The sequence below is a fragment of the Patiria miniata genome, unplaced genomic scaffold, assembly GCF_015706575.1.
Source record: "Patiria miniata isolate m_02_andy unplaced genomic scaffold, ASM1570657v1 HiC_scaffold_16, whole genome shotgun sequence".
Classification (NCBI taxonomy): domain Eukaryota; kingdom Metazoa; phylum Echinodermata; class Asteroidea; order Valvatida; family Asterinidae; genus Patiria; species Patiria miniata.
In genome coordinates, this window is record NW_024037054.1 from 2,096,404 (window position 1) to 2,370,708 (window position 274,305).

A 274,305-nucleotide genomic window follows, 5' to 3' on the forward strand; every position below is an offset into this window, starting at 1 on the left:
CACGGTTTGCAGACGTTGATTTTATTTTTAGATTCTATTAGATTCCAACACCAAAACCTGTAATTGAGCCAGAACAAACATGTTAGAATTAATGCACCGCGTGAATTATCTGAAAATTATCTTGACAAAGAACTCGTTGCAGTATATTACTATCAATATGGATTCACTCGTGTCCAGCTATAATTCAGCGATAGTCAGCGTTTTGAGTAGTCAAGCTTCTCTTTATAGACTCCTTATATATGTCAATCCTCTCCAAATTCTGACGACACTTGGAGATGATGCATGAGGGCTATCGCATCGCCACCAAACTGCAGGTGTGTACGGTCCAACAATCAACGGACAAAATCACCATTAAAAGTTGGTGGCGTATTCAGCGGACAGGGAAAGGGTGACCCTCCCCGGCGACATTTTGCCATTTTTGGCGAGCTGCGAAGCAGATGCGAGCCTATGTAATACCAATTTCCGTCCGTCTGTCCGGGCGCCCGTCTGTCCGTTCTGACCAGACCACCCTTGTGGGGTGATGTTCCTTTCAGGACACATCACCCCACTTTTTACACAATGGAAAAACATCACCCCAGAAGGGAATCTTTAGAAAAAGGGATAATGGGAACACAATGCTATCACCCCACAAGTCCGTCTGGCTAGAACGTCCGTCCGTCCGTCCGTCTGTCCGGCCGTCCGCGTTCAGATAAAAATGTTGATGTTTTTGGTTCTAGTTAACTTGGGAAAAAAAATTAAATGCAGTTGTCATGTATCATCTTTATAACTTCAGTTAGGTTCATATCATTGCAGTAAATTTTATGATTTTATTGAGGAATTTTAATTCAAGGAAATGTTAAAGTTTTTAATTGTTACATGTACAAGTATACTGGTATAACATGTACGTGTGTGTATACCGGTATAACATGTACATGTACACTATGCATTTTGGGGATGTGCATGAGCTTCTGGTTTGATCTTTTAGTTTATGGGGTTGGAGTAGGGATGGGGTAGGGGAGGGTGGGGTGGGGTGGGGTGGGGTGGGGTGGGGTGGGGTGGGGTGGGGGATAGGGTTGGAAATAGGGTTTGTGTGAGTAGGATGAGTAGGGGAGCTAGGATGGGTGGGGCGGGGTGGGTTGGGGTGGGGAGAGGGGTTGGAATACTGGGTTTGGGTGGGGTGGGGATTTGTAGGGGTGGGGTGGGAACAGGTAGGGAGAGACAGGTAGGGGGAGGATGGGCATGGATGTAGGGGTTGGGTTAGGAGGGGGTTGGGGAGGGGGCGGGATATAGGATCGGAGTAGGGGTTGGGTTGGGGATGTGTAGGGATGGGTAGGGATGGGTTGTAGGGGTTGGATAAGGGGAGGGGGCAGAATATAGGGATCAGAGTAGGGGTTGCATGGGGTCAGGTGGGGATGTATGGGTGGGGGAATGGGGTGGGCGGGATATTGGAATTCGAGTAAGGGTTAGGATGGGGATGTGTAGGGTGGGTAAGGACAGATAAGGGAAGATAGGGTAGGTGGGTGTAGGGGGTGGGGTAGGGGAGGGTACGGGTCAGGGGAGGGGGGAAGGAGATAGGGATTGGAGTTTGAGTGGGGTTGGGATGTGTAGGTGATAGGGTGGGGATGGTTAGGGGAGGATGGAATGGGTGTGGGTAGGGGGTTGGGTGGGGGAGGGGGCGGGTTGGAGATGGGGTAAGGTTTTGGGATGGGGTAAGGTTCGGGGGAGGTGGTGATGGTGCTGTGTCTACATGTACAGTATGTATACCCATTCTTGTTCTGCATTTGTGGCGACTTCACAAGAGTTTTCCCATGGTACTACAAGTATGGGGACCAGAAGACACTGTTGGGGCTGCAAAAATCCACAAGTGGGTCCTAATTACCCTAACAATGGAAAACTCCCCCATAATACAGTGACGGCTAACCTATATGCATATGTATTTATTAGGTAATCTGTTAACTTTTTTATGTTGACATTTAAAACCTGACCCCTACACCTAGGCACATCAACAAGAATCCTGATCCCCTTCCATCATGCCCATCCTCAACCCTACCTTCAGCCTCCCTTCCTGCCTTGGACAGCGAGCCATGGCGGCTTCGCCGTTCTAGTTTAAAAAGGAAATGAAACACCAGCATCTCACAATTGCTACTACTACTAGTATTATTAATAATCCCCGCGTTTACTAATTATTACCAACGAAACCAAATTGAATATTGTGTGCTTTGAACATCAATCAGGTGATGTCCAAAAGAGGGGGGGGGGCCCTCTTTTTTTTTTTAGTTCGCGTCGACCAGGTGACCGAAAAAAACATCCTGGCTACCTTCCGGCACGAAGTGGTCTGTAGGCAAATTTGCTGTCCCATCCCCAATCAAATGAGTATGGCAACGCCCATGCCTCCCCTGGACACAAAACCTGGACACACTGCTTGATTCTATTCCTTGCTCAATGGCTTGACAGGAGGCATCTCGAGTCTCTTTCAGTTGTCAGTCATTCTACACTATTACGTCCCAGATATGTCAGCCAATGTCGAGAATCTCATAATAAATTACAGCCCATAGTCTACGAACAATAATCTCGGCCTAGCAATCCACACATGGACTCTGATCTATATCACCAAATCCAACACGTACCTCGGCCAGAAATCAAACTAATTACGGACGACAATAACAGCCCGACCTTATCATGGACCTATGTTACAACTCGGCTGCCATGGCACAAAATGTTTTGATTTTTTTCTGACTTCTGTTTTAGAGATACACAAGTCACATAAAACAAACCGATCAGTTCAAATATTACGATCGAGAAACGTACCCAAACGATTCAATTTATCCGTCCGAGTGGAAAGGCATCTGTGTGTGTGGGTGTGTGTGTGTTTGGTTTTTTAACAAAATCTTTCCCGTGCTTTTTTTTTTCGTTCTGGGATTTTCTATAAAGGCAGTCGGATCTGATTTCTGGCAAGTCAATGAGAATCAGTACACAATGTCATTAAGGGCAGCGCTGATCCTGCTGATCAAGTAACAGAGAATAACAGCAAGCCTGCAGTCCGTACTGACTTGCGGCAACAAAATATATCACAGGCGTCGTATTGGATAACACAGACGTCATTTTCCAGCAATGAGGAGTTGATGAGGAGTGGAATCTAATGAGGAGTTGAATCTAATAATAGCGGTTTGATAATGTGCACGATATGACTGCAGCAGGGATAAATCTCTAATTGGAATTTCAGCAGAACCCCAACAATTCAGTGAGTGAAGATGACAAGTGACCTCACCTCTCTTCAACCAAGCCGCTAGCAGATGCTGATCCTGTCGAAATTACGAGGAAACCATCCGACCCCAAGGAGCAAAATCAAGCTCATCAGGGATGCTGCAGCACCTCTATTTCTTTACGGAGAAAGCACTGGCAGCCACCATAAAGCCGACAGGCAAGGTAAGTAGGAATTACATTGCCAGGTTCATATGGTGTGCTCAACGATGACAATTTTTCATGCACTAGGACTTCGTTTTGTCAGAACGGTGATAATGTTCCTGCCCATTTCCTCATGAGTCGCCGATAGATATATATACCGAGTGGAAAATAGGAAATGAAAGGTAGGGGTGATTACTTGAAACTGGGATGGACCGTTTGTGTACGAGATTAATTGAGATTTTTTCGCGAAAGGCATATTGCGATCGGATTCAAAGAATTAAACAATATCCCGGTAAAACAAAAACGAGAAATTAGCCCTTATAGAGTGCCCCAAATGGGAAACTAAAGGGTCCCTGCACCTTCAAATTCAATTAAAACATTCCTCCCTCGCCATGCTCGCTGCAATATGAGACACGCCCTTCCTACATACAGCCATATAGCCACAAGGGCTGATATGAAGGGGTGGTTGCGGGTGACTAGCTACCCCCTCCTCCTAGACATATCGAATTTAATTATGTACGTAATGGGACAAAAATTCCACTTGAATTATAAGTTCCCTGAATAACATCATTACTCAAGATTAGTCTTGTTCTTTGGTCTTTTGATCCGCCAATGAGTCGACTGGAAAAACCTAAAGCCATAACCTAAAGCCAATTATCCTTTTACGGCAGTTAGAATTCTGAGTAGGTATAAAATACAACAGTGTTTACCCACTCAGAATATCGTTCTCGTATTGTGTCCATTATAATTATCTTAAAAACGTCTAATTTGAATTGTACTGTGAATTCATATTCTTAAGGTGGGATGGCGACAAGTATATTTCAGAGATATTTCAATAAGTAAAAGTTCAGAGATATTTCCATAGGGGTAAATCAATAGCAAGAAATTTGTCCTCGTCACTGTCATTTCGAAAAGTGGCAGTTGGTGGCTGGGGGGGGGGGGGGGGAGGGGGCTACATTGCCCATCCACCCCAAAATGCCACGGGATGATGTCTTCCTTGCTGGCCTTGATGAGTTAAAAAGCCATTGCTCCCATAAATTTATGCTTAGTGGTAAACACCAACATGTGAACTGTCCCATTTAATGTCTGACTCGATTGAACAATTACTGGGTCGGGAAGCAATCTCCATCCCAAGCTCTCTCGGAAGCTTTCAACAAATTTAGTAACAGTCGACCGATGAATTAAAAGCAGAATCACCCAGAAATTAAGAGGAGATAAACGTACTTTGCATATGGACATCAAGAGGTTCGGTTAATCAGCTTAATCCACGTTCGGAAAGGGTATCTTGATGGTGGACATCTTGATGGGACCGTACAACCAGGAAATGTCTAAAGTCGTTACAGTCAATTATACAGCCGCCATTTTGATTTCACCATCATCCACTCTCAATGTTTTAAAACACAGTGTGACTTTGTTACAAGAATTTGATTCACAGCGAGACACGAGAGCTCCCGTCCACATGTCACATCTGCTCACTTATTAGGTTATTTCCAATTATTCGACAGTAAGTGTAAAATAAACACGGACCGGGAGCTGTCGCGGCATGTAATAATACAGTCAGTAATGCAAGAAAATTGTAATTAACTAGCATTTCATAATAAAGCAGAGACAATAAAAGAGAGAAGGAATTTTATGGGGTTGCTTTTCTTCCCAAATTTTGGGAGGGGGTAGCACATGGAAATCGATATTTCTTGAAGATTCGATTGAGGGACATTTTGTAGAATTTGTGGACATTTTACCAATATAACATGCCTTATAAGGCGGAGTTAGAGGACAATGGTTCTGTATCGCTATAGGATACGCATGAATGATATTTTGTTCTTTTATTTTCTAACTATATTGCAAACACAAAGAACACCTTTCATGGTACATGCAGTGCATGACGTCTTCATGTATTGTCACGAATTCTCAGGAAATGTCGACAAAGAGTGGTTAATATTAGTGGCTGAGACTATTCCCCACCTCATCCCAACGCAAACCGTAGAAACAGCACAAGGAAATGGTGGTTCGGTTTTTACGATAATGCAAGGACAACAAAGACGTTGATTTCTGAAATTGGCCGGAAGTTGATTCAATTCAATCGCCCAGACAACCGGAATGTTGAGAACTGAATCGTGAGTTCAGAATTATCGTCTTATTTTGAACAATGGATGGGCCATGCGTGAAGTTCCATCATTTACAAAGAATGGATACGGGTCGGATAAAGAACTTAATTCTTGTTACCATGGTAATTTCAGATTTGTGTGGTGACGGCAGAACGAGGTACTTTAGATATTCCATATTAAAATAAATCGGGATATTTAAGTATGTACCGTCCGTGAAGCTTGGGGGGGGGGATGGATTGGTATTTTAACTTTCCGTTTTTCTAACAATGCACATGCTTTTCGCGGTTCAGTTTTAGTTGTTGAATAATTACTTTACACATTTTGAATTAGTTTCGGCCCCACAATTAATTAGTTTTAATACAGCAGACTGGTTTCTGCCCCTTTAGGAATCGACAATGGGGTAACGGGAACCAGTCTACAGGGTGGATCTGTTTATGGCAAAAAGCTCTGAAGAAGTCATTTTTGAATGGTTGTATATAGGCCCAAATTAGATTAGAAAAAGTTAAGTTTCTTTTATTTCACTGAGAATACAACTCAAACTCATCGAAAATCTGAAATAATATGAGGAGGGGACCTTTATTGTCAGCCATTGCTTGTTTTAGAAATCTGATTTTTATTTGCTTTCAGGCACAAAACCAAGCGTGCTTCTCTCTCAAAATTACAGAAAGGAATCCGCCTGCAAGTGTTTTTTTTTTGGGGGGGGGGGGGGCTGTATGAGAGATTTGGAGGAATAAAATCATGAGCTTGCTCGGCTTGGACGTAAAACCAAGTCGTAGATGCAGAATTCGGCTGGTCGGTTCTAATCCAACTAAGTGGTAGGTCTATGTCTTGCAATGTAGCATTCAATCACGAAGCATAAATACCTCAATATTTTTACTGGAAATATCTCTTTTTCTAAAAGATATTTGCAGGAGGAAACTCCCACAGCAGTCTTTGTGGGCTTTATTTACGTGTAGGACATATTATTAAATTGAAAGCGAAGAAACATTTCATTTTTGGAAACTTGCGAGTATCAATGAAGGCAATGACATAAAAGTGAATTACGAATTAATACCAGTCTGCTCTGATGAATAATTTAAAATTTGTGATTAAACGTACCCTAATGTTTTAAGCCACATTAAAAAAAAAAATGAAAGTGAAGCTAGAATGCATAAATAGTCTGACACCATCCCACTCAACAATTCACAATTTATAAAATGCATTCAGGGAACACGACCAAAATGGCTTCCTCGCGAATAAGGTCCATAGCTGCTCTAGAATCAGTGGGCGCGAGATCGGCCAACATTTCAACGTTTTGTCTCTGTAGTCAAAATTTATTTTTATTTATAGTGCCAGTGGAATTTTGATGTTAGTGTACCGGTCGGCAGAAGGCAACAACCTTTAGTAAAGGTGGTTTTTTTTGTTTCATTCCAATACACAAAAACGGTCCGATGAGGGTGAATAAATAAATAAATTGAAATACATGTACATGTATACACTAAATAATATGGCGACTAGACGCGCTGCAATAGTCATAACATTATTAGTACTCGAGTAATTTAGATCCATAGCTTCTAAGGTGCACGGCTGTATAACGGCTGATTTCCCCTGACTTTTGCTGCCTCTCTCACGTTTTGGAGTAGGCCTATAATGATTGAATTGTGCACGAATGACTCGAGGCAACGGTCGTAATGAACTCGCGCTTTTTACACGCTGGCGTGAGATTCCTTATTCGGACTTATTAGCTTGAATCCATCGGTGAGCGTGTAGGATCAGGAGCCAATGCTTATTATCATAGCATCGTCTGCACCATTGCGGAGTAGGGTTTGTATTGAATGATTGTCGTGTTAAAGGGATCATGATGAGGATCATGTAATAAATATACATTTTTAATGCATGCATTTTGCCGTTTTCGAGGTACTGCTATTTCAGCACCAAAAGTTGCCAGAATTTTTGATATTTTGGGGCCGTAAATTTTCTGGTTTTTGTGTGTGTGATTCGTTGTCTCAGTAAATTACCAAATCTGTCTCAAAAATGTTTTTAATGAGCAATTGTTTGGGTTCACAATTTGAACAGAAAACCCAAATATTGAAAAGTTGTGCCTAAAATTACATCACAGCAACAGCGCCCTCAGTTGTCAGGAAAATTACGGAACATTTTGCCAATACAAGTAAAATTCATGTACAATGCATAGTGAAAAATATTCAAGAAAAGTTGGCGCCTGTGGCCTATAGTTTAGCAAGCGTTATTTGATTCGTGTTAATTGCTGATATAGGCCTAATTCTTTCGCCCAAAGTCCATACAAAACTCTTGTGGCAAATGATTGGCCAGGACTCGACTTACCGTGACCGATTTTTTTGTCCCCCGTACAAACTGTCCTGGGGGGACACCAGGTTATCCTAGGAATGAGTGTCCGGCCGGACCGGATATGCCCCCTGTAGAATGTATTCCCCCCCCCCCCCCCCCGCCCCCAGTTTTAGGTCAAACGTCCGCCGATTAATTGTTCCAGGTTTTACAACTGATACTCATAAATGAATTATTGCGACTGGTTTGCATAGTATTTTTGTAAGTGTGTGATTAATTTTCTTGGTTGCGAGAAATTCAGTTAGGCGCCAATTTTGTGCACGTGAGAAACATATATTTACGCCTGCTGAATGCGTAGTAACTTTCGCATTGTGCTTGCGGATACTGTGTGAGTTAATCCATCATGGCGGACACAGTCTTTGTGTCGGACGTATAGGCCTATACCAGATTTCGTATTATTTGGGGAAGAAAAATACCCAGATGGCACAATAAAAAAAATCCACAGAAAGGGGTATTCATTTATTTTGAAGGAAGGAAAAAATTATACAGACGAACGAAATAGAAATCTAGGTTTCTAGGTTGAACTTTAACGTGTCCTGCATGGGGGGCAGTGGACACAATTCTCCGTTGAAGCAGGGGACAGAATCATCCTAGCTAGAGGGACACTATTTCCGAGGAAAACCTGGGGTTTTTTTTGGGGGGGGGACCAAAATATCCTGACAAAACCAGGAAAATCTGTCTGGGGAGAGAGAATAATCCCGGGGAGACAGAAACTCCTTCCACACCGACTATGAATCAATGAGCTTGCGATGTTGGGGACGATTGTATTCAGGTCTGACACTCATGCCGATATTGTCGATACATGTGACTGGCATCGCACAACACATAATGAGCGATTTATAAAGGTAGCCTATTAAGTCTTCGTTTTCAAGATGCTTTTACATCAACGACGTTGAGCACATAGGGATTTCCCATACACGAAGCGTGGACCTAAAAAAAAGGGGGGGGTATCGATATGCCTACGTGTCGAAACGAAAATTGGTACAATCTCTCAGGCTGGAGATACTTTTTCTGACGTACTCCATGTTTTGATCCAAGTGAAGCGATTTCCATGTAAGAATTATTCAAAGGTGTATGTTAAGAGCGAACATTAGATAATGCCATCACTTGTGTGCCTTCCACAGAGCAACTGGGTTTTTGCCCAAGGGCGCCCTCTTGAGTTTAATGTATCAAGGTGAAAGGATACAGGAAATTAAATATGTAAAAAAAAAAACATTCTACAAGATCTGCACATAGACATATTATTATTATAATACTTATGGCATTTTACTGCAGGCATAGACCTGACTCTATTAAATCGGCCTGGTGCATTCTCTTTGATCACATCACTTAGGCTTGGTTTTACTTTGACAGACCGTAATACACAAAAGAAAAAAATCATTCCGAAAAAAAATCGAACTTCCTCATATCAGCGGCGATGAAAGGGAGGTATGTTTGAAGATGTTGAGAAGAAAAGAAATACCTCATATTGACTAGCAGGAGAATAAAATCTCCTTTCTCCTTTGAAGCAATCATGCACTTATGAGGGAATCACTTGGAAATTACTGAACAAAGGTGCAGTATGCGTTTACCTTTTTGATATTTTGTTTTAGTTTTAAACAAAAATATGCTGAGCCGATTTCTACCGTGTGCCTTGGCATCCATTATCCGTATTATCCTCGCTGAACATAGCGAAGCACTTAACTAAATTGGAGGAGAACTGTTTAAATTGTATGACCAAATACAACCGAAGTTTCGAAAATCGTTTTTGGTTTTATTCAATGTCTGTATTTTCGAATTAAGAATTACCTAGGACTCGACCCTGGCGAGAACTGCACGCTCTATAATCTAATCAACATTAAAGAAACATTCTTCGATCTTCTGCTAAATATCCAGACACAACATTTAAGAAATTCGGAACGTTACATTAGTTAATCGGAATAGCAAATTTATTAATCTAAACTTCCAGTTTTTACATGGGTAAATTTGAGGCTAATCGACACAGGTTCCAGAGCGACACTATGTGTGAATAAAAAAAAGGGGGGGGAAGAGTATTATGCGTTGCGTCGGGCCTCCGTATTCCTTGTGCCCAAGGCCTCCCACAAAAAATACTTAATCCACGCCCATGAGGATTGCTACACTTGCAGGCAGCTTGTATATGTTCAATTCATAAGGAAGCCAAGCTTCTATTACGACATAATCATACATTTCAAAATATAAAAATTGTATATTAAATAATTTATAACATTGCGCAGTGTTTTTCACTGGATACCCTTTCAAGTACAACATGTGTCAATAAAAATGTAGTAGTCAACCATGAATATTAAAAATACAAACACTCCCTTTTTGCAAAACTTATCTATAGAATCTGAAGGTATAGTAAATACTCTACACAATGGTCTTATCCTATCTCATTTGGACACCCCAGTCCAGAGATATGCTAATGAATTGAAGGACTTGAATTCCGAATTGGGCCACTTTTCAGATTATCTGGTATCTAATGAAAGGCATTTACACACCGAGAAGGTGTGTAATTGTTGCACTTCAAACCAATGTCGTTTTATCAACTTTACATTCACGTCAAAAACTTGACTGTTGTTATGCTTTTGGGAAAAAATTGACATGATATTTAATAAAGTAAACTTAATGGTACTTATGTCACAAAATTGTTACTTACACAGCCATAATTCTAAACTCATTGTCTATGAGGAATAATCCTCAACCCATGATGTTACCAAATGATGAACGTGTAAGATTTGTGAACAATAAGAAAGTGGTCCATACCAAACAGATTTTGAAACAGTCCAAACAGTCTTTACAAGCTTTGCCGTTACTGTTAAACAAAAGGTCCAAATCACACAGAACACAACTTCTGTCAAGGGTAAAGAAGCACTCTATCATCTCGTGGTAATTTCTTTTACAATAAAAACGATTTAGTTTCCTCAAAAAAGAAAGATGTTTGACTGCTACATTTGTTTGGAATCACGTTGTACTCTCCATTGCTGTTCCTTCATTGATCAATGTTACTTTTATTGCGTACATTTGTTTGGCACTCGTCTGTGTTGAGGAGGAATGACCAGGAGTGTCTCAAATGTCGTCCCGTGTGCACACTGCTTCGTAGACGACGTGTGTCCCGTTGCTATGGCAACCGAATTTTCCCTCGACACGAGACATCTCGTTTTTGTAGCTTGAAATGTTTCGTTGAAGTTACAGGCGCTGCCTTGTTTGCGGAGGAGGATGCAACAACAAAAGAGAGTTTTTTGCAAGTCATTAGAGATTGTAAACGCTAATTGGGTTAGATTGTAGGCCTACAGAGCCGCACACATTTCATTCAGCATTATTTTATGTGTCGAAATTATCTTTACTATTCAGACACTGTCATGTTTTGCCAAGTTTTCGACAAAATAATCATCTTGCAAGATAAAAATTATTCCCGAACTGTACGCTGCATTGCAATTTCGAAGAGACAGGAATGATTAATTTCTGAAGAAAAGTCGTCAGTTGTCACACAACTTACGACTCATGGTTTGTTTGTTTTTTGGTGGGGGGGGTATTTTGTTCTACCGAAGTTTCTCCATCGAGAACGAAGTTGACTTTTTACAAAATCCTTGTGCCTATCAAATGGCCCAACATTTTGTTTAGTTATGGAGAGAGGGCATCATTATGTACCTTGTCAATTCATGCAGCACGTAATGGCTTCAGGTTCTGGACACAAACGCAGTTTTATCAGCAGGCATACTGATTGCAAAGTTCTTTTCTGTAACGTTGTCGTGAGGTAGTCAAACAAACCACAAACAAACACGCAAACACCCCCCCCCCCAAAAAAAAAACCCAACACACAACCAAACAAAATAGCTTTTAAAATGCCATATATGAATTTAGAGTCGGTAGTAGTACTTATTGTAGTTTAATTTTTTGATTGAAAATTCATCACCGTTTTCGTGCTTTAACCGAGAACAGGCCTTTCACTAAATCGTCGTTCAAGTGTGCTAGCTTACTTGATTTCTTTATTTATTTCATCCTCATTTCGTTACATCTTTGGACACTATAAATTAAAAGCAAAAGAATCGTAAAAGTAGTAGGAGATATTATCCATTACCGTCACTGAAATTTCAAGCGATACTTTTGCCAGATGATGTTTAGAATGTTTAGACATTTTTACAAACTGTTCTTGTTTTTATAGGCCTATTCTGATTGTATTATCCAGAAGATTTTTTCCCCCTGAAATTTAGCAACACGCAGCATATTAAAAATCCTGTTTGAAATCAAATGGGATAATGTACAGCCAGACATTAATTAGTTTCGCAAAATATGAATATATTTGTTGACATTTTGATAGAGTGCACGGCTCGGTTAGAGGTTGCATCTTTAGGGTGAAATAAGAGAAGTGGATTTTATTGGAACTGCTAGAAAGGCTTGGATAGGATGCTTGATGTCACAACAGCAATATCAGTAACGGATCTGCAAGCACGAACCATTATCCCCAAAGGACGTACAGTTGACGCGTAATGAATATGGCGACCCATATAGGGAGATTCACTTGACTGGAATATTCGAACACATTCGTAACTGCAGCATAATGAGGTTAGTAGCAAATAATGACGTACATTAATTGTATGAAGTAGATTTTGACAAGGTGACTCTTATTATCAATATGGTTCTATGAGATGTAGGACATGTGCTTGTGAATGTTTATTGTTTAACACAATTAGCACGGATCTTTTTCACTGTTATAACCTAACCCATCCAACATGCATGTGTTACACTAAATGATGGTAATAAGCAAAATGAAAAGGGGGTGGGTGGTTTTTTTTTAGGAGGATGTGACGTAGGCCTAATAATTCACAATGGAAATATCCATTATCTGCTATTGCGGGAATCGAGTCAGAATATAGCAAGCACGTTTCCCTCCCGGGGCCTAGTACTGTCTCGAGGTTGTAAAAGACACTGCGAACGAGGTTGGCTTTGCATCGTTATACATATTACATGCTTAAATGTTTCCTGCTTTCATTTTATTTTATATTTTTATTTTAATATAAAAGGCAAGAAATTACCTCATGTAATATGTTTGTTTTGACATTCCAAACGGATCCTGGCCTGGTGTGACTCTCGAAAGCCACAGATTGCGTGTGATATAAAAACGCTGTTCGTTTGAACGATGCGCCTTTAACATGCCCCGTCATTTTGTCAAAGATAAAAGCTTTTGCGTCTGAAAGCCCTATTGGGTTAAAACCTCGAGCTACATTCAAAGCACGCGCATGTTTCAAAGGAAGGCTCATAATATTTCTTGCGACCAATTACCCATGGATGAGTTTAACTCCGCATTGCCCGTTATGGATAGTTTTGCTTGCACGGAGTCAAATTGAACAGAACGGATAACGAATCACCCGGTAGAACGCGGAGCACTATACAGGCGACCTACGTGCAGGTCCAAAACCCTTTTAATTCTCAGAAACTAACGGATGAGTTGGAATTTGGAATCTTTCAGCTTGAATAATTAAAGGGTTAGACGTGCTCAGACTGCTAACTAAACAATGATTGCAGAGATAGGTTTACATAGTGAGTCTATATGAATCGCAAAGAGAGGCATCATAAGCCAAGCATATGGGTGTGGAGTCATAGAGGATGATGACATGCTCCCCGTTTTATTCTCCTGTGATTTCAATCCAACTCGAATTGAAAACCGATTCTAATTTGTTGTTTTTTATGCTCGCAAGTTTCACGGGGGAGTTAGCATTATTTTGGTTGAAGGCGCCAACAATAAATTATAGTTTACTTTAATACTTGTTTATTCTCTCATTCAAACCTTTCACTCTTCATGACCGCCAACATTGGAATTTTTATTTTTTTTACTGTAAAGTTTTATTTAATCACCGTCAAAATGCAATTTCGCGTTTTGTTTAAAAAAAAGAGGCGGAAATCACTACTATGTCCCTTTTGATATCAAGCGGAAAATGTGTGTGTGTTGAATTAAAGCTACGACAAGGCCCCCCCCCCCCCTCCGCCTCGCGAAGCGGGCGACGCGAAGCCTCATCACTGATAATCAAGAAAACACAGAATGAGAAAAGAATACCGGCAACACTTTCTGTGTATGCTCTGCCTCTTCGCTCGAACAAGCCGGCCAAAAGTAACTTGCATTTCTGATGGCAAACCTTGAGATAATTAGGCCTGATGCACATGATTTAGCAAATATTTGGGTTTTTTTTTTGCACCGCTACATTTTCAAATTAAGACACACCTGCGTCTGAGATGCTATTAAGGGGTAGGCCACTGTTTTCGGCATTTTCAAAAGAAGGCCTATAAAAAAAATGGGAAAATACGCATGTTTCATCTTTGTTGCAAATATGGTCACTATAGCAAATATCGCAGGTCTTTATTTTATGCGGCAAGGTTTTTTTTACACAACGATCTGGGGATACACCTCGCACTTTCGTGTACATTCCTATGGGAGCAAGGTTTTATCGCTGTGCTTGTGAGTGGAGACTAGTAGGCCTATTGTTAAATTGAGTACCCCACACTGTTGTGTAATTTTTTTTTAAATGGCACGTGTATCATCCAATACTGAAAAAAATATATAGAGTAGCGATCAAAGGACCTGAAATGAAATGTCATTCTGAAGGAAATCTGAGCGTTTCCATGGAAACAAACATTTTGGGAAAGATCTAAACCCAGTCATTCTGAGGGAAAGGTCGGTCGTAAGGTTCAATGTCTGACGATTCCCTCGTCCAAGGCAGCGTCGCGCAGCGATGGAGGTTTCATTGATGACCAGAGATATGAACCGGCAACAACAAGCATGCATAAGTAGTAGGCAGTGTAAGTAAGAAGGCATTCCTTCTTATCTTGTGAAGATGATCAATTTAAAAACATTAAACTACACCTCGGAACCCTCTCAATCGATTATGCCAAAATCTGCGAGGATTCACATTTCCTGTACAAATAAAGTCAAATTGAACGATCATTAGCGGGGAAATCCATCTTGGTAAAATGCAAATTAATGATATCTGAGTGCGTTAGAACCTTCAAATCACATGGATTTATAAGTACATTACCCTTTTACTAACTTACGTACGGCGCGCTTATTCTAATCTAATGCACAATTTCCATAGTAACAAAATGATCATTCTCTCTTGAATAGCACTCAGCATGGTCGATTGAATAATGTGTAGGCCTTACACCAGTCCCGTCTCTCCAGCACGTTCGTACTCCATCAATCCTGTAAGCGTTATGACGACATGGATGACATGTACGCAAGCCATTTCCAAATACGATGTTAGTTTTGTACATCTCTCGTTGGCATTCCTTGAAAGACGCATCGATGTTCGTTCATATCAATTAATTCCGCAACCTCATCGAATTCATCCAAAAAGTCCGTTTCTTGGGCTTAGTGTGGAAACCAACCAATGATCTAACATTACCTCGAAGGAAAGAAATAGCCGTTTCAAATTAATTGCACAGCCTAAACTGGTAAAATTGCTCTGATCGGGGAACACCGGAACAGGGATATAGAACGTTATCAGTTAGGAACTGTAATAGAAAGCGTAATTTTGTTCATCACGTGCGAAGAAGACCAATAATTAGTTCGTCCTGCTTGTTCTTTCTTGCGCACCGATGAATATATATATGTCACCGTTTGTACATCGTCTGGTACCATTATGACTAAATTTGAGACGATTGTAGCACACTCGAACACAATCTTGCCGACTAAATTATTGCATGTAACCAGTAAGGACTGAACTGATGACGTAATCGATCAGAATAGCGAACTAAGTTACTAAGACCGTTTGCAGTACCAAAACAACTGTGTATGCATAAGAAATAATATGCAAATTTTGTCTTGAAAACGGTGAAATTACACTGACATCAATCAAGCCATGCACATTGATTTAGGACATTAGATTACACAGCAAGGGAGACATATGCCTTGAATTTAAATGAAATTACACTAATAAGAAAGGTTCATTATGCAAATTAAGCACAGCTTAATTCATTATATTGATAATTGTACGCTTTATAAGATGCTGCGAATGCGATAATGACTATTTTGACTACGACAGTGCTGCGATCACCAATTCTTTGACGGAACTACCACAAATTATTTCGAATACAACTTGCGCGGAAGCTTCAGTCCAGCCAGGGGGGATAAATCGCGGGGCCGGCTCTGTGTGTGTTTTCCGATCCCCAGACGTAAGGGTGGGGTGGGGACGGGGTTTATAATGGCAATTAAAGTTACTGCACAACCGTTCGACGTAGGGTTAATATGGTTAGCCCACTGAAACAAGACAAGCAGACAGGCCTGTCGCCATGGCCAAGTGATAATTCAATTTCGTCACCGTCGATATGCGTTTGAGGCGTAGGCCTATACTGTACATACTCACACTCAGCTGATGCTTGAGATCCTCAAGTTCTGACGTATAGCCTATGCATGATTTTCGTAGCTCGCTGAACTGTTCAGCTACGAAATTCATGCACTGGAAAATACAGGAACCTTCCCACACTGTTGCATTACAACAGTCCTCACAGATTTTCATCTTGCCTGTCAGATTATCTTTTTTTTTATTTGTCCATGACTAATCAATAAACAAGGGGGAAAGATTACCTCGGTCCTGTCCCTGTCCTTCTCACACCTGTCCCCAGAGATGATACAAGTAACGCACATCTTGGTATGACAGCAGATGCAGCAGCACATTTCGCAGCGATCACATCAATTATGTTCTGCAACTTTATTGACGGCAGCTAACATAGCTACCAAAGCATCTGTACAAATCGATCGTGTAACAGAAGAAGCAGTCACCCAGCCACTCATTCATCTTTATTCCATGAGTCTAAAATATTAACAGGGAAATATCTTTCTGCAGATTTTTCTTTATCAACAGTAATAATTCAGCAATATACTGCTTACGCCACTTCTTCAAGAAATTCTGCTTTCTTTTTTTGTGTATATATTTTGAAAATTGTAAGTGATTTGAATCACAGGGGCAATGGTGTATTTACATTAAGATCAAAATGAAAACGTAATCAATGCAATAACTATGGTACCATTGTCATTGCTATTAAAAACATTCTCCATATCTAATTACAACATGCAGTGGTCAGTAAAAAAAACCGCTACCCTGGTAACGTCATTACTTCTCTACGGTAACCGGAGATACGACCTCACATATTTTATAATTGGGAGAAATACATTGTAATAACTGGCATTTAAATAAAAGCTCAGCAGGGGCGGATCCAAGTTCCGCTCAAGATGGGGTATCTTTAGGGGAAGGGGTGTAGCGGGCATGTGGGGTGTTTTTTTTTGCATGATTTTCGAAGGGGGTAGGGGAGGCGCCCTTTACACCCCCCGCACCCCCGGACCGTCACTGGTCAGTTTGAAAACGACGCAACTAAACTTCTACCATATACGCATTTAACTCAAAAAAACCAAACTTTGCTTAAGGTTGAAGTCTCTCAAAAAACACCTCGGCACTCAGCAGTGACATCATGTTGTCGGGCGTTGGAGAAGTCAGCAAGCCGCAAGGGATTGGTGCATTATATTCACTGTATCAAGCGATGGCGCGGTTGAGTAGGAGGGATCGGGCATTGCACGCGAGTGATGTCTCGCCTCACGTCACGCCAACATATCTGGCCAGTCAAATTCGATACGATTACTAGGGAGCATATGCAGTCGAGCTCGCAGTTTGCTGAGTACCGGCGGTGTTCTTATAGATCTACGGCTGACATTTCAAAGCATTGTGCGTGGCACTAACATCGGTGAGTACTATTGTGCTGTTAAAGTACCAGGAAAATGAGGACTGTCAATGAGCAATGTGACTGTCTTTTACTGTCTCGGCGATAAAGTACAAACATACGGAAATCTTTAAGAAAAAAATCTGCCGTTGCGATTATAATTATTTTCTAAGATGATTCGTGGCCTACAACACTTCTTATTACAGTAACAGCGGTAAATGTGGCTGGAAATGAACGTGTAGGCCTACTGTGGAATAAATGTCGTTTTTGTATCAGTTTATATTGGAGCCTTTAAAAAAAAAAATTATTTTCTTGACATGCATACATTATCATTGTAAACATGAAATGGCAGACTTCTGTAACGTCGTCACGTTTTGAATTAAAGCAATTTAAGATTAAAACATGAAAACGTTTATAACTTATGAACTACATGTTCATATTATCACCCGGAAGCCCTTACATTGCCGAACTTTGTTCTTGTGATAACTACTCGACTTTTACTTCTAGGGTAACCTGAAGCTGAATGTCAAGTGAATTTTAAAACAGTAATCTGTACATCCAAACATAAATTATATGCCTGTCGTCCGATGGCCTATAGGGCAGAAGAACTGAACATGAATTAAGCTCACACGAACATAAAACTTAACTCCGAATTAACGTATCTTTACGTCATTATGGTGTAATCAGAAATAAGCAATTTCTCAGGAAACTGTCGTCAATATTCCGATCGTATTTTGTGGTCTTGTATTGAGTAGCACGAGACTATTAAACGTAATCATTTTGTAAGTTATTGCAACCAAATAGGTAAGAAAATGTTAAGAAAGTAAATTATGATTCCTTGGGAAGAATAAAAACAAGATATGCATCTAACAGCCGGTGGAATAGTTATCTAGAAAGCAGTTAACAAATTTCAACCTCCTTAAAAAAACATGTGGGGCCGAGCTGTACGCGATATGTACGGGACAACAAAGACAGCCTGAAAGATTGTGTGTCTATACGGTACCTTTTGGTGCCGTGTGTCACGCAAAATGAGATCTGCTGATGGCGAAGATGCAGATTGTTTTCAAGCTGTCGAGCCAAATACTTCAACCCGATTCTTTTTTTTTTACGCTGACTTTTTCATGATTCACAAAATGAAAATGGTCAATTTGTTTAAAAAGATCGTATAATTACGAAGGCAGGGTGGAAGGGGAGGGCAGTGGCTTATTACCTTATTAAAATAGCGATGGCGTAGATGAGGTCCGCGCTCTAGGAAGCGAGAACCTAATCAACTAATAAACTAGGGTTAATTAACTTAAAGTAAATAAATATGATTACTTGAGGTTGCAAAGGACGTAGAAATAACCCCCATTTTAAACCACACCACGGCGACATTTAAGCGGGAAAGAGAACAATTTAGTCTTCAAATCTCTTTTTTTTCTTCCTCTTTTTCCCCCTTATGTTTGTCCGAAAGGTATCCAATCGATTGCAATTTACCACTCAGTCACCGAACGATTCTGCATCACCACGTTCTATCACCTTACGACTCACGTTCTATCACCATTGGTAGCACTACATCTGTGGATTGTATTTATTCAATCAAGCCTCGTCAACAAATCTGAGCGTTACGCCGGCACCTGCTCAGGCTATGTAACATGCCGTAACTAATGAACTAATGAAATCTTTCAGTTCAGGTTAGTTTTTATAGTGCTTGGAAAATTCCTTCTTGCGTAAACTTCGGCACATTGTGTGTAAGACTAATACGGTGACATGAATCGAAGGTCTCCACACCCTCTTCCCCGATTCTCCATAATGTCTTGTAGCAGTGGAAACTGCCACGCTCCGCGGCCGGAGGATAGGGGGAAACGGAAGAGGAAACTTGATGTACCCTTTTGTTTTTGATTTTTAGTGTGCGCGTGTTTTGTTTTGTTATTTTTGTTTTGGGCTTCGTTTCGTTTAAAAGCACAACAGTCATGACAGTGTTGTTAGTGTATCGCTAATAAGAAAAAGAAAAAGGACAAATGTTCGCACCACCCCTCACTCCTTACGGGGGATGGTACGTATTGGTATAAATAAGTCGCCAATACACCGTACACGAAAAAATTTAACACTTCTTTGGGGAAAAAAAGTGTTTGGAGGCGGGCGTACGTATCAACATGACACGATAGAACTGACCGTCACAGGTATATAACAGATCAAGCACAGAGTTGGTATTCATTGTGCGTGATATTATATAGAAATACCCATTTAATGTTAGTAGGCCCTATATATACGTGCTTTTTTTTCTTCAAAATTTCGAATTTCTTTTCCAAACGAAATTTAAAGGAATATAATGCCCTGTAACAAAAAAGGGCTTGTTTGTTTTTGCAAGCCTTTGTACAGTTTTAAAAATTGGTTTTAAATGGCGCGCTCTAGTTCAGAAATTGCGCACACTATTCAGAACGAATTAGGAGCGTCCCGCTCTAAAATTCAAAAGTTGAAATTATTAAATGATTACTTGTCATGGGCCGATTTTTTCGTGCGATGTCTCATTGAAAAGTTCATAACTAGTGTAATGCTAGAAAATTATCAGTATAATTTGAAAATCTATTTGTTCAAGGTGCCGCAACCAAAAAACACGTATAGGCCTACACCAACTTTAAAAGAACGGAGAAAACTTGTAAGGTATTTATATACTGTAGCCATTTCTTTGGCAAGGATGCAAATATCGAATATTTCACATTCGAACTCATCTGCAATTCATGAGCAGAGAGCAATAAATGTGTCTACTGTGCCGCGGCTTATCAAAAGAAATTCACCAAAAGCCGTAAAATACGCCAATTGTGGCAAAGAACATTGTCTGCATCAATCCTAGCTATTCTTGGCTTCCTTCGGCTCCTGTATTGTACAGTATGCCCCTGACTAAAATCAGCGCCCATGCCAGCGGATAGCGACGTACCTAGGTAACGAGTTACTGCTCAGTGTGCTCAGCACTATCATGTAAAAATAATGGTAATAGATGTGGCGAACTCGCTGCCGAGAAGCAGATAATCAAAACCAACGCGTGTGCATTTTTGTATCAATGGATTTGTACAAAAGATAGCAGAGCGGAGGTCGGGCTGATCAGAATATTTAACATTTGGTAATTTTGAACATTTGATCATTACCTGAAACTGCTTTACATCCTTAATTCGATGTTCTTGTCTTGTTTTTTTCTGTATGTTATTTTTATTATTATTGTTATTATTATCTTTTATTTTACCAGGAATACCCATTCACATTAACTTGTGGTCTTCCATGGGGTCCTAGGAAATATATAATTAAAATTATATAAAACATAAATAGAAGTTCTGAGATACTATAAAATAAAATATACATCAAACAAAATAATGAAACAATAAAACACAAGCATAGAAATGATAAAGCAATAGTATACATAGTTAATAAATAAAACCAAATCAAAAGTTCAGAAAATCTAGAAAAATAAAATAAAGGTTACGAAGTTGAATAGTTAAAATGACACTTATATGAATAAATTATACAGATCAAAGTGGGTGGGTGTATACAAGTAAAAATTAAAACAGCGAAAAATTAAATAACTAAGAACCAGAAGCTAAAAGATTCGTTATAAGAAGTGATTTAAAATGAGATAAGGATGTCGCCAGGCGAATTTCAGTACTCAAGGTGTTCCATATACTGGTACAATTGATAACTGGACTATGTTTGTAGCACTCCGTTTTGTATGTGAGTCGGGCATACTATCATATCATAAATCGACTCGACAATACTTACCTTTGGCTAATATTTGTGTACCAACTTTAATTTAACAATAAAATAAAAAGTTGTATATCATTATTATAACAGCTGGTCATTTTAGGTTTTTTTTCTTTGTTATGTTTTGTCCGTGCATGCTCTGCGTTCTACATCAGGGCAAGCCTTGATACAGTATCGAGTTGAGGAACAGCTGCAGACAATATGGCTCCCATCAAATTAATAATGAACACGCACACGCAATCTGAAACATAAATTAGTAAACGACGTAGCATTTCTCTTATATAGGATCAGGAAAGCCTTTGATAAGCATTTGAGGAATGTGAAATGTGTTTTATTACCGCGCCCGTCGGTAATCAGAAGGTAAGAAAAACAGGTTGAAACCCCCCTTGCAAATAATTTTTTTCCAAATAACATCGTATGGATGGTTGTTGAGCGCCCTCTTCGAGACTGTTATTTTATGCAGGTAAATAATGCCATGAATTATGATTTGCTGTCAAGCTCTCCGATTTATCAGTTTTTCCAATTCTTTTTCCTTTTCAAATTTGCGGCTTTGGGGGATTTTTTTAAAGGGAAATAAAGTCCGAATATCATTTGGTTGGTTGAATTCATTTTTTGTTTTTTTGTTTAGTATATATTTTTTTCTCAAATTTTTAGGTAAGTAAAAGCCAAAACCTCATATCGTACACCCCAGTTGCTTATGTCATTTGGGGGAAAATCGCCCCATTGACCAAATCTCATTTTTCCTGCATTGCGCGATGATCAGGCCATCCATTATGCAGGCTCGCTGCATGCAGAGGCTGTTATTGAAGCTGTATTTACAACGAAATCCAAAATCTACACATTATACCATTCCTTAAAAAAAAAAGAACAACAAAACACTGGCCGCGCGCAGTTAGGGAATTAGTAAAATGTCTTTTAATTTTTATTCTATGGGTATTAAGGTAGACTAACATGTACAGAACCACCGAGAATTACAAATGGTTACTCTAAAAACGAAAGTTCAAAATTTAATATCCTCGCCAGGGCAGTGTGATTTTACTTTTTAGTATTTGTCAGCCAAATGCCTCCTGCGGGTCTGCGGGAGTCAAAATAACGCTGGACTATCATACACACATAGGTATAGAGTACATCATTTGCAGCTATCCAAAAAGTAACTGACCAGATTATTGCTAAAGATTATGGCACTAAACTCCCTGTGAAATTATTCCTTCCGGCACGCTTTCATTTTGAAGAAAACAATTTTAAAAAGGCCATTTCCAACGATGAGTCAATTGAGGATTTTTTTTTGACATTTCCGTTGGTAGTATCAACTGTTTCCACCTCTGATGGTTGTGAGCAAGGGCCTGGGTTGCGGCAAAGCTTTCCCTGGTCCATTCAGCAATGTTGTCTGTCCACTTTTTCCTCTGTCTGCCCCGTCTCCTCTTTCCCTGCACTGTTCCTTGGAGGATGGCCTACTTCTTTTATTTTTGACGTCTGCAACCCTCTGAAAACGGGCTTTAACATGTTGTTGCTTTGCGCACAAAAAGTTCTGCTCTGCGAGTAGACTGGTGCCTACATTATCAATGCTGATAGTAGGACGCTAACAGTCTAGCCTACGAGACTGATTAATATTGGTGTCAATCCGCTAATAATTCGAATTTTGTAAAGTAATTATTTCATAAGCAAACGTGGGTCCTTTTTTTCGTTCGATTTCTCGTTCAAAAGTGATAATCCTTGTATTGCTAGAAAATATCACTTCGGGTTTAAACGTGAACTACAGCGGACAAACTCGGAACATTTAAACACCTACCGTTGCAGTGTCTAATCGAACGGGAGTTGCAATATCTATACCAAGAGCTGATGTACATTCAACACCTGTTGTTTGGTGTTACACCGTGGCCGGCCCAGCTGAAGTCACTCATGCTTCCTGGTCACATCATTACACAATTACAAAGTTACATGCTAAACGAGTGCGAATGTTTATTTTGAATGGAAATGGAAATGGTTATTTGACAGAATAAGAGCTTGTCAATTGTAGGCTAAGTGTATATATGGCACCTGCCACCACTGGCCAAATTTTGCAGGAAGACATTACTACGTGATCACATTGATGTAGGCCTGTCCCGTGTCGCGGAAGGTCGAGCAGAGAGAAAGACAAGGACAAATTAAATTTCGGATTTATACAAAGACTTGAGAAAAAAACCACCAAAAAAAAAACAGACAGAGGTAATACCTTAACTAAATACAACTATTTCAGACAACGTCAGCTAAGTGACACTGTCTCAATCTGCAAATATTTGTTTTGATGTCATTTCAGGATTGCTCATTCCACGCTTGCCTGTAACAAAGCATGCATATGAAGGGTCGACATCCAGCTGCTAGTAAAACGCCGCCAGACATTAAGCCTAAGTGGTTCGAAGACGCCAAAAACACACACAAGCATCAGTCTAAGTACCTTGGAAAAATCATAAATATGAAGGAATCACTTGCCCGAGAGGAGCAACAGCGGCAGCAGCAGACGGGAGGGTTCATCAGCAAATTAAAACATGGTGGCAGCGGTGGGATGAGCGAGTCAGGCACAGCCACTGGTGCCTCGTTTTCGTACAACCAATTATCATCGACTAATCCGGGATTTCCAAACAGAGGAGCTAAGACAAAAACCCGCGAGATGGCTAAAGGTCGTTCTCCACAAGAGATGTACCCACTCGACGTCGTGCATGGAAAAGCGATGTTCGACAAGGGAAGCAATCCGACGCAGCGCGACAAGCAAGCCAGATGGTGGAGGTCAGGAAGCCTCGAGGAAAGGCACCTGATCAAGAGAAGCTCCAAGGATATGCCCAAGATTCTGCCACCGATGGCCACCATACCGTCAGTAGACAGACGGTCTGGATACTGCGAGAAGCTGAAGAATTACTCCGCGTCCTGCACAGGATCCAAAGTCACGAGAGAAGAGCCAGAGAGGGATAAGATGATTGACTTGAAGATGCCAGTCAAGAAATCAGCCAAGGCATTGAGTCACGTAAAAGCGGCTAACAAAACCACGGGGAAACTTTGCAAGTCGCGACCTTCGGATAGGCCACTGAGGAGATCACAATCTCTGGACTTTCGTTGTGAGCTGGCGCCTGTTCATCCACCAGCTACTATGGATACCGACGTGTCAAGTGAGATACGCCAACACGGTCGACAAAGAAGCAACACTGCTGACTACGCTTGTCATGCCAGCACTCATATGCCGACCAAACAAAACTCACTAAGCGAGTTGATGGATAAGATGGATGTGTTAGAGGGTGCAGTCGGAGGTACAACTGACGCAATGGAGTTCTCAGATGAGAGCTGCATGGCCGCAGGAACAAATGATGAGCCGATGTCGGATGACATGTCCAATTGTGTGCCCCTCCCTGACACCGATGGAGACGAGCAGCACATCACCAAGCAGTCTCGTGAAGAGAACATGAGGTCTTTGTTGGAAGTTTCAAACCACAGCCTCGGCCTCCTAGAACTACCGTCTTTGGATCATCAGGGTCTCCAGCGTAGGCACACCTTACCCGTAATCAACTTACGACCTCCGACACCCAGACTTGCAGACCGCGATGAGAAGACAGTAGACAACCAGATCGGGCGGGTTCTCCGGAAGGTCGTGTGCCAGTCAGTGCTGCGCAAGCGGGAACTCAGCAGGCTGTGTGAGGATATCGAGGAGTTCAATGAGATCAATACAGTATTAGCTGACCATCTAGAAAGGTAAATAAGGCACCAAGGGACTTGCGAATAGAAGGTACAGATGTTAAAACAGTTATGTGATACTTTGCAACAACGTTAAGTACAGGATGCAAAAAGTGAGAAATATCAAGAGTTAAATAGGCCTACTGTTAGGTAAAAAAAACGCTATAGGCGTAAGTTCTCGTTCACAAAATTTGAATATTTAATTGCTATCACAAAGTGAGTGCAACTTTACTGCCGTTCGAGTGGTACCTAGTTGAAATTCCTATAAATGTATTTATTACCTCTCATCGTAAACACGGTCGTTGTGTGTTGTCAACTGTCATCCGTAAGAAATGTGTTTCTATATAATAATCATTGATGACATTACCCTCGTCAACGCTTGTCAAACCGTCATTCCAGTAGGTCTGAATGATGCTATATAACCAACCCTCTGGCTTGAAAGCGTGCTTGGTGCGCATCAAGACTCATCATAGTCAGGACAGTGAATTCAATTTGAAAAAAAAAAACACCCGAAGACAGCTTAAGGACATTACTACTTCAATGCATATGTATCCAGTGAAGTCAATGACCGTTTACCAAGTGAGAATAAGCTTACTACGTACATGAATGTACCTTTTCACCATATTGATGAATGTTAGCTATCATTTTGAATACATGCATTTTCAGTGCATCCAAACAGAGGGATTGTGGATATCCAAGTGTTTTAATGTCAAAACTGTATAATAGGATGTCTTTATTTATAGGTTAAATTCACTAAGGCCAAAAAAAAAGTCTCCGGTTTTTGGTATATATGCGCGCGCGTCGCCGTAGCCATGCGCGTCAGCAAAATGAAAAAGTTTTTTTTTCAATGAAAGATGATGTCTCAAAACCGCCAAACTCACTGGTTGGACTGGAATCCTGCTGCTGCACAATTTTACCGTGTTTTTAGATTGGGTTATGGTCGAGAATAAGCTTTATGTGGCCTCTATGGACTCCCATATATTTGCACTAAGTTTAGTCGGGCACATTTGCAGTCATCAGCCGACATTTGAAGCAAAAAAATCAGGTAAAAAAAAAAAAGCCGCGTCGCCGCACCACTTTTTGGGCAAGCTCCATACCAGAAACAGGAGACATTTTTTTTGGCCTAAGGTAGCAAAAACTGTATTGCTTTTCCCTTAGCGTGGTGTTACATGAGTTCTTTAGTTCGAGCACCTACATATTACAGTCTGTTGTGAGCACATCTTTAGCGCAAAACAGCTCTGGGTCTGCTGCTATTCAGCATGCGTTCGTTTAGCTCATCCGGGTCGTCACGGGTCAGCCCCGTGCCGTTCGATTACGTCTGACGTCATTCTCGTGGCTCACCCGGGTCGGCCACCACAGACCCTGCTCGCTCGTGAGTAGAGCAGTCACTGGTGCAAATACGTCACACACTCAGCGTTGATCATCCCCAGAAGTGACGGACAAATATGGCGGCCAGACAGCGGAAATGTCACGTGGACCCAAAGTCAACTTTATTTGAAGTGTAAAGGTAATTAATTATATTGAAGTTCATTGCGTCTGTAGGCCTAAAGGCTATATTCCAGCCCAACTATTTTGAGTTATGCAATTGACTGAAAAGCAGAAAATCTCAAGCGAAGACCCAGCACTAAACGGGCGTTTTGTTAGTGGCTACGGCCACGGCTACGGACATCACGTGATGATCGTGATGGCCCGCGGTTTAGCATTCGATTAGCCCGACTGTCGTGGCTAACCCATCTGCCTTTACCCGAGTCGATCTGTGTGAGCTACTCGAACGCACCCTTTGTGATACAAACCATCATGCCTCAGTCGAAAATCCCTTGTCACCGTCTCCGTCCACATTGCTCGTATTGAAGAATTTATCTATGTGCTTCAAATATAGTTTGTTTATTGGATAACTAGTCGACCTGTAAAGATTGTCACAAAGAGCAACATAAGACTTAATGTAAAATAACAAATTAAAAACAAAACAAAATCAAATTTACTTATTTTTTGGAAATATTTATTGTACATGTAATATTAAATTTGACATGTCCACTGCTCTTGTATTATACACTTGTAATCTACTGACTAATATGAGTGCTATAGTGGTGAACTTTGTTATTTAAGGATGTCTATGTATTGTGGTTATGTATATGTTAGGACGTGAAGGCACGTACAATTTTATTATAGCCACTTACATAAATTGTATTTCCTATCAAGCACAGACGTTAAAGTGCATGTAGTAATTCATCTAATATAGTGTGACTTGATGGACTGGTGTACATCAGATCAATCAGGATACTCGTAATATAACTTTATTTTATGAGGGAAAAGTACACATAGTGGTAAATGTATTTTGTTACTTTAAATAGGTGCATTATAGTGCAGCCTTTCCATTCAAAAACGTTCACCATGTGTATGCCTTAATATATCATAATATTGTGGCTTGATAATATCTTTGTTGTTTGCAGCCAATGGGTGACTTTGGAACGTTTGGTGACAGCAATCATACCGGTCCTTTTCAATTTTACGTCATGTTTAAAGTTGGTATATACGTGCTTTTCCAAATTTCGGTTTTCTTTTCCGAACAAAATTTAAAGGAATGTAATGTCATGTAAACAAATACATTTGCTTGTTTGTTTTTGCAGGCCTTTATACAGTTTTGAAAAGTGGTTTTAAATGGCCTCTCCAGTTCAGAAATTTGCGCACACTATATTCAGAACGAATTAGGCGCGTGCCGCTCTTAATTCGAAAGTTGAAATCGAGTAATTGATTACTTGTCGCAGGCCGATTTTTTTTCGTGCAATGTCTCATTGGAAAACTCATAACTAAAGTAATAGAAAATTATCAATTCAAATTAAAATCTATTTTTCAAGGTGCACCCAAAAGCACGTACACACCAACTTTAAATGTGCGCAAGTTCAAAATAAATAGAAAGGAAAGCTGGTGTGTTTGCTGCCACCAAGCGTCTCAAAAGTCTCCCATTCAAACTTCGAATATTGTTTGCACGTGAGTATGAATATACAAACTACTCTAACATATGGAGGAGTCCAACCTTTGTGGAGTGTAACCTCAATTACTTTGCGCACACCTCCCCCCACCACCCCAACCGAATTTATTTTCCTATCTTGAATTTTGATGAGTGCACGTGTAGTAGTAGGAATACGTATTTCTACCCCATATTTTAATCCTCAATAAATTTATGTTGTAAATGCTTAAATTCATTGGCTACAGAACATTTCACGTCTGAAATCAGTTTCCCATTTATAAAACAAATCAAATACCAAGACCAGATGCTCGGCTTGCTCGAAGAACAAAAGCGTCGCGCTTAAGATAATCAATTTGTGAGGTCATCACAAATCAACACAATTTTTGGCAAAACTTTTCAACACAAATTCTGGGATTCTATATGCATGTGAATCGTAACTGGTGCAGAACCTCCCCTGCATTTGCGCCTGATCACTCCGATCCTGCATATAGTCCGAGTATCACCCGTTGTCCAACGGACTTATACCCTGCATCATGTCTGTATATAGTGTTTATTTCTCTTTTTCGTTAATTATCTACACGCACGAGAACAAAATCGACTTGACTTTCTAGTACACAACATAATTAAAGAAACGTAAGAAACAAATGATGAGACCTTGGCCATTTTTTTTTGGGGGGGGGGGTGTGATATACATCGTTTATCACTTTCATAGTAGAAAATGAAATTTGTATCTTTTCCACTCTTTCTACAAGAATTGCGCAGTACGACTTGTAAAATATCTGACTCCCATGACATTTCTTCATGTGAGAGCATAATGGTTGCAGGGGAAATTTTAATGGGAATTTTCCCCATCCGAGTCTCGCTGTTAGACCAGTGGGGCAGAAAAGCGAAGATTCACGGGATCAGAGAGTTTCCGACCTTGTCAATTTTATTCTGGAGGGAAATACGCATGCATTATAATTGGTGCATAAAAGCTCCTGACAGGATTTCTAATTGTTCCGCCTAAATGCAGATGACTCTGGCAAAGCACTGACCAATTACACACTGCCTGTACGAAGTCGGATGTCCCGTATTGAGAGTTACAACCTTGACGCTGTCTTCATGACTCGGTTTTGACTAGGTGAATGCGGATTGGTGTGCTGTCAGGCCGTGATTTATTGATGTTGTAGCAATTTGGGACGGAATCCAAACAACTGGCCTTGACATTTACGGCTCAAACCATCCATTAACGGCATGACAAATGGGGCAAAAGCAGGCAGCATTTTCAATTAAGGGAAGAGAGAACACAATAGAATAGCATCCAAAGAACTGGGCAGTTCCAGATTAAGTATTCAGGATTTTCATGCTGTATTCTCCCCATCCCCTCTGAACATGCCCGACTGCCTCGCTCACTGCGCTAAATAACATTCCTCGTGACCACAATTTGCCGGTGCCGCTACTACTCGATGTTTTAAGAGAAAGCATTTAACGAAAACAAATTAAAATACACTTACATGTTTTGTTCTGTATATTCCAGTGTGCTTTATTGCAATTAAACTCATTCCATTTGACCACAGCATTTAATTTCTATACATTTCTGTCTTTTCCGTTTACGTTTACCACCTTTCATAAGGATGAAAAAGCTGATTTATATTTTTTAAAATATGGTTGAATGCGATATTATTTAAAGCATATTTTGGAACAAACAGATTCCTAATGTTAGTTTGAACTTAAATTCATAAATACCTAAGACAGTTTACCCATTCCCATTGGTCGAGAGCCCGTCACGTGGCCAGTCTTAAACGGATGATAAAGACATGGGCCGTTTTCCAAACCCCGGCTTCGGCTCCATCTCTGGCTCCATTCACGCTGGTTGGCACTAGGATGAACCGGATACAAAGCCGAAACCGGGGTTTGGAAAACGGCTCTGGCTGGCTGGTCTACTTTCCCCGTGTCACATTAAATTTGGACTCCTATGAAATCCATTGCCTTTTACCTTTTTCTTGGTGAACGTTCACAATCCTCACGTATGCATGTGAGTCGGTATTCATAGTCCTAAATTCACAATGCACTCACCACAGCTGCATCTGCGCGTCATCGCGCAGAAGACGCGACGCGTGCGCCAATCTCCATAAAAGGAGTTATTTACGTCTTACTCGTGAGCTGGACAGTACATTATAGCTAGAGGGGTGTTTAAAAAAACATGAAGTAAAAGTGTTGAACAAAATCGTTGTAAATTTTTATTTTTGGACTTGTTTGGACTTTTGGACCGAAAAGTTTTTTTTTTTTTTTACCGAAAAGGAATGGGTAATTATCAGCATCCAGACTCCAACCAGTCTTAAACATAATGTTTAACACCTCCCAAGCACACATTTATTCCCTTAAAAAAACACTACAACTGTTGACTTCATGAAATTTACTTTGTCAGTTACATGTACACCATGAGGTATGCTATGTCTCCAAATGCATGAAGGTAAAGACTCAAGTATCATTAAGATTTGAAACTTTGCATGGTGGTGGTATTAGTGCAGGTTTTCCTTAACACCATGTAGAAATCCCTTTTTGGGAAGTTGTGTGGTTCTGAACAGCACCACACATCCTCAAAACATCATCATCTTAAGATCTTTAACCTGTAATGCATTTATGAATGAACTCAGTGCATGAGTACCCCCTCAATAGTTACAAAGCGGGAGATATGCAGATTCTTTGCTGAAGTGTCCCAGAAACCTACATGTCTACAATGACACTGTTGGTTTTCCCCTCATTCAAATGAAAATTGGTCATGTGTACATACACCTCACAAGTGCTATCTATGTAACAATGCACAAAATCTATGGTTTGCATGTGTTTCAATTGACGTTTCCTTGTGTTTTAAAGGGCCCATGAAATTATGTTTTTTAATGGAGCATATTTGTAGTAAATATCCATTCCTCTGAAATGTGTGAAAACTATGAGACATCCCCTTTTGGTAAAAAGTTTTGTAAAGTGCACTTTTTTAAACATTTAAGATGGTTCATGCTTTTCCTGGCAACTGAGGGCGCTGTTGCTGTGATGTCACTTTAGGAACACGCTCTTCAGATTCGGGTTTTTCTCTTGAAATTGTAAACCCAAACTTCTACTTATTGAAAATATCTGTGCATATTTGTAATAGGGAAATTTTCATTAGCATAAAAACAAAAATGCACCAAAATGCCCTTAAAATTGCAATATGGAGATTACCAATGAAACTAAATGGAACACAAAGGTACATTTAAGGATTGCATTGAAAAGATAATTCCATTTCATGGGCCCTTTAAAACTGTTGATGTTCAGACACCTTACAGCAAGCTTGCAAGCTTGCAACTTGTTCATGTCATCTCTGAGCATCTTGTTCCTCTTGGAGCTTGTTCTTAAGATGCTCATTGATGGTGGAGAAAGGGTTAGACTTGAAGGCAGAATGCTTCAGGACTTGCTTGAATCTTGTCGATTCCTCTAAGCTGTAAAACAAGGAACAGAAAAAAAGTCCAACAGATGCTGGTCTGATGACAAACCACAGTGATCATCTAGAGGAACATACCAAGAATGATGAAGTGGAGTAAACTGAGATGACTTGTATTGAAGTGTTCCAGCACTATTAAGACAGTACAGCAGAAGTATAGAAGAGTTCAAATTAATACAATCACTTATATAGTATGTCAGAGACCAGCTTATTCAGTATACCTACATATATAGCAATTGCACTTTGATGCTAAAAAGATTTGGGAATAGAATAATGTAATGTTCAACGTTAATTAACCGATTGTCACATGTAGAGAGGTGAAAAGTATTAACAACACAAGCATCAATAACTTATAAAATGTGAACAAACGAGACCCACAAATTATTACCTGGGATCTCTTAAAGAAGACAACAGTGAGGTTTCTGTGCACTGGTAAATGTATTGTATGGAGAAAGTACAGTGTTTGATGACCTGTGCAGTTAGTGGTTAATTTCATTTTCATCCGAGGTATATTTGTCTGTTCATTGTAAGGACAAAGTTCCTCAGTTTAGAAACATGATGTAAAATGCCCTAAAGTATCCTCCTTTTGGGCCATAAATACACATAGCAAATTAGTAGGTGTTGTCTACCGAATATTTTACTCTTTTGGTCTAATAAAATCTCAAACAGTGAACCAAACAACCAGCTGCTGTTTGCGGACATAAATACCAACCTTTCTTGCCATTATACCTCATGCAATATCCAACCGAGCAGCCCACATACAAATCAAGATTGGAATTTATGAAAAGAGAAGAACTTGTAAGCCTTTATATTTATCATATCAGCCACTAAAAAAAATTACAAGGATTAAATTTGTCTTTTAATAACCCTTGTCGTTATGTTAGTGACTGTTAGGTTGTTTTCTTTACGCACCGGTAGTGCAAATAAAGGAAAGCAGTGCGGGGCACTTACAGAAGCTGTTGTCTGTCTTTGACTTTCATGGTGCCTTTGTGTTCTTTCTTCTCCTGCGCCTTTCTGTGTGGACAGACATTACCAAACAAGACCTTGACAAAACAAAAAACTACAGCCCAACATTTAATTTCCTCTTTGATCAAAAATTCTTATTTTGACTGGTAGGCAGGCAGTGCACAAATAAAAGATCTTCTGTATCAAAGGAAATATATGAATGTAAACCTAGCAAAATCATTTTGGTTTAAGGCAGAAAAGCTGATGCTGTCAAAAACGTTTTGGTGAATAAAATTACAAAATTGAAAACGTATTGATGTAAACAGCTCTGTCTTGTTCAATTAATTCTTTGAGTATATGGCATTTTCACAGCAGCCTTGAATTTGTTTTTCAAAATATTTTCTTGTTTTCAAAAAGTAAATTAACTTCCTGTATGCGCGTCAGCAAAATGAAAAAGGTTTTTTTTCAATAAAAGATGATGTCTCAAAACCGCCAAACTCACTGGTTTGACTGGAATCCTGCTGCTGCACAATTCTAACGTGTTTTTAGATTGGGTTATGATCGAGAATAAGCTTTACGTGGCCTCTCTGGACTCCCATATATTTGCACTAAGTTTTGTCAGGCACCATTTGCAGTCATCAGCCGACATTTGAAGCAAAAAAAAACAGGTAAAAAAAAAAAAAAAGCCGCGTCGCCACACCACTTTTTGGGCAAGCTCCATACCAGAAACCGGAGACTTTTTTTTTTTGGCCTCATGAGTTCATAAACACTTTCTTTCTATAACTTAAAAGAATCCCTGTAAATTCAAAACTTCAAAATGTATGCCCTATAAGAAACTACACTTTGAAAATTGTGGTTGCACACACAATCATTCATCTCTATATAAAGTCCATTCACATTGTTACATATATATCTCCTAAGCAGCACTCAAAATCCTATGTCAAATGGAAAGGCAACTTGACTTGCAATATGGGTTGCATGGCCTGAGGTTGCAAGAATCACTCCTGCAATTTCTTTCTTTTACCCACTGTTATGTTTCCTTTTGAGCTTCCTTTAATTAAATTGTTGATATTTCAGGTTATTTGATACAATACTTTTGGGGAAAACAAAGAACCCACACACCTTCCATATTCCAAACTATTTCATTGATTGCTAGTCACAGTAAAACAACTAGTAGTTCATGCGTAGCATACCAGGATACATTCAAGGTGTGCTATGTGACATGGTGACATGAGAATGTGCTGCTGTTTGAGACAAACGCAAACCTGGAGAAAACTGATGTAGATTTCAAGTTCTGTCTAATTGACAGTGGGCTGCACAGAATAGTTCACAGATTGATTTGTACATAATACCAATAATTTAATATGAAGAACACAATGGCAAACCCCACTGGTAATAATAATTATGGGTATTTATAAAGCGCACATATCCACCAGTATTGGTGCTCAAGGCGCTTCATCATTATGACCCTGCTCATTGGGTCAATGAAACATTGCAAATACCACCTCAGCTCCCTGGGGAGTAAACAGCTGGATGCTGCCACTTTGGCGCAAAGCAGTTTAAATCAACCACAATAACCACAAAATAAATCTTGTGACTACTACCTTTTTGGACCCATCCCTTTATTTTCCTCTTACTTTGATTCTTGAGTCTTCCTGTGACTGAGTGCAATGATCTCAGAGAGCTCTGGCAAGGCCTGGTTCAGGGGATTCAAGTCACCAATGATCGGCCTCTCCGATCGCTTCTTGGCATTCTTCTTATTCCTCTTAGCCACTTGAATTGTTTCCATTTCTTGAGGATAAAAATGGGGAAAAACAATACTTCATTAAGACTCTTGAGAAGACAAACATGAGAAATTAATGGATAATTTATCAGTTTTATAAAACCCAAACCTGTCAAATACACACTATGGACTATGGTCAAGATAATCTAAAATTATGTGATATATGTGTAAAACTCAATGTTCTCTCAAGTTGGCCTAGTGAGGGCAGTATTCAAGTAAGTGGGCCTTCCTTAGTCACAGATGAAAGTGCATGATCCACTATGTTCAATGCACATCACAGGCTCTCAAGAATTTCTTTAAATTTACAATTAAAAAGTGATTCCACGTACACTGTAACTCCTTTTAGTGTAACACTTTTGTAACCTTTTGATGCACAGGAGAAAAGTCGCTAGATGTAGCTAATCATTTCCTTTCCCCAGTATATGAATAAAAAGGGGATAAGTCAAATGATGCTCCCTCCCCCCATCTTTTTGCATTAGCAGCGGCCAACTTGCCAGTTGACCCTAAAAATTTGGTTCTCAAAATGTCATTGGTGCTCCCCATTAAATTCTGATGCACCTCTGACCTCAAATGTCTCAAGTCATTTGAAGTCCCCCTACCCAAAGATTATTGTCATCAAGTTTGGTTGAGAGTGAAGTCTGACTTTTTATACAACACAGACACACAGAAGGAATACACTATCGCAAGATCCCCTTTCTTGTATGAAAAGCCAGGGGGATAAATATGCGCATGATCGATTTTCCTTGAAATCAGTTGAGTTTGTTTTTGACATGCCTTTATCTAAACATGAATAATTTCAAAACCCTTTGAAAATCAAACCAATACTTACTAGGGATAAACTAAGATTCCAAGCTTTAAAATAATCTAAAACTAATGGCGGTACGTGTTTCCACAGCGACGTCTCCAGCCTCGCAAAACAATGTTGTGGGTATTTTGGGACGCGCTGTAGTTGAGGTGTTAAACATCCTGAAACTAATTCCTTACTTTCCAACCACTTGTCATGTCTTAACTTCATCTTCTCTTTCTTGGTGATGTGCCCCCGTCCACCTTTGATGCTCTTCTTGGAGATGAAGCTTCTCCTATCATCCTCCTCATTATATGCTGAGGAATGCTGGGATTGACTCGGGTGTGTCGGTGGCGTGTCTTGACTGAAGAGCCCCTGGGTGGGGAACTCAGCACCAGGGGGTATCAGGGATGCCTAATTCATGACAAACATGTACCAAATTGTAATGCGCCTATCAATTGTTCCCCCCCCCCCAATTTTGCCCAATCTTAACAAACATTGCACGACATAATTATGTTAAATGAAATGTATAGCGGTTAAACGGGAAACAATTTATATAAAGAGGAAAGAAAATGTTCTATGCTTCTGTACTCGTATAACTACGATAATTTGAATCAAATTAAACCTGTTATTATTGCTTTTTTCTGCCCACTATGGGAAGTTTCGTAATAACGGAGGACTGGGAACTAGTCTGGGAATTCCTTTGTTTAGGCTAGACAAGTTACAAGTCCCTGTATGTATCATATGCATGCCACGAAAAAAACCCGATGTCCAGAAGCTGCCAAAATTGCTCTTTTGACTAGATAGAATCCAGCTCTGCGATGTAATGGTGGGGTGTGAACAATAAATTGGTGGCAATTTCAATGGGAAATAGCATTAGCACTATGGGATGTCGCAGTATTCATTCTCATTCTTCACATTCTTCATTCTTACGTCCCCCCCCCCCCCCCCCCCCCCCCCCCCCCCCCCCGCTTTTATTATCCCAAAAATCAGAATTCTTTCCACTAGTATTATTATGTCTCTTATTTTTTTCTGGTCCCCCCCCCCCCATATCAATATGCCTATACTTATCATATCCACTCTACTTTTCAGCGCCTTGCGTTGCAACAGTATAATTATTGAGAATCAGTGAACGAGGATGCAGCTAGACTTGCCAAGCGCAGCCGGTGCTCGGCATCGACAAGACCGTTATCTTGTCGCGCATTCTTAAGAATGTGCGCTCAATCTGGAAGAGTTATTTTTTGCGAAGATTGCGCAAGGATCCAGTTGCACATTCTTAAGAATGTGCATGCACATTTTTAAGAATGCGTGATTTTCAAGAATGGGCACAACATAACTATATGCTGGCTTAGGAACGAAAAAAAATACGAGACTGGTTAACACTACAGTTAGCAATACCGAGGCCACACTGGCTACTCCTAGAACTATGAGGCTCCGCGTGAGCAGAGCTGGCATGACTGGAGCTAGTTAACTGTAGTGTTAACCAGTTAACAATACAGAGGCCGCACTAGTGGAGTTATTACCGTAAGCCTAGTTCCACTAGTGCGGCCTCTGTATTGCTGCGGTAGAACTAGAATAGAAAACATTAGAAGGCACGGAACTAATTCTGGAAGTAGCTAGCTGCGCTAGCGCAGCAATACCAGGGCTGTTGTGCCCATTCTTGAAAATCACGCAATCTTTAGAATGTGCGCGCATTCTTAAGAATGAGCGCCCATTCTTAAGAACGAGCACGCATTCTTAAGAATGAGCGCTCATTCTTAAGATTGGGTGGGAATATCACGTGCACAATTTATGAATTTTGCCCAATCTTAACAAACATTGCACGACATAATTATGTTAAATGAAATGTATAGCGGTTAAAAGGGAAACAATTTATATAAAGAGGAAAGAAAATGTTCTATGCTTCTGTACTCGTATAACTACGATAATTTGAATCAAATTAAACCTGTTATTATTGCTTTATTCTGCCCACTATGGGAAGTTTTGTAATAACGGAGGACTGGGAACTAGTCTGGGAAGTGCTTTGTTTAGGCTAGACAAGTTACAAGTCCCTGTATGCATGGAGGAATGCATGCCACGAAAAAAAACGATGTCCAGAAGCTGCCAAAATTGCTCTTTTGACTAGATAGAATCCAGCTCTGCGACGTAATGGTGGGGTGTGAACAATAAATTGGTGGCAATTTAAATGGGAAATAGCATTAGCAGTGCACTATGGGATGTCGCAGAATTCATTCTCATTCTTCACATTCTTCATTCTTACGTCCCCCCCCCCCCCCCCCCCCGCTTTTATTATCCCAAAAATCAGAATTCTTTCCACTATTATTATGTCTCTTATTTTTTTCCCCGGTCCCCCCCCCCCCATATCAATACGCCTATACTTATCATATCCACTCTACTTTCAGCGCCTTGCGTTGCAACAGTATAATTATTGAGAATCAGTGAACGAGGATGCAGCTGGACTTGCCAAGCGCAGCCGGTGCTCGGCATCGACAAGACCGTTATCTTGTCGCGCATTCTTAAGAATGTGCGCTCAATCTGGAAGAGTTATTTTTTGCGAAGATTGGGCAAGGATCCAGTTGCACATTCTTAAGAATGTGCATGCACATTCTTAAGAATGCGTGATTTTCAAGAATGGGCACAACATAACTATATGCCGGCTTAGGAACGAAAAAAAATATGAGACTGGTTAACACTACAGTCAGACAGTTAGTAATACCGAGGCCACACTGGAGCTAGTTAACTGTAGTGTTAACCAGTTAACAATACAGAGGCCGCACTAGTGGAGTTATTACCGTAAGCCTAGTTCCACTAGTGCGGCCTCTGTATTGCTGCGCTAGAATTAGAATAGAAAACATTAGAAGGCACGGAACTAATTCTGGAAGTAGCTACGCGCGCAGCAATACCGGGGCCACACTAGCATGACTAGTGTCGGGGCTACCGTAAGCCTAGCCATTTACCTTTAAGTGTGACAAATCTGGACACGAGTCATCCTCTTTCTTCTCCCTTTTAAAATGTGCCGGGGTGTGTAGCTTTTGCCTCTTGGTTTTAATTTTGCCCATCTTTTTGGACAACGAAATTTTACCCAGAACGGACTTGAGTCGCTGAACACATGGCCAAATGGCTGAAATCATACAGGCCAATGACTGTTCTATGTTTAGAAGGCGGATTTACAAATTTCATTCCCAGAGTTTACTTCGTTTCAGACTCTGATAGCATGGAGCTATGCATACAACAGCCGTGGGATGATCCGTTAATGTCAAAGGTCAAGTCGTGCATCAGTCGGAAACAAAAATAATTAATGGTTGCCTTTATTGTAAATGTGATGTTGTGTGCTGAAAAATTGTTCTAAAATGAAGAGGAAACCAGCAAATAGATCACAAAAAGCATCAAGAAGTGCAGATAAAAGAAAAGGAACGCACTCCAATGATGAAAACGATCAACAACATGACCAGTTTATTGCAAAACCAAATTTTAGGAAAGGAGGTGCGTATTCCACCATGCCGGAGCAACCCGGAAGTACGCCGACTGATTGGAGGGTCGGCGTCGTCATGGCAATCTGTTTGCCAATTTCCATCCTCATTTTCTGGAAGATCACCTTGCCATTGATGTGGTGGATATTCACGTTGATTGTTGGCTCAGATTTCGCCAAGAAGTTGAGCTTCTTTAAAGAAGGTAATTATTAGACTAGTGCTTGATTCTATTTCTAGCCCCAGATCATCCCACTTGGCATTTTCATCATGAGGAAATTAGAATAGAGAGCTTGCAAGTAATAGTTGGAGAAGATGTTTAGAAACTTTGTACTGTCATTGTCAATGGCACTGCAATATTACAATATAATTATATCCATACTAGTGTGCATGTTGGGCGGTTTCGGTCAATGTGAGCCATCGGTCGATCATGAGTCATGACGCTATCGGTCGATCCTTCTGCCACCAGTCAAACTATATTTCTTTGTAATTCACAACTCTAATTTAAAAAGGTGAGTAAAGACCGGGATATCCTGCAGAATTGACCCATCGCGCAACGCAATTGACCGATCGTGCAGATCAACCGATCGCACCCAACATCATACATGGACGCTCTGTTGTCTGAGCAACTGCAAGCTATAGATGTAGTTTGCATTGGCTATCAAAATAAAAGAAATTGTGCTCCAATTGGCTGAAATTCGCACTGCACATCTTTCTCGGTCAGTCCTATTTTGTTGTATTGGTTGTTGAATTTCTCCTTTCATGTTAAGATCTCGTCAACATAGTGACATCAGAGTGTCCCATTTGGATATCAGCCCAAGAACGAGCATTTCTGAATGACCGGTCACATGACAACATCCTGAGAGTCAGTGATATATCCAGGGAGGACTTTGAAAAGATTGTCAGACGAGGGGAACCAGTGATTGTCACCGATGCTCTGAGAGGTCAGAATAACGAGATGGCCTGGTTATTACAAGTCAAGCTATTTTTAGAAACGCTACCACGACTACCAGTCAATGAATAAGACTATTCCACTTAAATAATAATCTCCAATTAAAAAAAACAAGCATCTGACTGCGGGATGACACATATCAACTGTGGAAGACTGTTAGGCCAAGTAGAAAATAAAACCAGTTTCTTGTCCTCGTTCGCTTCCTTTTTTTTCTATTTTGCAAATAAAAATTGTCAATATGTTTTTGAAACTATTTAACTATTTTTATTCGGTGTTACACACCAGTAGATCCAAGCAGTATAAAGTAATGATTAAACCAGATAGCATGAATAATATTTTAATGAATAACATCTTTTTCATTATAGGTTGAATTTTGTGTGGAATATCATATCGGAAAGCTAATAATTAATCTTATTGTAGAAAGAAAAATATAATGCTAAAAACGTAGCAGTTCAATTTAAAAATTTATTTTTTGGGGTGCCAAACCCCACACGCATGGATAGCTAACTTATTGTGCCACTTTTGTTTCCAAGACTGGGAAGCGTTTGGATTGTATGACTGTGGATACTTCATGAGGAAATTTCCAGAAGCTGAGTACTTTGATTGGCAGGTATGTGAAATTGTATTGATTGTTTATAAAAATATGCTGGGGAAAAGGAATATTTTCAATTAAATTTCTGTAGTAATTGGAATTTGGAAGCATGCAGTTGGACTCAAAATATTCTGCCCATTTATTATAGACTTTTGTTGGCTTGTGATCTTGGGGGCAGCTCTAGATTTTGGCTTCAACTTCAAGTCCAGCCAGTGGGAGTTCAGTGCATGTGTCCTTGGGCAAGACACTTTATCAGTATTGGGTACCTGTGAGGAAACAAATGCATAGTGAGCAATGCATAGTGGGGCTGATAATTATGAGCACCATGGAAGCAGACTGCATATTTTTTGGGTCTGCCGTACTTTGAGAATCATTCTTCTAGGATTTAAATGTCAGGACCTTGAACTTTTGAACTTTTTGCACCCCTTAAAACAATGGCTTCTTTGTATGTCAAGGGTCAAGAGAGGATCAGTCTCGGCAACATCACCAAGAGACAAGGCTTCACAGGATTGCAGTGTGCTAGCGGCTACATGGAGACCAAGTGGAAGTCCAACCAAAAATATATCAAGGTAGTAACAGTCCATAAAAGATTGATCCTTTAAACCCCACTCTGTAATATTTGAACCAATCACAACTGTTACTGTGGAGCCACATGTCTGTTTGAACCAATCACAACTGTTACTGTGGAGCCACATGTCTGACATTAAGTCTGACATGGATGATGTTCTGCATGATGATAGTGTTAGGAGGACAAATCCTGTATGGTCAATTGTCTCAAGGACGATTGATTTTCTCTTCTTTTTTTTTAAATGCTGCTTCTGGTCTTGTTTTTCTTCAGTCCCTTATCTGATTTTGTTGTTCCCTTTATATCCAGGAGTGGTTAAGGAAAATGCCCCCACCGTATTTCCTGATGGAAGATATGTACACCAGCCATCCCTTTGGCAAAGATGAGGAACCCTCTGTCACTGGTTTCCTTGGTGTACCGGGGACCGGTGTATCGCCACATCTTGATGAGATTTGTGACACCATAATGACAGTCCAGGTACAATAGAGAGCCAAGAGGTCAAGGTATCAGACTAGTATACTTGTTGAAATATCCGTGTTCCTCCATGCACTTCAAGCACTGTACCATGATTGCTACCCATTGTGGTAGGGCCAGGTTTATCTTGTAAATTTTCATGAACTTAATGTATGGTGTATTGATAGGAGAAGCTCCCCTTAGTAAAAAGTAAATCATTTTAGGTTGAAGTCTTTGTTTTGTAGTGGGTCTTCGTCTTTAGGTTTTTAGTTTTGGTTTCTGGTTTTTAGGCTTCAGTCTTTTTATCTTGGTCTTTGATTTTAGTTTTAAGAATTGGTTTTTGGTTTTGAGTGTTTTGATCTTTAGTATTTTTGGTTTAGTCTTGTTTCAGCTCTTGTAAATAAATTTATTTTTGTCCTTTTTTTTTCGAAATCCAGAATTTGTGTCTGTGTCTCTATTAATTCAATCTCTTCCCACTTTTTCTTTCAAGATCCTGAGTTTAGTTTAGTTGTATTAGTTTTAATGCGAGTTCCCCAAGTGTGTCGTTTTTCCAGGTTGCATTTGCAGACAGTGCATAGTATAATTCACATCTTTTAAGTTTGCATGAAAGAATGTATTGTGCGTATGAAATCCATTTAGAACTGATTTTGCCTTTGAAGGGTTTTGCCTCTCCGTATAACATCAGACAAATGCATTAAGGACATTTCTCAATACACTATTATATATTTGTTTACAGCTTTCAGGAGTCAAAAACTGGAGTGTCTCTTGGCCAGTAAAAGATGGTAGCGGAGTCAGGTGGAGTAAGCCCATAGTGTTCACTTTGTATCCAGGTAAACTCCTCCACATTTTCTCTTCCATAAAATCTCAATAGAGTTTCAACATTATTGAACAGTTGTTACTCGGCAGCATGCCCAACTGATTAAAAAGAAATTGAATGGTGAAACTTTGATGTGTTTATCCTGTGTATTTGAAGGAGAAGCAATGTTCTGGTATGTTGCCATGCGTCACCACACCGAAGTCATTGAGGACTGCTCACTGAGTTTCAGCTTTCTGCTCAAGTCACCCGCCCCCACTGACTACTTGCAGAGACTGGTGCAAGACCTGTCCTCAGTACCAAGAGCTGAACGCGATGCATTGTTCCAGGAAACAGAAGCAGCCAAAGTGGATTATATTGATTCCTGTGGAATCATCACAGACACAGGGAGGACATTTATAACATGAGGACTGGAGATATAAGATGGCACTTTTGTCCGGAGTTTGCAAACATTTCATTTTTAGATTGTTAAATAGCCTTATTCAGAGCTCTGAGTCACTGGAAATCTACACAATGTCTTAAATGTATGCTGAACATTGGCAGTTATTTTTTGCCTTGCCTTGCAGTGAATAATGCCAACATCGGACTGGCACAACATAATGTATACCAAGCAAGTAACAATTCACTGAGGGCTGACAACATTTTAATCTGAGGTCTGACTGCACATTGTATTTGAAGCAAAATTTACACTTAAAGACACGTTTGTGACTGGAATCAAGACCAGCACTCCAACAACTTTGTTAGGTTGATTTAAGAGGACCAAGATTTTATACCCGGAAATTCCTTCGTGCCATAATTACATGAAAACTGCCCATTTTATAAAGGTACAGTCCTGTGTAATTATAGGCCTACATTCTACTGTCTCTCCAACTGTTTTTTTTATGTCGGAAATGCATTTTACAGACAAAAATGGCACATTTCAGTGTTCAGACGAAAGTGCTTCTGTAAGGATCTATTTATGGTGGTGTTTCTTTAAACCCCTAACCCTGCTGAATCCAACAGGATCCAACTATATCATAAACCCGTCGGAGCCTGTTGGATTGAGCAGTAAACCCCTTGTTCTAATGTACATGCACATATTCAGAGTCGGTTTCTGTTGGGTACTGACAAATAATGCAAAGTTGGACTCTGTTGGATCCAGCAGACAACTTAAAAAAATTAGGCACAGTTGGATTCTGTTGGATTGAGCAGGAAGTAACCAGTGGACTTTGTTGGATTTAGCAGGGTAGTCCTGAGGAACCCAAAGGAAATTGGTTTTTTTTTTCACTTTATTTTTTTTTTAATCTTTCAAAGTTTCTGAACTGATTTTATTAATGGCAGGTGGATAGATAATGAGATTATCAATCATTTCGTCAAAGTTTCTTGCATTTTGATATATATTTTTACATTTTATAACTTTAAATAAGAAGAAAGAGAAAATGTTATTGAATATGATAAACGGGGAGACGAGAGATGGGGAGGAATATCCCCACACAGTTTTTGTAATGAACACATTAAAAAAAAGGAGCATGAAAGTGCTCGGTTAAAACGTATTAAAGGAAAACCTTACACCCAGGCTACTCATGCTACACTTGAATTGGAATTTCATTCAAAGTTATCTGCCGCTCTCCAGTTTCCTCTTCTTTTCAACTAAATTTCCAACGTCCGGAGACCCCCCCCCACCTCTCCCGGCCGACAGTTTTCAGATTTCTGTCATTTTGGAAGTTAATCCTTGGACATTGTTTACATTTCAAATTAGGTTTGTCCCTTCATTGTTTACATTTGAAAAGGCGATGTAGGCCGGCCTGTGAGAAATAGGACCATTTGCTTTTTATGCATTTTGTTGTTTCCAATAATTGCGCCACTCAAAAAATACAAAGAAGACTATTCAAACCCAACCTGTTGAAGGTTCAGCGCAGTGGATATTACACTTCGAGAAAACAGTGAAAAAGCATGCACAACCTTTCGATCACAAAAAAAAAACCGATTACGTCAACACTCTTCATCACCTACATTTCTTGATTCCTTCTAAATTGCAGCAAGCTATACTGACTTATTTTACAGGGAAGGTTACTTTTGGGATCATATTTTAATGATCCTAATGACTTTAAGGATATTGTCGTAGGCCCGTGTGCAACGGTGGATCATGGGGGGGGGGGCAACGGGGATCATGCCCCCCCCCCCAAAAAAAACCGATCCCACTTGTTTTGTTTTAAGAGACGCATGGGCGTCGCAAGGGGGGGGGGGCTTGCCAGAAAAGCCAAAAAAAAAAAAAAAGGAGGAAGAAAAAAAAAGAATAAACGAAAAGAAAAAGAGGCGCGAAGTCATAGCGGTGTAAAATTAATGGGTTGGGGGGGGGGGAATGTCGCTGCCCCCCTCTAAAACTGATAAATCTAGAAAATGTTGAGAAATACAGGATTTTGGGGGGCAAAAATATGTTTTGCCCCCTCTAGAAAAAAATCCTGGCGACGCCCATGAAGAGACGTCGCAAAAAGGGCAGCCACTGCGTACACCACCCACAAAACTCAACAACTGAAGAAATATAATAGTGCCTCCCCTCTTGCTCTGTATATTAAATTCGTTTTGGACGAATTCGTTTTCGTTTTATTAAAATGTTTTGGACCCACGTTTTGGGGAACAAAACATTTTTGCCCCATTGTTCTGGATCCGGCCTTGCCTGTGCGCTCACTGAACCTGCACGAGTATCCATAACTCGAAACTAGGCCCTATACCTTTTAAAGTTGTGCCTTCCGAACTTTCTTCGAAATAATCAACTTCTTATCTTTATTAGTGGCGATCCCAAGGGGGATTGGGAAGAGAGATGGGGGACATTGCCCCCCCCCCCCCAATAATTTTTGGGCGGGGAGCCAACTAACGACGATGCACCCCTCCCCCCAATATTTTTTACATGTGTACGGATTTTTACCAAATATACATCTTACATTGTATCTTTGCAAAATAACAACTCAAAGACATTTGTGGTCTACCACCCTCTTTTCGGGTAATTACCTCCGCCGAGGAGGTAGTCTTTTCATCGTTTGCTTGGTTTGTCTGTTAAAAATATAACTCAAAAAGTTATGGCGGGATTTGCATGAACATTTTTTGTAGGGGTGGTCCGTGGTACAAGTAGAAATCCATTAGATTTTGGAAGTGATCCGGATCTGGGTCTGGATCTAGGATTTTTCAAAGGATTCTGCACCATTTCTTTTGGGTGTACTGGCAAGCATGCTAGTCAACAGGTGGCGCCATCCAACACTCGCGGTCATCGCGCCTTGGTTGTTTCCTATCCGGGTATTTTCACGCGCCACCTATGGTTGCAGACCAGTAAATAAACTGTCATAGACCCCAATGATAAATGCCCCCACTTCAAAAATTCAGGAAAAAGACACAACTCTCCAAGTTATTCCAGACACACATCAAATTAAAGCTAATTTCATCATCTTTCTTTTTCTTTTTTCAATTTTCGGGGGGTTAACTGATGACTTTTAGGAGAAATTTCCATCCGAATCTGATCACCCCTTAAAATGGTCCTGAAGCCCATCGCCATTTTGAAAAACGACGCCTACACTCCATTGCAAAATATAGCGCTTTTAGGGCTCCAATTTCATCCAAATTGCACAGAACTACAAGCTCACAGTTGTGCGCACGGCTTCCACCCATATTTTTTTTTACAAACCCTAGCTCAAGCACAGCCCTAAATATGCTCAAATTGCGAAGAATTTGAGGGCATGCATATCGTGATTTGGCCGGCGTAGGCACAATGTGGTGGGAAATTGTTTAGCCATGGCACAGGTTTGCGATCTCGGAGTGCTTTCTAGTAACTAATTTTCTTACTTGCCTAGAAGGTCCCATGGTGCCGTTAGAAAAGCATTCGTAAAAAAGTATAACCACCCACCCCCCTTCCTCCCACCCCCCCCCCAAAAAAAAAGAAATATGAAACTAAGAGAGTATAGAATTTGCTTATGTTCGGGGTTTTTTTTCTTAAAACGTGTTATCCGATATGTTATCATTTTTGAAACTGTTGATCACATTTGGAAAGTTCTTTTGGAATTCTTGCAAATTCATTGTGCAAGTATTTCAAAATAACTTTCCACATTTCAAAACTGAACCACTATCACGTCTCTTCATGCTGAAGCCACATTATTTTAATCATAACAGCTTAGCCTACATAAAACCGATGATTAAAATGATTTGTTTTCCGGATCCAGATGTTTTGTCAAAATCTGAGTTCTTGGTATCTAATCTCCTGTATCCACATGCTTTCCAATACGAATTTGCAATAGGCCTATGGATCACCGGGAAAATGGTTTCAGTGCTATAAAGGTAAGAAAATCCATTAAGTTTAGAGAGGTGTAATGTTAACATTAAATGACAATTGTCAACTTTTGGTTATAATTGGCCTCCGTCAATATATAGTGAACGTTGGGCCTATTCCCATCTCAATTTTAAATTTACGTTGGGAGTCGAAATTATGGAAGCGTAATGCTGCCACATACGAAAAACGTCCCAAGGATCGTTATAACGACTGCTGGTTTCTTCTTGAATGCAGGATCTGCACTGATGAAGAACACCAGAACAGCCTGAAAAATAGGTGCTTCAAAATTGACTGATCGATGCTTCAATTTAAGATACTGCCCACCCAGACGTTTACCTATGTGATCTTGTATATTTGTGGTTTTTTTTTTCATTCGGATTAATCAGAACCGAATCAGAACTGATTCATTCACAATGCCATTTTAACCTAATCCCGTGTCGATGATTTCAGGGCAGTACTTTTTATTACCTTATAAATCTGCATCAATCTTGTTAAATCTTTATGGAAATAATCTGCTATTCTGAGGTTCTTTATTTTTCATCCCGCCATGTTGATCAGTAGGGGCCTATGACTTAACAGGAATTTACCCCAAAACCCGTTCAAGCATGTTCAGCGAAATACCGCGACTTCTGGTAATAGCTGTAGTTCTTAGTGGGCCTATTGGTCGGGAGCTTGGACTCTGCTTCATTGTCTGCAATCGGTACTTCGGGCTCAGGACCCTCGGTGGTGTCGACCTCAGGATTGTTGACCACAGAGACGTTATCAACCCTCTGCACACCGAACATCTTCTTGAGCCACGTGGGGGCATATCTCTCCCACCATGGCGGGCGCTCAGTCGGTGGAACATTGGGGATGTCATGATCACCGGCCGTCAAGTTCTTGCAGAGCTCTGGTACGTCGAAGACGGACATGTTCTTGATGCCTGGCTGCAGGTCGAAAAAGCGGGTGGTGTAGGCAATAGACACGGTGTCATTGGTAAACGTGAAGATGTCGAACACCGGCCAGCAACCTTTTTCAGTGAAACCACCGATCCACGACTCCCCTGATGACAAATCAGAAATAATACCTTGCATGAATATCTGGTTTTACAATTAGGCTCTAAAGTAAAATCGTCGTATGAACCAGCAGCAATGAGTGTTCACTCTTCCGACGACCAAAACTATGCATTGCATTTCATGTTGTCCTTCCTTGTAAACTGTATAGTGGTGATTACATGCATTTTTACGTTTTAGCTTTTCACCGAATGACATTAAAAATGTAAATAAGTCCAAGACTCGCCTAAAAAATAAAACCAAAGAGAGCGCCTTTCAGAAAAGTTTGAAGGCCTATAGAGCAAGAGTTGATCAAAACTATTTATTTCACCGACACCCAAATTCTCATCAAGAATTCCTGCATTAATCTGCAGGAAGTTTAAAACAAATCACAACATCAGCTCATGCAGAATTAGGTTTTGAAAGACCACTACTTGTCATTTACATTTTTGCAAGTGAATTTGCATCGAGTACAGAAATAATAATTTTCACTTTCGTCATGCAGGCTCCTTGAAAACCAAACCCGAAATGGATGGACATGCAAGGTGTAAAGAACACGAGACGATTACAGTTTGCTACGAAGTTAATTTTTGCAACTCTTCTTGGAGATTGCCGTTTCTCGTATGATATGACACGGCCTAATTAGTTTGATTGCAACTTACTATGTCTCGCAGGCTGACGATCCGACCATTCACTGACATCCAAGTTGCCCTCTGGTCCTCCTATCAGGTACTGGTCCTCAAACAGGGCAGAGGGCGGGATGCTGAAGTTTCTCCATGGTTCAGTGGGAATCTTGCTGCAACGGTTGTAGGTGAGGTCGATCTTGTACGTGATTTGCTCTTCGAAGAGTATCAGAAACTTGAACAGCCTGTCGAGAAAATACAATGATAGAATGGTTCGCAGGTATACTGTGAGGGGTTTGTATGTCGGTGACGTTATTCCCTCAACAAGATGAGATGGACGTATAGTATAGTTATCTCCGCCAGTCCGCAAAATAACTTGAAAATGTTTAGTTTATTTAAAAACTCGAGTCTTGACTGCATACTGTAGAAAGGGTAAGACCAATCTGGGCACGCTATCAGTTTTATCACGAAGGCCCGCTACACTGGCCAAGTATTTCGTTATGGCTTTTAATCAGATAGTCCTATATCCGTCACGCGGGATTATCTTCGTGTAAAGCGTGCACGATGGTTTCTTCATTGAAGGGGGCCTTGCGAGTGTACAGTGATCACGTAACCAGATTATATATAGGCCGTTGGATTTCAACCCCATGAACGTGAGGGTCCTACCCCATTGAAATAGCCATCAACTAAATTACCAACAGTACAAGAAAATACCTCCCCTCCACAAGAACACTATAAACCACACACACACATGTGTGCTTTACTATACTAATGAGGAACTGATCCTTTCCTTCTTTTGTTCCCTTTGGTTTGTACTTGAGCTTTTTCTCGACAGCTCCCATAAGATTTGTACACGAAATTCTCCCGAGGACTAGTGCCCAGGTCCTCGGGCCCATTGAAATCGCGCACATACACCCCATTGTCCCAAGTCCTCAGTCTGAATGGATAACCAGCCCATCCACACACTGGTTTGTTTCCGGTGCATATTGAGGACGACCAAGTGATCGGATGTCATTTTTTTTTAAAGTGAACTTTTGTTCCAACTGCTCTGATTTGATTCGAGGACCTATTGTCCTCGGTATCATTGTATGCCATTGTTGTGTTTCTTGTCGCTGTAAACTATAAACTTGCGCGAACACAAAACAACATGGAACTGGGAGGAAAGCAGCATTTACATCTCTTAGAGTAAAGAATAGCGAATATACAAATTTGGGATTATCTTATTCTGCGATACTAAAACATCTGTTAGCTTGACTCCCAAATTTGGCCAATCCAAACCGTACAAAGCAAGCGTACAAAAAGTGAAAGCTTGCGGAACATCTAGGTCGGCAACAGGCGCGTAGGCAGGTTTGGTTGCCCGTTGCGAAAAATAGAATTGTCGTCCTTTTTAACCTATATTGCAACGTCCCAATTTTGCTTCTAGCAACGTCCCGAGTTTGCTTTTAAAGTCTCCATCCTGTTGCAATCTGCCACTGCCCCCCCCCCCCCCCCCCCCCCGGCTACGCCACTGGTCGGCAAGCAGCTAGGTCAATATGCAAACAAAATTTGCAAGCCAAGCAATTAAAGTACATTGTACAGGTATGAAGTTGTAGCCCAATACCAGTTTTGAAAGCATGCATGCATTGCATAATTCTTTTTGAGAAACAGTCATCGCATAACACATCATGAAATCAGCTCGTAGAACATATATAGTAGAGCAAGTTATTACCTCCGCCAAGTAGGTTACGTTTCATCGGTTTGGTTTTGATTTGGTTAGTTTGTTGGTTGGTGGGTTTGTCTGATAACACGACAGCTCAAAAAGTTACGTACGGATCATTGCACCGATTAAACTATGTTTTTAGGAGTGGTCAACTCCTTGGTTCAAGTACAAATCGATTAGACTTTGGAAGTGATCCGGATCTTGGTCTGGATACAGGATTTTATGAAGGATTCTTCACCATTTATGATGCGAATATTTCTGACAATATGGCGGGGAATTGTGAAGCCTTGGCAGACGTTTGCGCTCTCTGAGTGCTTTCTAGTTTTATAAGTAAATGAAGGCCGTTTTCCAAATTTTCAGCTTCTTTCCTATCCTAATGAGATCCAGTTCACTGACATGATGTTAATGGTATGAACTGCCTTACCTCCTTCCAGGTCTCATGGATTTCTGCTCTTCCTCAATCCATTTGCGCTTTTTGAATCCGTCAAAGCTGATAGTGTAGCGGTTGTTAGTGGCTGCATTGTGGTTCCATTCGCTGAAACGACCCTCCCACTGCATTGGTGTTTTGCACGGGGTAGATGGAGGTGGAGGCCCTCTCAGTAATGCCCTCACGACGCTTGGTGATGCGCCTGGGGATGGGACAGTGTAAGCACTTTGCGAGTAACTCAGGACCAGGAGTATTAAAATCAAAGCCCCCTTCATAATGAATGCGAAACGAAACGACTGCAGCCTGTAGCTTGATATAACCTACACTGACTGAAGGCTCAGCAACAATGCTACACGACAGAAGTGATATCAACTTTTAATATGCAATGTTTGTCTAGCCTGGACCGATCGCACTGAGACACCATGCACCATCAGGTAACACAACTGTAAACCTAGAACAAAGCTATCACAAATCAGGGTTTTGCAACACTTCGAGGTTATCGTGAACAATAGATGTGGCGGACACTAAGACCCAGGGACCATGAAAATAATTTCACAGTAAATAAACACCGGACAATGGAGGTTAAACTAACAGACAAAATGTCAGTCATCCCACAGGTTCAAGGATTAGGTGGTGTGACAATTTGTTGTGACTTATGATAGCCGCACAGAACAATCGACGGAAAAGATGACGTTTGGATCTGGAACTCAACAGGGCCATTGCCAGCCTGGGCCCAATTTCTTAGCGCTGCTTAACAGCCGACTTTGTGCTTACCGAGCCTCCATCTATTTCATAGAGACCGTGAGCAGAAAGCACAGCAAAAGCACGCCTGACCCAGAGGAAAAAGTTGCTTTGGCAAATAGAAATCTCCATGCGCGCGCAACCGTTAGCACGTCCAGTGGAAGGGGAGGAACGGGAGGTCGTTTTTACCATAGAGTGGACCTTTTTCATGTCTAGTAAACAGTTGATTACGCATGTAAATACACATTTTGAGTAAAACTCAATCGCGAAGAAAAAGTGGACATGCGGCCGATTTGGGCAAAATGATGTAAGCCTACAATAAACAAGGAAATTTTGTGATCTTTAAAGGCGTGCACGATACTTTTTTTTGTTCCAGTTCTTCAATTGGAACAAAACAAGAAGTGGAGTTTTTTTTTCAGAGCAGGCACTCAATGTGAGGAGGTATGTTTATAATATATACGGCCTTATGGGGTACCGGGAACAAAGGGCAACAATAGGGACAGTGGTACCCTACAAGTCGGTCTTTAGAAATCTCAGTACCCCATAGGTAAAACGCTGTGGAGTTTGAGATTTCAACAAGAACAAAGGAGAATAAAAGAAGGGAAGTCAAGTGGACAATAGTGGTACCCAATAATTACATAAAAACACGGTTGTGTGAGCGTGTTATGGTTAGCCTATATCCGTCCCTGCTACCCATCTCAAATGATCAGTTTCGGGAGCATTTGTTTTTCTTGACAAATTGTTTTCAGAGCCGCATGCATAATTCTCATTATAGGAGGCCCTCAACATCCAAACTTGCACAAACTTGATGACACCGCAATAACACACAACACGAATTACAAGCAGTTTTTAAATGTGAAGTCATATGTGAGGATAGGAGTCTATTTTCATAACCTGGAATCCCTTAACACAGAGTAACATTTGCCACACTGATCTTAAAGAACACTTCCGACCCATGAAACGTGATAGCTTCCAGCTGATTTCTCACGGACCTCATGCGTATAGCGGCCATCTTAGAGGGCATGTTTTGTTGTATTATTTCAGAAACCATGAACACACAAGCGGTTTACTCATGCATATTCAAGCAAAACAAAGACATTGCCTCCATAAGATGGCTGCTACGCATAAGGTATATTATTGTCACTAGTGCTAAAAATGCATATGCGGCGCTTGGGTTGCAGACCAGTAAATAGACTGCCATAGGCCTCATTTATAATTGCGCGCACTTCCCAAAATTATTAAAGATACATGTACTCACAACTCTCCAAGGTGTTTGAAACACACATCAAATTAAAGCTTATTTCATCATCTTTCACTGTCCGTTCAATTTTTTTTTGAGGGGGGGGGGGGGGGTTAACCCATGACTTTTGGCAAAAAAATCCATCTAAGGCAAAAAAAAAAAGTCTCCGGTTTCTGGTATGGAGCTTGCCCAAAAAGTGGTGCGGCGACGCGGCTTTTTTTTTTTTACTTGATTTTTTTTGCTTGAAATGTCGGCTGATGACTGCAAATGGTGCCCGACTAAACTTAGTGCAAATATATGGGAGTCCAGAGAGGCCACATAAAGCTTATTCTCGACCATAACCCAATCTAAAAACACGTTAAAATTGTGCAGCAGCAGGATTCCAGTCAAACCAGTGAGTTTGGCGGTTTTGAGACATCATCTTTCATTGAAAAAAAAAACCTTTTTCATTTTGCCGACGCGCATGGCTACGGCGACGCGCGCGCATACCAGAAACCGGAGACTTTTTTTTGGCCTAAAGATATCACCCCTAAAAGCAGGCCTAAAGCCCATCGCCATTTTGAAAACGGACGTCTAAGCTCCATTGCAAAATAGAGCCATTGAATGGCCTAATTTCATCAAAATGTCACACTAATACGAGTTCGCAGTCCTCTGCACGACTTCCGCCCTTCTTATTATTTTTTTTTAAACAAATCCTCCAGTTCGTATATCACGGTCCTCAAAATGCTCTAATACCGGATAATTTAGGGCATGCAGATCGTGATTTGGCCGGCGTAGGCAATTTCGGGCCTATTTACTGATCTGCACCCCTAGTCTGACGTATCGCTCGCCCCCACCGCCCGATAAAAGTGCACTGGTGGCCGGTCACTTCTTTAAGCTCTCATTGGACGGATTATTTACCCCGTGATTTGAAGTCTAGAGTTCATTGGACAAATGTTGCATACATGACTGTGATCCGGAGTCAATTTCCGCGTGCGTATGACACCTGCGTACAGAATGGACGTAGGCCTACACTGTCGACTCGACCTTTATCATTCTGCCACCATTTCAGTAATGTTCCCTGTATCCAATAACAGTACTGAATATTTTTATGCGCAAAAAGGAACCAGACTATTTTCCCTTCCAGCCTCGCTTTGGTTACGTTGATTTAAATGGGAAAAATCATGATGGCCGCAACATGATAGTGATAGACCTTTCTTTTGTTTGTAAACATTGGCGCCATTTTATATGGGCTGCAGCAAGCGCATAAATTGAAGCCGTGGTTGGCAACATGTTTTTCCCAAACAAGTCCCCATAACGCCCTCAATACAAAGTAAAAAAGCATGGTTAGGAATTATGTTGCAGCTTTGTTGACAATTTTGTATTTCCAACAATCAAATAATATTTTGGTTATCTGTAATAACTCGTTTTCATTTTTGCAGTGTTGGACCTTCCATAGTTTTGCAACCCGTGGTTGGCAAAAAAAATGCAGGTTGCCAACCAAGTGTAGAAAGGTCTATATACCATTATCATGTTGCGGCCATCCTGATCTTTTTGACCAGTGTTCGTGTTAAGTTCATGGCACTTGCTGCTGCGTTTCCTTTCTTCACATGTTTCCGTGAAAATGATTAGCATGCAGCGCCCATGGCAACGTTGGAGGCAATGCATATTACCTGTGACTTCAACATTTTCTCCACAAGTATAAGACAATTTTTTTGTGTAACCCAGACACTGAGAGAGAAAAAAAGGTTTGGTAAACACTAAAAAGCACTAAATATTGGCAATCTCCGGACGAACGTTAGCATTAACCCACTAAGGACCGGGCAGGGGGACGATGTACCACCATTCCTACTTCCACATGTTTCGCCCCATTTTCCAAATCACAAGACAAACACAAGATGGCGCTTTACTATATTTTTACCCATTTTGAAAAAACCCCCCAATATTTCAATGGTACAAAGATTCCTTGATTCAATATTCATCCAATCAAACTAAATTTATCATTGACAGTCGTCACTAAAGGGCGCTATACCTATCTTTGGGGGCAAAATTACTCCTTTTTTGGCGACTTTGTCCCACAAACTAAATGCATGCTGGATTCCCAGCATGCATTGATTTTTTTTTATTTTTCAAATAGAGATAATACTTAATTGATAGGTTTTGGTGGAGAAACCATATTTTTGACTAACGAATATGTATATTTTACTTTTTACATAATAATAATGATTATCAATATTTTAAATGTGTTGCCATGGCAACCACGGACATCCCACGGATGGTCCCGGAACAAAATTTAGGAAAAAAATGACAAAATCTCACGACGATTGGATGATTTCCAGAGCTGTTACATTGTGCACCCCAGCTTGACCCGCCTTTTCCCCTCTCTGCCCTTCAGACGAACCTAGCACCAACAATGAAAGACGTAAACGAAGCGGTTTCCTTTTTCAAACACACAAACAAGATACTTTTATTTCGAACTTTTCCTCCGATAGAGTCAGTCGGGCTTTGTACACATATATACAAATTGACGAGGTAATTTCACGTGCAATTACGTGATTAATTTTCCTTTTAAAATGAATGAATATTATAGAAGAAACTGCCATCATTAATTAACGGTAATAATTAAAAAAGAAAACCGTGAACTCAATGTCGGAATGGAATAGCGGCATCTCATATTGCACACATACTTAACAATACACACCGAGCATATGAACCAAATTGACATGGTGGGTTGGACATTCTGCTATCTCAATTGCAACCCATCACCGGACTTGTTTGTCCAAGTCGTCTGTAGTGCAGATGTATTTAAACCACCAACAAAGTCAATATTGGAACACAGACGGCGAGTTTTAAACACAGTATGAGTAAAAACACAGGCAAGCCTGTAATTGCCCTAAGCCCATGGTCCAATATAGAATAGTACATTTTCCACCTTGCCCCGGGCTAAGGGTACTTGGCACTATTCCATTAATACTGATTACAAAATAAAGTTTTGTATAATTAACATAACTTTTTTTATGATAAGAATACACACCTATTTGTGTAACACCCAGACTGCATGCTAATGACCTGCATGATTTTTGTCAACAGTACTAATTCGACAAATGGTCAGGCTGCCTTTTTTGAATAGCAGTCAAATTTAATATGTACAAAGATGACGGTAATTGACGAGATTGCAATTAAAAGAATAAAAATATTCACAATAAAACGGGGGTGTTTCTATCAAGAAAGGAAACGAAAAGAGCATTAAATCGATGTGTGTATGAAGAAAAATGTACTATTTACATTGAGAAGAAATATTATGGTTTTGTCTCATTATGGTAAGAGATCAACCTGATTGTAATTTTTTTTGTTTTGTTACAAATTCAAAGTGTGTTCTTGTCGAACCCCATTTCCTAGAATTGCAAGGATGTGGGGTAAAATCACCCAGAGAGACCACAATTTAACTAATTAAGTACCTTTATACTAGGTTTGATTCCCAAATAATACAATAAAAATAATAATAAAATATAATATAACAAAATAAAATAAAATAAAATAAAAACAATCAATAAAAGAAGAAACGAAAAATTATCACTGCAAACATTTAAAATTAAAAAAAATACACAAGGTTTGGCAGATAAAATAAAAGACCAGCTTTAAACAAAAATGGACATCATCACTAAATTGATTCGAGTTGTTTAGAGCAACCTCCCTGGACATTGAAAGATAAAATAATCACTCAAAATAACATCTCTATAAAATATTGTAAAAGTGTATATGGGCTGAGAATAACTTTTGCTTTGAAATAAAAGTCAAGCATAACTTATTTGAAAAAAAGTCAGTGACTGGAATAACTCATGCGTGATTCCCTTAATGTAAAAAATCCTGGTTCTTGACATGTTAAAACTCCATCTCCAAGTTGCAATGACATAAATTAATACCTCAGAATACCATCTTAAAATTTGCCCTTTTATTTTATGCTTACCTACATGTATATATGTATATTCCTTTAAAATTCTGAATCAAACTATTAAAAGAAAGACTTTATACTTTGATAAATAACATTTATTTCTGAATCCTTTCCAATGCAATGACTATTAATGAATGAAATGTGAGTATTCCAAACTGAAAGACATATTCGTACAATGACAGAAATTTGATCTCAAGCTTTTTGTTTAGTTTAATGACCTATGGATAATGGAACGCATGGTTTTAGCTCAAGGGATTAGCCAAGATCAAATATGTTTGAGGTGATACATGCGGAAACCCCCCCCCCCCCCAATATTCCGCATGTTTTAGCAAAAGAGAATATTTTCTACAAGGTGCACTTTTGCTTTTAGATCCTATCGTCCTCAAATGTAATTCTAAAGACTCATCTTTTGCCAAGTGTTAATGTGAATCCTAGAATGTAGCCTTGCTCACAATATTGGTCACATCAGAAGGGAAAAGTGATAAACGTCAAATAATTTTATAAATTCTATTTTTTTTTGCAGACCAGAACAGTACATGTACATTCACAGAGCCACAAACTAAAAGTGATAATATATGATACAGGTATAAGCTAAACCACACAATACAAACAGATCCTACAAGCTAAATATATGCAATCAAACCTGAGATAGTAGAATTGCTTGCCTCGTGGGTGAAATTTCCAATGCATAAATTGTTCATTTTTAATACAGGGCGAGTCCCCCCCCCCCCCCAAAAAAAGAAAACCCAAATGTCAGGACCATTTTTTAAAAGAAGTTTTGCCTAATATGAAAGCCCACTCAATGAGCTTTCTTTCTAGTTCATTTCTCAATCACGTACTTTTCATGTTACGGAATTTTGAACACAAATACCGTTTTAACGTTCTGTTCACAGATCACAAAAAAGGTAAATGCTCTTTCAGAAAAATGAAAACAATTCACATACATCCCTATGAGAACTGTTTTCGTTTTGCTGAAAGAATTCTTGCCATTTTTGTGAACCCTGGACAGAACCCTAAAACAGTGTTTGTGTTTAAAATTCTGTAACTTGAAAAGTACATGATTGATTTGAATGTTTCTTGTACTAAAAGAAAGCGTATTAATTGGGCTTTCATATCCTAGGTTTTAAATTGCTACATGCAGAACTTCATAAAAAAAGTGATCATGCCATTTGGGTTTCCTTTTTTTTTTGCTCGCCCTGTATGATGCTACTTTATTGCAGAAATTACAGCAACAAAGACTTGCTGATCTAACCTTTGACCCTAATTCCTAGGTAGTAATCTTTTGCCTCACACCCTCCCAAGTTCCAAGGAATCAAATCATTGCCCCAATTTAAAGTAAAAGAGGCTGCAAAATAACCAAACCTCAAATTGGATTTAATAAAAAATTGAGGGTTACGGTATAAGATGGCATTTAAAGGGCCCATGCAATGTAATTTGTTTTAATGCAATCCTTCAAAACGCACCTTTATGTGTCCCATTTAACCTTATTTTCCATTTTCGTTTTGTCATTTTCAAGGGTATTTTTTACTGAACAGTGTCTTCTTAAAATGACATCACAGCAACAGCGCCCTCAGTTGTCCGGAAAAGAAGTGCAGAGTAGAAAGTTGCATAAACTGTGTTCCTCAACAAAACAAAAAAAATCATCTCATGGCCCCTTTAAGTGATTCAGTTATTCTTGTTGAAGTCTCAATGATCAGGAACATGATTCTCAAGGAGTGTTGTGTAAATATCACTCTAAAAAATAACAGATTTGGTTAACTAGTACACTGTACTGTATATACTATACATGTATAACCTAGGATCTTATCTCTCTGTATGCCACAGTATGTACATCTTAAAATGCTACTATACAATATAGACATGGACTCATATGCGAGTCTCAATGGAGGGAGTTACATATTCAAATACTCAGTCAAATTACAAAATCTCATTATATCGGGATACATCTTTGTCAAATACATGACTTTTACTTCTATTTATCAAAATATCATCTCGTAGGAAATAAATAGAAGATATTATTTAGGAACCTTGTTTTAGAGAAGGGCAAGGACTGAAAGCAGCAAGCTTTGCAGCAATACTTAAAGGTGGAGGAAGTCAATTACAAGCGAAGAAAATGCAGAGCAAATTCGGCCTAAGTTACATTGACACTAAGAGCCTATTCATAATTTCTCAGGTAACTTGTACAGCCATTAGAAGGACAAATGTATATTAAAAAGTGGGTAATAATTATTAAGTGACAGCTTATGTTTAAGAATTTAAATGGCAGTGATTAATGATGCCGTCACAGAGGAGAATTTTGTTTTTCAATCGGTAGTGGAGAGGTCATACTTAAAATGATGATCCTACCCCAGATCTGAGCCTATTAAAATCAAGACATCACAACCTACCAAACTTCCAAGACAGAGGTTCCCTAACTGACCATTTTGGAATGACCTTCACTGTCCATACTGGAATGACTTATGTTTAAAACATCTGTCAGATAACCTACACTGGACAGCAGAGTGACAATTGAACAATACTTTGGCCGACATCTGTGTCCACATTACTTGGGGGTACCTCCAACAAACTGGCACTCAATCTCATCAATCAATCAATCACAATGAAACAAGGTCAAAGCTTCCCCTGTTTCTGGCATTTCTTTTCTCCATCATTAAAAATGCTTTGTTTCCTAATGTAAGTCTCTCTTGAATCACGACTCAAATTCATAGGACTTGCAATATCTCTGACGGTTAAAAGTTCTAAAACAGAGAAACCCTTTTACTGGCACAAATATCCTTATCTACTTTCAAATAAAGCATCTGATAAGTTTTGCAAGATAGTGACAAAAAGTAACTGGTGCCAGCCTTGTTCAACAGAACTGAGCTACAACCGTCAGGAAAAAAGTCACAAAGTTTGTGTGACTTGAGTGCAACTGCGATGATATTCAGACGACCAGCATCAGTTGGTGCTAAAAATATTGTAGTCGCAGATGAAGAAAAACGTAAACTACTGCACTGCGCTGGAACGTGTTCACGACGGGACATGTTCCCCACAGGCAGGAATCAATCGCACTTGACCTGTGTGAAGTTACGACGTTGTGCGCGCATCCGGACGATCTAATTTTATTGTAAACCGTTATGTCGTGGTTGACATGAGCTTGGTTCCTGTTATTCTGTGGCCAGATGCCCCTTGTTCCATGATAATCACACAATTTCTCAGTTTTGTGACCCAAGCACGACTTTTGTGCTTGATGCCGACGGTTCCATTGCGGCGCAAGTAAATCGCAGATCTATCTAAAGGGCAGCTTTAGGCTGACAGAATCTCTTAACAATAATCAAGAATCAAGGTTGGTAAACCAGGGCACTCATTCACGGACGACCTTTGACCTGATGAAACATTACCAGGTTCCTTCGATATCAAGGGTCGCTCTACTGTGACCCTTGGCCCCCTTAGGAAAGTCCTCTCCATCACTGCAATCGGAAGAATCCGTGACCAAGCCGTGGTCCTCAGACTGAAGACAGTGAAGAAAAAAAAGATACAAAACACATGACATGAGAAAATTTAATCAGCAAACAAATATAGAGGAAAATTGGAATATTTCCAGTTCACAAGTGAAAGAATTCCAGAATGCGAACTGCACAGTATACACAGGTGCATTCCATTTGCTGCAGGACAATAATGTAAAAAAGGAAAATCCATTGCTATCATGAGTGTTATGCAGTTTGTCAAAGTGAAGAAACAAAAATATGCTCTTCAAAAAGCGATAAGTATGTGTTGTTTTTGAAAAATATTCGCCTCAGGTTATGCAAACAAGGTCCCTACCCACAAGCTAATTTTGACTCATAGGCAACTATACTGTGTTTATTCAGAGGTGAAAACAGTAAAAACATTGAGTCTAGTACTGTGGTGGTTGTGAGCATTAGAGGGCAGGGCTGTTTGGGGCGGTACAGTGGCTAATGGGTTACATACCGGGCTACTAAAACCAATGCAGAAACAAGCACAGTGTCAAAAACACCCTGCATAATATGATGATTATTACTCTAATCACATAAAAAAAAAGAAAACAATCAAATGATTACAGATTCGTTGATTTTACACAAGACAATTTCAACTCTCACCTCAAACATCATTTCCCTGGAGATCTGCTTCATGACCTTCTTGACCTCTCTCTCCTTATCTGACAGACCATCAGACACCACAGCCACCTCGTTAGCAATGCTCAATACCTCGCTGGTCTTGGTCCGCAGCCGACCGTCCGGCAGGGCAATATGCCGCGACAGTTCACTGGTGTTGCCATCATCCGAGAAATTGGGATCAGAGCTGCAAGCCAGGTAGGACTGCCGGCTACTCATCTGATTCCTGATAACAACAATCCAAACAAAATATAAATAAATAAAAATCCTAGTTTTGTTGTGGGAACAGCTTTTGGGTCAGTTTAGAACAAAGTGGCACGTGCATGTTTTAATAGGGCAGAAGGGTCAGTGGGGCATACTCTTTGGGCACTTTTCAGGTCTAGAATAGCAATGTATATTGTAAAGAGCTTTTTAACATTACTAAAGTAGTGTCCTTGCCTATAAGTTTTGGAGGATTCAGATGATTTCAATAGATGCTAAAGGTAGTAAATGTGAAATGCGAATTTAGATTTGTGTTTGGGAAAATGTTAGGTTTTGGTCATTACCTGTCTGACTGGGTTGTTTGTTCGTCTGAAGAATGGCATATAGTGATCGGTTCATCGCTGGAGTAACCTCGGGAACCCTGAACAAATCAATGAAAAATTCAAACCATAAATAAAAGGAACTTATATTTCCATGATAACTGAGCTTTCAATGTAACTGAAGTTGCACATACTAGCAGGTGCAACAACTGAAGTGTATAAAATGGAAAAGTTAGACACATGAGACAAGCAGTTAACAAACAGCTTGACTGAAGAATGAAATTTGTTTTGTCAACTAGACACTCACCTTTGTGATATCAATAATGACATCGCCGTTAGTTCTGGTCTTAGTTCCAGGCCTCATCTGAGGTGATATAGATCTCTTTGGTACTTTGACTGCACCACCTGGGGACCTCCTGAGTGGGCTAGATCTCTGGACTGCCAGTCTCTCTCCAATGTAACTACTTGGAAGAACATTGTCCTCATCATCAAGGATGCTCTTATCACAGTTCGCAGTGGGGGAAGTATTACTGTTGATCTCATCGCTGTCGCTACCATGTGAGGTGGATGTCACGCCATGGTCAGGGATGTACTGACAGGCCCTGCCTGGCCGGTTCCTTGAGGACCGGTTGGGACACTTCCCTTTGCACACACATGAAGTACACTTGCCTTTGCTTGTGCATATGCATGAGTTTCTGCTCCTTGGGTTTGAGGTCAGTTCTGGTTGCCTGATTGCTGCGTACGGCCCAAAGTACTTGAAATTCTCACAGTTGGCTCTCTCTAGGTCCAAGGTCCTCTCTGTGTCCGAGCGGCCAACCTGGTCACTCTCCTTCTGTCCGAGGTCCTTTGGGGACATGGCCCCAGCCCCAGATACATGCAAGTCTGACAGGGGGACTTCTTTCCCTGGGCTGATTCCACCCTTGCCAAAACTTCCCTTGGGGCTAACTCCACCTTTGCCAAAGCTGCCACGGCCGTGGCTGTTATTGCGCCGGTGTCTGGTCTTGCGCTGGACACGGACTCTGCTTGGTGACGTCTTGGAAGATGTGGGTGGGGTCCTGGGTGAGAGAGTTGGGGAGGAAGGATCGGTCTCGGGTGTGGTTGTTGCATCAGTGGGCGGGCTTATTGTCCTGTCAATCAAAGAATATGTATACATTGAGGTGTTCACTCATCCACCAGGAGTTGAATACACCATGACATTAATAAGTGCAGGTGATATGTATTTTTTTGATTTCATTTGTAATATGATCCAAACCCTCAAAAATTTCAATAAAATTTGCAAAACATCAACCGACTAATACAGGAAATGATCAATGAAACAGGAAATGATACACAAAACATTCTTAATTAAATGTACTTAATGCTGTAGTAAAGAGTATGCGCTTTAACATCAGAAGAATCAGAATGAAACACAAGCACTCGTGTAATAAACTTTAAAGATTCCCCCCACATATTCACTTATAGAGGGCATAGTTATGCATACTGCCTCCACATTGGACCCTATTAAACCCCCAAAATCAGTAGGTCCAAACTTCATTTCAAAGCTTCAAATCTTGCTACTCTGATTTCGCAGTTTATATCGATGTGTGCTCAAGTATGTGGGTGCATACGTGTATCTTAACTAAGATTGTTAATGTGTTACCACGATGCTTAAGTCATAAACGGCGGATTCAGTTGATTGAGATTACCTGTTGAGAGTAGAGGTAGAGTTGCTTTGATGACTGGCCAGGGATTTCTTGATGAGTTTCTCCATAGCCTGGGTCTGGGCCTTGAGGATGGGTTTTATCGTCCGCTGTTGTTTCTTTTTGGTGATGCTGGTGGCCAGCTGCTGCTCTTTCCTTCAAATCCCAACAAAAACAAAACCATGAATTAAAACCTGTGGATTCCAAACTGAGTCAGGCTGAGCAAGTTTGTCACAAAGAGGATGTGTGGACATGCAACTTTCAACCTAAATTTGGATAGCAGAGAAGTACCGTACATGCGAGTTGATATCAATTCACACTGTTCACATAAAACCTTTTACACTATTCAAAATCTCCATGTCGGACTCAGTTGGACACGGACATTTCTAGAACCCCTTTTACACTTGCAAGAATCCAACACGGCTTCTACACGGGTCCAGTGCACTACATGGGTGAACTCCCAGGTAAAAAAGCCAAACTCTACAACAGCACCGTATACACACAGGCGTCAGAGTAAACAGCATGCCCAGCCTACCCATGTTTGACGGGACCCGGTTACACTTATGCCAGTGTTGATTTCAACTTGGGAAGGCGAGATGATACTTTGAAAAGGCCTATACTCTAAAAATGTCATATGAATGTCCCCTACACCCAACAAGCTGAGCTTTAGCCACCCTGCCTAGATAAATTTAGGGATCCGGGCTTTATTAAACCATGTGCTTTACCAGCATATCAGAACTAGGTCTTTTGCAGTCGGAACAACAACAGCACCCAATGTATCTTATGATAACCTAGAAACTAAGAAAACTGTCCCTGCTACGCCTTGTGGTACAGGTTTTGTCAACTTTACAGAAAGCTTGTTATGCCATGGGATATCACGGTCACGTGATGTACCTATTGAGTTCTTTCTCTCTCTGTTCTAGCTGTAGTAGGCAGGTACTCAGTTCCATGTACAAGTTGTTGGCTCGCTCCAGTTTCCTCTCGTAGTGTTCACGGATGTCTTGAGCATGTCTAGCAAGAAACATGGATACAATGGGATTGGGAAATTAACATTCAATGGCAGTAACTACATGCAGAAGACAATTCTAAGTACTGGCCAATTCTTTCACTCAAGACAAAACATTCATAGATCTTGCTGTCTTGCAACCCTCAGAATATCCATTCGGAAAGACTTTGTAATATCTTATGCCTTGTGAGCAATATTATATTTTATAACAATCCTTCATGTATTTCACAGAAAACATGTAATTTTATGTCTCAATATTGGGTTCTTCTCTTTACGTCAGTTTATATCTGATTTAAAGGAAACATGCAGTCCAAAATTTTCATAACGTATTTTATTTTATATATACATTCATTTATGTGTATTAAATGTGAATTAAAAGCAGAACTGGTTCTGGTGTACGTTTAGTGTGGTAATTTGCCGTCCAAAATTGAACCCCCCCTTTTTGATTTTCGCGGCAACTCCAAATGAGGGCGCTGTTCATGACATAAACAAAGGCAGAGAAATCCAGGGCCCGTAAATGACGTCTGGGTACGAGACGGATTAGCGAAGCTACTGTGCTGTGTGCAGCCGCCGCGTACCCGTACGTGGCATTATATGCACACGTACGAATGTGTCTACATGGGATATGTACAGTACACGTGGACGTGCCACGGTGCCACCGTTGTCGAATGAACACAACGACGACCGTCATGACCGTAAAAGTTCCGAAGACCGTCCTCTTCTTTCCTTAGCGAATCCGATGAAAATGGTACAGATTCGTCCGATTCGAATCAGAGTTCTAATGATTCAGACACTGACTCGATGTTTTTTTAGGGGCATGCCCAAGTTGCTGTACAGACCAGCATCAAAGCACGACGGCTCAAAGTGCAGCGCAGAGGGCCGCGAACTCACTGGGCCCGGACCACTTTGCTCTGGTATTTACCTTCACTTTGGCTCTCCAAATGCTCCGATATTTCGGATTTACTGGAAACAAATGAAGGCTTACTCCATCCTTGGTAGTTTTGCTACACCCAGCAGCCACACACCTTGTCGGCATGGCCGAAAATCGGGTGTTATTTCTCCTCGATTCCGAACGAAACACCAGAAAAACTTTCAGTGCCGCAATGTATATGTACATGTATTATGATGCACGCCGCAATGCCGGTGCCCCCGCAGCGCGGCAAGTCTCTGCCTTCGCTTGCGTCATACCCCTCGCGAAGTTTTATGTTAATGAAGCTTCCCTTTGTGGGGCGGAGTAGTTTGACCAAACATGTTCACAAATTATTTTCCCCCATTTATCTTAGAAAATAAACACCGCCATACACAAAATATTGTTAAGAACATCATCCTTTATTGATTTAAGCAAAAAAAATGCAATCAAAATTTTATTTCATGTTCCCTTTAATGTGGAAAGGATCTTAAGACCGTTTTTTTCAACAGTATGTCGAGAAAAAGAAGTGCCACTTTTTAAGAAATCATGATTTCAGCTTTTTTAAACTCTCAAGCACTGGCTTTCGCCTTGACTGAAATGACTTTCGCAATTGCTGGCCATGATGACTGGATTTTTTCGTCTGACTTGCTGATGCCTCTGATGATGTTGGGGCTTACCTGAGTTCTGCCTGACGTCGTTTGATCAGCTCCTCGTCCATGCGATGAATTTGAGATCCTTCACTCTTCATCTTCTCAAACTGCAGCTTAATCTCCTCTCTCCAGTCAACCTGGTAACAACCAAGACAAAACACAATACTAATCACTTACATCATCTAAAATAAGAAATTACATGTAAATAGCTATATCAATGAATAATGAAAAAAAATTACAACAGAAAACACAAACATTCAATCCAAATAATACAACTATCAAAGCAATTGCCTAAAATCATCAATGGAAATAAAATATGAAATAAAACCAAGACAAACTAGACATATGTTTGTGGACAAACATAGGGCTGTTTCGGTAGCTTTTTGTGACATGTGACATCAACGAAGGATGTGTAGTTCTGTTTATAATAAATGGTGGCATATAATATGTGATTCCATTCTCATAGGGCTTTGAATTATGACGTCACATGTCACGTGATGACGTCATGATGACGTCACATAAAGTTTCATCTATTACTGTAATAGTATGGTAAAGAACAACTAAGCCAGAGCAAACATCGTTAAAAGCAAGTTCACGTCTTTCACCAATTTTGAATAACAAAGCACTTCCGGTTTCAACCAGAAGAAAGGGTCACGTGATTTATTTGCGCATATTTAAAAAATGAAGACCCTCGATAATTCTATCAATTCCCGCAAAAATCATGTTCAGGTCTCGACCACCTAATTTTTTTCTACCTATAACACATCCCGGTCTAGCCACATACCAAGTTTCAACCCAATCAGACTTACAGTTCTGTAGATATAGGACTTCATAATATGCACGTAAATTTTCAAAAATCAATAAAAAAAATTAGGTGATGACGTCATCATGACGTCATAGTCTTGGCATAATTTTTGTATGAGGGTCTTCCTTGGCTGTAACATTGATGACGATTCTAATCGCCAAGTTATAGAAATGGTGGCTTGAAAACGTCAATGGGCTAACACGTGTACAAAGTTAACGGGCTAAAAAAAATCCCACTGCAGAAAAATTGCACCTTTAAATTTGTACTTTGCCTTTGAACTGAAACATTTTTATGAAATATTACTTGATATTCTGAATATGTTCAATCGAATGACAGCGCGAAAAAAAATACGATTTCTCTTTCCTTCTCATAGTAATTCTCGGCTGAAGTTCAGAACTACTCAGTAAGATATCAGTGTTGTATAGGAAAAGACTTGTGGAAAATCCCACTGCAGAAAAACTGCACCTTTAAATACGTAACATGGGGCTTTTTGGCATTATGATTTTTTATTATACGTCCCTGACTATGCGCAGGCATGAACATAAAATCTGTCAAAGTTAGCCGAAAATCGGCTAAAACGGTCACTGTGATGTGGACAGGATTTGACTTCGGCAACACGTGCTCTGCAGGCTGACTGACATACATGTACGATGTATGTGCGTAATGCACGTGTATGTACATATAGACGTTCTGTGCATGTTTTAGAGCAGATGTATTGTCAACCTGAAGTTTTAAGCGTGCGCAGGGCATGTCCGAGTTTGCGTTTTGCCTTGAAGCTTTGAAATGTGTTAGACCTACCCTTAAATCGACAATTAAAGTAAAAACTAACATAAAAACTGCCATGGTTGATTTTTCAGGAATTTTCAAATGAAAAAGGGTCTTTTTATTATAACTTCCGGTCTGATGACGTCATTCGCCTAAAACTTCGCACACGTCTTAAGTGGGTCAAGGTCATCATATACACCAATATTTAGGCGATTCCGACAATCTTCACCACAGACATCTATTCAAAATACATTTTTGCAAATTTTCAACCTGTCGCTAGAGGGCGCTCGAAGATTGCATGATGTCATTGGTAGATGATTTGAAGAATACTTTTAGTCAAGAGACTAACACCGTTAAAAGCAAGTTCATATCTATTACCATTTTCAAATAATAAGCCACTTCCGGTTTTGGCCTTTTTCGACCGGAAGCAAGGGTCACGTGATTTCACGCACACTGAATGAAATAAAGACCTCAACCTACTCTACCACTTGCCGGTAACAGAATGCTGCGGACGCGTACGGTTGATTTCTTATGCATTTTTAAATATTAAAAGTGTCACAATTTAATTGCCTATAAATACACACAGGATGACGTCATCATGACGTCATCATTACACAAGGTTGTTTGAATTATGGTCTTTGCTTGGACAAAGATTGGTGCAAATGAATTACTGGCAAAGAGTTAAAAATGCCCTTTGAAAATCGACAATTTTTTTTCGATTTCTGTGTACAAAGTCTATGGGAAAAATTAAATATTCAAAATTCTATAATAAATTAGTCGATGACGTCACGATGACGTCAATGTTCGGCACAACACTTCAGATGATGGTCTAAGTGTGTGCCAAGTATAAAGTCAATCGGATTGATTTTAGTGCCCAAAGTGCCGGTGACAAAAAAACGTGTACAAATGCTATGGGCAAAATGACTGAAAAAGAAAAAAAAAAAAAAAGAAAAAAAGAAAAATCTTAACGAAAACAAAGGCTGTTTCGGCAAAAGTGCCGAAACAGCCAATAAACTATAAATATCCACTCAAAGTAATCAATAAAATGTCATGAAATTTGAAAAAAGAGCTTTTCAACAAATATTCGATCCTAAATAACTATCGTATGGTTCAATGTCTTGCCCACTGCATGATTCTCCCAGAAAAATGTCAGTATAATTGTTGATGCAATCCCAATCTGTTGTTTTTTATTGATGACACTCTACCAATGTGTCCCTTGTGGACATTCAATGACAAATACCACAATATCATTGATTACTTTTGAATCATTCTATAAAGACTCCGACAATTTTAAACCAAGTGTTTCAACATTTTGCTTTTTCCCATGGAATCCAATGACAAAAAAGAAAGAAAAAAGACGTACATGTATTTATATACTGCCAATAATCAAAAATATTGAAAGGCAATTTTAAGAATTGTTCATGTCACTTTCATTAAACCCTAACAAAAGTATGAAATCATTCAGCGGCAATTTCTACATGCTTAACTGTTTTCCATTTGTGCTGACATATGTACACTTGTATTGATTCAATACTTATTTTTTTTCCAGGTAATATTTAATATGCAAATAAGCATCTGTAAACACACAGCATATGGTGGCATTCAATACTGCACTGAGACTGTTATGAAACCAGCCACTATACGCATACATGTACATCAGTGACCTGTACAACCGATCAATTATAATAACATGTACACGTACATGTACGCCCACAATCAGCCAGCCTTCACCTTTATGCATACAGTTCAAGCAAGTTCAATTCCATTCAGAACTGCTTTCACTGCACTTGACTTGTGTCACAGGAATGGGGAATGGCAAAAAGACATTTACATAATTATGTGCATGTACACTATGATTCGGAACTTAAATTCACTCATCACAATCCAATTTCTGCACCCACTTTCACAATTGTGTTTACATACGTGTACAAAGTCTAAAAAAAATTTGAGGGTAAATTTCTATGAGTGATTTAAAAAAAATAGTATAACTTTATTATCAATGGTGGCTACTGTCTGAAGAAAAAAAAACATTTCAGAAATCATAATCCATTTGCAATGATGATATTTACAGGCAAAAAATCCATAAAATGTCAAATTATTCAATTCTTAAAAAAAAACACCCAGAAATTATGTAAGTAGACTCTTTTTGCCTGCAATTTGAGGTATAAAGGTATTGGTAAGTATACACGTAGGTATGGTGTCAATATGTTATTTATATTACAAAAAGGACTTATGCATGTATACTGTAGAGAATTTGACAGCACACATGCATGTACTGGTATGTTTATACATGTATACATGTACATGTACTAATGCCCATTCCAATTTTGGCACATTTACATGTACCGGTAACAGTGGTTATCCTTTTGTAAATTATTCATTAGTAATCTATCATCAGAGCCATCATCAACAAACTGTCATTATCTATCGACTGGATATGAATGGTATGGTTTCCATGGACTACGGTTAATTATAATCAAGTTGACTTTGAACAAGAGAAGCTCGGGCGCAAATTCTTAGAACAACTGCTCCGATATTAGTACTGATACAACAAAAAAGTGTGTTTGCTTAAAGAGAAAGGATGCCAGGAATTCGCTTTGTCAATACACTTGGTTATCTATTAACTATGAAGGGAGTACTGGTCTGTTTTCTATTTGGCAGTGTATTATTCCACTCAGTAGTAAGGAATGAATAATCATGAGCAGCCACCGTTAGGCACTGCTTCTAGTTTGGCCTCCGTGTAAAGGTGAACAACGAAATGTAAGATTCGTGGCGGAGAGTGATCAATAAACTATCAAGCACTAAAAGGTCAAGAGAGGCGAAGCTAACGCTGCTGTTAACACTCTCAGCAAAATAACGATGGAAAAGATCACGCCATTAAAATGGTCATATTTTGTTATCACCAACAAAAGGCCAAAAAGAAATGTCACTTTGGGTGAGCTGAATAAATGACATACAAAATTTTCTTGATACTGATGTCGTGAAAGATGGAATTTCATGTGCTACTTAGAGCATGGAAAAGAACACGTACAGGAACTGAATTTGATTTGGACTGATAATTTAGGCGGACTGTTTTTCTTATGACAAATTATTACTTCAATTTTCTACCATCATAAACTGATAACTGAAAGACAAGGAATATATGTCAGGAATGTCTGCCCTAATCACGCCCAATACATAGAAACTCTGGTTGACCCATCTGTTTGCAACCCATCTTTGGACAGTACGTGGGCGAGAACAAATAATGTACGCGTAGCAATGTTATCACAATGGACTTGCACCCCACATCACCCACGTAATTACACGCAACTACACAGTACCCATAGTTATCTTTGACCCAAAATTGGTATCATATCTTACCCGCCAACGACTTAAAAATCTGACTTGTTTATTTTTTTCTCTTTTCATAAATATCACAATATATTCCTTTGACTGTTTTGGGGCAATTTTTTGGGTTGCAGGGACTTTGACCTAACTGGCTTCAAGAACCTATACAAAAGGTCTGGCTTGTTGAATCATATCTGTATGAATTGAGTCACGCTTGTATCATCAAAGGTAATGCAAACATAGAAAAGTTGTCTGCTTGTATCGGTGTAGTGATTGTATATCAATTAAATATATCACAACGCTATATATATTTATTAACCTTTGTGGTGTATGAACCTTACTTTTCAAGTTTTGATATCCTACATGTGACAACATCATCCCAAAACTCATTGATGTTATTTGCAATTCAAAATAAAGAGTACATGTACGCGCGCATTTACACGCATGTGATTTGTAACTAAGAAAGTCTGCTTAAAAAAACATAACATCAAAGATTCTGCCTGTTGGGGGCAACAATAAGGGAATGCTTAAGTCCACAGATTGCTACAGTAATTATACACTGATATACGCATGCCTGTCACACTAAAATATCCATGCTAGTTTTAATATACCACTGCTTTAAATTACAAGTGTAGTTCACAAATTTTAGCATAATTTGTCTTAACCCTAACCACTCCAACTCCATCAAAATCCAACCCCCCCCCCCCCCCCCCCATTTTGGTGGATTTTGTGGGACTTGGTCAAGGAAGGCTGGCATGACTAAATATTGATGGAGTATGATAGATTGGGTCCCATGGCCTGATGCAGTGCTACCGGGTAGGTGTATCCGATTGATTTTGCCTAGCTTCCTGTACTGCTATTGTGATAAAAGCTGTGTAGCAAGTCCATGAATGTCAACCAGTGCGCCAGTGGTGGATTCCATTATGTAATGTACAGTTTTGTATCGAACATACAGTGATTGATGAATTTTGATGGACTTGGTCCAGTTCCTAGTAAAAGATGCTAGGGAGTTAGGGTTAATCAAAACTTGAGTTGATAATCGTCCCAGTAAATTTCTTTTATCATAGTGATAAGGTGTAATGAAGTCTTATAGAGACAGCTGCTGCTTCTTTATTCAAGCAAGTAGATAATAAGGCAGTACTATGCTAGGAATGTTGCAAACAGGTTTTAGATCCAGAAACAGGTGTATGGAATGCCAGCCAGGTGCAGAGTAAACAAAACCTAGCTGCATTACGTCCAGGTGGATTAAGAACAACACAAATCTATTGTGTGGGTAAAAGGGGTGGACTTGCAGTCCACTTATGATAGAGAATCTGATCAAACAAGAGACCAGAAAATAGGGGAAAAAAAGCTGAAGACTAATGCCTTTGGAATGTTTGCCAATTTCTGTAGATAACTGATATTTTACGAGCAAATATTATTTGTTGGATGAAAACCTAAAAAGAAAAGAGTATTATAAATGTCAATACACCCTCCCCCTCCAAAAACAAGGTTAACAATTTACATGCAAAATATTATTTAACTTTTTAGCAAGCGGATGTACACACACAGGAAAAATTGGTTGTATTTCTCTGCACTGACATAGTATTGCTTTTGCAGTATTAGTGGAAACTAGCCAACAGCTAGATCTCTCTGGAAAAGATGGCAGCCTATTTCTGGCCAACTAAAGAAAGCAATTCCGTGCCAAAAAAAAAAAAAAAAAATCAGGATAACGATAGGTTGACCGCTTACCTGCTTGTCGAAGTAGGCCTCCTGTGGAGTGGAGAGAAAGTCAGCCGCGGCAATGTCAATGTGCATCAAAATCTGCCGAAAGGATGGCCTATTCTTGGGTTTAGCACTCCTGCCAAACACAGAACATTGATAACACAAGTCAGCTTGAGAGTCAGAAATATAGATTTGTTCACACAAAAAATACCAGGATTTAAGTCAGAATATATGAAAATCCTAGATAAAGACACAAACATACCAGCACTGCATCATGAGCAGTTTGAAACCCTCTGGGCACGTGGATGGAATGGGCAGCTGTAGACTGTTGCTGCCAACGCCCCAGATAATGGCCGAGGAATCCACGTCCTGAAAGAATATCAAAGCAATTCTTACATGGCCAATTCCAGCATTATGTGATGTCCATGACTAGAGCTTTTAAGAGCTCAGTGAATGAAACCTGAGAATGTCTTTTTCAAATCTTATACATCCATCATCTAGTAATGGTCAAGGAGATTACAGACTAGGAGTTTTGGATCATTTCTCTGAATCATTAATGAGATATCACGGTTACTCGACTCTGTAACGGACATTACACTTCCTTTCATTATGCTAGAATTGCTTGCATGTCAAGTATATCTTATGAAGAAAGAAAAATCCCTCCTTTGCTTTGAAAACAGCTGCTCATAAATCATGAATTTGTTCTGTCAATGGCCTCACCTTGTAGGGCATTTCACCAGTTAACAGTTCCCACAGCACTACCCCAAACGACCAGACGTCTACTTTCTCTGAGCATGGCTCATTACGTATGACTTCTGGAGCCATCCATGCCACCGTGCCAGCGAAGGACATCTTAGTACTCTTCTCATTCCACTCTCGACTGGTGCCAAAGTCTGAGATCTTCAGGACGTCGTTGAATGCCACCAGAACACTGTACGGGAGCACAAAGACAGAGAAACAATATTAGTCATAATGGCAAGTAACACCCACTAACGCAATGTGATACAAAAACTGCTTGGGTGAAATTTGTAAACAAAGTTATGGCTTAATGTTTATGATCAAAACCGACAGGTGTATTGAGCAATTCAAATTCTCACAATATCTTATTCTTTGTCTTAGCAGTGAGCATGTACCACGCTTACACTGTATTTGTCCATGAATAATCATTTTTTCCCCTGTATTTTCCTTGCTGTTTACATTCAGGAGACTTGCACGCAACCTGTGCTTTTTGAAGGTGCCCTTCTTAGAACTTAGGTTTAATACATATCATATAATGAAGATGAAAATTACTTAAAGTGACAACCCTAAGACACAAGTCATGTCCGCCACTAGGCATTTAAAACCTACTTTGGAGACTTGAGATCTCTGTGAATGATCTTGTGCATGTGAAGGTAGTTCATTCCTTGTGCAATCTGCTTGCTCCAATCCACCATCAGCTTGGGCGGAATCTCACGGCCTTCCCTCAAGACTTCATACAGCTGACCGCACGGACAGTACTCCATCAGGATACAGTAGCACGGTGCTTGCATACACACACCCCTGGATAGAACAGATGGATTCAGGGAGCATGACCGTCTAATCAGGTTTCATTTTGTGACTTGAGTTTTGTGAAACACTTATAAGTAAACAAACATGTAAGGGTTTGAAAATCTAAGGACATGTACACATGTGCCAAGATTCTTACAAGCACCTAATGTTGTGTTGGGAAAAACTAATCTTAAGACTTGTTGGAAATTTTTGTGACATTTACAGGCATTTTTGTTGAGTTCTTTTTATTTTTTAAAGCAATGTTGGATTTACATCTAGATTTATCGACTATGGGTAATTCTGGGCTGTTATTCGATATTTGAAGGGAATGAATCCCTAAATTTCTATCAAACTGACCCTGTATACCCAACCTGTTGATTAACTGAGGGCCAAGAGGGTTATATCATATTGCAACTCTTACTTGACGGAGACTATGTGAGGGTGGTTCAGCTTCCTCAAGTGCTTGATATCTATGTCCTTCTCATCTCGGACTTTCTTCACAGCGATGTCAACTCCCCGCAATGTACCGAGGAACACGGCTCCCTGGGCCCCACTGCCCAGCCACTGGAGATTGCGAATGTCTTCAAAGGGGACCTCCCAGTTATCTACAGGGAAAAAAGGAAAACCAACACATGGTATCTTCAATATAAAGAAGTGTATGAGTTGGGATTGAGTACCTCTCTCATGGAGCGCTATTGCCACGTTTCAGTTGCAGCTTCTTAAAATATATTTTTTTAATCTCATTTGATGGGATTCACAAAGCATGTTACATCCTAGTGAGAATGTTAAATCATCCTTACCTACGTGTGTACTACCACAATGTCGCGTCTGTTGCTGCCCTTACTGTTACTTCAATGCTATTTTCAGTTTTAGCTTTTATTTACGGCTTGTTTCCCCCCATAAGGATAAATTTACGAGGCAGTTCTTACTATTTTTTTTAGAGCAATACATTTTGGTAATATCACCGGTTGATGAACAAAGCGCTTCCCAATAACACACATGACTTCAAATGTGTCATGATCTTTACCAATCTAATTTATCTTCATATTTGGTTTCATGATGCAATTTGGTTTAAAGATGTTTAACACCGAAGGCCCGTTGTGTATCATTGTGAAGCTCTCTTGAGGGCCATTCACATGCACGTCTGGAAATCAGGTTTTTATGAAAGATAGAAACTTCTCTGTTTTGAAATAAGCAAAAAAAACCACAAAATGTAATGGTGACTCTTTAGCTAGGGAAACCCACCCGTGATTTGCTTTTCGGCAGCAGTGGCTTTGCCGATGATAGTCCAGACTGGTCTGAGGCAGCCTAGGAACCCATCCAACAAGCTGCGTCGTTGACCGCCGCTGAACGCCACCTGATTCTCTCGGTTTGCGTTGATGTTGTTGGTTGTTGCCGTAGCATTGTTGGTGTTATTGTTGCTGGAGGTGTCGTGTTTCTTGACTGGGAGGCCATTGCGTGGTGATGTCAGGTCAATTTCTTCACAGTCCTCAAGTTGCAAAACACTGGAGGGGTAGGGGAAGAAACATTATGCATAATCATGCAAATACAGCAAAACGGTGTTTCCAGCTACAATTTTTTCGCCCTGAGAAACAAACGACACAGTTCAATTTTATTTTCATTTTCAATTCTATTTTCATACATTTACAATCAAACGTATTGGTATTTTGTTCATATCAACAATGTATTCTTGATTTTAAATTTCCTTTAGCACAGGACTGACATTCTGAGAAATATTTAATTAAAGAAATGTCCATTGAAAAGAAAAAAAAATTGGGAAAAAACCTTGAAACTCCAAAAAGTAATTACTTCAAGGAGGGTAGTTCCTGACCTGCATCTAAACAACTGCGTTCCTGTACACGTACTTACATTTTTGTAAAAGAGGCCAAAAAAAAGATTCGACTGTCTTGTATTTTGGGGATACGACAAACAGTAAAAGCAGAAAAGCTTGAACTTACCAATTGCTGAACTCTCGGTTCCTCTCCATGTTGTTGACGACGTTGACTTTGGCCGGGCTGTTGCGACTGGTCATTGGTCTGTCCTTGGCCATGTGACCTCCACAGTCCGTCACAGACAAGGTGGCCATGCCCACCGCGATGTCAGGCATAGGGGACGCTTTCTGATCAGGTTTGCGACAAGAGTAGAATTAAGAACACTTCTGGTGATGGAGACAACGGCTGGATCTGTATCAATACAGAAAAAAAAACAAGGCGAAGTAAATACTACCGTTCTTTTAAATCTTTGAGTACGGAACTGCCTTAATTAAATATAATTATTGAACAATGCACATGACATTTAAGCCAATATATCGGCTTAATGTCTCTATCAGGTTCGAGTTTGAGTTGATGCATGTTTATCAGCTCACATTACATTAGTGGTTAAAGAGCAGCTCCATTACTTTTTTTAAAAATTAAATTAGATGGCTCGATTTCCTTATTTAAGTTAGGAATTACTTAGTACTACTTAATATTATTCTTTTATTAATTTCAGTCATCTTCAGCTCTTACATGTACCGGTATTCACTGAACTTAATTTGCTAGGAACCTCAACTTCAACAAATACTCCAAAGTGTGCAAGAAACAAATGGCACCTTGCTGAGTCCTGCAAAATCCTGTAATTTTGAAGGAATGGAATGGGATCACGGAAAATGTGCATTGTTTACTGTTCACACAGGAAACAGTGAACAATACGCTGGACCATTGAGCAAGGCATACTGATGACCTTTGTGGACATAACAAAAATATGTATGATAGCATCTTCACTGCTGAACAGTATGGGGGGCAAAACATAGAAAAAACAACAAATATATATGTTTAATTTTCTGGTATGGTTATGAAGGTTCTGCAAATTTACAATTATATTCCTTAAAATTTATGACACGTACATATTCCTATTAATTTGAAAAATAAAGAAGAAATATGATGATTTATATACTGTGCCTGCACACTGCAATATGTACACTACACCTGTCTGTACATGTAAATGATATACAGGAGGAACCTTGAGATTATCAAAAGGAATTTACATGTATAACCTAACGTATCAGCAACAAGACAGCTGTGAACAATTTTCGTTGACATGATTTAAACAAGAAAATTAAATAGTATGTACAATGAAACAATACATGTTGTACATGTTGCACTTTAATTACGATCATGTACATGTATTGCATACAGTGCACACATGCATGTATTGTGCAGTGCGTACAGTTTCTGTATTATTCATTTTCCACTGTACATGGTGTATATCATATACAAAATGTATGCAAGCCATATTAATTCAAATTAATGCAAAGAATAATTCCATAACCTGCAGCTATACAGCACTACCATCTGCTGGCCTCACGCTATCATATGTTTTGGCGCAAATCTTGGCTTATTAGCGGCAATTATTCACAATTATGGTTTGCAGAAGACTGAGACACACGAGGCCGGCCCACTGCTTCCATATGCAGACCTCTGGGCCTCGGGAGAGAACATACACAGCGATGTTCTCTAATTCATCTGTTCATGGTATCTGGTTGACATGATGACTATTTGTGGTCATGCATACAATACATTTTATCATTAAATTAAATAAAACCCGAAAATAGACTCTTCACTGCCGATCTTAACTGAACATGTATACATTAAATGTACTTTTTTAGGCCACAAAAGCTACTAGCAATATGCAAAATTTACACTCATTCATATTAAATGCAGTACATACAGTACATGCATGGTTTATTGTGTATCAAACATAAATATTTACACTGAATGGTCATCATTTAGTTATGAAAGAAATTAATATGAAATAAAAAATACATGAGCACACAGTGGTTATACTGTACCGGTACATACAGGAAAATGAATGTGCCAATTTTGAACAACCCATTAAATGTGTAAACACTCTCATGCATAATGATTAAAGGTTTTTTATGACAAGTGTCAATAATCAGTTCTGACTAAGCACGCAACTGCATGCTTGTGCTTTGTGTTTGTATGAATATTCCATACTACATGTATGCACATCATAGTAATAGTATAAGGGACCAGCTAATGGCATATTGGCCACAGGCAGAATCCACTGCCAGAGGAATCCTCATGTGAATTGTGCTTAATGCAGTCGAGGTATGGCAGTCCCACTGCTATCTGCCTGATGTACATTGTACATTGATGCACATGCTCACTGGTAATCTACATGTACATGTACACATACAATATGCACCTAAATGATGTACATATACGCATCCATGCATGTACATGTTCATTTACACCTACATGTACAATGTACATGTACATGTACATGTACATGCACACATTTATGTACATGTGAATGTACATGTATTTAATGATACACGTACGTATACAATACATTTGGCACCATTTTTGACAAAATCCTTGCAAAGAGGTACCGGTTCATGTACACATACAGGTACAGCCCCTATTGTCCCTAATCCTCATTCCTTTGTTTGTACTCCAACTTTTTAGCATCAGCTCTCATTGGGTTTGTACACAAATTTCAATCGTGGACGTTCGGTCAATCGTGGACATATTGTCTGTGCCCTAACCCTTTTGTCCTAGGTCCACAATTGCCGGGGTGTTTAATTACTAACATTTGCACAATGTAGTTTGGCAACATTCATGAAAGACCTTTTCAGCATATTTCTATCTTACATGTATACTGTGCATGAATTATCATGTTTGTGGCCAAAAATTACCAAATTTTACCAAACTGAAACATTGGTAATGGTAAAATCAAGCATAAAACATTCAGGAATGGCCCGCATAAACGTGTACCGTCGGTACAATCCCTAGAATTTATCGTTTTCAATAATCTTGTCAACTACAATGCCTGCAGGTAGGCCTATACGTTACAATTTGTGCTAAGGTTAAAATAAAACCAATCTGGTCAAATCTTAACAGATTAACACACTAAACAATCCTTCAATCCTCCAGTCAAGCAAAATGCTGAAAATATTGACCCGGGCATTCTATTGCTGTAAGACTCCCAGATTATTCAATCTGAGTGCATTGGCGATTTAGAGACCCTTCCGGTTGAAGGGAAAAAAATATAATACGATGGACATTTAGGAAGAGCGCTAAAAAGTGTGAGGCTGGCGCTTGAACTAGGCAGCGCAGAACGCTCCATGAATACCAATCAACACAGTATCAGACACCGTGGCACCAATGACGGCTAGGCTGGGGCTTTAACACAGCCTTAGCATTAAAGGGGTCCAAAAGTTGTCCATGGGTACAGTAGACACATGCACACACACTGTACATAAATCGTACATGTATACATGTACTGTACATGTAGTACACTGCTATGCTAAGAGTGTACATTTGCACATTGTGAACATGTGTATGTATGTACAATATATCCATCTGAAAATGTCTGAATATACAGTCATCTTCTTTATTATTATTGCTGCATAATGTAACACCCTGAGGTTATGAGCCAAAAGATTTAGACAGAAAATGAAGTAGGCAATATCATGGGTATATTAAAGCTCTAGGCCATACCAAAATTCTTGCTCGATAAATTTTTAATTTTCTAGCAATTTTGTTTTCTTGAGGGGATCAATTTCACTTTGAGATCTATTTTAATTGCATAAACAGCATAGAAAAATGTTGTTTCTACTTTAAAAATATTATCAGAGTGTCAGTCTTTGAACTACTGGTGTATCACGTGTACATATATACATGTAAATGACCTTTACAAAATCAGAAAAAGCTCCCTCAAAAAAAAAATCTCTTGATTTCTACATCATTAAGCTGTGATGACAGCTATTTGCTGAAGTGTCAGTCTGTTGCCATGTCAATGGCTTGATGAATTAATAGCATTTTTCACACTCTACGGACTGACAGCAAAGTCATGAGTGGAAAATACAAAGAAGTGCGCAACATCCGTTTCCTAATGAGCTTTGTGTGTGGAAGCATCTGAGTTCAGTGTGGGGAGGATGAGATTGAAGACGCAGTGATGCAGGCTGGAGATGATCAATGATGCAAGATGCTTCCAACAACCGCTATGGGATGGCACCGGATTTTCCAGATGACTTGCGAACTACACATCAGATGAGGTTTGCACCGATGCTGTCAATAAATGTTCAGTCCATTATGTTGGCTTGTCTCCCTCCCCCCTTCCAATTGAAAAAAAAATTACACAAGGAGAACAATCTCGACAAAGATCTCTGGAATGTTACATGTCAAACCCAATTTTCAATTCAAATTTAGTTGAGCATTATCTTTCTGAAGTTTTAACATGTACATACTTCAGTATGTACAATCAAACGTAAAGCTAAATTCTTGTTGGAGATGAAACCATATGCAAACTTTGAGTGATTATGAAATCATGGTTGGCGTGTTAATTTAAGAATTGTGCAGTGGAATACAAAACATTACACAACCTTCTCTAATAATACATGTACGTGTACAAGAAGGTCCATGCTTCCATGGTGTACATGAACAGCCTACAATGTACATGTACATGTGAAGAATTTTCAATACATCATCGTACCGATTGAGACCTTACAATGCTAAACCAGGAAAATCATAGCAGTTTGCAATTCTCATCAAAACCCCATCGTCTTCTTGTTTCCTTTAATTCCAAAGAAACTGAACCTCCAATTGCCTTTCAGTAAGAACGGAGCCGTTCTTCTGGCGGGCTGGCTGGCCTGTTGTTGCTTCTCCTCAAGGAAGGCTTTATGCGACACTAGAGACGGCCTGGCACCAGTGATACTAATCGTAATGCACCGTGGGGCTTTGCTTGGCCAGCCTGTCTGTGCATGGGTGCGTGTTGTGCCCGCGCAGTCAGCGTCTGCTTTCTGCTTGAGATTAAATATTCTTCCCACTCCCCTAGGGCTAAGGCTCAGGATTGAACCATTATGAAATAAACGAGACCACAATGCCAACGTAAGACGTCTATAAAAAATACCCAACTTGGTGAGTGTACCCGTAATATTAAAAGTTGCAAAATCTTGACACTTAATGTTTTTCAGAGATGTATGCCATTAATTTGAATAGGAATATACCAATAAATACATGCACACATTGAGTTATTGATGAATGATGATTTCCATTTTACAATGTACATGGTACGGTACATGTAATTTGAGGTACATGTACATGTACGGTAAGTGTTCAGTATGTGCACATGTCCATCTACATGTACCTCCTCAATTTTGACTCAAAAAGTCGCATTCAGTCAAATAAATATGTCCTTATTTTTTAACTTGCTTGTTTTATATTATAAAAGGAACCATACTGATCAGCATTTTCTGGAGATACATGTACCGGTATACCCTAATTAAATATGGCTTTAAGTAAAAAAAAAAAAGAATTAAATAAATCGATCCACCGGTACATATACATACATGTACATGTACATACATGTACATGTACATACATGTACAATTTGTACGTATATTCATAAATGCACTGTCGCACACAGAGTGCATGAATATCCCACAAGAACCATTTCCAACTCACAACCCCCCCCCCCCACCCCGACATTTTGCATATGTAGGTTATTTCAACAGACCAGCGAGTGATGAAGATTACAGAGGGGCAAAGATACATTTCATCACACATCCCAGTGCCCACGTACATTGTGTCCTCTCTCTTTCGCTAGCTAATGTAAACCACACCAGAGATGCTGACATATCGGATGACATCTTGGACTTATCTTGCGTGTACCGACTCATCCACGCACGGTCACGCATCTCAATGGTTACTGACTAATTTATGAGATGTTGAGTAAAGACTAAGTAGACTTGTACAAGGCTACTATTTGGCAAATAAGACAATAATTTAGATGTATTATGTACATGTATACATGTACATGTATGAATAGTTGGGTATGGAATGATAGCCACTACTGTACTGCATTGGATATGCACCTCTGGCCCGGATGCTGTTTACAGTTTCCATTGCAGATCTCAACATTTCATAAAATACTGTGCACACTGGTCTTATTCTGAAGCTACCAGTACATGTACATGTATATTTTTTGTACACAAGTTTGCATTTTTTTTAGGCACTTACTATTGGTATAATTTGCACTGTTCATTTTCAACGCACAATTTATACAGTACCACAGTATCTTTAAACATGTACGTACTGTTTTGAATGTCCTACATGTACATCATTCACATGTACTATGTATTTATTTTGTTCTTGAAAAACTGGATGACTATTCAGGTAATTGTGCATTGTAAAAACAATAAACATGTACATGTACAGTAAGTTTTAAAACTATGGGTAATGGCAATATACCCCTTAGGCTTTGCCAGCAGAGCATAAAACATGAAAACACATTGTAATAGTACAATATATGTACAACAATCGAAATGCTTTCTTCTCTTCAGTTGTCTACATACAAATAAATGGATGTTCGTTAATTAGAAAATTCCAAGGTGACTAGGACAAGGACAAACCCACAAGAAACTTCATCACTGCATCACTAGATGCTTTGTCATGAAAGCCAAAAGGTCCTTCTCAATGCCAGAGCAAACTGGACGGAATTTCTCATCAGGCAATGATTAATTTATGAAGTGCAGTGTCAAGAAGAAGAAAAAATGGTCTGGATTTGCGCCAGTCAAGTGCGCTTTCATCGGAATGCTCGTCACATGACACTTCAACGGCCAGCGGTTCTGATCATAATACGGTATGAATCACAATGAGTGAGCCAGCTACTTGGATTGATTTGAATTGCAACGTTTGAAGTGCTCAGTGCGTGTATGAACTTAGGGAAAGCTGTACATAAATTTAGCTGTCACTAGTAATCCTAATCAAATAAACAGGACTGTACCAGTACCTATAATTATTAATAGAGTAGAACATGTAATTTGTTTTCAAATTTCTTTCAAACAAACTAAGTGTTGTAATAATCACATGCATGTATAATGACAAGGATAGAAGTAAAAACCCATAAAGAAACCAAATCTGTCAATGAAAAACACACTGCTATGAATTAGAAACCTACAATCCTCAACACATTAATGATACAACATTGTACCTACTGGTACATGTAACTGTTCACAGCTCAAATTACATGTGCGAAGCGAAAAATGTGCAGCAAATGTACCATCTGCCTCGGGTCAAATACAGATCTGTGATCAACATTCAAATACTATTCAAGATTTGAAATTGACCTTCCTCAGCTCTCTGCTCTTTTTTTTGACAAAGCTATGACAACTAAACTGAAGAAATTGTTGTAAAATTAATTTAACTTGTACATGTATGTATTTAAATGGTCATCATCTATAGGTACTTGTACACGTAGAAGCACAATAACAATCTTGCAAAAGATATATCTGAATTAAAATTCAGAATCTGAATTTTGAAACCACATGCTGTCAAAGTGAAACCACCAGCTCTCCATCACAACTTCAGAAACGTTATCAATCAGAGGACATTTTGAAAAAAATGTAAGTAAATTTACGATATCTGGAAATATCGACAAAAAAGTAGGTGTATTTACCTCAGTCTATAAACACCAGCTTGCCGTCTGAAGTTGTGATGTTAAATACTCAGCCACATGTACATGTACATGTATGTACATGTACGTTAACACCATGCATCTGCGCTGTAGAACATGAACTGACTTGTCCACCCACCTTTTCAAACAACAATCAACCTCCAACTTCATTTTAGGAGTAAGTACATGGGTCCTAGCTCTATGGTACATGTCTACACATGTACAGGTACAATATGTGGCTCACTGGTTTTAATCTTTGCCTTTTATTATATTCAATGGAGAGATGTGTTGAAGAAGACACAATGCAGGTAGATGGGGAACCAGTTGGTGCTTATGATGACATCATCTCTCAGTATTGGTAAAACCATGTACATGTCTCTGTACCAGGCAGTGACTCTCCAGGAGCGTTTTGGGCTGATAGTTTTCCGGGGGGGGGGGGGATAAAATATATCTTGATTACTATACATGCACTGATCTATTGATAACATCATAAAACGTGGTTCACAAAAACATGGGTGGTCTACAACTGTGCATGTTTACAAGTCCGAGTGTAAATCACCAAACACTGGTTGTCGTCTATGAAAAGACCAGCTTCAATTCGATCTCAGGAAGGAGCCTGCTGCTCTTGCCATTGTGTGGTTTGATCCAGATTAAACAACCCATCAGATGTCAGGAAAAAGTTCCTCTATCAACTGCCAAACAAATCGGAATACCTTTGTTGTTCCATCAATACAAACTGAACCTTATTTAAATGAACTATACCCGAGGGCCTTCTGATAACAAAAGCTCTGAAAGGCTCAGAAAAAAACAGGCTCCATCAATCAATGGGATAATAATTATGGAGTTAGTGACCTGAATTTGGTGCCACCTTAGAGAAACTTGACCACACAATAGGCCATGACATCATGCTGATGAGGTAATACAGGTTATTCCCCATTCCTTTGTATTCAGTGTTTTGTACACAAAACCTACTGTTTAGTTCACCGTCCTGTTACTATTTTGGTTGCAAGTGGAGTGGTTATTAGTATAGTCCATACCCTAGCTGTTCCTCAATAATGTTGACAAGTTAAGGGGGAGTTGGTGCAGATTAATGGCCCAATCAAAAGTCAACCACAAGAGTAATTGACAGGACAATGGAAGTGATAGGAAAAAACAGGACGTTCAGTTGTTTTGAAGGAAGCCAAGTAGCGGATGTCCTTTGGGACAACAGGTTTCACAACTTGTTTTTGTAGGGCACTCATATGGTTAATATATTTCAATTAACTTTGTGGTTTTTGTGATTCAAGTGACTGCTTCGCATTCCACACTCAGAATGAACTCTTCGTTGTGTAAAAATATGGAACTTCTGCTAATCACTAAGTTAAACTTGTTTGCGTCCTTTTACATTCTGAGTGCTGCGGTCTGCATAAAACATGTAGTCGGAGTATCTGTTTCCATTTTCGAACACACCAAATATTCAAGGCTTTTCACTGATGACAACAAAAAAGTTATACAGTCCCCCATTTGAACATGTCATTCTTTGGAAATACATGGTTACTCGCATAACATTAAGGGGACATGCCAAAAATTGTCTTTATTTTAATTCAGTAGTTTCCTCAGATCACAAGTGTAATATAACCAACTGAATATGTTTACAAGATATCACATGGACACTAAAAATGAAGACTAAATTCAGGTTCATGTATACGATGCTAAAAAGGATAACATTTACTAGCATTACAGTTGTTCTCTGCCTTAAAAACAAAAACTCACAATAACACATTTTACACATAAAAACAAACTACTTCAAATCCATAATTTCAGCCCCCAAAACAACAACAACAACAACACAATGAACCATATTCCACCTCACTGGCACACCATTAAAATGAAAGGTCTTGTTGCCTCATTTCATTTAATACCCCCATTTGAGGTTATGATGCTTGCAATTCAAAAGAAGATTTAATTAATTGTCAACTTTTCAGCCATGTCCACGTTTGCTTGGAATTGCCATGTGCATTGTGCATACATGTACTCCATCAGTTTCGCCTTTTCTTTACGGACATTTGCTGGGATAACGTGCAAAAGAAAAAAGTCCCACTCCCATTCACCACCCCACCCAGATCAAAATCAATAGCAATTTCATATCAATGAGAGCAGGTGTCAACATTGCCATGGCGACCAAAGTAAAATCATTGAAGCGCACACCACACTGATGGCATGCAGCGTTAATGGTTCAGGGTGCTGGGTTGCAATCTATGGTTGTATCCTGGCATGTGTCGAATTTGTCATGATTGGTGGTCTAATGGCCTAGAATGAACATAATACAAGTATGTTTATGAATAATTACAACATGTACGCCTATGAATCTATGAGATTGAAGTTATGGACTTAGCCAAATGTACTGGTAGCAATGTATTATGTATCGTATATTGGACAAGAAGAAAATTTAACCATTAAATAAACAAAATTTAGAGCAGGTCTGAGAATGCAGCTGTGACAGTGTACCAGCATATCACAATGTGGCACAAAAAATATCTTAAGATGACAATACTCAGCTCTGATATTTAAGTAGTAACCTGTTTTATCGCATACACTAAATGAAAAAAAAATAATGCTGTTTTGGTAAATTTGTATACCGGTACATGTTGGTTAATTGAAGCTAAAACAATTTATAAAGAACAGTGTGCAAAGTTCTGTGCATTTATAAGCATGTATGCACAATATACCTTATCAAATTAATTCCATACTTGTGTACATGCAACCTTGCACAACAGATGTACTGTAGTGATTTATAGAGAACAAATATAAGACTTCAAGCTTTGTCAGGGGACTTTACCCACACTTATCAGGTAAGGTAAAACTACTCACACTTCTTGACCACAAGTTAGCTGCCGGTTGCCCTGTCACTAGGTGACCCGATAAATATTTGTAGGGTTGTGGTATAAAGCACATGTATATAACCTTCATATGCATACAATGGGTCAATCATGCATAATATGCAGTATGAACACACTAAACTCATAAAAAAATATCAAGCTCTCCTTCAACCCTCAAAAGCTAAGCTCTGGACTGATGTTCAAGTGATGAATATTCAGTATGCACACAAATCCTGGCAACCAATCAGTCATCTAGCTCAGTGTTGGGTACATTTGCCTGTTCCAAAGCCAAGGGAATTGGTAATGAATATTCTATAACCTGGTCGTGATTCCTCCAATCCAATTTGGTCGATTACCATGTTTATTACCATACTGGAGCCAGAGTCTGCTGCCTCAAGGTATTTGTGGAACAAATGGAGCAAAGGAATTGGCAGAGATTCACAACAATGGAAGAGCGTTTTTATTGGGGCGGAATACTAGGCTTTGATCTGAAATGTATACATGTACTTGGCCTCAAGCAAAGTAAAACAGCATTGAAAGCTGCCTTTACCACAATGCCACAGTTGCATAAATTGTGAACATTATCCTATGATGAATTTCTCAACAAAGTCTAATCAAGAATGCAAGAAAAATGCAAATAGCCAATCAATTTCACATTAAACTAGAGCTAAATCAAAACAAAAAATACTCATAAAATGCTGTCATTTAATACCTTAGTAGTTATTAAAATGGTAGTTTCAGAAAATTACAAACTACATTGTCTGTATGCAAAATGTATACATTATATACAGAGGACATCAATTGCTAGGGTAGTATGGATTGATCCATCAGGCCCCGCCCACTGCACACATAGCGCATGTGTCGTACTTGTACATGTACATGTACACCCATGTTGGACATTTGTACACACATGTGGGATGTTAATCACAGCTGTGATTGGTCAAGACATCATGAGGTGGGGCTATTTCCCTCTCAAGAAAAAAAATATCCCTCAATATTCCCTCAAGAAAAAAATATTGGCTCGCACAGGTCAACTTTCTTCTTTCCCTAGTACTGCAAGCAAACGCTGGTTTGCCCACTGTTTAATCTTCATCAATAAACCTGCTTTTTTCCCTACACCTAGTCGTGTTGCGTCTTGAAAAACATCTGACATGTACCCTGAGAATCTAGCTGCAGCTTCAAATGTCAATAATAGGTCACTGTTTGAAAGCATCCATCCCCATGCCAGTTCAATTTCAAGTTAGTCAAAGTTCAGTAAACCAACCTCGTTTTGTTTTTTTAATACTGCACTACAGAAACATGTACGCACTTGGATTGATGATGAAATCAAGTGCATATCAAGTTTTAGATTACAATTCCTCCTGCTGATGCAGTCAATAGTCAACATAATGGATTGCACATCATGAAAAGACAGTCAGGAAGCATCTAGCTATCAGCCAGAGCATATTGGTTTGAGAACCTCTTTAATCTCACTAGTTCTTCTGACGATTGTATGATTTCGAAAGCGAGTTCCACCACATCTGGATAAGAGATTGCCTTGTAAGCTCAAGCCAAATGATACATACATGTACCGGTACATGCATAGTTGTAAATATCACATTATTATAATGACAGTTCATCAAAAGAGGCTTCACTCGACCTACATGTACGTGTGTTTGGCATGTACATTTATTTCAAAAACCTCTTTGCATTATGCACATGTGATAGTACATGGACATATGTACATTGTACATATACATGATGTATGTACATGTATAAAAATGTACAAATGTACTACATGTGCTTAAGGAAAACAGTGCAATGAAATAGCCATGAGATGACCTACACGCTCTTTGCCAGTGTCCTGAACCAGAGAGGTCAAATGGTGGACAATCTGACTCCACCTGAGCTCACATCGTATCCACGGAGACACTCAGCCTAGAAAGAATGACGCTCCTCGGATCGCTTGATTTATTTACTTGCTACATATGCCCCCCTTCTCTCTCCCCCCCCCCCCCTCCACACACCCGGACTCCGTTCAATTTCTTCTGCCGGGGGCAAAGCAGCACTTGTGTGTTATTTCAGATTATTCACTGTGAGTGTGCTGGAAGTGGAATGTGTTAGATGTGAAGAAGCAATTTTGACTGGACATGATTTGAAGATCTTGAAATTAAATTTGAAATTAGTTTTAATTTTGCTGAAAAAGCCGAGTTTACACTTTGAAGGGTACATTTTCATCGTGGTAAAAAAAGGTTGAATACACTATACAACGTAAATATATTTCCCTTAACCAGTATGTATCAATTCAGCAAGTAATTGGTCAAGAGTGACCAGTACTGAGTAGTTAAAAATGTGCCATGTTTTTCATACATGCTACACCTTGTCTCGCACTGTTTCATGCAGTGCTGTAAATTCAACATTTGATGATACATGTACATCAAATCACCCACAACATAAAGCCACAAACTGATTTTTGAAACCATTTTGGTAAAAAAAAAAAAAATTCTTCTCATTCACCACAAATTTCAAACTATTAGGTCTATACACACTGATTTGTCAACTGGTACATGTGCTGGTACACATGTACATAATTACCAAGATATGGGAGGGAAAACAACTCATTATGGACTTGACAAAAATACAACCAATTAAAAAAAACAACGATTTTCACCCCAAAAGTGACGTTCTTAAAATCCAAAGTACAGATATGCACATTTGCATACATGTGTACATGTATTTGGACAATTTAGACTGATTAGCCATGGATATACAAAAGTTTTTTTAAATGATTTTTTGTGAAAAGATCACATTTTTTGAAGCATTGTTCAGAATCATGAGTTTGTTTACGCTGAACTTACATGTAACTTAGGTATGACAATTAGGACTTTAAAAGAAAATCTCCAATGAATTTACCTATTATGTACATACCGGTATGTGCAATTATACGTATCAGTTTCCTTCGATTACATACAATGTGGAAACTAGTACGCAATATGAGTACATGCATAAATATGATACAACAATCATTTCAGCTTGTGTCTATTGTGTGTACGTAGGTACATGCAAATGGCATATTCACAGCAATCCATGTATGTAATTACCGTACTCTGTGAGGGCAGATAGTGACGTCAATAGCCAGAGATGGAAAATAAATAAAAACTTGTTTCTGCATTATTTGAAAACCAAATGCTGCGTAAACATTACAAGATTTTTCCCCCTGCATTTCTCTTTTAAATAAATGAATCATCAGTCAGGGCTTTTTATCAGGTGCAAGGCAAGTGAAAAATTACAGCACATTGTAAAGTCTGCTTCATGAAAAAGTATCTTAATAACTCTACATAATTTGTATTTCTCCTGGGTCGAAATTTCAATAATTAAATAAAACTAAATCATTACTAAAAGAGTAACACAGAATGGAAGCTGTGATTAAGTAAACATATTTTTAGGATATTCTGGCCTAATTGTTTAAAGAGGTATGTGTACCGGTACATCTTGAATCTACATGACTATGCAAGTCAAGTCCAGATGTGAATACATGTATAATTTCTAGCCATAATTTCTAGTCATGTATGTATGTCTAATTTCTTGTCATACCATTTGTTGCACAAATGTACTGCAAGTAGATATGTTTTCAATATCAATCTTTCTATTTTGGGGACAATTTTCTATGAATAGCAAACTGCAAATTTCTTCAATTATTTGCACGTATTTCTTGAAATATCCTCCATCCAGAACGGAGAGAATATAATTTAAAATGAGTACATTGGTCAGAACAGATACCAAAATAAATGAATGAATGATACATGTATACTTGTTAATAACTCTTTTTTCGTAAATTTCCCAAAGGGAAAGCAAAATTTGTCTTGCACGTGCAGGTTAACAATGTTAGGAAAAGTGAATTCTCAATCAAGTTACAACAAGAATTAAGTTGAGTACCACTGTTTTATTTTGAAGGAATTTTTAATCATATTGAAAAAGGAATAAAAATTTAGCAGGCCTAAAATTTCCGCCCTGGGGACAGAAACATCAGGCCAGATTATTAGTCTTAATTTATATAATTCAGGTCAATCCAGTCAGTATGTTTGCAGCAGTTTTATTTATTTCCATAATGCATGAAAAAGTGAGCAGATATTCCATGAATATTATCATTAGTGTCACACCGCATATTGCCCAAAGGCACATTTATGGTAAAGCAAAACTACCACAACACAAAACCTTTATTTTCTTGTTTGCATACAGATTGGCACTTATCCAAGAGTCATAAATGTGGGGTTATCCACAATAGGATACAGAGACATTAAAGATGCTAATTACAATGTATGTGGGAGAACACTGCCTCCTAGGCGGTGTCCATGATTGCCAATCAATACAATTCTCTCAGGATTCCCACTGCACAGTCTTGATCCAATTAGTGCTGCTAAGAATTTTTGTCAGAACATTTACAAATCAATACAAAGATCATGGAAGTCGTATTAAGTTAAAGAGTATTATGCAAAACGGGCAAAGCAAGTGAAAGAAATGATTGAGTTTCAAGCTAAATCAATTTGGCTGAGGCTGTCTCATCCAAAGACAGTATTGGTTTGTGCACAATTAGAATAAAATTATATTACATACTTGCGCCATATCTGGCAAACCAGTGTAAGCACGCAATGTTTCCCCAACCCAGAATGGTCATGAAACTAAGGCCATACATGTACAGCAGTACAGACTCCTTAGGCTTTACAGTCCATCATTTGCAGCTATCCAAAAAGTAACTGACGTAATATTGTTAGAAAGCACACTTGGTTTAAAGACAGCAATGGGATTTAAGTCCCTGTGAAATTATTCGTTTTGGTAAGCTGTCATTTTGAAGAAATCAATGAAAGAAGGCCATTTCCAAAGGTGCGTCTAAACATGCATTCTTGGAAATTTCTATTAGTAGTTCGTTTTTAATTCGGCGAAGCGCGTTCAAGTATTGACATGACGCACACGTGTGCACAGTTGCTTTAATTCGTCGGTTCAGTGCGCGACATCGCGTAGCTGCAATCGGCTCAGTGAGAACGTGTCTCGGACACAGAATTCAGGCCCAATTCAAAACATGACTCAGCAACTTTTGATTTGAAATCGAGATCCTAGAATATTGTTTTCGCGGAATATACAGCATTCACTGAGCTGAAACTTCATCAGGTTAGTTGTTCAGCACCCTTCTTTAGAATTGGAGCACTTTGGTTGCTTCAAACGAACATAATGCACAAATTACAAATGATGGACAGAATTCCATATCCCAGGGGAAATTATGGTCTTGTTTCCTACTGAAGCAGAAACTTAACAGACCTCCAACTTTTTTCCTCTTTTTTCTTTTTCTTACAGGTGATACCGTGAAGTCCAAGCGCTTTATTTGGTTATGACATTCTGGTCTAATAAATAAATAAATCCACAGTCCCTACCGTATTGTACACATTCCTATGGCGTAGTAGTATAGAGTTTGGGTTATGAGAAACGTTTCCATCCACTCTGTAAAGTGCAAACTGCAAAACCATGATATGAAATGCAGAGACAACAAACACTGTGGTCAGGCCGGGCTGAATTAATACTAATGGGAGCCAACTGTACATCAAATACGTCCGTTTCCTTGGTCTATGATCAAACCAAATGTTAATCCAGTTAAGTACAAAATACATGTGTATTGAAGCAATATACGTTAATTTACAACGTCATATCAAAAACTGCACCTAGCTTTGCACAGATTTTCACACACCTTCAATTTAACACTTTTGAAAATTATCATCATTCATAATCTCAACTCGCTCAATTGTTTTGTTTTAAATAATTTTTTTTTTTAAATACAAACAAGAATACAGTAACCTGATGCCAATTTATTGTAGGAAAAGCATTATTTTCATCATTACAAAAACAATGATGCTAACAAAGTGCTATGTTTGGTAGTATTACTGTAGGTCTCCTGAAGTCAACTTACATTAAATGAAGCCCCTTTTTTCTTCGAATAATATGTCATACAATTCTGAATGTTCGTTGGGCCTAAAAAGACTATCAATCTGGAACATGACGCTTGTAGACTGGTACCCTGACTGATGATAGCGCACTTTTACATTTCCCCCGACCTTCCCCTCGCCTCACAGTCATGCATTGTTCCGCTCCCTTTGTTGACGAGGTTCTTATTCCTCCATGGTTTGATGTTGGTATTTGGGGGTCCTACTAGCATCAACAAGCATCAACAAGCGTCAACTTAGCATCAACATATTTTGTATACGTTTTTAAACATCAGAAGTAGCTGTATATATGGCAGAAATAGCGAAAAAGAACATCTTCAGCATATAAATTAAAGTTAAAATTAATTAAAATGCTGGGTTTTTTTTCAACCCGAAACCTACACCGAGGTTTGTCAATTTAGTACTGGCCACCATCTTGCTTAGAGCTCCGCTTCACGAGAACAAGATGGCGGCCAACACTAAACCGACAAACTTGTTGTACATGTACGGTAGGTTTCGCATTGAAAAAAACCCCCAACTTTTTTATGATTTTAATTTTTAAGTATAATTAATATGCTGAAGATGTTCTCTCTATTTCTACCATATAAAGCTACCGGTACTTCTGATGTTCAACAACTTATACAAAATTTGTTGATGCTGGGTTGACGACCGTTGACGCTTGTTGATGCATTTTAGTAGGACCGGTAGGAAAAAATGTTGCAACCTGACGTCATTTCCGCGATTGTATACATTTTCCAAACAAAATTGGAAATGTTTCTCAGTCCCAGATTCATGTCTTATCATATCATCATTTTTGCAATGAATGACCTTCATTGAGATGATATATGAAGAAAAAAGTGGCGTCAGGTTGTAACATTTTTTCTGGACCGGGACTTGGTATTGAAATAGAACCTTTTCATTTCCATAAACTAAAAATGCTCATAAATAAGCCCTCTTATTGTTTCATTGTTTATCAATTAATGATCTTTGTGAAAGTGCAGGAACATGCAAAGAATTAAATACACCAAAAGTATCCTACTACTTACTAGTACGTCAGTCTTTTGTTTTTTATTTAAAGAAATTCATTATTTAATTTACAACACAGTTCAGGAAGGTAACTAACTTACAGTCTGCACTTAAAGCAAGAAACGATCTCAGGTGATAACAATTAACATGTCAACATACAATTACAAACAATCTGACATTCGTGACAATATACAAATATGTTTCAAGCATTAGCATGTAATGGAATTTCACTCAGGGATGTCAGAATCACGCCACATGATTATCACGTGCACACCGACACTTTTGACAGTTTTAGACGATACAAAAGCAGAAACATCGACAGCAACACAGTCAACTTATCATTATAACTTCTTCCACTTACACATTTCATCAATTTTACGTGTATATTCCGTTTTCTCTTAAAAAAAACACACGATTCTAAATTTACCTTTCACGTGTCCCGCGCGCTTTGCGTACGTAAATTTGTACTGTACATCATGTACTGTGTGCGTAAATTATATGCAGTGACGTGTAGCAGCCATATTTGACAGCTTGCCAGCCACACAGTTAATTACGTTTTTATTCAACAAAATTAAATACCTGGGGAAAAACAAGGCAAATGAAACATCAACGAGAAAAACACGGTGTAACTTACCAAATGGCATCAGATTTGGAGGGGATGTTCCCCTCCAAAACCTAAAATAAAATCCCACATCCCAGTACGAGGCGACATGTTTTTCCGATCGGCCAAATGAGCTCGACCGCAGAGTTCACCATTGATTTTGATAAAATCTACTAACCAGCGATGGGCTGTCACTTTACTTGACAAACCTCCCTCTGGAAAACGATTCCTGTTTCACCTACTGTTCCATATTTTTCCAATAATAACCCAAATCAAAGACATTTGGGCAAATATTTTAATTATTGTAAGCTAATAGTAAATTTGTGTTAATGTATTTACGACTTATTTTTTTAGAATATGAAATACGAATTTTATAAAACACATGTACACGGAGGGTAGGTATTGGCTGTTTAATCGGCTGTCACGTGATAGCTCTAAATTTAGCCATGACGCCTATGCTAAATTTACAGGTGTAAGCAGGAGTAGACTTGAGATCAGTCCATGCTTGTCAATAGCTGCTGTTTAGGAATGAATTATCCGATAATAATACGTAGGTACTGACGTTGACGTAGTGACGAACTTGATCTCCAAGTCTAGTCGCGGAATTCGAGGAAACGAAGTCCATATTGGTGGCGCTCTTTATTTTATTGCGAACAACATCTTACAGCGAGGAAATAGGGCGGGGCCGGCAGGGTGGATTTGGAGGGGGTTTCAAGTTGTCACGGAAAATGAATTTGGTGCAGGAGAAAATAAAAAAAACCCGAGAGAGGATTATTTTGTTCCTTTAAACTGTTTGGAGGAAGATGTGAGAATGATGCAACTGCCATTAAAATGACAATGAAATGAAAAAAAAATGCATCTCTTTGAATAACCTCCTCAACTGACTGATTTTCTTGTAAGTTGAAGTCAATTGTAGACATTATGCATGGCAGCAATCTTAAAGAGGAAATCCCTTTGTTTTGCTGGCATATGCATGAGTGAATATTGTGCATTCATTGTTACTGAATTAAAATAACAAAGATACCCTCTAAGATGGCCGCTGTGCATAAAGTCTATAACTAAGGCCTATATAACAGGCTGTTTAAAAATATGCATACAATACAGTCAACTCTCATTAGTACAAACTCTGTTAATACAAAATTCTGGTTTTAACAAACACAAAGCCTTGGTCCCGACTGTGCATTTATACACAATGAATGGGACTGATGTTCCTCTTTATACAAAATTCTGATATAACAAACAATTTGGCTAGGTCCTAACGAGTTTGTATTAACGAGACTCGACTGTATTATTTTAATGGCTTTTAAGAGTGATTTGTACTCGAATAAAATACACAGGAAAAAAATGCGCACAAACAAGCAAGAATTGTTTTATTCAATCAAAATATTTCAAAAATAGAGTATAACAGTACAAAAATACTCACTATCAAGTTTACAAAATGCAGACTTCTAGCAAAATTTTTGATGAAAGACATTACAAATACAATATTTCCCGTCACCAATACATACATAAACAGTCCAGATATTCTTCATTGGAAGTCTTTAGAAAAATGCTCTAGCAGAATACAAAAGTTAACAATGGTAAGCAATTGTGTTAAAATTTAAAACTAAAATTATTTTAAAAATATCTAACTGAAATACAAACTGTTTTACCCTGCCTTTTTCTTGAAAATATACTGTTTGTTTTTTACTCATATGAAGAATAACACTGCTTGAAAAAATAAACGTGTTTTACTATTAGGAATCTAAACTTACTTGACAAATATTCACACTTGAAAAAATGCACTAAAACTTGAAATTCTTTAGGCCTTTTTCTTTTAACCTTCACCAAAATAATGCCTGCAACCCTGAATCACTACTTATTACTTTGGTATCAAAATCTGTCAGTACAGTCACATTTCCTCATCACCGATAATTTATTAGAAAACAAGGTTCAATTAAAATGGTTCAGATAGGACTAAAACAAATTCTAATCAAATTAGAAGAAAATGTTGAGATGGAATAAATCCTCCCTGATACTATCAGTAAACAAAGGTAGGTCAAAGTTGAGTAGTCAATAAACAGTAAACTGAATCCAGTTAAATCAAGGTTATCATTATTATAAATGTTTTAAAATTTGAAAGACATAAGAACAACATTTGTTGTACTTTATTTGGTAAAAAAACTGTACTGAAGTTAGAAGGTAACATTTCTGCTTTGCAATTACCTTTTAGTGATTACATCACAGACAACATTTGAAGACTTTCTTTCCAAAACTTGATAAATGCTGTCTTTTGGCTGGCCAAAGTCAGGTTTGAGGCGTTTTATACGGTTACACACTATTTCAGAAAAAACCGACAAGCGAAAATTTAAGTTTCAAAACAGCTGTTATATTGTTTTTACTATTTAAACCTCGATAAACATGCACATTTTTCACTTTTCTTCAAATGGATATACTGCGTATTGGAATTAAAAAAACTCTTCAATTATAGTGATTACATCACAAACAACATTTATTGTGCAAATTGTTGCAGAAAAAAAAGGTCACTTGACTTCAATTGTTGATTTCCACATGCTGGGCTTGAATATTCTGGAATGTCTTACTTCTTGACCTGGATAATGGTACAAGATGAAAGAGAAGGAAAGGCGAAGGAAAGGAATCCAGGAAAACAGACATTGGAAGCACAGAAAGGGGAAATACAGAGAAGAACATACAGCAGCTCAAAACTGCATTGCACATTTGCAATGTTAGAGAATGCAGAGAAAGAAGACTGGCCTAATTGGCGGATGGAATTAAATTTTTCTTTAGCTGAAGAAAATACAGACTAGCATAAAGGCATGTAGGATCGTTTGCTTTTTATGCATTTTTTTCGTTTCCACCACTCAAAATCCAAAGAAGAATGTGCAAAACCAACCTCTTGAAGTTTCAGCTCAGTGGATATTACACTTTTTGAGAAAAACAGTGAAAAACCATTGGCAACCTTTTGATCACGAAAAAAATGTGATTTCGTCCATAGCACTTTGCATTTCCAAAAATCATTCAATTGACTGATTGTTGTAAATCACATACATTTCTTGATTCATTCTTAATGGCAGCAAGCCAAACGGAACAGTTTCACCAGTACGATCTTTCATCCAAGTAAACTTTTTGATTATAATTTGGTAGGTTATTTTTGGCGGGTTAAATGTAAATGATCCTAAATGCCTTTAAGTAAACTGCAAAAAAAAAGGTGTGGTTTTTTTGCCAAAGCAAAAATATAAAAAAATATTTGACGTAGGAAAATGCATCACTTAAGAAGGTTCCAATATTCAGTTCCAATAAGCACGTTGTCCTGCCAAGATTTTAAAAATGCAATAATTTCTTGCAATTTCCAGGAAATCTCATAATTCAATGTGCTCATAGGGATGGGGGAATTCAGCATCTGAAAGATGGTCATTGTTGTCCATGTCATTGGACCTAATGAGACCCTCGACGACTATGTCCAAGGTGTCATCATCTGTCATTCCCTCTAAACCATGCTCTCTAAAGTAAGTCTTCAACTGATGCCAAAGAATGCATGCATGGGCAGAATGATTTGATTGATGGATGAATGACAGGGCATAGTGTACAGGTGAGTGATAGATTGATTAGATGAGTTGCAAGCATTGGTACAAATTACAAAAGAATGGGTTGAAGAAAATTGATATTGCAAAAGAAACAGAAGACAAATGACAATTGGCACCCATGTGAAAAATATAAGATAGAGTCAGAGTTAAGAACAGGAGGAGAAGAGAAGGGAAATAGAAAAATTGAAAGAAGTTGAAGCGGGGCAAAAAAAGAAGGAAAAAAACAAACAATCAAAATTCATCATGATTATATTTAGGCCCTTGGAATTCCTGGTATGTTATGGTGTCATCTTGGTCTTTGTCCTGGTAATGGAATAGTGTATCAATATCATGTTCCTTCCCAAAGTACTCCTGGATCTATATATGATTGACAAGAAGTCATTGTTATGATGAAGATATTGAGATTTGGTGGGTGAGGTTTGTAGACAAAGGTGATTTGTGATGGTGGTTGTGGTTGAAAAGGAGGAGATGGTGGTGATTATTTGATGGTGATTTTGATAATGGTTATTTTTTGTTTATGAAGATGGTAAACAATTTTGGCGGGGATGATAAATGATGAAGGTGATGCATGATCACAGCAATGTTATTGATGAAGATGATGAATATGATGATAACAATAGCCAGGATTGTGGTTACGAGGCAGATAAAGTAAAGGAGAAATCAGGATGATGTTGATGATGTAAATATGTGATGAGAGTTTAAAAATTGAACAACAGAGGCAACCAATAAGCAGGAGACCGGATTAGTAAATGCACATGAACAGAAACAAGCGATATGATTGAGAATAGGACAGAGTATTATAAGAAAAGTGAAGCGAACAGAACAGATCAACATATAAGTCAGTGATGGGAAATGGGGGGGGGGGGGGGAATTGGAGAAAACCAAGAAAATCAGGTAAACTTGGATTTATTTTTAATTAAACCATTGCTATGACGTCACACTATTGTTAAAACTGTGGATTCGGATCTACGAATCTCTTACACTGGTCACAAAGTGTGGATTCGGAACGAAGAATCTTTCGTAAAGTGTGGATTCGGAATTACGAATCCACACTTTGAACATGTCGGACAATTGTTCCCCATAATGAGCCTGAATAGGACCATCTGCGTGAAAATTTGTTTTCCGAAAATTACCAATGCATCTTCATGCATCTTAATAATTTAAGTCATTGGTGAAAATAAAAGGTACTTCTCATTTTTTCCTGATAATTTTTGAATGAATAAATTTAAGGTAAACAATTGCGCAAGGTTATTTTTTTTTTAACTAGCCAATTAATCTTCAAAAAATTCTGTTTATGTAAAAGACAAATTTAGACAATAGACTGACTCATTGATTATCAAAGTCTGCTGGGTTATTTCAAACCAGGTTAGTTTATTTAAACCAGGCCCAGTAATATACTTTGTCCTTGGTTCAGACAGAGCAGTCACATTTTTTTAGCAACGGCCACACTGCAGAGCACACGTACATGTAGGAAGTGGTGGAAAGTGCACAAAAGCCCCAATAACAATGAAACTTGAGTCATAATATCCAGCCAATCATAGCAGAGCACATCATCATTTTGCAAGGTCACAAGGTAAGGTCAATGTAATGGTTGACTGCATCCCAATAGTCGCACACTTTAGTGAGCTTCGCCTACTGTGCCTATTAATGGGTGGCCATGGTTCCACATCAACATATAAATGGCAGACTTTTCTATTTGAGGTGTCAACACATTTTATACTCTGAATCAACAGCAGGAGAATTGATTGATTTTTGTCGCTTTAGTAAAATGGATTTTTCGATCACTCAAGAGTTGAATTAATTGTCCCAAAATGGTGGGCAAAAGCATTAGTTGGAAAAATCTCTTCTAAACGTGTATGATTGTGAAAACAATACATGCCAAATTGATACAAATCTTCAAAATAATGAAAATATTTCCCGAAAGCTAGAAATTTATATCCCTTTCAAATATCACCATAGATCAATTGCAAGAGAAATCTACAACTGTTTTTCAGCAACCCTTTTTTTCAACTAAGGCAGGGTGGTATGAAGGAAAACAATTCTAGGGGGGAGTACTTCCCATATTTTCTGTGATGTATTAAGAAATTCTGAAATTTCTAAAATCGGTAAATTTGTATTAAAAAAAAAACAGTTGGCCCTAAGTTTCTCACCTACATGTACACCTACAGCCCCTACTTATGAAGAAAGTGGGAGAGTTATTTTTTTTGTATATATTTGACAAACTATACATACCTCCTCTCTGGATAATTCGTTGTTACTATCCAAGTCTATCTTGGCAAACATGTTGACTGGCTGCTGGTCCAGAATGGATCGAACCATGACTTCATACACTGCTGGTCTATCTGTCTGGGGTTGGTTAAGACCTGCTTTACAAAAATAAAAAATAATCAAAACATCAAACATCATCAATGGATACAACTTAAAAGTTTGACTATTTTTGTATGGTGTTAAATACTTTTAGCATTGTTTTTTTTTCTTTGGTTTGGGGATTTTGTCACATGCAATGGCAAAGTACATGAATCTCTCTCAAACATGTAAAAATGGATTGGCAGTTTTTGGGACCCCGACCTTTTATGTAATGTAATGTCAAGCACTGGGTAATTAATTAAAGGTAATATACAACACTTGCAAACAATAAAAAACAAAACTGCCAAATTATTATGAAATACCTCACTTGGGTGTTAGTGAATAATAGTCTCAAGCATCGGTCACCTGGTTTGCTGCCATTTTCAAGAAAAGTGACATTTCCAACAATAGTTGGCCGACCATCATTGGGAAAATATCCCGACTTTTTTCAAACACTGCCCCCAAATTTATCAAATTTAGTCAGTTTGCAATCGGTTACACATCCGTGAATAGGTTTGTACACATCTGTGAATGGGTGCAAAACAGCTAGTCTGGTTCCCTGACCTGACAGTATTCCCCGACGTCTATAAATTGCTCCGTTTCTTCTGAAGTAGGTAGGTCAGGAAACCAGACTACAAAAACCACATTTTTTCATGGTTTTCAAGCATCCATGATGAACACAAAACTTAAAACAGATCAGTCAGTGTAAAAATATTGGCTATTAATACTTAAATCCACAAATCCATCCATTTCTGAAAATTACAGCAAAAGCGATGTTGTATATATTTATTTATTTATATTTATTTATTTATTATCCACATCCAACAGCAGAACAAACCGCCAATTACAGGACTGGTTAAAAAATATTATACAATTATTAAAAAAAAAAATATAGATATATATACACAAATATGATCAAAAAGAATCATTATAAAAATATATATTGATGTTATAAAAACAAACTAAAAACAAATTATATGTATATAGGGATGAAACGAGCACTGTGAATTATGTGATAGGAGACGATTTCATTTTCATATATACCTTTAACTTCGAACCAAGTTAATGACCAACTGTTAGAGTTAAAAAAAACCATGAAGGTAAATTGCTTGGGCTACTATTCACAGATCATGCATATTGAAGTTATTTCTGTGAGACCAAACATTTCTACTACTTACCAGACCTTGGGTCTACTTGCATCAAGGGTGAACCAGCCTGAATAGTGATCTCTCGTTTCTCGCCTACGCAGACATCTCTTAAGCCCTCAGTCAGACCAGGCAGCTTCTCCTTGTCGTCAACTGCTATATATAAAGGTCTCCCTCTTGATTCGCTGAAATTTAAGAGGAATTATTTACTCACATTACTAAACAGTAATATCATTTTCAAATGATGACATAAAAAGCCAGGTATCTGCTAGATAAAAAACTGTCATGAAATGTTGTCGCAGAAGTAGACAGAAATTGCAACTTTGTAAATCCTGGTACCACACCATCGGTCCCAACTTCAGTTGGACCATCCCAACTGAAGTGTTCCAGTTGGGCTGGCCCAACTATAGCTGTCCTGGACTCAGATAATTTTTCACGGTAGAATTCATCACACATGTTTGCCGATTCATTCATATGTTGCAAACACAATTTATGTTAACAAAATACAAGTTAGTTTCTCTGGCACTTTGCATCAAGTGTGTACGACGCAAACATGTACATACGACATGGTTTGTAAGCACAGGCTCAGCGTCCCAACTACATACAGTTGGCCAGCCCAACTGCAACACTTTAGTTGGAATAGTCCCAACTAATTGGGATGGTCCCAAGTAAAGTTGGGAGCGATGGTATATAGGTGGGGCGCAACAATCCTGCCAGATTGGGTGACATTCAAGCTGTGGTGAAACTAGGCATTCTGGCCTTCATACAAGGATGTTTTGCAAGCTTCAGCTTAACAACTACAACATTGTTGCAACTGTAGGTCTAGGCCTAGCTTGAGTGACTCCAGCTGACATGCTCATATTCATTCACATGTAGCGCTGGAGGAAGGCCTGTGCGTTTCCATGTGGTAGCAAGAGACCCTAAAAAAATGGCCTCTCCCAAAAATTGTTCATTTTCACCTCTAATATCCCACCCCAGAGTTCACCCACATACCTCATACATTCAGCAGTCATTTACGAAGCCTAATGATCGACTTGAAACAAGACCACAAAAAAAAAAACGTGAAAAATCTTGACAATTTCGGTGGCTTGTCCGTAAAAATACGCCAGTTCCAACGGCTGTCTTCCATTTTGTTTTGCTAATTATATTAATATATGCATGACGTGTGACATCAAAAATCGGCGCGCGCGCGATGTATGTGGGTACCACACCGCTTTCAGGCGTCGCAAGTGAGTTCAATTTTCGTCTGGTGCGTTGTCGCGGAAAGCAAGACAACGAGAATGCTCTCCACGGCAACGCACCAAACGAAAATTGAACTCACTTGCGACGCCTGAAAGCGTTGTGGTACCAACATACATCGCGCGCGCGCCGATTTTTGATGTCACACGTCATGCATATATTAATATAATTAGCAAAACAAAATGGAAGACAGCCGTTGGAACTGGCGTATTTTTACGGACAAGCCACCGAAATTGTCAAGATTTTTCACGTTTTTTTTTGTGGTCTTGTTTCAAGTCGATCATTAGGCTTCGTAAATGACTGCTGAATGTATGAGGTATGTGGGTGAACTCTGGGGTGGGATATTAGAGGTGAAAATGAACAATTTTTGGGAGAGGCCATTTTTTTAGGGTCTCTTGCTACCACATGGAAACGCACAGGCCTTCCTCCAGCGCTACATGTGAATGAATATGAGCATGTCAGCTGGAGTCACTCAAGCTAGTCTAGGCCTAGCACAAATATTACAAAATCTTAATTATTGGACAACTCACGTGGAGTCAAATTCCTCATAATTCTCTCCGTCATCATTCATCTGCTTGGCCACAAATTGCAGCTCCAGCCAGTTGCCCGAGGCAGCCACTCTTGCACAGGATTCCAACCGGTCCAAGACTCTGACTGTAACACCCTCCTGGAAATCGGGAAGGTCTGGGTGTGGTATGATTTCTTTTGGAGGTACAACATCCTCCTCTGCATGCTCTGCATCCGCCGATGCTGATGCAATTAAAACTAAAAGTACGACGACAAAATCAAGGAGAAACAGATGGCTCATTTTCATCATTTTCATTGTCTATTGGTGTCTTAAACTTCAATACAAAATAACTTTTTTAAAACACGCTGCTTTCAAAAGTTCCCGAACAGTGCTCCGCGCGTGTAGAACCAAACCCTGTGATGTGGGAATTTGTGCAAGTGCTAAATTTCAACGTGTCCTTAACTTCTGACACAATGTACAATAACAACAATAGACGAAATAAATATTTAACAACGTGCAGTTGAGGAATATCGCGGTTGGAACAGTTCACTGTTAAGAGGGAAAATAGGACGTCGAGCGGAAGTGCTAATTTATTTTGTGAAAGTATGAAACCAGAAATCCAAGTTTATTGACAACAAGAAGAAGCGATCATATTTTTTTGTAGGAAATAAAAAGCTTTTAATCACTGAAATTAATATATTTCAACTTTTGAAAATGACGGATGAGTTTGTGGTTGAACTTCGCGATGCATCGAGCTAAAATTTGCAACCACCCCTCGAAATTTTTGGGACGGTCTGGACTATACGCATCAACTACATGTTTGAAAAGGAAATTACCTTGAATCAGTGAGTATTTTGCTATGCTGACGATGACATGGCCGCGTTGGCGCATGGACGTCCGTACGTACGTACACGTAGGGCGCTGTGGTCTTCCGCAAACATCAGTAATATCCAACATCTGTTTGTACACAAGCAACGTTAGTTGAATTCCTGCCCTGCTGATACCGGGTAGAGGACTCCTGTTCAACGTGCATAATTAATGGCTGAAATGCAAGGGGTACTCTTTAAGTGGACGAACTACCTGGCCGGTCAGTATTGACTATTGTCAATTATTGTCAATGTCATGATTTAATTGATTCATGTCTGAAATTGTGATATTTGTCGTATGAAAAATGACATGCTTGATTTAGCACACTACATGCACTAAGTCAAGCAGCAGTCATGGCAGTAGGCTACCGTAGCCCAGGTGGACTCCCTTTCCTCCCTACGTTATGGAGGGAGTCCAGGATATGACATGTATGAAGTGCTCAAAACCGGGCGAAAACATTTATGACAAATATTTTCAATATTTTTACCTTGTTGGAGAAGCCAATTTTTACGTCGTAGTATTCTATGTGTCCTTATCTATTGGGCTGCTGGGTTCAGGAATTCCATATGCGATGCTGACCGACGTTAATCAGGAAAATAAACTCTAAAGCAACGTTAAACTTGTACGTTGTTGTAGACTCTTTTCATCAGTTTCTCACCGCCGAGTCTAGTTGTACATGACGTACGTCCGTGGCGTGCAGCATGAACGCGCAGTGTGCACGTGCGATTTGCTTAGTAACCACTAGTCTGGTTCCCAGACCTGACAATTATTCCTGACGCTCATGTCTAAATGGAACCAGACTAAGTAACCACCCTCAAACGCATGCGCACTAACTTGTATTTGTAAGCGCGGTCGTCTATCCAATGACCGGGCATGTTTTAGCGACCGTGACCAGAAACATGTTTCGGCTTTGGTCATTGGTGGAGTGTTTTCATGACTTCGGTTAGCTGGAGTAACGTCACTGCACTTTCCCACCAAAACCAACCAAGGAGGGCGCTAGCGTGTGCACTTTCGTACGACGCGGTACGGTGATGAGAAACTGATGAAAAGAGTCTACAAACACGTACAAGTTTAACGTTGCTTTAGAGTTTATTTTCCTGATTAACGTCGGTCAGCATCACATATGGAATTCCTGAACCCCCTGGACCAATAGATAAGGACACATAGAGTATGTAGGCGTGAAATAAGCTTCTATAACGAGGTAAAACATAACAAAAATCTGGTCCAAATTTTGGGTGGTCTTATGTAGAGAATTGTCATCCTGGACGTCAGTCGTAATGCAATGAAGACTTCGTCCAACCTGGGGTATAGGCTACCGGTACACATGGTACATGCATGACACGTACATCGTATATGTTCACAGAGCGCTTTACCCCTAGACATGCTAGAGTAGAACTTAAAGCTACAGTCCATCATTTGTAATTAGTGCATTTTGTTCGTTTGAAGCAACAAAAGTGTTCAAAATCTAATGAAGGATACTGAACAACTTACTTGATGAAGTTTCAGCTCAGCTTCAGCTTTATATTCCGAGAAAAACTGTTCTAGGATCTCAATTTCAAATCAAAAGTTGCTAAATCATGTTTCGAATTGTTTTGAATTGCAGCTTTACGCGATGTCGCGCACTGATCCGTCGAATTATAGCAACCGCGCGCGCCTGTGCGTCGTTCCAATGCTTGTGCGCGCTGCGCCGAATAACAAAACGAACAACTAATTTAAATTTTCCTACAGTGCTTCTTAAGAAGCACCGTTGGAAATGCCTTCTTTCGTTGATTTCTTCAAAATGAGAGCTTGCCAGAAAGGATAATTTCACAGGGAGTTTAGTCCCCTTACTATCTTTCAACCAGTATGTTTTTCAACAATAATTACGCCAGTCACTTTTTTGGATAGCTGCAAATGATGGACTCGGGCTTTAAGTAGAATTTAGAAATAGTAGGCCCTATGAGGCCCCATATTTCTGGGCGTAAGAACGTTTTTAATATCTATAGCCTACCTATAGCCCTAGTCAGAGTAACTTGGACCTAGTCCGAGTAACTTGGACCCAACTTATCGCCTTTTTAACATTCGGACATGGTCTGGCGATAGTACTGCTGTCTGGCAAAGCGCACTGCTGCTGTTGCCTGTCATTCCAAAATCTTTGGCGCTCTGTGAAGTACCCGGATGCAATACGCGGCCGCGGATGAAGAGCGCACACAAGAGCCTCACTGCAGAGGGCTCAAAGATTTTCCAGAATTAAGGTCTTTTTATTTTGACTTTACGATGTCAAAAGTACCGATTTTCCTAGTTTCTGATTGGTTTAATCAGTTCCGAATCGTTCAAAAGCTGCTTTGCGCGGGGAAAAAAAAATGACGCGAGAAAATAAATTTTTCAGCCAGAAACACCCCGAATCAAGCACATTTTCTGATAAATTATTATATAATTTTTCAAAATTAGTTCATTCAAGAGAATTCCAGCAAATTTTAAAAAGAGAATAATTAACGTAAATGATTTTGAAACTTTTGTCTGCAGCACAACGGCATGAACTCACACACCGACCAAAAACATTTGACACAGCACGGAAAACGTCACACAAAATTGATTAAGGCGCGTGTGGTTGGGTCGAAAGTGCACGTGCGATCTGGAACTAGGCAAAAACATACGGTCATTCGTTGGCAAATTTTCAAATATTAGAGTCTCTACAACTTATTTTGATTCAACTGACATTCAATGGAAGAGTTTATTCAACTGTAGTGTATGAACAAAATATTTGGAATCACACGGTACGAGTGATGAACCGAGGAAAAAATGTGTCGTCGATTTGCAGCACCCGTGATTTTCTACAAATTTTCCAAACATGTCAAAGTGCGAGTCAGAAATCTCGCCAAAATTCCTATTCTAAAGATTTTATCGAAAAGATCTTTGTGTGTCAAGAAGCTTACATTTTCCTTTTCAAAATGCACTTCGTTAGAAAGGTTTTTATTTGAAGCGATCCAGAACTAGGAAAAATCGGGAACTAGGCCACAAACTGCCAATTATATGCCCTGTGCGTGGATAGTCCCTTTGCTAGGGGAGCCGAAAATCAATTTGAAATCACAATTATTTTGTCACTTTGTACTCACACAATGCCGTCTGCAACTGCTTAATAGCAACAAAACGTTAAATTCTGTACCTTCAGAGGTATAGTTATCCTGTAATTTCGGGTTGAATTCGGACGACTTTCGGCTGCCAATGTTCACAAAAGTGTCATGCTGCAAATCGCCCCCTCACTAGCATGACTTCCAAAAGTGCATGCATGCAGGCGCACTTTTGAACTATACTGAATGACAGGCAACAGCCGTACCGATGCACTTTGCCAAAATTTGATGCAATTTTGACTCAGACTTGACGTGCATTACTCTGGACTGGGAGAACTTGGACCCGGGAGACGTGACTCGGACTCGGAGCTTGGTCCGATGGGCCCTAATGTTAACATATTTTAAATTCAACTAGAATTTGTTTTTGGGGAGAGATTTACTTGAGGTGTGTCTTGTTTTATCCAGGTTGGCAGCTGCGGTGGTTTGTCCTAGATAAAGGCATCCTAGCCTATTACAAGTCTCAGGATGAGGTTCATCTGGGAAGTAAAGGATCCATCAAAATTGCCTGCTGTGAAATAATAGGTGTGTTTTTTGTTATCATTGTGTAATATTAGAAATGCAGATAATGCAAAATATTGACAATCACTGAAAGTATTTGTATGAAATATCAAGCAAACTTGCAGTGTGATCAATTTGATTAGGGTGTGCATTTACGGATAGTACAGGAATCAGGTACCGGACTAAAAAACACATGGGCCTGGGTACCGTTAGAGAAACCCAACCGTGAAATGTAAATCTCAGAAGTTGCTGTACAGATTGCTAGTAAAGGTCTACTCGATAATACTACCACATCAAGCGTCAGTATAGCAAGATACCACTTGCACAGTGAGCTCAATACAGGCATGTAGCTTTTCGGTACCTGAAACCAAAACATGAAACAAGTGACCGGAGATCCACAGAACATTGCATGAACTACATTACTTTTTACTCTGTTTTTCTGTACTGTGAAACTGTAGGCCTATTCTTTGCAAACAAACTGTGCTCTGATGTAAATGAACAGTGTAGGATTTGATGATTCCAATATTCTTTTATTTGACTCTGATTACATCCAAGAGTTAGGATTCTGTTCAGAAACAATTTTTGTCCCAGCAGAAAAGGGAAACTCTCAATCAATCCACTGATGAACTGCAATAGTAAAATCCCTAACAGGATGTCATGTATATGTGTCATTACCTTCTGAGTAAATATTCTGTTTCTGTGTCCTGTCCTGATCAGTCCATCCATCAGATATGTGTCGTCTTGATCTGATTATTCCTGGAGAGCAGCATTTCTACATCCGAGGCACGTCGCCTGCTGAACGCCAACAGTGGCTTGTTGCCTTGGGCTCAGCCAAAGCATGTCTGACGGATGCCAAACAACAACAGAAAGGTAGGTTTGGAAACGGTGTTGCGATAGCTGTGACATCTTGACAGACTGGGCCATATGTCCACATTGTATCGCTGACAGTGTACTAGTTTGCTGTCATTTCATGATAGGATCTTTGTTTGATTATAAGAACAGGATCATGTTTCGTAAAAAATATGCCCTTGCCATGCTGTGTTCTTGCCTGCAATGTACTTTCAATCCTACTTGCTTTAGATTCAAGTATGACACCGAGTATTTTATTTGATTGAACAGCAAATTTGCCAAGAGTTGGAAAGCACGCATGCCTGCCTTCAAAGGAATATGGCATTGTGAACCCATCAAAAGTAAAGCATTAGGAAAGATTCCCATATCTGGCCATCACTTGTCACCCTGTGCACAAACCCTATGAGACTGGTCTGAACATTTCTGAGTGTTTTCTCAGTAAATACTTCAATATTTTCCCTGCTAAATTATCATATTATCACATTCTGATGGCTGATATGTCACTGAAGGGAAAAATTAGTGATGTACAAATTGTAATTGCATTATTGTAATGTACAAATGAAAGCTTTTAAAAAAACAAAGCGCTTTTTCAATTCACTTGGTCCCCATTTTTTTTTATGGAGAGTTAGAACAATCTGAGTGTACGTGTACATACCATTGGTGCAGTTTTATCAAAGCTACATACCATTGGTGCAGTTTTATCAAAGCTAAACGGTACATATGTACATATGGAACTAATCCAGATACTGCCTGTGATAAGAGACCAGTGAGGCTTATCACCAAAGCATCCGGATTCAGATGCTGCAGTGTAGGATTTAACTCAATTAGATATTTATGAACTGCATGCCACATTCCAAAAACAAAAAAGACTTGGTTAACAAGAAATTACTGAAGGAAAAAATACATCAAGGGTCATAGCAAGTAATGACATTGCCCAAACTTGAATGCAGGTGCATATAATAATGTGGTTCTTATACAAAGCTTTACACCGGTGTCTCAAAGCGGTTCACAGTTATTACCCCTGATTATCAGGCCATGAGACCAGTTTTCTGCAGCTGAGATCAGCGCAATCTGGTCTCTATCTTCACAGGTAGCCATTTATACTCCTAGGTAGAGAGGCAGTTGTAGTTAAGTGTCTTGCCCAAGAACACAAGAACATATAAGATGGTAACCATCGGACCATGCTGCTTCACAATCCGATTCGTTGTTCAGTGCAATGGGGTCTCCAGTCTGCTGTGTGACAAGTGTTAAGGCCAAATCTCAGTCGCTGGTAAGGCTTGCCTTGTTGTCAGCCTGCTGGTCACTGATTGCTTTGTTTTTGTGCTTCTATCCAATACAGATCGGACTGAAGAGCTCTTAAAGGCCAAAATGTCCGAGTTACGCCTGTACTGTGACACACTCATGCAGAGTGTAGCCAGTGTGAAAATATCAGCTAGTAGTGAGGAAACCCCAGACATTGAGGTATGCCACTCTTGAACATTAACACGTGGTTCATTATTGACAAAATGGTATTGAAATGACATTATTCACAAGATATATATGCAATGAAGACTGCCATTGTAGGTTTATATATATATTGTTTCCTTCTTTTTTGGGGGGGGGGGGGCCCACAATTGACAAATATCCTACCACTAGGGCTGTGCCGAATATACTGAATATTTGAATATTCGGTCATCAACAAGATACCCCAATAACATTTGTTCAATTCAAATATTCGTAAAATATGGGCAGCCTCGAGGCGACGGTGAAAAACACATAAGCTGAGTGATTTTATTGTTTCACAAATGCCACACTTTTGTTCAAAACCATTATCACACGTGATTTGAGAGCGTCCATGAGGTATACTAACTCAAATTTCTCGTTTAAATAGGTCAAATATCAGCCCTTTTGTCAATTTTGGAAAATCAAATATTTGAATATTCCGTCAAGTCCAAGTCAGAATAATCAATTTCTAAATTATTTGAAAATGGACAGCCCTATAAATCCACTAAGAAATCCACCCACAGCCACCCCGACCTTCACATTCATAATTTGTTACCCCATGGACTGTTTTCCCCACCCTGACCATAGATCCGCAGTGGCATTCTAGGCTACAGGTGTTAAACGTATACAATTCTTTTGAACAACCCTTATTGAATTCATAATTGTGGCCCTTTAAGGATTTTTGTTTCATGGAAATATAAAGTCTGAAATATCTGCCTTTGACTGTGGAGAGACACTATGATACAAATATTGGCATGAATGCTGTAAAACTAAAAACAGTGTGCTTCTGCTTTGTTTTGTTTCTTTGATGAGTTACACAATTAAGAATAGTTTCCTCTTTTTTTGGCCCCACAACTAGAGTGCACGGCAAGTATTTTGCTATAAACTTGTAGGTTCATCTTAACTTGTATCAAAGCTTACACGTAGATGCATGTTTCTACTTTTTCTGGATTTTCTCCGCATTTTTGTCCTATCTCCCTGCAGAGGCTGAATACATCTACCACCCTTCTATCTGAGACCTGCGACACCTTTATATCCACACTTCAAGACTGCATGAGACTAGCCAACAGCGCCTATAGCACATCCTTCTCCAACAGTGCATTTAACGAGACGGTGGTCCCCCCTTCACTCCAACAGCAGGTAAGCCTCAGTTTGTTGGTGAGCACACACGCAGGCATACATATATTAACCAATTTCTGTCTTTTCATAAATGACAGCATATTATAAATTCTAGCTACATTATTTTCTCCTTTATTTCTCACTGTGCAGTTGCCTGCCTGCAAAAGGCTTTGGAAATTTGAGTACACTGGACAGTAAACTCGTATGTACATGTAGACACTTATTTTTTTAACTCCAGCCTAAGGTGTGGATAATCCGTGAAGCTGGTAATAAATGATTATGTGTGCACAGAAAACTGTCGCTCATGTACCTGAGACAGTTTACCCATTCCCATTGGTCGAGAACCTGTCACGGTGGTGGTGTTAAACGGTTGATAAAACACTAACTGGTTTTAAACACTTTTTTTTCTGGTGTCACATGAATTTGGACTCCTACGAAATATGATTCCTTTTACCCTTTTATTGTTGGAACGTTTACAATCTTCACAATGAGTCCGTATTTCATAAGAATCATAAGAGTTTTTATTATTAAACAACAGGATTCTCATTGTATAGTTTCATGGGGACTTACTTCACATACATGTATGTATGTTTCTTTCTGAAGTCTTTTATCAATCTGAAGTTTGGAATTCATAGCTTTCCTTGTAATATGTAATTTTCACTTTGTGTATGTACAGTATCTTGTAATATTAATTTAAAATCAATGTATGTATTGTTTAATAACTAACTAGTTTTTATTGTCCTTGTAATTTGTATTGTTTTAACGTTTTAATCCAGGGCCCCCAGGGAGATCAGTTCTCAGAAAGTTGATGGGGCTACCCTGGTAAAATAAAACGATAAATAAATAAATAAAAGTCTGTATTTCATAGAGTCCTAAATTCTCACTACACCGGCACTGCCGCGTTCTGCACCACATCGCGCAGTATGCCCCATGCACGCACCAATCTCTATAAGGAGGTTTTTAGTACTACTCGCGAGAGGCACATACATGTACCATAAACATAGCATAAACAGAGGGGTGTTTAAAAAACACGAACTTAAACTTGTTGAACAAAATCGTTGAAAATGTACAGTTTTGACTTGTTTTGACTTTTTGACCAAAATGCGCTGATATTTATGAATGTGAACAAATATGCGGCTCGGTCCATTATCTGCATTCATGCCCCAAGCCCGTTTTAAATGTACTTATTTAATACGGGCCTGACACATATTTATTCTCGTGTTAATTCTTGTCAAAAATTTGAAATGTTTTATGCCATTTATGAACCTGGAAGTTTTGTCATTGAGGGTAAGTTAATTAGTTCTCAATAGAGGGTATTTCTGTTAGAATAGTTTATTCTCATGGTATATTTCAAGGGACATAAAGGGGAAGACCAGAAGCAGATGAGCAAGCAATACTTTAAGGGAGCACTATGGCTGCATCCGAATTACTTAGCTACGGCAGGCATGCAATCAGCTTCTCCCAAGGGTGCATGAATTATTGCTGGTCAGAGCCACGTCATTTTGGATCCAACCCAGTCATGCACTAGCACAGACCATTCCATGGAGTATAACCCCTCGACGAATAGTGCTCGCTCAATGACGGCAATCTCTGTAGGAGAACTGCACCTGCGTATTTTACGCAATCAAGCATGCATTGCACAGTGTTGAAAATGTTCCAAACACACGCGCTTGTTGCTCGAAATGTGTTTGAAATATGACGCAGCCGATGCGCGTTATGCAAGTTGACGCTCAAAATGCCAATGCACGTGGATGGTCTGTAGGAAATGACTTCATTTGAACGAGACCTATAAGATCAGTCCTTAATGCACGGTGCCACTACTTGTTTGCCTAGAAGTGACCACTTTGCAACTTGGTGGCGTATACGAATCCGGGCACAGATCACTGTACACTCACAAGGCCCCCTTCAGAGGTGAAAGCATTGTGAAAGCTATTGTGCAAAGCAATTGCCCTGTGACAGATTCCCTGAACAATAGATAGCACAATGCTTGCGCCATTGAAGGGGGCCTTCATGGTAGAATTGTTAGCGTGCTCAGATTGGTCTATTGATCATTTGCCCTCTGTTGTTTACATGCGTTACCACATGCACAAATGCATGTGAAAAGGAAAAGTGTTTCCCTAGTGCAACATTAATACCATTTGCCAATGTTTTCAAACAGATTACAGATGTCACATTTTCCCAAGATGTACCTTGGGTAAGGCAATATTATTGCCTCCAACTGCAGCTTTTCTGGACTGTGAATGTTTGGAATTGTGAGCATATGCTAGAACACATGCTACTTGATATTCCCATATAGGAATGTTTGCCTGTGAGTATATAGGGACGTTTACTCGTTCCCACTGGGCATGGATTGTCTTCCCGAAGGAGCCTTCCAGAATGAACAGTGATGTTCTAAAATAGCGACACTCCCTCATCTAGGGTTCCTTGCAATCTTGATTCAGACATATTTTTCAGTTCCCATTAACGCTGATGCTATATTTTGTCAACAGTCCAAGAAGTCTACATCAAGATCACATTCTGTGGAAGACAGGTAGGGAGTTCTGTGAACAGGTTGCTCATTGCCTTCTGAAAATGAGATAACTTGTAATTGGCCCAAATAGTCTACAGCAAATGACATATTTGGGTTACAGCTGGAAGATGATCATTCTTTTACTGAATGTGATTTGAAGAAGTGTTTTACTTCTTCAATAACTATTTTACTAAATTATGGAGTCCTTTCATGTTCAAGTTTAAGTAGAGTTTGGGCACGATTTGTAAAGTACATTGTTGTGAGTGCAAAGCATTAGCATTTGTTGTAACAAGAAGCTTCTGGTATGACTTGATAAGTCCAAATTATTTGGTTCCAGTTGGACAATTCCAAATGTTCCCTGGGTGTGGGGACAGTTTCTGACATACATTTTATGATGTCTGTCTTTGTTTGTAAGCCCCGTTTCCCAGGACCTCTTAACAAATGCTCAAAGTGTTTACATCACTGAAACTCTTGGACAACTCAACTTTAAAACTGTCCGAGTCTTCTGTCATTTTGAGGCTGTAGGTTGCTTCATTTCCAGTTGAGATTTTTTGAGAATGAGTTCTATGTATCCACTCTTTGCTCCTCCTATTCCAGGTACAACCCCCCTCAAAGCAAGTCTGGAATCCCGACCAAATACAAGAACCTTGAAGACATAGCAGCGCGTCCCAAACCTCACCGGACGCGGGCACCACACCACCAATCCCTGTCAGCTCCCACGACACCAACGGCTAGCACCACACCGATGTCACTGAGCGAATCAGAAGACGCCCATGTGGCTGATTCAGGAGATGGTGGCCAGTCACATCCGTCGGTAATCAGAGAGGCTGAGGAGAAGGGAACTCTGTTACAAGTGGCCATGCAGCATCCATCCATGCAGGAGAAACCAAGGTTGCAGACATTCTTCTCCAAAATGAAACCGAAGTAAGGTCCAAAAGCTGTTCTGCTAAAGCAGTTTCATTTCTGCTAAGAAATGGAAATGTTTATTCATAAAACGGAATTTGCATCTGGATGATGTAAATCAATATTAGGTTTTGGCCTTCGCCGACATATAAATGCTGTATACTCAGTGTATTACCTCCCGAGTGAAAGTTGGAAAAAATCACTCGGGTGGGACTCAAACCCACGACCTCCTGCTTTCTAGTGCAGATGTCTTACCACTCGACCACCGAGCTTGCGGGATCGGTTGGCTAGTTCGAATCTGATGTATATGAAGCAGCGGGTAACACAATTAAACTATTCATTAGATGAATTTGCGTCGGGGTGATGTCAATCAATATTTGGTTTTGCCCTTCACCGAGGTATAAACATTGCATACTCAGTGTGTTACCTCCCGAGTGAAAGTTGGAAAAGTTCCATGATTCTAACGGCTCTCATTTACTTTACGGCAGATGCATGTCTGTGGCATTGTACAACAAACTACAATAGGCTATGAAAACTCTCGTGCTCACTTGTTAACAGAACTGTGCCAAATACAGCATTATTTGAATATTTGATCATCTACTGAGTATTCCAATAGCAAATTTTCTGATTGAACATTTTTTTGACAAATGTTAACGATGTTGAGAAGATAAATAAAAAAATGGTGTGATGTAATTTTTAATCATGTATTAAGTTGTGTGGTTTTATTGTTTATCGAATACCACATTTTAGTTGACTTTACACACATGATTTGAGAGCTTCCTTGAGGACTAATAATTGTTATTGCATCATCAAAATTTTTCTAATATCAGCTGTTCAGTCATCTCAAAAAAATATCTCCATACACACATGCTGCTGAGCTCATGCTCGCACATGTGGTCAATACCCAGACCAAATGTTGGCTGAAGAGAACAACTGGTAACCTTTCCCGTTCTAGTGGGAGACAGAAGTTATCCAAAGGGACATTTTTTTTTACTCACCCTGTGCTAACCATATTGAACAAAGGAGGAGAGAGACGCAATTTAAAAAAAGATACTATCCCTAGCAAAATTTACAAAATGTTGGGAAGCTTTATTAGAATTCAACAACAAATGTAGCATCTATGCATTGTGTATGTTTAGCGCTATGGACAACTAATACAGAATAAGCAGCTTTGACTCTTGTGGAAGCATGATAGCCGTATTGTGACATAACGTGCTGTTTCTGTTTGCTGCCCTCATTGACGCAATTTTGTATTCTGAGCGTTTTCATGCTAGACATGTACCACAAAATGTTATTTTTTGTCATAAATTGGCAATGGACTTGATAACGAACAAGTCCCTGACGAAAATGAAGTTTTATGGCAAGGCAAGGTGGCTGAGCTTTAAGATTGAGTATTCAATGGGAATTGAATCATATTTTTTTTAATTCAAAAGCAGATGTGTGTCTTGAATCACTTATCAATTATGAAATCTTTATTGAAGCTTCTTGTAAATTGTTCTCAGCTTTGAAGATGTCCAGAAGGACTTGGATGATGGCGTCAAGACCAAGTTGTTCCTAGATGCGTGCTCACAAATCGTGGCGATATTTGGTCAGTTGCTACTTTTCTTTTTTGTCTTGCTTTTTTTCCTTTTTAAATTTTTTTAATGACATTTAAATGCAGGCACTTTTAAGACTATAATTTTCAATCTTGCTGCTTGCAGGATTTTGTGTATGTTCAAGGAAAATTAATCAACTATGTAAACCCCGAAAATTAATGAATTGTGTTGGGTACTTTTATTGAGATTGAAGTTGGATATATTTACATCAGATTTAATATACAGTGAAATCTTGACAAGTCAAATCTTGACTTAAGCAGAGTTTTGAGTTACAGTGTGTATACTAGTGAAGGTAATGGATTCTTCGTTGGACTTAACAGGTGTTTTGAATTATCAGAGTTTGACTTATCGAGATTTCACTGTAGATGCATTTTGTGTGTGTGTGTAGATGTGATGGGCTCGTCAGCATTTGCACTAGTCAAGATGGACATGAATGGTAATGTAAAGGTACAGTGAGTGATCCTTGTTATCAACATTATGCATAGGACTCTGGGTCAATATTTTATGGGTAAGAGGTTGTCACAGATATATACGTAAGAGAAAACATGTATGTTTGAACTTTTACAAAAGACGGGGGTGGGGGGGGGGGACAAACTGTAATGTGAGCTGCCAAAAAATATCACTCTAGAGATTTTATGATTGATTATTTTTAATAATGGAAATGGTAGCATGTGACTGTACCCGCATGATGTCGGAACACTAAAAAGTATGAGAAAACTTTCAAATACAGGATATTACAATTTTTGTCATGTTTTTTCTTGAAATGGGATTTACCGATAAAAAACTTATTGCCAAACCAACAGAAGGTTATTTTGTTGGCCTTTTTTGTAGTTAAGTCACTTAAAGTCAAGGGATCTTCTGTGAGGAAAATACACTCTAAATGCTTTGATTTTATAGAATAACAGCACAAAGGTGATGGAAGACCCCCTCTAAATGTAACATGAGTTACCATGGAAATGCCTGTATAGTCACTGCAACACGTGTCCTGAATAGGCACGGAAAAGTTCATTTGTAAGCAGGTCAGTTAATGAAGCTATGTTTTTTTCTTCTTCCACTCTTCAGAAATTAAGGCAAAAGTACTCAAGCAACCCCGCCGCTTTCCAGACTCTACAATCCATTGTCCAACAGGAGAAGAGGAGCAACACTCATCAACTCAAGAACTCTGCAACAGATGCACTCATGTGGCTCAGGAGGTATGGAACTCATTATGGTACAACGCCACTGTAACAAATACAATGGGGTCCACAAAAGAATGTTCGTTTTAGAGGTCGTTTGTTATAGCGAAGACTCTCCTCAAAATGTGCTTTCATTGAATTTCATTAAGTGACTGAAACTGAAGGAAAATTCAAGCCATGTAAATGTATAGTCATGTAACGAAACTTACCAACATGGTCAGTACCGCTCAGATTCAACGTGTGTGGACATCCCACACAAACAAGCGGCAGCCTTGCCAAAAATCACGGTGTTCTATCATTACGGATGTGAGGATAAAAAACCTCACTTAGGAGAATATTTAACTTTGTGAATTAACTCAGATTAGACTTTAATCACGAGTTGGCCATTTTTAATAAAAGTTAGGTAAATTCTTCATTTTTGGAAGTTGGGAGGAAAAATGAAAGCAATGGAAAAAAATCATTACAAATTAATATCAGTCTGCTCTGATGAAAAATTTCAACTTTGTGATTAGACATATATCTAAAAAAAAAAAAAATTGAAAGTGAGGCTTAGAATGCACTCCATTCGTAAAATAGTCTGGCACCATCCCATTCAACAGTTTACAATTTATAAAACAGATTCAGGAAGCACGATTGAGAATGGCTTACTCATGAATACGGTGTATGACTTGATGTTTAAAACAAAAGCATGACCTATGTATTCAGCATCATTGCAGGTTTAGACAAAACTGCATTTGAAACTGTTTTCAGGACCATTTTAAGTTACAAATTTTTTTTTTTTCACTCACGGGAAATGTTAGGTGTAGCTACTTACTGTTTATGCCTTTTCTGTTTTGTTTTTAAATGTCCAATCTGAAATGTGCAATCTACATGTATCATTGTTTCTTCTATAGTCACAAGAATCTTTGATTTGTTTTTACTTTTCAGGGCACTGGAGTTTGTCTGTGCAATGATGGAGGAGCTAGGAAATAGTGGAAAGGACTTCTCTGTAGCTGCAACGACAGCGTACAAAAAGTCACTACAGAAATACCACGGATGGGTGGTTCAAGGAGTCTTCTCAGTAAGAAATGAGTTTGCAGTTACACTAAATAAAAATCACTACAAGCATCCCCACACAAAGCAAGATCTTGGGAACATTTGGACTAGTGTGACACTTTCAGTTTCATATGAACACTGCTGTGTATGTGTCTCATGAGAGATTATTACATAACTGCGGACCAGTACCAACACCAATACTTCACCATGCACACTTTCCTTTTTATAAAAACCATCAACACCAACATGAGATGCCAGTCCATCACAGGTTACTGCCCAGCTAATGCCAATAACCATTTATACTCTTAGGTGGAGAGAGATTATTGGGGTGAAGTAACATGCCTAAAGGACACAACATATATGACTTGGAGTCACAAAGCCCAACCACTAGGCCACACTTTCTCCTTCTTGGTTCTTGGTTGGTTCATCTCCTAAATACTCTGTGTGGGAGTTTATACAGGAGAACAGAAACACCGGGGCAAACCCCTTCTCTTAGCGATAAGTGTCACTGGGTTCTTTTACGTGCATTGGATTACACAACACACGGGACCTACGGCTTTAAGTCCCATCCGAAGGACGAAGCAATAATGGTTAAGTGCCTTGCTCAAGGGCACAAGTGTCCACCCTTCGGGCTCAAACCCATGCCACTGTTGCCTCTGAAACACCAGAGTATGAGTCCAGTGTTCTTAACCGCTAGGCCATGACACTCCTGGGGGCTGGGATGGTGAAGTTTTATCTATCAATTTGGGATCCGCGTTCTTTCAGTGCCTTCCCCCTCTTGTCATCCTCTGACACCATGGTCACTTAGTGGAGATGTTGGTTTTCCCATTCCTATTAAATCTACTTGCTTTTACCAAGATTTTTGTTCTCCTTTTTAAACTTTTCTAAGTACCGGTATCCTTCCTAGTCTCTTCTGCTGACAGATCTTGATCAGGGTTCCCCTGATGAGAAGAAAACAAGAAGTTAAACAAATCCCCTTGCATTCACAAGCTTGGTGCTCACATTACTGTCGCCTATATTTTGACTGCAAATACAAAGGTCTTTTACTTGATTTATTATTAGGGCTTGAGGGTCTGATCATAATCTCAAACAAAGGCAGGAAGGAGAAAGGATAATTGGATTTGTTTTTTACAAGACATCACAATGTCATTTTAATCTTCCAAGCTAGTTGATGTTTTGTTTTTACAACTTTTGTTGTTGGAGTGGTGAACCATTTATAAGTACGTATATTAAACTGAGCTATCTGGCTGGCTCATTTGTTTGAATTGTGTTGATTTCTTCACACCAAAGATAGTCGGAAGAAGCTATATGTTTGCACACATGTAGTTTAAGAGATGCCCAGAATCAATACATTACTCACTGTGGCTGAGAAGGGCACAAAAGCAACAGATGTTACAAACATTGTACTGGGCAGAATCTGTCACTTGTTTACTGCAAGATTACTGGGTCTGACAAGCTGCAATATCTAGTATTCTTGTTCTTTTGTCAGGTAGCGGTTCGGGCCTCGCCTTACTATGAAGACTTCATCAAATGCCTGTTAGAGAATCCCGAAGACATGGAACGGAATGGGGAGCAGATCGTTTTAGAAGACATGGCCACTAGTATGCAACCCTTACGTATCCTGGTCAACCAACTTCAACAATATTACTACTCCGAGAACCTGGAAAACCATGCGCAGGTATAATGTCAGGCAATGGACATTGCAGTGTAGCTCAACAAAAAGGTCAGGTCAATTCTGAAATTTATTATTCACGATGCAGTGATCAGATGAAATGGGATGAAATTTGCATCAAGGAGATTTAAATTCGATATTTGGTTTTGCCCTTCACCGACTTATTTTATAAACATGCCTGAATAACTCCCTTCATCTGATTGGTGGGTCGTTGATCATGTGACATTGAATTATATGTCCCAACCCATGGCCAGGCTGCAACGCAACAATACAAGTTACTTTCCACAGTAGATAAAAGTTCCATCCATTGCAAGGTCACACTATTGGTTGTGCTACAAAACGGCTCAGATGACATGGATTTATTCAGGCATTGTTAACCCTAACCGCCCTGAATCCTTCAAAATCCTCTTTGCCAAAGTGGAGGAATTTGAAGGATTGAGGTTACATGGTAAAAGTGTGTTACTGATTTCTTAGGATGCACTTTGTCAAGGTCTTGGGCCGGACCTTGTGTTGTTTTTGCTTAGCCATGCATAAATATATGCCTGGATTATGCTTGAAATCCGCCGTAGTGCTCCAGGATTGTCACTGGTCAAGCCTCAACATATTGACAGTCACTGTCGCAGGATTTTGCAGGATTCAGGCAGTTGTCACCCCTCCATGGACCATATTCAAGAAATATTGGAGGATTTTGCAATATTGAGGCTAAATAATGAATGTTTTAGGCTTCGTCTGGTGAAAAAAAACAACACTCCATCTGTCCTTTATGAAATTAGTCTTACCATTGCGCTGATAAATATTAATTTGTTTGTATAATATACACTGTATGTTCAGTGTTTTACGAGGGCTTGGGAATTCACAGGCTTACTCAGGTGCATATACTATGTATATACATGTGTAAAAAAAACGGGGGTTTTATTTTCCAAGTGATCTTTTCCACCATGTTTTTGATAGAATTTGGTTGGTTTGTTGCCCTTTCCAAGTTAACAAGCTCGATCAGATCTCAGAAGCAGCGGGCCAATGAATTCATGTTCATGCATGAGTCACGTGATTGTGCCACGTAATTTTTTGGAAGGAGTAGTGTTTTGAGTAAATAAAATCAGCTTTTTTTTATCCCAGTGACCCCATGATGACCTTTGACCCCAGTTTTGGCCATGTGACATGTTGGGGCTGGGCTGGGCTGCTGACACTTTTGACAAAGTTTGGTTGAAATCGGTCAAAATATGTAGGAGCAATAGACAATCTCACCATTTGTAACTGATTAACGAACTAGTGGAGAGATGACTTGTTGAGCTGCTATTCTGCAGCTAAACAGTAAAAGATATATACCTTATGAAGGAGATTTAACTTACCGTAACTGTTAGCTTAGGGTGAGCCAATATATGAGCTGAAAATTGCATCCTGTGAAGAGGTCATAGTGCATTGTCTTATCAAGGAATTAATCTTGTATTCAAAGCGGTGAATGCCCCTTGACCTGTTGGGAGAAAAGAGGTGGGGTCTATCTCTCCGTTGAGATATTTATAAAAAAAAAAAAATTAAAATTTGGGATCAAGTTGAAAGTGTACGCAATAACCCCACTGCTAAATTGACATGGTACGATCTCCATGGATTGGTCAGAGGTCGTATCAAGGTCAATAAAAAGGTCAGTTGGCTGTTTTCACCGAGTGTCACATTTTTGTTCTTGGTCACTATTTAACATCCGTTTTACCCAGTTTTGTTATCCCCTAGTTTTATAATGGTAGTACGTGTCGTGCTTTCTCTTCTGGAATGCATGTGGGTCATTCTACAAATTTGGGGTCCACTTTTTTTCCCTGACATATCTGAAATCTATGATTTTGTAATGCTATAGCGCTCCTACCCAACAAATACAACATTGTTTGAAGTCATTCTTAATGATGCTTGACTGGCAACTTACAAGGTACAAAGGTAACAGGGACTGGAAAAACGTCACAACTTAGGACCCTAAATTTATAGAATGACCCATATGACAATAGAGCTGTAAAGGGAATTTACTGGATCGAGAACACAAAACATACCCTACTATTCAACAAATATTGTTTTTAATTTCCAAAAATCTTTTACCAAAGAAAAGAAAGTCCACATTTACTCAATACACACATCATTTTTTGTTATCATTTGCACAAAGTAGGTCACAATTTCTTTTATATAAAGTGGTCACATGTTTGTTCCATTAGAAAAAAACCCACATCGGATATAATTTGTACAGAATATTTTAAACGATTATATTTTCTGGTTATCTTTTCAGGGAAACTGAGATAAGTCACTTGTTTTCCATGTTTTTGATTATTTTTTTAGTTAATTTACAAATAGGAGAGACTGAGCATTATTCCATTGAAAAGATGATGAATGAGTTAAAATTGAATAATTGTACATATCAGAATTAAGTGGTCATTCATTGGCTGTATAGCAGAGCTGGTGGTTTTTAACTTAATAGATGCAGCCAGTCTGCTACCGGTATGTGGTATTCAAGTGTAGACATTCTTGTACATTCCAGCTCCTTAGTGTACATGTGTATTATATGTAAAGACATGCTGTATCTACATATCAGGGTCTCTGCCAAGAATTTCCGTTCCTGTAACATTTTGTTCGAGGCAGACATTTTGTAGATATCATTTGGAAGCATCAAAGTGCCCAGCTGTGTTTATCTTTTTGTTGATCCTTAACACAAACACACAATTTTCAAAAGAATTTGCCCGTCACCATTGTGGTACTTGATTTGCAAACTCAACTCAACAGAAAGAATTACATGCAATTATATTTCCAAATCCCTCACCATAAAAGTCACAACAAAGACAATGATTCATTTTTTATGACGATTTCTCCTTTTAAATAAATGAACAGCCTGCTATTAATATAACTGCAGTTTCATCTTCTCAGTCTAGTGTGCACTCTTGTGATAGTGTTTTTAAGCTCTGGCAAGAGCTTCTTCTTGTTACTTCATGGTCAGTCGGTCGGTCAGTCGGTAGGTCTGTCCCCAGCAAACTGACCAAAAATGGACCATCTAAGTTTCCCATAAAAATATAACTACCACTTGACCAAAAATTGACCAAATGCAATGCCGTCGTCAGTAAATACACTCTTAGCAAAACTTTTTTGAACACGCCCCTTTGTCTCGATCGATGCACATGCGCGTCTATTTTGCATATGAAGTGAGACATTCTGGATCCGGGCCAGAGCTTACTGTGCACTCGCTCTTGTTTTTTTTAAATTACTTTCAGCTAAAAGCACCATTACAATACCACTTTTTCACAATACTATACATATCGTGATTCAGAGGTGTTGATTATGATACAGGTCACAATATGATGGGCAATTCCGTGGTAACTTGCATTACATTAAAAGGTACAATCCATCATTTGTAATTTGTGCATTTCGATTGTTTGAAGCAACAAAAGTGCTCAAAATCTAAAGAAGGGTACTGAACAACCAACCTAATGAATTTTCAGCTCAGCTTCAGCTGTATATTTCTAGAAAAGCAACATTCTAGGATCTCGATTTCAAATCAAAAGTTGCTGAATCATGTTTTGAATTGTGCCTGAATTCAGCGTCCGAGACACGTTCTCACTGAGCAGTTTGCAGCTACACGATGTCGTGCACTGATCCGACGAATTATAGCAACCGCGCACGCGTGTGCAAAGTGTCAACGCTTGCGTGCTTCACCGAATTAAAAAAATGAAGTACTAACGGAAATTTCCAATGCATTGTTGGAAAGGCTTTCTTTCGTTGATTTCTTCAAAATGCCAAAAAGAATAATTACACAGGGAGTTTCCCCTTACTATCTTTCAACCAAGCATGTTTTTCAACAATAATTACGTCAGAAACCTTTTAGATAGCTGCAAATGATGGGTTTTTGCTTTAACAGGGATCTTCCGTCAACTCTGTGCTGTTATTCTATAACGGCCAAGCATAGACCGTTCTCAAGCCCCCCACCCCCCCCCCCCCCCCCCTTCCCGCCAAACACTCGGGCTTATAATGACCCCCAAAATATGGTGGAACAGTTTTGGTCCTCTCTCCAATAGAATCCAACAGAAAGTATGATATGGGGATGTGGTGGCATCAATAGACTTAACATTATCCTTTCAATGTTTTGTTAGTACATTTTCCTTAATAAAGGCATGAAACAAGATACTCCAGTCAATACCTGGCCAGTACTCATTGGCTTTGTGCACCATAAAACATTGGCTGTACAAGTACAAGATGGTTGCATCTAATAATATGTGTTGCATATAACGTTCACTTACATTTCACATTCAGGACCAATGCAGCCATGTGTAATATGTACACATGTGCTCTATGCATTGAACAAAACTTGTCTTTTGATTAACTGCCAATGTCAACATGTCAGTCATGCAGACACAGCCTTATGATTATTATGTTTCGGCTAAAGTTCAGGTTTTCACCTTTTGCGGTCTACCCGATGTTCCCCAATACCTATGTTCCCATAAATCTTTAGGGTTAGGTTGGGGGGGGGGGGGGGGGTTGTACCTGTTTGACTAAATTGTTATAGAATACAATGCTCACTGTGTTTTCTCCGGCAGCATACATAAACAAAAAGCACTGAAGTGTAATATGGTGCTCAAAAAAATATAAATAACACGAGGCAGGCGGAATGAGATTTTTTGTACTCAGTTGAACAGTATGAAAAGATTATGGACGCTTCACATTTTTACTGAACAGATGACAAAAGTGCACACATTGTGGGTCAGGATTGGGCCGTGCAAGACACTTTATTGATGTATTCTTGATTCAAGACAGCAAGATGTGGTAACCGCCGTACTTCACTTAGTCTTGATCCAAGGCTGGATTGCATTTATATTCCATAATACAGCTGGTGTCTGACAAGTGTGGTTAGCCTCTGCAGTGGCCAGTCGCTATCAACATGATGAATCAAACCCAGTGATTGAACTTCAGCAGAGCTATGCAGGATAGTCCAAGCACACCTTATACATGTGCATTAGTTTTAATACAGTGTGCATGAGGTATGCTCAGAATGCTCTGGGTAGCCCTGCCGAAATTCCCGAGACTGGATTTGATTCTTCCTGTTGAAAGCAACTTCTACCCTTGGCGGCTGTACTCTTTAGTACACTAAACATAGGTCACCAAAAGAGGGCACTTTCCGTGCAATTCATTTGTTTGTTTTACATGCATTAGGGTGTGTAACCAAACATCACTGTCTTGAACAAGGACTGTGAAAGGTAGAAAGCACATTGTAGCGAAGGAATTGAGGTATATACATGTATCCTCCAACCCACAGTGCAGTTTTAGGCAGGATGGGACCCTGCCTAAAACTGCAGCATCCAGAATCACTGGTATCCAATAGTTTCCAACTACTGCCTGATACAGTAATATTATATCCTGACATCAGACACATTGTGACTTATTTTATCAAATTATTTCAATGCAATTATTAGAAATGAGAAGACATATGTTGAAATTCAAATAAATGTACATATGCAATAGTATACAAGACTGTTTCTGTGACTTGTAAGTTTTTCTTTATTTTCATTTGTAGCTTGAGACTTCCATACACAAATGAACACGTTTTCAATTTCCATAAAATCCAAAATGAAATAGCAATTTTGAGTTGAAGTATTCAATTCTATTTTGATTGCAAATGATCTATTATTTAATCCCTGCAAAGGACTAAGTCCTTTTCCATAAAAAAAGTAAACCAACCCACAAACTGTCCATGCATCAGCACAGGGAGCAAGGGATTTTTATTGTACTACTTGTTTTGTTATCTCTTAGGGAAATGATACATGTAGATAAATATACAAAGCATGTAGTCACATGATTTCACTGACTACAAGTATTCATGTTCAAGGAATAGTTATCAAATATACCGTCTCTCGGTTATGTTGGAATGTGTTACAGTTTTCTGTGTTATTTATGGGCCTAATGATCTTTATAAAGTGCACATATCCCCCAGCATTGGTGCTCAAGGCACTACATCATTATTACCCCTGCTCATTGGGTCGGTTAAAGATTGAAGCTGCCATTTTAGTGCAAAGCAACTAAAATCGATCAGAAAATCAACTTCTGCCCTCACAGGTACCCATCAGTGTGGAAGTTGAGAACTTTTTTTCCCTGAGTACTGCCGAGTACTTAGGTTACCGAGTACAAGTATGAGTACTTGTACTTCCGAGTACAAGTACAGGTCTCCGAGTATGAGTAATTGTACTTCTGAGTACAAGTACGAGTACTTCTATTTCGGAATACGGCCATACGGCAAATGGTTCATTGTGTGTAATTGGCCCAGGCCCAGTCAGACCGATATACAGACCCACTCACGGCTAGCTGTTGAATGTGTTTGTCCAGACGTGCACAGAGAAAAATCAGGAAACTTTGACTTTGCCGCAAGCCAATCAACCATTTCAAACTGAAAATATCGATAAAATCCTTATTTTATAAATCAAAAAAATGGTAATTGACTTACCACGGCCTTCTTCCACGGAAGGCCGTGGTAAGTCAATTACCATTTTTTTTAGTACTGCTATTCGAGTACGAGTACTTTGATGATCGAGTACAATTTCGACATGTCGAGTATGAGTACTTTGCTGCCCGAGTACAAGTACCGTCATTTTGAGTACGAGTACTTTGACATTCGAGTACGTGTACGAGTACTCTGAAAAAAAGTAGTCAAGTAATGCTCGAGTAGGAGTACCGAGTATGAGTACCACAACACTGGTACCCATTTACTCCTGAGTGGGGAAGCAACAATGACAAAGTGTCTTGCCCAAGGACACACACAATGCAACCCCTGGCTGGACTTGAACCCATAACCTGCAAAATGCAGAATTTCCTGCAGACCTTGAGTTAGGCAACAAGCATTCACAAGAAAATTCACAATTGGATACTTTTATACTCTGTGCCCATATACATTTTTTACCTGAAACAATGTAAATATAGTTCCAAAAATACTCAATTCTCTCACCAATTATTATTGAACTATACAAAATGTTCTGTTTTTTGTTTTGTTTTTACATAATTCAAATACTTTAAAAGGATATTTATCTTATACAGGAATTTTTGATTAATTATTCACTTCAGAACCACAGCAATGTAGTCAACAGTTAAAAAAAAATATAATTAGAAAAGATACATCACAAAATATACATGTACATCAAATAGCTATTTCTTTGCACAATTCTCTTCTTACAGCTCACAAAAAGGTGTTTTCATTATTTGTTAAACATCTAAAGGATGTATTTAACTATTTATCTGGTGCAGACGTATGGCCTTGCAATTAAATATATATAACTTTTCAGCTAAAGGCGTAACGATACCATTGTTTTCACAATGGTATACCTGATTCTGGGGTATTAATATGATACATATCTGGGTTTCCAGGTCACAAGATGATGATAAATATAATTATTTCAGGATTCTGAGGTATTGATATGATACAAATCACGGTATCAGGTCACAATATGATATATAAATAAGATAAAGATTTGCAGTAGCACTATGTGACAAATCTCTTCTGTGAGTTTGTGAGGTTCTGAAAAGAACTGGTGGGAAACTCACAAACTCAGAGAAGAGATTTGTTACAAGGTGCTTTCATAAATCTTGATCTGATTCCTATCTCCACCATGCAAACATTCAAGTCTAATATAATAAATAATGATTCTGAGGTATTGATATGAAATGATTGACGGTATCCAGGTCAGAATTAACGATTGTTAACAAAGGTAAACTCAATCACATAATCAACTTCTGCCCTCACAGCTACCCATTTACTCCTGCGTAGGGAAACAATGAGTGACAAAGTGCCTTGCCCAAGGACACACGCACCACAATCCCAAGCTGGACTCGAACCCATAACCTGCAGAATGCAGAATTTCCTGCAGACCTTGAGTTAGGCAACAAGGATTCACAAGAAAATTCACAATTGGATACTTTCATACTCGGTGTCTACATACACTTCTTACCTGAAAAAAAATAACAATTACCCAAAAAAGTCCATTCTCTCACCAATTATTATTGAACTTTTACAAATGTACTATTTTTTTTTTTTTTTTTACATATTTCAAATACTTATCTTATACAGGAGTTTTTAATTTACTATCCACAGCAATGTAGTCAACAATTCTAAAACCAAAAAATATATCACAAGATATACATGTACGTCTCAATAAAGTTTTTCTTTAACAATTTTCTTCTTACAGCTGACACGAGTGTTTTGGTTTTTTTACTATCAAAATGAGGTATTTAACAATTTATCTTGTGTAGACCTATGGCCTTCATTTAGCAAATGTTCAAAATTTACAAAAAATACCCTGGAATTATTCATAATTCACTCTGATTGAGGTAAATGACATAACAACTTTCATGATTAATTATATACACTCTTCAGTGTATGAATAAAGGTTTATATTGGGTTTATTATTTTAGTCAGTAAAAGTGCATTCACATTGACAGATTTTCAGTCTGTCAAAAAATATTATAAGTTTGACAATTAGCGTGTCTGTATTCACCTGAAAAGAAGTGTGTAGATTATTTGTCTTTGACTGTACAGATCAAATTGTATGCAAATGTCCTAAAATGAATTTCTTACATTTCTAACTATAATAAATAAAATTGTCATAAGACATTTTTTGTCAAATTCCCAAGAAAAGTTTTCGATTTAGTGAGGCAATTTCTTTTCTTGAAATCAGACTTTTATCTCTTGAAATAAGATGTTTTCTTTTTTCTTCTAATGTTTATAAAACCATTTGTTGTAGTGTTTATGTAGAAATATTTCACGACTTATCGAGGCACAGCACATATCTTGAATTCACAAGGCGAGTAGTTGATTCCCGGTTCCCCCATCACATCTGGACGATCTTCATTGTCCGGAAATCTCAGCGTGAACTTCTGCAAGATTGTCGTGATGTACAGGAATATCAAGGAACGAGTCCACATCTCCCCGGGACATGATCTTTGACCTACGTATCAATAGAAGCGAAAAAAGATTTGTGTATTAAGCATGTGCATGTTTAGTCTGAGTATCGACCGTTATCCACGGAGCCCAGTCTCCTGTCTAACGTCTGATATATCTAAGCATGCATGATGTCATTTCATTCCGAAATCAGGACTAAGATTGTGATTGGTCAATTTCGATGCTGCGTTTTTGTAATACAACAACCTGTACAAAAATGCTACTCATCATGGGCGTGATGTTTACGCACGCGGGGAGCTCGCATTACGCGCGTATAGAAGGCGCCTGCTGATTGGTCAGTTTCTTGAGATCATACTTAGTCTAGTTGCATAATTAATTGATGAATCTGTTAACGCATCATAGACCATGGTCGGCTTCGCCAGGGCCAGGGTCTATTACATAGACTAGTGCATGTTCATCCCCCAATGAAATAAAAAGAAGCTAAACGCCCATGTTATGATGAATTGCACACCTTATGAATGGAACACCTTATTTCTTAAAGATATGTTGTTTTTAAAAGAGCTTTACTGAAACTATACGATAAAACCATAAACACAATATTATTTTGGAACAGGATGCTGTACCATGTCAACCTCTTCACTGTACAGAGTTAAAAAGAAAGTGACCCAATGAGACAAAAATATGTTAAAAAACATGTGGCTTGCTGCATTTCATAAAAATAACAGGAATAAAGTACATACTATTGATTAGTAACTGTGAAAATTTCATGTAATTTGCGTACTATGTTCACAAGTTATGTCTCTTTTAATACAAACATCCCAACATTTAGCTGTCCACCAATGATCATTTACCGTTCAAATACAATAAAACAAGGGCATTTTCCTGCCTTCATAAATGAAAAAAAATTTGCACAAGACAAGACAAAAATCACCATCATTATTTCAAAAAAGAATCCTCATATTCAAAACACAAAATCTGACAGTAAAAATAACGTTCGAGTCTTGACAAAAAGTATAAAAATCTCATTTGTATGTAATCTCAATAGCTTCAAGTGTCATTCCATGGAAAGCTGTATAAATGGACTCTTTTAGTAAAATATGCAAAACTTCTGATAGCATGGATCAATTTCAGTACTTCCTTTTTGAAATAAGTGGAAGAACATGCCCGTTTATCTTAGGCTTCGTTGTGTAATTGCTTTTTAAGGGGGAAAAAAATCATTAACCCAGGTCACTTTCTTGTTGACTCGCCCTGTACTTTGATGTGGTTTGTGATAATTGCAGTTTTGAAGTGTAACTTGCTTATAAGACAACTCGGTACTTTATCAGTTGTTTTTTAAGTTGTGGGTCAAATTGTTAATTTCAGTAAGTTTTAAAATGGCCACAGCAAATTTTGTATACCTGCAGAAAAGGTGACCATCCGGTTCGGTATCTTGAATTTTCCTCCCGCATCCAAGAAGCGTCCGGGATCAAACGTATCTGGCTCCTTCCACAGCTTGCTGTCATGATGAGCGGCGTAGATGTTGGTCAAGATGTAGCTGCCCTCGGGGATGAAGTAACCCCTGAGGAACATGTCTTGTGTCACGCGATGAGGCGCCCCCAAGGCAGCTACTGGTCGGAAACGATACACCTCTGAAATGGTTGCCATGGTTGCATGCAGTCTGCGCTTATGCAGCAGAGAAGGTGCATCTTCTGTGCAGATGTGAGCACATACAAAAATGTATAGTGAATGAGAAGTATCAAATCTTTAATATTACAGATATGTCCATATTGAGCTATTAGGCTTAGTTCTTGAAAGTGACTTATAGTCCCAAGTCCAACCAATTCAAGTCTCCTCCAAAATCTTCTCACCTGTCCCAACGACTTGATCTAGTTCTTCCTGAATCCTCCTTTGCCACTCTGGATAGAGCATGACCATTTGCAATACCCACAGCAGCTCAACTAGCGATGTCTCAGCTCCCACAGTGAAGAAATCAAAGAACATCTGCATGTAATGTTCATCAGGAGCTAAAGCAGCAGCAGCTTTATCCATCACGTTGCTATGGTTACCATCACCTTGGTTACCCGCATCATGGACACTACTGCTAGAACTATTGTTTTTGTTCATGTACTGTTTCTGAATCGCTAGGATGCCGTCCAGGAAGGAGTCCAAGCTGGTATCTGTTGACCAGGTGTCGTCTTTGAGTTGTTGTTGTTGACGCCGTCCCTGGAAAATCTCCAAGAAACTGTCGGTGAGTTTCTTCTTGTTTGGCATGAGCTGCTCAACGAAATGCTTGGGTAGGATGTTTGAGGCCAGAATGAAGGCTGGGTTCTGGTGTAACAGCTCGGTCGGTGAATCCCGTAGTTTGATCAATGCCTGATTGTTGTCAGAAGCGTTGCCAAAAAAGAAGCTGGATGGGAATAATGAGCTGAACCTTAGAACACATAATGGACCATTTGTGAATTCGAAATTTGCACAAAAAGTGAAAATCGGGCAAGTTCACAATCCTAGTTCACACTTCAAATCTTGGTTTTTTTTTCTGGTGGCTGGTTACGAAATTATAAAATGCTATTTTGACATGAATTCCCAATTATATTTTAGAGCACCGGTAGCCCGATTTTTGTGCCAAATTTGTGGAAACTAACTACCTATTTTGACTTCCGGACTGAATTTCAAGATACATGCACTAAAATTATTCTCTTGATTTGCACTACAAGTTTTACTAAGGAACGTGTAATCCCATCAATAGTTATTTGAATGAGTTTAAAGCTCATCCATAAAAGGTTCGGCAATGCCTGAGGAGGAGGAAGGTCGGGGAAGGGGAAGTCGAAGTGCACAATGGGAGACTCCACTACAAGACACATTGACATGTGAAATACTTTTCTTCAATTTAAAAAAAAAATGTTTTGCGGGTTTTCATAACGGCCGATTTGTTTGGCAAACCCGTACACTGAGAAGCTGTAGAATACGAAGCTGGATAAAGTGGTTCTGGCGTCCAGAGGTCGCCCGGTACTCTCCGTTAAGTGTTGGCACAGCTCTGTTAGACTCTTGGTGAAGTGTTTCTCTCCCTTCACGCACCCAATGCCCAGGGCTCGCATGATCTCTCGTGTGAACAGACGCTGGTATCGGTGGAAAGGACCGCTCTCAAGGGCCACCATTCCTTAAAACATCGTGGAAAGATAATAAGGTATTAAATTTAGTATTATACCTAAATAAACAAACAAAACTATTTTGTATGTTAACCAATTTGTTGAATGTAAAAAGGGGGTGGGGCAATTCTGGACACCGGTCCAGGGTTTCCCACAGTCGTGGAAAAGTCCTGGAAAAATCCTGGAATTTAAAGCTGTCATAATTATGACTTAATACTAAGTCATTATTATAGATATAAGTCATAACAATGACTTAATAATAAGTTATAATTATGAGATACAAGTCATAATTATGACTTTTTTGTATTATGTCCCTTAACGCTTCCGTAGTTAAGTGATTGAGCAGCACCTATCGTTCATGTTCATCGTTTACAAGACTTCTTATCTTCGCTTTTAGAGGGCGATTTCAAACAGTGACCACTCTATTTCACTTTTAGTTTAATGTTCTGTGATCTAATCTGCTATTTTGAATGAGAAAAATGTACTTTTGATTGCACATTCACGAAATTGTATTCCAGAACTCTGTGCGAAAAGGAATGCTTGCGTAAATGAATGCGCAGATATAAACGTACGCCTAATTGGCCGTCTGTTTCTCAAAACCGAATGCACGGACAATAAATGAAAACGATTGAACTTTCGTTGAATTGAAATGGGATTTAAGATGTGCATTTACAGACGAAAACGAATGACCGAATTTTAGAAGTGAATGAACATTTCGGGAAATTGGCCGGGAAAACCTATTCTGCTATAATTGCAGTCCTCAAATATGCATTCCAGTTGAAGCTCCCGAGTCCTGTTGGCTGTTGCACCAAGTTGACATGCGTTGGTGGTGCTCGGTGGTCTTGTGTCAAACTGGAATGACAATGTGGATCGGCATCCGTTGCATCAGTGTGGTACTGGAAAGCCCGATTTTGTCCTAGAAACAGCGAAAAGTCATGGAACTTCACTTCAAGATTTCCGTGGGAACCCGCTGGTCAAACCAGGTACGGGTACACAGCCATATGGTTGCGAAGGGCGATTTCTAAAGGTTACGTAACACTTTATTTTGAATGAAACTACATGTACACAGACATGTTCACGTTGGCGGGTGAAATCTTTGAAAATTAATTTCTCCCGCTTGGAAGACCGTATCTTCATGCAACTTTCAGGATTTATTTCCCCTATAGACCTCATGATCCAAGTATGTGCTAAAACTCATTGTGATATGTTCATTACTTTTCGTTGTGATTGGCAAAATAGGCCTGGCTACGTGCAATTTTGAAACTTAACTGGCGTGCGCAATATCTATCAATCTTTTCAAGCCTCACGAATATTAATGAGGTTCCTATTCATTACGGTGTGCAGTAAACAATTTGTATAAAAGCCGCCTTCACTCCAACCTCGTCCCCAGTGCTTACTTTATTTCCAACATCATTTCCATTAGTGGGTGCGTACTGCTCGACACCATGGGGACGAGGTTGCCTTCACTCTGATTTGCTCCGATTCATTCTTTAGTGGGGTCTGGGAACCAGACTACAAGAACATGATTGGTTTTCTTGCTTTTTCCAGCATCTACAATCCCAAAACGTAAAACTATTTAGTTTAGCAATATTTGCTATAACAAAATTGCAGCAAAAGCAAATATTGTACATTCCCTTTAAAACAAATCCTCCTGAGCCGGGAATCAGGAAAAAATGTCAAATTTATTTCATCGATTATCATTCATTTTATTTATTTGGTTCTGTAAGAGATGTGTCACAAGTACTGCATAATGATTTGTACATGGCCTTCAATGATCTATCCGGTTCGTTAGTGTGACGTCATCTCAATTTAACCATGCGTCCTTCACACGGTGTAGCAGAGCACGAATGGAACCAGAAGCTAAATGCAACTAGAGCGTTTATCCAATGGGCGCTAGTTATCAGTGGTGCGCGCGTGTGTGACGTTTTTATAAATGAACCGGATACCCTTGGATCATGTTAATAAGAAAACGCTATTCTTGCTAAGGTTGGCTGTCCGCAGAGTATTATCAAAGCTTCTCCATGACGACAAATGACGACAGTGCTTTGCAAAGGGCAAGGCACTTCATCTGCCTCAGTTTAACACCCAGAGAGACATCAATCCAAGATGTGGGATCCTCAACGGTCATCGCTTTCAGCCGAGCCGATGAAAACATCTTGTCATTAGCACGTGCGTTTTCATCGGTTGTTATGTGTTACCATTCAGCACTCGTGACTCAAGAACCGTTGAGTTTTACGTAAATACGTCTGGGAGCTAGATAAGCCAATGCAAAACATTCCGGGATGTCCGCGCCCGCCTATACAGCCACTTCTATTATCGGTGACCACCGTTGCATGCTGCACCTTATGGATCTGCTTATTATAAAATATGTAGACGAATTTCAAATTTGCATTGAAACCGAGCTGTTAGTGCTAAGCCATTGTATCAGTTGAGGATCTTTTTTTTTTCAATCCTCTTAACAAAAGAGAGCACTGTGGCCGGGCCGCGAATTTGTGTTTCCCAAACGAGATCGGACAATATCAAAAGAGGGAGCTCTCTCTCTGCGTTATGCATATTCATGATGTCCAGGTCTTTACCGCTTTAGAGAATAAGTTATATAACAAGGAATAATGGCGTTTAAATCACCGACGATTGGCAGCTGATTCGTGAACTGGTTGAGGGTATTATTCCTCATCGGAGTTCGAATCTCGGTGTGCGTTTTCCACTTCTTCTCATTTTACGTTTTAAATAACTAAAGTGAGGAAGGAACATTTCTCACAAGACGTAAAGCCTATCTTGGGTTTGTGTTGTGGAGAACAAGACATTAGATATGCATGTAATGGACCAATCAGAAGATGGGAAACGGAGGTCGCCAAGTTGGGGAAAAAGATTCACGGCCCGACCTTGGCTTCAATGCCATACTAATGACGTCCCACTTTGTTTACGTGTGCGCTTTCCTATGGTGCTCAGTGGACCATGGGCCCCCACTGGCTCCATAGGAAAGTGTACATGTAAACGAAGTGTAACGTCATTAGTACAGAGGCTTATTTACGTGATCACTCATGGTCCTTCGGATCGGATCGCGCTTGAGTCTAGTAGACGTGCACTTGTACTTACGAAGGAGTGACAACCAGTCATTTTGGGGCATTCTTCTGTACTGTTGCTTCTTCTGTTCACTTTTACAGTATAATAAATAAGATAATAAGAAATCTGAGCTCAAGCTTCTATATTATTTTGTCACTCGTCTTTTTTTACTCGTTTGGCGCAATATCTGCCAGATTTCCATCGAGGCCAATTTTAAGGATTCATTGAATCAAAATGGTTGCTGCAAATTACGCTGCTCATAATTTCTGTTTCAGCTGGAAGATTTTGATAAAGCGTATCTTATCATACCGATTAAAGGTAAAATAGAGTGACCAAGAAATATGAATACCACGCTCGAATCCTCAATTGTCATAATGCATTATGTACATTGTCATAAAATGTCTTGATTCAAGATTAAGACTGTAATTTAAAACTTGCAATGCACACTCGACCCAAAGGCGCAACTAAAGTAGAGAGCCGGGCATTCTGTGATCGACGTAGCCAGTCATGCCTTACTCATTTCGGTGCTACAGTGGTGCTAGGGATTGGAAACAAGTTTGAATCAATAATGAAATGAACACTGAGGTGCGTGCACTCTTAGTCAAATTTGCCAAAACCAAACTTGCATCCTGATCATAGCTGTAGTCAGAATGGCTGCAAGTTTAACTACTTACTACAAGTCAATCAGACTACGTGCTTTCCAAGACTGTAGGAAGCGAAAACTTTTGAAAAACAAACCATCAGAACAATACATTGATTGAGGTATTTTTGGTAAACCATTTAAGGCAGTATAATCCCAACACAAGCAGGTCGTGACTGTAAACTTGGGCATCCAGCCTGCAAAGCTACAGTTTGGTTCCGTGGCCGCAACCATTTATATTATTTTCAGGGTATAGGTCTACTCGTCAGGATTTTGCGCCCAGGGCAGAACTATACTTCACGTCAATTTTGTTCAGCAGTTGTTACTCTATACATTTTCAAAATCACTCATGCGAAAAGAAAATACAAAGTTACAAACCAAGTAACACTTACCCTTTTTACTGCCAGACCCACTCATAATTCCTAGAAAGGCAGGTCTGTCGTTGAAAACAGCCCCATTGATTACAAGTGCCTCGTGTATGATGTCCACTTCACTCAGAATAAACATCCGAATCATTCCCAGCTATACAGGTTAAAGAAATGTGGAAGGGTTCGGGCTTGTCAAATCATTTCTGGCTCAACAAGCCGGAAAGTTTTGTTTACAGTTCGGTACTATACAGCCTAACGGTTTTGTTTACCTGCAACTGGCTACACGACTTTAGAAAGGGCCTAATTTAACTTTTGGAAATCGGACGGATGCCCAAAATAGAACGTGCGGCTTTGCCACTCGTCCGGATACGTGCAAAAGAAACGTATTTCTCTCAAACAGATTACTGTTCTTTTAAGTCAAGGGTATTTGAAGTTGCGTTGTGTCACTTGTGTGATATTTATATCGGGTTTTAACCCCCCCCCCCCCGAAAAAAACTAGATTCCTTTTCAAATTTGCAATTTTTCTATAGCAAAACACAAGTTTCGCTTTTGAATGAGACATCGATAGAGAAAGCGGTCCCTTTTTAGGGATTGAGTTATCGCAGAGCGGATCTGTTTGTGCCCCAAATAAAACAAACCCAAACAAACGTCCAAAACGGTGGGAAAAGAGGGTTTTATATTTGGTTGGAATAAAACATACAATTTTGAATTTATTAACATAAACAATTCGAATTGGTTGAAGAGCACGGGGAACGCAAATTTAAAGCATAGAAAAACGATTCCCAAATCATATACCTTAATTGTAAATATAGGGCCATACTTGATAGCAATTTCACGGAGACGCTGGATGGCGTTACCTCGTAGCTCTAGGAGCGACCCAATGAAGGGTAGACCGGTCGGTCCTGGAGGCAGCCTATTCATAAGTGAGCGACGCTGAGAATGCTCTACCCAGACATACAACAAGAGGCAAGCGTTGGTGATCACCGCTAATAAGATAGTTTGCACCTCTAGCACTGTCCACGGTAAAGATGACGGTAGTAAGTTGCCGGCATGAGAAGTCGCTGGCTCGTGCAAGGAAGCATCTTGACTGTCATCATGAGACATTGTCGCATCGGGCCGTAACGCGTAATGATCCTCAATTAGACCATGGAGGAATAAAAACTACCGAGCACGCATCATCCCTTTATAACCATATAAGCAAGGATACTGTCAGCCCATTTTGCTCGTCATTGGCAAATCTGATGGCTAAAGCATAAAACGTCGTAATCATTATGCCAAGCGATCGTGAGTGGGCCTATAGGCGGGGGCGCCTTGTTAAGTTTGTTCTCAAGAGCGAACCGTGTTGGTGAACGACCTTCTTTCACAAAGCAAGATAGGATCCTTCCGCAGTGCACACAGTGCAGTGATAAGCGTCAAGTGGGGAAAGACCCCGCGTCGCGTCGATGCACGTCGGCTCGGCAAAGGGCAAGGACGGCTGACCACCAAAGTCTATTTGATGTTTTACGACGTGCATACACTTGCGTGCCTCACAATAATAAAACCAAGGAGCTTTTAAACGTTCCACGCTCAAACACACCACCAGCTAGCTATAGGACTGCTACACAGTATCTTCAGTAGACTTTATGTGCCGTGGTGTCCGTGTGTCCCACCGATATCTGCCACACGGCGATAAAAGTGTGTTGTGTTTAACAATGTGATTATTCGTCCCAACAACGAACGTCGTGGCCGCGCCGCATCACAAAATAGAAGTTCAATTGCACGGTTTTTATTACTACGGGTGGTGGCGCTGTATCACGAATCTGATTGGCAAATTGGCGGACGATACGCGAGAATCTCCGTTTGTTCTCCCATAGAGGCTAGAGCAAGGACGCTGCTAACACAAAGAAGGAAATAAGAAATGCTGCCAAACGAGTAGACGAATTTAACTTGTCGAGAACAGTTTTTAAAATATATAAATTGGATATGAAATAGGCCTACATGTAGTTGGGGAATAGTTTTAAACCGAGATAAATTGAATATGCTGGCTAGTTGAATAGTTCTGATCATGGAGCTAGGCTAGTAACAGTTTTGAATAAATAGGATACTGGAAGTGAACCACCAGTTATTGCCATCTGAAAGAAGTAGAACATTGATGTAAGTACCAGTTCACAAGTCAACCAATCAGATAACAAGGATTTACTCAGGTGTTAACAAGTAAAACAAATAATGAATGTTTCAATTTCATTCGGTGATAGAATGAATGTTCCACTCCACGAGGCGATCTGTCACCTCGTGAAATTATTCTTACCATTGCACTCACAAAAATGCATTATTTGCTCACTATTTTGCTGGGTTTCGGCATGGCGTATGTACATGAGTCGGAGAAGAAACAGTCCTGCGCGTTCCGCGCGGCACTAATTACGCGGAGGTGCAGTGTTGTTGACTCATGGTTGACTCGTACGTGTCCCTGACTCGGACTCGAGTCGGACTCAAGTCGCTATTTTTTGACTTGAGACTTGAATTGACTTGGGGAAAAATGACTTGAGACTTGACTTGACTTGAAAACAATATGACTTGTGACTGATGACTTGACTCGAATAAATTTGACTTGCTGACATTAACAAATTTGAGACTCTTTAGATACAAATATTGGTGTTTGAGAGAAGATGTTTGAAAAGTATGATATTTTTGATGAACCCCATTCCCATCTCTACTCTGGCTCCGTCGTCGAACACATAAACTGGTTCCCTCATCACGTAGTATGTGCATTTACTCGAGACTTGACTTGACTTGAAAAAAAATTGACTTGGGACTTTACTTGACTTGTGAACAATTGACTCGCGACTTCACTTGACTTGGAAAACATTGACTTGAGACTTGACTTGACTTGCTAAAATTTGACTTGGGACTTGACTTGACTTGGAAAAAAATGGCTTGGTTACACAACTCTGCGGAGGTGACACGGCGAGCAACACTCGGCCAATTTATACCGCTCGTCTACCTTTTCCCGGGGTCTTTGCAGTTTCAACCTCGACCGGTCTCAATAGCATCGGGGAGCATGGCTTCCCGTATTCTAATTACTTTACGCAATGATGAGTTTATGGATTGTTACCTTAAAACAATCCTTTACGTGTTTAACGTAATAACTGCGAATCATGCCAGTTATATCCCTGCGTTATATTGGTCCATGCACTCATCGTGCATGACATGCCCTAAAGTTCGATACAACCAGCGAGGCGAGAGATAAACAAAGTCATAATCATATATTTATTATGACACAGTACTTTTTCTTTTAAACGTTGACGTCAACTAGGGCCTATATCGACCGGTATAGGTGTTTACGTATACACGCACATTGGACCTTGCTCGGGCCGCTTTACGTCTGTGGTAGCACCCCTTCATCTATCGTATGTTGTTATGGGTCATTCGTAAAAGTGCAGTCAAAAAGTTATTTCCAAGGAAACATCCAGGTCCGAGCTTATTGATCGCTCTTAAAATGTGCGTGGTTGGTGTCTTGGATACCAACTTAATGACGTATAGATTTGTGTGTCGACAATCGGCCGGGCAGGGGGTGGGAATTGAAAAATCCTGTTACTCTTTGTACGTTGTAAACAATAAATATGTCACATTTGTAGGCCTACGTATGTGATGTACGGTGTGCTTTTGTTTTCTAGTATAGGCATATAATATCCCTTCCCATCAATTCATATCGCTCTAGGCCTACCATTGACCCCTCCAAATCATCCGGGGTTTACGCTCTTGTCATATTAGCTGATTGCTGAGTGTATATCCGCCTCAGATCATTTGGGTAACTCAGTGTACTTGTTGTATTGGTCGAATTAGGAGCCTGAAGTGCGTACGTACTACCTGAGCGCAACTCGCGCGAGCCTGGTGCCACCTCAGAAAACGGCTGTATCACTTTTGGATGACATCGAAAACAAAAATCGACACCCGCTTGGTTATTAAATAAAATACTCCACACATTTTGAATTACTTGCGATTAAATTACGACCCGACAATAATTCAGTTCGGCGCCCCCATGAGAGTCGATTAAAGTCCAAAATCACAATATGGTAGTTTTTCTCGTTGTAATAAAACATATAGGCCTATAGTAAGTTGAAAAAATGTTCATGAGAATTGTTTCTTTTAACTTTCAAAGAACACGGACTGATGTGAACCTTACTAGTCTCCCACAGTCGATCATCAAGACCAAAAGGAAGAAGCAAAATCTCCTTCATAGGCCGCGTTCATATCCAAAATTCCAAATCCATATGCAGCAAGTTGCAAAAGGCGTGGCGATGGTTAATAACGGAGTCTTATATAGCGCACGTATCTACCAACAATTAGGTACTCAAGGCGCTGGAAATTATGTCAATTATTAAAGAAAGGTAAATAAAGTTTATGAGAAATATGAGACCCATTATGTAGCACCTTATAATGGTTTACAAGGTGCTGCGGCGCACATTGCAGCCACTGCCAGAAACACCGGGGCAAACCCCTTCTCTTAGCGATAAGTGTTACTGGGTTCTTTAACGTGCATTACACAACACACGGGACCTACGGCTTTAAGTCCCATCCGAAGGACGAAGCAATACTGGTAAAGTGCCTTGATCAAGAGCACAAGCACCCATGTTCCAACGGTCAGGATTCGAACCCATGGTTATACGGTTATCACAAAAATTACAGAAGTTACAAATTACAATATCTTTGCAATGGATTTCAGTGGGCTTGTTTAATATTGCGGAGGCTAGGCAGGCGGGCTTGGGTAAGTCACAGATCCTCTACACAGTGTAGCGGATCCGTGGGTAGGTGCACAGGGTAGCGAGGACACCTTGTGCGTGGGAAACCAGTAAAAACAACGCACCAGGTCGATATCCTCGTTTGTTTACTCGCCCTGCTGTCACGAAATTAAGATGACAGCTACACAACAACTTCAACATAAATTCTTTCAAATCAAGGCAGAGAAATCAGACTTGCATGAAGAGAGACGGAGATGGAGTGAGAAAAAAAATGGAATAAACTTCTTTTTGACAATTACTTTGTTTCAATGGACAATAATTATTCCCATTCCCCCACACGTTTTGTTTCATTGACATTTACTTTGAACACAGCGGATTTGAACCTACGACATCCGCAATATCTTACGTTGCTCTACCGACAGCTAGCTATCTAGCCCTAGTTTTATCTGAACTTGGTCTGAAACTGAAGCATGTGGACCCTAATTCTGAAACCAAAGACAGAGCTATCTCCATGGAACCATGGTATGATCAAAATTGGGCATTCTTTGTTCGTGCAAAATATACTTTGATTTTAAAGTGACAAAATTTACCACTGCAACAAGAAATTTGGCACATTTCAAGATCTGGTCGACGTGTAGTGCAACCGCTTGTGCCATGCTGGAATTTTCTTAGCGCACATTCTGCCTTCGAAATAAGAATGCTTTTGTTTGTCTTTGCGGACTAAATGAAGTTTTCGTAAGCAAAAAACCGACTATAGTTTTAAAACAAATGGATTAGAAGTGCTGATGTGCGGGCTCCTATTACAGGGATTCCTGTTTAAAATGATTGATTGTATTGGCCCTACATTGTAGCATGCCTTCGGATTTTTAACAACCATCGATACAAATTCTTTGATTCTCAAATGGAAACATTCGTTATTTCTTAACCAGTAAACCTCAGAGAACAGAGCATGTAATCAGTACCTAAACTTTTATGAGTCAAAGAATATTTATGGAAAAGGAGTAGGACCCCCTCCCCAAAAAGAAAATAGATATTGTTCTACTCGTACGACATCAATGAAATCAGAAAACAGTCGTTTTTGAGAGACGTTTTAGATAGTGTTGCACAAGTTTTATTTACATGTAACTCATTTGGATTCTCCATACAAAAATACACACTGAACTGCAAAATAGATCATACAATACTATAAATACATTGGTTGATTTTTTTTGTTTTGCTTACAAAGACATGATCAAATATTCTGACAGCTTGAATCAAGAATTGGTTTTACATAATTAAAGTACACAAAATGCCAACAGGGTTATCATGTCATGTGATTAATTGTCGACATAGATAACAACATTGAGGAAACTGATAGTTCATCTTCTGTTTGTCTAAACGAGGATTTCGCATGCTGTAAAATAAACCCTCGTGTCCACAGTGAAAAACCTTTGTGCTTTGTATAGTGAATGTTCATGGTGTAAATCGAGGACACACACGTGCAACACCATCGATAAATCGAGGACAGAAACCGAATCGAGGACTCCTAAAAAGGAAAATGTGTACAAAACCAATGGGAGCTGTTGCGAAAAAGTACAAACAAAGGAAAAGGGAAGAGGAACAAAAGAACATCCTCGATTTACACTATGTGTGTGTGTGCGTGTGTAAACACCGGCAATCGTAGACGTAGGACAAAAGAATGTGGGCGCAAACAATACGTCCAGGATTGACCGAACGTCCACGATCTCAAATCGTGTACAAAACCAATGAGAGCTGTGGCTAAAAAATTAGAGTACAAACAAAGGAAAGAAGATTAGGGACAATAGGAGTCCACGATTGCCGGCATTTACACACGTGAGTGTGTATGTGTGTGTGAACCAGACCAGTTCAGCATTGTCTCATATATCATTCAATGACTTCTGATAACATTAATTGCACTGCAAAGATACATCTTTCATTCCCCGCATATCTTTCCTGTTGATGACTGTTAAGGAATTCTGCAATCATATCTCTGAGTCCCATGGTCATTCATGACGGGGCATGGCTTGTAATAAATAACAAATAAAGATTTTTTTTTTGGGGGGGGGGGAGTTTATTTATATTGGGACTTGATTTTTCAGGGGCATTTGAAAACCATTTTAGTCCCAAACAGAACTTGATTAGGTTATATCGCCTTTAGCTCCTCTAATATGGGTCCATCATTTTTGATGTAGAAATGAGTCCATGGTCATCTCGCGTAAGATGCTTATTTTACTGGTTTGACCTAAATCACAGAAAGTAAAAAGAGAACAAAAAAGGGTGACACATTGGCATTGTGTTATTAAGGTAGGTGCACAGGGAAGCGAGGACACCTTGTGCGTGGGAAACCAGTAAAAAACAACGCACCAGGTCGATATCCTCGTTTGTTTACTCGCCCTGCTGTCACGAAATTAAGACGACAGCTACATAACAACTTCAACATAAATTCTTCCAAATCAAGGCAGAGAAATCAGACTTGCATGAAGAGAGACGGAGATGGAGTGAGAAAAAAAATGGAATAAACTTCTTTTCGACAATTACTTTGTTTCAATGGACAGTAATTATTCCCATTCCCCCACACGTTGTGTTTCATTGACATTTGCTTTGAAAACAGCGGTTTGAACCTACGACATCCGCAATATCTTACGTTGCTCTACCGACAGCTAGCTATCTAGCCCTAGTTTTATCTGAACTTAGTCTGAAACTGAAGCATGTGGACCCTAATTCTGAAACCAAAGATAGAGCTATCTCCATGGAACCATGGTATGATCAAAATTGGGCATTCTTTGTTCGTGCAAAATATACTTTGATTTTAAAGTGACAAATATTTACCACTGCAACAAGAAATTTGGCACATTTCAAGATTTGGTCGACGTGCAGTGCAACCGCTTGTGCCATGCTGGGATTTTCTTAGCGCACATGCTGCCTTCGGAAATAAGAATGCTTTTGTTTTTCTTTGCGGAATAAATGAAGTTTTCGTAAGCAAAAAACCGACTATAGTTTTAAAACAAACGGATTAGAAGTGCTGATGTGCGGGCTCCTATTACAGGTATTCCTGTTTAAAATTGATCGTATTCAAAGTGGCCCTACATTGTAGCATGCCTTCGGATTTTTAACAACCATCGATACAAACTCTTTGATTCTCAAATGGAAACATTCGTTATTTCTTAACCAGTAAACCTCAGAGAACAGAGCATGTTATCAGTACCTAAACTTTTATGAGTCAAAGAATATTTATGGAAAAGGACCCCCTCCCCCCAAAAAGAAAATAGATATTGTACTACTCGTACGGCATCAATGAAATCAGAAAACAGTCGTTTTTGAGAGACGTTTTAGATAGTGCTTGCACAAGTTTTATTTACATGTAACTCATTTGGATTTCTCCATACAAAAATACACACTGAACTGCAAAATAGATCATACAATACTATAAATACATTGGTTGATTTTTTTTGCTTACAAAGACATGATCAAATATTCTGACAGCTTGAATCAAGAATTGGTTGTTTTGCATAATTAAAGTACACAAAATATCAACAGGTTTATACACAATTGAGGAAACTGATAGTTCATCTTCTGTTTGCCTCATCAACGAGGACTTTGCATGCTCACCATTGACACATATCATTCAATGACTTCTGATAAGTGACAATATAAATTGCACTGCATATCTTTCATTCCCTGCATATCTTTCCTGTTGATGACTATTAAGGAACTCTGGAATAAATATCTGTGTGTCCCATGGTCATTCATGACGGGCATGGTTTGTAATAAATAACAAATAAATAAATCTATTTTTGGCAGGGCACATAATTATTTTCAAGGTTATTTATATCGAGACTTGATTTTTCAGGGGGTTTTGAAAATCTTGCAAAACATACCAAATGGATTCCAGAAAACTAAAAAAATACAACTGTAACAAAATAAGGGCACAAAAATTGGCGAACCATTTTAGTCGCAAACAGAACTTTATTAGGTTTTATCGTCTTCAGCTCCTCTACTAAGGGTCCATCATTTTTGATGTAGTAATGAGTCCACGGTCATCTTGCGTAAGATGCTCATTTCACTGGTTTGACCTAAATCACAGAAAGTAAAAAGAGAACAAAAAAGGGTGACACAATGGCATTGTGTTATTGAGGAGGTAATGGTAGTCATATGGTTATATTTGCACTAATAGTGCATTGTTCATACAACTACACTAAATGTGCTGCCTTATATTTCCTAAAGGGGGCAAAAAGGTACTTTCCTAATGTAAGCGAGTGAAGAAAAAACACTATGAAGAGTTTTTCTGTCATATGCTATTTAACAGAGTGGAAGTTTCTCTCTTAAAGTGAAGTTACACTCTTTAAGAATACCTTTTTACTATGGCCAATTTTGAAGGGAAAAAACCTATAAAAGAGTGAAACTTCCATTCCTTTAAGGAACCATATATGGCAGCCAACTCTTTTAGAGTGGTTTCTCACTATTTTACATTTAGAGAGTACAATGTGTAGCCATTCTCACTTCATTTTTATGATTTTGTTTCCTGCATTCATTACCTGCAAAGTAACAACCATGAAACCAATGGAGTGAATTTTCACTCTTTAGTAATGTACTCTTCGTTAGGACAGAACTGTGACATCAATCCCATGCTGGTTGCACAAAAGATCAGTTAGCATGAGGAAATTTAACGTGTCCTGGTGAGCTTGAATTCAATATGTACAAACTTGTTGCCATAAATTTCAAGAACATTTTCGGAGCAGGTTTAGGGTTCCTTTTGAAGTGAAGGTCAGGAAATTATGATTGTTTCCCATCTAGTGAAAGTTACTGAGTTCCACAGTTTCATACTGTTACAGAAATTGGAGCATATATTCAATTCATTTCATTTTCCCCTTCTTAAACACACGGTTCGAAAAATAAAACTGAACGTCCATTGCTGAAATGACAGCTGCACGAATCGGACATCTACCACCATTTACCACTTTCGTTTTATATCCTAAACTTGTCAGGATATGCACAATGTCAACAATATCAGGCTTATCCCACCCCTTCCAATTGAAAGACTCCCCAGGAGGTAGTTTGGGTTGGGACCAGTGGTCCCTGGTTCATTATTAAACAGAGGTTATATTTAACGAGAATTCCTCGAAAAGTTTAAGTATAGCTATGATTGTCAACAATGACCAATTATGCCCAGGAACCCTGACAGACAGGGGTGCGTGCGGGAAGGTATTGTGCACTGAGGGTGCGCTGTATGGAGGTGATCACTGAAGCAAGTCGCTTTACAAAGTACAGGAAGTCCAAAGTCAAAGGCATACATGTAAATGCCTCCAGTGGCTATTGGGAAGGTGTATTTGTTTGGTCCCTGTAGTTCATGCTGGGAAGCTGAGCTCATGCACTTTTTGGGTGTGAAAACTGTGAACATGTTGGCATATTGGAATCTGTTACAAGCTTTGCTGATATCTCCATGTTTGGATAATCAATGAATAGGGCACAAGTTGTACAAACGTTTATACTGAAGCTTTGAAATCCCCCATTAGTCCATTTTGTAGAAGAGAAATCATAGTCTGTTAATTTGTAAACATAACTTATCTTGCAAAAAAGCATTTCGTGTTGCTGGCGAGAATTTTTTTTTAAGTTTCATTAAAATTATTCTCACCCAAATGATCTTGACCTTTTTCCATGTAGCTTCAAAACCAACAACATTCAGCAACCTATACCTTCTCACAAAGTTCATTTCCAAAAATTGCAAGACAAGTTATCCCAGTTATATTATAAATTGCAAAAGATGTATGTGTGTATGCAGCAGGCGCAATGGACTCATTTTCTAAGCCTCATTTTCTATAACCCCACGAAGAAGCCTGAGCCCTTCGGGGCGGCATTGCTAAACATATGACTCTCTGCAAATGTAGCTTCTGTTCATTTCACAGAGACTTTAGCAGTCAGCCCAGCAAAGAGCAAACTTACATTAGAGGCAACAGTTGCTTTAAAAAGTGCCACAAGATCAGAAATCTCCATGTGCCTTGTGAGCATAACCCTCCCATGCAAACAGACATGTTCTCTGCCAAGTGGTCCTTCAGTGAAAAATCAATCAAGTGACTGTTTTCAACAGTTAAGAATTTGTGATGCGATCAAGCTAATCGGAAAATCAAGCTTGTCGGGAATTTTTATGTGGAGATACAGGCCAAAATAGGGCCACTTCATCACATCACTTCATCACATCTCTTGGTGTTCCGACTTACATTATTTTTGAACTAAAGATGGTATCAGCATGCAGTTTTCACAGCAGTAATGCTGAGATTGTGCTCTTTCGAAATCTGTAATAAATTTTTTTTTGACCAGGGTCGACAAACGACTCATGTAGCTTGATCGCATCACATTTCCAGCCTTCATAAAGCAGGACTCACTGGCTGGGACTGTTCAAAGCCACGTCGAATAGTTTGCGATTACCCGGAAAAGTACCTACTAATTTAATGACAGAAACCTTTCCCAAAGTGAAACCTAGGACTGATATCAAATACGCTGTAAAATTATCCTACCTGAATGGTATCATTCAGAATCAAATGTGGTTTTAGCAAATGTGCCTGCGGGCAGGTTTATATTTTTTTTAAATTTTTTTACATGCGTTAACAACGGAATCCAGTTATGAGACCCTTCTTTGTTTTCTCATAATACATACATTGTAAAAAAAGCAAATGATTCTCCACGTATGCACCTTTCACTGAATTTGCATGGCCAGAGCATCTTTGCATGAGTGGAAACTTATATGGATATGCTAGCTACATAGGCAAGTGTTTCTAGGATTAACAGCCAGCTATTTTACCTCTGACAGTTCAAATATACAGTTGACGGGGGTAGAAAACAATCCCAGTTTCCTACACAAGGCTGCAATGCGCCTTGCCTCCAAACTAAAACACATCTCAAACTATATCGTGAAGCACTGCTTCACCAGTTACCTAAAATCATCTGACTTTGATCAATTCACTTCAAAACCAAATTGGCAAATATCTTACAAAATGATGATAATTCCAAGCACTGAAAACCAAAACCAAATCCATTGGTTGCTGTTTGGCAAAGGTCACAGTGCAAACCTACTTCCTAAAACTGAATGAGAGACTTGTCTGATATCATTCACGAGGCACGCAATGTTAGCTTTGTATTGTTCACCCAAGTGAAGATAAATTCCAAGCACTCAAACCAATCCATTGGTTACTGTTTGGCAAAGGCCACAGCAGAAACCTACTTTGTCCTCCAATTCAATGACAGAATTATCTGAAATCATCCATGTGACATATTCAGTGTTAGCTATGTACTGTTCAAAGAGGGTGGCTCTATGGGTTATCACTGAATTACTTCCCAAGTTGTGGGTACAAGGTATAAAGTGCAACGCAAGGACATGATACCGATAAACCAAAGGGCAAGGTACCGGGTAGACCACATGTATGTAAAGATTGGAACAGGTCAAATGCTGTGTTACAGCTGATACACACTGGACCACCTCCACTGGTATTAGTTTAGCTCCAGGAAATTGCCTGGAGCTTATCCCTTACAAAAATGTCCCATGGGGATGTCCCATGGACCCCATGGGAAACCGATGTGGAGAGTGGTGAGGTAGGGTTCGTCAAGTCAGCGTCATGATTGTCGAGTCCGAGTCTTTTGCCGATGTGACTCAAGTCAAGTCTGAGTCACCCAAATTGCAACTCGAGAAAGACTCGAGTTCGAGGCTTAGACTCGAGTTCTACAACATTGGAAATGGTAAAAGTAGAGGTGGGGAGTCCTGTAAACTACCTGACTTTAATACTATTCTTATCTTGGTAAACTGGCATTTCACTCTTTGGTATTGGATTGAAATGCTAGAGAGTCATGTCAATCCAGTGTGTTGGATTGGTCTGAAAACCTAGTATGGGGAAAAAGAGTCCTGGAGATTAAATGAGGACGGAGCAAGAAGATAGTTTAGCTCTTTTTTTTCAATCCACACTTTTGTTCTCTTGATGCAGTTTCTGAGACCGATTTGGAAGGAAATACATTGTAAGGAAATGCCAGGCTTACCTAATATGATTTAGATATCAGCTTAATACAGTAGGGAACAATTTGGAGCAATTGTTTATTTCTCACTGTTCATTTTATTTTTAGTCAGAATATGTGTTTTTGTACAATTTTATAAAAACAAGCTATCGTTTTTTTTTTGATCAAACGTTATGGAAATGACTGTTATATTCGTGTTGGAAAGGGGAATATGTTCTATATGTTTCTCGAAATTTCTAAGGCATGTAAGAACCATTTAACTGAAATATTCTCTATTATCATTTTATTATTCAACACACTGCCAAATCTAGAGTCATCAGTTTATCTCAGCAATGACAAATGAAGTGATTCGAATCCTCACCATGATTAATGCCACCCTATACAACTCAATTTACCAGAGTAAACATTGTGTCGACAGTATCAGGCTTGTCAGCACTAGCCTAGCCACTGTGAGTACAAAGTCACCATATTTTTAGTTTGGTTCCTAGTCCACTATTTGGAGGGCCTATATCTAGCATTATCTACCTCAGGGACAGTTGTCTTTGAAAAGTTTCAACTTGTAAAGTCAGCAATGAACAACTATATTCACAGACCTGGGGGAAATATAAGACACGGTACAGTTCCCATCCCACTGAGGGTATTGCATGGGAGCAATCACTGAAGTAGTTCCCTTTTATTGGACTCACAAAGTGTACAAAGTCATACGACCAGTGGCACACCCAGGATTTGGCTGGGGGGGGGGGGGGGAGGTTTCCACACTTTTTTTCAAATTGTTTAAAGGTTAAATTTTTTTCAAAAATCTTGCCCAAAATTTTTGGCCACAGAATTGTTTTTTTTTTTTCACGGACTATTTTCACGTTAGTGGTGCCACTTACACCCCTATTTTACTACTCGAAAATAGGCCACATACATATATCACCAAGGTCAAATTGTGGGACTAAAAAAATGAATTACCCCCCCCCCCCAAAGTTTGACAACCTCTTTTCGATTGCCAGATTTATTGATATTTGTAATCCAGGGCCTCACACAATTTGGGGGGGGGGGGGGGTGGTGAGTGGTTGTGCGCCACTTTGCTTGCTAAAGCACAAAGCTACCAACATAATGCCGGAAATTAAACCACTTCATTCCAAATCGTGAGTGGGCTGTCTGTATTGTGACTTGTGAGCACCATATTGTTGAAGTGCACCGTGGGTGGTTGTGGGCGGTTGTGGGAACTTTTCTGATATGCAATGGACAAAGAGTGTTTTGTTGCATGGTACCTTAAGTTGCACGACAAGGGCAAGGTACAAACAGTCCAGGTCTCTGATGACACAGATGAGCAGCAATGCATGAAATGAAGCCAATCCCTGCATTCCACCATTGAGAATTTCTTAGAAGTACACCCTATTCATCATAGTTTATGATTGATGCCTAACCTAATTCTCAAGTGTTTTATTTTCCTCAGAACCCTGTCATTCAAATAAGATTTTTAGTGGTAAACTGCATTTACAACCATTTGTAAAACTTGTCTCGGATTAGGGATGTAACAACAACACACCACTTTGACAATAAGACAGAGAGTTTTTATTCTTATTATTTAATCCGTCAGTGCCATAAGCTTGTTTCTAACTGAAAGGTCCACTGAGGTTTTTAAAAAAACCAATGCAGCCATTTTTAGAAAGATATAATTCAGTTGAATATTTCTGAAGTTCTGGTTGGTATCGTTGTAATCCATGTATACAGTGGCTGAATACACATTACTAATGGAAGAACAACATTACCGATGCTAACATGCATTATTATTAAAACAAAGTAAACTGTACCATTTACATTGTTGTATCGCAACATTCTTTCTACATAATTACATATGCATTGATGAACTTTCAGTCCTCTGAGATATTAAACTTATTGTTAAAGTTTATTCAGAAAGGAACTACATGTATTGTGATCCCCCACCCCAAAAACCAGCTGAGATATTTTATGAAGCGTATTGGCTATCGTTACGGCAGCCGTAACGTAATTTTCAACTGCTATCGTTACAGCATTGCAAAACCACCATTGTGAATCACATATGCTGTATTTAACATTTATAACTGCCCTTCCAACCAGAGCACTTTGGACACTCGATTGGTTTATTGAAGTAAGCTTCATTTTTTTTCCTAAGTGATCCATGGCTTTGGAGGACTTTATTAAAAACGGAAAAAGAAGTCCAAAAACCATTTGGATGATAGTCTGGTTCCAAGAGCCAAAGATCGTGACGGTGAACATGTTGAATATTGTCAGGTCAGGGAACCAAACAGTCAACTGTTATAACGATAGCTACTGCTAAATCCAGTTATTACTGCACTTATGAAAAGGGACGGTTCGTAAAACTTTCAGGGGAAACATAACAGCACTTCCAAATGAAAAGTAAGAAATAAAAATGAGAAACTGCTGTATTCAGTGTGTCATATTCCCTCCTTTGGGGTAACATTTGCAATATTAAAATATGACCAACATGACCAATGGGAGATAAATGATAAATGGAGGTCTAAAGAGATGTGAAATACTTGAAAAATGAAGGCAGAAATCACATTTTCAAGATGTAAAATGGGGGAAAAACTCCTCAATACCTGCTCATAATAATAAGAACTTTTGCTGGGGGGGGGGGGGGGGCAGTGGGTCGGGAAGTGGGGGGGGGGGGGGGGGAGAGGTGAGGAAGTAGAAGGGGAGGGGTGGTTAGGGGGAGGGGGACTACAAATCGTTGGGGCTAGATCTTCTGACCTTTAAATGCAAGCATTGCCATACAATGCTTGATCTTGTCACAAGTTTTTCAAAAATAATGCGACAATTGTAGTTCTTACCTCCTTGAGATATATGTTGAAAGCAATGTGCACAAATTCATCTTTTGTCATCGTCCGTCTGCGTTCATTCTGACTGGCCAATAACATCTGAGTCATTTGAGATAAGAAAGAGAACAAAACTTGTGATCCTGCCTTCCTTAAACTTGTTCAAAGCTTGTTCAAAACTTGTTCAATTTCTTCTCAGTCAAGAGAGGGCGCTCTTGTGAGTTGACATCAAGTCAAGTACATGTTTGTTTTTTTACTTGTCCCAAGTTTTTCAAACATTTTTAGCCTCTGAAGAAGAACATGTTAAAGCTACTGTCCATCATTTGCAGCTGTCCAAAAAGTAACTGATGTAATTATTGTTGAAAAGCATACTTGGTTGAAAGATAGTAATGGGACTAATCTCCCTGTGAAATGATTCTTTCTGGAAGTTGTCTTTTTGAAAAAAAAAAACAATGAAAGAAAGCCATTTCCAATGATGCGTCTAAAGACGCATTCTTGGAACTTTCTGTTACTTGTTCGCTTTTAGTTCGGCGAAGCGCGCGCAAGCGTTGACATGACGCGCACACGCGCGCGGTTGCTATAATTCGTCGGTTCAGTGCGCGACATCACGTAGCTGCAATCGGCTCAGTGAGAATGTGTCTCGGACGCTGAATTCAGGCCCAATTCAAAACATGACTCAGCAACTTTTGATTTGAAATTGAGATCCTAGAATATTATTTTCTCGGAATATACAGCATTCACTGAACTTGTTCGGCACCCATCTTCAGATCTTGAGCACTTTTGTTGCCTCTACTGAACATAATGCACAAATTACAAATGATGGACTCTACCTTTTAAGTTTGCAACTTCAGGCAGCATTAATTTTTTACATTGGTACATTTCGGGTAAATCCGTTCAGTAAGCAGTTTGCAGTAGTCCTATTCATTTTCACACGTTTATGTTATGACATCCCCGATAGTCATTCTTTTTGGTATATGCACAAGCCACTTACGTGATTTCAACTTGACTGTTGTGTTTTTTCATTCACAAATCTGGATACAAGTTGCAAATAGTTTCACTTCAAAATTAAAGTTGCAACAGAAACCATAGTTTGGCCTAATCTGTACTAATATAATGCTGTGAGCAATGAGTGTTGCCATAGGGCAAGGAAAGGTTGTCCAAAGAGTTTACTTGCTTGTTTCTTTTATTTAATTTTGAACATTTTTTTAAACTTGACAAAGTGATTTCAAATGTGCCAATTGCAAGCTAGGCTTGACATACAAAGCACCTCAAAAGAATTACTTTCTGAGTTTTCGTTTGTGCAAAAATATAAGAGATTCCAATATGCTCGAAAAAGAGATTGTGAAAATTAGTTACCTCTAATAAGGAGTCGGTTATCACTTCATTGGTAAGCTTTGATCCTGCAGTCAAAATTCTGTCAATAAAAAAATAAAATCATTCAGTACTAAAAGAATCCTGATCCATAAACAGGCCCACACTAAGCTGACAAAAACGGTGTCCAAATTCCATAACGTACAGGCTGGAGTTATGTCGTCAGTGGTAGTACTTTCAAAGGGAAATTAGGGGTTCTGCCAACAATCTGAAAAGTTTCCCCTAATTTCTTTTTTTTAGCAGCAACATTACAATAAGTACAAACTTCAATGTACTGCAAACAAATGACGATGAGCCAATCAGCATGCAGTGCCATGCGTGAAGCGCAAGTTGAACGCGCGCTAGAGTTCCACACGCGCGCGGCAGACACAGTTGCTAGAATCGATTAGCATAGCTGCAGTTGATCAACTTCAGATTGGTCAATGGCTTACGTGTATTGCATAGGTACATACAGTAAAATTATGTGAATTTCATTTAAATTTGGGTCGGATATTCATTAGGGTCGACAGCAACTAGCTGTGCAGTTACTTCATGAATAAACTACATGAGTGACAGTCAAATAGACAGCCTTTGGAGACCATCTGGCCTGGAGGAGAGACTGTATTGCAGACAGCGCCTGAGACTCACACGAAGACGCTATGGCTCTTTGAACATTCAAAATAAAATACGTTATACGTACTTAAAGCAATACGTGTTCAAACCAGTCCATGCACACGGTGTCCCATCCAAGGGTAAGTTCTATCAAGGACTAATGGTTAACCAGGTGGTGGTTCGTGACGTACCTAGCGCATGCGCACTAAAGTTGACGTGCAAACGACTGTAGTCGAACTATTGTCATTAACGACCATAAGAAAATTGCAGTCAACCCATTTGGACGTTTCTGTTTATTTACACAAATAATAGTGATTGTGTATTTAGAACACCTTAAGTACATAATCTCCATATATAACAATAGTGACAAAAGTGACAGATTCGTAAACTAATATGGAAAAAATATGCAATGAAAATGAGATTTAGCACTCACAGTTTTCGTTTGCCACCATTTTTGCTGACAGCTGGTTCCCTTTGCACTATGCTATGAAAAATTGCTATTGATAACCAGCTATGTGTATATCGTGGCGCGACCAACCGCGGTACAACCATCGTCGACTAGCATGCATTCTATCAGAGTTAGTCAAACTATGGTTAACTATAGTTCTTGATTAAACTTGCCCAAGTGGCTCTTGATACAGGTCAAAAAGCACCCTTGTTCATGTATGGAATGCACGTACTGCGTTAACCCATTGCATCAGCTCCATGCTGTTATCTCACCCAGTGCATGATGCAAATTATTGTGTCAAACATGTAAACATGTCAATGCACAGTCCGTCTTACTGTTCAGAAATCAGGTTCAACTTACGAGATAGGATCAGTTGTCTTGACGGACAGTGCATCTTGTAGTTCCTGTAGCATGGTGGTGGCCAGTTCATGATCAACTACACCCTTGCTCTGATGGGTCGTCAACAGCTGAAATAATTCCTCAGTCTGTTTCAAATAATCTTTAATGTGAGAGAAAAATAAAACACTCAGTTTGTGACCATCTTTTACCTATGGGACGAGTCAAAAAAGCAGAACACAAACCCCTACAAATATATTTCATATTTATACAAAATATGTAGCACCAAACATAATAATTACTGGAAAGCCAATTGTATATAAGCTACTTTTAGATGAAAAAAATTACTAAAATTGCTCAATCCGTTGAAAGAATATCACCATTTAAATGCAATGACCCTAAAACCTGTTTCGTCCAAAAATAAAAAAGAGCAGTTTATTGTGTATTCAGACTGTTTGGAACACAAAGAAAATGACACAGAATACTTGTTTCAACAACTGTCAACAACTGTAGTACACAATAGCTTTATTAACAACCCTGGTTAGGCAAACAATATGATTTTAAAAAATCCACTTTTTGTAAAAGACGGGCCTTCAAAAGGGCTTTGTTGAACATTTTCTACCTTTAAACTGAGGTTTTATCACTGGTGATGTTTGAAGACAATTGTGACGACGATTCTTGAAATCGCATTTTTGGACGAAAGCCGAGGTTTTAGTGACTTTCAACGGATTGAGCAGTTTCAGTAATTTTTTCATCTGAAAGTAGCTTATTGTAGAAATTGGCTTTCCAGTCATTATGTTTGGTGCTACATGTACATATTTTTTTAAATATGAAATATAACTTTTTTGGTTTGGGTTCTGCTTTTTTGGACTCATCCTGTATAAATTTAAGGGTTTATGACAGATAGGATTCAGATTTTTGTTGCCTTCATGCAGCAAACCACGCAGTATGCAAATTAGCTTGAATATAGCGTGACTAAGATTTGCTCAAAATTTCATGGGTTGTCAGAGTGCCAAAGTTCCAAAGGCTGGATTTGATTCTTTTTGTTGATAGCACCTTCTACCACTGCTGGGGCTTGACCACGATGGCCATGGAACAGGGCTGGCTATGTTGGGGGAAGAAAATTCAAATGCAGTCTTGGACCGAGACTAGTGACTAGTGTCAATCGGTGTTGTACATGTAATCGAGTACTTTTATCAGAGTACAAAGTACTGCCAAGTACCACTCGCATCTGAGTACTTTGACCCTAGAGAAGAGTACAGATGCCCCAGTCCGAGTAAAAGTACGAGTACTTAGACCTCCGAGTACGACTAATGGGGTACTCAAGTGAACTGAAAACATGGATGTAATAGACTACTTTTGAGCAAGACTTCTTGAAAGCCAAAACTAAATTTCTTGATTCCCCCCCCCACGAATCCTTTTAATTGAGTACAAGTGCTTTGATGATGGAGTATACCAAAAAGTCAAGTGCTGTTCCAGCACTTTGCTTCTCGAGTACGACTACCATGAATTCAAGTACGAGTACGATATTTGAGAACGCATACTCAACTACTGGAGTTGTACTTGAGTGTGAGTACTGAGTACTCGAGTACTACAATAATGAGTATCATACATGAACTTACCAATGAGTACAAATGCCGCCACAACTCCAGAATGAAAAATGTCAGGATATATGACTTCCTCATCACGTGGTCCAATCTTGTTGAGCAAATGCTCACAGAATGTAGCTGGAATGTTTCTACCAAGATGGAGAGAAAAGAAGCCCATGACAAATCAATTTGGGTAGTAATGAACTTTTTCCATGATTTTCCATGGTTCCTATAAATCACATCAATGCACTGGAAGAAAGTAGTTGCTGTCTAGTTTGAATACGTCAGTACAGTTGTTCTTGACTCCCTCATTAAAAAAAAATTCAAATTGCAGATTTTTGCAGTTTTAATTAGCTTTAAAACTTGCAAAAAAGGGGACTATTTCAAATATTAGTATGCTAAGAACCGAAAGCCTACACAGATTCACAATTTTTTTTCTAAATGTTTTTATAAGTTTGAATTTTTTCAAAAATGTTGCCCAACATTTTTGGTCTCAGAAAATATAGTTTTTGTTAATTTTTTTTTTTTTTTAACATTGGTGGTGCCATTTACACCCCTATTATACTACTCAAAAATTTGCCATGTATCCATATCACTACGGTCAAATCATGGGACTAAAAAACAAAAATTGACCCCCCCCCAAAAAAAAAACCCCAACCAATTTGAAAGCCTCGGGGGTGGGGGGGGGGGGGGGGGCTCTTAACCTCTAGATTTTGACCAATCGGCGAGTGCTTTCTATATCGGGTCTCATCATGGATATCTATCAATAAAACCTAGACATGCTGAGAATTGAGTAAACAAGTCTGCGGTCACGCGCTCTGTAACGATATGTTACGCGATATGCCGGCAATAATAGAACTGGCAAATCACGGTCGGGACTAGGTTTTGAAGATCTATATGCGCGCTCGGTCGTTGTTGTATTTCAAAAACACTGCATCTGAATCGACCAATCACAGTTTTAGTCCTGATTTGGGAATGAAATGGCGTCACAAACTAGTAAAGGCGTCGCATAAAGTTGCATTCCTAGATAAATTAGACGTTTGACCGGAGATAGGGTGCCATGGAGAACGAGTGATACTCAGACTACTACCTACTGTGCGCAACACTATATTATCCTTGCCTATTACAATGGCGACGCTGGGTCACTTGGGTCAGTGATGAGAAAGCCCTATTGACCAATGTAGATGAAGGTATTAATCATTTAACATATACCCAAGCTGTTACCTGCATATCAAATTGAGAACGTCTCTGTAAGCACTGCCCATCAGTCCAGCTGGTGTTCTAGATCCTGCTGGCACACAAACAAGGGAATAATAACATAGTCCAAATGAAATCAATTAATACAAATTAATTGAAGTTGGCTTTTGGGCTGAATCAAATTCATGAATTTTATAGTACGTCTTGTTGAAATAGCAATCCAGGCACGTGATCACTGTACACAAACCAACACATTTCACAAGCGACAAAGAAGAGACTGTGACGGTGAAAAGACTGACAAGAAGAGACTGTGACGGTGAAGAGACTGACACAAAGAGACTGTGACGGTGAAGAGACTGACAAGAAGAGACTGTGACGGTGAAGAGACTGACACGAAGAGACTGTGACGGTGAAGAGGCTGACAAGAAGAGACTGTGACGATGAAGAGACTGACAAGAGGAGACTGTGACGGTGAAGAGACTGACAAGAAGAGACTGTGACGGTGAATAGACTGACACGAAGAGACTGCGACGGTGAAGAGACTGACAAGAAGAGACTGTGATGGTGAAGAGACTGACAAGAAGAGACTGTGACGGTGAAGAGACTGACACGAAGAGACTGTGACGGTGAAGAGACTGACAAGAAGAGTCTGTGACGGTGAAGAGACTGACACGAAGAGACTGTGACGGTGAAGAGACTGACAAGAAGAGACTGTGACGGTGAAGAGACTGACACAAAGAGACTGTGACGGTGAAGAGACTGACACGAAGAGACTGTGACGGTGAAGAGACTGACAAGAAGAGACTGTGACGGTGAAGAGACTGACACAAAGAGACTGTGACGGTGAAGAGACTGACAAGAAGAGTCTGTGACGGTGAAGAGACTGACAAGAAGAGACTGTGACGGTGAAGAGACTGACAAGAAGAGACTGCGACGGTGAAGAGACTGACAAGAAGAGACTGTGACGGTGAAGAGACTGACAAGAAGAGACTGTGACGGTGAAGAGACTGACAAGAAGAGTCTGTGACGGTGAAGAGACTGACACGAAGAGACTGTGACGGTGAAGAGACTGACAAGAAGAGACTGTGACGGTGAAGAGACTGACAAGAAGAGACTGCGACGGTGAAGAGACTGACACGAAGAGACTGCGACGGTGAAGAGACTGACAAGAAGAGACTGTGACGGTGAAGAGACTGACAAGAAGAGACTGTGACGGTGAAGAGACTGACAAGAAGAGACTGTGACGGTGAAGAGACTGACAAGAAGAGACTGTGACGGTGAAGAGACTGACACGAAGAGACTGCGACGGTGAAGAGACTGACAAGAAGAGACTGTGACGGTGAAGAGACTGACAAGAAGAGACTGTGACGGTGAAGAGACTGACAAGAAGAGACTGTGACGGTGAAGAGACTGACAAGAAGAGACTGCGACGGTGAAGAGACTGACAAGAAGAGACTGTGACGGTGAAGAGACTGACACGAAGAGACTGTGACGGTGAAGAGACTGACACGAAGAAAGAGACTGTGACGGTGAAGAGACTTACAAGAAGAGACTGTGACGGTGAAGAGACTGACACGAAGAGACTGTGACGGTGAAGAGACTTACAAGAAGAGACTGTGACGGTGAAGAGACTGACAAGAAGAGACTGTGACAGTGAAGAGACTGACAAGAAGAGACTGTGACGGTGAAGAGACTGACACGAAGAGACTGCGACGGTGAAGAGACTGACAAGAAGAGACTGTGACGGTGAAGAGACTGACACGAAGAGACTGTGACGGTGAAGAGACTGACAAGAAGAGACTGTGACGGTGAAGAGACTGACACAAAGAGTCTGTGACGGTGAAGAGACTGACAAGAAGAGACTGTGACGGTGAAGAGACTGACACGAAGAGACTGTGACGGTGAAGAGACTGACAAGAAGAGACTGTGACGGTGAAGAGACTGACACGAAGAGACTGCGACGGTGAAGAGACTGACAAGAAGAGACTGTGACGGTGAAGAGACTGACACGAAGAGACTGCGACGGTGAAGAGACTGACAAGAAGAGTCTGTGACGGTGAAGAGACTGACACGAAGAGACTGCGACGGTGAAGAGACTGACACGAAGAGACTGTGACGGTGAAGAGACTGACAAGAAGAGACTGTGACGGTGAAGAGACTGACACGAAGAGACTGTGACGGTGAAGAGACTGACAAGAAGAGACTGCGACGGTGAAGAGACTGACAAGAAGAGACTGTGACGGTGAAGAGACTGACACGAAGAGACTGTGACGGTGAAGAGACTGACAAGAAGAGACTGTGACGGTGAAGAGACTGACACGAAGAGACTGTGACGGTGAAGAGACTGACAAGAAGAGTCTGTGACGGTGAAGAGACTGACACGAAGAGACTGTGACGGTGAAGAGACTGAAAAGAAGAGACTGTGACGGTGAAGAGACTGACAAGAAGAGACTGTGACGGTGAAGAGACTGACAAGAAGAGACTGTGACGGTGAAGAGACTGACAAGAAGAGACTGTGACGGTGAAGAGACTGACAAGAAGAGACTGTGACGGTGAAGAGACTGACAAGAAGAGACTGTGACGGTGAAGAGACTGACAAGAAGAGACTGTGACGGTGAAGAGACTGACAAGAAGAGACTGTGTCGGTGAAGAGACTGACACGAAGAGACTGCGACGGTGAAGAGACTGACACGAAGAGACTGTGACGGTGAAGAGACTGACACGAAGAGACTGTGACGGTGAAGAGACTGACACGAAGAGTCTGTGACGGTGAAGAGACTGACAAGAAGAGTCTGTGACGGTGAAGAGACTGACAAGAAGAGACTGTGACGGTGAAGAGACTGACACGAAGAGACTGTGACGGTGAAGAGACTGACAAGAAGAGACTGTGACGGTGAAGAGACTGACAAGAAGAGACTGTGACGGTGAAGAGACTGACACGAAGAGACTGTGACGGTGAAGAGACTGACACGAAGAGACTGTGACGGTGAAGAGACTGACAAGAAGAGACTGTGACGGTGAAGAGACTGACAAGAAGAGTCTGTGACGGTGAAGAGACTGACAAGAAGAGACTGTGACAGTGAAGAGACTGACACGAAGAGACTGTGACGGTGAAGAGACTGACAAGAAGAGACTGTGACGGTGAAGCGACTGACACGAAGAGACTGTGACGGTGAAGAGACTGACAAGAAGAGACTGTGACGGTGAAGAGACTGACAAGAAGAGACTGTGACGGTGAAGCGACTGACACGAAGAGACTGTGACGGTGAAGAGACTGACACGAAGAGACTGTGACGGTGAAGAGACTGACAAGAAGAGACTGTGACGGTGAAGAGACTGACAAGAAGAGACTGTGATGGTGAAGAGACTGACAAGAAGAGACTGTGACGGTGAAGAGACTGACACGAAGAGACTGTGACGGTGAAGAGACTGACAAGAAGAGACTGTGTCGGTGAAGAGACTGACAAGAAGAGACTGTGTCGGTGAAGAGACTGACTGGAAGAGACTGTGACGGTGAAGAGACTGACACGAAGAGACTGTGACGGTGAAGAGACTGACAAGAAGAGACTGTGACGGTGAAGAGACTGACAAGAAGAGACTGTGACGGTGAAGAGACAGACAAGAAGAGACTGTGACGGTGAAGAGACTGTGACGGTGAAGAGACTGTGACGGTGAAGAGACAGACAAGAAGAGACTGTGACGGTGAAGAGACTGACAAGAAGAGACTGTGATGGTGAAGAGACTGACACGAAGAGACTGTGACGGTGAAGAGACTTACAAGAAGAGACTGTGACGGTGAAGAGACTGACAAGAAGAGACTGTTTACGGTGAAGAGACTGACAAGAAGAGACTGTGACGGTGAAGAGACTTACAAGAAGAGACTGTGATGGTGAAGAGACTGACAAGAAGAGACTGTGACGGTGAAGAGACTGACAAGAAGAGACTGTGACGGTGAAGAGACTGACACGAAGAGACTGTGACGGTGAAGACACTTACAAGAAGAGACTGTGACGGTGAAGAGACTGACAAGAAGAGACTGTGACGGTGAAGAGACTGACAAGAAGAGACTGTGACGGTGAAGAGACTGACACGAAGAGACTGTGACGGTGAAGAGACTTACAAGAAGAGACTGTGACGGTGAAGAGACTGACAAGAAGAGACTGTGACAGTGAAGAGACTGACACGAAGAGACTGTGACGGTGAAGAGACTGACACGAAGAGACTGTGACGGTGAAGAGACTGACAAGAAGAGACTGTGACGGTGAAGAGACTGACACGAAGAGACTGTGACGGTGAAGAGACTGACACGAAGAGACTGTGACGGTGAAGAGACTGACAAGAAGAGACTGTGACAGTGAAGAGACTGACACGAAGAGACTGTGACGGTGAAGAGACTGACACGAAGAGACTGTGACGGTGAAGAGACTGACAAGAAGAGACTGTGACGGTGAAGAGACTGACACAAAGAGACTGTGACGGTGAAGAGACTGACAAGAAGAGACTGTGACGGTGAAGAGACTGACACGAAGAGACTGTGACGGTGAAGAGACTGACAAGAAGAGACTGTGACGGTGAAGAGACTGACACGAAGAGACTGTGACGGTGAAGAGGCTGACAAGAAGAGACTGTGACGGTGAAGCGACTGACACGAAGAGACTGTGACGGTGAAGAGACTGACACGAAGAGACTGTGACGGTGAAGAGACTTACAAGAAGAGACTGTGACGGTGAAGAGACTGACAAGAAGAGACTGTGACGGTGAAGCGACTGACACGAAGAGACTGTGACGGTGAAGAGACTGACAAGAAGAGACTGTGACGGTAAAGAGACTGACAAGAAGAGACTGTGACGGTGAAGAGACTGACACAAAGAGACTGTGACGGTGAAGAGACTGACAAGAACAGACTGTGACGGTGAAGAGACTGACAAGAAGAGACTGTGACGGTGAAGAGACTGACACAAAGAGACTGTGACGGTGAAGAGACTGACAAGAAGAGACTGTGACGGTGAAGAGACTGACACAAAGAGACTGTGACGGTGAAGAGACTGACAAGAAGAGACTGTGACGGTGAAGCGACTGACACGAAGAGACTGTGACGGTGAAGAGACTGACAAGAAGAGACTGTGACGGTGAAGAGACTGACACAAAGAGACTGTGACGGTGAAGAGGCTGACAAGAAGAGACTGTGACGGTGAAGCGACTGACACGAAGAGACTGTGACGGTGAAGAGACTGACACGAAGAGACTGTGACGGTGAAGAGACTTACAAGAAGAGACTGTGACGGTGAAGAGACTGACACGAAGAGACTGTGACGGTGAAGAGGGTGACAAGAAGAGACTGTGACGGTGAAGAGACTTACAAGAAGAGACTGTGACGGTGAAGAGACTGACAAGAAGAGACTGTGACAGTGAAGAGACTGACACGAAGAGACTGTGACGGTGAAGAGACTGACACGAAGAGACTGTGACGGTGAAGAGACTGACAAGAAGAGACTGTGACGGTGAAGAGACTGACACGAAGAGACTGTGACGGTGAAGAGACTGACACGAAGAGACTGTGACGGTGAAGAGACTGACAAGAAGAGACTGTGACAGTGAAGAGACTGATACGAAGAGACTGTGACGGTGAAGAGACTGACACGAAGAGACTGACGGTGAAGAGACTGACAAGAAGAGACTGTGACGGTGAAGAGACTGACACAAAGAGACTGTGACGGTGAAGAGACTGACAAGAAGAGACTGTGACGGTGAAGAGACTGACACGAAGAGACTGTGACGGTGAAGAGACTGACAAGAAGAGACTGTGACGGTGAAGAGACTGACACGAAGAGACTGTGACGGTGAAGAGGCTGACAAGAAGAGACTGTGACGGTGAAGCGACTGACACGAAGAGACTGTGACGGTGAAGAGACTGACACGAAGAGACTGTGACGGTGAAGAGACTTACAAGAAGAGACTGTGACGGTGAAGAGACTGACACGAAGAGACTGTGACGATGAAGAGGGTGACAAGAAGAGACTGTGACGGTGAAGAGACTGACAAGAAGAGACTGTGACGGTGAAGCGACTGACACGAAGAGACTGTGACGGTGAAGAGACTGACAAGAAGAGACTGTGACGGTAAAGAGACTGACAAGAAGAGACTGTGACGGTGAAGAGACTGACACAAAGAGACTGTGACGGTGAAGAGACTGACAAGAAGAGACTGTGACGGTGAAGAGACTGACAAGAAGAGACTGTGACGGTGAAGAGACTGACACAAAGAGACTGTGACGGTGAAGAGACTGACACGAAGAGACTGTGATGGTGAAGAGACTTACAAGAAGAGACTGTGACGGTGAAGAGACTGACACAAAGAGACTGTGACGGTGAAGAGACTGACAAGAAGAGACTGTGACGGTGAAGCGACTGACACGAAGAGACTGTGACGGTGAAGAGACTGACAAGAAGAGACTGTGACGGTGAAGAGACTGACACGAAGAGACTGTGACGGTGAAGAGGCTGACAAGAAGAGACTGTGACGGTGAAGCGACTGACACGAAGAGACTGTGACGGTGAAGAGACTGACACGAAGAGACTGTGACGGTGAAGAGACTTACAAGAAGAGACTGTGACGGTGAAGAGACTGACACGAAGAGACTGTGACGGTGAAGAGGGTGACAAGAAGAGACTGTGACGGTGAAGAGACTGACAAGAAGAGACTGTGACGGTGAAGCGACTGACACGAAGAGACTGTGACGGTGAAGAGACTGACACGAAGAGACTGTGACGGTGAAGAGACTGACACAAAGAGACTGTGACGGCGAGGAGACTGACAAGAAGAGACTGTGACGGTGAAGAGACTGACACGAAGAGACTGTGACGGTGAAGAGACTGACACGAAGAGACTGTGACGGTGAAGAGACTGACAAGAAGAGACTGTGACGGTGAAGAGACTGACACGAAGAGACTGTGTCTTATATTTACATGTGTTAAATGTGTTATGAAATAAAGACACTGTCTCTTTTTGTTTGCAGGTTCGTGGTCTCCCTCACTCCACTAATTTACCAGCACACGCTAATGCCACAAACAGTGTCAATTTTGATATTATGGAGCTCTTACGTTTCAAGTCATGGGCTTAAATCTTTTCAATCAATTCAGTTTCTTTTTCCACAGGCAATAAACACCCATACTGAAATTTGTATCCTTGTGGAGACATTTCTTTTTTTCTCGTGTACTAAAGTTTTCGAGTTTGTGTACTTTCAAAATGCTCCTATTTTAACCAGAATCAATTTCCTGGGCTGAAATTTGGACTTAATAAGCCCTACATAAAATACTTCAATTTGCGACAGATCAACACACCTTTGGAAATTCCTAGTTTTTGAGTAAAATCCATATATCTATTTTGTGATAACCCTGTGGAGACGTATACAATCTTTTGTTCCCTATTGTCCACATGTCTCCACAGGGTACCATGTACCAGATCAATATCAACAGCATGAAAAAAAACAAAAACAAAATTTAGTCTCAACTGACTATTGTTTAGTTATGGCCGCTGATTTGTCCGGGCCCACTTTTTTCTGGGACACACTCTACATGTATTTCCACTGCAAGTTCACTCATTCATATACACTTATGTGTTTACATGTATATATGCAATTTGTAAAAACTTTGAGGACTTGGTTTCAGATTTTGAGGACTCGGACTCAGACTCGGATTGGAAGGATTTGGACGTAGTGGACTCGACTACAACATTGGAAGAGGAGGTAGTCAAAATCATCCAACACTGAGTGACCAGTAATTTCCCCCTTCTCCCCTCCAAGTCCCCCCTCCCCTCACTTTCAATCACAACTGCAGCATAGTTGGGAATCTGGGAGCTAATCATTAGGGACTATTTCCCTGGTACTAGTGACCAGTTGGGCGATAGTATATGCAAACTATCGGGGCTGGTAGCTTCATTTACGTTCCTGTCACACTGCAACATTGACCAAAGAAAGAAGCATATTTGATTCATTACGATGTATGAGATGTAATAATGAAAATTATCCAACACCTCAGGACTCACAACACTGCTATAGAAGCCCATCACATGGCAAATCAATTAATTATTGATGATTAATTTAAAGAATAATAATGAACTATTTCACTGTTTCCTCTCAAACCATGATGCAATTATACGTACTGTTGACTTACCAGAGGATGAGCTGAGTATTTCATATGCTGTGGACACATTATTTGCGAATGCTGGCTGATAGTGGTCACTCAGTGTGAGGTAGTGGTAGGCACGGTTCAATCGATTGGATTTCTCTCCAAGAGTGCTGAAACTGCACGGGGAAAAAATGCACCAAGAAATGTTTGTCCTTCACATTAGAAGTCTCAGTCTTTTTATTTTATAAAGTTTGTTTCAACCGCAACAGGGGGTTTATCTACTCTTTTGGGTTTGTCTGTGTGTTTTTTTTTAAATTTGATTGTTAGGTTTGCCGATATTTTTTTCCGCAAATGATTATCATCTTACATAATTATGTCCTGTCACTGAAAGCATCAACTACTAGAGGGTGCTACACGCCCCTAGGGTGTTAATAACATCATATCCCACATCAAAGCAGTCAACACTTGTTAAACGTAACATTAATATTGCTGGACATAGGAAATTTAAGGCCAAGTAAAAAAAATAACCAGTTTCTCGTCCCCACTCGCTTCCATTTTCCTGCACCACCCCCATTTAAAGGTAGAGTCCATCATTTGCAGCTATCCAAAAAGTAACTGACGTAATTATTGTCGAAAACCATACTTGGTTTAAAGATAGTAATGGGACTAAACTCCCTGTGAAATTATTCTTTCTGGCAAGCTGTCATTTTGAAGAAATCAATGAAAGAAGGCCTTTCCAACGATGCGTTTAAAGATGCATCGTTGGGAATTTCCATTAGTAGTTCGTTTTTTTATTTGGCGAAGCAAGCGCAAGCTTTGACACGCGTGCCTGGTTGCTATAATTCGTCGGTTCAGTGCACGTAGCTGCAATCAGCTAAGTGAGAATGTGTCTCGGACGATGTAATCAGGCCCAATTCAAAACATGACCCAGCAACTTTTGATTTGAAATCGAGATCCTAGAATATTGTTTTCTAAGAATACACAGCATTCACTGAACTGAAACTTCATCAAGTTAGTTGTTCAGCACCCTTTTTTAGATTTTGAACACTTTTGTTGCTTGAAACGAACATAATGCACAAATTACAAATGATAGACGCTACGTTTAAGTGAATGCATTTGCAATATAGTTTGCACATTTGGTCAATATATTGTCTTTTTACTTGTTTCCAACAAAATTGTAGCCAAGTTGAGAAAAAACTTGAGAAATTGGTAGAATCCATCCGCCATCTTGGAAAAATAGGAGGGATGTTTCCTTCATTTTTTCAAAAAGCTCGGATGCGAAACTTTTTTCACTCGGCCTCATGAACTGGCACTACAATATACAAGAACAGCAAGGCTTCATTCACAACCTGTTCTACCATTCACCATGCACGACTTATCTTGTGTAGGGTAGGATATGAACCTGGGCCACCTCTAGTCAACACCTAGCCCAGAATGGACAGCCTCTTCATTGCATTATGACTGACGTCCAGGATATAAATTGTACCACCACAGCGAAAAAAATTATGACACATTTTTTTCATATTTTTACCAGACGGAGGAAGCTGAAATTTCGCTTACATATTCCTTGTGTCCAGGATTGTGCCTGCGCTGGGTTTAGAAAAGGCAAATATGTCCGTGGGCGGCGTGTTTACCGAAAATAAACCGCAAGTTCTACGCATTCGTTGAAAACAATTTCAGTACGAACTCCCCGCGTGAAGACGTACACGTGCGTGCTGTTTGCTGCCGCTTGCTGCCGTGGCGGCAGCGTGCTAGGTGTGCATGCACGCGCACGCGTAATCTTTACACGGGGAGCTCGTACTGAAAATGTTTTCAACGAAAGCGTGGGATTGTGGTTTATTTTCAGTAAACTCGCCGGCCGCGGACATATTTGCCTTTTCTAAACCCAGCGCATGCACAATTCTGGACACAAGAAATATGTAAGCGAAATTTCAGCTTCCTCCGTCTGGTAAAAATATGCAAAAAATGTGTTATATTTTTTTTCGCTATGGCAGGAGAGATTCATACCCTGGACTACGTTGCGTGTACACAGCGGAGTCCAACCTGGGCTAGTCAACACCGTGTATACCACTGAGGTTACTCACTATTGTGCAAGGAATCCGACAGCATCGTCTGGTCGATTGGAGAGAATCTTAGATAATGCATCTCGGATCCAGTTTCCAACTCCACTTTTTTCTGTATGTAAAACATAAAATTCAAATGCATGGAAGCTGTGAGTCTCAAATATTGAAACCTGTTTATTTTTGCAAGGTCTCATGTAATTTGCTTAATTAACACAGCATAATGCAACAAATATCAGGAAAGCTGATATTTTTCCCAGTAACTTGCAGAATCCTGTTTTTCCCCTTTTACCTCTGTTTGTGGGTACAGAGTGTTTATTGAAACACAAGGAAAAACCAAAAAAGGTCCCCCTCCAATAAAAAAGACATGCCAATAAAAAAGTGATGATAATTTATAAGCACTTTCAGGTTAAAATTGTGCATCTTGTTTACGAGGTAAAAATAACACGTGTTGCTGAGCATGCCCATCAATCGAAAACTGTTGCGCTTCTATGTCATCATGCGTTCATTCCGATATGCGCTCGTGTCTAGCAACGCAGTCTAGCAACTGTTTCATGCACTAAAATGAGGTTTACCACTCGCATCACAGCTTTGGTACTGGAACGGCAACCGATAGTGCATGAAACAGTCATCGAGTGTTACGCTTCCGCGTGACGTCATGCGCCAACAGCCAGCGCAGCCGGCAAAAACGACTAGTACCAGCGCGCTGTGCATGGTAATTGACCGCCATTCATTGTACACAATTTTTTTTTGTGCACAAAGCCACAAACCAATTGCAGTCCTCGCCATGCCTGCAAGGTTGTCAGGTTAGCGGTTATTCCTCCTTTTTCGGTTGCGGTTCCAGTACCGCAGCTGTGATGCGAGTGGTAAACCTCATATTAGTGCATGAAACAGTCATCGGGTGTTACGCTTCCGCGTGACGTCATGCGCCAACAGCCAGCGCAGCCGGCAAAAACGACTAGTTGACAGCCTGGTAACCGACCGCCATTCATTGTACACAATTTTTTTTGTGCACAAACCAATTGCGGTCCTGGCCATGCCTGCAAGGTTGTCAGGTTAGCGGTTATTTCTCCTTTTTTCACTGCAATTGTAGGCTGAATCTTCATCGTGGATCGTTTTTTACTTCAATAAGTTCAAGGACCTGTGTAATGGTTATTCCAGGCAAGTTTGGGGTGAGTTGCAGTCGCAATTTTTTTTGGGACCTGCCTACGCTGCTCGGTTACGTGAAAAACTAGCTCCAGCCCTAAATGACAACCCAATGATAAAACTCAGGGCTGGGTAACTCCAGCTAGTCCAAATGTTAAAAAAGGCGATAAAAAGTTGGGTCAAGTTACTTGGACTAACTCGTATGATAAGCGTCAAAGAGGGCGATCTGCCGGCTTAATATCGTTTACTAAAATCGGCGATCGTGTAGTTACGATCGTGTAACTTGATAGGAGAACAAAATCCACTTATATATATTTCGCTATTACCAAACTAGTACAGTAGGCCTAGCCTAGTAATGTTGTTGGCGATGTTCAGCTGTGGTTCAGCGCAATCTAGATTCTGTACACACAAGTTCACAACTGAAAAACACGTAGGCCGAAAAGCCTTTATTTCAAAGAAAACAAAAATCCATTGAATTATATGTAAACATAATTAAAACAAAAGGACAAGGTCGAATTAGATAAATCATACCTAGAAATTCGCGTTTACTTTCATTGTTTCCTGAAACAATTCTGTCGTCTGCCTTCTTCTTGTTGTCAGACATCTTTCACATTACTTGTGTTTCCCAAAAGAGGGCGCCCTTTAATTTTAATGGGGACCGCGCCGACCGGGAAGCGAGCAGAGACTTGCGTGAGGATTAAAAAACTTTTTGCCTTTTGTTTTTCTCAGTTCAGTGCAGGTGAGGGCTCCGGTACTAGGCCTATTACTCCATTTGGGAAAGAATGTTGCATCCTGACGCCACTTTCTTCATCATGTCAGTTCATTGCAAAAATGTTGAAAAGACATGAATCTGTGAGAAACATTTGTTACAATAGAAAATACTTTGAAAATGCACTCAACTCTATAGGGGGGGGGGGGGGGTTAAACTTTAATTGTACACAACCACACAAGTGGCGTCAGGATACTACATTATTTCCCTTCCCTTTTTTAAGTTCTGAAAAGAGAAGACTCCAGACTCACACTAAATATAGGCAAGGTAAAGTTCTTGCGTGTTTGATAGTCCGAGTAACTTGGACCCAACTTATCGCCTTTTTTAACATTTGGACATGGTCTGGCGATCGCCAGACCATGTCCAAATGTTAAAAAAGGCGATAAGTTGGGTTCAAGTTACTCGGACTACGTGTTTGACCAGTAGGCAGTACACTTCTGAATAGTTCATGAGCTTCTCATCCCAGCCTCGATCCTTCCAGAATTTTCCGTACTGGATCACCACTTTTTTTCAATTAATTTTCAAGCGCCACAAGTTGCATCCTTTATGGTTATTCCCTCCACTTTCCCTCCTCTACTCTCACCCTCTCCTTTCCTTTATTCCTGTTTATTGATCAGTCACTTACTTCAACAAGATTCGAACCTCATGAGAAAATAAATATTCATAATGACGTATTGCACTATCATTTGCCGGCTCATGCGTTGTCTTGGTTGTCGATGTCATGCGTATAACGTACCGCTGTCTTCCAGACACTTCAATCAGTTGACCGGCTGCTTCAACTTAGTTCTGCACAACGTGATCCAAAATGTGCTCTAAAAACACATTTTGCCTATTTTTTCCCGCATTTTCACAGCTTCCTGGATTCCTCTTGGGTGAAATCACAAGGTGAGGTGAAAATTGATGTGTTTGGTGGCAGGTAAAGTGGTGATCCAGTATGGATTTTTTCCCTTTTAATTATTTCCAGCAACAGTTTAGCAATGACTAATGTATTTCAAGTTCAAAATCTGAGAAAGGGTGACAGCTCCTTTAATTTGAATCGAACACAAAAGTATCAGCACAAAAGAGTTGCGAAAATGGAAGATTCCATTCGCCATCTTGGAAAATCTGCCTACTTGGGAGCAAAATCAAAGGGCCACCTTTTTTTTGCAAAAGCCTGAACGAGAAACTTTTTTTTGGTTTACTTGGCCTTATTATTACAGAATTCTGTTCTTACTTACTTAGACTAATTATATAGCTCCTCCCACTCCCATTGGAACATCGGGCAACGAGGCTCCTCCACTGACTGCAGTCAAAGGTAACCCTCTGGGTGTCCCTCCAGCTGACTCCCAACTCATGTCCTCCCTGAATGTGTTGTGCCATGTTTTCTTCGGCCGACCTCGCTTCCCTCTGGCAGATGGAGTACATATCCAGCTAGTTTCCTTTGCTGCGTCATGACGACGTCCTGTACTGTAGGCGTTCCAGACCAACTCTCATTATCACCTCTTCATTGGTCACATGGTCTCTCCATGAGATGCTAAGAATCATGCGGAGGCATCATCCATGGAAGACATCTAGCATGTGTGAGATCTCTCCTGTTCTCTTCCTCGTCTCACATGCATAGATAATGATTGTCGGGGATAACGTCTGACATGTAGAGATATGCAGCTTGGTAGCCCTGCTGATGGTGCTGGAAGACCACACTAAGTGAAGTCTCTGGAAGACTGATGCAGCTTTGCTGATTCTTGCCCACACATTGACCTCCACATCTCCTTCTCTCGAGGTGTGCCGGTAGCTTCCAAGGTATGCAAAGTTCTCCACGTACTCGATGTCTTGCTGGTCAATGGTGATGGGTGGGTAGTGCTGTGGGCCGATGATCATGGCCTTCGTCTTCTCACGGCTGATGCGCAGTCCAACATTCACCCCATTGTCATTGAGGTTGCCGGTCATATCTTGCAAAGCCTCGGGGGTCCGGCTGAGTAGTGTGATGTCATCCGCCAAGTCTAGGTCAGTCAGCCTACACCGCCCCCATTTGACGCCAAAGTTTGGGCCATTCATCGTCTTACTCATGAAGCATCGTCTTACTCATGAGGAAGAGAAAGGGGGTAAGGATGCAACCTTGTTGCACGCCAGTCATGATGTCGAACACGTCGATAGTACTGCTTTTGGTCTTAAACCAGCAGCTGGAGTTCCGATACAGCGCTCTGAAGATGTTGATACACTTGTGTGGGACGCTGTACAGCTTGACTATCTTCCAGAGTGATTCCCGGTGAACGCTGTTGAATGCTTCTTGAAGTCAATGTAGTTGACTTGAAGTCACGTCTGGTGCTCTCGACACTGCTCAATGATGTTACGCAGAGTGAAGGTCTGTTCGCAGCAGGATCTCTCCTCTCGGTAGCCAGATTGCTCTTCTCTGATGATGGAATCAACCTCCACCTTCAGCCAAGCAAGGAGCACACTGAAGAACACCTTACCAGGCACTGACAACAATGTAATGCCTGTCCAGTTGTTATATTTGCTGAGGTTTCCTTTTACTTTACTTTATTTTACTTTACGTTAACTTTACTTTACTTTAACCCTAAACAGTTAATACAATTAGACACAAATTGATACAGGTTTGCTTTCTGAATTTAATGATTTATTTCTTCCTGTCCTTTCATCTTTGCCGTAGCCCAAATTTTTTTTTGACTCGCCAGCTGGGCTACTTAAGGAATAGTTTGACTAGCCCGCTGTTGTTTTGACTAGCATTCGGCTAGCGGGCTACCACTAAAGTCGAACCCTGATATACACAAGGGGTTTACTGCTCAATCCAACAGGACCCAACGGAAATGTAAAATAGTTGGATCCTATTAGATTGAGCAGGGTTAGGGATAATTATATAAGGAATCTAGGCCGTTCAAAAGTAAATCACAAGTCTTTTCACAATTCGGATAGTCCAGTGCCTAGCAACAGGGTTAAACAAGTTTGTCACAAAGTTCATCTGTATAGCTTGTTACTTGACATGACACCTGCCAAAATGTCAAATTCGTCTGTGTTTCCATCGGGGGTGACCACTTTGGAGCGGGTTCCTGAGTACATTGACTGAATGGCTCAAAGCAGGTTCGGTCGGACTCCGTATGCCTTAACAATCTTCGCCATCTTCCCTCTGTGGATGGAATCAAATGCTTTTCTGAAGACAGTGAAGGTCAGGATTGCGGTCAGGTTAGGGCCCGTGACCATTCAGCCCCGGTATGAAAAGGGCCCCCTGTTAAGCTTGTCCCCTCCCAAGAAGTCCTTTCGTACCGTCCCAGCTACCGGCCCAGGAGCTGGTCCGGTTGCTAATCAGGAACTCCTCTATCCTGGGGTCTATTGTTTGCAAGTATTGAAACCTGCGTGTGGTTTTCATCTCTCAGCGCGAAACAATAGAACACTTTTGTCGGCACAGATTGAAACCCCTGCCATGTGGTTTCGCGCACAATGGGACCGTAAATTACCAAAGAGTTCGGAAGGATTTTATCTTTAATCCGATAAGTCTGCTATAGTTCTGCTCAGAACGTTCTCCGAAGGGGCAATAAATTGATGCGCCTGACTGACTTCAAAACTTCTGGTCAGACAGGACCATGTACCGGACGAGACTGGGCTGAAGACCGGACTGGCTCTGGACCAGACGAGGTACCGGGGGGGCCCTTTTCATACCAGGGCTGAATGGTCACGGTCCCTTATTGCTGTTCACCTCCTCGATTATTCGCCTCAGCGCCAGGATCTGTGCTGTTGTGACCTCTTCTCTCTGAACCCGTTCTCGTTATCTCTGAGGTGAGGGTCGATCGTGCTGTGTAGCTGATTTAGTATCATACAGTTGAACATCTTTGCGATGATACATGTGAGGCTAATGGCACGGTAGTTGTCGGTTTTACCGATATCACCAGATTTGGGCACGGGTATGATGTTCGACAGCAACCATTGTCTGGGGACTTTGTTGTTGATCAGGGCGAGGTGTGCAGATTTCCAGAATGATGTCAATCTCACAATTCTTGAAGACTTCTGGAGGAGGAATGCCATCCGGGCCTGCGCTCTTCCCATGTTGCAATGTCGACTTGACCCTGCAATGTCGACTTCACCCTGGCCAGCTCAGCGGCCGTGAATGGTCCATCGTTGATGTCGAGGTTAGTGAGGATGCCAAGGCTGTCTTCTTCAGCATCCTCAATATCTGGGACGGTTGGGATCGGCAATCAGGATCCTCTCAGAATGGAGGCAAACCCCCCGAAGAGCCCTTCTAGCTTGAGGACTGAGCAGCAGTCCCACCCCTCCAGTAGCTGCCTGCGCCGCATTCCTCCACTCCGACGACGTGACGAGGTAGCTGCCCTCCACTCTCTCTAACACAAGCGGGTCCGAGTGAACTCTCCTGTGTTCCTGCACACCCAATATCTCCCGTCCACATTTCACTGCACAATGGGCCATCTCCCTGACCCTCGCCTCCTCCCTCGCCGTGTTTGCATTGAAGGTGGCCATAATAAACGGCCTCCCGCAACACAGAATCACATTGGACTTATTGCTGTTGTCAGGAGACCTCCTCCCAGGGGGGTTTAGGGGGCCACCGTCATACCTGGCCAGTGCCTATGTCCACAGCATCGCTCCTGTCCACTCCCGGGACTGGAAATATAGGATTTGTTGTAGTAAACTTCACCATTGGATTTTCTTTCAAGGCTAATAAGACCTGGGGGGTGCCAGTCCTCTCTGGACTACCCTGCCCGTTGGGGGCATAGCCTCCCATTCACCCTTGCCCACGCTAGGCTGCGTGTAGGTAGACTGCTGACCAAGGCTAAAAAGCTCTACCTATCCGGGTTTGCGATCAGAGTGTATAGAAAGATATGCATCTTCCAGAACTTTCATTGATTTTCAGACTTTTTTTAATTGGCAATCTCATCCCTGTTGTTGGAAACAAATAAAAAGACAGTATATTGACGATATATATTTGCAAAATGAATATTGTAAATGTATGAAATAATTAAAAAAAACAAACAAACAAGTAGGCGGGCAGGAAAAATGAAGTGGGGGGGGGGGGGGGTGGAAGATTGGTTTATTTTTTTACGCATTTTAAAGTGGATGCCATACATCAACACGATTTTTGCGCATGATTCACGGTGCGTGGTAGCCCCACTAGTGTGGCCCAAGTATTGCTGATATTTTTTACTTTAATAGCCTAATGTGCAAACTAGCTTTCAGGATATTCTCTTTTTTATCAACCAATATCATTTTATTCTCTATGTGAAATGACATTTGAATTTTCAATAATTGATGCTGACTTTCCGTTTTTTTCCCAGCACAATGATGTTACGTGTTCCAGTCAGTGTCGTCTGTCATTTGATGTTCATCTTACCAGTAGTGTTCTGTGATGAGACTGGTCGGCACAGCTCTTCCGATACCAACAATCTGGACATCTTTTACGATCCCGCCGCCAAAGCTCCGTTGGGCTCACATCGTGAACCAAGCGACTTCTTAGAGGAACTATCTGAAGTCCCTGGCCCTGTAGAATTCAACCAGCGTTATGTCAGCCAGTATCGCCCAGTTGTCTTTCGGGGCGCTGGACAGCAGTCCAAAGCCTACCACCTATGGACTGAGGAATATCTTACTGAGAAGTATGGCAATTTGACAGTCAGACTGGAGGCAAGGTAAAGTGTGTCATGAAAATAATCCTTTGATTCTTTAGGGCCTGCAACTGTACATTAGGCAGATAAGATCATATTTGCTTTTCATGTTTTTTTGGGGGTGAAAAGTGGGGCGCCGTGCCCTGAATGAGCATTGAGTTCATGGTCTGCAGGTAATTCTGCAGGTTATGGGTTCGAGTCCAGCCTGGGGTTATGGTGCGTGTGCCCTTGGGCAAGACACTTCGTCACTCATTGCTTCTCCCCACCTAGGAGTAAATGGGTACCTGTGAGGGCAGAGATGGTTATTGTGATTGATTGTAGCTGCTTTGCACCGAAATGGCAGCATCCAGCTATACCCTCGCCAGGGAGCTGAGATTGTCTTTGGAATGTTTCATTGACCCAATGAGCAGGGTAATAATGATGTAGCGCCATGAGCACCAATACTGGTGGATATGTGCACTTTATATACGCATTATTGTTTGTTTTTAATGGTAACACCACTTAAAATTCAAAGAAGAATGTTCAAAACATTATCTGTTGAAGTTTCAGCTCAGTGGATAGTACACTTTTCGAGAAAACTGAAAAACCATGCACAACCTTTTGATCACAATACACGATGTCATCAATGACACTCTTTTTTTCCAAAAATCAGTCAACTGACAATTGTTAGAAATAACCTACATTTCTCGATTTCTTTGAAATAACAAGCCAGATAGAATAATTTCACGGAGTGTTTAGTACCGGTACGATCTTTAATCCAAGTAAGCTGTGTGATAATAACTTGGTACGTCATCATTATCTTCATTCCCATTTAGCGTCCATTATTCCCATGCTGTGGGATGGGATGTTGTCTTTCGTTGGCCCTGTTCCATGCAGTCCGATTTCTGACATCCACATTGGTGAGGTTTGACAGTCTGAGGTCTTCTGCTAGTGTCTCATCCCAGGTCTTCTCTGGCCTGCCTCGTGGTATCGGACCGACTGTTTCACAGTTCTGTACTTTCTTCAGCCAATGGCTTTCCTCCCTTCTTGCTACATGTCCATACCATCTCAGCCTGCCTTGCCTGATCTCGTCTGTTACCTTCATCAGACCCTGCAGGAGGTCGCCATTCCTCTTTTTCTCACATGTAGGCTACTTTTGGGATAAATGCAAATAATCCTATAATGCCTTTAACTATAATGCTCTGCGACATCTGCCTTTTGCAAGCACTTTCTATTTGGATCGTGTTGACGTGTGAAGTTTTCTAGCTTTTTGATAATGTAACACTCTAGACCTATGCAGAAAGCTTTAAAAACTGCCGTTGATAGATTCTCTTAGATCAGGGAAAGTGCCCAAAGAAAACCATACGTGGGCAATCAGACTCAAGTTAATTACATTTGTATATTTCTACCATTTCCCTTTCCCTTGTATTTCACATACAATTTAAGTTAATTTGATCATGTGAGTATTTATATTTTTCGGTCATAATCTAAAAATGCTTCGAATACAAATTAACTTTTAGGGTATGTTAGGAAGAAAGGTACCAGTTTTACATTTTATTTATGGTTGCAGCAACTAGGTGGTAGGGAGGGACAATCTTCATTTTGGCTGATCTAGATAAAATTCATGCCCTATTCCCAATCCCCCCTACACACACACACCCACACCCACACCCACACAGAAAAACTGAAAGTAATAATATGAACAAAAAAAATCAACACTCATTATCAAAAATCAAAATCCCTGATTTGAATGGTTCCCATCATATCATCAATTTTTCATTGTTAGACATGAATCCAACTCGCGCATACCAGCAGGTGTAGGAGGCCTAGGACGGGATACCATTGCACACTTCCTAGAGCATTACCAGACATCTGATGGCTACATTATCTCCCAGATACCCTCCCCGATGGAGCCTGATATCGCCTTCCCTCCGTGCCTGACCTGTGGTTCCTTCTCAAGAAGCATTCAGGTTAGTTCAAGCCACTGCTTAGTCTTTTGTCCAAGACTGGATTTCAATTTTCTCCCCTGTTAATTACAGCCGGTCTATGACTAGCACAGTCAAACTGCCGAGGTGACAGAGGGTGCTTTCAACAAAATGAATTTTGGATGTTGGACCCTTTAAATTCCTACTGGCCTACCTCACACATGCACAGGCTTGAGGGATGTTAGGGGGTAAAAGAGCCAATATTCCCATGACAGATTTTGATTCAACTTCTACCGGAACAGCATTTGCCAGGGATTGGGACCAGCAGCATTAGGGAAACATCTCTACAGTGCTTGATCTGAAATATCCTAAAGAAAAGATCGGGGGATGGGAGGGGGGGGATATTAAGAATGAAAGTTAAATTAAATAGTTGCTACAAGAGTGATCTATTACTTCAAAAGGAGAAAGTGGGATTCTGAGCATTTGTGGGAAAAATGCTTTGTTATAAAATTTTGCAGTTTTTGTGACACAAACGAGTCCTGAATTCTGTACAACTGTATCTCCATATGTAAGTATCCCCAGATGATCGCATCCCCGCACTACATGTATGTATGTTAAAAGTTATTCAAATTACTCTCATTTCCCTAGTAGTTGTCTGAATTCCATAAAACTTGGATTGGGTCATTGAGTGGCAAAGATAAAGTGGGATATCTTTTCTTGTAATAAGGGCGATAGTTCCGTGATTGCTTGGTAGTTTTGTTAATAATCTGTGTATGTGCATTATGTGTGTGAATCCTTTCATGCGAGCTTGGTCAGTAGCAAAACTAGCGGCTGTCACGTGATGGTGAATGGAACAAAAACAATTCAGCTCTTGCTCTTGAATATGAGGTATAGTTATAATTGTTACAGTTGAAGGTGTTCAGAAGACTAAATAAGTTAATTACATTAACAATTTGTTTGCCTCTGCAGGAAGTCCACGTATTTTTGAGTGCTAAAGGGGGCAAGACAGTGCTGCATCGAGATCCATATAGCTCAGTGCACTGTGTCTTCAATGGAACCAAACAGTGGATTGTTATTGATCCTAAGCAGGTTGGTATAACAGTCATCCCTTGTGTTTCTTCTTGTTTTCATACTTAATTATCAGTCTCCAAATTTCATGAAACTCATCGTAACTTACATTGTGTATGATGCATCGCAGCACTGCGACGCGTCATATCCCTACGATGTGTCGTAGCTGCGACTCGTCCTGCGATTCGTTTCAGAAAATACGTCATAAGTGTGACGCGTCGTATGTGTACTTATAGCACAACACGATGACTGTTATATGTATTTAATCAACTTAAAGTAAATAGTCTTCTGATATTCTGCAAAGAGCCTTTGAATCTCCTTTTGAAAAGTTTTTAAAACTTAAAACAAAATAAGGGACGTATGATGCAGTTTTAAAGCAAAACAAGCTCACGGAAGACTGTATAGCTAATTCATATTTCCTTTGATGCATTTTCCATAAACTTGCATCTTCACACACATTATCTTGGTATTATAGTCTCGTTTATGTCATTTTTATGGCATTTATGTAACACATCGTAAGTTTTGAGAAATGGATCATGCGTCATGAGATGATGCGTCACGAGTTGCGCTGTGTGACTCGTTGTAACTCGGGTTGCGACACATTGCAGTGCTGGACTATTGAACAGGGCCCAATCTTATGGCTCTTCTCTGTTGCAAGTTAAGAAAAATATTGAAGTTTAATTAATAAGATATTAATGATAAGCCAATGATCCTTGAAGGTTTGCATGGTGGAAAGATCAAGAAGTGAGAGGTTTGCAGTAACACCATGTGGAACTATCTCTTTTGTGAGTATGTGCGGTTCTGAAAAGAACCTGTTGGTTTAACTCGACGTTTCGACCAGTATGCTCTGTTCGTCATCAGGAGAAAGATGACGAACAGAGCATACCGTTCGAAACGTCGAGTTAAACCAACAGGTTCTTTTCAGAACCGCACATACTCACAAAAGAGATAGTTCCACATGGTGTTACTGCAAACCTCTCACTTACTAAGCCAATGATCATAATAATTCAATGGTGGATCATGCAGTGCTTAACAAAAGGTGAAGCTGCATACCCTGTGAATGGAAGGAAAAAAGTCTCTACCTCACTCGAAGGTTTTCCCTCGCACCTCTAAAACTCTAATATCCACCAAAGTTCCCCGCTAGGAATAAATCAAAAGACTGTCATGGTATTTTCCGGCTGAATGATATGTAGTAATAATAAGTACGTTCTGTCATTGTCAGGGTACGCAGTGCCCTATTTACGCAGTGCCCTATTTACTGTGCACAAAGCCAATAAAAATAAGAATACTGAAATAACCAACATGATTTTTTTCTCTGAATGCACAACTTTATTCCACAGAAAGCATCTCTGTACATATCAGAGGAATCAACATATGAGTTTGGTGGATATTCCACCATCGACGTGGATAACGTGGACTTAGACGAGTTCCCCAAGTTGAGAGACGTGGAGTATGCCCGGGTCATACTGAATAAAGGAGATTGCATCTACATGCCGAGTGGTAGGCTGACAATTCATACAGTTCTTTGATTTAATGGTACATAGGATCATTTGCATTTGTCGTAATTTAATGAAATGGACCGATTTAAGGGCTATTAATTTATAGCAGACTTCGTTCTACTGAGCTGTTTAATATTTTGAGTCCCTCGGGGCTGGAAAAACACAAACAAAAATGCTGTTCATTTTCAACCGTCAAAGTGCAGATAGTGGAATCTGTCGTGCAATACCTTTAGGTCACTGGGAGTGCTGGCTGTGTCGTGGGAGAGTAATACATACATATACATGTACCTAGTATACCCGAGGATACGCATGAAGTCAAGAGCTGGCTGGTGGCCATTTATCGGATATTGTATTTGAGAAACCTGTTTGTTCTTAGTGATGGTTAGGTCTTAACCATTGTTAAAATTGATACAATGTTCCTCTTTTCTTGAGAATGACAGCATACCAGGCACAACGATTTTATAGGATGCCTCACACTGTTATACTTGCAATCAAGTGGGCTATTTCATGATATTGTGGGCAGTTTCGTTTGTTAGTGTTTGCAAATGATCCTATATGTCTTTAATCAAGGGATTCTGAATTTGAATATGAGAAACTGTAATAGCGAGTTTATCCTCTCCACACTATCTAACGTCGCTGGTGACTTTCATTGGATATATTTTCTTATAGTCAGTGATCCTCTGTCAACACTTACTACAGATGATAGCTACAAACCCAGTGCATGGGCCACAAAACTTTCCATTACAAGAGAATGTGACAAGTACATGTATACAAATTGTGATTGGCGGGTGTAGGGAATTTTGGGCCTATTTACTGGTCTGCACCCTTGGGTTAGTGCACTGGTGATGAGCCAATGTGGTGATGAGCCAAATGGCCAGGATGTTTTTGCCATTGAAAAATTCAAACACTGCAGTAATCCAATGGTATATCTCGGCATCTCAACAAAATTGGAACATCCAGCCCCTATATCAAGTAGAAGTGTCATAACTCTATGGTCCTGAATCCATTAAAATTCACTTTATATGCAAACAATGTTAATGTTTGGCAACGTTAGCAACACTTGCGCAAGAGGGAACATTCTCTGCTATGTTCCCACAACGGCTGATGCAATGAATGTAATTATCCAGACCAGGATAATATTTTTTTGTTTTCTACATCCCAAATAAGTTCATATAGTACTGGTAACATTTCCTTTCGAGTTGTAGTTAATTTTTCAAGGATTTTAAAAACTGCTATCCAAGCAGTGACACAATTTTAAGGATTGGCGCCGCCATTTTGGCAGCAATGTTTTATGGCATATTGTTCCATTTGGGGTTGGCACGTTCAAAGGGCCTAGCTAGTAGCTAACAAACGCAGACATGATTGCGTTAGAATTCCTGTCCGACGCCGGCCCCCTATGCCTGAGTCGACGTAGTTAGTTAGATGAAACATGATTATAATGCAGTCTCTTTCGATAATACCAAAAAGATAATACTTAAAAAAAATTACTTTAACTTGTATTTTTTTTTTACCAAGATGGACGCCTGCAGTGGTTGCCATTGTTTTTGTCACATGTCTGGAAACTGTTTAAATTCCACATGTTTCCCACCAATTCCCCCAGGCTACATGCATCAGGTCCGCTCCAACGGTTACATGAATGCTGCTGTCTCAATCTGGTTCTCCCACTACTACGAGTTTGACGCTGAGGGTTGCCATGACGACCATGGTCCAGCAGATTTTCGACCAATGAACGAGGTGGATGTGTTGTGGAGATACAATGGGACAGGCAACCTGTCACAAGGCATGATGGATATTCACATGCTAAGGTATCTGAGAAATAAAAAAATGGCTGAAGCCAGTTCATACTTAATGCGAACGCGAATGAGAAATTTGTGGTGAAATTCAACAGAACTTGAATGCATTCAACTTTTCATAAATTGTAACTCAAATTTTGGCCTTGATGTCATCACAAATTTCCATTCATGTCCCTGTCTTTATACAAGGTATGAATCAACCTTTAAATAAGGGAATAAATATGTGCTTGGCCGGGTTTAAACAAGTACGTTTAAAACCAGCTAGGGGCTTTGTAGCCGATAATTCGCAACGGCCATTATCAGCAACCAAACCCCTAGCCGGTTTTAAATTTACATGTTTAAAACCAGCCAAGCACATACTTATTCCCATTCATAAATAGCTTTCGAAAAAAAAGTCAAAAATCACCAATTTTTCCAATGACTTTGTTCAACAATGTACTTTGTGTTTTGTGAAACAGCCCTCTGGCCTTGTCTATGGTATGTGCCTCGCTTGACTAGTGCTACAAATCCGCTTAAATGGAATTGGGGTGTGTCCGGCAGATACTACGTGATATGGCACAGAATGCAGGAATTATGTTTAAATCCAGCCAGTGTTTTTTCCAGTGGTTTAAACCATCCATGTGACAGGTTCTTGACCGATAGGAATGGGTAAACTGTCTCCGGTATTTATGAATGTCATTTAATTTGTATTGCTTGTGATAAGTTCTGAGCTGATTTAAACTGCAACTCACTATTAAAAAAATGTTCTTGTCCCTCAAAATATTTTGTCAAAAGAAAGTGTACCTGAAGAGTTAAAGAAGATATATAGTTTTAGGCCCAAAATATTGTTGCACTGCATAATCACATTTATTATTGTTTTTTCTCTTGGTATTTGAGCTTATCTGTCAGCTTATTGGTTCTGCATGCAGTGCATAGTAAATTACACAAAAATGTCTGCTTCGCTAAATTAAAATATATTCTAGATATTTGCAAAATGAAAAAGTGTTGGCAGTGTGCTTTTGAAAGTAAGCAGAGATTTTATTTCTTTTGTTGAAGCAGATGAGGTTGTATTACCTTTGTTTCCTTTGTTAAAGTGAAATTGAGGTGTTTGATTTTCAGAGCACATGTCAGTTTTTCAATGTTGTTTGTTTTGTAGAACTGTCATGCTGACTGTGGCTGACAAGGAGGGCAAACTATGGATTGAAGATTTTGTAACCAATTTTATTCATGTGAGTGTTGATTATTTATTGATGTGGTGTCAGTTAGTTTTAATGTAAATGTAATAATATGCATTAAGGCTATAGTCATTATTTCCCATATCATTGACATTGATTGCATGTAGCTGGCTATCGTGAAAACTGTGTTTCTTTCTTTCTGATTGGATGGGCATATGAACACAGATGTGGCTTTTGATTGAAAAAAAATTGTGATAAAAAAAACTGGAGCAAAATTGGGGCAAAAACCATTGCTTGAAAATTCTGGAATGTGAAGTTTTTTTTTGAAAGGATTACTTCTAAAAACATTTATGATCAGTTTTGATTTACTTTCCAACATGTACAATTTTGTTGGGTTTCAAAATCTTCATCCACGTATATGCCAATTTAATAAGATTGCTGTAGTGGGATTGCTGTAGGAGTACAAATCCTGACAAGGAATTTTAAAAGTGTCATATTTCCATTTCAAATCGTTGCTTATTTCTCTTTTTTTTTCAGGGTGAAACCAACGAACCAGAGTATTACAAGACACTACAAGATTCAGTAAGTGCAGATTTTTAACTTTTGCATGCTCAGCCAAAATATGCAGTGAACCACTAATGTACAGGGCGAGTAAAACATTTTTATGTCCCTTTGGATAAGTTCTTGTCTCCCACAAAAACAGAAAAGGTTACCAGTGTTTTCTCTTCAGCCAACATTCAGTCTGGGTATTGACCACATTCAGTAAAAGTTTCACCGATATTCAACCATGCATGCAAAGGATACAGGCCTTTCTTCCACAAATGTTGTCGAATGTTGGCTTAAGAGAAAAAGCTGGTGACCTTTCCTATTTTTGTGGGAGACAAGAAATTATCCAAAGGGACATCGTTTTTACTCACCCTGTACATTGCACTATATTTTGGCTGATAACATGTTTTAGGTGAGCAAATGATTTTTGTGTTAGCAGAATGCTGAACATTGAAGTTCTGTGAAACTGACCCTATGTGTACTGTTTTTAGTTCAAGGTGTATTTTGAAATAAAGTAAAAATAATTGATCGTGCCTTAAAAAGATTTCAACATACATGAATAAGTGACCATGACAGCCACTGGAACTTGAATAGCTTTTCATTGCAAAAGCAAGCTAGTGCAAATTATTTGCAAAAAGTTATTTCATTCCCATTGGTTCATCATTGGTTGAACATATTTGCAGCTGTCGGTTGTCTTGAATGACGTCATTGATTAGAATATATGTGTACAGAAAGATGCTGTTTGAAAATGTAGATAATTTTATGTGGCTATTGGAAAAATGAGGGAGAATTTATCATTTTGGGGTTTTGGAAATGAGTTGGATTAGGACAGAGTTTGCAAGAATTCTTTGTTATGGGCTCCATGCACAAGTACTCCTTCAAAGGGCAGAAAAGGAGAGTTGGGGGAGACCTAGACTGGTTCCCGGTCCATCGTCTGCGTATTTCGAATGATCCAAACTTATTGGGGGCGGGGTTTAGTCTGGGAGACCATCGCAAGTTAAATTTGAACATATTCCCACGCAGACGATGCCTGACACTCATGCGAAGACGCTGTGGCTAATAGCTTTGGCACATTCAGGAAGTCGTACGTACTTCACGCGTGAACCAGTACTGTGGAGTACGCACACGCTGTGCGTCCCGTCCACAGTGCTCTAAAAAGTGGTAAAAACACGCCCTCTTTTGTTGGCGCACGCAGCCCATAATTGGTAGGAAGTGTCAGGTTTTTGCTTGTTTTTGGCATAGTGTCCAATTGCAGTATCAATATTGACTGCTGCATTTAAATGATTGCATAAACATCACTTGGTCAACACCGTCACGGAATAAACATGTCTGGATTATGGTTGTGAAAACATGCCCCAGATGAGTAAATGAAGAGTGCAACACCTTGTAACGTTTCACAGTTAAAAGTTTTCTCCCAAAGTTCAAAGATTTTCAGCTGGTACTATTTTCCTTTCCAGTTCCGTTCAGCACTTGATCCCACCAACAGAGGTTACATCACAGTAGAAGAGCTGAACAACTTCTCCATCTCACAACTCAAGGACCTGGTGTGGTCATTCCAACTTCTGGACCCATCGGATACTGATCTGTTTGAGTACAGTCATATCCAGGCCTATGACGTCAAGTAAGTGACAATGGTGACATTTTTGCACTATTCTAGATATTGCTTGTCCTTTAGTAAGCATGTGCAATACTACCAGTTGGTCAGTATTTCATAGTCCTAAATTCACAACGCACTCACCACAGCTGCATCTGTGCATCATCGATCACGCAGTATGCGCGACGCGTGCGCCAATCTCTATAAAAGGAGTTGTTTACGTCTAGGCTCGCGAGCTGGACACTCCATTATATAGCTAGAGGGGTGTTACGAAAAACAGAAAGTAAAATTGTTAAACAAAATCGTTTGAAATTTTTAACTTTTGACTTGTTTTGACTTTTGGACCAAAAATTAGATTTTTTGACCGAAAAGGTCTTTATGAAATGCTGATATTGATGGAATGCTGATAATGACCCTCGGCCTCGCCTTGGGTAATTATCAGCATTCCAGACTCCAACCAGTCTTAAACATAGTGTTTAACACCTCCCAAGCACACATTTATTCCCTTACAATAACAAACAAACGAACAAACTAGCATTGCTAATGTCTTCAATTTAGCATCATGCCACACAGAGTGATCCCTGGCTGTATGGCATGCACAGGTTTATGGTTTCTAAGTCGCACCCCTTAAGGAGTGTCGTGGCCTCGTGGTCTGGATCATTGAATTTTTCGTTTTCTGCGGGTAATTCTGTAGGTTGTGGGTTCGAGTCCAGCCTGGGGTTATGGTGCGTGTGCCCTTGGGCAAGGCACTTTGTCACTCATTGCTTCTCTCCACCCAGGAGTAAATTGGGTACCTGTGAGGGCAGAGATGGTTATAGTCATTGATTTAAGCTGCTTTGCGCCGAAATGGCAGCATCGAGCTGTATACTCCCCAGGGAGCTGAGATGGTATTTGGAATGTTTCATTGACCCAATGAGCAGGGTAATAATGATGTAGCGCCTTAAGCACTGATACTGGTTGATATGTGTGCTTTATAAATACATGTCATTATAAATACACATCATATACTAATGTACCCTTAACCAGTTCACGTCGGAGGACGTGATAACACTCACAGGCGCGGCTGACGGGTTAAAATGTCAAGATTTCCTCGACTGGCCTCTGGGTGACGTCTAAACACGCTAATCCTTCGTGTCTTTTGTACACACACACAAAGTCCGTGAAGTCTCTGGAGGCGAACCGTGTGTTGATCTTGAATTGGCCGTTGTGCATGGCTTATTGTTCGACCTTGAAGTATTGAAACATATGAGGTTTTTGCAAGAAATATCGTACAAATACTGTTGAAATGACTCTTGCGAATCAATATTTGTTGTGTTTGGCTGTATATCAGGTGTTGGCTGGAAAATGTTGCCTTTTGCGGAAATCAAACTTTTCTGCAAAAATAATCCGGGCGCGTTTTGGTTAAGGTTTCCTCATAAGTTATACCTTAGGGAGACACCAGATATTAGGGAGATATTTCAATGTCAGGTGTTGGCAGTGCCTCAATATGTCTCTCCCCGTGGTCTCCCCCAACTCTCCTTTTCTTACCGTTGAGGGGGCACTTGTTCACGGAGCATATTCTGCGCTTATACCACTCGTTCAAACATTCATGTGTGGGTACTGAGGTGTGTGTTTCTCAGACAACTTTCAGCAAAAGGCACACACTACTGCACCTTTCAGTTTTGTTAAACATTTCATTGGAAATAGGTCAGGCATCCATTGTGTTGTTGGCATGTGGGTTAACTTTAACATGCATCAACTGATTCACAGGCATCATCAGATTCAAGAAAGTGCCCTGACTATCCACAAGTTGTGGATATTCCACAGTCTCTCGGACAGTATCCGCACAAGCACAACGATGGGACAATAACATTTTAAGTTTCATTAGTGTTTTACTTGTCTCCCTTGTTACCTGTTCATCTTGTCACTGGTTGAATTTTAGGATGCTCTACGAGGATCTGTTACATCAAAGCCAAGATGGATCCTTCTCAAGAAGTGAGTTCATTGAAGCATACGTGGAAGATCTTGGAGGCACCAGCGTTGTTGCTAATGAGGCAAGTCATTCATTTCTCACCATAAAACGGCTTCAAATCTGTAATTTTGCTAATTGTTTTGTTTTCTAAATGCCATTTTTTACTTCAGAGTGTTATTATTATTGGCATTCCTGTGTTTTTCATAGTGCCGGGGGATTGATTCCTCGTTATGCAAACACTGACATGTTCATACGAAATTTAACGCAGCTCCAATTGTTTAAAAGGTGTAGTAAGCTGAAATATCCTGAAAACTAGAAAGGACCCTAATTCCAATAGACTGATCTTTGAAGTTCCGCGTCATGACGTTATGATCAATCACATCCATACTGTAACCAAATGTCTACTTTAATATCACACCTTTGCACTAAATGCACACATGCATATTATTCGTTATGACATCATGAAAACGAGGAATATGCACAATCATTATGGCGTTTTTACAGGTCTTCATATTCTTATGTTTGTCTGAGAGCAGTGATTCTGTTTACTTAGTGCATTTCGTTCTTATATAAAAGTAAAATACAGTCTATCTGCATTTGAAGCATTTGATGTTGTGGATCACCTCTTTGCAGTCTTTCCTAAATCGCCTGTTTGCTATTCCGTAAATCAGCGGATTCAGGAGAAACACCACACTGGTGATGAAAAGCATTCTAGTTGTTGCGGGCGTGTTGTACGCTAAGCACACGTAGCATCGCCTAGTGCAAAGGTCATGTACACCGACAGCAGTGTTGTGAAATCGTGCATGTTTTGTGTTGAATATTACGTTGGAAATTCGGGTAGGCAGAATAAATATTACGAAAATGGAAAATGTCAAAGTGATCGAACGAACCGACAGCTTAAAGGCCATAGAAGCAAAATTTGTATTTTGGCTACAAGATAAAAATGACAACAGGGACTTTTCTCGGACTTGCAGTGGCTTTTTTACACACAAAAAAGTTCCGTTTTTTTTTTCCCAAGCAGCCGTTCCGGTTTTTTTAAGTAGACCCAATTCCGTTTTTTTTTCTCAAGCAGACCCTGTGGCATCTCTGGACCTAAAGCCTTCAGGTTCCTACTGCCTGGAACTGACACAAGACACTATTTTAGGCCTTGCATATAAATAACATTTGATAGCTGCTCTTTGCTGGCAAACGGTAATGAGATATTCTGATTATCCATGTCCATCTAGTGTTTGTCGTAGGAATAGCGTTTTGAGCGCATTACTAACTGTGATGAAGACTGACTCATCAATATTCGACAGTAGATCGCTTAAAGCCCGAGTCTTCCTGCTCGCTTGAAAGACATTAAGTTTGATTGCGTATTATTAGGGAATCATGACTGGTTGACGGATTGTTAATGAACATGACGTTATTGCAAGTTCCTGTATCAGTCAACCATTTAAATTTACACATTAGTGGACATCATTCATTTCTATATTAATCGAAGAAAAAAGCCAAGTTAGCTATTTGTCACGTCAAAATTAGACTGAAAGTACAGAAAACAAAACCTGTACCGATACGTTATTGCATGCACATCAATCATTCAAACTTTCATCAGTAATTTCACTGTTACATTTACAGGTGAATGTTGTTCATTTTTACGGGGACACTAACAAATGACTTAAAGAGGGTTAAATTTACTGATAACACACCATTCCCTAGCTGCAACCCCTTCCCACAATCCAGCAAATTAACCTTAAAAAAACTGATCAGAATACCCTGTTTTTTGGTGCTCGTCCTTGTGTGTTGTCTGTAAACTATTTATAATGATATGCGAGCAAGTGTTTTTCCCCCAAATTACAACACCTGGGTCGTAGTCCTACATTTAACGTTGATTCACTGATATCAAGAAATAGGTATAAACATGTTTCGTTTTATAAATATTATGGGCTTATAGACCTAATTTATGACCTCACTTTTTGAGTGACATTAAGCCCTTGCCTGTGCACTAAATGCACTATAGGTTGCAGACCAGTAAATAAACTTCCATAGACCCCAATGGTAAATGCTCCCACTTCAGAAATTGGTAAAAAATACTAACAACTCTCCAAGGTGTTCGAGACACACATCAAATTAAAGCTTATTTCATCATCTTTCATTTTCTTTTCAATTTTTGGGGGGGTCAACTGATGACTTTTAGGAGAAATTTCCATCCGAAGATGATCACCCCTGATAATAAAACGATGTTTATACTTCATTGCAAAATAGAGCGCGTTAAGGGCCCCAAGTCCATCCAAATTGAACGGAACTACAAGCTCACAGTCCTATGCATGGCTTCCACCCATATTTTTTACAAACCCTCAAGTTCATGGCCCATAGCATGCTCAAATACTGAAGATTTTGAGGGCATGCAAATCGTGATTTGGCCGGCGTAGGCAATTTCGGACCGATTTACTGGTCTGCAACCATATGGATATTTGGCTTACTGCACTTCACTTAACAATTAGGACCAACTCATCTTTACGTCATTAATGGGTGACTTGTGCGTAAAGCGCTCGCCTCTCACCAAGGTGACCACGGTTCGAATCCTGGCCGCGGATCGCATGTGAGTAGAGTTGTGCGTTGGTTCTCTCCTGTGCCACGTGGGTTTTTCTCCAGGCCCTCCGGTTTTCCTCCCTCCGGAAAAATCAAACAATTTCGATCTCAGGCTGTGCTCCGTGGTCATATATGGGTCGATGTGGCCGGCAGCCATAGGTGCCTTTACGTGCCAGCGGCCCGACCACGTTGTAGCCGCGTCCTTTGCAATTCAGCATACCAGCTGCGAGTAAGGATGATTAGCCTCCCAAATTATTATTATTATTATTATTATTAATGTTACATGGTCGTTGACATTGTCTGTTCTTACTACTTTGTTTGTCTGATGACAGTGGCATTGTTTTTTTCAGTGCCTGTCATTCTTTTATAAGAATACAATACATATTTTTAAGTCTACCAGCATTTGAAACATTTGATTTTTCGGATCACCTCTTTGCAGTCTTTCCTAAATCGTCTGTTTGCGATTCCGTAAATCAGCGGGTTAACTACACTGTTTATCAGAAAAGTGATCGAAATAGCCCTAATTATTGTTTCAAAATCATCATAATATGGAGTCGCAAAATTTTTGACGACGAAAACAAGGTAAGGGATCCAGGTCAGGAGAAACACCACACTGGTGATGAAAAGCATTCTGGTTGTCTTACGCTGTAGTTTGGCAGCACCGACCCTTTGAGGGGCGTGTCCTGGCTCTGGACGGGCCTGCCTCTGCGATGGAGTATTGTCTTGGGGCACAGTTTTAGCTTTTGGTTCAGGGATCACATCGGGTTGGCTAGGGCCAGAAGAGTCTTGGTGTGCAAAAGATACAACGTAAGCAGCAGTGCATGCATCATTGGGTTTCTTTTTGTGAGCGTTTGCGTAAGTTGTTAAACTTGTGCTTGGTGGATTTATGAACGTCGTCACGACCTCGTCCACAAATGATTCACGTGTCGGTAACTCATTATTCTGCTGAGGTGGTGTCGGTGGTATCGAGCAGTTAATGTGACGTTGGACTCTCAGATCGCTCGGTCTGCGTTCATCGCGTGCAGTTGGAGCTTGGGCGGGCCCTACCTTGACGTGTTTACGGATAGTGGCGTAAACTTTCCCGTAACATGCACCCATTGTCACTAACGCTGTCACAAATAAAACTGGCTCTACAATCGCTTCTATTTTCCGGTATAACTGTAAAGAAGGGGGTGTGGTGCCTGACACGTTAAAGCAGATACTTAGGGCCATTTGCCCAGCATTAATAGCAATTGCAAACAACACTGTCACCAAAACAGCTCTCTTAGACCGCCGCGGGTTGAAAATCCGTTTTTTTGGACGGCATACGCAGTCATAGCGTTCTACCGCAATCACCGCAGTGATACTGAATGACGAGGCTATTGCTGCATCAGTAAGTCCAATGAAAACATCATATACTATGAGCAGCCCCAGGGGAATTGAATACTGCGAATGTTCAGCGGCCAAATCAAGAGAAATTGCGATAATCGCCGGGATCATCAGCAAGCAGACGGCCAGATCAGCCCAGGCCAGGGCTCTGATCAGAATATCGGTGCTGGTCTTACGAGTCTTGGTCCAGTAGTAGACACGAAGAATCAGGCAGTTACCAGGTACTCCAAGTAGAAACACTAAAATACAGACGATGAGGAAAAGAGTACCGGTATATCGAACACCGATGGGATGGTCCTCAGCGAGCGACCCGTTTGTGGCTGTTGCATTCAAAGTGAAAATGTTCTCCATGTTGGTATTTCAAATCAATTGGATTCTAATTAAAAATTTCACACAGCACAGGATTTGCCTCTATCTTAAAATTGAGCCTACGTCGAAAAGAATGACTCGAAAATTAACATTGAACGTTTATGGTGAACTAATCATTTTAGCCAGTTTGGTATAGACTGTGTCGCTGTAGACCAAAAAGCCTGCATTTTCCTTCCGTCTCGGCAAACTGACACAGGACACTATTGGGTCCTTACTAATAGCTAGCCGCTCTTTCCTGGCCAACAATAATGAGACATTCTGATTATCCACTTCCATCTAGTGTAGGAACTAGGTATAGCATTTTCAGTACAAAAGTGTAATGAAGACTGACTCTTCAAATGACAACACTATACATTGACCAATAAGCCTACGTCTTGCTGCTCGTTTGAAGGACATCAAAGCCTACTTTTTATGAAATATTATTTAATAATATGGGATCGACTGGTTGACGGATTGTTAATGAAGATAACGTTATATTGCAAGTTCCTGTACCTGTCAATCATTTTAAATATACACATTAGTGGACATCATTCATTTCTTTATTTATGGGAAAAAGGTAAAGTTTAACTGCTTGTCACCTCAAAATAAGCCTGAAAGTTCAGAACACAAAACCTGTACCAGTACGTTATTGCCCATCAATCATTCAAACTTTCATCAGTATTAATTTCAATGTTCACATTTGCCGGTGATGTCATTCATGTTATATATCGGGACCACTAACAAATGACTAAAAGAAGTTCAAATTGACAAGTGACACACGATTGCCTGTACCTCCTCCCCACAATCCAGCAAATTAACCTTACAAAAACTGATCAGAAAACCTTTTTTTCGGTATTCAGCTTTGTGTGTTGTCTGTTAACTATTCATAATTATATGAGAGCAAGTGGTCTTTCCCCAAATTACAGCACCCGGGCCGTAGTCCTGTATTTAACGTTGATTCACTGATATCAATAAATAGGTACATAACATGTTTCATTTTATAAATATTATGGGCTTATAGACCTAATTTATGACCCCGCTTTTTGAGTGACATTAAGCCCATGCCTGCACACTAACTTCACATATAACACGGATATTACGTTTGACAAAACAAGGTGAGGGATCCAGGTCAGGAGAAACACCACACTGGTGATGAAAAGCATTCTGGTTGTCTTACGCTGTAGTTTGGCAGCACCGACCCTTTGAGGGGCGTGTCCTGGCTCTGGACGGCTCTGCCTCTGCGATGGAGTATTGTCTTGGGGCACAGTTTTAGCTTTTGGTTCAGGGATCACATTGGGTTGGCTAGGGCCAGAAGAGTCTTGGCGTGTAAAAGATACCACGTAAGCAGCAGTGCATGCATCGTTGGGTTTCTTTTGGTGATAGTTTGCGTGAGTTGTCAAACTTGTGCTTGGTGGATTTACGAATGTCGTCATGACCTCGTCCACAAATGATTCACGTGTCGGTAACTCATTATTCTGCTGAGGTGAGGTCAGTCATGCCGACCAGTTAACTTGACGTCCGACTCTAAGATCACTCAGAATGCGTTCAGCATCGCATGCAGTTGGCGCCTGGGCGGGCCCTACCTTGACGTGTTGACCTGCTGAACCTGCAGAGTGGCATTAGGGAAGCACACGTATTGCTACTCCTGTGTGAATTGGCTGTGCTTATGGACTCCATGCACAAGTACCCCCTCACCGGTTACAAAGAGTGGGTTGGGAGGGACCACTATGACAATGGGAGATACACTTGTATGCATTTGCATTGTATGCCTACAATTCGTGCATTGACATTACAGGTTTGTGCACTTTCAATTCAGAAATATTTCTGCATACTTCATGCCATAAGTGTGCACACAGTGTGTCCCTCCGAAGGAGATCTCATAAGTGGTCAAAAAGCGCCATCTGACCATATACCCAGAGAGTCCATTCAAGAACGGTCCATTCTAGCAGAAGTATGCTTAAAAGTAATGCACACTAGAAAAAGACAAAGTTGGTACATTCTGAACTCTAGCTAATCCGCCGCTTCTTGACGTTTCAGATCCTTGATCAGTTTGGGAGCGGTCTTGATACAATAACGGCAGAGATGGTAGACCGCATGGCCGACGCTTCTCTCTCCAAATTCCAGAAGGTTCCAGAATTTGACCCGTTTTTGGAACATCTGTGGTACAAACACTTGGTCAAGGAAGGGATCATTCAGAAATTCAAGGTTGTACACGACGAGCTGTGAGTGAAACGTTTCTGTGTGTGAGGAAGCTGTATCAAGGTAAATTCAATATTGGGGCCATTCCATGAGAAAGTAGACATGGCTGAAATGTGGACAATTTATGAAATCTTCAAAAGTGCAGGCATCACAAAACCTCAAATGTGATATCAATTTAAAGGGGACAACCGCTGGCAGTGAGATGAAATACTCTTCAGTGTGTTTTTGCCAAAAATATGTTTTTTTTTGTGGCTGCAAGGACGGTTTTAGGTAGTCATTTTGGCATCTTCTTTTGCATGCAAAATGCAAGTGTACAGCGTGTGTCAATAAAAACGCAGGATTAGAAACAAAAATATTAAGAATATAAACCACCCCTATTCATCATAATGTTAACCCTCTTTTCAAAGTACCTTTCCTTCTCTTCACTATGCTTTTTATCCCATCTCATTTGGACAATCCTGTCCAGAAATAGAGTACATTGAAGAAGGGTTATAAATTCCAAGCTGGTCTGATTTGTGAAATCACACATACCTAGTGAAAGGTTTGAATTCAGTACAGGTCAGTATTTGTGGATCACAAAGAAGGACATGTGTGGCAGGATTAGGCTTACCGGTACATAATCCTTTAGTCCACAATCAATGTTATTAGTCAATAATTCTTGATGCTTTGAAACAATGATATTCCAGTTATTAAATTTAAGTGATACTTATCATCAGTTGTTTCAAAGAAAGTTTTGTTCTGGTTTAATTGTCTTCAATGCATACCTGCATTGTACATAACTGGTCGTTGTGTTAAGGTCATTGAATCAGACCAACCCGCTTCGTAGTTGAGTTACTTAGTTTCAAGGGATCTTCTGTGAGAAAAATCCACCCTCAATGCTTTGACTTTATGGAATAACAGCACAGAGGTGGTGGAAGACCTCTAAATGTAACGTGAGTTACCATGGCATTGCCATTTGGGTTTCGCCCTTCACCGATGTGTGTTTAATAACACTGTGTACTTGGTGTTTTCTGAAGGCTTGCGAGAAAAAAAACCACAAGCTTAATACTCTGGATGGGACTCGAGCCCACGACCTACTGCTTACTAGTGCAGATGTCTTACCAGTCAACCACCAGACTTGCCAGAGTCGGTTGGCTGGTGGTTGGTTCGAATCTGATACAGCAGTAAGTACTGCAATCAAACTATTTATCGGATGGAAGACGCCTGCACTGGTAAGCAGGAGGTCATGGGTTCCAGTCGCACCACAGTAAGGTTGGGATTTTCTTCTTTCTTGCATGCCCTCGGACAACACTAAGTATACAGTCTTTAAAAAAAAATATGTGGGTGAAGGGCAATTGAATTTATATCTCCCTGATGCAAATTCCATTCTGTAAATGGTATCAAGATACTGGTAGATGGTTGTTCCAACAATTATTTTTTATAAAATATATTTTGGATGCTCCTACAAAGCAAGGGCAGATCCAGAACACAATTTGGGGGGGGGGGGGGCCCCAAAATTTTTTTGGATTCTAGATGCTCTGTGGTGCGATCTGAGGCAATTTCTGACCACTTTAACCAATGTTTTTTGAGGAAAAGATGGTGGTGTACTCATTGCCTGCCATTATTGCGACGTCACATAAAAAAAAAAAAAATTGCTTTCGTTTTTTTGGGGGGGGGGGCCCTGGCCCCCTTTGGCCCCCCCCCTGGATCCGCCCTTGCTACAAAGTAGGCACTCTTAATTGTGTCTGACCTGGCCATCTGTCCTTTAGTTTATAGGACAGGTGGAAAGAAAATAGTAGATCTCTAAGATAGATTCATCTTTAATTAATGGAAGTAGAAGTAAACAGTACTAATTGCAATTAAATTGAACTGTATTCTTATTTAGTATAGGTTATAGCTTGAAGGCTCTTTACATTTGAGCTCTGGGCATGATACAACTATGCTTTACTAAAGAGCCAGTGAAACACATTTCAGAATATTAAGAAAATGGACAAGATGTGGCTGGCCATCATAAGAACTTGAAGGATGGAAATGGTCCATTTTATTTATTTGTTTCAGAAAAACCTCGGAATGCCATTAGAAAATGCAATGCAAACAATTTTACATGGGTGCATTGCCAGACTTCTAGTATCTTTTTAGTATTTGGTGGGCCTGTTTTTGAATCTTTTGTAGTAAGTAGTAGTTTATCTCCAATTTATACTCCCAGTTTATACTCACTGAGTAGCATGAAATGACTGAGAATACTTCTATTCCCCCTGGATGGGATGCCAGTCCATCACAGGTTACTCCCCAGCTAATGCCGGTACCCATTTATACTCCTGGGTGGAGAGAGGCAAGTGGGGGTGAAATGGCTTGCCCAAGGACACCTTACCAGCAGCTGGATTTGAACCCCTGACACTCTGATTGTGAGTCACAAACCCTAACCACTGGGCCGCACTCCCCACACTTTTGAGTATGGAATAACTGCTTGAATCAGATGGAATTCAAACAGTGTTATGTCAAGCTGAAACATGTGCTAGCTGTCTGTAGCAGTTGCCATTCTGTGAGGATATATTTGCTTGCTGAATGTAACTTTTTCTCCCTACACTTTAGGCATCAAGCATATTCATTTTAACAATGTCTGCTTTTACTTCTAGGAATGTAGTTGTTATTCAATATTTTGGGTTTTGCCCTTCACATACGTATTTTTAGGTTTACTTGGTTGGGACTGCTTACAAGCCCTGATTGAATTTACATCTCCCGAATACACAGAACAAATTCAGAAATATTCAATTCACACAAAAAATCATGTAACTAGTTATTGCTGCTGTTCCTATAAGTACCCCACTATATTAAAATCATCTTGTAATACTGTATTGTTTTTTTATCTCGGAAGTCTAAAAATGATTGAAACATATGCGTTTATATTTTACAAAATATATGTTATCATGTTTTTGTAAATTTGATTGTATGTTTACTTGTAAATAGATACATAATTTGGTATATATTTTTCCTACAGAAATTGCTTTTTTGAAATAAAAAGTGTGTTTAAATGAAGTCTGTTCCTTTCATTTTGATTGGTTTTGGATTTTTCTGTTTAAACATAAAACCAAATTTAATAGGAAAAACTAACACTTCAGATTTAATCTGTGCTATTAATAGGAAAATCACGCCCAATTTTCAAGTAGGACATAATTGTAAGCCCTTATAAGTGATCATGTGTCATTGTTTGATGTTTGTGTTGTTATCACATATCCTGATTGCTACAGGAAGGGGAACCATTGCCTAAAATAAAACCTCTCCTATCAGTAGGGGGGCTTAACGAGATCCCCACAGAATGGTACAGAATTGTACAAGGTTGATTTAATACTTGCATTATCAAGGAACTGTGTGCATAATTATTATTACATGTACCAATAGTTGACGCCCATGTACCGGCACGTTAAGCCAAACCGCAGAGCTTCCTTGTGTAAGATAGGCTGGCTGGGTGGATTGGTATCTTGAAAATTGTTTTCTGATAAAAATGAAATCGTTGCTGTAAATTTTGGGTAACTCGGAAGACCTTTGGAAATTGTGGGGGGGGGGGGTTTAATTTGAAAGAAATTTTCCTGACAACAGTTACTAACAAATCAATGAATTACTGTTCAGATAAAATGTATGGGTGGTAGAATGGGGACGCTCTTCTGAATGGCATCGGAAGAGGTTTATGGATACGTTATCATTACGAATAATCTTGTTTTGGTAAAAATGTGTGCATTTCTGAAGTCGTTGCCAACTGTAGAATTTGGAATCAATCTAGTGTCGAGTAAATACATAAGATACATAGTTAGTTATACGAACATCAGATGCATTCATTTCAGTGTCAGATGCTAAGAAAAGTAAGTAGGACTGAACCCATGTTTTTATTTTGTTTTCTGGCCAGTGAAAATAAGTTATTAGATATGATTTCTTCCTGGAGACATGCCACAGCATTTTTTTCAAGTGGAAGTTAAAAATCATGCCCCTGCTCTTAAAAAAAAAAAAAAAAATTTCTCCTAACGAATTTGTTTGTTTTGTTTAAACAAGAAAAACTTCGCTGTTTGCGCACAAATGAACCCGCCCTGCAGAGGCGAATTATTGTCTGGCAGCTAGTAATTCAAATTTTGTGAAGAAATAATTCAGTAACTAAATGTCGGTGGACTTTTGCGATCGATTTCTCATTCATAAGTGAAAAACTTTTATATTGCTAGGAATTTTGGAAAAAACAATTCTATTTTTTGAGATGAAACTCGAAAATAGCACGGCCAAGTGCATATTTAATTTTGTGCAATACGTTTCTCTTTCCACATAATTTACAGCAATTTTGCCCCCCCCCCAAAAAAAAAACAAAATTCTCTTCTGCAAGTTATGAACCCCCTTCCCGGTCACACACATCTGAAATTTTTGAACTTGCGTTCCTCTTTCTTGTTACTTACAGTACACCAACCTATTTTTAAATAAATGCCAATTTCAAATATTCAATTTGTGTTTGTGCAGAGTTGGTCTAAATGGATTAGCCAATCTCTGTGGCCTCACATATGACTGCTCACATGCTGTTGTTATCACACCATTAAGTCATACCAGATAACAAGCTTTGGGTTAGGATTTGGTTTCTAGGGATGACGTTTATGATTATGGCTGTGCAAATACTACAATCAGGAAGTAGCTGGAATGACATGTGACTACTATCCACCAATCACAGGCTTGCTTGTGGCCTTCCAAGCAGCTTCACTTTAGTAACCCAAGTTGTGATTGGTCCTTTTTTCCTTTAACCTGTTCCTTTTTTGTGAGCATCTTTACTTGCCAGGAGGCTGTGCATGATTGTGGTACAGTACATCAGCATTTCAGGAGTTGCAGAGTGAACGTCAAGTCTGCTGTCGCCATGGGACGACTGATACTCCCTGGGGTTTTGCTCTGTGTGTTACTCCATATCAGCACACCAGCTACCACAGGTACTTGTCATTTGTGTAAAGGAATATTGAAGTTTTGTTCTTTTGTAAATCTTTTGTAAACTTGTGTTACATTTGGAGGGGTCTTCCTCCAACCTCTGTGCTTTTATTCTATAATATCAAGCATCTAGGGTGGATTTTCTCACAGAAGATCCCTTGAAATTAACTTTAAAAAACAACAAACAACAACACCAGATTTCTGTTGGTTTGGCAATAAGTTTGTTATTGGTAACTCACGTTACAAGAAAAGGACATGGCTAAAAATTTAAACGCCCATGTCATATGAAAGTTTTCTCATACTGTGCACTTTTGGAAAAATTTTTTTAGTGCCAAGACATTGGGATGTAAGTCATTTGCTACCATTTCAAGTATTACAAAAATAATCAATCAAAAAATCTTGAGAGGGTTATATTTTGGTAACTCATGTTATGGTGACTCACGTTACAATTTGTTCGCCCATCTTTAGTACAAATTAAGACATATATGAAGCTACTAATCAAAATAAAACAATACCCTCTTTTCACATAAAATGTGTTGCTGTGATGTCACTTTAGGAACACACTCTTCAGATTTAGGATTTTTCTCTTCAAACTGTAAACCCCAAATTCTGCCTGTGGAAAACATGTGCGCAAAAAGTTTTCTAATTGTCTTACTGTCATATACTCAGACAACAATGAACCACTGAAAGCAGAAAGACAACCACAGCAAACCCCTAAAATTCTGGTGACATTTTGTGCTGAAGCAAATGTGAAACTGAAGTTTCTGCTTTCACTGAGGCATCACAGCTTTGCCATGAATATGGAAATTTGCATAAGCATAAAAACCAACAAGGCACCAAAACACTCTTAAAATGACAATATGAAGATCGTAAATAAAGTTAAATGGATTACAAAGGTAGATTTCAAAGATCTGCATTTAAAATTCCATTCATAAATACCTCGGACAGTTTAGCTATTCCTATTGGTCGAGAGCCCTTCACGTGGCCGGTCTTAAACGGATGATAAAGACATGGCTAGCTGGTCTTAAACACTTTTCCAGTGTCACAATAAAATGTGGACTCCTAAAAATCCGGTGCCTCTTACCGTTTTATTGGTTGAACGTTCACAATCCTCACGTAGGCATGCACAACACTACCAGCGAGTCAGAATTTTATAGTTCTAAATTCAACACGCAACGCCCCAGGTGCGTTTTGCGCGACATCGCGCAGAACATGCTACGCGCGCGTCAATCTCCATAAAAGGGTTGTTTACATCTTACTCGCCAGCTGAACACTCCATTATTTTGCTAGAGGGATGTTTCAAAAAGCATGAAGTGAACTTGTTGAACAAAATCAGGATTTTTTGAACGAATTATTTGATTTTTTTTACCAAAAAGGTATTTATGAATGGGAATAAATAGGTTTTGGTCGGTATTTATCACTCTGTTTAAGACCGCTTAGAGTCGGGTAATTACCCGAGCCGGAGGCAAGGGTAATTATCAGCACCCAGACTCTAAGCGGTCTTAAACAGAGTGATAAAAACCTCTCGGGCACAGATTTATTCCCTTATTATATGTGCATTTTAATATGAGAATTCCTCCTGATCAACCTTGACATTTCAAGCTTTAAAGGGCCATGCAGTGTAATTGTTTAAAATGCAATCCTTGAAAATGCACCTTTGTGTGCACCATTTAACCTTTTTTCAATTTTCTTTTGCCATTTTCAAGGGTATGTTGGTGCCTTTTTGGTTTTATGCTACTGAAATTTCCATATTCATGAGCAGAAGTGTGACATCATTTCAGGCAGAAACCTCAGTATTACAGCTATTAAAGGGAATATACAACATTTGCAAACATCGAAAAATAAAACTACCAAGTTTTTACGAAATACCTTACTAGGATGTTGGTAAATGACAGTCTAAAGCATCCTGTAAAATTATGGCACCTGGTGTGAAGTCATTTTCAAGAAAATGGTATTTTTGTATGCATTTCGGCCGACCACCGTTGGAAAAACCTAACTATTTTTCAACTGCTGCTCCAACTTTACACTTTTTCCAGTCCAAATTTTGTTTGCTATTGGTTACATGTTCATGAACGGGTGCAGGCCAGCTAGACTGGTTCCCTTACCTTACAATTTTCCGGCATCTATAAATTGATCCATTTTATCTTTAGTGGAGTCAAGGAACCAGACTACTTGAACATTTTTGTTTTTTTAATTTTTTTTCAGCATTTTCGAACACAAAACTTCAAACATGTCAGTGCAACAATATTTGATCTATTATACTAACCCCTCAAATAGTTCATTTCTGAAAATTACAGCAAAAGCCAATGATGTACATTCCCTTTAAGCTCAGCACCAAAAGTTGCCAGAATATTGGATATTTTGCTGTTGTAAATTTTCTTTTCTTGTTGTTAATTGTGTCAGTACATGGCAGTAAGCCAGTGAGCAAACTTTTCTCAATTTTTTTCAATGTATTTTGTTTATTAGTTGTATACGGTCGATGTGTACAAAGACAAAGGGTGTTTCACTGATACTTTTTGTACATCATGTGGTCACGTGTTTATAAGTAAAAATAAAATAAAATAAAATTTAAAAAAAAACCAGAATTCATCGGCTTGCTCATTGTATCTGAAGATAGACAATCCCAGAATAAATCTGATTTGATATTTTAGCATATTCCTGTCTGGTGTAATGCTACTATTTTACGGTTATTTCACAATTCTTTGATCTTTGACCTAGAATTATCTGTAATCCTTAGGCGGTCCTGATCAAGTCTGATAAATTGCCAACCTCATCTGATTACTTTTGTTTTTGTGCAACTATAGTTACTGAATCATGCTAATCCATGATATCATTTGTTAAATGATATTTAATTTGAGATAATATTTAATCCTCACATGACTGTGCCAAAAGCGCTTGGTAATTCTTGCCTATAATCTGTTAAGGTTTGTTACTAATTTTCTTCTAATTATATCCAAGTTATAGGAAATGTTCAAATGATTTTGAATTTTATGTAAAGCTAATCTTTAAAGTGTCAGTAATGTGTAAATTGTTGGCATGCACGTAGTCTACGTACAAGATTATGCCACAAATGGCATCTCCTACTGTCAGACAGTGGCCAGTCTTGTTTCATAACCCCTTCCCCCCCCTCAAATGAAAATTGTCTCTTGGGCTTCTGATAAATACTAAATTACCTACAGTATATGATGAACAAACTGCTAGAAATGTTAATATTTTGACTCGCAAACTGTTACAGGCTGCTGATGAGTTATACAGGGTGAGTGCAAAAAAACATATACATACATCCCTGTTTCGTTTTGGTGAAAGAACACTTAACTTTTTTGGTGATCGATCCGTGGATTCTGTGGACAGAACTTTAAAACAGTGTTTGTGTTTAAAATTCTGCAACTTGAAAAGTACATGAGTGTGTTGAATGATTCTTGTACTAAAAGAAAGCTTATTAATTGGGCTTTTATATCTTAGATTATGAAAGTGCTACATGCAGAATTTCGTTAAAAAATATTGTCCTGACCATTGGATTTCCTTTTTTTGACTCGCCCTGTATACTTTGATTTCAGTGACAATTATTTTCAAATTTGTTTCAGTAAAGTTTTGTTACTTTGAAAATATATTCTGTAGGAAGTTTAGTAACAAATTGCATGTTAACAATCTCAATGATCCCTCCATGAAACTGCCCCAACATTCATGTATATCCACTTAGTCAAAATACATGAGACAGTTTACCCATTCTCACTGTAAATAGGAATTCACTGGCTGTTCAGACACCGGCCTGTTTAAAAACGGTCGCAAGATGCTGCACTATGCACGCCCCACGTGCACGCAGTACCCGTTGCATGCGCCTACTATATACAACCGTGTGCTTGAGAACCACTGATATGACCTCCATATAAGGAGAATGAGATGTTAAACAAAGAGAATGACATAATGGGGAACTGCTAACATTAAACTGGATAGCTCAGTTGGTAGAGCACTGGTATGGTATTCTGGAGGTTACAGGTTCAAACCTAGTCTGAGTATCACCCGTTGTCCAACGGAGCCCTCTCTGTCTCCGGTCCAATGTCTGATATATCTCAGCATGCAATGTATGCGACCCCTTGCACCAGCCAATGGGATTCAACATGACGTTATTTCATTCCGAAATCGGGACTAAGCTATTGAGTGGTCAGTTTGGATGCTATGAGTTTTTGCAATACTACGGGTATAGAGATCTAATGAAACCCGACACTGGCTTTCAAAACGGGTTACAGAAGACCCGATAGAAGGCGCTCGCTGAATGGTCAGAATCTTAAGTCAAAATGCAGTTTTGTTTGCATAATTAATTGCCGAATTTGCTTGCATATTATAGACCTTGCTGTGCAGGGCGATATTCCATAGACTAGTTCAAACCCCACTCCTGACAATTTCCTAGTTTAACTTTCTACTTATTGCACTTAGTCAGTTTCTGTTTATGATTTATTTGGACTTTTTGTTACTGTTTGTAGCATGCTACGTACCAGTGGATTTGTCTGGTCCATCGGGCAATGCATCTTCTCTTGAGCACCCTGATCCCTATCCTTGGGACTATGACTGCCAACTCTTCACCATTACTGTCGACGATGATAAGATCATCCGTCTGATGTTTGACAGCTTTGATCTCGGGGATGATGATGTTCTTATGATCAGTGAGCCCAACAAGGTTGATCCTTTGGTGAGTTTTCTCTCCCTCTCTTGGATTTACATGACACTTAAGTTGCAATGTACGCAATTTACATGTATTTAGTATTTTAGATTGTTCGCAGATGAGGGGGATCGGAGTATGGCCTAGTAGTTAGGATTCGTGACTCATGATCAGAGGGCCACCGGTTCGAATCCAGCCACTTGCCATATGTTGTTTCCATGAGAAAGACACTTCACCCCTAGGAGTATAAATGGATACTGGCATTAGCTGGGGAGTAGCCTGCGATGGACTAGCATTGTAACTAGGGGAATAGAAATAATCTGAAGTTGGTTCATGCCAGGGAAACTGGAGATAAACGCCAGCCTGTGGGCCATATTGGCTCCTGTATGACAGACTTTACTTGTTATTAATGGTGCAATTTTGTGCAAAATGTAGTTTTTGATTAATTTTTCTGATGATATTTTTAAAGGAATTATTAGCCAAAGTTGTCAACAATTCGAGCACATATGTGTTTGAAGCAATGTTTCAAAAGTAACATTTTCAAGGTATTATTGTGTTTATCTTTATCATTTTGTGTTTTGCTGACCCCTAAACGGCGCATTTGAAACAAAATACTCCTGTATACTCTTGGTGGCATGGGTGGCTTGTGTGTAAAGCGCTCGCCTCTCACCAAGGTGACCATGGTTCGAATCCTGGCCGCGGATCGCATGTGAGTAGAGTTGTGCGTTGGTTCTCTCCTGTGCCACGAGGGTTTTTCTCCGGGCCCTCCGGTTTTCCTCCCTCCGGAAAAATCAAACACTTTCGATCTCAGGCTGTGCTCCGCGGTCATATATGGGTCGATGTGGCCGGCAGCCATAGGCGCCTTCACGTGCCAGCGGCCCAACCACGTTGTAGCCGCGTCCTTCGCAATTCAGCATACCAGCTGCGAGTAAGGATGATTAGCCTCCCAAATTATTATTATTATCTAAGAGCATGAAGGGCCACTGCCTGGACACACAACTCAACTCAGTTAGACACTACTCAACCAAACTCTTATATTTGAACCCAACCAAATCCTATTAACCCATTTCAACCCATTTCCAACTTAACCCAGCCACTAACCTGGCCCAACCCGGCCCAACCAACCACAAACGAGCCCAGCCTAAACAAATCCAGCCCAAACCAACCAAAAGCCTCATGCAGCTAGGTATCTATCAACACTATTCCACTAGTACATTTTTATTATTTCAATTTTTTAGGAATTGCTTTTTTATATTTGATCTGCATGACGTCATTTTCTTTTATGTTCCTTCTTCAGATTTTACGAGCAGGGAGGCTTCCCAAAAACTACTACAGTTCTGGAAACACAGTGCAGCTCAATTTCACATCGGAGAGCTACAATGCAGACAACCGTACAGGCTTTCTTGCTTACTACACAGAGTCAGATAGGGGTACGAACTTCCTTTAGTTCCCTAGTTTTTAGTCTTCATTTTTAAGTAGTTGTGGTCTTAGACTGGTAGTTTTTGTGAGAGTTCATCTACTATCCGTACATTAATAGAGATGGTACTACAGGGTATGTGGCAATTCTGGATGGCAGGTTTCAAAGAATTATCCTTCATTTTTTTTTTTACCCAGGACATTTATTCTCAATTTTTTGTTTGTTTATCATACTTAATTACACACATTGCTAATAGTTGTGTGTGTTATTTCTGGTCTAGTTATTCCAGAGCTGAAGCAACTTGTCCAGTCCTACAACCTCATTCCTGGCAAACCTACTGTGATTCGATCCCTGGATTACCCACAATCCTACCGTGACTTGGTGTTGTATTTCTTCACCTTCACATCGACCCCCAACACCAGGATCTGGGCTGAGATCATGGATCTGGACACGGAGGAAGGACTTGACTTCATCGAGATGGGCAACGGGGTCAATGCCAGCCAGCGATTTGAGACCAGGTTGGCACGGGTGTCTGGTAGACGAGGCAGGTATCAGCCAGTGGTATCGGAGAGCAATGAGATGTGGTTGCTGTTTGAGAGCGACTATTCAGTTACTGGACGTGGATTCTCTGTCATGCTGTATGAGACGTCAATGGGTAAGCACAGTTACTTGAAAAAAATCCACATTTTATGCTTAATAGATAAACTTGATAATTTTTATGGACATTTTCAATTCAAAATGGTACATTTTGGCATGAAGTAGGAAGCTATTTAAGAATTGTTAATTATATCAAATGCCTGGTATTTTAAAGAAAAAAATTATTTAAAAATTAATTTGAGGACCTGCTGCCACATTTGTATCTAAACTCTCATTTTTTGATGGAAATATTTGCCGGCAATTTAACTGTTGGGGATTAAGTTACACTCCTAAAATTATTTGTAAAAAAAAATGTCTTGTAAATTTTTTTAATATGAATTGAAAATGTTTCACTATAATTTGTAAATGCCATTACAAATTGAAAAATACTGTGCAAAGTCTTGTGAGGTTTGGAGTTTCCTTGTTTTTTTCCTAAATTCTCAGTTGCATGCCTGAATATAGGCAGTTATTAATTCAGTATCTACATAGGAATCTGCGATTTCACCATAAATTCAATTAAAAAATGGAGAGTGTGGTTTGTTTTTGAATCCGGCTGCTGGCCATATGTGTGTCCTTGGGCAAGCCACTTCACCCTCACTTGCCTCTCTCCACCCAGGAGTATAAAATAATGGCATTCTGAAGCTGTCTTCAGGCATTAACAGGGGAGTAACCTGCGATGGACTGGCATCCCATCGGGGGGGGGGGGGGGTTACAGAAATATCTACAGTCGTTTCATACCTAGGATCGAAACCAGAGGTAAATGCTGGTCTGATAAGCTATGTTGGCTTGTCACAGACTTTACTACTTACTTCAATAAAAAAAAGGCTGTTTTCGATTATGTTAATTTCTTTGATTAAAAAATTTAACAAGTAAAAAGAGAAATGGAAATATTTGAAGACATTGAAATGAATACAAAGTTGTTTCAAATTAAAAAGAAGAAGTTGCTGTGATGAATAGCATAGTATATCTTCTGTCTTGTTTCTTTCAGGTCTTCCAGATGCGAAAAATGAGACTGCTATGCCTGCTAATGTTACATGTGGGGAAAATATCACCATTCCAGAGTCAGGTCAGTAGTGTTTGAATACTTCAGCAACCAAAATATCTTGTTGGTTAAGGGTTTTGGATTGTGATATATGAGACAGGGATTGCTCATGCCAAGGATGACAAAATATGGAAGGAAAAGCTTCATGTAGTTAAATCGGAAATCTTGACCCAATATCAAATTGAATTGATACTACAAACACGAATGATCATTGGCGCTCATCCAGTGTTGATCTAAATGTGTGTCCCAGTAGCATGGACACTGGTTTGGTTTAAAATTTGTGTCCTTCAAAGCCTAATTTTCACTGAACAAAATTGCAGGGTTTAATGTGGGGTAATCCCAGAGCGAATAACACATTTAAAGTAATTGTCAATCTTGGCCCCCCTCCCCAAATTGCTCAAAATGAAGTTACAAATAAAATTCAGCATTGTTTTATTTGCAGGTTCCACATCTGTATCACTGTCCAACTACGACAATGACTTGCTGTGCATATGGAAAGTATCTGGTGTTGCCGGTTTGAGAATTAGAATGACACCAGATAACTTCAGTCTGGAATATGGGTATGTTGGTTTAGGCCTGTTATACATTAAAGATCTATTTTTTCCTCCAAATTTTCAACTTGTATGTTTTGTTTTAAAGCTAGAGTCCATCATTTGCAGCCATCTGAAAAGTAACTGGCGTAATTATTGTTGAAAAACAAACTTGGTTGAAAAATAGTAAGGGAATTAAACTCCCTGTGAAATTATTCTTTCTGGGAAGCTGTCATTTTGAAGTAATCAATGAAAGAAGGCATTTCCAACGGTGATTCTTAAGAAGCACCGTAGGAAAATTTAAATTAGTAGTTTGTTTTGTTATTCAGCGCAGCGCGCACAAGTATTGGAACGACGCATACGTGCGCGCTGTTGTTGTAATTTGTCGGATCAGTGCGCGACGTCGCGTATAGCTGCAATTTAAAACATTTCAAAACATGATTCAGTAACTGTTGATTTGAAATTGAGATCTTAGAATGCTGTTTTTTTTCGGAATTGTACAGCTGAAGCTTAGCTGAAACTTCATCAGGTTAGTTGCTCAGTATCCTTCATTAGATTTTGAACTCTTTTGTTGCTTCAAACGAACAAAATGCACAAATTACAAATGATGAACTGTAGCTTTAACAAAAAAACCTACTTTAATCCAATTTTGGGCATCTGCAACACTATGTCTTAGGTCTGTTGAATTCATGTGTGTTTCATTGTAGGTGAAATAGGTCTTAATTAAAAAACAAAATCTTTTTAGCAAACTGTTGAAGTTATCAAGCAAATTAAGGTGTGGCCATGACTAAAGGGCTGAGTACATTTGTGCCTGTCTGAAGAGTTATTTCAGATTTCTGTGAGACACCATCTTGTGGCTGTAGACATCTAAAATCCTGAGACATCACGCAAGACACTGCTATTTTATTTGCAAAATTGTTTTATGTGTTCTTAGTGTTGACCCTTGCTGACTTGAAAAGTCTAGTGATTTGAAACATGAAAAAAAACAAGGATGCATTTTTGCAAATTGCTAAGCCGTTGCTGTACAATTGTTCCAATTTCGGTCACAAAATGTTGAGGTGTTAAGTGCCTCAAACGGTTCTTTTTTATTTAATCTTGTACTTTTTTTCCTTGTGTATGTCCAAACAGTTTTGATGTTCTAGAGATTGGCAGTGGATCTGATCCCATGGATCAATCCTCCCGTTTCATCTCGCTGACTGGAGATAATCTCAGCGGTCCCATGATGCTGGAATCTGACGCAGTATGGCTCAGATTCCGCAGTGATGCCACGACCTCAGATCAAGGATTCAGTATTACATTTGATCAGCCCACCACAAATGGTAGGTGATGTTGTGGACCTGTGGCAGATTTTCAAAACTTTACGCCATAACGTAACTCCACTTTGGCACATGTTATCATGTAAGTTTAGGCAATAGCTCATGATGTCACAACGCACAGCAACTTTCAACACACAGCAACTTGGGGAGTCAGGTTGGCTTAGCATTTCTTTCCTTGCCTTCCACCGCTGTTACCCGGGTTCAGTTGCTGCCTGGGATAATCTGTGGATTGGGTTTTCAGTCCCTACCTGATTCCATGTGTTTTCCCCAGAATTTTCTTCTGGGTTTTTCCTCCCACCTCTAAAACTGTAATTTCTTTTCATTGTCTTCTCTACATGTTTCTTCAGGCTTGTGAGCTACAGTGCCTAGGGCACTTTTGAGGAGTCCTTGTTTAGATTGCCAGAAATAATTAATATTCATAAATACCTCAGACAGTTTAGCCATTCCTATTGGTCGAGAGCCCGTCACGTGGCCGGTCTTAAACGGATGATAAAGACATGGCTAGCTGGTCTTAAACACTTTTCCAGTGTCACATAAAATGTGGACTCCCATAAAATCCGGTGCCTTTTACCATTTTATTGGTTGAACGTTCACAGTCCTCACGTAGGCATGTGCAACACTACCAGTGAGTCAGAATTTTATAGTTCTAAATTCAAAACGCAAAGCCCAGGTGTGTTCTGCACGACATCGCACAGAACGTGCCACGCGCGTGTCAATCTCCATAAAAGGGTTGTTTACATCTTAATCGCCAGCTGAACACTCCATTATTTAGCTAGAGGGATGTTTCAAAAAGCATGAAGTGCACTTGTTGAACAAAATCGGGATTTTTGACCAAAATGTTGGATTTTTTTGACCGAAAAGGTGTTTATGAATGGGAATAAATATGTGCTCGGTCGGTATTAATCACTCTGTTTAAGACCGCTTGGAGTCTGGGTGCTAATAATTACCGTCGCCTCTGGCTCGGGTAATTATCAGCACCCAGACTCTAAGTGGTCTTAAACAGAGTGATTAAAACCTCTCGATCACACATTTATTCCGTAAATAATAATAATAATCAATGATGTCACATACGAATAGCTTGTCAGTTAAAACGATTGGGGATTTTACCTAGTTTGTACCCATCCTTCCTGAGCAGTGGGGGTCAATTTTCTCTTTTTTTCTTAAATGCAAATTCTGGTATGTTTTTTTTCGTCTTGCAGATTGCGGAGGAGAATTCTACATTAACGACACCAACCCAAGCATCACTGTAGCAGTTGACGGCACAGACTTACCATCGTCGCAATGCCAGTGGGTCATTCATGGTAGACCTGGCCGCTTCATCAGTGGCAACACCATCAATTTCAACACAGGTTTGTTGATAATTAAAAAAAAAAAAAAATCACAAGAGGATTCTTGAATCCATAATGAAGACATGTGCTCAATGTTGATATATGATAAATGTTCCTTGTTGAAATTTTTATTGGTAAACTGACAAAATTGTCAAAGATAGACCCATACTTCTTTAGTTTTGCAAAGATTGTAAGTTAATCCTTAAAACTTTGTCAAATCAAAAACTTAAGAGATGTCAGATATTGCCAAATGTTGATATATGATAAATGTTCCTTGTTGAAATTTTTATTGGTAAACTGACAAAATTGTCAAAGATAGACACATACTTCTTTAGTTTTGCAAAGTTTGTAAGTCAATCCTTAAGACTTTGTCAAATCAAAAACTTAAGAGATGTCAGATATTGCCAAAAAGCTATGTGTAGCCTAAACCTTAGATAGAATGCTTTCACTACTCAACACTCCTCTAAGATTGGTTCCAAACCAACCAGGCCAACTTAATGTATCAAAAAATCCATTCATTAGACTCTGGAGTAGTTTCACACGACTTTAAAAGTCGATCTTTTATGTGAAGTCATTCCCTGTTATTTCAGAATCGACAAATGTTCAGAATAGTTGCCACAATCTGCGTGTTGTTTCTTCTGCCAGCTGTAGATTTATGTTGGGAATAAAAAAGAAAACAAATTTATGTTAGAGGCATAATTATGTTATAGGCCAAACATTTTTAGGACAACAGAAGAATCAGTATATCTTCTTCAGGAAGTTTGGAAACTTTGAAGACGTGTAAGGAAACCTAGCAGAATGTTTGCATTTTTGAGGAAAGTATTCAAAAATCTGTGGCATTTTAAATTCACTGCCAATTTAAGTTCTGTCAAAACCAACTTGCAAACAAGTAGGGATATTGAACAATTATTTTTTTTTGTGGGGGGGGGGGTGCTTGATCCCCAAATTTCTCCTCCAGAACCCCTTAAGTTCTCCGCTACAAGCAGGCATTAGACAGTTTTTTGTTTTGTTTTAAAGAGAACATTTTTCAGGCTTCAAAAATGTTGGTTTAGCATTTGTGTTCTTGACTCACCAAGCATGGGTCTCTCCTTACATACAATCTTGCAGAGGATGTGTATGACGTAGTAGAGATCGGCACTGGGGATAATCCAGCTGATCCTAAGACAAGAATTAAGATGATTGCAGGAAGTATGGAAGAAGGGATGTTCTACACAACTTCCGACACTGTGTGGGTCACTTTCACCGTCAATGGCGGCCAGGCTGGGCAAGGCTTCAACATGTCATTCACTGATGGTAAGGATTGAGGGACATACTTACTATGGACTCTTTAAAAAAAAAGAAACCCAAATGGTGCCCCCAGTTTTTTGAAGAAGTTCTGCATGTAGCGTTTTCCACATCTAGAATTTGAGAGCCCAATTGATAAGCTTTCTTTTAGTGAAAGAATCATTCTTATCGCTCATGTACTTTTCCAGTTGTGGAATTTCGAACACAAACACTGTTTTTTAACGGATCACATTTAAAGTACGTGATATTTCAGTAAAAATGAAACATGTCGTATCTTGAAAATGATATCAGAATAATGCTATAAGTCTCCGGGTAGCCAAATAGAAGGCAGGGCAAGACTTTAAACTCTTGACATTGTAAACCATGATGTTATAACATTGGAAGCAGCAGGTTTTTACATAAATGTTATAAGTGCCAGTTATCATGGTTATGATAGTGTTCTGATGTGTTTTTTGGTATATGAATAGTTTTCGTTTTGCTGTAATATCACTAACCTTTACTGTGATCGGTGGACAAGCTTAAAAAAAGTTTTTGTGTTGAAAATTCCCTAACTGGAAAAGTACATGAGCGATTTGAATGATTCTTTCACTAAAAGAAAGCTTATGAATTGGGCTTTTATATCCTAGATTTGGAAAGCGCTACACGCAGAACTTCTTTAAAAAATAGGTTTGCACCATTTGGGTTTCCTTTCTTTTTACTCACCCTGTATATTCGAGGAAGCCCCCGTCAATGATAAAAGCATTGTGCAAGGTATCCGGTTCGTTAGTGTGACGTCATTTCAATTTAACCATGCGTACTTCACTAGGTGTAGCATAGCATGAATGGAACCGGAAGTGTTTATCCAATGGGCGCTAGTTATCAGTGGTGCGTGCGCGTGTATGTATGACGTTTTTACTAACAAACCGGATTGTGCAAAGCATCTGCCCGGTATAGGATCATCTAAACAAAAGCTAGCATAATGCTTTCACCATTGGAGGGGGCCTCGATGAGTGTTCCGTGATTGCGTGCTGGAACGGTCAATAGGCAATGTGAATGTCCCTATATATCATAACAATTCTTTGATCCAGTTGGATATAATTGTGCATTTTGCATATTATCTTCAAACAAACTTGAATCCTCGATCCTGATTGGTCGAGCTATTGCAACGACAGTTTGGTATCCCATATACCACGGTCCATACACGCACATGTAACAGAATTACTGTTGAAAAGTTTGTGTACGGCATGCTCCTTCCATCTTTACTGTGCGTAAAGTTTGCTTGAAGGTAAAGTCGTCATCCCACGCGTGTTTGTGGAACACGGAAAATGTAGTGCCTTTGTAATCCATCTTCGGCTGTGTGGCGTATGGGACACAGATGCACTACAATAGACCATTATCATGTTGCGGCCATCGATTTTTTTCCCATTTAAATCAATGTAACTAAAGCGAGGCAGGATGGAAATATAGTCTGGTTCTTTTTTGCACAAAAAACATCATTCAGTACTTACATGGGATACATAGAACATGACTGAAATGGTGGCAACATGATAAAGATCTATTTCGGTGTTCCACTTGCGCTTTTATACTCGCGCATTTTCAGCCATAAGAATGCATTTAGATATGAGTCACTGCCTGGCACATTACTCAAGACAAATGTTGCCAAGCATGGGAACAATGGACAACATGTAAGGGTGACATGGGTGGCTTGTACGTAAAGCGCTCGCCTCTCACCAAGGTGACCATGGTTCGAATCCTGGCCGCGGATCACATGTGAGTAGAGTTGTGCGTTGGTTCTCTCCTGTGTCACGAGGGTTTTTCTCTGGGCCCTCCGGTTTTCCTCCCTCCGGAAAATTCAAACACTTTCGATCTCGGGCTGTGCTCCGTGGTCATATATGGGTCGATGTGGCCGGCAGCTATAGGCGCCTTCACGTGCCAGCGGCACGACCACGTTGTAGCCGCGTCCTTTGCAATTCAGCATACCAGCTGCGAGTAAGGATGATTAGCCTCCCAAATTATTATTGTTATTATTGTTATATAAGCTGTCATGGAGTGCTGTTAATCACGTTGATTTATCCCCAACCCCATGTTCTCAGATGCCTGTGGAATCACCACCCTATTGGACAGACAGGGAACCATCCAATCCCCTGGTTACCCTGTCAGTTACCCTAGCGACGCCGACTGCCAGTGGATCATCCAAGTCCGTGGGGGTTATAACATCAAACTGACCGTTACTGACCTGAGCACAGAGTATGGCCATGATAAGCTGCTTATTGGTGGTGTGGAGCCCCAGGATTCTGGGTGGTCACCGTATTATGTAAGCATTTTTTTTTTAGAAAAGATGGGGAATAATCCCTAGGCCGCATTTAAAATATCTAGTACCTTCGCCAAGGAAGTTAAGTTTTCACCAGCATTGGTTTGTGTGTTGGTTGGTTAGTGTGTTGGTTGGTTAGTGAGTTTATCTGTGAACAGGATAGCTCAAAAAAGTTGTGGACAGATTTTCATGAAATTATTTGTAGGGTGGTCCTTGGTACAAGTACGAATCGATGAGATTTTGGAAGTGATCGGGATCTGCGTGTGGATACAGGATTTTTCAAAGGACTTCACCCATATGCATGTAAAACTTTCACCAGATCGCTCTGTGCACAGGTTTGTGTGTGTGGCACTGACCCAGGGACCCTGTATGCCTTGTAACCCACCTAATCTAACCACACAGGTCAATGGACTTGACCATTTGTATACAGTGGGGGAGTGGAAAAGTAGACCAACACAGGCATATACATACAAAATGTTTGAGTTTAAATGTGCACTAAAATATGGAAGTCCAATGGATATGCAAGGCTGTATGGGTGTACTAACAATATGGCGGGGAATTGTTCAGCCTTGGCGGAGGTGTGCGCTCTCTGAGTGCTTTCTAGTTTTTGTTAATTATTTAGACAAAAGTCCCTTGTCTCATTTCCAGTGGGGTTCCTTGGCAGTAGATGAGGAACGATATTACAGAAATTTGGGGAACAACTAAATAATTATTTTGGTATATTTGTGTGGAGCTAGAGAAATATGTAAGAGGACAATATTTTTATTATTATTATTATTATTATTTATATCTGGTAATGAAAAAAAGATTCCTCAAATGGGCCCCAGGCACTGTAGCTCGCAAGCCTGAAGAAATTAGAGAGAAGAAATCACAGTTGTAGAGGTGGGAGGAAAACCCCAGATGAATATTTTGGGGAAAACCCACGGAATCAGGCAGGGACTGAAAATGAAAACCCATCCACATGTTGGCCCAGGCGGGATTCAAACACAGCACAGCTCACAACAGTGGAAGGTGAGGAAAGTACCGCTACGCCAACCTGACTCCCTTATGTTTGGATGTCAACATGCTCTTCGTTTAATTTCATCAGAGGGTAATTGGAGTACAATATGAAGAAACCATAACGAGGACAATGAGAAGTTCTAACTATACACACTTGCACATAAAATATTCAAGAGAATGAAAGATTTTTTTTAATGATTTTGTAGTCTGTGGTTTGAATGGTATATTGTTTCGATTGTAGGAGCTGACTGGTGAGATGGAATCTGCTCAAGTGATGAGCCAGTACAACGGCTTGTCCCTGCGACTCATCAGTGATGGATCTATGCAGTATGGGGGATTCTCTGCCACCTATGAAGAAACATGTAAGTCTTGTGTCTGGTTTACACAATGGGCTGGATTTAGCCCATTCATTGGTATTGCAGGGTGATCCTATATGATAGCACTGCCCGGCTGTCTTCAGCAGTCTACTATCAGTCTGAATTAGTCACTAGTGACAGTTAGTAATTCAGTCAGTCAGTCAGTGAGATAGATGCAAAGAGGGCACTAGGTTGGTTCTCTGGGACCAGCAAAAATAAAGAATTAAAAAAGTATGTACAATAAAAAATAAACAATAAAATCAAAATTTAAGTGGACTAGTGCAGGGTTTGAACCTTGAACCTCCGGACTGCCCTTCCGGTGCTCTACAAACTGAGCTCTCATATGGTCACTACTTATTTACATACATTTACATACATCTGCACTGAGATGGGCTCATGACTAGCGCCATGTCTGAAATCAATCACTCGTGAGTCATTCTGAACGACTCAGACAGTCGATCTTTCGCCATCTAGAATGTCTAGTCGCTGCTAATTGTGTCAGACATCAGATTTTTCATGCACTTAATTCAAATCTTGTCGTAAATTTGGTTCGGCTCTACTCTGGAACGCTCAAGTGTCTTTTTTTTCATACACCACTTTGATAGTTTCCTGCCCCGAGGGATATGTACTGGGCAACAATGGCAGTGCCTGCTACAAGTTTGTATTGTCCCCATCTACTTGGGAGGAAGCACGAGATGAATGCCTCAATGTTGCCGATGGCGACTTGCTTGTTATCAACGACCAGGCAGAGTTTGAGTACATCCAAGAGATGGCCACCAACATCACTGGTGACTGGTGGGTAGGTGAGTGGAAAGTAGAAAAATTGTAGGCCTTGTCCGTAGTGTTATTGAAATGATTGTTTCTGGCCAAGTGACCAAGAGGGTAGTTTCATTTTATGCATGTAGGACTTTTTTTTAAGGAGTTAAGATAGGTCCTTGGCTACACAAGGCAAGGGTGCCTAGCCACTCTGGAAATCAGGGAAAACCTTACAAAAGAGGTTCCATTTTTCCAGTCAGGGAAAACTGAGGGAATTTGACATTGACCCAGAAGGGAATGGTTTATGCTGGTTTGGCATATGTGCGTCTCTGTTGCATACGGTGAGGAAAGGATGGCTAAAAGGGGAGAAGGGAGGCCATCCCTTGTCAACAAGTTGCCCATGTATTAATTATCAGTATCTTAGATGCTTTGCTGCAACCACCTCTTGACTTCCAAGCAACCTCGTTAAAGTGAATATATTTCTCATGGAGTTTGGGGGATTTCGTAGGGAAATATCAGGGGAAGCTCACAGACTTTTATTTTCAAGAAGTGCTGGAACTCTGTAAGCATGGCCATCTGGGGTAGCAGTATCACATGAAATACTGTCAAAATGCATGGTTGATAAAACGTTTGTGGCATACCTGTCTGTCAATTTGTAGGGCCTAATTTCATGGAACCGCTTAGCAAAATTATGTGTCAAGTAAATGTCAGTTGAGATCCTGACACAAACAATACATATAATGCAGTTTTGGCTTGTAACCTGTTTTTGCTCGGCAATTATTTCTGTGCTTAGCAAGTTTCTATTTTCTGACCTTAATCTCAGGATGGTATGATCTAGCCATTGAAGGGCAGTGGAGCTGGGTCGACTGCCAGGCTAGCACTAGCTGGGCCAATAGCAGGTGGGCCAATAGTTCCTCTGGAGATGCTGCTATGGAAGAAGACTGCGGGATGTTGCTAGGAGACTCGGGTCTCCTTGACGACAGGAACTGCAGCATCCCTATGAAGTTTGTGTGCGAGACCACCAAGAAAGGTATTTCACACGTTTTTTTCTGCAGAGAGAAACTAGCCTATGTAATAAATACTTTGTGTTGTTACATATTTCTAAATCCCAAAACAGCTGACTCAAACAGAATCCAGCAGGATGTTTCTGTTGTATTTTCTTGAATACAGCGGAGAAAGGAGACCTTATATTAAATCTAGCTTGTTGGATGACATGTACATTGATACATGTATCCTTTAGGAATCTTCACTTGTAGGTTTTGAGTGGAATAAGCAGACTGTATTTTGCTGTTGGATAGTGATATATAGAAATATAGGCAGGCTTGAATTATGGTGATTGAGTCTTTGTACGTTTGCGTCAAGGTATCTATATAAAAACCTTTTCTGTCAAAATCTATAAAAAGTCCAAAAAGTTGAAAATCTTCAAATGATTTTGTTCTCGTGGTACATGTGCTCAGCATCTCCTTATATGGCGATCATATCAGTGGTTCTCCAGCAACTGTTTGTAACTGGCGCGCGTGTCGCATACTGCGTGTATGTTCCGCAGAGCGCAGGATCTTAAGTTGTGACTGGTTTAAAAGATCATTAAGACCACCCATGTGAATGGCTCTCAACCAATAGGAATGGGTAAACTGTCTCAGGTATTTATGAATGGTGGTTTAAACCTAAACTACCCATGTGACAGGCTCTCTGCCAATCAGAACGGTTAAACTGTCCCAGTCACTTTTTAAATATGTGTTTTGTACCTCTGTAATTATAGCAATGGTTTTATCCGATTTATAGCACCTTGGGGTTGCATAAGGCATTATGTATTTGTTATTTTGTATCATTAATTGTTCAGACTATACTGATGCATCTCCAAGTCTCATCCGTGGTCGAGCAACCTCCAGCTCCAGTATTCTACTGTCCTGGCGTGTGTCGTCCATCATCTGTGATCTCCGTGGATATCAGATCCGTTACAACACCACTGCAGCCATGGATCAGTTCAACTACATCGACGTCATGGATCCACAGGCAAGCTCAGTTGAAGTGACTGGTCTGATGCCCCAAACCACCTATCTCTTTGAGTTTGTGTTTGACACATTCTCCGATGGTTTGTCCTCCTACCGAACCGCAAAGTCAATTTTTGCCTCAACAGAAGGTATGTGTGTCTGTGAAATAAAAGTCATTTGACCCTTTAATTGATTACTGCACTAAAAACTGCCTAGAAAGAATGTTACATCCTGACGCCACTTGTTTCATCACATATCATCTCAATGAAGGTCAGTCATTGTAAAAATGTTGAAAAGACATGAATCTGGGACTGAGAAACATTTGTAATTTTGTTAGAAAATACTTTGAAAATGTTCTTGACTCTCCATAGACTTGGTACACAACTGCTGAAGTGGCGTCTGGATACTACATTCTTTCCAACTGTGCTTAATACTCATTGCGGTGCCCAAAACTGCCTAAGCACTATATGGTTTTATATATTCTTCAGGGAATAAACACAATGTTATACAAATAATGAATGTTTGTGGGTCCAATGGTAAGATTGATTTCATGAGGTGACAGATGAAATGTTCCATTCCACGAGGCGAAGCCGAGTGGAATGGAACATTTCATCTGTCACCGAATGAAATTATTCTTTCCATTGCACGAACGTGAAACATATATTATTTGTTTTATATAACACCTGAAAAAATCCTTGTCATCTGATTGGTTGACTTTTAATAGCCAATTTATTCAGGTTAAAAACTGTTTAAAAGTTCGACAAGTTCATCATATTTATATTAATTCAAACTGTTTGGCAGGTTGAGAACAAGCATATTAAATTTATCTCTATTTAAAACAGCGCCACCACCAGCAGCAGCGACACCGTGCAATGGAAGTTCTATTCAGCGTGCAATAGAACTTCCATTGCACTGTGCGCTGTGCGCCACGCACGCGCCGTGCGTTGGTACAAATAATTCAATGACATGTGATCAACGATCCACCAATCAGATGACGGGGATTTATTCAGGTGTTGTATAAAATACAATGTAGTACAGGTGCTACTTGGTTAAGTCATTGTATATGTTGAAATCCTATAGAATTCTTTGTCTTGAACTGTCTGTGCATGTTATTTCATTAAAGCACCAAAACAAATTGCCTGGTCTTCATGTTTTTTTTTCAAAACTTTATCAGACGAATGTTGTCCACTGTTGGAGTGTTGGTATTTGAGGGTGGAAATTGCAGTGTCTTTTCAGTATGATGTGAGGGATTCTTTAAATATTGATGTCATTGACAATTCTAGTGACAATGAGTAACATAGGGGACCTCCATTGCATTAATGGCATTTACGAGTTGACTTTGGTCAAGCCAAAAACAAAACAGTATAACCATTTGCCAAGTTAAACACATGTTAGTTTTTGCATCTTCACTTTGGAGCTTCACTAGAGGGGTCAGGGTGTCACACACCCCATTGTTCATGTTGTCCACCCCCACCCCCTTTGCTATTCAATTTTTCCCGCCGGCCAGCTGACCGGGAAAACATTCCTGGCAACGTTCCACCACGAAGTGGTCTGTCAGCAAATTCACTGTCACCCCCCCCCCATTCAAATTGGTCTGGCGAAGCCCATGTCTCAACACAACATACACAAAATTATCCACCTTATCGAATCAAACTTCTGGTGATACATATTACTAATGACTTATTCCCTGTTAACTTTGTTCTAACACATAAATATCCAATAAATATTTTCTTCATATATCATTATCCATGATTTTGCCCATGGTCTTTTATCAAACTAAGCATCTAATATACTTTCTGGAAAGAATGTTACATTTTGACGATACTTTTTTTCATCATATATCATCTCAATGAAGGTCAGTCATTGCAAAAATGTTGAAAAGACATGAATCTGGGACTGAGAAACAGTTAGAAAATACTTTGAAAATGTTATAGACTCTCCATAGACTTTGTACACAACCGTTGAAGTGGTGTTTGGATACTACCCTCTTCCTATATGCTCTAAACAGAAAGCCCATGCCCCGAGGGCTTTGAGCCTGGTTATGCTGACAACTGTTACAAGTTTGTCAAGAAGTTGGTGACGTATGAGGATGCGAGAGCTGACTGCCAGCGGACTCCAGGGGGCGATCTTGTCATCATCAACGACGTTTCAGAGCAGCAATACATTCAGAATAGAAGTGTGGATGGTGATTGGTGGATAGGTGAGTAGGTTTTGAATAATCGACAAAAAAAAAGACTGATTTTGGCAACCGATGTTAGAAGCCTTTATAGAGGTGGAAGCATGCTGCATGCATTATTAAAGACAAGGCACTGTGCGCATTGTGGTAGCCCTGTTAGTCGAAGGTGCCCGGAGTGCATACATATTACCTGAGCGCAACTCACGTGAGCCTGGTACCACCTCAGAAAATGGCTGTTGCCAAATTAGTCTAGACAAAGATATTTTCTTCCACCGTTCGCATTGTTAATAAGTGGAACAAATCCCTGTACAAAGGATTATGTGTATGAGTTATAGACCTAGTGCTTTAACCACGCACTAAGAAAAAAATAAAGTGAAACATTTTCTTCATTCACATCTGGGTTTTTGACACATTCTTTAAGTTGGAAACTTCTGTCCTGAAAGTAAAGTGCTTAAAACATTACATTGGTCAAGGGCCAACAAAATTCTAAGAAAACTAGAATTGTGTCTGTTTTGAAACAGAACATAGGCTTTTACAGATGTTTTGGATTCATTTTCTGTATGTGTCATCTGATATTATCGTATTAACTTTAGAATGATCTGTTATTCTGTTGTTACAATATGTTACAAAAAACATGAAAATTTCACTTAAAACTCAAATGTTAATGTCATCATGTTGACATCACAATTTCCATTTATATTAAACACATCCCCGTCTATGAACATTCCAAGTGTCAACCCAATCGTGCCTGCAGTTCTGTAGATTAAGGCCTTCATCAATGCACCTTTAGTGTACTGTAACTGGACACCTGATGATATCATCAAGACGTCACTTCAATGTTCATCAATAACACTTCTCTGTCTATGTACACACAATGTATGAACTCAATCGCCCCTGTGGTTCTGTAGACATTGGCTTTGAAAAATGCCCCTTTATAAATGTAAAATAACTTGACACCTGATGACGCCATCATGACGTCGTCACAATTTCCATCAATTTGACATCCCCGTCTATTAATTTTCCAAGTGTCAACCCAATCGCACCTATAGTTCTAGATATATTGTCATATAGGGCGTTTTGACAATCCAAGTATCAACCCAAATATGCTCCAGTGCAAAATTCATTCAATGGACCCTTTAACTTGTTTCTTGACCAGGTTTGAATGACCGCGCTGTGGAGGGGCGTTTCCGTTGGCCAGACTGCAGCCCACTGACCATCTGGCAATCCAGACAGTGGGCTCCTGACCAACCCAACGACCTGACCGGCAGTCAGGATTGTGGTCAGCTGTTGGAGACTGGACAATGGAACGACTGGCAATGTGACCGACCAATGCAGTACATCTGTGAAATTATTACCAAAAGTAAGTTTCCAGGTGCATGTTTGAAATAATGAACACATTTTGTAATTGTTTTGAAATATTCAAAGTTAGCCTTGGCTTATATATTTTGTTTGCAAGATCTTATCCGGATAAATGTATGTCTACTAGAGCTTAATACACTGGGGCTTTTCTAGACCAAACATGGTGGGAAAAAGGCTTCAAATTGAAATAATCCATTTTGACATATTCCCTTACCGAACATGACTGCTGTCCAATAGCAGTCCGATAGCAGTCCGATAGCAGTCCGCATAGCATGCGAATGCTATAAATGAATGCTATCTCCAATAGCATTCTCATATAGCATTCATTGAGGTATAGCAGTCCGATAGCAGTCCGATAGCAGTCCGATAGCATGTCAGGAAGCCGAATTATTTAAATGAGCTATAGCATGCGCATGCTTTTGCGAATGCTTTCATAGCATGCAACTGGAATGCTATGTGAATGCTATGTGAATGCTATATGTGAATGCTATGTGAATGCTATGTGAATGCTATTTTGCATGCTATGATGAATGCTATGTGAATGCTATCACGACTGCTATCGTGACAAGGACAGGGCCGGGCATCCTACAATTACAAAGTACATTTTCAATGTCACAATACACCCAAAAAAACTCCTGTGTTAAAGCTTTATTTAATAATTTTATGCACTGAACCATTTTTAACAACACATTTTGAAATGTAAAAGACCTATGATGTGGACTGCGATCAAAATATATAAAGTTACAAATTTGTTCTTTAAGACTTTATCAGCCTCATTCTTTGGTGCACGTACAAACATCGAAACACTTTGTCTAACATTGTCTTGCTTATAAAAGCAATGGCCAGAAATTTGATGCAACTATTTCTGCTTAATTTGAATTATCTTTGAAGCAACCACTAGTCACTTTTATATTTGGCATCACAATTTAAAAACAATTACATGCATTTGTGCTTCATTCAAAATATAGCTGATTCAAAAATTCAATCATGGAGGAAAGAATATGTTTAAGACTTCACATCTCAACACCATGAACACCAGCATGCTCAATACCAAAATAAAATTGTCTTCATCAAGCCAAAAATTGAATACCATCACAGCCTAGTACATGTAGTACAAAACTGTATACTTACCAAATACAAGCTGTTTTGTGAGTGTGTTGCACGTGTATGGAGGCCTCCAAACTGTTGCTTTGAAGTTGTCAATACCAAAGACTTTAGTCCATTCAGTCAATCATCCAGTGTACATGTATTTTGTCATGTACAGGTTGAGTGCATGCATGTGAACATGAAATTATGTCCACAAGCATTCATGCCATAAGCTAATGTCCATGATTTCTACAATTTCTTGCAAGACTATGTGCAGCCTACTGCACTCTGCACTGACAATATTCAACTGACTGCAGTTTTCAAATTTCCCATACTGACCGTTAATCTGTGGAATGGAAGGTCATCACTGTGTCATGTGACTTGTAGTCCATGATACGATAGGCTTATATATTGGAATGCTATTTGCAGGCTATGCTGAGCCACGGAATGCTATACTTTAAAATTATTTTACAACTGACTGCTAAATTGGAATGCTGTACTCAATTTGCAGTCCTCCCTCTTTCACTTGCATGCTATGTGGAATGCTTTGGAACTCGCATGCTATTTGGAATGCTATTTTCATTCTGCATGCTATTGAGAATGCTATATGGACTGTTAAAGTTAGCAGTCATCAAGTCATCATCTTCTGTGAATGCTATGTGAATGCTATTATAGCATGCACATGCTATTGGACTGCTATTGGACTGCTTTTATAGCAGTCCTGTTGTTCTTGAAAAGAAATTGTTTTTAAATTGATAAAAATGGGAAATATATAAGAGGGCTTGATAGAAATTTTGAGGTTAACTGGGACAATTTATGCATGAAGACTGTCGTACTGGTAACAAATGTAAGGTACCATCATACTAGATGAAAATTAGTAGATTTTAGTTCTCCCCAAAACACATGGGTTTTGGGCATCCCAATCTGTGTAAGGATATTGTTACCTTAAGGGCCTGCCTCAATTCATATTTAGGACATTCCAGACAAGTTGCGGGTAGAATCATTAACTTTGCCTGGAAGAAGCTCTGCATTTGTCCCGGACACGTTCCGGGGGAATTTTCACTAGCAACTGCTTGACTCACCAATATTGATAACTTCATTGCGGGAAGATTGTGGGGAAGTTGTTAAGAATCTGCAGCACACTCATATTTCTGGCCTCGCTTGTTGCGAGCGGGGCGCTGACAGATATTTTCGGCCTCGCTCCCTGCATGTTTATCTGTCATCCGTTCTGAATACCGTAAAACCTGTGCAGGTATTCACGTCATCCGGCACAAACTGGTTAATTCAGTCATCTCCCAAGAGTGATTATAAAATAGGAAACTCTACCTACACAACAAATAACAAAATCATATGAAGTCGTTCATTATAGCACTTGAAGGGCAAATTACAAAGTCCAGAGTTAACGGGTCAGAAAGTGTCACGATTGGACCCTAAATTTAGAATGAACCAAATAATAAATAGAACAAATGTATTTATTCTGGACAGATTTTGAACCTGAGGAAGTGAGGCCCAGATTCTTCACAGCTGTTGAGGTGACCCCATACTCTATTCGATTGTCTTGGCTTCCCCCTGTGAATGACTGTGACATCAAGGGCTATACCATCATGTGGAGGCGGGTTGGTGACGCACCCATGATGGCACCCATTGAAGGGGTAGAGACCACCGAACTCATCGTTGATAACCTGATACCTGAAGAGACCTACTCCTTCCAGATTGCTGCCGAGACATTCAGGCAGACTCTGCCTTTCAGCTCGCCCCGGAATGTGACGTTGTCGCCAGGCAGTGAGTCTTTGTTTTGTTTCTGTTTATGGTGCACTAAAATTTGTGACATTAGAGTGTCTCCTCTCATGATGATTTTTGTGGTTCATTTCAGAATGAATAAAACATTGTTCGAAGTCAGTTAAATGATACTAAATGGTGTAACAAGAACACCACAATTTGGTGTCCACTTTTTGACCCCAAAATTTATGGAACAACATCACATATTCCACCAACAGTTGAAACTTTCTTCAAATCTTGCATCCCACAAAGAGTAACTATATTTGTTCTGTCCTGTGCTTGGTATCAAGGGCTTGTATGCAGCTATAATGTTTATTTTATTCTTCTTTTCGAAGCAGTTTATGCTCTGTGGGTATTCCACAACATTTCCATGTTATAAAGATCCACTGCTAAGTTTATTCATCGACACTACACATTCCACAAACACTTGCTTCAAGTTTTGTTCACCACTCAAGGTGGCTGCTGCCCTCTGGGTAATGCAAAACTCATCAACTCTAGAGATCAGCTATCAGTTTGGTCATTAAAACTCATCAACTCTTGAGATCCACTATTCAGTTTGTTCATCAACACAACATATTCTACAAACAGTTCTAAATTTTGCTCACCAGTTAAGGTGGCTACTGCCCTGTGGGTAATGCAAAACTCATCAACTCTTGATATCCACTATTCAGTTTGTCCATCAACACCACATATTCCACAAACGGTTGAAAACTTTGCTCCCCAGTCAAGGTGGCTACTGCCCTGTCAGCATTGCAAAACTCATCAACTCTTGGGATCAACTATTCAGTTTGTTCATCAACACCACATATTCCACAAACCAATTTCAAATTTTGTTCACCACTCAATGTAGCTACTGCCCTGTCAGCAATGCAAAACTCATAAACTCTTGAGATCCACTATTCAGTTCATCAACACCACATATTCCATGAACAGTTTACAAATTTTGCTCACCTTTCAAGGTAGCTATTGTCCTGTGCTAATGCAACACTCATCAACTCTTGGAGATCCACTATTCAGTTTGTTCATCAACGCCATATATTCCACAAACAGTTATAAATTATACTCATCACTCAATGTAGCTACTGCCCTGTCAGCAATGCAAAACTCACCAACTCTTGAGATCCACTATTCTATTTGTTCATCAACACCTGGTGAACCTCAAATTGTTTATTTTGTTCTCTATTCAAGCTGGCTTCTGCCCCGGTGATTATGAGATTGGCCTGAATGACACCTGCTACAAGTTTGTCAAGAGGCTGGTGACTTGGGACGAAGCAAGGATGGATTGCCGCTCCTTCCGCAATGGTGACCTGGTCATCATTGATGATGTCATCGAGCATGAATACATCATGGAGAGAATCGTGGATGGTGATTGGTGGATTGGTGAGTTTAACATGAATATTTATAGTTCTTCATTATCCCAAAATTAGGTGGCTGTAAACCAAAATCCAACATTGTCCATGTGTCATAGAATGGCATTTTGCTCTGCTGATTATTTTGTGGATTTTTCATTCTTCATCGTATCTCGCCCCTGATTTGGAACAATTTCTTTTTCATTTTTTTTTTCATGTGTCAAAAGACCTTTCAAGTTTAACCTTTTACAGCAGTCTTTTGTCTATTATTCCATATACATTTAAACAAATCCTAAATACTTTCCAATCGATAAATGTTTCCTACCGTAATATGCAGGCTTTAGCGACCGTGGGACAGAAGGTCGCTGGCAGTCGGTCAACTGCACGGACCTGACCCCTTGGCAGGCTTCCAACTGGGCCCCTGACCAACCTAATGACCTGTCTGGAACTCAGGACTGTGGTCAGCTGTTGGAGACTGGTCAATGGAACGACTGGCAGTGCGACCGACCCATGCAGTACATCTGTGAGATCGCACCCAGAGGTACTGAGACATCATTTGATGCGAAAGGGGTACAGGGGTTCCAATCAAGTATATAGTTGGAAAGCAAGTAGATTCAAAATTTGCCGTATCCATGCTCTTCAACATATTGAATTTTTTTTTCTAAACGCATTTTCAAGTTGTATCTTTTGTTTAATTGGTAAAAAGTACTTTTTGTCTATTGTGGACGTTTTCAACCTTCTGTCACTGTAGGCACACACTCTTCAGATCAGGGCTAATTTTCTCTTCAAATTGTAAACCCAAAATTCTGCATATGGAAACATTTGTGCATACATTTTTCTCATAGTTTATAATGTTGTTACTGAGACAACAACGAACCACTGAAAGCAGAGAAGCAACCACAGCAAAGGATTGCATTTTTAAAAATTCCATTACATGGACCATTTAAAACCTGCTCACCAGCACATTGGATAATGATACTGTGGTGAGGTTTTTTAGTGTGGGTTCTAAAAACTGATACCACCTCATCAAATTGTGATAGCACCTGCAATTAATTTCAAATACCCAATTTTTGGCAGGTCTGGGAAATAATTTGCAAAAATTGCTATAACCATAAACGGCACTGCCCATATAGAAATACACATGTGGAAATAGAAATTCACCTGTGGGATATTTTTCTGTTTATACCTACCATATTTTTAATGTCAATTAACTAGGTTGGTAACGATTATTTGGGAGAGAAGGATATCTTCATGGATTATATCAAGGCACCTCCACACTTGGCAAAAACATTGCAGCACATCCTAGACTAACCCATTAGCTCTTGTGCTATGGTATTACATTGTATTTCATTCAGGAACTTTCTCTTTTTCATGATTCCAGTGTTTAACCCAGAAGACCAAGTGGCCACCAACCTCACACTGGAAGAAGTTACTTCTTCCTCAGTCACTGTGAGCTGGATGCCTCCCTCCTACAGCTGTGATGTCCTGGGTTATCGCATCACCTACACCATATCTCTGAGCATCTACACGTTAGACGTGGAAGGTGGCGACACATCTCAGGTTACCGTGAGCGGTCTACGTCCGTTGAGTCGTTACTCCTTCACCCTTCAGACCAAGATGGCAATGGGCAACTCAGAGCCTAGTGAACCCGTCATCGCCAATACTGCTGCTTTCGAGGGTAAGATGCTGCGTGTGGCCCGGCTTATTTCTTGGAGCTGAAAGCACAGAAATGTACTAACCACAAAATGTATTTGCTTAGAAAAAGTGGTTAGGCCAAACAAAAAAAAGCTCTGCTTCGAATTTCATGCCTTTCAAAAATAGCGTCAAAAATTGTATTTATTTTGCCATTTTTTTTTAGTGCCGATTGAATGGAGTGTTCAATCATATGTCTATTTTGGGTCTGAGTTAGTTTCATTTGCGCCACGAAAGCTATCGAAACTGACCCTTTAAAAGTGATAAAACCTTGCCTCAATTAATGTAAAAATATTTTTGAGGTCGGTTTTTCTTAAAGTTTAATTTAATTAAGTTGTTAAATACTAGTGGAACATTGCTCCCAGAGTAAAACATTAATTCTGTCCATGGATCTCTTGTTCTCGAATACCCAGCTTGAATGGAATCAACTAATTGATGGTCATATATGCAAAACAGGCATATTAAATGAATTTGAGTGACCCTGTGCCACACCTTGCCAAAGTCAGGCCCCTTTTTCCATTCCTGCTGTTCTAGAGACCAAATCAAACTTTACCATCACCATGCTGAATGCTTCTTAACCACTTCACGCAGGGATTATTTTGACATTAACCGGACTCAGGCGCGGGATTGTTTTTCACGAACCTTGATGCAAGACGGGTTCAGGCTGTCATCTGCGGGTAGCACACCCTGTTATTTCCGGCCTCGCTCGCTGGGAGAGGGTCACTGACAGATATTTCCAGCCTCGCTCGTTGCATATTTATCCGTCATCCATTCCGAATACCGCAAAACCTTGCTGTGTATACACGTCATCTGACGTGAACTGGTTAAGGTAAAGGGTTGACTTTTCAGGTTAGTTTTAGGAGAAACATCATCTATAATGCCAACTGCCTTGAATGTCACACTGATTCAAACATGTTTCCTCTGTTAGGTTGTGAGGATGCCATTCTACGCACGGATGCTGTCGGCAACATAACATCTCCTCTGTTCCCCGATAACTACCCACGCCTCGTCAACTGTCTCTATCGCATTGATCTGTCTGCATCTGTTGGAGCTGATGCTCGCATCAGACTACGATTTGTGACTTTCTCCCTGGGCGCCGATGACTATATTGAGATCAGAGAGCTTGATTCAACTTCAAGGAATAATGGGATTCCTACGGTGAGATTGTTTGTTTGTGTTGCAAAGTCTGTCGCAAATGATGCAAATATTTGTTAATAGACCTTATTTACGATGAAGCCATTTTTGATCGTGTTCCCTACGTACTTACTTGTATTTACACATATGCGATTTTGTTGCGTGATAATGTCGCGCGTCTTTATATACACGCACAAATCAACGAGCGCGTTTACATTTACGGAACAAAGTCGTGAGACTTATGACGCTAATTATTCCATAAATAGTGCAACATATCGTCTATTTGTTCGTTCACACACGTGCTTGTGCGACATTGCCGCGCGACATAGTCGTTGCGACAAAATCACGTACGTATAGATAGGCCTTGTAAACTGTTGAATGGGATGGTGCCAGACTATTCATGCATTCCTAGCCTCACTTTCAATTTTTCTTTTAAATGTGGCTTTAAACATTAGCGTATCGTTAATCACAGATTTTAGATTATTCATCAGAGCAGACTGGTATTAACTTGTAATTAACTTTTATTTCATTACTTTCATTTCTATTCGCAAGTTCCAAAAATGAAGATTTTACCTCGCTTTCAATTTAATATGGCTGACCCGTGATTAAGGCCTATATTTAAAGCCTTGGTGTTAAACCATTAACATTGGCAGTGGTTTGGCAATACTTGTCAAGTAATAAGAAGAATATTTGATTCACTCTTCTCAATTTTTGACACTTCCAGCAAGTTTCTTTATACCCAACACACTAAAAAAAAAAAATATGAGCATTTAGGTTTTAATGGGTTTAAACACCTGAACCTTATTAAATTAACCAAAAACCCAATTGCTTTTTGGCCTTGAATAGATTGTGAAAGGCCGGGGACCAGTTAAGGACTATTTTAGCTCTGGCAACTCACTGGAAATTGAGTTTGTGTCGGACACCACTGCCGAAGCCCGCGGCTTCAGAATTCTATACTCCCTGTCTGATGAAGGTAAGCCTGCTGATATACAAATATTGAGTGGCTCAGAGTGAAATAGGAGGAATATTATCACAGGGCAAAATCTGGACTTTTCCATATCATGAGGCGAAGCCGAGTGAACTGGAAAAGTCCAGATTTTACCGAGCGCTACTTTTCCTCCAATTTCACAAAAGCCATCAATATTTGTTTTGTATAACTGATATATAGATCCTTGTCATTTGATATATTTGAACTTTTAATGTATTTCTCTCTTCCAAACCACCCCTTCAAGAAAATGTTTGAATTCAACTCTGTAGCGCTGGCTCTTTGGAACAATACGCACTACGCACAACGCTAAACGCGCACACCAGCATGCATTTGCACACAAATACCACATCATGGAACAAGAGTGATCCTAACTGTTGAGTAGTATTTCCCATTCCCCATGGGCCAATGGGACTTTTTGAGCCCGGCGTGAATGGGAGCAATAACGAATGTCATGTGATGTGAGTTCCACCAATCAAATGACAAGTATCTGTATGTCAGTCATATAAATTGAAATGGATGCTTAATTATCTATGAACATGGTCTATAATTATAATTGAAGAGCCTGCAACTAGTAGTCACCAACGGATAGCTGTTGATGGTGTGAATGAATTATAGTTTGACATGGTCTTTGAAAGCATTTTTAATCATTGGAACCCTAGAATTGTAATATGTGAGGCGATCTGGTAAAATAGACAGAACTGCGCAGTGGTGGAAATGAGGGTATGCAGGTATTAGGAAGGAGAACACAATTCTCCTTACAATACTGTTTGTTGCACTTCAATCGGATATTGCGTTGACAAGTTATGGCGGTTTAAAGATTGCATTTATCGTCATGTCAAAGAAGTATACTGAGAAAAGGGCCTTTATTAAGAGTTTCAAAAATTTGTAGTCGTGAAAATGAAAGATGCCAATTGATTTTCCTTATTAACCCTTTTTCTATTCCACATATTTTATACTATATCTTTAACAAGTGTAGCAGACATATCAAAGAATACAAATATAACTGAATCTTAAAATCGAAAAAAGAAATCACCCCCAAGTGTGCTATTTCATAATTTTTGGCAGCTTGGTTTTTGAATGTATGCAAGCGATCCTATATGTCTTCAAGCCGTAACTTCCCCATTGTGTTTTCACTTTCTACAGTCCAACCAGCCGTTAAAGATTGCGGAATGACTTACACAGTCAAGACGAACACCCTGCTGGGCTTTGAGTCGGTAGGCTACCCCAACCGCTACGACAACTACCAGGACTGTACCTGGTTCTTCACTTGCAGTCCAGGCAAAGTCATGTTTGCATACCTCCGTAAGGCTGGCCTAGAAGACGGCTACGATTGGTTGGTGGTCGGCGATGGCGGCGATCCAATGAATGAGACCTCGGTGCTACAGCAGGTTACTGGCAAGGCCGAGGAAATCAGCCTCTTCTCAGAAGATAACATGATGTGGATGACCTTCAACTCGGACTACTCCAACTCTGGGAATGGCTTCAGCTTCTTGGTGGAGGAAATCGACCCAAGTGAGTCATTTCTTTTTCTCTTACTACTCTTGACCTTTAACTCGTGACTGGGACTCGATGTTTGGTGACTCAAATAGAAATCTGCCTAATAGCTTATTATCATACTGAAATTCTACAGAGTTTGGCCAAACCAATTAGTTTAAGTTTTTTTTATAATTATTATTATTATTATTTATTTGGCATTAAGAACACATACAAACATTCACAAAATAAAAAAAATAAAAAATGAAAGCGAGATGCATATGCCCAGAATTTGAATTAAGTTTGACATTTGGAGCACTTTGGAGTGACTGTTCACGTGCAAGTCGTTGAAAGATCAACTGTTGGTATACACATATTGAGTGGCTCAGAGTGGAATTGGAGGAATATTATCGCAAGGTAACATCTGGACTTTTGTATGTCACGAAAAGTCCAAATTCTACCGTGCAATAATTTACCTCCCATTTCACAATTTAAGCCACTCAGTATTTGTTTTATATCCTTGTCATTTGATTGACAGTTAAAATCAATTTCTATTTCAATACAACATTGGTATTTTTCTCTTCCAAACCACCCCTTCACAATATGTTTGAACCCAGCTCTGTAGCTACTGGCTCTTGCGCGCTACGCTAAATGTGCACTGCAGCACGCTTTTGCACACAAATACCACGCCATGGAACAAGGATGATCTTAAATATTGGATAGTTTGACTTTTTGAGCCCTGGTGTGAATAGGAGTAATTGAATGTCACGTGATGTAAGTTCCTCCAAGCAAATGACAAGGATCTGTATGTCAGTTATATAACAGTTAATGTTAGGAATGACTCTACCATGCAGAAAATTGAAAACTTGTCACCTGTTTGAAATCAACATATTTTTGTTTTTTTTATAGCGTTGTTCCTAAAATATTTTAGTTCAGCCCAACTCTTGAATGCCAGTCTAAATTGGGTGTAAAACTGGGTTTTTTTAAAAATCTTTTTTCTTTTCTTGCTTTTAAGCTGAAGTTTCAGGGCCGCCACCCAAGGTCCAGAGATCTGGTGACGTTGGAATCCAGTCAACCTGTGGAGGTGATATCCTGGTGCCTAACGACGGACAAGCAATCATTACATCACCCAACTACCCAGACGACTATGACAGCAACACTACATGCATCTGGCTAATCACTGGCGTCCCGGGACGCAGATTTCAAATGAGCTTTACTTACTTCAACACGGAGAAAAGGTACGCAACATGTGAACATATTTGAAATAAATTTTAGTAAAAGTCATCTAATTGAGTTTCCTGATGACAAACAGAACGCACATTTTGAAACGTTGAGTTAAAACAACTGGTTCCTCTCAGAACCACAAAACTCAAATAGAGATAAAATTATCAAGGTGTTACAGCAAAACCTTCCAAACTTTAAAAGTAATGTTGTTCACAGCTATTTGATTTTAAGGTAAGTGCAGATTCACAAATTAGACCTGTTCTGAATGCCTTGCTTTTGCTGGGCTGAACTAAATGGATTGAGCTGGACGATAGCTTAACTGAATGTTCAACTAATTAAATGCTTGCCATGATTTAACTATCTTTGTGTGAGTTCAGTGTACTTTCAGTGCCATCAAGTGATCATATGTGATGCGATCAAGCTAAATGAGTCATTTGTCTGGAATTTTTATTTGGAGATACAGGCCAAAATAGGGCCACTTCATCACATCACTTCATCACATCTCTTGGTGTTCAGACTTCCATAATTTTTGAACTAAAGATGGTATCAGCATGCGGTTTTCACAGCAGTAATACTGAGATTAGTGCTCTTTTTAAATCTTTAACAAAAACATTTTTTTGACCAGGGTCGACAAACGACTTGTAGCTTGATCGCATCACATATTGAATTCACTCCCTGTGATGCTGATGCAAGGAAGGTTTTTGTGAGCATGCGCACTCCTACAATGTTAGCCCCAACTTTGAATTAGCATGAACAGTAACATGCGGTTTGGAATGACAATGACAATGTTTCTATGATGAACTAAGTTTGCCATCACCGAATTCCAAAAGGTCAAATTAATCAAGTTCAGATGGCGGTGGCACAGCTTTTTGAACAGGCCTCAGCGACTGTAATCTTTAAACTCAAAATATTTTTGTTGAAATCTAATATACTTGTTAAATGAAATGCAGGTTTTTCTCCTATTCTCATGGGATTTAAGAAGAAAGCAGTACAAATGTTACCAGCTTAACACACACTAATGTGATGACTCCACTAAACACCAGGTTTTTGCAGTATTTTACAGGATTGTGGACTGTAGTCCAGCCACAGTTATTCTACTTTCTACACATTGTCTCCATTTTGTGCAGTTTCAACAAATATTCCATTTGGTTACATTATAGATTTGATTTTTACTGACTCAGAAAAGAAAATTGAGCAAAGAACTATTTTTCAATATTGGATTTTGCCCTTCACCGACGTATTTTTAAATGCCGTACACTCAGTGTTGCCCCAGAGTGATTGTGAGAAAAAAATCACTTGGGTAGGACTCGAACCCAAGACCTCCTTCTTACTAGCCCAGACGTCTCACCACTCTTACCACTTACCATGGCTGGCTGGCTTGAATCTGATATAGCATCAGGTACCGCAACCAAACTATTCACAAAGGCCCTGTCACACTGTCTGCGATCTTATATGTGCTCTCACTGCGTCCTTGAAAAATAGCTGGGGCGCAACAACAACTACTAGATCGCAGCGACAACTACATAGGTCGCCAGATGGGCGCTAGAGAGTCTTAATGGTCTCAGATGAGCGCAAAGGTCTTTGAACATGCTCAAAACAATCGCAACACCTCTGCACTTTGGCCAGGGCACCGTAACGACGCAACTCGGGCACTGTGTGAGCGTGAATCATGCGACATTGAAGTGGCATTGAGGCAGCTTATAGGCGCAAGGCAGTCGATGTAGTCTCTATGAGAAAGTAACTTGACTGCGATGAACTTGTATAATAATTTTTGAAACTGGACTGTGTATTGACCGTTTTGTCGTGGTATTTATACAGCCCAAGTGACGTCACATGAGCGTATATTGGTCGAATAGGGAGCGCGACGCGAGCTACTAGGACGTATTAACAGCGAGCAGAGCGTAGTGTGGGTGCAGTGACAGCGGAGCGGCAGCGACTAGATCGAGTAATTGGGCTTGACAGGGACGTATAGAGAGCGAGTTGAGACAGAAAGTTGTCATTTTCTTGCGTCCTCGCTGCGATTGTTCAATTTATGAAATAAATTTGGTGGCCGTAAGGTCTCCTATGAGAGCGCATATATTTTGTGACAGGCCCTTAAGATGGAATGTGTGTCTGGGAGATGTACCATAAATGCAGTATTGGGTTTTGACCTTCACCGACGTATTTTTATAAACACTTTATACTTTGTTGCTCAGTGGTCCAGTGGTATGATGTCTAGTAAGCAGGAGGGCGTGGGTTCGAGTCCCACCCGAGTGATTTTGTTCTCACAATCACTCGGGACAACACTGAGTATACAGTGTTTATAAAAATATGTCGGTGAAGGGCAAAACCCAATATTGTTCCATGTTATAAAAAAGAACCATGGTATACACAGGGTTGTATTTTCTCTTACAATTTTCTGTTTTCTTTGCAAAGCTACGACTACTTAACTGTGGGTTCCGGTCTGGATCCGTCTGATGTCACATCCCTGCGCACAGCGGCGTCTGGTTCCAGCCTACCCAGTGACATTGTACTGGCCAGTGACACTGCGTGGGTACTGTTTGCATCAGATAGCTCCATCAATGCTGGAGGTTTCTCCATCAGTATCCAAAATGGAAACGGTAAAAAAAAAATCAATTAAATTTTTTTTTTAATTTGGAGACGGATCTTACATCTGCTAAATATTTCATTTGACCTTTAATTGTCATTTCATTTGAAAACATCACCAACCTGGTTGCATAGAATCCCAGGTTGCCATGGTAACACTTCATTCTAAAAATAAAAGCCATACAAAATCCCAACTTCATACACGCTACAATTTTAAAGAGGTTGTGGAATGCTCGAAGACATTTCCGTCATTTTTCGGGTATATGTAGCCTAAGGTGTGATGAAATAAAAACGACTATTGTTTCTGTCATAAAATGAGTACAAAAGGTACTTTTGAGAGCTGTTTTTCAAGTCCTGTCATGCCTGTTTCGACCCGAACGTGCAATTTGTGTAAAAGTCGTCGTTGCGGGCAGCAAACAAAACACAGTAAATCGTGACGTAATAAACAGGACTCCCGATGCAGAGTAGCCTAAATGAGTCCTGTTTATTACGTCACGATTTACTGTGTTTTGTTTGCTGCCCGCAACGACGACTTTTACACAAATTGCACGTTCGGGTCGAAACAGGACCTGAAAAATAGCTCTCAAAAGTACCCTTTGTACTCTTTTCATGACAGAAACAATAGTCGTTTTTATTTCATCACACTTTAGGCTACATATACCCAAAAAATGACGGAAATGTCTTCGAGCATTCCACAACCTCTTTAAAGTCTAGTGATTAAACAATGGTAATACTTTTGAGAAAAAAGTTGCCCTGGACAAATTCTCTGAAAAATCATGGTTAGATAGCTGAAGTCTATAATTTATATTAAGTTCAGAAATTATTGCTATCTTGGTCATGAAATTCAAAATAGATGGATTAGTCAGTCTTTTTAAAATGTTTTGGTGCAACTTTTACTTTAGCTGAAAAACACAGCTTATAGGAAAGGGTATTTCTATGCCACTTTTTCTGTGTCAGGTTTCATGAAGCTATTTTTTAATTGTTATTTATTTCATACCCTAATGTGAAAAGATTTTTTGTTGCCGTTTTCTAGACTGTGAGGTGATTCTGACTGTACCTGCTGGCGGTAATGTAACTGTGATGTCACCCAACTACCCCAGTGATTACCCAAGCAACTCATACTGCTTCTGGACCATCGTCGGTCAGTCAGGCCAGGCCCTCAGAGCCGACATTGTCAGTTTCAGTACTGGTGAGTAACAAATGGCATGTTTGAAGTGTCATCTTTGCAAAGTCGCTTTGGGCACTTTTTGTTTCCATTATTGAGAGCCCAGGGAACAGGACACACAGCTTGGGGGTAGTGTACGGTCATGTGTAGCTTGAAGTATAAACAACTTTTTTTGGTTCTGAATGTGCACAAAGCCATGGCGTCTGCGCATAGTGTCAGGCATCATCAGCAATAGGTCCGATCGTTCAAATGAGGTTATTTCCTACAGACCATCCACGTTCATCGGCATTTTGAGCGTCAACTTGCATAACGCGCATCGGCTGCGTTGTATTTCGAACACACTTTGAGCAACAAGTACGCATGTTGGGAACATTTTCAACACTGCGCAATGCGTGCTTGATTGCGTAAAATAAGCAGTTGCAGCTCTCCTACAGAGATGACTGTCGTTGAGCCAGCCCTATACAGAGTGAGTCAAAAAAAGCGGGACCCAAACCCCATAAAATATATTTCATATTAAAAAAAGTATGTAGCACCAAGAATAATGACTGGAAAGCCAATTTCATATAAAGCTACTTTTAGATGAAAACAATTACTGAAATTGCTCTATCCGTTCAAAGAATATCACTATTTAAACACAATGACCCTAAAACCTGTCTCCTCCAAAAAAAGCGATTCATTTTGTGTTTTGACTGTTTGGAGCAACAAAGAAAATGACACAGAATACTTGTTTCAACAACTGTCACCAACTGAAGTACACACTATCTTTATTAACAACCCTGGTAAGGCAAATATGATTTATAAAATCTACTTTTTTTAAACGACGGGCCTTCAAAGGGATTCTGTTGAATATTTTTAACGTTTAAACTGAGATTTTATCGCTGGTGATGTTTGAAGGTAATTGCGACGAGGATTCTTGAAGTCGCATTTTTTGGACGACACAGGTTTTAGGGTTATTGTGTTTAAATAGTGATATTTTCTGAATGGATTGACCAATTTCAGTCATTTTTTCATCTAAAAGTACCTAAGGAATTGGCGTTCCAGTCATTATTACTTTTTGGTGGTACGTATATTTTTAAATATGAAATATAATTGTTGGGGTTTGGGTTCCGTTTTTTTATTCACCCTGTAGGTCTCCCCTAACTCTCCCTTTCTTACCGTTGAGGGGGTAAGCAGGAACTCTGTTGACCATAAAATGCTTCTTTGTCAAGTGATATACCATTCTTACAAACAAACTCTTCTTGTGATTTCGCAGAGGATGGATATGACTTTGTGGATGTCGGTGTGGGTAACCAGCCTGCTAACCTCTCCACACGCTTCATACACACATCTGGCACCGGTGTCCAACCATTCAGTGCAGAATCCAGCACTCTGTGGATGACGTTTACCAGCGATGGCACCAATAATGATGGAGGATTCGAGGTCGTTTTCTATGACGGTGAGATCACAAATCTGAATCTTTCTGACTTTGTCCACACATTTTGAAATGTAAAAAAAAATGAGAAATTTAATTTACTTAACTGATTTAATGGATCTTTTACTGATTACACATCAAAAATTCATCACTTTGTGTAGGAGTTAATTAAAATGAAAATCAGGTATATTTGTTATTGTTTTGGACCGTATAGTTTTTACTAATATAAAATTCAAATTATTAATTCCTCAAGAAGAGATACCATACCAGTAATGTGAGGCGTTGGTCTCAAGTTGGACCATCTATTGCACTGTAAATAACCAGTTTGAATGTTACGCTTTTAGTACGCATTCATAAAAGCCTGTGAAGATTCTTGCAAGAATTTAATGAAATAACTATGTTGTGGTAGATATAGCTTCACGCCATAAAAACACCAGTGACGTTTTACAAAATGGTACTTTGACGTTTTGAAGTTTTTGCCATGTCCGTTTCTTGTAATGTGAGTTACCGATAAAAAAGTAAATGCCAAACCAACATTTTTGTTGGCCTTTTTTGTAGTTTAGTCACTTAATTTCAAGGGATCTTCTGTGAGAAAAATCCACCCTCACGGCTTTGACTTTATAGAATAACAGTAACGTGAGTTACCATGGAATTGCCCCAGTATTAAATTGGCATTCATCCTATTTTGTATGCTTTTCCTTTTGGACTTTGCAGATAGTTGTGACGATACCGTCATTGAGAATACCACTTCGGGTAGAATAGAGTCGCTTAACTTCCCCAACACCTACCCCAATAACCTGGACTGCGTCTGGACCATCCGCGTTGGTGACATCTTCCGAGTCAAGCTGATGTTTGAAGCGTTTGATGTCGAGGCCGGCTTTGACAAACTAATCATTGATGGTGTGCAAGGCGGCAGTACATTGGTATGATGTTGCTTTTACATCTCTCATGCAGTGTGTAGTTTTTATTGAAGTCTATTTCTCAGAAATTTGTTCTTGTCTCGTTTTCCTCTACAGACCAGCTTCCACATTGAATAAAAAATGAAAATGACCCATACACTTGACAAATTGAAATTTATGTAAATGAACTACTGAAAGCACACTCATTTTTAATCACTATCATTGTTGCCAAGGAATTTTAAAGGTGTATGACTACATTATTCAAATTAAGAATATTATTTTTGTCTGTCTTTGGAGTCGGTCTGATAAGCTCTGATAATGAAAGAGAGCATTGTGCACCACTGAATTGTATGTATCATTTGAAATCTCTTCTGTTTAATTCATTAATGATTTTACTCAGACTGTACTCATCTATTGTGCAAGCGAAATATTTGCAATGGGAAAAAGTTTCTTCACCAAGATATATTTTTAGTTAGAAAATCTCCCATTGTTTTTAAACAATTTGCCAAATTTATCTGACAGACTTTGACTGGTTCCGACCTCCCTGACGACATTGTAAGTGAAACCAATGAGATCACAATCCGGTTCCAGACTGACTCGGACGGAGGCACCTCTGGATTTGCTCTGATGTTTGAAGAAACATGTGAGTTCAATGCCTAACATGCACTGTCCAGATGTCATAAGAAGTCATTTCAAAATCCACCCTCAAAACTTGATGCTTCTCTTGCAGATATAACAGCCTTAACCGTACAATAAATAATTGTTTTAACCCTATAAGGAGGGGGGGGGGGGGCAGCCACACGATGTGCCACACCCCCATGAAACTTATTGTAAAAGCTCCGGCCAGGCCCCAGGGGGGCCCCCTTGGCGAGCAATTGCCCCCCCCCCCCCATGGCAAACGCCATACATATGAATTTTTGTATGTGTTATGGTAGTGCCCCCCCATGCTTAGGGCTGGCGACGGCATGACTTTCACTGTTTTAACTAAATCTGTGGGATGTCCATAATTGCCATGGTAATTGATTTAAACATATTCATATTCATAAAGTTTGCTGTTTTTTATAAACACCACGAAAATATGGGAGTGAAAATCTGGTTGTTGTTTTTTTGGCCGAAACCTAGCAGGTATTCACTTTTAGGTGTTCATGCTAAAATGTATTCTGGGAAGCCATTGGCTCGAAAAGCCAAATTCAATTTTAATCTTTTTGTACAGTTTTCTTTCTTTTTTTTGGGGGGGGGGGAGTTCTTGCAGGACAAAATTCACTGTTTTAATAACACTACCATAAGTATTTAATTCTTGCCTGTTTTGGTTGAAAAAAAAACCTTAAAATTTGACAAAATCACAAAAAACGATGATTTTGCCCCAAAAAGTAGGTAAAGCGCCCTCTTACACTGACTTTTCATGCCAAAGCTATTGACCGCAAAAATGGTTGTACCAAGTTTGAAAACATTTAGAAGAAGAATGTAGAAATTATGCCAAAAATAGTGTTTTGACCAAAAATTGGCAAAACGTAGTAAAGTGCACCCTTGTGGTCGCCACAGTGCAACCAAATGTAATCACGTTCTAGAGTACAGATGAGTCAACATTCCTGCGAAAGTTTAAGAAATTCGGCAAAAGCATATGGAAATTAGGATATGGGGAGGGGGGGGGGGGGGCCGGCACAATAACACCCCGAAAAAAATTCATTGATAACATCTCAAATTGAAGTTTTAGGAAAATCTTCCTCATCCCTTGCTCTTTATCTTCATATACATGTAGACTATTGCCCGGATGGATATGTTGCATTCCCAGTCGGCGAGGCGTACACATGTTACAGGTTCTCCACTGAGGAGAAGAACTGGCTAGAAGCACGCAAGGACTGCCAGACCACTGATAACGGAGATCTGATCATTATTGAGAACGCCCTGGAGAACCGGGGAATTGCTGAGATCACTGGGGGTCTAGACTGGTGGCTAGGTGTGTGCTAGTGTGCTAGTTTGATCGACATCCGCAATAAAAACCCATTGATTTGCAGCAAAAGAACAGTAGTATATAGTTGCACATTCAGAATCTTGTACACTATTCACCCCATATGTGTGAACCTTTGTCTCTGTAATATTACACTCTCACATAGACTAAGCACTCGAACCTACTACAGAGGACCGTTTTGAACAAAAGACCCAACTCCGAGGACTGAAAGGATCTGTTGTTCTCCCTTTGTGTGTCTGTCCTCGGGGGTTATGTAGAACACATACACTTGGAAACACAAAGCATTGTCCTCGGGAGTATAGTAAAACAAGAGTGTGTGCACTCATCCAGTGCACCCCTCCCACAAAGCTCACACGAGTGGTATTGAAGGGCCGTGTACTGTCCATGCACTGAGTCCATAGTGATACACGTGACTTATCCAGACTTCAGTGTTTGCCCAAAGGTTTACTAGGGTCTATCTGGATTCATATCCAGGACGAGTTCTGGACAAGTTGCGGTAGAATCATTCACCTTGTTCCAGAAGAAGCACTGTATTTCTCCCGGGCATGTTCCAGGGAAATTTTCATTAGCAACGGCTTGACTCACCAATACTGACAACTTCAATGCGGGAAGATTGCGGGGTTGTTTTTGAGAAACCTGCAACTTATACCTGCTACAATGTCTGCAAACTTGTCCGAAACTCATCCCAGATATGAACTGAGACAGGCCCTTAAATTTTATTGTTGTCATATTTGCACATGCTCTAGTTTCCAGTCTTGTGAAGGCTCATGAGAGATTCTTGATTACAGTCCATGACCCTTGCTGTTCTTTTGATGAGTTAGTCTTGTAAGTTACTTTGATAGCTTGCAGCTGGGCAATAGTTGGCTATGGTTTAGGACCTATGGGGAACTGGCCAGAGCTGAAGTATGTTTACAGCTACTGCTCCCCCCAACACCCCAGCCCCACACCCCCAGCCCCAGGCCCAGCCCCACACAACCAGCCCCAGACCCAGCCCCACACAACCAGCCCCAGCCCCACACAACCATTTTATAGACACGGTCGTTGTCATTTTTGTATGCATGGGCAAATAGAATCTTGAAATGTTTGGGGAAAATATATTCAGATGTTTTCCCAGGAACTTTTTCACGTGGGTAAGTCTTTCCATCCAACCCCCCCCCCCCAAACAAAAATCAAATCAAAATTCTGTGATTGAAAAGTTGGCCTTTGGAAACTGATTACCTTCCAAAATGACTCTGTTTACCTCCCCCTCCTCCCTCCACCAACAAAGATTTTTTGCTTGGAGTTACACCGGAATAAAGTAATAATTCTGCTCTTATTTAGGATTCTATGATCGCGCTAATGAGGGTATATGGCGTTGGGTTGACTGTCAAGCGCCAACGGCGTGGGGCACAGCCAACTGGGATGATCCATCGGGACCAGACAACGCCAACGGTGATGAAGACTGTGCTATCATCTTAGATACCTCAGGCCGGTACCAGGCTATTCCCTGCGAGACACCCAGACGCTACATCTGTGAGATTGGCCAACCCAGTAAGTCTGGCTCAGTTTAAGAAAAGACCCTTTTCACCTCAAATTCATTTAAAAAAAAAAAGCCATCAATTGATTTTGTGTATGGGCTCCGTGTACACGTACCCCCTCAATGGTAAGGAAAGGAGAGTTGGGGGAGACCACTTGAAGAGAGACTTTTGAATGCATTGACGACGACACCTAGTGCTCAAGCAAAGACGTTATGGATTTTTACACATTCAGAATATAAAATTAGTCGTGCGTACTTCGCGCCATACGTGCGTGAACCAGTACGTAAGTCGCAAACCAGTAAGTCCAAGAAAAGGTCCCCTTTTTGTCCCGTTCGGAACACCATGTTTTCTTTAATTACATAATCATTGCAAAGACTAATAACATAAATATTCTTGTGGGTATTCTCCTTGCAGATACACAACAGTATCTAACACTGAAATCCATGAATATCTTAGAGGGGTAAACTTTTGTTACGTATGGGACATAGCGTTCGCGAATCGTTGGACTTGCCCAATTAGTTTTCATACCAGTATTTTGTATTGTTATCTATAGGCTTTTGAGGGGATAAGTAAAAAGCAACAACTTTCCAGGAAACTCATGGTGCTTTTGCTCTATGAAACTCTTTCAGAAAACTTTGACGGTAATCCAGTCAGGTTGTCTGGATTTAGCTATTCAACCAGCAGCATTCATCTGGAATGGGTGCTTAGTCCACAACGCTGTGACGTCCTCAGCTATTTCATCCAGTACAGCACTGCATCAGGCAGTCCGGTAAGGAAAAGCCAGCAACACTTCTGGGCCCAATCTCATAGCTCTGTTTATATTGCGGCATTCTGCGCTTACGAAGCACCATAAGCGCAGAATCTATTTCATTGCACAATTTTTGTTTATTATTTGATTTCATGTTAATGTACAAATAGTTGCCTTTATAAATTTTGATATGGCTTAAGCTGTACCTACATGTAACTATTATAATGACACAGATGTCTTCCAGCAATAACAACCTCTTTCATTTTTTTTATGTGCAATGATAAAATGTTTGTGCTTTGAAAATGAACACTATTGACCTTTGACCTGGCTGATGTGCTGCCATTGTCTTATAACAGTCTATTAAATTACGGCATTGGAACAAGTTCGAGTTTGGACTACAAAGTTCAAATAACATCACTCAAACACAGGCTGGTTGGACTACTCTAGTCCACTTTTTGGAAATGAAGCCCGGGGCGCTTATTTTTATTTACAGCATGCATTGTATTTTAACCAATCACATCACGTACCCTAACATGAATATTTATCAGGCTGTCTGGTTCTTGTAGTGTTTTCCCTTCAAATAAACTTATCCCAACCAACAAAGATATTTGATGAAAATGGACATGGGTTCGAACCACAGATCTTGCGCTCCATAGTTCATTCCACTATCCACTTGGCCACTGTGGCAGCTCAACGAAAGCCGTTCTTTGAAATGCTGTAATGTACATGCACGACTGAGTGATAGCAATGGTGTGACGTCATTGTTATTTTCTTATGAATAAACATCGAACTAGCAGAATAATCATGATCCATTGACGATGTGTGCTGCAGATAAGAACACCGCGCCCGAGGCATGGTTGCATCACTGGTTACCAATCGCCAATTATATTCAGCATTATAATGTACAGCAGGGAGCCAGGATCAAGACGTTTCGTGATGACATTTTGACCATCATTTGACTATAGGCATTCACACGTTATAATTACTGCCCAGGCGTAAGTTACATCACCAATCAACCACTAGTCGACTAATGGTCCTCGCCTGAACTTGCTCACAGCTGTATCAATGTACTTGTCTCCAAGTTGTGTCTTTTTCTACCTAATAATGTTGAGTGTTTAAAAAAAAACTAATATCATTTTTTTTTGTATGAACAGGAGGAAGCATTTGTGACTGGTTCCAATACTAATGAGCTAGATGTCTTTGAACTGGTGCGGGATACCAGCTATTTCTTCTCCATTTCTGCAGTCACGTTCACATCTGGAAAGCTACCATACTCTGATCCTGTTGAAATCAAAACACTTCAGTTTGACAGTAAGCTTACCTCTTGTTTGTTTTTTTCCCTGAATTTTATCCTGAAGGGTGTGTAAGCGTAAGCAGGAGTTTATCTTTGCTGTGTTAAAGCTTACTTGGTGTAAAGATAGTAATGGCAATAAACTCCCTGTGAATTTTTTCTTTCTGGCATGTTGTAATTTTGAAGGAAACAATAAAAGAAGGCCATTTCCAGAGATGCGTCAGGTGACGCATTGTTGGAAATGTCCGTTAGTAGTTGGTTTTTAATACGGCAAAACCGTAATGGGTGCGTGCAAGACGCACGCGTGCACGGTTGCTGTTATTCCACTTCAGTGCATAACATCGCGTAGCTGCAGTCTGCTGAATGAGAACGTGTCCCGGACGCTGATGTCAAGTGCAATTCAAAGCATGCCACGGCAACTTTTCAATTGAAATCAAGACCCGAGAATATTGTTTTCTCCAAATATACAGCATTCACTGGTTTAAAATTTCATCATGTTAGTTGTTAAGTGCCCTTCTTTAGATTTGAGCACCTTTGTTGCTTCAAATGAAAAACAAAATGCCAAATGGGTAAGATTTGAGGCTTTGCATGGTGGAGATACTAATGAATGAAAGGTTTGCAGAAACACTACGTGGGAATAATTTCTCAAACTAAGAGAATGGTTCTGAAAAGAACCAGAGGTATAAACTTGACGTACCAGTCAGTATGCTCTGACCGTCTTCAGGAGACAAATGATCTACCCTACCTTTAATACTCTTATCTTTACAGATGAGTATTGTCCCCCTGGCTGGCAAGGTGGCTGGGAGTACCAGTGTTACAAGATTGTGTTGGATCCTGTCACCTGGGACGAGGCGCGCGCTGATTGCCGATCAGTGGAGAACGGCGACCTGGTGGATATCAACTTCTATGCTGAATTGCAGTACATCAACCAAACAGCTCCTGGTGAAACACTGTGGATCGGTTAGTGGAACCAACAAAATTATTATAATGGAACCATAATACGTCAGAAAGAAATTGTGGATTGGTGATGTGGGAGAAAAACGTGTGGATTAATACAGCAGGTTGTGGATTAGTGGACAAGAAAATCTGTGGAATTGTGGATAAGGACTAAAAGTTGCAAATTGGTGGTTTTGGATAAAAAAAATTCAAATGGTTCATTGCATCAACACATTTGTATTGGTTGAATTAAATTTTTGTAACACCATTTTGCTATTTCCTGATATTTATTTTCCTGCCTCATTGCCAGAAAAAAATCCACTTTTATGTTTTTTTGTACTTTAAAGGGAAATTCCGTAAATTCGGACGTACATGTCAGACAGCTTAATGAGCTTCTGTTGGTAGTGTGAATGTGATACATTACTAGTCTAATATGTGACATCTAATGAAGAGCAAACAATTACAGACCAACAAATCTACTGCCACCTTTACGACCTTGTAAAATCATGTGGTTGGATGTACAAAAAGAGCTGGAATTTGCAGAGTTGCCCTAAAGATGTTTTAAGGTGTTCTGTACTGTTATCTTTACACCTGGAGATGATCAAGAATTTATAATTTTTTAGAGAGGCTTGTAGAATAATTGAACTTATAAAGTTTGTTAAGTTTGTGCATTGGGTTGTGGTTGAATAATTAGTTTGTTGATCAGTAGAGCAGCTCTTTTTTTCTTTTTATTTGATTTGGCTCTTTTAGTCTATTTGGATTGGAAAATTAAATAATTTGTCAATAAAAGTTTACACTTTTTTCAATATCCTAAAAAAAATCATTTAGCACTCAAGTATATTCCTGTGAAGGGGCAAACCCTTTTTGTTCCAATGATTCACACGTTCAAAATATCCCAATCATTCTTTTTAAAGAATTTTAAAATTTCTTTGGCAATCAATGAATGTATTTTTGTCGATGCACCAGGTTACTATGATAAGGGTATTGAAGGAGACTGGCGCTGGTCTGATTGTGAACTGCCCAATGCTTGGCAAGCAATCAACTGGGCACCAGACTCACCCAATGATCCCCTTGGCAACCAGGACTGTGCGGAAATGACCCCCGACCTCCTGTGGAATGACCAACCCTGCAACGGCAATGTCAGGAACGGATACGTCTGTGAAATATACACCAAAAGTAGGTGTACATGCATCTTTGTATCAGCATGATCAGTGTGATGGGAAACCCATGGGAAACACAATGCTTAATTTTCTAAACGCAAGTTTACATTTTACTACGTAGGCAGTGTATATTTGACCGTCCCCGATTTTGTTTTTAGCTCTATTACCAGCAAGGCACTGACAATGCGCAGTGAGTGGTTGTTTTGGGACTTTTCTATCGTGACGAATCTTTGTCTGGTTCCATGCATTCATTGTCGTTGTGACTTCGGATTCACGAGATGGCAATCAGACCTAATGCATCTTCAGACTTTCTTTCCTTACAAAAACAAAATCCTCGAAAGCCATGAATCAGAAAAATAAGATGAAATATTCTGCAATTAAATGTAGGTTCAATTTAAAACAATAAAGGAAGAAAACTCTGACTTTTTTTGAGGGGGGGGGGGAGGCAAATTACAAACTGAGTGTACCGGCAGAGAATCGAACCACGCGCATTCTCGTGATTCCTAGTCCAGCACGCTATCAAAGTTCTTTTGATGGTTTACAAGTGCCTACATGGTATTTCTTCTCCTTAGTTGTGTGACTTACTCACTCTGTATCAACCAGGCAGACCGGGATTAAGATCTTCCAATGATAAACTTCTTCTCTCTATTCCCACAGGTTCAAAATCCCTTGGAGACAAATCTTTTTCAATAACAGGCCCCAAATTATGGAACACTATTCCCATCAACATCAGGGACGCGCCATCTCTCACCATTTTCAAGAAACGTCTTAAAAGTTTCTTATTCATAACATCCTAGTCCTCTCTTGTACAGCGCTTTGATCTATCTTGTAAAAGCGCTTTATAAATACTTAATTTTTATTTTTATTATTATTATCCACTAGGCCAGCGTTCATTTGGGTTAGGGAGGCAATTTAATATCTTATATGGTGTAGGCCTACTTGTATACATGCGCATGAAGCACTCTACAATGTGCCGGCTTAAGAACCAAAAAAATGCGGGACCAATTCACAGCTTTTAAACACTTCGTTTTACTAACTAGTGATATCCATTCTTTGTGCTGCCGGGAAACCCATATGAATTTTTTTTTATTTAATTGTGTTGCAACCTCTTGCTTAATGAACCACACACTTGACACCACACACTTGACAAATAGGTTGCTGAAGTGAAAGTAGCGTTTGTTTACAACCCCGTGCTTTTTAATTGAAGAGTGCAATGTTTCAGTCTTCGATGAAATGCGTGTCTGTGTAAACTTGGGCGCAGTTTTATGTTGACACTTGCACGCCCCACCCCGCCCCCCGGTACATTGTTTACAGGGTTTATTCTAGCTGTATTGCACAAAGTAGCGGGTATGAAAATGGTTCATAAGTCTTTGAGAACGATGAAATTGATGTTCTCGGGAAACATGATGTGATAAACTCCGCGGAGTTTGTGGGGCCGTCCTACATAAACTTAATACAGTATGTCAGGTCAACAGTTTTTCGACCAATGGAATTTCACCATCTAATTCCATGTTATATTCACAATTTTGTTTCTTTTGCCATCCAGACTATGCAGATACTGACCAGAATCCCTCCAATCTCACTGGCCAAGCTCTGACGGCCACTAGGGTCTACCTGACCTGGCCCATCAGTGTGCGTTTTGTCTGTGATGTCCTCGGGTATAAAATCCAATACTGGTTTGACGATGAGGACCCAAAGGTCGGTTGTAATTATTTTATTTAAAAAAAAATTGCGAGATATTGTAGTTAATTTTATCTAAAGAAAGACATTAAACAGTTCATCTTTTCTGGCTTTGGAAAGTCGCCATAATTTAATATTCAAAATTGGTCATTATTATTCTGTTCCTAAATTTAGTTTCTGAGGCCCCTCCTTAATAGAAAGTTGTATCCTAGCCCACTGCTTTGTTTTCTAATTGATTAAATCCACAGTCAGCTCTTAAATCTGATGTCTGTTAGATCTTATTTTTAATGTCAGAGAAAAGGATGTTCTTTCTCCTTTTTATGATAGTTATATTACCTCTCTATAGATCCGTTTTCATATCCCCTGTTGTGATGGAAGTTTTAGAATCACAGGGAAACTAATAGTCTAGGATTTGCTTTCCTGTTTAGATCCAACGTGTAGATGGGGCAAGCACTAACCGTGCAGTGGTGGAGGGTCTAGTGCCCAACAAGAACTACACGTTCTATATCTCAGCCTACTCATCCCTCGGTGATGTGACACCCACAGCCTATGTCAATGTGGTGACTCCTGATGGAGGTAAATCAAGTCATTTTATTATAGTGTCGTCAAACACCGTAACCACTGGACCATATGGCATTCTACATTGATGGAAAAAAACATGGGTACCTGGGTTCCTGTTAAAGAAGCCCAAACTCAAAATTCAAATCTCGGAAGTTGCTGTTCAGATTTTTCATAAAGGTCCGTGCAATAATACTGCCACATCAGTGCGTCAATGCAGCAAGATACAAGTGGTGAAAACTGCAACTTTCTTGAGCATCATAAACGTGAAATATGTTTTGTTTTCCCATGTAGCCTGTTTTTCATTAAGAAAATTCCCCACAAATGACATGCACAACCTTTTTTTTCATTGTCTGAGAAGTTACTTAATTATTTGTAAAGTTGGTTACAGGTACCTGATCCCATAATCAGACTCTTCTCCTTACAATACTGTTTGTTGCACTTCAATCTGACAAGTTGACTTCAGTTGCGTTGACAAGTTATGGCTGTTTAAAGTTTGCATTTATCCACATGTCATATTGTATCTTTTATATATGTGCAGTAGACATATCAAAGATTACAAATATGAATAAATCTGAAAATAAAAAAAAATCACCCCATTCAGTGTTTTGCATTTGTCTCCAGTACGGCCTGTGCCCAATTCCGTTTGACTTTTCCAGAACGCCTCACAAATGTCAGCAACACAGATTTAATCAAGCAAAAATGTGTTTAGACTCAACTCAACCTTGTCAATCCGATGACTCAACTGGACTCGACTCACTGACTTTAGAACGACTTGACTTGACTCAAGTCACAACAAATACAGTGACTGGTCACCAAACTTTGCCATTCATGTGAATAGCTTGAAACTTGACGTGAGACTGGATAAATGTTTGCATTAGAATCAATTTGCTATCAAATGAGGCTTAAGGGTTTGCATGGTGGGCATGAACATGAATGGGAGGTTTGCGACACAACTCACAAAGAAATATCATATCATTCACACAGTGTTACAGCAAACCTCCCATTCATTACTTTGCTATTACCTGATTCCAGCTGCTGTTCATTGTCATTATTTCCGAGTATTCCTCTCTTCTTTTCCCTCCAGATCTCTGCCCCTCAGGCTATCAGGAAGGCTACGACTATGGCTGCTACAAGTTTGTCTCTGACATGAAAGCTTGGAATGAGGCCAGGACGGATTGCTTATCCACTCAAGATGGTGATTTATTGATCATTGACAGCCAGGCAGAGCTGGATTACATCTCTCAGGTGAAGGAGAACATCACTGGCACTTGGTGGATTGGTGAGTAGATGAAGAGTTAAGACTATCCTGCGATCGGCATTTTTTTAAAAGTTCATTTAGACTCTTTTGAATAAGATGTTGAATTACTTCATTCCCACGTCATCAAAAAAAAAGAGATGTGGATTGGGGTCCCCCAGAACCTCGTCTCCATGGCGTTGTGCAGTACACTACCACTTGCCCTCGCCCCCTCTTTGTTGGTTTCGCTTTCATCTTGTGTATTGCTGATGACTCTAGAGGTCGCAACTTCTTCTACAGTCCTTTTCCGTCCGGGTGAAGGTCCCTTAGCCTTAGACTTTCACTGTGTCACATCTGCAAGGCAGCAGCGTTTCGGTTCCTAGATGGGCTGCCTTCCCTGGCTTGCGAGCCCCACCTGCTCGGGTTTGGAATCAGAGTTTTCCTTCTCCTGGATGAGCTGCCTTCCAAGGCTTACGAGCCCCATCTGCCCGGAGCAATCTGGATTTGTGCATACGATCACAATACAAGAGGCGCAACTGCTAGTAATCTGATTGTTCCAAAGTACAAAACGGAGTGCTACAAACATAGTCCAGTTATCAATTGTACCAGTATATGGAACACCTTGAGTACTGAAATTCGCCTGCCGCCATCCTTATCTCATTTTAAATCACTTCTTATAACAAATCTTTTAGCTTCTGGTTCTTAATTATTTTTTCGCTGTTTTAATTTTTACTTTTATATACCCACCCAGTTTGATCTTTATAATTCATTCATAAGTGTCATTTTAACTATTCAACTTCGTAACCTTTAGTTTATTTTTCTAGATTTTCCGAAATTTCGATTTAGTTTTTTTTATTAACTATGTATATTATTGCTTTATCATTTTTATGCTTGTATTTTATTGTTTCATTATTTTGTTTGGTGTATATTTTTTATAGTATATTAGAACTTCTATTTATGTTTTATTTAATTTTAATTATATTATTTCCAGGACCCCATACCACAAGTTAATGTGAATGGGTTTCCTGGTAAAATAAAAGATAATAATAATAATAATAATAATAATTATAATTAGTTAAGGAGTAGTCTGGTGCCTTGCAAGGCTATGATTCAGCTGTATCTGTTTTTGAATGTGGTGTGGCACAGACCGAAGCAATTTGTCACTGGGTTGCTTCAGATGTTTGAAAGTTGCAGTTTGTTTTATTACATTGTAGTTACCAACTTTCAGCGATAATTTATTTGTCAGGTTTTTCTATAAAGAATGATAACATTAAGCAGTTTCAATAAAAAGAAAGCACGGACTCTACTATAGACATGAAAGAACACTCACAGTTATTTTGTTAGGCTGGTTTAAAATGAGCATCAATAAGTTAACTTTCCTGATTTAAAAAAAAATTACATTTTTGCATACCAAATAGGTCCCCCACCCCCCCCCCAAAAAAACCCCAGACAAATATAATCAACGCAAGAATCCATTTGAAGGATTGCTTAACATTTTTTAGTAAACTGACCCTTTAATGAAATACATAGCTATTATGAATATTAACAACAAATCTTCTTATTTGTGTACGATTCAGGTTTCTATGACACCGCAGAGGAAGGGGCGTGGCGTTGGGTGGATTGCTCCACCCCCTCTGGTTTGAATGGCACTTACTGGGCTATTGGCCAACCTAGCGATACTGATGGAACAGAAAACTGTGCCGAGCTGACTCAAAACAGTAAATTCAACGACATAGCCTGCAGCAACCAGCTGATGTATGTCTGTGAAATTACTCGCAAAGGTATGACAGAGTCGTACTCAAGTGAATTCAGTGAAACTTGCCGTATGTGATATAGGTCTATGCTGTGTGACTTAACACCCCGCAATCTTTGTTTTGCCACAGTTTGATTAGTTCACTCTCAAATCTGGAGAAATATAACTCAGTATATCGATAAAGAAATTCTTCATTCATCAACTTCATTTGTCATTTTGTGTGTTCACATGCATTGCCCACTTAGTCTTTAATTACGCCTATTTAAAATTTGCTGTGAGTTCACTGTATGATGCTCAGCACAGCATGGGAACCAAAACGGGAACCAAAACTACCCGCTTCTCACCCTTTCCATCAAATTGTCATCATGTGGTTTTCACGAGAAAACCACACACAGCCCACAATCATTCTTGCAATGCCTGGAGCCGATACAACTAGGCCAAGTTTGCGCAAGCACTATAGTTAACCATAGTTCGACTAACGCTTGCCCGAACTCTGTCTAGTCGACGGTGGTTGACTACGTTAGTCGACTATTTGGAACCAGCCTACTGGGGCTGGTGCATCGCAGGTAACCAATAGCTGCGCTCATTCATAACGCTAGCAGGGAGCCAGATCAAGTTTTTTGATAACATTTTGACCAGCGTTTGACTAGAGACGTTCGCACGTTGCTATTACTGCACAGGCGTAAGGTACGTCACAAATCAACCACTAGTCGACTAATGGTCCTTGCCCGAACTTGGCCTAGAATGACTATTTTTGAATTTTCTTACCGCAGAGTTCTTCCCAAGTGATGTAGATCCGTCCAATTTGGAGGGCTTGTCCACAACCTCTGAGTCTGTACTGCTTCGATGGACAGTGTCGGACTATAACTGCGACATCCAGGGATATAAGGTTCTGTACAGTGTGGATCAGGGAGCTGAACAAGAACAGGTTTGTTTTGTTTGGTGGCTCTGTGTCGTTTTCTCTTTCAGAGTGATTACATTTGTAAGAGTGGTTATTTGTAACAAACCGTATCCTCTCTGAGTGATCCCCGTTTGCTATTTCCCAGGTTTGTAGCGTTGCTAATAGGAGTTGTGACTTTGGGGCATGATCGGTGGCTGCATGGCATATATACGGGTTTATAGCGCCCTTGAACAGAGATTTTGACAAATTTAGAAATTGCTGAAATAGGGCTGAATAGCTCAGTTGAGTTGGTAGAGCACCGGAATGGTTATCCAAAGGTCACAGGTTCAAACCCCGACTCCAGTCAGTTTCTTTGTTCAAATTTGATGTAGTTTCCACGCTCTGTTTTTTTTAATCGTATACTGCCTTGCTTACATTAGTGGGGCAGATAGGGAAATATTTTGGGGAATTGTGCCTTTGACAATACAGGTATGGCACTTGGCAGACAGTCAGAGTATGTCTTAAGAAAGATATTTGGATATAGGGCCATCGCAGATTTGTCCTTTGAAAAATATAGGTAGAATAACAAGCACTTTTCAACTTTTTCAAAATGGCTGCCATTGCTTGTCATTCTACCTAATTTTTTTTCAAAGGACAAATTTGCGATGGCCCTATATCCAAATATGACATACTCTGACTGTGCGCCAGATGCCATGCTTGTATCATCAAAGACACAATCCCATCACCTATCTGTCGTACTACATAGACTCATCATAAGTGTTAAGGGTCATTTTCTTCACTTTATGTCAAGAGACAGTTGCTACAGCCAGAGTTTTTCAAATTGAATTTTCTGTAGGGTTTGGCTTGTTGATACTAATAGGAAAGCAAACATGATTCTTATTTAAAATTTGCCATGTTTGTTTGAACTTCCTACCTAGGTTGTTCCTGGATCCAACACAAACAATGTGAATATTACAGGACTCCTGCCAGATACTCTGTACAACTTCAAGTTGCTGGCATACACTGCGTTTAGTGATCGTGAGGTAACTGCAATCACCACAGTGACAACTCTACAGATTGACAGTAAGTACACATGACGCATATAGGCGGATCCTGGCAAATTGAAGATATATTGAAATTTGCTGCAAGTGGCTGCAAGGCCCCGGCAAAAGAATTCAAATCTAGAAAACAAATCTCAATTGTTTTTCTGATGTGCAGACCCCTGTCCTGAAGATGGCTGGGAGTTGGGCAATGGGGGCAAGTGCTACAAGTTTGTGGAGCGGTTTGAGACGTGGTACGATGCTCGGGCAGTGTGCAAGCAGGATGCCGATGGTGACCTAGTCATCATTGAGACCCAGGAAGAGAACTTGTACATACAGGACAGAACCCAGGGTGGGGATTGGTGGATAGGTGAGTCGGCAAAACAATCAATCGTGTGTCTCTCTCCCTGTCAGGGATGTGGTCGAGTCCATCACAAGCTCATCACAAGTAAATCACAAGTCCAGTCACAAGTAAATCACCAGTCCAGTCACAAGTAAATCACCAGTCCAGTCACAAGTAAATCACCAGTCCAGTCACAAGTAAATCGAAAGTCCAATCACAAGTAAATCAAAAGTCCAGACACAAGTGAATCACAAGTCCAGTCACAAGTAAATCACAAGTCCAGTCACAAGTAAATTACAAGTCCAGTCACAAGTGAATCACAAGTCCAGTCACAAGTCCAGTCACGAGTAAATCACAAGTCCAGTCACAAGTCCAGTCACAAGTCCAGTCACGAGTAAATCACAAGTCCAGTCACAAGTCCAGTCACAAGTAAATCACAAGTCCAGTCACAAGTAAATCACAAGTCCAGTCACAAGTAAATCACAATTCCAGTCACAAGTAAATCACAAGTCCAGTCACAAGTAAATCACAAGTCCAGTCACAAGTAAATCACAAGTCCAGTCACAAGTAAATCACAAGTCCAGTCACAAGTAACAGGTGAATGGTAACAAAGGAATGCCTTCAAAGCTTATTTGAAGAGCTTATGATTTGAAGTGGGACTGGAGGACTTGGGATGGACTCGTGTTGGACTTCTGATGGACTTAATTAAGCTCGTAAATCATGGAACCAGAGCTGTCATTACAGCAAAGTTTTAAAACTGACCTAATTGTGGAAAAATATTTCATTATGTGTTCCTCATTTTGTTGAATCACCGAACGCACCAAAACAAGAATGGAAACAATCAAGAATCTCAAGTAAAGAATGGAAATGTAAAACTCTTGAGACTGAACCTGAGTGAGCACTTTTTATCCAGGATGGCCACAAGTGTCAGCATTTTTCCAAAAGCCATTTTTCCACAGGTGTTTTTCCTGTGAGTCAAAAAATAATTAAAATTGAAAAGTACTCGCTTTTATCCATAATCTAAATTGTACAACTCAGGTACTATGAAACTGTATCTACTTAATAAGCATCCTAGTCAGGGCAGTAATGCTCTAGCAATGGAACAAATGTTTAAATTTGGTATGATGTGAGCATGAAGCATAAAGGCTAGTTCATGCTTGTTGTAATGTCAAGGCAAATATCGGCTATGCGAATTTGCCAAAGTTAAAACGTTATTCAGCTCTAGTGAATTACGCCATGAATGCGTCGCAATTTCAACAGTACTTTCCGTTTGCATTCCCATGTGGTATAAGTTTGGCCTTTCTTGTATAGAGCATAACGGCAGAGGCCTTCACCACACTATGTGCAGAGTAACCAGCATCTCTGATTCTATTGGTCAGGTTTCTATGACGTCTCAGTCGAGGGTGACTGGCGTTGGGTAGATTGCTCCACCCCCTCCCCATGGACGGCGTCCAACTGGGGCGCAGACCAACCCAACAATCTCAACGGTAACCAGCATTGTGGACAGATCCTGAACGATGGCAAATATAATGACTGGCAGTGTGATCGCACCATGCAGTTCATTTGTGAAATCTCTCCTAAACGTAAGACATTCTCTTCATTCTGTTTGAATCACAATTAGAACACATCTGCTTTCTCTGACTTGAAGTATCCCAGTTAATAAGTCTTCAGATTTTTCTTTTAGAAAAGGTTTGATTCTTTGTATTTTTCTGAACTCTATCCCATGTAGCCTATACTTAAAACTGCAACAAAATTATCCCAAATCTTTCTATCCTTAAATTTCCTTTCATTTGCCCAACTCATTCTTTTTACTGAATGTAGTATCATTAACTTAGTTATGAAAAAATATCATAATTGGAAAATACCTCCAAAACATTCTGATACATTTTTTTAGTCACACATTTTGTAAATTAATCTCTGAATTAAAAATCACTAATCAGATTGTTTTTAGTACAATAAAAATCTAATTAACATGTCCTTACAATGGTTTTGCCAACAAAAATGAGTTATTCCTGGGAAATCACTTATGTAATTTCAATTTCGTAATATGTTAGAGTTGAGTGTTCTTGACGTTCATGAGTCTTAAGCTGGCCTCAGGTCGACCTGCGATTTGCTTACACCACGACGGCACTGTCAGCATCAAGCAGAAAAATAATACTCAGGTCACAAAACTGAGAAACGATGTGATTCTCTTGAAACAAGTGGCATCCCAACCAAAATATTCGCATCCATGCTCATGTCACCCAAGACGCGACGATCCACCACGATTCCACAGTATAGACAGTCATGTGGCTTCTTTGACAATAAGGGAATAATTATGTGCTTGGTCGGTTCGGCTTGATCCATTATCAGCGCGCATTCCTCTGATACGGTCTTAAATGTACTTGTATTCCCATTCACAAATACTTTTTGAGTCAAAAATTCGACACAAGTCAAAAATTATACATTTCAAACGATTTTGTTTGACAATTTTACTTTATTGCTTTTTTTAAACACCCCTCTAGCTATGGTATGGAATATCCTCTCACGAGTAGTAGTAAACAATCTCCTTATATGGTGATTGACGCGCGCGTGGTGCGTACTGCGTGATGTTGCGCAGAACGCGGAGTGCCGGTGTGTAGTGTGCTGATTGGCTACACAATGAAAAAAGGATGTCTTGATGCACGCACGAATGCGACTTTGTCGTAGAAGTTGAAATTTTTCTACTCTTGCGACTGTTGATTTCTTTGAGCGCTGACTTCTTCCGATCGTCCTAATATCGTTGCAGTAACACTCAGGTCACACAAAATCGGCCCCCGAACACAAATGTTCCCAATGGTCGTAGCTCAGGCACAGCTTGATCCTGAAAAGTCAGTTGCCGACTGATCTGTGTTGTCGCAAGGGCGACCTGAGGTTGGCTTTAGCCTTTATTCAAGTCTTTGGGTTTACCTTAGATTAATTTACTCTAAGACTGATTTTAAAGTCTGTTGTACAGTTTACTCAATTATGTTAACTGTTCTCTCAACCTCCAGCGTTTGATCCGAGCGACGGCAACCCGACCCGCCTCCGACTTGCTGAAGACACGCCCAACAGCGTCCTGGTGCGTTGGCGCCCCTCCCTGGTCTCCTGTGACGTGATTGGCTACCGGATCAACTACAATGATCCAATCATCAACGGTTTCACGGAGGTACTAGGGGGCAATACCTCTAGTGTGATAATCTCTGACCTGCTAGATGGCTTCACTTACTTCTTTGCCATCGCTGCCTTCACCCAAGAGCAACTGTTACCCTACAGTGAAAGAGTGTCTATCGTCACTCCCTCTCTAGATGGTACGTATTTGACAGGCATTTTAGCATTATAGACAATTAGAAATTATGGCAAGTACATTTTATTCAATTTGTTGGTGTCATTTTTCATATGGGTCATTCTACAAATTTAGGGCTCAATGTGTGACATATATTCTGTCCCTGGTACCTTAGTTATTATTATTGTTATTATTAATTATTTCTGGTATTTAATGAAACCAAGGATTCCTCACAAGCGCCCTAGGCACTGTAGCTCACAAACATGAACAAACCTATAGAGAGAGGGAAATGAGAAGAAATTACAGTTTTAGATGTGAGAGAAAACCCTTGAAGAATGTTCTGAGGAAAACCCATGGAATCATAGACAGGGACTGAAAACCCAATCCACATGTTGGCCCAGGCGGGATTTGAACCCGGGTCACAGCAGTGAAAGGCAAGGAAAGTACCGCTACGCCAACCTTACTCCCCTTTGTAATTTGCCATTCAAGTATCATCAAGAACTTCAAATTATTTTTTAGTTATTGGGTAGGTAGTTTGCTCATAATCACTCTTTGAGGACGACTGCATAAATAAGTGCATTCAGAATTATAAAATCATAGATGTATAGAATGACCCATATTCGGTACTACATGTATAGTAGAATAACAATCATGTAATTAGGTTACATCGGAATTAACGTGACTTCAAAAGTTATTTGGGAACCAACCTTTGATTCCGTATCCATGAAATACTTGAGAAAAGATCTGAGAAGTACTCTCAATGTTTTTGCAGGTTTGTGTGAGGAAGGATGGGAGCCTGGACTAGACTACAAATGCTACAAGTTTGGCATCCAACAGAAGACGTGGGAGGAGGCAAGAGCAGACTGCCAGAGCGTCACTGATGGGGACTTAGTCATCGTAGAGACCCAGGAAGAACACAGTTATCTGGTCAACAGAACACTAGGCGGTGATTGGTGGATTGGTAAGTGCTCTTTGGATTTCAAGTTGTTGATATTGTATTTGGTTCATAGTTGATGTGAAATATAAGCAAAAGTGTGCATCGACATTGAGCACAGATTAGTGGATACTTGTTGAGTAGTGCTTAGAGAGTTGATTACAGTTATCTAGCCAACAGAACGCTAGGTGGTGATTGGTGGATTGGTGTGTTCATCTGTTGAATTCACAGTTGTTGATATGATATTTGGTTGGTAGTTAATGTAAGATTATAAAAAAAAAATTGTGCATGAACATTGAGCACAGATTGGTGGATACTTGTGGAGTGCTTAGAGAGTTGACTATAGTTATCTGGTCAACAGCATACTAGATAGTTTATAGATATATTATAGATAAGTGACAGTTGATGTAGAGTGTAAGATTGGTGGATACTTGTTAATTTGTCTTTAAAGAGGGACCATGGAATGGTTGATTACCATTAGTGGATTAGTAGCTTGTACTTGTGGAGTCATATGGAAATGGGCTGGTACATATACCATGCAAGTTGAGGGCAAAACAAATTTGTTAGGGAAGTGAAGAAAGTCTCAATGAAACATCTGTTGTTAACGTCAGAAAGTTCAATTTGCTTTTTCTTTTGTGTTAAGTATGAATCGGCCTCAACCGCACTAAATGCTTTTTTTATTTAACATACATTTTTGTAGTTAATGAAATTTTCGGTATAAATTGATAGGTTGTTACATTATGGTTCATTTCCATAAGTTGATTTTTCGGACCCATGAAAGCATTCATTAGACCATTCAAGCTGCCTGGGGAGCATACAGCAAGATGCTGCCATTTCAGTGCATATAACTAAATCATACACAAAAGCCAAGCCCTCACAGGTTCCCATGTGCTCCTGGTGGAGAGAAGCAATAAGTGTAAAGTGTCTTGCCTGAAGACATAGGTACCACTACTCCATTATCTGCAGATTTACCAAAATCTTGAGTTCACGGCACTCCATGACTAACCAAGAGACACAATCAGTGTCAAACAGACAATAATATAATCTGCTTTCTTTGTTTTTATCTGTGATGCCTCGATTCCAGGTTTCTATGACCAAGGCACAGAGGGTGATTGGCGCTGGGTGGACTGCCAAGCACCAGGAACCTGGGCCAGCGGTAACTGGGGCAGCAATCAGCCCAACGACTTAGACGACAGCCAAGACTGTGGCCAGATGCTGCAGACAGGGCTGTGGAATGACTGGAATTGCCAGCGACCCATGCAGTACATATGTGAGATCAATCCAAAAGGTGAGTTGTTTGTGAGTGACAAAGAAAAGCGCAAAGCTTTAAAGTTGACCCGACTGTAATGGTTGCTCAGATTTGCCGTACAGTGTACTTGTGACTAAAAGTGTACAATCAACAGAGAGAGGGGCAAGTGGGGGTGTAATGACTTGCCCAAGGACACAACATATGGCCATCGGCTGGATTTGAACCCCTGACCCTCTGATCATGAGTTACAAACCCTAACCACTAAGCCACACATCCCTCAAGACAATACGGTGTAGACGATAGTGTGTAGACAATACTGTGTAGCTCTAGACAATTGACCTATCGCAGTTGACGAATTAGCCACGTCTCTTAGACAATCCTATGGAATTTTTGTATGCTAACTTTTGTTTGTCTCAGATGTTGCGCGCTCCGCGTCCATTTGTATAGCATGTTTTTGGACAATATTTCACAAGCTGTGTTGACGCAATTCTACCGCGATAGGTCAGTTACGATGCAGCCAGAGATTCTCAAGAATGAACTTTAATGGGAATTAAATCCAGGTCCCAGTCTTGGTTCGTACAATATCAGTAAATATATAATCGAAATAAAGTTATCAATAGACTCTGTGCACAAGTACCCCCTCAATGGTTGCAAAAAGGGAGTTGGATCGAGGGAGATCTTTTGGAGAGACATGACGTGACGTGTCCCTCACACTGGGGCTCTTGAAAGTTGTCACAAAGCACCATCTACTGTCCATGCAAGGAGTCTATACCCAAGCATACTTTGTCTGAAACCTTAGCGCTCATGGTATTTATATCCCGTTTCCCCGTTCCTGCTTTGTAGCCTTTACTTCCGAGGAACAAGGTCCCACCCTATTCCGTGGCCGAGCCAATGATCCAGTCACCATCCGGCTTAGCTGGACCCCCTCAGAGTACAACTGTGAGGTCCGCGGCTATCGCATCGTGTACGAGGAGGAAAAGGTTGGCAAGACATTGACTGTAGAGGGCGGTGCAACCAGCTCGGTGTTGCTGAAGAGCCTCAGTCCGGGGGCTACGTATGTCTTCTACATCGGAGCATTCACTAAGGACGACGAGCTGGATCTGGAGAGTAGATCAGTTCGAATACAGCTACCCCAAAGTAAGATGAATTAAGTTTGTGTGCAGTCTCATAATTGAGCAGTTCAAGTCTTTGCCTAATTATTCTAATTGAACCCCTAGGCCCTTTTGGCTACAGGAACCATCCTCAATCCTTCAAAATCCTGCTATTGCTACCATGTAAATATTAGATTCAGCCTCAATCCTCCAAAGCTTACTTGGTTTAAAGATAGTAATGGCAATAAACTCCCTGTGAAATTATTCTTTCTGGCATGCTGTCATTTTGAAAAAAAAACAATAAAAGAAGGCCATTTCCAAAGATTCATCAAGTGACGCATTTTTGGAAATTTCCGTTCGAAGCTGGTTTGTAATTCGGCAAATCCGTGAGTGGGTGCACGCAAGCTTGACACGACGCACATGCGCACGCAGTTGCTATTCTTGTCGGTTCAGAGCGTGATATAGCGCAGCTGCAATTGGCTGAATGAGAACGTGTCATGGATGCTGATTTCAGGTGCAATTCAAAGCATGACTCGGCAACTTTTGAACTGGAAATCGAGTTCCTAGAATATTGTTTTCTCGGAATATACAGCATTCACTGAGCTAAAAGTACATCAGGTTAGTTGTTAAGGGCCCTTCTTTACATTTTGGGCACTTTTGTCTGCCCAGAGACAGTCAATACCAATATGGTTAAAGATCATGTCACCTCGGCATCGATGCTGCTTGGGTCTACAAGCCAGAGTCTAGCTCTTTTAACAAGTGACAAAATGATCTACCTTTAACATTGACGGAGTTGAAGACAATGTTCTAATTGCTGTATCTCTTTTCCCCATCCTGTTACAAGCTGGGGTTTGTGGCGAGACTGACTGGACGGCATCTAGTGGTATGATAGCATCGCCTAACTACCCAGACGCTTACCCTGCCTTCCAAGAATGTGTCTACACTATCTCACTGCCAGATGCTGCAGCATCTGTCCAGATAGAATTTATGGACTTTGACCTGGAAAAGGGGTAAATATACATTCTGTCCTGTGTGTCCATTACTAGTCCATCACAAGTAAGTCACAAGTAACAGGGGCTAAACAATAAAGAGTTACGGCATCCGGGAAAAACGTGATGTATCTGTAGTAATGTTGTGCATTGGGTCGGGTTGACCAGGCCAAAACGATCCGAAACAATATAGATATAAACCAAATCCAAACCGAAACCAATCTGAACTCCCTAAAACTGACCCGACCTGACCAAGAATCAAGCAAAAACCGACCTGAACCGACCCAAAACTGAAACGACCCACAGAAAAACGAATATCTGGCTTAGGCAACTGTGTCTGCATTTTGTGGCTGAACTTACCCACGTCTCATGAAAATCATCATCTCTCAGTAACTGAATCATACCGTACGGTACTCACAATGTGACCTACTGGTGGGCCTACATATTACAGACCGTGTGTGATAGCCCGCAAACTACTCTTAGGTCGTATATACCAGGCACAGTGACACTGCAATGAATTTTACACCGTGTGCATTTTCGAACTGTTTCAGGTTTTTTTTGGGTTTATTTCAAGTTTTTTCAAAATGGCTTAACTGACCCAACCTGACCCGAAAATTGCAGAGACAGAACCGAACTGACCCGACCCGACTGAAATGATCGACAAACCGACCCGACCCGAAACCGACTTCGGGACGGGTCGGGTCAGTTGCGGTTTCGGGTCGGGTTTTGCACAACATTAATCTGTACACATATCCGTATGGCATCGCACGTATACGGATACGTGATGGGGCATTCAAAATTCAGTTTCGGCATCGCGCAGCTACGTACACCTGTTATTGTTTTTGTGCACATGCAGGATAAAATTAATCATGCGTCCTTCACGCAATATGTGTGTGAATGAATGCGCACACGTCCCATCTCCCCGACTGGATCTCTCACAAGTTTCACAATAGGCCATGTACTGTTCATGCATGTAGTCCATGCCATGATGCCCCACCCCTTCCTCTGATTCCACGAACCAAACGTTGTTTTTACTATCACGCAGGCACGACTTTTTGATGATGGGCCCTGGCCTGATCCCAGACGTGGACATTCAGTATGCCCTGACTGGCAGTGAGCTGCCCCAGATGGCTATGATTGACTCTAGCCAGGTGTGGATGCGATTCCTTTCAGATGAATCCAACCAGAGGTCAGGATTCTCACTCATGTATTCAGCTGCTGAAGGTGAGAAACAGACACTCTTGCAGCTCAAGAATGTAATGCAGACGAGTAAAATATGATTGATGTCTGGCTAGAATGTGGTTCATTATACAATTTTGTCGCTGTGATGTAGTCCATGGCGTTTTCTATCCTAAGGGCAGCAAATGGTACCTGCGGCAAAACTGAAGGTGCCAATTGCCCCGGAGGGCATACAAAACCCATGGACTGTATCACAACAGACAACACTTGTTTTGTTATACCATGGTATTGTTTTTATATTTCATTTTTGAGTCTCTAAGAAGTAACACTATAAATGTTAGTCTTGTAAATATAGGATATTGTGTACACCCCTGAACACACCGATAATTCGGCTCGGGCCATTATCTGTGTCCAGGCCCCTAGCCGGTTGTAAACATACTTGTTTAAAACCAGCCAAGCACATATTTATTTCCTTAGTAGACCACCACTATCAAGAACATGGCTACACCAAAAAAAATTCCGCACCTTTTTTGCTCCTAAATCATTGTACTGATATTGGTAGCTGAATAATCTTAATAATGAAGGACTTTACTGTGTTTGTTATAGTGGTGTTATAGCATTAATTTGGGAAGCAAAATTGACTGATGCACATTTTTAGTTCTCTAATGTGAATTTTTCCTTGAAAAAATTGAGAAAATTTGATACCAAAAGATCCCAAATGTAAGTCTTATTTATAAGTAAAATTTTAAATGCTCAAATGATCAGTGAAACCGAATAATCCTGCCACATCATGACTTGGTTAGTAATACAAAATAAATGGCTTCTAAGTTTTGATTTTGATTTGTTTGATTTGTTGATTGACAGCTGACATGAGTGGGGAGAGCGTAGGCAGTCTGACCATAGTGCTCATCAGCCAGTCATTCAAATCAGTAAGTCTTTTCTTTACATGGGTTTTATTTTCACAATGTACTAAAGGCTTTACACTCAGTGACCCCTGTAATACAGATTTGAAAAGCTTGCTTAACAGACTGATCCATTAGGCTCCTCCCACAACACACATGGGCATCAACACGATTGCTTCTCCATTGCCAAATGTATGTTCCAGCCCCACGCGTAATACGCATGTAAATGCATGTCAAACTTTTGCGCACGTATGTCGGAAATTAAACTTGAATGTGATTGTCCAAACTCTGTTTTGTGGGTCAATTACATTCATTGTGTAATTAATGAGATGTAAAGTACAGTATGCAAACTGCACTGACTTCCCACTATGGGCTCTGTGCACAAGTACTCCTTCATGGGCCAGAAAAGGAGAGTTGGGGGAGACCTATAGACTGGTTCCTGGTCCATCCACTGCATATTTCAAATGATCGAAAGTTATTTAGGGCGGGGATTAGTCTGGAAGACCATCGCAAGTTAAATTCAAACGTATTCACATGCCGACAACGCCTGATGCTCACGTGAAGACGCTGTGGCTATAGCAGTTTGCACATTCAGGAAGTCGTGTGTACTTTGCACGCAAACCAGTACAGTACATACAGTACCCACGCGCTGTGTGCCCTGTCTCTCAAAAGTGGTAAAAGCGCGCCCTCTTTTGTTGGCGCGTAGTGGAGTCCCCTTATGTCAGAAAATTATATTTTTTTTCAAATTTGGGCACATTTTAATAGGAATCATTGTGCACATCAAAATAAAATTGGAAAATCACGCCAAAATAGATTTTCTCTGGAACTTTGAAGCGGGTACATATAAACTCAGGATTTATGAATGGGAATGTTCAGAGCTTGATGAAATTTCACTAACTGTGAAATCTGAGGTAAAATTTTTGCTCTAGCAAAGCACTAGAGGCGAAAATACAAAGAGCGCCACATCAGGGGCCACGCCATGTTAGGGTACATCAACACTATATCAAAGCCTTTGACAAGCAAAACACCTATGACACCTATGACAACGGAAGAGTTTCTTCACAGTTAATTATCTATAGAGCAATCCGAGTACATGCGTGCTTTCGCCATTGAAGGGGGCATCCTTGATCATATAGTGGTAGCGTTCTCTTAATGGTCCATTTCACTGAAAATTAAAGTTTTCATTTAAAGGTTTTGGAATGGTAAATTTTGTGAGAAAAAAAAGGAAGGTATTTGGACAAAAGTTATGTTGTTGAAGTTCTCAAACTCAAACTCAAGTTATGTTGTTTTAGAAACAAAAAAGTGACTTTTTAAAACCCAATTTCACGGCACTGATAAGCACACGATTTTCTGCTAACAGAGTCTCTGTCTATGTCATGGAGACCATAAGCAGTAAGCACAGCAAAAGGTACGCTTACTGATAAGCAGCACTGTTAAATTGGGTCCAGGTTTAAGCATGGAACAATATTATTCAGGATTTTTAAAATCTGAAGTCATAACCTTTTTTTACAGTTCACCGAAGCTGTTCAGACTGAGTTTGCCATCGCTGTGGCCAATCAACTGAATGTTTACTGCAAACTGGCTGAAGACAATTGCTTGGTAGATGCAACAGCAGAATTCACGTAAGGCTCTAACCTTTTATGAAACAACAAATTCATCTCCACCAGCCATGTTTTTTGGTTTGTTTTCTGAGACCTACAAGTTACCCCAAAAAATTAAATAATCGATTGTTTGGGCAGCAAATAAGCCACACCCTTCTGTCTGATGCATATATCTTGACAAAAATTCATCCACAAAATGTCTGAAATTAACTGAACAGTTGGTCAAAATTTATCCCTGTAAATGAATGGGCGATGTTTAGACATGTTGTCTCCAAAAGAGAGTGAATTTGGACACTTTTAAATTTACAGTGTAAGTATTTGGCAAACAAACCAGCTTGGGACCCCTTATTACTAATGTTTGGCTTTCATAAGGAAATTTTTGACATCTGACAAAGAATTTCATTGTCTGTAATAGATGGCTTCAACTATTATTGATGATAGTTAAAACCACATGCAGTACATGTAATATGTATTGTAGAATCCAGTATTTTACAGTGAGAGTGGGTTGATTTGCCCAAAAAAATTCTGGTGCTTCATTGTAATCGTTTGATTTGCACATCTCAATAAATATCTTTTCTATTTATATAGCCATGGGGTTTAGGGGAAACATTGGCGCACACTGTGGTTATTTGAAAAGCCAAACATCTCATGTTTTTTTTCTCCATACATTTTCTGAGAATAGTTAGGAACACTTCTCACAAAACATATCCATCATGTTTCCAGAATTGCAAACTGCTTTGTTTTAATTGCATATATTTCACATGGGAAATCTACAAATGTTTTTTTTTTTAAACAATGATGGATATGTGAAAAACTAAGTTTTTTTTTTAGTATTTATGTTTTTTCAGTAATCTGATAGTGTTTATATAGCTTGGTCACACTGATGTCCAACAGCCGTGTACAAAGCTGATGGACTTCATATTATTATTATTATTATTATTTATTCAGCCAAAGAAAGAAAAAAAACCAAATATACAGTAGACATAGACTACAATACATACATCGATACCCAAGAGAAAACAAAGAGAATAAGAAAGCTAATCACCAAGATGGGCTAGGGGCAACAAAAGCAAAACAATTACTGTAGTCCGTAGACCTGTTACCCAACAATTGCAACAACAATATCTTTGTTGCTGGTTGTTTCAACCAATGATTTCACAACCAGAAAGGGGTGGTTTTGGTGGAAGGTGGGGGGGGGGGGAAACAGTGAACAAAGTCTTGATAAATTGCTGAAATAAAACAAAATATCCCATATCTTTATATCTAAACTCTGTCTATAACTATCTGAAACCATATAACATATTCACTTTTATGTCTGTAAACCTTTTAAAACTAAACGTTTCATTTGTGGGTTTTCCTTCTTCTTTTTTTGCCTGCAGAGACAAAGAGGTCCGCTTCGCCAGTTTGGAGGACGTAGCTGAAGGATTACAAGTGACTTTCTGGGTGATTGACCCCACTGATCCTATGCGACGTCAAGCCGCATTGACTTCTAGTCAACTGCAGTCCATGCTGAATGAATATGGGGCGGATGTCGAAAACGGTATATAAAATGCTTATAGTTTATCCCAAAATAATCATTAATAAAATATTAAGTCTTTGTCAACAAACTTAATAGAATCAACCTCACAGAGAAACTTACCAGTTGCTTGCATAATAATTAAATTGAACTAAGATTGACTGGAGTGGGTTTGACCCTGTGACCTTCAGTTTGCCGTTCCGTCCTCTACCAACCTGTGTTGGCGGTTCCCCAATTTGTCAACGTCTTTGTTCAAGGGGCGCTAGTCAGAAGCCATAAACCTGCATATGCCATGTAGCCAGAAATCACGCCCTGACAAACTTGGTCTGGTAACGGTAAAACACATGTGGGCGATTGAAGGAGAAAGTGCAGGGAACCCCATTGAGACAATTTCTTGATTATAAAATAAGCGATTTCTAAAGAAGGACTTGACATCACATCAGAGTTCATAACAAGTCCATCATGGTCACAAGCAAATCACAAAGCAATTCACTAGTCCTGCCTAAAGTCATGAGATGTATGATACTTAATGATGACTTATCATGTGCTTGTGAATACCTGTGTTGGACTCCACTATAACACTGCTTGCAACCTGTGGTCGTAAAATTGCGTCGTTTATGCACAGTAGCCAGCAAGCCTTTTTTTTACGAGGACAAAGAAATCATCCATTTATCATATTATCACAATTTATGGACAGAACACAAAATGTTTACTTCAAGAGTAAGCAAAAAAGAGTAAATGGAAGGTTTTTAGTAATTTTTTTTTTAAATCAGTAAATTGAAGGTTTTTAGTAATTTTTTTTTTTAAATCATAGACATTTTGGATATTTTTTGTTCCACTTGAGAAATGCCAATTCTTATTTTATTTTTTTGTGGGTGGAAAAGCGGTTTTGGAGGCTACATGCGGTCTGCATTCCCATTGTAGAAAGCCAGCTTATTGACTTAAAGGACTCCAAGGATTGAATCTTGCTGTTTTTCTCCGCAGATGGACAGTTCCAGTTTGTTGTACGTACTGAATCCAATCCACTGAGTGAACCATGGGTCATTGCACTCCTGTGTGTGCTGGGTTTTCTGGTTCTAATATTGCTGGTTGTCATTGTTAAAGACCTGAGCAGCAGAAGGTTAGTACAGTAAGCTAGTGGATGATATCTGAGAGGGGGGTTGTTCAAATCAACACTTTTATGTTAATGGTTTTGTCTTTTTGCGGAAGGAATTTAGCAGGAAGGTACAAGACATTTACAAGTATCGAACAGACAAGAATTGATCTTGGTTAAAAGATTATACTGTCATGGTAATTTCTGAGGTAAGAAATAGGTTTTAATTGAAGTTATCTGTGAAAAACATTTTCTTTTTTGCCATTATACAGAAAGAAAAGGCCAGGATCATCATTGTCCAGCAGCGATGTTGAAATGAAGTCTCGTGACGGTAAGAAATAGGAATTCCACATCAAAACTTTCCTAAGGGGATTAGATTAAGTTGGAAGGCATTTTTGTAAGATATGGGTTTTTATAATATGTAATTCACTAAATTTATTTACTTTTGGGCAAACACCACCAGGTTCTGAAAATATTTTTAATGGACTAACAAATTTAGGGTCCCCGGCCTCGACCTAAACCTGGATATGCTGCTGATGTACCACTTTGCCAATTTTGAAAAATGTTTTTGTTCTTACTGTTGTTATTTTTCCCCGCACATTGTAGACTTTATGACCACAGATGATGCAGAGCTGATCGCTAACATTGACAATGAATCTGTGTCACCTGATGAAAGAAGGTATGCTAGATATCCAAATGATTAGAGAAATGAAAGTGGCATAAGTTATATACAAATACCTGTCATGATCAGCACTGGACAAATGTTTTTGAAGATATTGAAGGAGCAAAAAAAGACCAAGTATATAGAAAATGGCACATAGAAAATTTCCTTTTTTTCTTCAGAAAAGCCCTTAAATTGTCCTTGGCACTGTTCACACATACTGGAATTTGTATCCTTGTGGAGTCATTTCCTTGTTCTCGTGTACTAAAAAATTTGAGTTCGAAAATCTAGTTTCAAAATGCTCCTAGTTTAACCAGAATTAATTTCCTGGGCTGAAATTTGGACTTAATATCACTTATATAAAATACTTCAATTTACGACAGATCAACACACCTTGGAAATTCCTAATTTTTGAGTAAAATCCATATATCTATTTCGTGATCATCTTGTGGAGACGTATTCATCAATAGAAATTGCCCCGTGAAGACGTATACAATCTTTTGTTCCCCGAATTATACCCATGTCTCCACAGGGTACCGTGTACCAGATCTCAATGTAGTACAAGTGCTAATGGGTTTAACAAATTCTAATTCTAAAGTTAGTATGCTCTTTGCAGTGCTTACTGCTTAGCCTGTGTGAATGAACACAGGTATGTTAGCCAACAATCTATTAGCAGTGCCCTGAAATGTGGCCCACTACTGTTTAATGACCTGAAGCCAATGCTTTGTTGATTCTAACGACAGGGTTCCGAGTAGCGTGACCGCCAATGTCTACTATGTCAATCCCGTTGCGGCATCCATGAACGACGAAGCTGAAGTTAGCCAAGATCTGGGAAATACCAATGATGTGCCTGAGGTCAGTGACCCCAAGGACGAGGTCATTGAGGTCAGTGACCTCAAGGGAGAGGTCAATGGGAATGTGGAGGTTGAGGTTGAGCCTGAGCCGCTGTATGCAACAACTACAAGGGAATCAATGAAGAAAGAGTAATCTTGCTACAGAAAAAAAAAAAATTCCATCTTGTCTTTTTTTTTTGTAGAGCTAAACCCGGGGTGTGTACCAGTCATGCAAACTGTTTTTCATTTGTTAGCTTTAGGCCCTGCAAATGTGCCAACCTTAAATGGAATGATAATGTCATCGAAAAACTTTTGTCAAAATGGCGGCGACCTGTATGCCAATCGTACAAGTGTCACTGTTTGGATAGCAGCTTTTGAAATCTTTGAAAAAATTAATAGTAACTGGAAGTGAATTTTTTCTAGTAATGCATGAACTAAGTTGGAAACAGAAAACAGAATCATTATGTTCAATTTGTGAGTTGGCCATTTTGGAAAACATAGGCAACGATTCCGGAAGGCCGTTCAACTCTGGTGGCAAACAGTCGATCCCACTTGCACAAATGTTGGCAATGTTGGCACATGTTGTTTGTGTAAGTGGAACGCATCCCAAATGCAAGGTAAATAAAAAGCTTTGATGTATCAAAAATCCACACACTTAGGATCATTTGCTGTTCATGCATGTTGTTCGTTGCTAAATAACACCACTCAAAATCCAAAGAAGAACGTTCAATACCTAACCTGTTGATGTTTCAGCTCAGTGAATATTACACTTTCTGAGAAACCTGTGAAAAACCATGCACAACCTTTTGATCACAAAACACGATTTCGTCATTATAACTCGTTATTTCAAAAAATCAGTCAATTGAGTGATTGTTGGAAGTCACCTAGATACATTTCTTTATCTTCTAAATGACAGCAAGCCAGACGGAATAATTTCACGAGGTGTTTAGTACCAGAACGATCTTTAACCAAGTAAACGTTTTGATAACAGTTTGGTATGTTATTGTTGGGATAAATGCAAATGACCCTGTATACCTTTAATAAAGTATAAAGGACAGCACCCATGAGGTGCTGATGTCATTTAACTAACTGGGAGATCATGCTTGCTGCGTGTACATTTTTTGTATTTTATGAAAATGAAGGGTTCCTCCAAAGTGCCCATGGTCACTGTAGCTTGCAAACCTGAAGAAACCTGTAAAGAGAAGACAATGAGTAATACTCAGTTTGAAAAGTGGGAGAAAAAAAACAGAAGAATGTTCTGGAGGAAAAAACCCACAGAACCAGGTAGGGACTGAAAACCCAATACACATGTGGATCTTGGTGCAACTGAAATCCGGGCCACAATCGTTAAATGTGTCTTTCTGATAATTTAAACCAGGAAAATGTTGACATTATCACCCAATTTTGTGTGTGCAAGAATGGATTTTAATTTTATACTGTTAATGAATGTGCTGACGTGAACAAATTCACACAGTACTTTTGCTATGTGTATTCTTCTGCTGCAATAATCATTACACTACCAATGTGTTGAATTTTTTTTACAAGTAACGTTTTTAATTTGTATTTCTACTGTTGCTTTTTATAACCTTCCAGTTAAATTGTTTTTTTTACTGTTTTGTTTAGTAATCCTCATTTGTTTAGTATCACATTATCTGTGCCAATATAATTTTTCATTTTGTTTTAACTTTTTGCATTATTTTTCAAAATGAAATTAATCAAATGATATAGAAATATTTTAAATTGGAAAAGGATAATATTTTGCTTAATAAAAAAAAAATCAAGTCAAGACAGGGTCCACGTTTGTGGTACCAAGGAGTTGAAGGATGGTTTGAGAGAGGTCGTTCTCTGTTTGCCCTAGACCCCCCCCCCCTCCCAGACAACCATTAGACTTGCCCCCATCTCACAAACATTCAAAAGCGATCTAAAAATGATCAAAAATATGAATTAAAAAAAAAAAATATGCAGTATCGTTTGCCTTGTATGTTTTTTTCCCCTTCGTTTGAAGCAACAATATTCAAAACCTATAGTAGGGTACATAACAATTAACCTGTTAAAGTTTCAGCTCAGTTGGATACTATACTGTACATTTTGAGAAAACAGAGAAAACGTATGCAAAATCTTTATGGTCTTGTAACTGGATTCCATTGCTAACGCACGTAAAAACGGAAAAAATGTTGCAACCTGACGCCACTTTTTTCTTCATATAATATCTCAATGAAGGCCAGTCATTGCAAAAATGATAGGACATGAATCTGGGACTGAGAAACATTTCCAACTTTGCTAGGAAATATTCCATAGACTTTGTACACAACTGCTGAAGTGGCATCAGGTTTCAAATTTTTTTCCAAAAACAGTGTCCCGCTGCACCCCTTTTTGTAACCCCCTTTAATTTTACTTTTTTTCCGAATGATACCATTTCAGGTGTAAAATTTCACAGGGTATGTGAGCAAGGTTTCTGTCACTAAATCAATAGGTACTTGTCGGGGTAATTTGCAAATGCTCCTACGTGCCTTTTACCTCAATATCACTACACTTTATGTTGTTTTCTTTCATTGAGCATTGATAATTTTGTTGGAATTGCATTGTTAAAGACAGGTATTGTTATTATTAGTAAATAAACCGAGTAGTGTTTGACAATTCTGATTGTTGTTTTGGTCATTCCGTCCAGGTTTTGTGTCAAATGTAGTATTAAGGAGTAAATATAGTGACTGTTACATCTCATACATTTCCGTGATGAAGCTAATATTGATCTTTACTTAACTGATGACACGTAGGGCGATTCAGGGAATAAATGTGTGCTTAGCCAGTTTTAAACACTATGTTTAAAGGGAATGTACATCATTGGCTTTTGCTGTAATTTTCAGAAATTGGCTTTTGCTGTAATTTTCAGAAATGAACTATTTGAGGGGTTAATATAATAGATCAAATATTGTTACCCTGACATGTTTGAAGTTTTGTGTTTGGAAATGCTGGAAAAACCAAGAAAAACAAAAATGTTCAAGTAGTCTGGTTCCCTGACTCCACTAAAGATGAAATGGATCAATGTATTGATGCCGGAAAATTGTAAGGTAAGGGAACCAGTCTAGCTGGCCTGCACCCGTTCATGAACATGAAACTAATAGCAAACAAAATTTGGACTGAAGAAAAATTTGGAGCAGTAGTTAAAAATAGTTAGGTTTTTCCAACGGTGGTCGGCCGACCACCGTTGGAAATGTATACAAAAATACCATTTTCTTCAAAATGACTTCACACCTGGTGCCATAATTTTACAGGATGCTTTAGACCGTCATTTACCAACATCCTAGTAAGGCATTTTGTAAAAACTTAGTAGTTTTATTTTTCGATGTTTGCAAATATTGTATTTTCCCTTTAAGACCGGTTGGAGTCTCGATGGGTGATAATTACCCTCATCCAGACTCCAACCGGTCTTAAACATAGAGTTTAATACCGGGCAAGCAAATATTCTCATTCATAAATTTCTTTTCGGTCAAAAAATCAAAACTATTAGGTCCGAAAGTCAAAATTATAAATTTCCAACAATTTTGTTTCCCCCCCCCCCCAACAGTAGTGTGGTTGGGGTCTACGAGCGAATACTTACCTGTAGAGCGAATACTACATATGCATTGTTCCCTATGCCGGCAGGCAATTTGCTAATAGTTTTACACAATAGCGCCCTCACGTGTCCTACCCACGATGCCCTGTGACATGCGCACTACATTAGCGTCCTCTTTTTCTCAAGCGTTACTTGCGTAAGCACTCAAGGAATCGAGTATAGTGGGGAAGGAGGGAGGGGTGCTCTACAGGTAAGTATTCGCTCGTAGTCCCCAACCACACTACTGTGGGGGGGGGGGGGGGGGGGGAGTCTACATCACTCTACTTACCTGTAGAGCGAATACTACATATGCATAGACTCGCACCGAGTAAGGCGGTGGGTATACGCAAATTACCGTATGTCTACAGGGGTGTAGGACATGAGGCGTGTCCAAAGGTAAACAACACCAAACCAAAAACCTACACCCCAGACGCTCTAGGCTTCACCTCGTCAGGGGAACCCAAAGAGCTCGTGCGCAAAAAGTCAGGGGGGTGTAACCATTATGGGAATGAACACATGATAGGTACACCTAATTAAACTTAATGCCCATACAAATATATATATGTATATTTATATGCTCACCCGTTAGTGCTTCCGTGAGGCTCGACTGGCCGCTAGCAGCACTTCTCTTCCAGCCTTGCCATCTGCCTGGAGGACATCCTTCAGGTAGCATTCGGAGAACGTGTTAGGGTTCTTCCAGCAGGCTGCCTTGACGATGTCACCTAGGGGGACACCCTTAAAAAAGGCCCACGAGGTGGACACTCCCCTGACCTCATGCGCTCGAATGGGTCCCTGGGTCGCTGGCCAGCCGCCCGGTACGGAACGGATAGCTGTCACGATCCAGCGAGTGATTGTATCGCGGGACGCCGGCCCATGGGGCGGGGTCGTCGTGATGAACAATTTGTCATGTCCCGTACGAAGTGACTTCGTACGGTTGACATACCAATTAAGTGCTCGAACTGGGCACCAAAGTTTGTCGTTTGTCTCGTTCAAAAAAGACTTGATGTCCGGGACAAAGATGTCCGGGGGCATAAAGGTCTCCGACTGGTTCTTTGCGAGAAAACCGGCCGTAGGGATCAGGCGGACACCCCCCGGTTCCCACCGGATGTGTCCTGTCTGTATCGATAACGAGTGTAGTTCGCTACGTCGTTGGGACGTAGCAACAGCCAATAGAAAAGCTACTTTGATGGAGAGCTGTAACAAAGTTGAGCAATTCATTGGTTCAAAGGGAGCCTTCGCCAGTGTAGATAATACACTGAAGAGGTCCCAAGATGGGATTAATGTGCGTACTGGGGGACGAGTATTAAACATCCCCTTGATCAGTTGGCTAATTGCAGGGTTGCCGGAAACGGAGGAACCGTCCGAAAATCCCTGATGGATCGCGGCAACGGCCGATCGATAATTTTTGACCGTGGCCGTCGTGAGCCCACTGTTAAAAAGGTATAGGAGGAAATCCCCCACTTCCCCTACAGAAGTATTGGGGGGATGAATGGATTGCCGTCTACACCATTTAAAGAAATGGCGTAGTGGCTATCGTACACCTTTCTGGTTGAGGCTCTACGGGACTGGGCTGCAATTGTTGCAGCTCGTCGCGAAAGGCCTGCTGAGCAGAGGGATCGCGTGACAATACCCAGCACGTCAGGTGAAGATCCCCCGGAGCCTGGTGACTGATTCCCGAGCTGGGCTGATAAAGGAGATCGGCCCTCCGCGGTAGAATTACCGGGCGGTGAACCAAGAGTCGGACGAGCCGGGGAAACCACGGCTGGCGGGGCCAGAACGGGGCTATGAGGAGAATTCGGCAATCCTCCTGCTCAATCTTGGTCAGCACTCGAGAAACGAGGGAGATGGGTGGGAAGGCGTAGGCCAGTAGGCCGTCCCACCGCACCGACAGCGCATCGGTCTGCCACACGTTGGGATCTGGGCCCCTCGCGCAGTAGATCGGTAGCTGATTGTTCATTCACGACGCGAATAGGTCCACATGCGGTCGGTCGATTAGACGGAAGATCGACTGAGCCACCTGTGGGAGCAGTGACCACTCTGTCGGGGCGATCCAGCCTCTGGAGAGAGCGTCGGCTGTGACGTTCTCTTCCCCCGAGATGTGGACTGCCGACAGTGCTATCCCGTGATGTATGCACCAGAGGGTGAGATCCCACGTTAGTGCACACAGATGGCCTGACCGAGTGCCACCCTGGTGATTGATGTATGCCACCACTGTGGCGTTGTCGCATCGTACCAGGACTGCTTGCCCTCTGACGTCTGACTGGAAATGTTTTAGTGCGTAGGTGACTGCCAGCATTTCCAGGACGTTGATGTGGGATGATTGATGTGCGGGGCCCCATACGCCCGCGACCTGTCGCGGGTGGAGGGTAGCCCCCCAGCCGTACCCTGACGCGTCGGTTGTGATAAGTACCGACGGGCGGGGCGGGCGGAAAACGCGGCCCTGCGTTATATTGGCCTCGACTAGCCACCAACGAAGGTGGGGGACTAGCCAAGACGTAGTGGGCACTGGATGGTCGATTGGGTGCCGGCGGGGTCTGTAGAAAGACAGCAGGTGAAGTTGAATTGGCCTCATCCTCAGCCTGCAAAAATCCACTAAGTCTACCAGACTGGCCATAAGGCCCAACAGCCTGAGCCAGGCTCGGGCCGGAGCCACTACCATCGGGAGGAAGAGGGACACGCACTGCCGAAGGTTCAGCAGGCGGTCCTCCGACGGACGGGCCAGTCCCCTGCGAAGATGGAGGGATGCACCTAGAAAGGTGGGAACCTGAGAGGGGACTGGATGGGATTTCTTGGTGTTGATGAGAAATCCCAGGTCGGAAGCAAGGTGCCACTTTAGTTCGAGCGCCGCTTCCGTCTCCCCTCGAGAACGACCCACTACTAGCCAATCGTCGAGGTACATGAATATCATGATCCCTCGTCGTCGCAGTGCCGCCCCGATCGTCTTCACGATCCGGGTGAACACCCGCGGAGAAGTGGATAGCCCGAACGGGAGCACCACAAACTCGTACAGTATATCCTTGTATTGGAAACGTAGGAATTTGCGGTGTTCCGGCCTGATCGGTACGTGAAAGTACGCGTCTTTCAAGTCTATACTGGCCGCCCACGCTGGCGTTATGATCGATGCAAGAATGGTCCGTAACGTTTCCATGCGGAAACGTTTCGGACGTATGAACTTGTTGAGGGGTTTTAAGTTCAGTATTGGACGCCACACGCCGGTCTCCTTCTTGGGGGCCAAGAAGAAGGTTGACATGAAACCTGCCCGGGTCCCCCCTTGGGGGACAACACGAACTGCTCTCTTTAGAAGGAGGGCGTCGATCTCCTCCTCGAGGGAGCGGCGTTTTGTTGTGTCGGGCGGTACGGGCGTTGTCCGAATAAGCATGTCCGACGGGGGGGTCCTCGTAAACTCGAGCGCGTAACCGCTGCTGATCGTTTCGAGGACCCACCGGTCGGAAGTCACCTGCACCCAGGACCCCACGAACTCCTGAAGGCGGCCTCCCACGGGTCCAGCAGCCGGAGGCCGCCTGGAGACGCATAAGTCACTTGCGCCACGCCCCGGTGTACCGGGGAGTGGGCGCACGGAAACCGCGTCCCGACTGGGGACGCTGTTGTCCGGTATGTGGTTGTGAATAGCGCGGGCTGACCGCCTTATCGGCGCGTCCACGAAAAAGACGGCTGTTTCTTTGTCTTGTCCGCGGTTTTCGGCTCAGCCGGCTTCTTGAGATTTATTTTCTCCGTGGCCTTGAGGCGCTTCGCCTGGGCCTCCATGGCTTCCTGGAACTTACCAGAAAATAAGTCCGGGCCTGAGAGCGGGAGATCGTCGAGACGCTTTCGTGCTCCCGGTGAAGGGAGGAAAAGCCCATCTAGCACATTGGTGCGGCGTGACGATGTTGCTAATGTCGACACTCTAGCAAACTGGTCGAGAGTGGAGCATAGGCCACGATCGAGGCAATGGAGAGCAGCCACCATCATGTCGGCTGGTATCACCGAATCTTCTTCATATCCCAGGGCAAGGTACTCGGATAGGAGAAGAAGAAAGGACGTCGCACGCATACCCATGCATGCCGCCGAGTCCATTCTCCGGGTGACATCCTCCAGCTTTCCACGGGTCTTGTCCGTAAAAGGAACCTTGGATGAAGCTGTCCCTCGGTCAGCGGCGAGTTTGTCAATGGCCGAGTCCGGCAGGACTGGAGTTGAGAAATATTTCTCAAAATCCCCCGAGGGGAAATGATAATATGAGTCTACGCGTTTAGCGTAGGCACTCCATGTCTTTGCGTGCTTTATCCCGTCGATGTGGTCAACGCACACGCGGTCCAGGGGCATTATGGGAAAAGCCCGGACCGGTTCTGCCGTCGGTCCCGATCTCTTCTTGAATGACTGACGTTCAGGAGGAGGAGGTTCGGCCCCAGCAGGAAGATTCAGAACTCTGATCATATCCCGTTGGACCAAGTGGAGTTCGGTCTCAGCCACCGATAGGCGTTGCATGGTGCGGGTCAGTTCGTCCGCCGAATTGTCAGAGTCCGGGGGGCGAGTTGTCACCGGGGAATGGGAACCAGGCCCCGGGGGCGAAGCAGCGCCGTCACGGTGTCCCGGTATCGAGCCCCGCTCGGACTCCAGTGACACCGATGGGTGTAAACTAATACCGGGCGGGGACGCCGGTGCACGGCCCTCCGTGCACGGCATTGTCCGCTGGTCTGTAGTCACCCCACCACGGCCGTGATGACTGGCGTGTGGGGGCTGTAATTCTGGAGGGGACTCCGGCGCACGGCTAACCGTGTGCGGTATGTCCCTTTGGCCCGGAGTCGGCCAACTGTGACCGTAATCTCCCTGTCGGCCCGACAATGAGGCCGCGAGGGAGTGAAAAGCCTCCAAAAAATCATCGCGTGAGATCGGGTCGCCACCCTTGTGGCGTTTCCCACGGTGTGATCGGCCGGATGACTCGCTAGAACTCGTCGAAGAACGGCGGGTACGGCGGCTCTTTTTTGATTTTTTTCTTCTTTGAAGAACGACTCCGAGTAGTTGTCGAGGATTGCGGGGACACCCGAACAACGAATAAAATCCGATGTAGAGGCATGGCCCTCCGAGCGTAGCGTTAACGCTCTGGGGGAATCCCAGGGATTCGGCTCTACGCTATCAATAGCCCGGGCGGCCGACAGCGCCCCCACGCCGGTAACATAGGCGGGTGCTGTACGGTCGATCAGCCGGCCATATAACAGCCCATCCCCAGGCATCGTGGTAATCACGGGGCTGGGTGGGCCTGGGTGCACTGAGCCATGGAGGAGTACTTCCTCCGGCTGCGTGTGCCCCGTAGACGGG

The 274,305-nt window shown here is 40.2% G+C and overlaps 12 protein-coding genes across 20 annotated transcripts; 5 read left to right on the top strand and 7 right to left on the bottom strand.

Moving 5' to 3' along the window:
- Window positions 1-23,568: 23,568 nt before the first annotated feature.
- Window positions 23,569-25,753, top strand: LOC119722644. The gene has a single exon (XM_038192866.1). The coding sequence runs from the start codon at window positions 23,596-23,598 to the stop codon at window positions 24,985-24,987; it is 1,392 nt and encodes a 463-aa protein (XP_038048794.1). The 5' UTR covers window positions 23,569-23,595; the 3' UTR covers window positions 24,988-25,753.
- Window positions 25,754-29,429: 3,676 nt separating this feature from the next.
- LOC119722646 (protein FAM207A-like) lies at window positions 29,430-38,141 on the bottom strand. The gene is made up of 5 exons (XM_038192868.1): window positions 37,860-38,141; window positions 35,103-35,316; window positions 33,973-34,126; window positions 32,342-32,404; window positions 29,430-31,388 (listed from the first exon to the last, which is right to left on the bottom strand). The coding sequence occupies exons 1-5, from the start codon at window positions 38,031-38,033 to the stop codon at window positions 31,265-31,267; spliced, it is 729 nt and encodes a 242-aa protein (XP_038048796.1). The 5' UTR covers window positions 38,034-38,141; the 3' UTR covers window positions 29,430-31,264.
- Window positions 38,142-38,163: 22 nt separating this feature from the next.
- Window positions 38,164-43,342, top strand: LOC119722645. Its single transcript, XM_038192867.1, has 7 exons — window positions 38,164-38,574; window positions 39,140-39,313; window positions 39,855-39,931; window positions 40,369-40,482; window positions 40,788-40,955; window positions 41,668-41,761; window positions 41,905-43,342. Exons 1-7 carry the CDS (start codon window positions 38,253-38,255, stop codon window positions 42,150-42,152), a joined length of 1,197 nt encoding a protein of 398 aa, XP_038048795.1. The 5' UTR covers window positions 38,164-38,252; the 3' UTR covers window positions 42,153-43,342.
- A 2,334-nt stretch (window positions 43,343-45,676) lies between these two features.
- LOC119722648 (mammalian ependymin-related protein 1-like) lies at window positions 45,677-50,189 on the bottom strand. The gene is made up of 3 exons (XM_038192869.1): window positions 49,817-50,189; window positions 47,733-47,938; window positions 45,677-47,081 (listed from the first exon to the last, which is right to left on the bottom strand). The coding sequence occupies exons 1-3, from the start codon at window positions 50,092-50,094 to the stop codon at window positions 46,639-46,641; spliced, it is 927 nt and encodes a 308-aa protein (XP_038048797.1). The 5' UTR covers window positions 50,095-50,189; the 3' UTR covers window positions 45,677-46,638.
- A 7,736-nt stretch (window positions 50,190-57,925) lies between these two features.
- On the bottom strand, window positions 57,926-92,780 carry LOC119722649 (mitogen-activated protein kinase kinase kinase 13-B-like). Of its 2 annotated transcripts, none has more exons than XM_038192870.1 (15): window positions 92,663-92,780; window positions 74,696-74,920; window positions 73,983-74,242; window positions 73,159-73,342; window positions 72,558-72,749; window positions 71,931-72,141; window positions 71,473-71,579; window positions 71,238-71,346; window positions 64,637-64,746; window positions 62,938-63,054; window positions 62,050-62,199; window positions 60,672-61,491; window positions 60,389-60,465; window positions 59,829-60,069; window positions 57,926-59,221 (listed from the first exon to the last, which is right to left on the bottom strand). In XM_038192870.1, the coding sequence occupies exons 2-15, from the start codon at window positions 74,842-74,844 to the stop codon at window positions 59,108-59,110; spliced, it is 2,841 nt and encodes a 946-aa protein (XP_038048798.1). In that variant the 5' UTR covers window positions 74,845-74,920; window positions 92,663-92,780; the 3' UTR covers window positions 57,926-59,107. The 2 variants fall into 2 exon arrangements, with proteins under 2 accessions (XP_038048798.1, XP_038048799.1); XM_038192871.1 differs by lacking the exon at window positions 92,663-92,780 and adding an exon at window positions 82,200-82,444.
- Window positions 92,781-95,851: 3,071 nt separating this feature from the next.
- On the bottom strand, window positions 95,852-101,936 carry LOC119722650 (peptidyl-prolyl cis-trans isomerase FKBP9-like). Of its 4 annotated transcripts, none has more exons than XM_038192873.1 (4): window positions 101,474-101,935; window positions 99,738-99,889; window positions 98,446-98,579; window positions 95,852-96,147 (listed from the first exon to the last, which is right to left on the bottom strand). In XM_038192873.1, exons 1-4 carry the CDS (start codon window positions 101,764-101,766, stop codon window positions 95,989-95,991), a joined length of 738 nt encoding a protein of 245 aa, XP_038048801.1. In that variant the 5' UTR covers window positions 101,767-101,935; the 3' UTR covers window positions 95,852-95,988. The 4 variants fall into 4 exon arrangements, with proteins under 4 accessions (XP_038048801.1, XP_038048802.1, XP_038048803.1 ...); XM_038192874.1 differs by having other exon boundaries at window positions 98,446-98,576; window positions 101,474-101,934; XM_038192875.1 differs by having other exon boundaries at window positions 96,005-96,570; window positions 101,474-101,936.
- A 357-nt stretch (window positions 101,937-102,293) lies between these two features.
- On the top strand, window positions 102,294-119,053 carry LOC119722651 (pleckstrin homology domain-containing family A member 8-like). 2 transcript variants are annotated; one of them, XM_038192877.1, is made up of 12 exons: window positions 102,294-102,538; window positions 105,834-105,950; window positions 106,644-106,796; window positions 108,115-108,236; window positions 109,239-109,397; window positions 111,866-111,906; window positions 112,483-112,809; window positions 114,291-114,376; window positions 114,772-114,830; window positions 115,446-115,576; window positions 116,486-116,618; window positions 118,083-119,053. In XM_038192877.1, the coding sequence occupies exons 1-12, from the start codon at window positions 102,490-102,492 to the stop codon at window positions 118,275-118,277; spliced, it is 1,572 nt and encodes a 523-aa protein (XP_038048805.1). In that variant the 5' UTR covers window positions 102,294-102,489; the 3' UTR covers window positions 118,278-119,053. The 2 variants fall into 2 exon arrangements, with proteins under 2 accessions (XP_038048805.1, XP_038048806.1); XM_038192878.1 differs by having other exon boundaries at window positions 102,295-102,538; window positions 109,242-109,397; window positions 118,083-118,277.
- Window positions 119,054-125,125: 6,072 nt separating this feature from the next.
- Window positions 125,126-136,086, bottom strand: LOC119722652 (cytochrome P450 2J6-like). Of its 2 annotated transcripts, none has more exons than XM_038192879.1 (6): window positions 135,156-136,086; window positions 134,385-134,514; window positions 130,090-130,300; window positions 129,012-129,550; window positions 128,562-128,852; window positions 125,126-127,210 (listed from the first exon to the last, which is right to left on the bottom strand). In XM_038192879.1, the coding sequence occupies exons 1-6, from the start codon at window positions 135,462-135,464 to the stop codon at window positions 127,032-127,034; spliced, it is 1,659 nt and encodes a 552-aa protein (XP_038048807.1). In that variant the 5' UTR covers window positions 135,465-136,086; the 3' UTR covers window positions 125,126-127,031. The 2 variants fall into 2 exon arrangements, with proteins under 2 accessions (XP_038048807.1, XP_038048808.1); XM_038192880.1 differs by having other exon boundaries at window positions 135,181-135,266.
- A 6,306-nt stretch (window positions 136,087-142,392) lies between these two features.
- LOC119722654 (tubulin polyglutamylase complex subunit 1-like) lies at window positions 142,393-167,402 on the bottom strand. Its single transcript, XM_038192885.1, has 9 exons — window positions 167,279-167,402; window positions 165,626-165,716; window positions 163,587-163,717; window positions 155,443-155,506; window positions 154,252-154,367; window positions 152,654-152,792; window positions 151,240-151,297; window positions 149,899-149,985; window positions 142,393-143,151 (listed from the first exon to the last, which is right to left on the bottom strand). The coding sequence occupies exons 1-9, from the start codon at window positions 167,349-167,351 to the stop codon at window positions 143,134-143,136; spliced, it is 777 nt and encodes a 258-aa protein (XP_038048813.1). The 5' UTR covers window positions 167,352-167,402; the 3' UTR covers window positions 142,393-143,133.
- Window positions 167,403-167,410: 8 nt separating this feature from the next.
- On the top strand, window positions 167,411-191,456 carry LOC119722653. Of its 3 annotated transcripts, XM_038192883.1 has the most exons (12): window positions 167,417-167,486; window positions 168,370-168,401; window positions 172,793-173,140; window positions 174,882-175,065; window positions 175,990-176,109; window positions 177,429-177,588; window positions 179,188-179,392; window positions 180,516-180,588; window positions 181,072-181,116; window positions 182,538-182,701; window positions 184,596-184,707; window positions 190,950-191,456. In XM_038192883.1, exons 3-12 carry the CDS (start codon window positions 172,797-172,799, stop codon window positions 191,136-191,138), a joined length of 1,596 nt encoding a protein of 531 aa, XP_038048811.1. In that variant the 5' UTR covers window positions 167,417-167,486; window positions 168,370-168,401; window positions 172,793-172,796; the 3' UTR covers window positions 191,139-191,456. The 3 variants fall into 3 exon arrangements, with proteins under 3 accessions (XP_038048809.1, XP_038048811.1, XP_038048812.1); XM_038192881.1 differs by lacking the exon at window positions 168,370-168,401 and having other exon boundaries at window positions 167,411-167,486; XM_038192884.1 differs by lacking the exons at window positions 167,417-167,486; window positions 168,370-168,401 and adding an exon at window positions 167,742-167,783.
- LOC119723183 lies at window positions 169,809-171,551 on the bottom strand. Its single transcript, XM_038193742.1, has 2 exons — window positions 171,326-171,551; window positions 169,809-169,972 (listed from the first exon to the last, which is right to left on the bottom strand). The coding sequence occupies exons 1-2, from the start codon at window positions 171,549-171,551 to the stop codon at window positions 169,809-169,811; spliced, it is 390 nt and encodes a 129-aa protein (XP_038049670.1).
- A 4,418-nt stretch (window positions 191,457-195,874) lies between the features above and the next one.
- On the top strand, window positions 195,875-265,555 carry LOC119722655. Its single transcript, XM_038192886.1, has 56 exons — window positions 195,875-196,039; window positions 200,516-200,721; window positions 201,989-202,121; window positions 202,389-202,763; window positions 203,733-203,810; window positions 204,229-204,346; window positions 205,445-205,635; window positions 206,832-206,981; window positions 208,068-208,253; window positions 210,317-210,537; window positions 211,775-211,895; window positions 212,495-212,692; window positions 213,469-213,675; window positions 214,486-214,785; window positions 216,645-216,836; window positions 217,969-218,172; window positions 220,743-221,039; window positions 222,225-222,416; window positions 222,723-222,926; window positions 223,767-224,063; window positions 225,006-225,235; window positions 226,058-226,184; window positions 227,343-227,711; window positions 228,688-228,910; window positions 231,312-231,496; window positions 232,516-232,671; window positions 233,900-234,082; window positions 234,773-234,981; window positions 235,480-235,600; window positions 236,717-236,914; window positions 238,247-238,456; window positions 239,073-239,212; window positions 240,346-240,502; window positions 241,251-241,442; window positions 242,385-242,594; window positions 244,125-244,276; window positions 244,687-244,834; window positions 245,904-246,098; window positions 247,631-247,834; window positions 248,580-248,734; window positions 249,625-249,769; window positions 249,905-250,096; window positions 251,449-251,652; window positions 253,081-253,377; window positions 254,125-254,313; window positions 255,371-255,574; window positions 256,379-256,672; window positions 257,471-257,636; window positions 258,661-258,839; window positions 259,659-259,723; window positions 261,209-261,318; window positions 262,677-262,837; window positions 263,798-263,933; window positions 264,179-264,237; window positions 264,513-264,585; window positions 265,311-265,555. The coding sequence occupies exons 1-56, from the start codon at window positions 195,970-195,972 to the stop codon at window positions 265,552-265,554; spliced, it is 10,422 nt and encodes a 3,473-aa protein (XP_038048814.1). The 5' UTR covers window positions 195,875-195,969; the 3' UTR covers window position 265,555.
- The last annotated feature ends 8,750 nt before the right edge of the window (window positions 265,556-274,305 follow it).

What these genes read in the sequence shown, in the direction of transcription:
- LOC119722644 (XM_038192866.1), top strand. Translation starts at nt 23,596, where the DNA reads ATGCATATGAAGGGTCGACATCCAGCTGCTAGTAAAACGCCGCCAGAC.
- LOC119722654 (XM_038192885.1), bottom strand. Translation starts at nt 167,351, where the DNA reads ATGTCTGACAACAAGAAGAAGGCAGACGACAGAATTGTTTCAGGAAAC. An exon ending in GTTCTCAATTTGATATGCAG is followed by an intron (nt 154,368 to 155,442) that starts GTAACAGCTTGG and finishes CCATCTTGGTAG; the next exon opens with AAACATTCCAGCTACATTCT. An exon ending in TAACCGACTCCTTATTAGAG is followed by an intron (nt 149,986 to 151,239) that starts GTAACTAATTTT and finishes CAAATGACTCAG; the next exon opens with ATGTTATTGGCCAGTCAGAA.
- LOC119722649 (XM_038192870.1), bottom strand. Translation starts at nt 74,844, where the DNA reads ATGCCTGACATCGCGGTGGGCATGGCCACCTTGTCTGTGACGGACTGT. An exon ending in AACCGAGAGTTCAGCAATTG is followed by an intron (nt 74,243 to 74,695) that starts GTAAGTTCAAGC and finishes CTACCCCTCCAG; the next exon opens with TGTTTTGCAACTTGAGGACT. An exon ending in CGACGTCAGGCAGAACTCAG is followed by an intron (nt 63,055 to 64,636) that starts GTAAGCCCCAAC and finishes GTTTCTTGCTAG; the next exon opens with ACATGCTCAAGACATCCGTG.
- LOC119722646 (XM_038192868.1), bottom strand. Translation starts at nt 38,033, where the DNA reads ATGATTTCAGCCATTTGGCCATGTGTTCAGCGACTCAAGTCCGTTCTG. An exon ending in AGGAAGACTCAAGAATCAAA is followed by an intron (nt 32,405 to 33,972) that starts GTAAGAGGAAAA and finishes CTGTCCACACAG; the next exon opens with AAAGGCGCAGGAGAAGAAAG. An exon ending in AAAGACAGACAACAGCTTCT is followed by an intron (nt 31,389 to 32,341) that starts GTAAGTGCCCCG and finishes CTTGTTTTACAG; the next exon opens with CTTAGAGGAATCGACAAGAT.
- LOC119723183 (XM_038193742.1), bottom strand. Translation starts at nt 171,551, where the DNA reads ATGGGAAGAGCGCAGGCCCGGATGGCATTCCTCCTCCAGAAGTCTTCA. An exon ending in CATCGCAAAGATGTTCAACT is followed by an intron (nt 169,973 to 171,325) that starts GTATGATACTAA and finishes CATTGTTGTCAG; the next exon opens with TGCCTGGTAAGGTGTTCTTC.
- LOC119722650 (XM_038192873.1), bottom strand. Translation starts at nt 101,766, where the DNA reads ATGAAAATGATGAAAATGAGCCATCTGTTTCTCCTTGATTTTGTCGTC. An exon ending in TATGAGGAATTTGACTCCAC is followed by an intron (nt 99,890 to 101,473) that starts GTGAGTTGTCCA and finishes CTTAAATTTCAG; the next exon opens with CGAATCAAGAGGGAGACCTT. An exon ending in GCAAGTAGACCCAAGGTCTG is followed by an intron (nt 98,580 to 99,737) that starts GTAAGTAGTAGA and finishes ATTTTTGTAAAG; the next exon opens with CAGGTCTTAACCAACCCCAG.
- LOC119722645 (XM_038192867.1), top strand. Translation starts at nt 38,253, where the DNA reads ATGAAGAGGAAACCAGCAAATAGATCACAAAAAGCATCAAGAAGTGCA. An exon ending in CCAACCAAAAATATATCAAG is followed by an intron (nt 40,483 to 40,787) that starts GTAGTAACAGTC and finishes CTTTATATCCAG; the next exon opens with GAGTGGTTAAGGAAAATGCC. An exon ending in ACACCATAATGACAGTCCAG is followed by an intron (nt 40,956 to 41,667) that starts GTACAATAGAGA and finishes ATTTGTTTACAG; the next exon opens with CTTTCAGGAGTCAAAAACTG.
- LOC119722648 (XM_038192869.1), bottom strand. Translation starts at nt 50,094, where the DNA reads ATGAAGGGGGCTTTGATTTTAATACTCCTGGTCCTGAGTTACTCGCAA. An exon ending in TCCATGAGACCTGGAAGGAG is followed by an intron (nt 47,939 to 49,816) that starts GTAAGGCAGTTC and finishes TTTTCTCGACAG; the next exon opens with GCTGTTCAAGTTTCTGATAC. An exon ending in TCGTCAGCCTGCGAGACATA is followed by an intron (nt 47,082 to 47,732) that starts GTAAGTTGCAAT and finishes ATTTGTCATCAG; the next exon opens with GGGAGTCGTGGATCGGTGGT.
- LOC119722652 (XM_038192879.1), bottom strand. Translation starts at nt 135,464, where the DNA reads ATGTCTCATGATGACAGTCAAGATGCTTCCTTGCACGAGCCAGCGACT. An exon ending in GCCCTATATTTACAATTAAG is followed by an intron (nt 134,515 to 135,155) that starts GTATATGATTTG and finishes TAACCTGTATAG; the next exon opens with CTGGGAATGATTCGGATGTT. An exon ending in GATGGTCACCTTTTCTGCAG is followed by an intron (nt 127,211 to 128,561) that starts GTATACAAAATT and finishes ATTGATACGTAG; the next exon opens with GTCAAAGATCATGTCCCGGG.
- LOC119722655 (XM_038192886.1), top strand. Translation starts at nt 195,970, where the DNA reads ATGGGACGACTGATACTCCCTGGGGTTTTGCTCTGTGTGTTACTCCAT. An exon ending in GGGTGGGGATTGGTGGATAG is followed by an intron (nt 250,097 to 251,448) that starts GTGAGTCGGCAA and finishes TCTATTGGTCAG; the next exon opens with GTTTCTATGACGTCTCAGTC. An exon ending in GATGCAACAGCAGAATTCAC is followed by an intron (nt 261,319 to 262,676) that starts GTAAGGCTCTAA and finishes TTTTGCCTGCAG; the next exon opens with AGACAAAGAGGTCCGCTTCG.
- LOC119722653 (XM_038192881.1), top strand. Translation starts at nt 172,797, where the DNA reads ATGATGTTACGTGTTCCAGTCAGTGTCGTCTGTCATTTGATGTTCATC. An exon ending in ATGGATATTCACATGCTAAG is followed by an intron (nt 179,393 to 180,515) that starts GTATCTGAGAAA and finishes TTTGTTTTGTAG; the next exon opens with AACTGTCATGCTGACTGTGG. An exon ending in TTGTAACCAATTTTATTCAT is followed by an intron (nt 180,589 to 181,071) that starts GTGAGTGTTGAT and finishes TTTTTTTTTCAG; the next exon opens with GGTGAAACCAACGAACCAGA.
- LOC119722651 (XM_038192877.1), top strand. Translation starts at nt 102,490, where the DNA reads ATGGCTGAAATGCAAGGGGTACTCTTTAAGTGGACGAACTACCTGGCC. An exon ending in GTGGACGAACTACCTGGCCG is followed by an intron (nt 102,539 to 105,833) that starts GTCAGTATTGAC and finishes TGTTTTATCCAG; the next exon opens with GTTGGCAGCTGCGGTGGTTT. An exon ending in CCCCTTCACTCCAACAGCAG is followed by an intron (nt 109,398 to 111,865) that starts GTAAGCCTCAGT and finishes TTTTGTCAACAG; the next exon opens with TCCAAGAAGTCTACATCAAG.